At 36.3% G+C, this 241,879-nt stretch overlaps 10 protein-coding genes, 1 long non-coding RNA gene and 1 pseudogene across 13 annotated transcripts; 6 read left to right on the plus strand and 6 right to left on the minus strand.

The window, feature by feature from the left end:
* Positions 1-5,139: 5,139 nt before the first annotated feature.
* LOC140166357 (uncharacterized) lies at positions 5,140-9,134 on the minus strand. The gene is made up of 2 exons (XR_011860852.1): positions 8,640-9,134; positions 5,140-7,757 (listed from the first exon to the last, which is right to left on the minus strand). It is a non-coding gene; the product is annotated as an uncharacterized lncRNA (long non-coding RNA).
* Positions 9,135-18,304: 9,170 nt separating this feature from the next.
* Positions 18,305-21,874, minus strand: LOC140166358 (cytochrome P450 2J6-like). The gene is made up of 3 exons (XM_072189802.1): positions 21,238-21,874; positions 19,978-20,919; positions 18,305-19,752 (listed from the first exon to the last, which is right to left on the minus strand). Exons 1-3 carry the CDS (start codon positions 21,608-21,610, stop codon positions 19,568-19,570), a joined length of 1,500 nt encoding a protein of 499 aa, XP_072045903.1. The 5' UTR covers positions 21,611-21,874; the 3' UTR covers positions 18,305-19,567.
* Positions 21,875-36,688: 14,814 nt separating this feature from the next.
* Positions 36,689-48,506, minus strand: LOC140166359 (uncharacterized). Its single transcript, XM_072189803.1, has 3 exons — positions 48,405-48,506; positions 41,920-42,035; positions 36,689-40,128 (listed from the first exon to the last, which is right to left on the minus strand). Exons 2-3 carry the CDS (start codon positions 42,017-42,019, stop codon positions 39,728-39,730), a joined length of 501 nt encoding a protein of 166 aa, XP_072045904.1. The 5' UTR covers positions 42,020-42,035; positions 48,405-48,506; the 3' UTR covers positions 36,689-39,727.
* Positions 48,507-50,539: 2,033 nt separating this feature from the next.
* On the plus strand, positions 50,540-105,461 carry LOC140166360 (venom phosphodiesterase 2-like). 3 transcript variants are annotated; one of them, XM_072189804.1, is made up of 25 exons: positions 50,540-51,425; positions 53,507-53,629; positions 55,868-55,918; positions 56,592-56,658; positions 56,957-57,038; positions 59,051-59,148; positions 59,475-59,551; positions 60,513-60,644; positions 61,351-61,490; positions 67,534-67,599; positions 69,803-69,875; positions 72,819-72,971; positions 75,800-75,878; positions 78,064-78,110; positions 80,996-81,117; positions 81,720-81,795; positions 86,895-86,982; positions 91,000-91,199; positions 94,481-94,550; positions 95,512-95,672; positions 98,307-98,448; positions 98,723-98,803; positions 102,586-102,718; positions 103,557-103,731; positions 104,453-105,461. In XM_072189804.1, the coding sequence occupies exons 1-25, from the start codon at positions 50,718-50,720 to the stop codon at positions 104,618-104,620; spliced, it is 3,312 nt and encodes a 1,103-aa protein (XP_072045905.1). In that variant the 5' UTR covers positions 50,540-50,717; the 3' UTR covers positions 104,621-105,461. The 3 variants fall into 3 exon arrangements, with proteins under 3 accessions (XP_072045905.1, XP_072045906.1, XP_072045907.1); XM_072189805.1 differs by having other exon boundaries at positions 50,541-51,380; XM_072189806.1 differs by lacking the exon at positions 53,507-53,629 and having other exon boundaries at positions 50,541-51,380.
* Positions 78,774-78,859, minus strand: LOC140167052 (small nucleolar RNA U3; annotated as a pseudogene).
* Positions 105,462-109,379: 3,918 nt separating the features above from the next.
* On the plus strand, positions 109,380-144,870 carry LOC140166361 (venom phosphodiesterase 2-like). Its single transcript, XM_072189807.1, has 24 exons — positions 109,380-110,693; positions 116,028-116,084; positions 118,146-118,236; positions 120,803-120,857; positions 123,441-123,538; positions 124,047-124,123; positions 127,188-127,319; positions 128,447-128,586; positions 129,177-129,242; positions 129,789-129,861; positions 130,485-130,637; positions 131,199-131,277; positions 131,815-131,861; positions 132,164-132,285; positions 132,703-132,778; positions 134,694-134,781; positions 135,695-135,906; positions 136,616-136,676; positions 137,483-137,655; positions 138,563-138,707; positions 140,073-140,153; positions 141,639-141,771; positions 142,776-142,938; positions 144,325-144,870. The coding sequence occupies exons 1-24, from the start codon at positions 110,058-110,060 to the stop codon at positions 144,508-144,510; spliced, it is 3,144 nt and encodes a 1,047-aa protein (XP_072045908.1). The 5' UTR covers positions 109,380-110,057; the 3' UTR covers positions 144,511-144,870.
* Positions 144,871-152,312: 7,442 nt separating this feature from the next.
* Positions 152,313-157,363, minus strand: LOC140165408 (uncharacterized). The gene is made up of 3 exons (XM_072188716.1): positions 157,161-157,363; positions 156,249-156,680; positions 152,313-153,825 (listed from the first exon to the last, which is right to left on the minus strand). The coding sequence occupies exons 1-3, from the start codon at positions 157,359-157,361 to the stop codon at positions 152,893-152,895; spliced, it is 1,566 nt and encodes a 521-aa protein (XP_072044817.1). The 5' UTR covers positions 157,362-157,363; the 3' UTR covers positions 152,313-152,892.
* Positions 157,364-169,048: 11,685 nt separating this feature from the next.
* LOC140166363 (replication protein A 32 kDa subunit-B-like) lies at positions 169,049-181,286 on the plus strand. Its single transcript, XM_072189808.1, has 8 exons — positions 169,049-169,199; positions 173,303-173,427; positions 173,600-173,701; positions 174,847-174,960; positions 175,504-175,704; positions 176,704-176,820; positions 177,510-177,604; positions 179,475-181,286. The coding sequence occupies exons 1-8, from the start codon at positions 169,184-169,186 to the stop codon at positions 179,554-179,556; spliced, it is 852 nt and encodes a 283-aa protein (XP_072045909.1). The 5' UTR covers positions 169,049-169,183; the 3' UTR covers positions 179,557-181,286.
* A 2,848-nt stretch (positions 181,287-184,134) lies between these two features.
* Positions 184,135-192,387, plus strand: LOC140166365 (D-beta-hydroxybutyrate dehydrogenase-like). The gene is made up of 8 exons (XM_072189810.1): positions 184,135-184,368; positions 185,180-185,348; positions 185,823-185,947; positions 187,226-187,348; positions 189,260-189,363; positions 190,155-190,227; positions 191,220-191,281; positions 191,569-192,387. The coding sequence occupies exons 2-8, from the start codon at positions 185,188-185,190 to the stop codon at positions 191,710-191,712; spliced, it is 792 nt and encodes a 263-aa protein (XP_072045911.1). The 5' UTR covers positions 184,135-184,368; positions 185,180-185,187; the 3' UTR covers positions 191,713-192,387.
* Positions 192,388-193,452: 1,065 nt separating this feature from the next.
* LOC140166364 (D-beta-hydroxybutyrate dehydrogenase-like) lies at positions 193,453-202,019 on the plus strand. Its single transcript, XM_072189809.1, has 8 exons — positions 193,453-193,756; positions 194,490-194,659; positions 195,278-195,402; positions 196,451-196,573; positions 199,048-199,151; positions 199,724-199,796; positions 200,169-200,230; positions 200,505-202,019. Exons 2-8 carry the CDS (start codon positions 194,499-194,501, stop codon positions 200,646-200,648), a joined length of 792 nt encoding a protein of 263 aa, XP_072045910.1. The 5' UTR covers positions 193,453-193,756; positions 194,490-194,498; the 3' UTR covers positions 200,649-202,019.
* Positions 202,020-210,357: 8,338 nt separating this feature from the next.
* Positions 210,358-211,600, plus strand: LOC140166890 (heparan sulfate glucosamine 3-O-sulfotransferase 1-like). Its single transcript, XM_072190376.1, has 2 exons — positions 210,358-211,093; positions 211,285-211,600. The coding sequence occupies exons 1-2, from the start codon at positions 210,420-210,422 to the stop codon at positions 211,538-211,540; spliced, it is 930 nt and encodes a 309-aa protein (XP_072046477.1). The 5' UTR covers positions 210,358-210,419; the 3' UTR covers positions 211,541-211,600.
* A 9,933-nt stretch (positions 211,601-221,533) lies between these two features.
* On the minus strand, positions 221,534-229,530 carry LOC140166366 (uncharacterized). Its single transcript, XM_072189812.1, has 4 exons — positions 229,346-229,530; positions 225,082-225,321; positions 223,865-223,958; positions 221,534-222,955 (listed from the first exon to the last, which is right to left on the minus strand). Exons 1-4 carry the CDS (start codon positions 229,407-229,409, stop codon positions 222,451-222,453), a joined length of 903 nt encoding a protein of 300 aa, XP_072045913.1. The 5' UTR covers positions 229,410-229,530; the 3' UTR covers positions 221,534-222,450.
* Between the last annotated feature and the right edge of the window lie 12,349 nt (positions 229,531-241,879).

The raw sequence follows: 241,879 nt of genomic DNA on the forward strand, positions 1-241,879 counted from the left end.
GTTTATTTGGACTGATCAGTGTCAAAGCGCGTTTTCCAAAATCAAAGCCATCCTGATAAATGCGCCAATTTTGTCAGCTCAGATTTTCTCAAACAGTTTAAGTTGACTGTGGATGCAAGCGATATTGGTTGTGGGGCAGTGCTCATGCAAGAAGATGAAAAGGGCATAGACCATCCTTTATGTTACTTCTCTAAGAAGTTCAATAAACATCAGAAGAACTATTCCACCATAGAAAAGGAATGTCTTGCCCTCCTCCTTGCCTTACAACATTTTGAGGTGTACTTGTGTACAACAGTGTATCCAGTGTTGATATTCACTGATCATAACCCCTCACCTTCATCCACAGGATGAAAAATAAGAATCAGAGACTTGTGAGGTGGAGTCTGACTTTACAAGGATACAGTTTGGATATTAAGCACATCAAAGGAAAGGACAATGTGGTGGCAGATGCCCTATCAAGAGCACACAATTAAATTAACATTGCCAAATGCCATAAACAGTGTGTGAAACAAGAATTCCTTTTAAAAGGAAAGCAGTGTACTTTTTCAAGTAGATCACATGTATGGAACATGTTCAAAGTTAAGTTTTCATGGCATTCAAATTTTTCTATTAATTGTGCTGTATAAAACTTTGAGTTTTGTTATCAAACAAAAATTGCTTTTAAAAAGAAAAGCAGTGACATGGTCATGAACCAATGTCAACATTTTATAGTTTGTGTAGTGTTATACAGTCAAGGTGTTTGTTGACAAAAGGTTCAGGTATAACAACTACAGGATAATATACTAAGTAATCAGTTATGAAGTAAAACACTAAAGAAAGTGTGAAGTTTTCATTACATGTAAACTTCTCTTTTAAGGGGGAGGTGTGATGTCCACTGGTATATCATAGGATTGATTGAGGCATTGAGCATCCAGCATCAGACACCCCTGCCAGCTACTAGTAATTGGGAGACAGGCTTAATTGCCTACAGACTGAAAATACAGGGAGATCAAAATGGCTGCCTACCTGAGCAACACGGATGGCACATGGGCTGAGATAGTTGCAGATTTTTATATCTAACATTTGCAATGTAAATGCAAGGGATTCACCAGAAAGACTTAGCAGCTATTCAAGAACCTAGTGGAGGTAAAGTTATACGTTGATATGAAACCATTCCAAGGAACTGTTAAGCTTAAACTAGCTGTGCTGTGTTATTTGATTCTGTCATGACATGACTTTGAGTAGTGTACACGAAAACGCGAACTGCGAGCATGCATTAACTGGCTACAGAGTACAGACTAGTCTTCATGGAAACTCCCAACTACAGATCAAGACATGATATGGATAACAAATGACTCTAGATCATCTCATGCCACAATGATGGCACTGCCAATGATAACATATTAATAGTCTTACTCTATATGCTAGTATGCTATACATTATATGATTGTGTATGTGTATTATAACTTGTGAAGCAGGTTAACATGGTTAAAGCCCCACCTGATGATGTAATTAACCCCAAAATAAATGTTACTGGTGTTTTATTGTTCTGAAATAGTAAAAACAGTGTACTGTGTTTACTTTGTGTGAACCTGGTAGTAAAGGGTATTCTGTCCCTAGGCCATCAGTAAGGTTGGTATATACGTTGGTCATAACAATGTTCATCAGGACTTTTATTGAAACACAATAGAAAAATGTTCTAATTCTAGTCCAGTAAAACGGGTTTTTTTTTCAACCAGTTTCAGGTGTAAAAAGAAGATCGTCACAACAACAATAGTGTAGAAAAAGGAGTCTGGTAGACTTCGAAACGTCCACAGTGAGTACTGTTTTACTGCACTAGAATAAGAATTATCAGCTATCATATCTGAAATATAATGTGCATGATACATCGCGGAGAAATCAATTATCTCAGTTTTATTTTTGACAGTAGAATTAGGTCAGCCCTCATTATGTCTGTAATGAAACACAAACACCTGCAACATCAATTATTAGTTTTATGAAACACATTAGAGGTGAGTGGGTTAGATCATCCGATAAATGATGCTCCCTCGGCTGAAGAGGCTAAATAGAAGTGGAGTCATTGAAAAACCAAATCTTCTCCAATGTGTCAAACAAGGCATGTTCGATGAAGCATCAACACATCATATTCGTCACGGTAATTACAGGGAAAGAGGGTAGATTAGTGCTTTCTCAAAAGAGAATCAATATACCCACCCAATGTGAGTAGTAGAACATGCAAAAATACATGGGATTCTGCCCAGCATCTGATGTTGAGAATCATGCCAGATTATCTTCTTTTCCTCTGGAGGGCAGCATCTCATGTATATCTCTGTTGGTTACATTGAGATAAGGCATTGCTTTAAAAACAAAACAAAAACCAAAGGTGGGCTGTCGATTACTTCAGGATACGTCTTGCTTTCGTGCCCTGCGGGGCCATTTTATACTAGAACTCTATCAGTTGCAAGGCCTCACTATGAGAGTTTCCAGTGTCACCCCTGCTGGATTTTTTGGGTTGGGTCCAGTATCAATATTAAAGCAAGAAAGCAATGCGTAGCATTACGTTATCGACCGACCGTCTCTTTTTTTTTTTTCTTTTTTTTTTTTCTTTCTTTTTTGTACCTTTTTTCATTACCTCTTAATTTCCCTCACTCGTCAGGCCCTGGCCTCTATCGGGGGATAATTTCAAGTTTAAGCTTGATCGCTATTGTTTTTGAGCGCTTATTGTTTCTCGATTTAAACCTAAGACCTTCTGATCACCGGACCGAGATAATGAGTCAGTTGGGGTAGAGTAGTGATATTATTATCATAGGCCTTCAGTTCAGATCCCAGTTCCAGTATCTTTTATTACCAGAGATATCCCCTGTTTATTCCAAATTAATTGCACAATGACCACCATGTAGTTATATACATTTTGTTGTGTAATTTACAGCAAATGCTTTTCATGTTTTATATTTCCGTAAACAAGTCAAGTTCTTTAGTGTGTTTTCAAGGACACTTTATAAAGTTTTCGATGTTTAATTTATAAGAGTGTCAGATATGACACCAGCAAACTGATGATCGATGATATTTGCTATCATAGTTGATCCATCATGTAGTTACACAATTGAATTAATCGTTTAATAAGTCCGATTCCATCAGGTTTCCATGGTTCTTGAGTGTTGAGGCAGCCAAGTCAGCTGTAATTGATATTTCCAAAATTTGATTTAATCTTCAAATCTGTGGCGTATGTTCTTGACATTTTACATTCAGTGCGTGTCAAAACATGAGAATTGCTGATATTGTTTTCAAAATCAATTTACACATATGTAAAATATACACTCTTAAGAGCTTTCTCGCCCGAACGTCTAAACAAAACGTGCAGGTAATAATGTACACGAGGAGGAGTGTCTTATTTTCAACATATCGGTTTTTCGCATTCTCTTCAGTCGGCAAACGATAAGGTTATCGCTAAAACACAATTTAATCTTCAACATTAAATGTCGGGTTATATAAAGGTCATGAAAACGTTTTAATACGTTTTGTATAAAAACACACAACAATATTTTTAAAATGCTTTCAAAATGTTATTTTAAAATACTTTTGCAAATATTTTTCCCAGATATTTTGTCAACACTTAACTAACATTATATTAGAATATTTGCAGCAGGTTATAAAAAAATGTTTTTGAATGTTATGAAAACACTTTATGCAATGTTTTTGAATGTTATGAAAACACTTTATGCCCTTTATATACCCTTTAAATACCCGACATTTAAAGGCTTAATGTACGATTTCCTTCAAATTTTAAATTTGTCATTATATACTCAAAATGCTGAAATAATACTAGTAATAATGATCGGGAATGGTGTCTGTCCATTTTGAGCTGAAATAACGAGGTAACGTGAAAGAAACACTGCTTGTTATTTTGGCCGTTTAACACGCAGTTCTATGGGCGTACATAAAGTCATAATTTCTTGAATTATGACTTTATGTCGAACTTTGCTCTGTTTACCTACAAACACAACAAATTTGTCTGATTCCATTTAGGTGCAAGTTGTGACATGTGTAAACATTACAAATATGCCAAAAAATCAGGTTTGAAAAAAATTAACCAAATTCATATTATAAGATCGTACATTATGACTTTAAATGTTTTCTGGCAAACTTTCTATTCTTTTGCGAATGATGTCGAAACATTTTTGCTGTGGTTATTTCAAGAATTTGGCCAATTATCAACATTTAACTTTTAATGCCAGTTAGGTCCAACTAGAGAATTCGGATTTAGCTATTATATTGGCCAAAAATGAAAATATTTGTTTAATCTTAATAAATGAGTGTTGTATTATTTTGGAATCGGGCATGATAATAGTGCATTGTTCATGTTGCTTTTACTGGCTTTATGATACGTCCTGGAGGAATTCAAGATTTATCTAAGTTGAAATTACGACAATATAATTAGGTCAGCCCTCATTATGTGTAATGAAACACAAACACATGCAACATCAATTATTAGTTCCAAATAACACATTAGAATTTTGTAGGTTAGATTGTCCGATATATGATTATACCTTCCCCTAGGCTGAAGAGACAAGCATGCGAGTATTTCAAATGGAAGTTATCCACCATTATTGTGTATTCTATTCAAAATTGATACTACCTCTGTGGCAGACTTTAGCTAAATCTTCCACAGGGGTAGTGTGGAATTTAAATGGAATAGCCCAATATCAATTCGTCCCAGAGGTTGTCTATTTCAAATTTTTAAAAATTGTCATAATAAATGGAAGGTTCGTTTTTCAAGAAATAATCTGCAATGCTGAAAACTTATCTGAAAGGTTGAATGAACGAAATGTGGGTATCCTAAATGGGCACTCGATAAAGCCACTCAACCAAAGACTCCTAAAACGAGCGATGTGGGCGATAAACGCCCAAATAAAGGCCGCGTAGTGCTCCCTTACATTAAAGGTACCTCTGAAGCTATTAGAAGGACATTTAGCAACTATGGCGTTATTCTCCCGGCGTATTTTTCAAACCCACTCGCACGCTAAGACAAATCCTTGTGTCTCCCAAGGACAAGACAGATAAGAAGGACATTACAGGTCCGGTATACTACATCCCGTGCCAGGGCAAAACTGTTACCGGTACCGGACAGTGCAAAGAAGCCTGTATTGGCGAAACTGAACGTTCTCTGAAAACACGTTTTAATGAACATAAGAGACCCAGTAGTACAGCATATTGGTGACATCCCGCTATCTCTAAGGTCCGCTATCTCTAAGGTTCGCTATCTCTAAGGTTCGCTATCACTAACGTGTAAAGTCTATGGAGATCAGAATCCCGCTATCTCTAATAGTGAAAAAGGTTCGCTATACCTAAAAAAAGGTCCGCTACTTCTAAGGTTCGATATCACTAATTTAGAATAAGGTTCGCTAGTTCTAAGGTTCGATATCACTCATTTTAAATAAGGTTCGCTATCACTAATTTAAAATAAGGTTCGCTATCACTAATTTTGAATAAGGTCCGCTATCACTAATTTATTGAAGGTTCACTATCTCTAAGGTTCGTTATCACTAATTCCAATAAAGGTCCGCTATACCTAAGGTTCGCTATCACTAATTTTGTTTAAGGTTCTGCTATCCCTAATTAATTAAGGTTCGCTATCTCTAAGGTTCGTTATCACTAATTTCGATTAAGGTTCGCTATACCTAAGGTTCGTTATCACTAATCTTAAATAAGGTCCACTATCTCTAATTTTAAATAAGGTCCGCTATCTCTAATTTCAAATAAGGTCCGCTATCTCTAATTTTAAATAAGGACCGCTATAGCGAACCTTATTTGAAATTAGAGATAGCGAATCTTATTATAAATTAGAGATAGCGAACCTTATTTAAAATTAGAGATAGCGAACCTTATTTGAAATTAGTGATAGCGAACCTTAGAGATAGCGAACCTTAGAGATAGCGAACCTTATAGATAGCGGACCTTATTTAAAATTAGAGATAGTGAACCTTAGGGATACCGGGATTGTTAATATGAGTAATAGTGGACCTTATTTTAAAATAGTGATAGCGAACCTTAGAGATATCGAACCTTCAATAAATTAGTGATAGCGGACCTTATTTAAAATTAGAGATAGCGAACCTTATTTAAAATTAGTGATATCGAACCTTAGAAATACCGAACCTTTTTCAAAATTAGTGATATCGAACCTTAGGTATAGCGGACCTTTTTCGTAATTAGTGATAACGAACCTTAGAGATAGCGAACCTTAGAGATAGCGAACCGTAACCATCAGAGGTATCAAACCACATCGAGTCTCCGAGACATTTTGTGGACTTAGATAAAGTCCGCATACTCGGCAGAGACAGTAGGTGGTTCCAACGTGGAGTCAAAGAAGCAGTTCACATCAAAGCCAACCATCTCTCAACAAAGACGGGGGCCGGTTCAAACTTTCAGGAGTCTACGAGTCTGTTATCAGGTCAAAGGTCAAGAAAATCGCGACCTGATACAGTCACTCACTTGGTGATGAAAGATGGAGTACCATCTGAAAATTTCGAGGTACGAATTATTTCTTTGTGTTTGGATCAAAAGTTTAAATCAAAATCATAACAAGTTATTTCAAATAAATTTCTGCACAACAAATTATTTCCATGAGTAATAAATATTCAATATGTAATCACAAATTAATAACAATTTGAAGTACGAATTTAATATTTATCAAAATAATTCGTCATCTAAGTTGTATTTCATTAATTTCTCATTACAAGTGGAATATTCAGTCCAGAAATAATTTCTGATGCTGATAATAAATTTGAAAGTGCCATAAATTGTTCTTTCAGCATTACAAAGAATTTTTCTTCATTACAAAATAATGTTTTAAGTTTCTTCTTAGAATTAATCAAAAGGTTTTCTACAAACTTAAGAAATTATTAACGATATTGGTAGCAACTGGACCAAATGTCATAATATGCATGGCGTGGTATGTAAGAAAAGATACAATGTTGAAAGTTGCAATTAGTCCATTCAAAATTGAAATTGTAAATTAGTTCAGTTGTTTTAAACAAAATAGCCTACCAATAACTTTTATAATTTTTTCAATTTTGTAAAAACATTGTTTAGGAGAACTAAGAACTCGTGGAACTTTTATTATTTTTTTTCATGCATAACAAACTTTCCATTTATTGTGTCAAATGTTTAATTCATGTAATTTGTCAAAATAATTTTGACCAATAAATATTTTCCTTATGATTGTATAAGTAACAAGCGTCGATAAAAAGTAAGTGTAAAAGTAGGTCAACCCACTGACTGTATGACATAATTTATCCAACCACGAACAGACATTTATTGCCGGAAATCGAGTTTTCACCAGAGACAGATAGATGACCTCAGACTGTTGACATCTACATAATAGAGATTTCGATTTTTACGCCAAAGTTAACTTCTGTGCTGTGTTCCATTTGTACAAGGCAGGGAAGTGACATTAAAGGAGCAGTCCATGAGACGCTGCAGAGGCATTGTTCGGATTCACCATCGGTTGATGGTTGTATGAAGGTGGTTGTTCAGCCGAAGCTGGGCTTGAACCCGGGGCTTGAATCAGTTGCCTGATGGTCCCAGCCTTCCATTGTTCGGACATACGCACCATGTTGTTGCTGGGTGGCGGCAGATTCGTATGAAGGTGATGGTCATATTAAGGATGAGGTTGGTCACGGTACTCGTGCACAGCTGGTATTATATTATGAGCGTGGTTGGTGATTCAAATTGGTGGGGTATACTAATGGCGTGAACATTTCTTCGTATCCATCGGCCTGAAACATTAAGGCAACATTTACGTAATTGTTATTATGATTTGTACAAAGCGTTCCTGAAATGAGTGGACACGATTCAGTACAAACATGCAAACAATAACGGATTTCAAAATGTGTGAATTGAAAAAAGATTACAATATGGACACCTAACGTTACATTATCATAGTGAGTGTTTATTTTGAATGAAGCATTGAGGAAATACAAAATACAAAACGGAAAACCAAAACTTTTGACATTCAAAGTAAACACTGGCGTTTTTACGAAGGAACAGTGATACCTTTCAGAAATTAAGATAGTACATGTATTAATTGTTTGCATTAACTTAGACAAGTTGTATTTTTGGGCATTAAATATCAGACCCACTATGCCCGCCAGTCAAGCAATGGTCATTTTGGCGACTTGCATGTTCAGTAGTAGTGTACGATAGCCTCTGTAATCATGGTAATATGCAAGATATGCTTGTAGGATGTATTATGCAGATGACGTCACAAGGAACTACTAATGTATGAGTGAACTTTTGTCTCGCATGCTCACACGGGTTAAATGAATACGGCCAGGACGTCACCCGTATAGTGCACCCACGCCGCTAGCTAAAACTCGTTAGTAAAAAGTTCTCATGAGTGTATTTGTCTATAACAGGCTTTTGTCAAATAGTTCAATCGGCATTAATTCGCTGTGAAGCAGAGACTTGGCAGTTCATGGTGGAAGAGATGAACGTCATCGGTTTTATGTGCAAACTCCAGCCAAGAAGGAAGTAGGTTATTTATTAGTTTGTTGGGGTGTGTGTTTTCAGTTTTATGGTCATGATAATATTTGGAAAAACTTGTTATATTAACAACGTAACTTGAAAGACCGTAATATACATAGTTAATACAATCTTACTATTTTGCTGATGGCGTAAGCATCGCATGCAGATGGCGCCAAGAATCACTAAGAAGCCGACCGTCAAGACCGGGATTACAACGTAGTAAAGTTCACTCATGATCACTATTCATCGGGTTTCTAGATATACAGTAAAAATGTTCTTTTGAAAGAAAAAAACAAATATTTTACTCACTATTGACAGTTTCGCGTATCATGGTCTAAAGGCATCATCAGAATGATGTTGGTAGATCCTTACTTCCGGTAGAAGTATCACGACTATAGAGAGTGTATTTACAGTCAGGAGAGGATCATACACGTGACTCGGGTAGTGTGGACCCCTCGTCTCTGTTCATGACATTGGGTAAATACACCCTCTACAGTCGGGATACGTCCTTCCGGAAGTAAGGATCTACCAACACCATTCTGATGATGCCTATCGACCATGATAGGCGAATTCGTCAATAGTGAGTAAGCGAGTTTACTATTACTTCACTCATCATGTCTTGGTTTTTGCTGTCACGGTTTTGTGAAATATGTAAAAAGGTTAATAAGCAAAACATCAGTTTTAACCTGACATATAATTTATATGAAGCTCGGCAACTAAATAATAACATATTAAAATAATATTATTATATTTATCGAACAAAATATCAAAAATCAAGGTGTACATTCTTCTTTGTATCACAAACCTAGTGAGGTAGCCCACGCCTGTTAGAAGAGGTTGCAGTTTAAAAACATAAGTGTCGTCAAGGGGGTGACACTAACTTCACGGTTGTTCTATTATCAACGCAAACCTATGACAAATCCCGCTGGTTTGCTATTTAGAAAATGAGGCCAGTTATCGATCGGTTATGAATAATTAATTTCGATCCCTTTTAGGGTTGGCAAATAACGACGCCGTTAGTTTTGCGAACTCTGCCTGTTCAATGCGAGTACCAAGCTTGAAAGTGCGCCAGCTAGCAGAGCAGGGAGCAATCCGGTGATGGCGCACTAGTATTTCCCATCAGGCACCAGTGATTTGTTTTTACAGAAAGTCTACTAATTTGATAATGGAATAACCTTTCGCAATAGTAATGTCGAAATTAGGAATTGGTGTCAATAATACGACGGTAGTGTATCACTTGAATTTGATACGATATTCAGCCAGCGATTTAGCGATAAAAAACCTTTGACCACTGACCTGACCTGAAGCACGTGAGGCGCCATATTCGTTTGTTTTATTTCCTCGTGTGATAATAAATATCATTCAAACTATAGTTGTCGGCCGTGAACGTAGTTTATAACTGGCCTAAGAAGTTTGTTTTTAAAAATAAGTAAATAATCATCACTCACCGTTCTATTTGATCTTGTGGATTTCCCAAACACGTAATAAATTGAAACGCCACTACCGGATTGCTCTCAGGTAGTAAAGCGGGCGCACTTTCAACCTTCGAAGCTTGCTATTCACTACCGGTAGTAATATTAATTAAGTGATGTCACTGATGTGCAGCGTTTCTGGAATAGCACTTGCATCGTGCATGTATAATTTGAATGTAGCTTGCTGTATTCAATATGTGCATGCATATTACAGGAGCTTAGGTCCATCGAAAAAACAATAATGAATAATTTAGGAGATTATCAGGGGCTGTGAATAATTATGAGTCCTGGGGAGGGTAAAATTGGGGTGAGAGGTGCGATTTTGGCCTTAAAACGCTTTAAAAGGCTTAGGATAACCAGGGGGGCGGGTACTTGGATTATTTTTCGACGGAGATGTGCGGCCCGAGCTTCCGAACCCATAACCATTTCTAAGGGTCACGATTTTACCGAAAATAGGTAGGCCCCTACCCATATCTAAGGATTGTCAGGAAAGTAAGGACCCATATCTAAGGATTTGAGCTTGAAAATAGTAAAAGCAACATGTTTTCCGGCATGTTTTTCACACATAGCACCGAAAATCTAAAAGGGAGACCCATGTCTATGGATTTTTCGTGGAAAACCTTATACGTGAGTACCCCCTGGGGGAGGGGAGGATAATAGTAAAGGTCCGGAAACGCTTATGATATGGAAATTTTATTTTGAACAAAAATTCTTTAATCACTATTGACGGTTTCGCCTACCATGGTCAATGATGAGTAAAATATCGGTTCAGTTTTTTTTAAAGTTTTTTTACTGTAGGCCTACATCTACAAATCTGATGTATTTAATCATTATTTGGGATCCCAATAATTTGAATGTGCAACAGGGGGTGGTCACAATATTTTTTGCAGGCTGAGAGGGGAAAGCGATTTATTTATTTATTTATTTATTTATTTATTTATTTATTTATTTATTTATTTATTTATTTATTTATTTATTTATTTATTTATTTATTTATTTATTTATTTATTATAATTATTAAGGCTTCTTCAAGTAACTCACCTCTAACATTTCACGCACTCACTTGCACCGGCTCAACAAATCAATCAATCAGTTAATTAATCAATCAATTCACAAACAATGAATATGAATAAATTATATGATATTCAATTTCAATCAATAGACATATCATATCAAACCATCAAACAATGAATAAATGAACTGATCGACCAAGAGCCCTTTTTTCTAAAGAGTGTGAGTGAGTGATTAAACAAAATAAATACAAGCATAATTATTTACATAAATAAACAAATAAATAAATAAATAAATAAAAATAGAAATAAATAAATAAGAAAAATTTGAACAAATGGTATCGTAGCATTGCATTCACAAAAACAAACATTGCTGACAGGAGGACTCGAACCAACAACCTTTGCATCACCAGTCTGATGCTCTACCACTGTGCTACGACGTCGTCTAGTTGTGAGGACCTAGTTTATAGCCTATACAGTGTTCGTCTGTGACAATGCCGCCTCGTGAACTGACTTTAAAGTTATTTTGATATCAATCTTTTTTTTTTTCAATAGGGCCGTAACATTTTGTTTTGAAGATCTCATTTTTTATTTTCTTTTTTGCAGAGACAAATATTTCCCCTTTTCTACAATTTGAGCCCAAAATAAGAATCTACGTCTTTTATTACTGATTTAATGTTACACGTCTCACAACAGATATTTAGCTGGCTTAGCGGTCTTGCACTGTGCTTTTTAACCGGGAGGTACCGAGATCGATTCCCACCTCTGCCTGTAATTTTTTTTCAAGCCTGGGAAATAATAAGTTTATTTGGCTTCACAACGCTAAATTATTCATGACTTGCCCAACCTGGTGGTGTAAAGTGCTCCCATAACATATGAATATTAAGCAATAACACAATGGCTAATTTAAATAAGAAAGCGTCACATGCAAATGAGGGATTGCCCTCTCCAGGAATTGCTTCATGGTGTCGTATTCCCTGTCTATTATTATCAATATATCATTCACGTGTTTAATGCTTGGTGTGGATGCCTAGATGAACATGGAGTGTCAGTTGATTTTACAACTGTGATCTTGATCGATTGAGAACAAAAGCTATATAATAATGTACAATATTGCCGACGTCACCTTTAATGCATTAATTGTGCTAGTTCAGTTTATAATATCATTTACCTTGGCTTCACCAAAATATTATGACCATTTAACATTAGATCCCGGTTTTGGATATTGTTTGGACGATGTTTTTTGTGTGTGTGTGTGAATTGATTGAGCAACATCCATAAATAGAGACCCTGCATGAAATTATCGATTGGCTCCAAACAAAGGATTTGAGCCGGTGTCCTTCACCGTAGTTATGGCGGAGTGCAGTCCATTCAATCAAATGTTGTCATCAACCTATTTGATCGTAGTGCAGGGTTATGTGTGTGAGACGAACTGTCACGGTAGATTGCAATCATGCTTTTGTTGAAAGCATTTGAGTAGTCCGCCATATTTACGGGATGATATGTCACATGCAAGGACTCTATAGGTATTGGATGGCTATTAATGAAATTTGATATGATGGGAAATTGCACACATCAAATAATCACATTTATAATGTGCACCGTCAAAACAACAGTGTCCACAATCCATATAGATTGAGTTGGAGTGTGTTTTCATCCCGGTTTTCATCTTGGATTCATATATAGCTTTGGAAGTTTAAAATTTTAGATTTGAAATTAGTGAACAAGTAGTTATGTGTTGTTGGAAATCTTCACGTTATTTCACATTTTCCTGCAAATAGCGAGCTGATAATTGCACCTTGGTACATGACATGTGTCAATGACTTTATTGTCGGGTTTCTTCTCTCTTCCCCCAGGACAATCAGGGGTTACACCCTGCTATTCTCTAACTGACTGTGATATACAATAGGTATGACTCTCTATTTACGGGACCGAATTCAGCCTAATGACGTACCCTCCGCACGGATCACTCTCATGGTTCGTTTAGCCAATTATAAATGAACCATGGGGAGAGCAGAAGCCTGAATTTAACTTACAGATGTTGCCAATTAAATTCATAGTTTTTCAAGCCAACGCAGACAACCCGTGACCTCATGCACCAGAGGCGAGTTCTCTATTAAACCACTAGCCCACACTCTCCCTACAGAGGCATACATTCTTCAAGAGTAACGTTCAAAGCTTTTCAAGTACAATTATTCAATATGGACACTGCAGTAGAAGAAGTGCCCAAATTCAAAATTTAGTTCTGAAGGACGTGGATTAGAAACAAGTTGCGATGTTATCAGTATTATTTTCATGTATGCCTACTGTCATGTTAATGTTTGTGACCTAGGACTAGTTCTAATATTGAACAGATTGCAAAATTTGCTGAGCACTGAAATGTCATCCACTACTTGCTTCGTATAGACTGTAAATTAACAAAGAGGGATAAGATAATATAGGATACTGATATCTTACCTTATAACTTCAACTCATGTTACCAAAACATCGCATGATACAATACGTGCAAAAAATCAAAATGCCATGTATTTAGGTATGGTTTACTTCCTTCTTAAATATAGATATGCTCATGCAACGTTCCACAACTGGTATACTTGGAAAGTTGCATGAGCATAATATCTGCACAATAGATTATTATATATTAACCTTTTGAATGTGTTCATGATACTGTGAAATACAAGTTCAATTGCGTGTCTGATTTGGTATAGGGGTGCAGTGCACACTTCTTTCGTGCTCTGTTTCTTTAATAATAATAATAATAATAATAATAATAATAATAATACTAATAATAATAACACTAATAATAATAATAATAATAATAATAATAATAATAATAATAATAATAATAATAATAATAATAATAATAATAATATCGACAATTTCAAATTTAGTAGAGTTTGAAGGGAGAAAAAGAAAACAGTAATACATGGTGTGCCTAAAAGAACTGTATTGTCGGAGTTGTATGAAACAGTTCATATTTCAGTTCATGGTTGCATAGTTGAATTAAATTTTTAATACGTCTGATTCCATCAGGTTCTCATGGTTGTTGAGTGTTGAGGCAGCCAAGTCAGCTGTAATTGATATTGATTTAATCTTCAAACGTGTGGCGCATGTTCTTGACATTTTACATTCAGTGCATGTCAAAACATGAGAATAGCATATATTGTTTTCAAAATCAATTTACACATATGTAAAATATACACACTTAAGAGCTTTCTCGCCCGAACGTCTAAACAAAACGTGCAAGTAATCATGTACACGAGGAGGGGCGTCTTATTTTCGACATATCAGTCTTTATCATTATTCTCTTCAGTCGGCAAACGATAAGGTTTTCGCTAAAACACAGTTCATTCTTCAACTTCCTGACATAGAGCACAATCTAGTAAATATTTCAACTGTTTTGTCGTAATACCGAGGTGCTAAGTCTATACCAGTACACCAGATTTGTTTACGGTATCAATCAATACGATCATACATGATGTATATCAGACAGCTATGCCAGGAAACGTCAACCTAAAATTTTGGCTCATAAAAGTAAACATAATCTGAAATGTGATGTGTGTAATTCTGAATGTCTGTGTTTATTCAGTCCATGGTTTATTACTCGTCACGACTAGACGGTATCATTTTTTTTATTTATTTATTTATTACACTTTATCACTGGTATATACAATAATTATAATATAACATCAAAATATATTGCACATGAATATTCAAGAGTACATACAAAAAAAAGGAAGTATAAATAAAATTTTGCACCAGTGAAAGGCAAGGACTAACAGGTGCAAAGCACCTCTAGGACAGTCCCACCAAGGATCAAAACAATGAGGACACCCCCTCCCCCCTCTCCCCTCCCAAAAAATTTGAAAACAAACCCAAGAGCATGTGTTGTAAGGATCAAAACTCTCCTCTAGTTTGTTCTTGTACCACTCAGAGAGCTGGCTCTTAAAAGAGGACATGTTGACAGTGGATCTAATTGTGAGAGGAAGTTGATTTCACAGGGGAACGATACGGTTGAAAAACGATGCCCTGTGAGATTCGGTTTTGCATCGTTTGGGAATCAACAATAGGGGATCAGCAGATGATCTGGTGGTGGGACGGTCCTTGAGAGTGGAGTTAAAAACAACAAAATGGTTAAGTTTAAGGTCATAAAGTTCCATTTTGCATCTAAAAAAGAATGTGAGATCAAGGATTTCACGTCTAAAAGACAAAGGAAGGAGGTTTAATTTAGTTAACCTCTCACGATAGTCTAAATCAGGGTAATGTAGAGTATAGTTTGTTGCTCTCACTGAAAACAAAAGCTTGTTTTTCGTTGTGTTCTACTAATTTAAATTAGTAAAATAAACTGCTTGAGCGCATTCTACCAATTTTTACGATGTCTTACGATATATGTAACTAAGCGGACGTATGCAAGACTCGTAAATGAAGGAATAATAGTTGTTGAGTATGTCCTACCAATTGGATTTGGAAGTTCTACGACAATGCAACATTTAGTACAGCATCGATAATTCGTAAACCCTGTCATCGCAGCATTTACGAACTCGTTGTACCATTTGGTTTTACAAAGCTCTGGTGGTTTTACGATGTTTTAAACATTCCCGCTGTTTCGATCATGTGTTCTGCACTCGACCACGCTTGCAGACGACTGACCGAGTAGCGGTTGTGCAGCGACAAACTTGAAGGTGAAAAACTATGCTAACAGGTAATATTTCAAGGTATTTCTTTCAAAATGAGCACTAGATATTGTATTGATGGTGTAAGCTTCTTTTCTGTATGATCAGAAATGCTGTGCCACATGTACATTGTGGTCGTAAAGACTAAAAGTCACGATGCTGTGTCACATCGCATGTAAGCTTAAAGCTACATGTATAAGCTTACATGCGATGTGACGCAGTTATGACTTTTAGTCTCTACGACCACAATGTACATGTGCACAGCATTTATGATCATACAGAAAAGAAGCTTACACCATCAATACAATATCTAGTGCTCATTTTGAGAGAAATAACTTGAAATATTACCTGTATGCATACTTTTCCACCTTCACAACCATCGTACATCACATTTGTACAACTGATTCGTTCCGCCAGTCAAACGAGTTCTAATCTTTGTTGAGCCTGTCCAACTAACCAATATTAGTTAGTTGAGCCTGTCCAACTAACCAATATTAGTAGGATGAGACATCGTTTTTACGATCCTATAGGTTAGTACGGCAGGTTTGAAATTCGTAAAACCCATGCCGTACTAATCATTTCGTTGGTAAGGCACGTTAGTTAAGCATGCCTAACCAATATATAGCATCGCTTGTCATGCCGTACAAATCATTGATTAGTAGAACGAGACATCGTTTTTACTAACTTTTACTTAGTAGAACTTACGACATTATGTTTTCAGTGCTCCTCTGGATGCCTTCAATTAATCGAAGATTACGTTTTGATGTACCACTCCAGAGAGAGCTGGCATACTCCACATCACTCCTGACCAGTGCAGTAAAAGTGTCCTTGTGACCCTTTCGGGAGCATTAAAACCTACTGCACGTTTTATCATACCCCACTTTTTATTGCACTTGTTGACAACACGTCTAACATGGTCATTCCATACAAGACTAGATGAAATATCAATACCAAGATCCTTGATAGAATCAGTTCTGGATAAAATATTGTTATTCATACGATAGTCAAATTTCACCATATTTCTTTTTCTTGTGACTGAAATTATTTGGCATTTGGATGGATGGTAATGTATGTCCCATGTTTTGCCCCATTTATAAAGAGAATTGATGTCATCCTAAAGGAGCAAGAAGTCATGTGTACTATGGATTGATCTAAAGCATTTGGAATCATCAGCAAATAACGCAGTTGTGCTGTTTCGGGTACAGTTAGGCATGTCATTGATGTAACACAAAAAAAGCATGGGTCCCAAGATGGACCCTTGAGGGACACCGGACCAGTCTGAGTTTGAACTATCAATGACTACACTTTGCTCCCTATCAGTCAAGTATGCTTGGAACCAACTAAGAAGATGCGAATGGAACCCAAACGACTGTAACTTGTGAATGAGCAATTTGTGAGAGACGCTGTCAAATGCCTTAGAAAAATCCAAGTACAACATGTCTACTTGCCCGGACTCATCCATTATGGAGCTTATTTCATGAAATACTGTTAGAAGCTGCGTGACAGTTGATCTTCCTTTAACAAAACCATGCTGTAAGTGATGAATATGATCTTTAATTTGTGGAAAAACAATATTAAACACAGCTCTTTCCATGATCTTGCCACTAATGCACAGCAAGGAAACAGGCCGATAATTTTAATGTTTGTCACCCTTCTTGTAAACAGGCACAACATTAGCTTTTAACCATATGCTTGGTAGTTTCCCAGACGAGAGAGAACAATTAAATATGTGACACAAGGGATGAGCAATTTGAGAGGCACATTCTTTCAATAACCTTGGTGATATGCCATCAGGCCCAGTAGCTTTTGATGTGTCAAGACTGCATAGTATTTCCAAAACATCAGACTCCTCAATCATCACCTACTATACATGCGTATTTTCATGATTATCTGAGTTGAATAAGTCAGTTTTGTCTGATAATGAAATATCAGTTATTTACAAAACACATTTCGAGTTGATCAAATGGGTTATAGCCATCGATACCCTATAAAACCATTATTGCTAGGGAAACTAAGGAGAAGGTACCACGCAGTTTATTGCCCGATTTTAGACTGTAGGTAATTTTGCTGATTATTTTACCAATGTGTCGTCAATATAGGTTCATGTTCAGAAAGATTCATTGGAGCAAACATTGGAATGCGGTCTTTTATCATTACATCGAATACCGTATGACCATTACCCAGAAAAATATTCAAAAGATCTTCAGAACTAAGCTCTATTATAATGATTTTAATTGCATAAGAATAAATGAAACTACAATCGATAGAAATCTTGCCCATCAACTCAACCTTTCACTAACCATGCTATTACCAGAGACATTTGTTTATTCATGTTATTAGACAATTGCAAACTGATGATCGATGATATTTGCCATGAAATGTAGTTGAACCATCAAGTAATTAAATTAAACTTTTAAAAGGCCGATTTTATTGGGTCCTCGAGGTAGCCAAGTCAGTTGTAATTGATATTTCCAATATTTGATTTAATCTTCAAACCTGTGGCGTATGTTCTTGACATTTTACATACAGTGCGTGTCAAAGCATCAAAATTGCAGTTTTCAAAATCAATTTACATAATATCTAAAATATTTACCCGTTAAGAGATTTTGTCTAGAAAAAGAAAGATAATCATTATAAAAGCACGTGCATTGGGGCATAACGAGGGGTGTTTTGTTTTCGACACTCCAGTTTATTGATAAACGCAAATGTCTTACTACATGTAAAATACTTCGCTAAAACTGCCTCAAATCCGGGTAACAAAACAAAAAATTGATATTATAGAGCACGATCTAATACAATTTTAACTATTTTTATAACATAGATATTTAACTTATGTTTATACACCCGCTTAAATCTTCTCATCACGACAAGCGCGTTTCACTTGACCAATACTCATAAATGAAGTAGGGTCGTATATGGCCTGATAGACGACATCCGACATCGTGCGATTGTCCAATCAAATTTTGTGTCTACCAACTAGACCACACCCACTGAATAAGAATGAAATGAAGAGGGCGACGTTGTCAACTTCTGTGCAGTGCTCTATACTTACTTTGATCAGCTCGTAATAAGTAGACCCACGTTAAGAGTGAGATAGTTGCCGGTTTGGTCTGTAATGTGCGTGTGAAAACAGTAGACAAAGTATATAACTTGAATTAATAATTCGTGATACTTCTGGCGACATGTCACATGACAAGTCTCGATATAAGATAACTGATATTAATCCACGATGTTATAAGGCCCGCCGATTACGGGCTGATCGAACTATAGCGTACTAGTGCATAGCCGTTTTTGCCATCTACAATCCCGGTCAAAACTTTTGATGCACGTTGTCCCCAGGACTTGGATACTTCAAATGTTCCCCATTGCCCCTATTCAATGTTGCAAAATGTTGATTTGGTCATGACACTTAACAGCATGGATGTGGGTAAGTAAGAGGCTTGTAGTAGTAGGAAATTTAAGTTTTTTTTAGAATTTTAGAACTAACTACTGAAGTGTTATTCCTACATATTACTTTTGCTGGGATTATCACATTATGAGTAAGATTATGTTTGTTTTATGTACCTTACCTGCGTTCATTGTAAATATAATTACCAAAGAAACAATGTTTCTTTTGTGCAATAAGTTCAACCATGCACAAATTAAAAGTATTAAAGAAAAAAAAAAGTGAAAACAAAGGTATGTAGGCCCTACTAGTTTGTGTTCATCGTTGTGCGATATTTTGATTGTTTATTTATAGTCACTCTTGACACCCCTGTTATTTTGCCCTCATAAAGTTAAGTTGCTTTTAAGATATGGAGTTGAAACCTCGACAATTTGTTGCTCAATCGCAAAATACGGTTCATTTTCTATATGCATGGGACACTTCGTACTACCGAAATTAAACACCAAACAAGAGGATACCAATTTAGTCGCGTTTGATGACTCTTAGTTTGTACGGTTCTGGATGTAGGATAAGCCCTTCGATTGGTTTCAAGGTAGGCATTGGTGCGTTCTCAGATGTTTTCTCAAATTTGAACTGATGTAGAAGATGGGTAAAGAAGATGAAGAGTTCTTGTCTCGCGAGAGCTTCTCCAAGACAAACACGGCGCCCTACAACAGAAAAGATAAAAATATATTTCATCATATAGAAAATGTCTTAATGGGCACATCTATACTGGATAAAAAATGACAACCAATGCAATTTTGAAAGGTCATGCACGTTTCAAAGAACTCAATTAGTTATTTAACAAATATCACCTTTATTATATTTATTTTGTCGGAATTTGCTGAAGTGAATGCTTGGCCTTTTCGACATTAATCTGGTTAGTTACCTACCTATTCCAAATGGAATCACTTCGTCCGGCTCATGAAAGTTACCATCATCGTCCAAGAAACGTTCTGGTCTAAACTCGTTTGGATCTCCCCACAACTCAGGGTTGTGCATCACTGCGTACAAGTTTGATATCATCACGCTATTCTTCGGGATGGTGTAACCACGAAAAGTTGTCGTGTCCGCTGCTGCATGAAATACAGACAGCGGTGCGAGTGAAATGATTCGATGAAGTTCCGCAATAAAGGCTTGTGTATAAGGGAGATTCGGTTTGTCGGCCAACTTCGGTAGCATATTACGACCGACTACCGTGTCGATTTCGCGATTTATGCGATCTTGCACCTTCGGGTATCGAACAAGGTATTGAGTGCCCCATCGAAGTGTATTTGAAGTCGTGTCTGTCCCCCCTAAGAACAGAGCTAATATTTGTCCGACCATATTATCTGGATTTCGGAAAGAATAAGGATCATCGGATTTGTGAAGTCGTATTTCATTCAACCACAAATCGATTACGTCATTCAAGTTATTTGGGTCAAAGTTTTTACGATGACTGTCAATCATGCTGTTTATGAATTTATGCAGCTCATCAGCAACTTTAAGTAATTCTTGCTTTGCTTTACTTGGGATGTTGATTGGGATAAACATTTCGACGTTACCTGCCCCAAGCAGTTCATTTAGATGATTCAAAAGACTCGTAAGCCGATGAATGCGCTCGTTGGAAAGTTCAAACCGGGTTCCAAAAACGACTTTACAAATGATGTTTGATACAGCATTATTGAAATAGCAAGTAAGATCTACAGGTCGGCCTTCAAGGCTGTCTAATTCATCAATCAGATATGTGCTTTCTTTACTAATGGGCTCCTCAAAACGAGATGTACCGACTCCAAATTGACGGAAGCATGCTAGCGCAAATATCCGGTATGGTCCCATGTCATCCAATTTGTTAGCTGCAAGCAATTGATAAAACATAGAACATAATAAGAAAAATTGTCACGATTCACAATCTTGTTACCATGCCCTTTAACTACAGCCACTACATAATTGCAAAACAGTTTACACCTTACAATAGCGGTGGCGAATGATGATGATAATAATGATGATGACAATGACAAATATTGATGATGTTAATAATGATGAAAGTGATATTGTGTACCAGAAAGTGATTCTTAACATCATCTAATAACATGTGAAATAATGGTCACATGACAATGGTTGAACTGGTAATCAACTTGATAATCTACATTCACATCATGTTCACTACTTACTAGATCTGCTGAAGATCTTGGCTTGCATTTCATTTTCGCCTCTGTCATTCAGTTTGGTATCTTGAAAAGCCTCGCGTATTGCTTGGTATTCATTCAGAACCACGACATGCATCCCAAGTGCTGTAAACGAAAATACCTGTCCATGTTTGTTACCAAGCTTCGTTAGAAACTTGTAGAGTGGTTCGCCTTTGTAGAGAGCGTATGCGATGCTTGGAGCAAAGCCAATGAAAGGAATGGGAGTCCATGGTCCTGGCGGTAAGTTGCTCTTTTTGGAAAGAAAGAAGAACACAGCCGCAAGAATGGCAACCAGAAGTAAAATATGAGTGAAAGATGATCCTGAGATTATTGATAGAACACCTGAACTTGCTGCCATTCTGGATTTTAGTGGTCTTACGATACCAGCAACGTGTGTGACGCCACTAAACTGTAACCGACCACTAAACTGTAAACTTTTACACTTTAGTGTTAGTTTTATCAATACCGCCTCACACCACCACTAAAATGTATTTATTGTACCACATAGGGTCTTGGAAATTTATTCCACACACACTATATTCAATGGTGTAATCCAGCTATATGCACAACAAATCTACATGCAGTACTCAGTTGCCGTGCATGTGTTCGTGCATGCGTACCAAACTACCAGCAGGGTGACGACCAGTTCAAGGGCGCATGGCATGACTTTACATTTTTCTCTGATTATTTTGAAGATAGGCCCGCGCCCAGTGAGTGATTTCAAAATTGAACAAAATCGCGGCGAACGGCCCTACAATAATAATAATAATAATAATAATAATAATAATAATAACAATAATAATAATAAAAATAATAATAATAATAATAATAATAATAAGGCTAAGTAAAAAATAAAACATGTTTCACGTCCGGGTTTTCGAAAAAAAAGGAGGAAGAGGGGGCTTTTTATTTTCTATTTTTTATCGCAAAATTGGTGTAAATACCCATACTTGAGCTGTTTTAGCGTACAATCCGTACACACAATAATGCCTGGAAAAAGGAGGAGGCCCTTTTTATTTGTTGTTCTGAGAGTTATACCCCTCTAATGATCACAAAACCTTCCTAAAATGTTTCTTGTATCTTAACAAGGCTATAGAAAGCATCCCAACTTCCTAGACATATTTTTGAAAAGTTATAACTGAATTTCAAAAATAAAATTTATTTGAGAAAACCTCAAAAAAGGAAGCGGGAGGGGAAGTGAAACATGTTTATTTTTTTATTTGGCCTAATAATATAATAATAATAGTAGCCTAATATTATAATAATAATTAGGCATATAATAATTAAAAAAAATAATAATAATAATTATAATAATAATAAAATAATAATAATAATAATAATAATAATAATAATAATTTATTAATTATAATAATAACTTTTTTGACCTCCATCCAGAGAACCTGAAACTTTTGACCCCCCTTTTAAACATACAAAACTGTTTGTCCCCCTTCCAAGAGGTTAAAAAACAACTGCCTCCATCTGTGCAGTAGTAAACTCAATAACAATTAGGCCTATACATGTTATTTATTTATTTATACCTATTTATTTATTTATACCTACTTCCTATTTATTTATTTATTTATACCTACTTCCTACACTGACATGCAGGTTTATATAGGGTGTTTTTCACATGCAGTGGCGGCACCAGGATTTTTGTGGGGGGGAAGTGAATTTCAGGGGGGGGGGCAACAAATTTTGCGCAAAATTGCCGCAAAAAGTGGAAATTTACGTAATTTTGGGGTTCAGTCAAGTTTGCCTCAAAAGTGGAGGGGGGCAAACTGGTGGGGGAATTCCCCCTTGTCCCCCGTAGCGCCGTAGGAAAGAAGGGAGAAAGGAAAGAAGGAAGGTAGAAAGGAAAGAAGGAAGGTAGAAAGGAAAGAAGGAAGAAAGGTAGGAAGGAAGGAAAGATGGAAGCAATGTAAGAAGGAAGGAAAGAAAGAAGGAAGGAAAGAAGAAAGGAAAAAGAAACGCCAGGAAGGAAGGAAAGGAGGAATGAAAGAAGAAAGAAAGAAGGAAGGAAGGAAGGATAGAAGGAAGCAAGGTAAGAAGGAAAGAAAGAAGGAATGGTGGTAATGATGGTGGGCGATGATGGTGATGAAGCCTAAGGTGGGTGATCATGATCGGTGATGATGGGTGATGATGATGGTGGGTGATGATGGTGAGTGATGGTAATGATGATGGTGATGTTGATGGCGCGGGTATGACAGTGATGATGTTGGTGATAATGATGGTGATGATGGTGGGTGATGATAGCGGATGATGATGATGGTGATGATAGTGATAATGATGATGGTGGATGATGACGGTGATGATGGTTGGTGATGATAGTGGTGGTGGATTATGATGATCGTGATGATGATGGTGGGTGATGATGATGAGTGATGGTGATGATGATGGTGATGACGATGGTGGATGATGACGGTGATGATGGTTGGTGATGATGGTGGTGGATGATGATGGTAATGATGATGATGGTGGGTGATGATGATGGGTGATGATGGTGATGATGATAGTGATGATGATGATGGTGGGTGATGATGATGGATGACGAGGGTGATGATGGTGGTGGTGGATGGTGATGATGGTGGTGGGTGATGATGATCATGGTGACCATCGGATGGTGATGATGATGATAATGGTGATGACGATGACGGTGATGATGGTTGGTAATGATGGTTGTGGATGATGATGATGGTGATAGTGGGCGGTGATAGTGGGTGATGATGATGGGTGATGATGCTGGGTGGTGGTGATGATGATGGTGATGATGGTGATGGCGGGTATGACGGTGATGATGTTGTGGATAATGATGGTGATGATGGTGGGTAATGATGATGATGGTGGTGGATGATGGTGATGATGCTGGTGGGTGATAATGATGATGGATGATGGTGATGATGATGATGATGATGATGACGATGGTGGATGATTATGTTGGTGATGATGGTGGTGATGATGATAGTGGGTGATGGGTGATGATGATGGTGGATGATGATGCTGATGATGGTGGGTGATTATGATGGGTGGTGGTGTTGATGATGGTGATGATGGTGATGTTGATGGCGGGTATGACGGTGAGGATGTTCAAATGATGGTGATGATGGTGGGTGATGATAGCGGGTGATGATGATGGTGGTGGTGGTGGTGGATTATGATGATCGTGATGATGATGGTGGGTGATGATGATGGGTGATGATGATGACGATGGTGGATGATGACGGTGATGATAGTTGGTAATGATGGTTGTGGATGATGACGATGATGATGATGGTAAAGATGATGATGGTTGTGATGATGGTGATGACGATGGTGGATGATGACGGTGATGATGGTTGGTGATGATGGTGGATGATATTGATGATGATGGTAATGTTGATGATGGTGGGTGATGATGATGGTGGATGATGATGTTGATGGTGGGTGATGATGATGATGGGTGATGATGATTGATGGTGATGTTGATGGTGGATGATGACGGTGATGATGTGGATAATGATGCTGATGATGGTGGGTGATGATGATGATGATGGATGATGATGGTGATGATGATGGTGGGTGATAATGCATGATGGATGATGGTGATGATGATGATAATAATGATGGTGGGAATGATGATGATGGTGGTGATAATGGTGATGTTGATGTTGGCGGTGATGACGGTGATGATGTTGGTGATAAAGATGGTGATGATGGTGGGTGATGATAGCGGGTGATGATGATGATGGTGATAGTGATGATGATGGTGGGTGATAATGATGATGGATGATGGTGATGATGATAATGGTGATGATGATGATAAATTAATGATAATGATGATGATGATGATGGTAATGATGATGATGGGTGATGATGGTGGTGATGATGGGGATGATGATGGTGATATTAAAAATGGTGATGATGGCGGGTGATGACGGTGATGATGTTGGGGATAATGATGGTGGTGATGATAGTGGGTGATGATGATGGGTGACGACGATGGTGGTGGATGAAGATGATGTTCATCATGATCGTGGGTGATGATGATGATGATGATATGTGATGGTGATGATGATGGTGATGACGATGGTGATGGTGGTAATAATTGTGGGTGATGATGGTGGGGATGATGTTGTGATGATGCTGGATGATGATGATGATGGTGGGTGGTGGTGATGATGGGTGATACTGGTGGGAGCTGATGGTGGGTGATGTGGGTGATGATGATGGATGATGATGGTGGGTGATGATGATGATGATAATGATGGTGATGATGGTGGGTGATGATGATGGGTGATAATGGTGGGAGCTGATGGTGGGTGATACGGGTGATGATGATTGATGGTGATGTTGATGGTGGATGATGACGGTGATGATGTGGATAATGATGCTGATGATGGTGGGTGATGATGATGATGATGATGATGATGATGATGATGATGATGATGATAATGATGTATCATATATAATGATGCCCAGAAAGGACAAAAAGACTAGCCTATTCCCAAACGAGAATGAGGTATGGGCTCTGGAATTTGGGTCAATGAGGAATTTGGGTCATTGAAAGTCTTGACATTGTTAAAATGTCTTGACATTGAAGTATCTTGGAATGATCAACTGGTCTGCCGGTTCTTTAAGTGTGTCCTCAATGAATGCAATTTATTGAAGATGTTTTTGAAGTGGATCTTAACAGACCCATCTTCAGTATTCCGGCTCAGCCGATGTGATTAGGTTCTTTCGTTATGTAAGCCAATTATCATAAGTTTTGCTCAGCCGACGAATTAATTATTATTAATTGTGCCTATTAGCTATATAGGCCCTATAACATGTAAGTTATGTCTAAGTTTTAAGGCGTAAGGTGAGAGCTGTCAATAATGAAGCAATCTTTAATTTGTAGGCCTACCCCGGGGGAGGCACTCCCTATCTGAAATGGCAGGGATGTGCCTCGGCCATGTTAAAAGTAGAGGGCATTCAGGACAAATGTACAATTACAAAAATATGGGGTCATTCAGTACACAACCTGAATAAAAATGGGGTCATTCGGTATGAAACTTTGAAAAAAGGATGGTCATTGGGGTAACAAAACGTAAAATGGGAGTCATTGAGTACAGGATTGCCAAAAGAGTATCATTAAGTACACATAAAAGCTCATAAATAAGCGCCAAACTGCGTAAAAACAACTTGGCCACCTTGGAAATGTGAAAAATCTCATTATTTCTGAAGGAGAACACAAATACCACCTTAATTTGTGAATAACAAGGAGGGTCATTGGGTATAGCAGGAAATAGAAAAGGGGGTCATTGAGTAGGCCTACATAATTTTTTTAAAGTGGGTCATTGGGTAATAGATAACACAAAAAAGGGGGTCATTGGGTACAAGCCGGTTTGAAAAAGGGGGTCTATCCCGAGGCACATGATGCATATCTGTCATGGAAGTGCCCCCCCGAGGCCTACTGCACATCTACGGAAGTACCGTAAATAGCATTCATCCACCACTGAGATAATAATTATAAAAAATTATTCAATATAAATTATTTGCTGTTGTATTTGACTAGTTTCGGACTATTAACCATGTTAATGTATATTGTTATTATTTATTATTAGCTATTATTATCATCATCATTATTATCGTCGTCGTCATCATCATGATCATCATCAACCAGTCACCGCACCATCTCACCATCTTCATTAGTTTGTTCTCGTCCGGGGGATTTTCATTTTTTTCTTCTTATCATTGTTCTCGTCCTGGGGAGTGTCAGAAATTGACGGGGGAAGGTTTTTTCCTTCAAGTAAAATTACCACTGCGTAGGCCTAGTAGTTTTTTTGAAGAGAAAATCTAGGCCTATGGACACCTTTATATAAAAGCTTATAAAACATGATAAAACTCACACGTTATCGCCACCCCCCCACACACACACACCCCCACACCGGTTAAATTGTGGTGCACTTAAAATTATTACACAACGCTTTGGTTTGAACAGAGATTATAGACATGTAGAAGGATATTATCTGTGGTTTGGGGAATGACATTACTTCATTAATATTAACAATTTCCTCTATCAGCTTCTATCAGTGGCGGTGTAAAAATAAATAGTCAACTAGTGCTAGCCTAGAGGTGCACAACAGTGACGTAGTTTGGAGTTAGTGATGTTCCGCATAGATGCTTTAGTCAGTTACGGTATAGTGTTAGGTTACAGTTTAGTGGCGTCACAAACGTGTGTCTGTGTTAACCGTAAAGCTTAATAAAAAATATGTCTCTGTGGGGTCTTGGGTTCAATATTTGAATAACAGTGAAAATAAATAGGTATAAAATAATATTGTAAATACAGATATCACCCACTATCATTGATATATGCTATTATCTCCAATCCACAATCAATTAGAGTAAAGTATTTTCGGTTAAAGGTCAATAGTTCAAGAGTCCTCGCAGGGATTACGTGGAAAAAATAACAAATTGCGCGGAAACGCCAGAAAAAATCCAGCCAATTTCTCAGAGATTGTGCGGACCTTTTATCATAAAACACACATATAGAACACAAGATGAAAACAATAAACATGTCAAAATATGAAATTATACACCAATTTTATGCATGATTATGTAGTATTTTTAGACATTTTGACGGACATTTTGAAAAGCTCCTCTATCTGGAGTTACCCACCATTTGACAAGGTTGCACACTTTTAAATGATTGTCCCTGCTATAAAGTACAAGAAACAACCTTTTAATCTTAATCCCCTAATTAGCCTTTTAGAGGTATGGCAATAGGATGGCGCTGCATGAAATGGGTAGAGGCTTTTGAATTTGGCGGGTTTACCCATATTGAGTACTGCCCTCCTATTATGTACGCCATGCTTCGAAAAGGCTAATGTTTCTTCACATGCAAGCTTAATATCTGAATAAATTAAAGAATGCACCTACTTGCGTGCCTCAAAGTCTCTAATGTACTCTTGTGGTCTCACGAAGGAAGTCAATTGGTTAGTCTTCTCAGCAGTTTCACCAGCAGTTTCATCGAGCACAACTTCAAACAAGGCAATAATTAGTTAATCGGCTACTTTAACCCGGATGTAAGCTTACCTATATAAATTCATGGCTACATGTATCAATCAAATTTGCCCAGAACCAGTTTCTGATAAACACCGCTTGTAATCTTTGAATAAGTCCATTAGAAATGTTGATTTATGACTTTCTTTATTTGAGGTGTTTGCATGTATTATATGATCTCCTATTTAACCATTTCATTTGGTTTTATACCTACAATTATTTGTCAATCTACATCTGTGTCAAATTTGGTGCTTTTCTTCTTTATGTGCACGATTTTAGTTTCAGTGCACAATAAAAACATCAAACACTAAACAGTACAGCCTTAGACATCTTTAGATGAACGAGGTTAGTCACTCCGTAACTTAGGGTCCTACATGTATGGTATATGCCTGTGTTTTCCTGTGACAGAAATGCGTTCGTGGGTACGAGCTGGCACAGACGAGTACCGGGTGTATATGCATAAAGTTATATTAAATTTAAACATAGATGGAACAGGGGGATTAAACAACATTATTAAAAACTGAAAATACTTGAATGACATGAATGTGAATGATCAATAATGTAGATTGGTGCTTCCATTGATTGATGTTAAAGATAAATCCCCTAACATCAGTAAGTTTAATGAACAAGCAGCTTTGTGTTGTGGGAAATGTTCACATTTATTCACATTTTTTTCCTGCCAATAGCGAGCTGATAATTGCACCCTGGTACATGACATGTGTCAACGACTTTATTGCCGGCTTTCTCTTCCTTTTTTATCTTCATTTATTCCTATTCGCCGTAGAAGTGACGTAATTGGATTCGCGATTGTTTGATATGATCATTTATTATTAAATTTTCTAACAAATCATTATATAATGTTAAATTCTAGACCTGGACAATACTGAAAACTATCACACTAATTTTTACATAATTATATTAGTATCTTCAGCTCTTTTTAATACAGATTTTTGTTTCTTTTTCAACTTATTCATCTTTTCTGCTTTTTGTGGTATTTTTATTCTATAAACTGTATATTTGTGTGTAAATTGAGGGCGCTATTTACATTTGTTTTTAATTTAATTTAGCCGAATAATATAAGTTATTCCTAACATTTCATGATAAAATGTTTTTTTTTTAATTTCGTTGCTATTTGTTACTCTTTTTCTGGTGTTTTAATGACCTTACACCAGTGTTTAACCTTGTAAAGATGAAAACACAAGTTAAGATAAATAGTGCCATCAGTGTTCACCTTTTCTTAAAAGTGACGTAGTTTTACATGCTATCAAACAACCGTGGATTAACTATCATAGCAATAGATGAATACAATTTTGAATATATCGCCCTGCACTACAACGTTCACCCGGTACCTATGCATTGAACTACACCACATTTCGCCATAATACATTCTAGAAACGCTTGCTGTTAGAATAAGAAAAATTTTAATGCTAATTTATTGCACATTCTAGGGAAGCGTGGTTACCTTTTTAAAATAACCGAGTGAGAGGGTTTTCAAGAAAATATTTTTCCTGTCAAAACTGAAGCATCCTCTGTATAAAAAAAAATATGAATATTAACTGCACATCATATATAACGATTCGTGATACCCAATTGTGGCACATTTGATGTGTCGTTTAAGAAGCAGAGAATTTTATTTCAATTTTATATACGCCAAAATATTTTTAATTGAGCAAGAATAAGGATAGAAAAAACGTTGAAAATCCTATGTGAATATTACATTAGACCCAACCAAAGATTACTGTTGTGTTTTTATGGTAATCTAATCTTTTATTTCCTGAAAAAAACATTTTGGGTCTAATGTCGAATATTCACATACTTGATCAAAACATCGAACGTGTATACAAGAAAATGGTAGGTTTTCCTCTATAGTATTTTACTGACCATGGAAATGTACTGAGACACAAGCACGTGTCAAAATCGATATAATGTATTGTCCATATAGACGCCCAGTTATCATGTTAATTGTTGGATTTTTTTGTATAAAACACGCAGTTAACAATAATTGAGCGCTAATAATACACATAAATGTTTTAGGCAAATAAAATTCCAAAATATGGCACGCTTTCTGCCTTTGCTTGTCACGTGGTAGGTCTATGTTGAAGTTGCGATTATATCTTCAAATAAGTTTCAAATGAATTCCAACAAGACTAATGGCCGAGTGGTCTAAGGCGCTGGGTTCATAGTGAGTTCGAACCCTGCCTCCGCCGAACTTTAATAAAGTATAATTAAAATTAAAATTTTACTTTTACTTTAAAAAAAATTTCATATTGGGGAAATGTGACTGGCAGAATTTATATATGGCGTGGAGTGGTGTGGCATTGAACCATAGATGTCAAAGAACAGGGACAAAGACTTGTATCGTAATTCTATAGAATATACATATTATGCCGATCACTAGCACCTGTTAGAATGCAATCGGCTTGTAGTGCCGGCCGATCTATTCAAAAATTGTATTCATCTATAATTGCTATGGTAGTTAATCCGATTATTACGTCACTTCTACGGCGAATATTCACATCACTCTATAAAAAACTGTCACGTACCTTCTTCAAGTTCAAACTTTCAAGGATAATTCATTTGAATTTGGATTTGGAAGATACCTTCTCTTAAATAACAGTATTGCGAACCACCAGCATACATAACTCGATGTAGAGAGTCTTTCCTATTCAGAGGAAATATTGCAATTACACACCTTATTGCCTTTTAACAATAACCATTGACACTAGCACATATCAGAGAAGATGTAAGAAAAGGATGGAGAACAGAATTATATCCTTGAGATAATCCCGTAGGTAATCCTGTTGCACCTATCATAGTCCTTTATTCTCAAGTGGTGGGTTAACCAACAGTTAACAATGAGAGGAAATTCCTGAACCTAGTTCAGTTGGGGATGATTTGAAGTGACCGCCAATTATGACCATTTGATATTTAATACCAGCAATGTGAAAAAAGAAAGAAATAATGTAGTGCCAAAATAATGTACCCTTTTACGGAAGGAGCAAAGTTTAACAAGTTATAACTCCGCTACTGAAGTACGAATGTCAGCGGCGAATGTCAGGTTATTATTTCCCAGTCTTTAAAAAAAATGCAGGCAGAGGTGGGAATCGATCTCGGTACCTCCCGGTTAAACAGCACTGTGAAAGACCACTAGACCAACTAAATATCTGTTGTGAGATGTGTGACATTAATCTTTGATATTGCTTAATGGAACAAATCGCGGAATTAAATCAGTAATAAAAGAAATAGATTCTTATATAGCGGTCAAATTAGATAAAAGGGGAAATATTTGTCCCTGCTCGAAAGAAAATATAGGTTAGAAAATTATCAAATAAATTTAAATTACAAATTGAGATTTTATATTTCTTTCTTTCACGAGGCGACATTATCACAGACAAACACTGTATAAGCTAAAACTCGACGCTCATCACTAGATGCTGTCATTTAGCTCAATGGTAGAGCATCAGACTGCTGATATCGTTGGTTCGAGTCCTCCTGCCAGCAATGGTTATATTGATGATTTTAATGCTACGCTAAAATTTGTTCAATTTTTTTCGTTTATTTATTTATTTATTTATTTATTTATTTGTTTTTGTTTATTTATGTAAATAATTTGATATATTTGAAAGAGGTATTTGAGCAATTTTATAATCCTATGGGGTCATTTTGAACCCCACCCCTCCCAGCTTGCCAAACGCACAACACCTATGAGTTTGCATCATACATGTCATCATTAGTCACGATTATGCACTTTCAGTTTCCCACGCGTTTGAACGGGAATTGGATTGCGTACTTTTTCGATGTCTAGTGAGCAAATTTTTCATTATTTTGAGAAAATGATGTCAAATTTTCTATTCTATATTGTTTGGTAATAATGTCTTTTGCCAATAGTATGTTTAAAGTTGTAATTTTGTGTTTTTGATCGCAAAGATCGGATATTTTTGTTCCCGATTCGAATTCTGAACCCTTCGCAAGGGTGCCGATTTCGGCAGAACTTTGACGATAATTTTGCCTTTTGGACACTTAAATGCTTTCGATCCTTAATTTTGTTTCAACCGAGTCTTAAATTATCAAGCACAATACAGTTGGTACCACATTTATATACATTGATTAAATTTTAAAGATTTTTTTTCAAGTTTCTAACCGGCGCAAATCGTTAAGTGTGTATTTCCCATTGACATCCAAAATGGCGTAAGCCAGTCCTCAATATACATAGGTACGGCGTATATAGGACTGGCAAGCGAGTCTATGTCATCATCATAAAAATTTGAAATTCAGGTCCCACAAAATACAGTAATTGTGCAAAAGAGGACATAAATAATTTCTTTCTGCAACCATAATGGGCCGCAATATATCACTAACCGCATAGTCCGAGGCAAGGTTCATTATTGTCAGGGTTAGGGTCTTAGGGTTAGGGTCTTATGGTTAGGGTTAGGGGTTAGGGGTTAGAGTTAGGGGTTAGGGTTAGGGTTAGGGTTAGGGGTTAGGGTTAGGGTTAGGGTAAGGGTTAGGGTTAGGGATTAGGGTTAGGGTTAGGATTATATTCGTATTTATTATACTAGTAATAGTACGTATATTGTGTGTATGCAGTTTATTCCGTAATCAATAAGTATCATAAACAAACACCTTTCTGGCACAACGAATCATAGCACAGTCGTGTAGGCATTAGACTATGGATACAAAGGTTGTGGGTTCGAACCCCAGGTAAACCGTTATAGAATTTTAATTCTATCGATTTCTTTTATTTTATTAAGTAAGAGGAAATAATAATGGTAATAAACTCGTGTTATATCTAGCCTCATAGGCCTATTAATTACATGTATGTACTATGTGTTATCGCATTGTGGCCCATTATGGTTGCAGAAAGAAATAACGCACGCCGGCAACTAGACTACTAATAAAAATAGTATCAAATCTTTCCTGCTCAATCAATATAATACTTGCAAATAGATCATAGTTTACTAATCTAATCCTGTAATATAGACCTGTTATATCACCTGTATTTGCATGTAGAGTCTATACATGGTTTGTTATGGTAGGGATTAGTGTCCGATCTCTGTAATGTAATGTAAATGAAGCATATTGATATGCAGGAAGAATCGATCAGGGCGCTATCTATTAGGAAAGATAAACACTATTCAAAATATCAATAGACAAGAAGAAAGGGATGTAGAGATTTGTAATTGAGTCATGCATGATTTATCAGAAGGTTCTTTCCAATTCCCAAACGTAATGTATTCAATATGGAGACTGCAATGAAAGAAATTCCCAATTTCCAAATTAAGATTGAAGAAAATAATGCTTTAAAAAAAAAAATCAATGCATCAGAAGCTCCACTTTTATTTTTTATATTTTTTTTTGAAGTTGTACTGTCATTTTGATCGTTTATGGCTACAGTTATGCTTAAAAACATTAATGTGGGTGACCTAATGTAAAAAATGAAACGAATTGACAATTTTTGTACACATGGGGTAGCTATGTGACCTTTCTTTCTTCTGAGTCCCCCAGACCTAAAGTACCGTTGTCTACTAAAGCTGGTGCTAATTCCTTCCACCAGACATATCCATGAATCGTTATACCACCACCATTTTCCTGATACCTTGCATGCAGAAACTAATTGGCCAAACCTCCCTGGAATAAAGTTAGAAATTGCGCATTGAGAAAGACCTTAGACAAATCAATGCAATTAGGCTAATGGGTCTAATCAGGGGGTGACACTAAATTCACGGTTGTTCTATTAGCAACGCAAAAAAGCTTACTAGCTTTACTAGCTAGAAAGTGAGGCCAGTTATCGATCCGTTATGAATAATTCATGTTCGACCCCTTGGATCATGTTAATTGATATTGGCAAATAACAACGTTGTTAGTTTTGCGAACTTTGCCTGTTCAATGAGAGTATAGCGCGTCCCCAATACAATGGGCACAAACCAGGCGAAAACGATCCAGTTTAATGAAATGGCGGACGGGTATTCCCATCAGGCACCAGTGATATGTTTTTTCAAAGAAAGTCTACTAATTTGATATGAAATGACATTTTGCAATAGCAAAGTCAAAATTAGGACTTGCTGTCAATAATATGAAGGAAATATGTGACAGAGGCAAGGTGTGAAATACAAGTAGTATTTGAAGTTACAATAACCTTTGATACCCGACCTGACCTTCCATCATGGCGCCTTATTCGTCTTATGTATTTCTATTATGCTCTCAAGTAAAATAAAATACCAATCTGCACTAAGCAGACAGAATGTTACTTGGCTCCCAGCATGAATTATTGATTTTATACGGAGGTAAAGAAATGCACAGTGTATGTGCAAGCCGTGCAACAATACTCCAAATATTTACGGTAAATCTGAATAGTGGTCACATGTTGACATATCATGTGTTCGGGAAATCACGTGGCAACATTTTAAGATTTCAGGCTTGTTTACCAGTTAATTGCCATTTGTACTCTTTATTATTATCTTTGTTAATTAACATATATTTTAAATGCTGATAAATCGTGGTTGGCTGCCCATGATATCTGTTAAATTCAATGTTTTATGAACATAATTCTACCACGCAGAGGGGGGGTCACGCAGCAGAATTTCACACCACCTGACTTAGCTATACACTTAATATATTTAATATGATACTAATTTTTTTTTATAACCAACTGGTACACGAAATATACTAGCTTATTACCTATACAGAAAGGTGATTATCAGCCTTCACTCAGCAATTTGACATGCCCGGCATATGCAGCCATTCTCCGTCTGGATAACATGACTGTCGCCCTCAATACGTCTGGGCACAAATTTAAATAACAATACGCTATTTACATATCAATGCGGCCTCATGCTAATTAAAGATGCCGCTTCCAGGAGTTCTTCTATGGTCTAATGCATGGTCTCGTAGGGGTGCGTACATTTGACAAACAATTTCAGCGCGGAGAAAAGAAAATACAATCATTCATACTAGCCGCTACTGAACCCTTTCCTCATTTACGCGGCATCAATTAAAGCCATATTATAACATTTGCTGAGGAGAACGCCCTCGAATGTTTTTTCTTTTCTTTTTTAATTCTTGTTTTTACACGATTGTGATGTTCTTAAGTCAAGATTGTGATGTACTTAAGTAAACAAAGATAATCTGCAAAAATCAAGACTTTAGGTGCTGTAGTTTTGTCAAAATCCGAGATTTTGAATAAAACGCAGGAACCGTCGTTTTATTATTACGATTGAAATATTAGTCGAACACGTAAAATGCGATGTGTTCATAACACATAACACAGTGCGAACACGGTGTGCGTTTTTCTGCAACCATAACGGGACGCAAAAATTTTATAACCCATAGGAACACATAGGAAAGGGTTAGGGTTAGGGTTAGGGTAAGTGTTAGGGTTAGTGTAAGTGTTAGGGTTAGGGTTAGAGTTAGGATTTAAAAAAATTTTGCGTCACGTTATGGTTGCCCGGGTATGGTTGCAGAAAAAAATTACGCGTGCAGGACACGCATACACTACACATCAGAGGGTCGTACCGTATTACAACCGCGGGAGTAACATGAATTGGCGCTAGTAGTAAATTCCATTTTCTTTGCTTTACCTAACTGGTTCGGCTCAAAATTAAAAGAGGACATATCTGACAGTAAAAGCTAACATTTTGTGGAAATGGAAAGTAAATACTAATCTATTTTTACAGAAATGTTATAATATGGCTTTAATTGATTGATTATAGTTAGAGTCCCATGACACGCCCGGTTCCTGCGAACGAAATGCGTTGGGACATGAGTTGAGTACGAGCTGGTACGGACGGGTATCGGGTGTATGCATTAAATGTATACGATATGAACAGGGGAAATTAAAAAACACATTAAAACCGAAAATCCTTGAATTCCATAAATGTGAATGATCAATTAAGTAGATTGGGGTTTCCATGATTGATGTTAAAATGATAAATTCCCAAACATCTGTATGTTTAGTGAACAAGCAGCTTTGTATAGTGGGAAATCATCATAATAATTCACATTTTTCCTGCAAATAGCGAGCTGAGAATTGCACCCTGGTACATGACATGTGTCAACGACACTATTGCCGGGTTTCTTCTCTCTTTCTCTTTTATCTTGATTGGATATTTTTATGACATCTTTATAGCCATTTAAGGTTAGCAACTATTTTAAACTGTTGCAATTGGGTAGTTCACAGCATCTTGTGAATTGTATTGAGCTTTGGCAAAAAATAGCATTGATCATTTTATATCGAATGTGTAGAAGCATTCAAATATCACAGATATAGTTTTGTAGGTCATGTGGTTCTTGAGTTATGTTGTAAAGAGGGCTGAAACAACAACACTTTTGTAAAACGTACATAACTCATTAACAACAATAAATCAAACAAGTTTTCAAATTATATGATTTGTAGAATGAACTATTGTAAAACACGAAAGTGTTATTCTTGAAAATCGATTTTATTTTTGGCTGCTTCGACTAACAATGGATCGTGAACCCTTAAATCAGTACCGAAGCACTGTTTTCATGGTTCAATGCAAAATAATGTTGTCAACACAAGTTTTAAGTTTATTCTTAGAATACATCAAAAAGTTTTCTACAAACTTAAGAAATTATTAACGGTATTGGTAGCAACTGGATCAATTTACAATGTTATAATATGCATGGCATGGTATGTAAGATAAGATGCAATTTTGAAAGTTCATTAAAATTGAGCCATTGTGACCAAACGACGTTTGACATTGTAAATTGGATCAGTTGTTTAAAACAAAATAACCTACCAAAAACTTTCATCATTTTTTAAAGGGAGTTGGCCCTATTGGTTTAGGATATGGATTGTCTTCAAACTTACATATAATGTCAAATATCGTCCAATTTATGCAGCTATTTGAACAAAAAGATAACATTTTCAGCGTAAAATGTAAATAATTAACATTATTAGCAAGCCAATACGTTGGTACACGTCCATTGCATTCTGTTCCATCCAGCAAACAACATAATTTAATTTATGTGTCGTATTCCCGTTCGTTTATGTACGTTTTGCTATACCATGTACGTTGAATGCACAATTTGTTTTTCCGAATGTGTTTTTGGCTCTTTTCGCACCCATCATGCCCATGCTGTACCGTTTCAGGAAAAAAAGACACAAAACATATTTCCCAGTGCAATATGTATATTTCCACATGAAAGTAAAAAAATGGTGTAAAGTGGATAGAAAATGTTACTCAATCTCACCATCTCGCCTCTGGGAACTTTACTTTAGAAAAATCCTGTCAAGTCAAGTGTCCCCTTAAATTAAAGTATTTCAAATTATTTTCAGCACCCTTTTAAGATAAGTGTCCCCTTATAGGTATTTTAAATTAATTTTCAACACAATTTATTTTCACGACTAATAAATATTCAGCTTGTATTTAATAATCACAAATGAAATGATGAATTACATATTTATCAAAATAATTCGTCATTTAATTTGCCATTCATTAATTTTGTAATACAAGTGGAATATTCAGTCCAGAAATAATTTCCTATGCTGAAAATAAATTTGAAATACCATAAATTGTTCTTTCAGCATTACAAAGAAATTTTCAGCATTGCAAAATAATGTTGTCAACACAAGTTTTAAGTTTATTCTTAGAATACATTAAACAGTTTCCTACAAACTTCCCGGGACAAACTTATGAAATTATTAAGATGCAGTTTTGAAAGTTGCAATTGGTTCATTAAAAAAGTTAAGTGTCCCCTTAAATTAAGGTATTTCAAATTATTTTTCAGCACAACAAATTATTTACATGACTAGTCATGTAAATAATTTGTTGTGCTGAAAAATAATATTCAGCTTATAATCACAAATTAAATGATGAATTACATATATATCAAAATAATTCGTCATTTAATTTACCATTAATTAATTTTGCATTATAAGTGGAATATTCAGTCCAGAAATAATTTCCTATGCTGAAAATAAATTTGAAATGCCACAAATTGTTCTTTCAGCATTACAAAGACTTTTTCAGCATTACAAAATAATGTTGTCCAGAATGTCCACACAAGTTTTAAGTTTCTTCTTAGAATAAATCAAAAAGGTTTCTACAAACTTAAGAAACTTATTAACGGTATTGTTAGCAACTGGACCAATTTACAATGTCATAATATGCATGGCATGGTATGGAAAAGATGCAGTTTTGAAAGTTGCAATTGGTTCATTAATAATTGAGCCATTGTGCCCGAATGCAACGATGTCTGACATTGTAAATTGGATCAGTTGTTTAAAACAAAAATAGTCTACCAATCATTTTAAGTGTTAAAGGTGGGTTACCCTATTGGTTTAGGATATGGATTGTGTTCAAACTTACAAACAATGTCAAATATCGTTACTTTGTGCAGCTATATGAAAAAACGATAACAGAAGTGAGCGTATAAAAATAAAGTCAAGTGGCCAACCCACTGTATGATCCTGGTGATCGACGTATTGCCCAACCACGACAAAGGGCACAACATACATTTTGAGATATAGGCCTAAGATAAAGTTAAATCGAATTCTGGAAATAAAATTTGCATTTGCAGCTTACATGCGACAGTTGCGTCCGATTTAAACTCCGAACTTCATCAGGCATCTGATTGGTCACGTGACAAATGAACGGGAAGATTTTGCAAAGCTTGGTCCCAGGCGTGCGGCAGTTGAATGCGGAGCCCCCCTTTTTTGTTGATGGCTGGCTGCTCCACTCTCTTCCAAATGGCGCGCGTCGTTTGTCACGTGTCCAATCAGATGCCTGATGAAGTTCGGAGTTACCGGACGCAACTGTCGCATGTAAGTTGCAAATTTTATTTCCAGAATTCGATTTAACTTTACCTTATGTTGTTTACTGGATGACTAATCTACACCAATATATACATTTTTGTGAGTTAAGGCTTTCTGGTTCTCAACCCTCGATTTATTGTAGGACATTGAGTTTTCACCAGAGGCAGATAGATGGCCTCATGCAGTTACCATCTACATAAAAGAGACTACGATTTTTACATCTACATAAAAGAGATTACGATTTTAACGTCAACACTATTAAAATTGTACGCGTACGCCAATTGCATCTGTGACTGAGTTTCAATTGAAAATCAACTACCATGGTTACAAGAGATATTCAATTGATTCAATTGGCGTATACGCACACGTAGAAATACGCGTTGCATGGCTTAAACATCGCAGTCTCTCAATTGCACCGGAAACTAATCAGAATGGTCGACTACAGATCCGTCGGATAACGCTTTTTCAATGGGAAATGAACTTTGTTGCTTGAATGATGTCACGATGAGGTTAGCATTTATTCCGTATTGAAAAGCGTGTTCCGACGGATTTGCACTCGATCTGCACTCTAATTTAACCCTAACCCTCATCTAACCTCTTTACATGATGTGCATATGTACAAGTCAATACCCATGATAACTAATCACAGTTTCCCTTGTGTCGTGGTACAGGCTGAGACCGTTACTTGTTGATTGAATGAGGCTGTGGACCACTGGCGCAGGGCAGAGAAGCGACATCAAGGAGTAGTCCATGAGACGCTGCAGAGGCATTGTTCGGATTCACCATAGGTTGAGGGTTGTATGAAGGTGGTTGTTCACCCGGACGCGGAGCTGATGGGCTAGAAGCTGTAGCCTGGTGGTCCCAGCCTTCCATTGCTCGGACATACGCACCATGTTGCTGTTGAGCGGCGGCAGATTCGTATGAAGGTGGTGGGTCATTAGGATGAGGTTGATCAGGGTACTGGTGCTCAGCTGGTATAATAGGCGTAGTCGCTGATTCAAATTGGCGGGGTACGATTATCATGCGTCTAATGACGCGAACATTTCTCCCATCTCTTCGTACCCATCCTTGACCACATCGACCTGAAGCATTATGGAAACATATAAGCAATTATTGTAATGGTTTGTACAAAATATGCAGAGCAATCCTGAGTTGGCCCAGTTCAGTTCATGCAATGCCTACATAAAACATGTAAAACGATTATGGATTTCAAAATTTGTGACTAAAGAAACAAAACACTTTAATCATGTTAATTAAAACATGTAAAACCAAAACGTTCACGTTCAACTAAACACGTGCGTTTTTGCGATAAGCCCAGGAAAAGTGTTCATAGTAGTCATGGTAATGCAGGGAACAGTAAGAGCTTTCAGAAATTATGGTGGTATTAAGGGGTGTGGTATGAACGTTTGGACAGTATTTATTTTGGGACATTAGAGCACATCAGACATATCGAATTGCATGCTGAATACGAAGAATGTCATTCTGATATCAAATAATTTTGATTTTTTCAAATTCGCAATTTAATACACATTTTATGGCAAATCATTAAAAATTGATATTTTTGATATTTAACAGTACTTGAAGTAAACTTTGTAAATCTGATGATTTATACTTAAAGTGTATGTAGGTGGGATGAAAAGCCGACGGTCAATTGAAAATTTTGACCTTTCATATTGAAGATATGGATTTTTTTTCCCAAAACACCAAAAAAATTAGGTCTTTTGGGAAAAAATCCATATCTTCAATATGAAAGGTCAAAATTTTCAATTGACCGTCGGCTTTTCCTCCCTGCTACATACACTTTTAAAATATATCATTAGATTTATATAATTTACTTCGAGGACTGTAATATATCAAAAATTTGAAAAATATCAAAATTTTATAATTTGTCATAAAATTTGTATTATATTGTGATTTTCAAAAATGAAAATTATTTGATATCAGAAAGACATGCTTCGTATTCAGAATGCAATTCGATAGGTCTGAGGTGCTCTCATGTCCCACAAAAAATACTGTCGAAACGCAATAAACGCTCATTTTAGATCCCTTAACTTGATGGCTTTAATTTAGACAGGTTGTATTTTTGGGCCTTGAATCGGTACCCATTTCCCAATGGGTGTTAGACTGCAGAGTGACGCTGTGAGTTATCCTATTGGGGAGGGAATGGTACCGATCATGATTGGAGGGCACCGGATCTGATTCGTTGGGGGAGGCCATTTTTCAAGTTGGCCATTTTCTTATGGGATTATATTCTCAATATTCCAATCGAGTGGGGACACGCCCCCCCCCCCCCCCCCCCGTCCCTATGTCGCTACGCCACACCGTGACCCTTGTGCTCGCCATGCAGGCAATGATTGTTGGGGCGTGACATTTTATGGTGAGAGAGTCAAATCCGGGAGTCAAATATCATCGGTTGAATGTGCAAACTCCTGACAAAAATTTTTTTAAAGCGCAGTGATTTATAGTGCGCTACGCACAGGCACAACGCCTAGACGTTGATCCACAAGCCCAGCACACTTTACAGGTTGTCGCTGACCACTACGGCCCCACATCATTCCATAAACCAGTTAACAACAAATCCGGGACTTTGCTGCTACAAGAGCGCACACCCTAGACATTCCACAAATAACATTCGCAACCAGGATCAGCTTCCCGAGTTTGGTACGGGTTACAACGAGACAATTAGTAGTAAGTTCCTTGTCCAGGGGATTTCAAGCTAACTCAATTTTTCCACAAGAGCGTACTAGGCACCGCCAGGGTTCGAACCCGCAACCTCTCGCACCATAGTCGAACGCCTTATCGATTGAGCTAACTTGACTGCTATAGAAGTAGGTTATTTGTTAGTGGTATGTTTTCAATATAATCAGACTTACTGTTTTGCCGACTCTGGCGGCTTGCTAATCGCAAACAGATGGCACACAGAAATATGAAGAAGCCGATGGGAACCGGGATTACATAGTAAAGTTCACTCATGATATCTTTGTTTTTGCTGTTTTGTGAAATGTTTAAAAATGCAAAGAAACAAATTATCAGTTTAAAATAATCTTACATATAATTTGTGTGCTAAAGCTCGGCAATTTAACAACCTCACTAGTAAAAACAAAAGTTGGTGATAACGGCCCAATACACTTTAAATAAACATCTATTATAAATTAGGCAGTTTGGCCAATTTATAAAGCTGAAACTTTATAGTCTACATTATTTTGGGACAAGAAATTTTGCGATGCGAAGAATATGGTTGTCCGCACCCCCACCCAATAAAACGTTGAATTTTGTATTTGTTTACGCTAAGGGGGTCAAATTAAGTACTGAAAAAGCACTGAAAGGGCCTTTCGGACTAATTCACCAGTTTTCACCTCTAATAATGTTGCCATACTTATTCACTCGCAGATCCTTTTTAGTCTGATATCCGGTCACTGAATCAACTATTCACACACAGATTTATTTGTCAACCTTGCAGTCAATTTATGTCAACATGTCCTTTTGGAGATCCGAACATGCAAACATTGAACATCTCATTTACATACATTTACATTTACATCATAATTACATGTTGTGAGCCTATTTTAGCCTATTTTAGTGGTCATTATCTTATTTACATAATGATGACAATGAGTGGTTATTCAATGTTTATTTTAGACCTACTCCTCTAAGGTTAATGTCCTTTTATTGGGATTCTATGTGGAGCCTATTTTGTTTATGTTATATAATGTGTACTCCTACAGGGGGAGATGTTATTCAATGTAGTCCTGCTGGGAGTCAGCTTTTACCGTAATGTCCTATGGTGGAGGGCTTTTTCTTTTTTATTGTGTAGTCCTACAAGGGTGAGGTGGCTAAAAAGTAGTCTTGTTGTCAGTATATCATACAGTGGAATTCTTTTACTGTGTAGTCCTGGAGGTAGGTCAAAAGTTTTCCTACAGTCGGTATATAGTCCTACAGTGGAATTCCTTATACTGTGTAGTCCTACGGGGAGGAGATTTAACAGTAGTCCTATTGTTTAGTCACTTTGCAGTTGTATGGGGCATTTATTCTCTACGAGGGGGGAGTTTACTCTGTCTTCAGCAATTTAATCCTCCAATGGCCACAAAGATTTCATGTAAAACTTAACAACAATCAAACCTAAGCTCTATCGGCATTTACGAACCGCGAAAGACGAGTGATGTCGGCCCTGATTTGGTAAAACGATCTAACTTGAAATTTGGACATTTTGAGATAAATCCATATCCTGGGTAATGTGAGGGCGCTCTTTCCATTGGTGACATCCTCAAATCACCACCATGCCACCAACTAATGAGATTTTTATATTTTCTAAGACATTAGATCTGTTTAATATATTTATTTTATTCAAAAAGAAAAACGTCAAGTGTTCAAACTTAAAAGCTCTTTTTCTCGAAACAGCGATTTTAATTTCAAGTTAGATCATTTTACCAAATCAGGGCCGATGTGCTAGTGATAAATAAATGTATAGGCCTGGATGTATATACGCAACTAGATCTCGAGGGAGCGTAGCGTTTTCTATTTTCTTCAACCCGACAAATCCATGAATCATAATCCCACGGTCATTTTCCAGATATTTGCAGAAACCAATTGTGACGTGAAAGGAGACACTTTTGGGCAAGATCGTAAATAGAGAAATAGCCAAATATCTGCCCGGGTGATTTTGTTCACAATTTGGGTTTGTTGCGAATTTGTCAGTGATGTTATTGATGTTAAAAATATAGTCTGATAGTTTCAGACCGGAATGTAACCGGCATCTTGTATTTTTTTAGAATCTTTTTCCAAGGTAATTCCTACTCTCAACATTGTCAATAAAACTTTAAAAGGCCGATATTTCAATTTCCAATTTATAACACCATACCTTACGAACTCAATATCTTCGCTTAGGAATGTCCGATTTCATTGGGGAAATAGCGTTTGTGGAGCAAAATATCTCTATAATTATTTAAGATATGTATATAGAAACCTCAAAATTGATAACCTGCCCAAAAGTGTCTCCTTTTGACATGACACGTCACAATTAAACCTCGGCCTGGAATATTAGTTCGGCCTAGAAACTGCGCATTATACTTGTTGAAAAATAAATTAGGCAAATCATTGCTCTTCCACCGACACATCTATGACTCATTTAGGCATACACCTCTCATTTTATAGATGGGTGGTTTTAGGTATGATAATCAAGGCGGCATCAATTAATTAATTATAGTTAGGGTCCCATGACATACGAAATACGTAGGTATACCGGGCCGGTGTATGATAAATGAACAAGGGGAATTAAAAGAAGAAAAAACGGAAAATGCTTGAATGCCATGAATGCGAGTGATCAATAAAGTAGATTGGTGCTTCCATGATTGATGTTAAAAGGATAAATCCCTAAACATCGGTATGTTTAGTGAACAAGCAGCTTTGTGCTGTGGGAAATCTTCATAGTACTAGTAGTTCACATTTTTCCTGCAAATAGCGAGCTGAGAACTTAATTTGCCTGGTTTCTTCTCTCTTTCTCTTTTACCTTAGTTTGATATTTTTTATTTATCTTTAGTGACATCTTTATAGAGGGTACAGCCATTAATCAGTGCCGAAGTACTATTTTCATGTGAGCCCTCTTTTTGGATGTAATCGGGACAGGCGGAGTTGTACAATCAGCTAGAGGTTTGACCTTACTCTTTTCGACATTGACTGTGATATACAATAGGCATGATAGGTATGACTCTCTTTTTAACACAATATACCCCAGCAGGTTACCAACGCCTGGAACCCGTGACCTCATGCAATTATCTAGCCATTTTAGGCCACGGTCTCCCTACAGAGGCCTAATTCAAGATTAACGTTCAAAGCTGTTCAAGTAGGCCTATACAATTATTCAAGTGCCAAAATTTACGGTTCCGGCTGTGGATTAGAAACTTCACTGAAATGTGGTACTTCATCCACTATCTGCTCGCTTGGACATGTGGACTGTAAATAATTATTGTAAGGGTATACGATGTATTGTTGGTCGAAGCAGCAGAAAAAAAAGTAGTTCACAGCACCTTGTGAATTGTATTGAGCTATAATATTTTGATTCAGATAATGAAAATCGACCAACAATACCTCGTATACCCTTAATATATACTACAATGCTGGCCACAAGTATTGGGACGGTTTTGATAGGGTAAGGGTCGGTTCATAGTGAATATTCGAAGGCGAATATTCGGCTTCGAATACTTTTTGTGACGTCAAAATGTATACGGCAACGAATAAAATATGAGTTGGATCGGATTAAATATTGCTCAACTGATAGCGAGATACTATTGATTTATATGAAAGGCTCGAGGTCACCTGAATATCGTTCGATGAACGATGATTTCAAAAATCTCCAATGATTTTGACATGCTCTCAAGACTGCAAACCCGATTCTACCATTTTTTAATTCGCGGATACTCAATAATTATAAAAATGCGCCTTTTTTTTGTAAAAATGCGACGAATTTATGTATAGGCTTTCCACTTTTATTTAAGCTATTTAATTCGCCACTCTTTCTGATTAATAAGTCTAAAGACCAGCCCAAAATACCTCAAATAGTTTCTGTATTTTACCGGAACAAATGGCGCATTGATTTAGTGGTGTGCCCCCCTTATTAGTGCGGTAAAAGCGTACCCATTTTTATATGATATGAAAGTAAGGGACAGGAAAATGCCTGGCATGAGGCAATAGCATTCCAATGCTGTAGTGATGGTACATGTATAAAGTAAATTATGATATTTAGGCTTACAAACATAACCTAAATGTACAAGTGAATGTTTCCATATAAACGTAGCTCTATTTAAATCGACTGATGCAGGAAAAAAGTCTAACTCCAAATTCAGATTTATGCCTCCACCCCGGTTCAGAGGATGATTTAAGCACTTCCCACCACGCCACTGTGTTGACTTGCGGTTAGCACAGCTGTGTGAGTGAACATGACACCACTGCTCGCACATTGCATTGACGGGCATGGTTAAATTTGAATTTGGACTGATATATTTACAATAATGCTAGCCGATTTCACATTTTATGTTACCTACAGAAGGTGAATTATCCTTTATGCATACATCACTTTTGTTCTGAAATCGACCAAGTAATAATGACACACGCACAATATTCTTAAACAACATCTTTTGCACAGAATTCAATGGGATTTGAAAAGTAAAGTGGCAGTTGAAACTCTAGTGATAACACGTTTGCAGTGCATGATGGGACTTCCTTAAATCATCCTCTGACCCCGGTTTTACATAAATAATGTTTGGCCCCAGTTCTAGGTCCCCATATGCATCAGCCCCTGGCAGAGGATGTGTGAGGGTCTGGGGTGGTAAATCATTGGTTATTGATATAAAAATGCGTTTGCCACGGAGGTTCACCCATTTTTGTCATCTTTTCCGCAGTAGCGGAATTCTTGACGGTTTTTTTTGGCACCTATAAACGATGTTATTTTGGGCGGAATAAAGATGTAATGCGTTCAGTCAAATTCATAATTATAATTAATAATTAAGAGGGCAAAATAAGTAACATGTATAGGAATGGATATATAGCGCTTTGCAATGAATATCTTCATAAACTATGCAGAACAACCAAAACCACGAGCGTTGGTACCCTATCATTGCGTGTTCTTTAAAAAAAATTCTTGTTTATTTCTCAATCAGGCATTAAAACACACTTAGGCCCTAGCAATGTAGGCCTACACAAGTTCGGAACGAGACTTTTTATCTTTTGACGCGTATTCGGTCGAATGCCAAAATTGATTGCTCAATGAAGCATGAAATGAGAGCAATACTACTTTGATGATACCGATCTCAAGTGGATATCAGCCAATGAAAAAAGTATTTACCGGAAATATATTTGTGGGAGTTGAATTTTGTTGAACTCGATAGATATATATTTGGTGGGTCACCGTTGGTGGTCTCATATATAACACTTGTGAGGGCTGTCATATTTGTCGTCGCTTCAATCATATCTTATGATATTTATTTATTTATTTATTTATTTATTTATTTATTTATTTATTTATTTATTTATTTATTTATTTATTTATTTATTTATTTAATTAATTATGTATTTATTGACTTCTTTATTTATTTTTTATTTATTTATTTATTTATCTATTGCCTCATTCATTTCTTGATTTGCTTTGCAGTTGAAACCTGCAAGAAGGTATGGGTCAACCTCCGCGCCGGTTACAGGCAGGTCGTAAATGCCCCGAAAAGCAAATCTTTGTGACTCTCAGGGGGGTAACCAGCCACCTGACCTTCCGGGGGGCAAGATTGAAAATTTTGAATTTCTGATCAAAAGTTTTAGTATTTATGTTCGAGAAAAAGCTCGCTTGCCGCGAAGCGTTAAACGGGTGGAGTCGGTGGGGTCCAGGGGCAAAGCCCAGGCGGGGTCAAGGGGGCTGAGCGCCATGAAGCTCCTGGTTTTTGGCATATTAGAAAATATCAGTCTTTCAGAGAACAAATTTCACAATGAAAGTAGTAGGCATATAGATCTTCTTCTCTCTTTCTTTCCCTTTTCTCTTCTCCCTTGAGTCCCTTCCCCTTTTCTCTTCTCCCTTCCCCCTTTTCTTCCCTCTTTTTCTTTTCTTCTTTCCCCTTTCTCTTCCCTCTTTCTTTCCCTTTTTTCTCTTCTCCCTTCCCCTTTTTTTCTCTTCTTTCCCCTTTTTTTTCCCCCTTCCCAATTTTGGACTCTTCTTCCAGGGTTTTTGTGTCCGGGGCAGCTTGCACCCCCGGCCCCCACTGGTTAGGCTACGCCACTGCTCCTATTTAGACCCATTTATACAGAAATTAAATCATGACAATAGTTAAATGGAGTTTACCTATTATGATTTTATTAACTTCGTTAAAGAAATTCTCTAAATTTTGCTTACCTTGGTCAACGGCAATACTTGTTAACAGTCGGGCAACGCTGTGAATTGTAGAAATATATCTTTCTCCGGTTCATAGTTTTATATTCGAAGCCGCATATATTTTGACGCCCAAAACGTATTCGAAGCCGAATATTCGCCTTCGAATATTCACTTTGAACCAGCCTTTAGGCGGTCCCCCGATCAATGTAATCCTTTGGTCACACGCGCCTGGTGGCACCCAACATTGATTGGTGGGGAGGGTTGGGGTGTTAGGAAAGGGTTTAGGCTTGACATCAACCTCCACTTTATCACGTTAAAAATAACGGAAATAAGGCCATAATAATAGTGTACATTTTCCATAAGTGTCCCAATACATTTTGGCCATGGTTGTAGTTGCATAGGACCTACTTAATAACCAGTTTGCAATTATGATATGTCTCATAATATCTTTTTTTTTTCAAACTTGTTAGTATGACCTATAGTTAAACACATGGCATCATCATATCTTACCTTACTACTTCAATTTATGTAATCACATGATACAATTCGTGCAAAAATCAAAATGGCGTGCACGGTATTTGGATATGTTTTACTTCCTTCTTCAAATATATATCTAGCTATATACTTTATACCTTTTCAATGTGTTCATGATACCGTGAAGTACAGGTCCAATTGCATGTCTGATTGGGTATAGGGGTGCAGTACACAGAGATTGAAACTTAGCCTCGGTTCGTGTGTTTTTTCTTTTTTCCTGCTTGATTTCTGTTTCTTTCTTCCTTTTTTTCTTTCCTTTTTGCCTTCTTTCTTTCCCTCTTTCTTTTTTCTTTCTTTCTATATTTCTTTCCATCCGTGCGTCCTTCCTTATGTCTTTCTTATTCTGGCCTTTCTTTCTTTCTTTCGTTGTCTTTCTTTCTTTATTTCTTTCAAGTTTCTTATTTTTCTTCTTTCTTTCCTTCCTTGCTTCCGATTTCTTTCTTTCTCTCCCTTTCTTTCTTTCTTTCTTTCTTTCTTTCTTTCTTTCTTTCTTTCTTTCTTTCTTTCTTTCCTTCCTTCCTTGCCCTTCCGTCTTTCTTTCTCTCTTTGTTCGTTCCTTCTTTCTTTCTTTCTGTTGCTTTTATTATTTATTTCAAGTTCGTTCTTATTTTCTTTCTTAGTCTTTCTTTCTTGCTTGCTTCCGCTTTCTTTCTTTCTATCTCTCGCTATCTCTCTCTTTCACCGCTTTCCTTCCTTTCCTTCCTTGCTTCCGATTTCTTTCTTTCTCTCCCTTTCTTTCTTTCTTTCTTTCTTTTTTTCTTTCTTTCTTTTTTTCTTTCTTTCCTTCCTTCCTTGCCCTTCCGTCTTTCTTTCTCTTTTTTTTCGTTCCTTCTTTCTTTCTTTCTGTTGCTTTTATTATTATTTCAAGTTCGTTCTTATTTTCTTTCTTAGTCTTTCGTTCTTTCTTTCTTGCTTCCGCTTTCTTTCTTTCTAGCTCTCGCTATCTCTCTCTTTCACCGCTTTCCTTCTTTTTTTCTGCTGTCTTTCTTTTTTCTTCCTTTTTGACTTTCTTTCATTCCTTGCGTCCTTCCTTCGTTCTTTCTTTTTCATTCTTCCATTTATTCTTTCTTTCTTTGGCTTTCTTTCTTTATTTCTTTGGCTTTCTTTCTTTATTTTCTTTATTTTTTTCCTTCCTTGCTTCCGCTTTATTTATTTCTCTCTCTCCCTCGCCCTTTCTTTCTTATCTTCTTTCATTCTTTCTGTCCTTCATTCTTTCTTTCCTTGTTTCTTTCTTTCTTTCTTTCCTTGCTCTTCCGTCTTTCTCTCTTTTTTCACTCCTTGTTTCTTTCTTTCTTTTTTCTTTTTCTTTCAAGTTCTTTCTTTCTTTAATTATTTATTTATTTATTTATTACACGTATATCAATACAGTATGTATTGGACTCGCTACACTGTGTTTCACGTTGCTAAACGATCATCAGGCGAATGACTACAAACTACGGAGGTTTTTTCTTCTTCCTGGCAGTGTTGCCATGTCGACATTTGCTTATGAATTCAGTCCGTTTGTTTAACGATCTGTTTGCGTGTAATACGTGTAATACTACTGCTCTTTTTCGAAATCGAGCACTCTTTTACAGCAGTTTGTGATAACTTTTTTCGTGTATATATTTATTTATTTATTTATTTATTTATTTATTTATTTATTTATTTATTCATTCATTCATTCATTCATTCATTCATTCATTCATTCATTCATTCATTCATTCATTCATTCATTTATTTATTTATTTATTTATTTATTTATTTATTTATTTATTTATTTATTTATTTATTTATTTATTTATTTATTTATTTATTTTTCTGCGGTATTTTTTTTTAATAAACTTAATTTATGTAGCGCAATCAATATAGGCCTACATAAAAATGATCCGAAATACAAGAACCAGTAGTGCAATTTAGTTAAAATATTCGAGTCCTATCCTTTCCAATATCATCATACACCAACATTGGCTCTACCAGAAATGCATTGTGGTATAGGAAATAAACCAAATTTCCCATAATGCTATTGGGCACACACCGTGTAAAGCAAAACAATCCAATAAATTCTATCGATGGCTTTTGTCATGTTAATGTAAAATATACATTCCAGTTCACTGGAGCTAGTGTACATGTCGCATGCATGCACAATTCAATTCAGGTCATTGAAAATAACGGTGAATAATAATAATTACGTATAACTGATGGAATTCACCAAGCAGTGATCGTGCGACAGCTATATTATGATTTGTAAATAAGCATGTTTACTGTCGTATTGCTATATTATATTATGTGGAAGGAAGCTTAAAATTCAGTATGCCGTTGTTTAAGAAATCTAACGATGGCCAGCGCCAAGCTGAGCTGGAACTACAGCAATCGACACTCAATATGATACACAGTGATACTGGAACATCCTCATTGCCAAGACACAACAATTCGGGACCTTGGTACACGCCTACCAGCATTAATACCGTCCCACATCGTAGTTCCACGCCACGGACTGGATCACTCATATCTTCCCTAGGGTTTAGTCCGGCGTCAACTACGGCATCACGAGCGACATCGCGGGCATCTACACCACAGAGTTCCGTTCCTCCCAGGTCACCACCTCCTGTGATCATCACCCCTCCTCCTGCAGCAGATACACCAAATACCAACAGAACTAATGCAAATGCTGGTATATCTACCAGAACCTCTACACCCGCGCAATGGAACCCGGGACATCAGAAAACACCTGTGCAAAGGAATGGGACAGGTACACCTAGAAAATCAGCTGAATCCGATCAAAAACAAAATTCTATTCTTTCAAAAATATCAAATTTTAAAATTCCAAGTCCACGTAAAGGAAAAGATGAAGCGGACGTTTCGAGGACAAAATCACCTTCATCAAGGAAAGGTGGTGCATCGCCGTCACCTTGGGCACCAAGTGGTAGAGGAGCAGGAACGCCGACTGTGAAAGTGATAACTAGAGATGGTGAAGTGAGTAAATCAGACAGGTCGACTACAAAGCCAAACCAAGAACCGGTAAACCTACATTATCATGTCTCTTGCATGTGTTTGCAATTGCATGCTATACTATTATTATACTCTCAGTTTTGCAGTATTGGTTTTGCTTTGATATTCATGGTAGTTTATAGTTATTGGTAGCATAGCATGATACCCAGCAAACACAAAACATTTTACAGAAAACGTTTAAATGTCGGGTTGTAGGCATATAAAGGAAAACCTGTTGCAAAGCATGCTATAACGTTAGGCTTGTATGTTGATCAAATTGTTGCAAACATGTTTGTCAAAAATATTTTTACAATAACCATGATAATATTTTGACAACATTAAAATGTTTATTATAGTGGTTTATTTGTCATTTTTATAAAACGTTTTATGACATATAGATAGTGACATGTAAATGTTATTAAAAGCTTTTTTTTCCAAAACCGAAAAAACAATGTTTATAACATGTTACGGTCTATATATGTTTTAAAACCCTTTTGTGTTTGCTGAGTATATAATGTACAGGGTGAGTCAAAAAGAGTACAATAGAGCAAAGAATCGATATTTATGCAAGATCCAAGTCAAACTTTCCCATTATTGAAAGATTCTATAAATGTGACACTCAATAGTCACCTTCTGTGAAAATATGAAGTGAATCGCGACTACCGTTTAATTTTTATGAGTCCTTTTGCTGCGATACCCAATTTCGTTATTTGTCCACGAGATAACATGTATTTTGAATGAGAGCACAAAATACACAGTAAAGGCTCTGAAACTGACTTTAATTTAATAAGGTTGATTTTGCGCGCATTTCATTTTGACATTTGAAAAACCCACCTACAAATTTGTATGTTTTTGATAGAGAATAAACATCTTTAAAGTAAAGGTAAAATTAAAATAACAACAAATAATGTTTCTTCTCCTTAAACAAGACCAAGGGCAATAACACAGTGCTCTCAATTCCAATGAGGTTAAGAAAATGGCAGTTGTTCCAAATCTACCTTACATTCAAATTTTAGATGTCTCTTGGACAAACATTAAAATTGGGTATCGCTATAAAATGTGTCATAAAAACAAAACGGTAAATGCTAATTCCTTGATTTTTTCACACAAGGTCACTGATGAATATATCATATATAAAATGTTTTAAACCTAAAGGTTCACCACGGTTCCTAAATAAAATGGATTATTTTCTCTATTGCACTTTTTTTTTTACTCACCCTGTATTATATGGAAATTAGACAAAGATCATTGCTGTTATTTTAGCTCCTTTAGAGATTGTATGATATACGGCTTTTATCTCTGGACTGTATTTAGTCCTTATAATCAAAGGTAGGGCTGAAAACCAGAACTTGTTATATGTTCCACTTTAAAGTCCACCAGTTTAGCATATCCTTGAACATGGTCACACAGACAACAAAATATTTAATTAAGATACCAGTTTTGTTCACCCTGTATATCCTAAACAAAGACAGGTATATCATAATTTGAACCAGCAGATAGCTGCATTCTTTAGCTCGGATTTTAAGACCTCATTTGTTGAAATCGGTAAGAAATAAAGACACGGTGATCCAAAATCCCAAGGATGATACAAATTCAAAAGTTTCAGATTGTTCCATTGGATGTCCTATTGATGCACTAGCGCCGTGGATTCCATTCATGAGAACATTCAAATGTAACTTTTTAATTTCGTTCCTTCCGCGGATTTTCGATCACATTTTCTTTAACATGTTTAATACTCAACCGATTTCAACAAATGAGGTCTAAAATCAGAGCCAAAGGATACAAGTATCAACTGCTTGTTTTGATTTTGACATATTTGTCTTTGTTTAGGATTATTATAATTATTGAGGATGGGGTGATTTTCCAAAAAGAATCAAACGTTTGTCTCCAAACATCAATTTTGGACATATCCATTCTGGTTTTAAGCCCTCGATTAGATAGACAAATGTAAAATATCTTTGGAAAAAAATTACTATGCCGGTAGGCCTCGTATAGGCATACTGTAGTGTACGTATAGACGTAGTTTTTAGAACGTGTAAGTAATGACGATGTTTAAGAATGTACAAAAGTTGATTTTTATTATCATTTTATTTGATGTAATATTTTACAAGAAACAAATTCCAGTCGATCAGTTAACTCCCAATATGCGTCCAAGACCAGGCAACGTACCAAAGATAACTCGCAAAATACAAACGGATCCTGTCGACGAAAACTTCCAACGAATTGAACCGGAGGTAATATACTTCACAATGACAATGACTGAGAAAGGTTAAGGGTCAAGATTTGGTGTTTAGATTATGTTTAGATGATTAGTTTGTAATCAACTGTTTTTTGTTGTGTTTGTTGTGTTTTTTTTTTTGAAAAGTGATATATTTCGTGTTTAATATGCTTGTGTACATGTATAGAGATTATAATGTTTATAAGTTTAGATGAGTGTCTCTGCAAACTAATTAAAAAAATTGTTTCACGTCCCCCACCTTTTTATAAAAGAGTGAGGCAGGAGGGTGGGTTTTTATTGACAAAATACAGCAGTTTTTACATAAAATAGACATTACTCGCAGTTTTCAGCATCTGCAAGGAAAATGATGAGGCCCCTGTTTTTAAATTTCAGTGATTCAAGACAAGTGGTTCATTATATGTGATAAGAAATGCGGTACATTCTAGCGGTGGCTCTCTTTTCTTATCATAAATAACGTACCGCTTGTCTTGAGTCACTGAAATTCCAGTGTAGTAACTTGATTCCTTGCCCCTATAATATTCATAACTTTTGTTACCAGTGCGTTATTATTTTTTGGAGAAAAATGCAAAAATAGTCACAAATTTATTAAGGGATGGGGTATGAACGTTTGGACAGTATTTATTGTGGGACATTAGAGCACATCAGACATATCAAATTGCATTCTGAATACGAAGAAAGTCCTTCTGATTTCAAATAATTTTGATTTTTCGAAATTCCCTATGTAATACACATTTTATGGCAAATCATTAAAAATTGATATTTTTGATATTTAACAGTACTCGAAGTAAACTTAATAAATCTGATGATTTATACCAAAGTGTATGTAGGTGGGATGAATAGCCGAGGAGCAATTGAAAATTTTGACCTTACGGATTAAAGATACGGATTTATCCCCCAAAACACCAAAAAAATTAGGTCTTTGGGGAAAAAATCCATATCTTCAATATGAAAGGTCACAATTTTCAATTGATCGTCGGCTTTTCCTCCCAGCTACATACACTTTAAGAATATGTCATTAGGTAAACTTATAAAATTTACTTCGAGGATTGTTATATATCAAAAATGTGAAAAATATCAAATTTGAATAATTTGTCATAAAATTTATATTATATCGTGAATTTCAAAAAATTAAAATTAGTTGATATCAGAAAGACATTCTTCGTATTCAGAATGCAATTCGATATGTCTGATGTGCTCTCATGTCCCACAACAAATACTGTCGAAACGCTTTTATTCCAGATCCCTTAAACAATATTAAAATGGCTCGGAGTAATGTGACCATTTGTATGATAACTTGATGTGTAAAAAGAGTACGACACAATGGTGGCTGGCGTTTTTAAAATTATAACATTTTAATATTTTCAAATTTGTTAACATTATTAACATCACCTCAAAATTCCGGAGCATACCTACCAAAATGTATGATGTGAACACCTCCAACACATACACCCCCACCCACCAGTGGCGTAGCCAGGATTTTGGAACCGGAGGGGCACAACTGGTAAATGTACCGACGGAAATACTTTTTGCCGACGGTAGTTGTGATTTGTTGACCCAATTTTTTTTTGCATGGTTTGAAAAAGTGAAGAGCAAAAAAAAAAAAGGATATTAGGCGGTACCAACAGAAAAACGCATAATTTTTATGTATAATTCACAATTTTTCATCGTTTTTGTATAATCCTCCCCTTTTTTCTGTCACCCTGGGTAAAAAATAGTCTATTGTAGGCCTAACCCATTTTTTTTTCTTCAGCCCCTTCCGTCTACCGACGGCCTTACATGAACCGGCCCCTGCCCCCCCAATGGCTACGCCACTGCCACCCACCACACACCCCCATACACCCCACACCCCCCCCACTCATCCCACACACAACCTCACCCCGGGTCCGCCGTTGTACTGTACATATCAACTATTAAAATGAATATATTTAACGCTTTTCACAATACTACTGTCCATTTAATACAATTATTAATGGCGCCAATTTTGGCAAAGAAGATGGCATTATATAACGGAACCAGAAACAGCTTGGACAAATAATGACTTTGACTAAAATAACACTTAATGACCCGGGCATGTCTGAGGGATGTGTCCTTCAATTTTGCATCGTTTTATTTTATTTCATTGTCATTGTCCATGCCACATAATGTGATACGACGTAGTTAATATCTAAAAAACAACTTGGAATTATAAGTTGCTGCTACAACGAATTTATCATGTCATTTTTTCACATTTCAGAAAGAACCCGAATGGTACGTAACTTACAAGAAGTACAAGAAACCAATATGGGTAAGTAATGTAGATCTTATCGGCAGTATTGTATATTACTAGTATAGGATCTTTAAATCCTAAAGATCTCGAAAGATTAACATCTTTCCTTTCCAGAAGACCTTATCAGTCATGTCGGTGTCATCTTCAGAGTAACAAAAATGTTGTACAAAGTTGAAAATCGACAAATTATTGTAGCCAGTGAGTAGCCAAAATCGAATCTTAAGTCTGTTAAATTATTGCTTAGAATCAAAGAAAATTGAAATAGAATTTAGTACATCCCAAGACCTGATAACTTTAATTTCAGTGATGTTATTCAATGTTCTTGGAACGTCATCTACAAAACGTGCAACAGTGTTAACGGACTTGTTTAAAGGCGCATATTGGAATGTCATCTTTCCCTGGGTAAGATCTGACACCAGGCCAGCCCATGGCCAAAGGGTAACATGAGTAGGTTTGTTTCACCTTGAAGGCAAGGATAGTCTTGCAAATATTGGCTAACTTTTCCCTAGACCATCCAATATGCCATATACAGTACGACTACAACTGGTATCTACTGGTCAGTTTATACTCCTATTTCCACATCTGTTATTTTTATATGCTCCTTTAAAGGGTGAAGTAAACAGCAGTTGTTTAATATAAATAATTAAGTTGTTTAAAATGCTTAAACAACCTTTTCTTGTATTGTTTTCAGATTATTTTTGCAATCATTGTTTTGGTACTTGTGATTATTATTGCTTTTGCTGCCAGTGGCAACACAGGTAAGTCGTGCTTTCCAAACCATCACTGTGGATGATAATATCAGAAGTTAAAGTTGTAAAGATAGACGATAGATTTGAGCCTATACACGAATTTGTGAAATGTTTATTTCAGCAATAATTGTTTTACCTGTGTGTTCCTCGTGCATATTACCATTACAAGAATCTCAAATGATAAACCTGACAAAGAGCACAATTTTGATGATTTTAAACAATTGATGTTATTGTTATTGTTGGTACTACGGCCTCTTTGTAGGTATAAATGACATTGAATTAACATTACATTTGTATTTGCTTACAGCTACTGATTACAACGGTGCTTTCGCCATGCTTGTAGGTGAACCATGCAATCATTTCTGTAAACCAGGCGAATATTCTACAGCGTAAGATTTTTTAATTACTAAAACTTTCTACATTAATAATAATAAATCGCAGTGATTTATTGTACGCTACGCGCAGGCACAATGCCTAGACGTTGATCCGCAATCCTCAGCACACTCTACAGGTTGTCGCTGACCACTACATGTACGGCCCACCTCATTCGATAAGCCATTTAATAACAACTAGGCGGTTACCCGTATTTGGCGGTTCTCGGCTGTCGCGATTACCTGGCTGATACTGACTGTACTCACCAAGTTTTATGCCCATAGGACAGTTTTTACTAATTTGACCCTGGATGACCCCAAAATGACCGTCCAAAATTCTAAAAGTTGACTGTACCCACCAAGTTTCATGCCCATACGACAAATTTTACTAATTTGACCTCGGATGACCCCTGGATGACCCCAAAATGACCGTCCAAACATTTGACTCTAAAAGTTGACTGTACCCACCAAGTTTCATGCCCATATGACAGTTTTTACTAATTTGACCTCAGATGACCCCTGGATGACCTTGGGTGATCTTGGCCCACTAACCGAAACAAACTTGTTCTGTCTGAGGTCCAGATGCACCCACCCACCAAGTTTGAGGAACGTGTGACCCCTAGTCTCCGAGAAAATAGGCGGAAAACAGTTTTTACTAATTTGACCTCAGATGACCCCTGGGTGACCTTGACCCACTAACCAATACAAACTTGTTCCGTCTTAGGTCAAGATCCACCTACCCACCAAGTTGCATGCCAATATGACAGTTTTTACTAATTTGACCCCTAGATGACCTCTGGTGACCTTAACCCACTAACCAATACAAACTTGTTCTGTCCCGGGTCAAGACGCACCCACCCGTCAAGTTTGAGGCACGTGCGACCCCCAGTTTCTGAGAAAAACAGTTTTTACTAATTTGACCCTGGATGACCTTGGGTGACCCCTGGGTGACCTTGACCCACTAACCAATACAAACTTGTTCCGTCTTAGGTCACGATCCACCTACCCACCAAGTTGCATGCCCATATGACAGTTTTTACTAATTTGACCCTAGATGACCTCTGGTGACCTTGACCCACTAACCAATACAAACTTGTTCTGTCCTGGGTCAAGACGCACCCACCCGTCAAGTTTGAGGAACGTGCGACCCCAGTTTCTGAGAAAACAGATTTACTAATTTGACCCCTGGATGACCTTGGGTGACCTTGACCCACTAACCAATACAAACTTGTTCTGTATGGGGTCAAGCTGCACCCACCCACCAAGTTTGAGGAACGTGCGACCCCAGTTTCTGAGAAAACAGTTTTTACTAAGTTGACCCCTGGATGACCTTGGGTGACCTTGACCCACTAACCAATACAAACTTGTTCTGTATGGGGTCTGTTCTGTATGGGGTCAAGCTGCACCCACCCACCAAGTTTGAGGAACGTGCGACCCTAGTTTCCGAGAAAATAGGCGTTTACTAATCTGACCCCTGGATGACCTTGGTAACCTTGACCCACTAACCAATACAAACTTGTTCTGTATGGGGTCAAGCTGCACCCACCCACCAAGTTTGAGGAACGTGCGACCCCTAGTCTCCGAGAAAATAGGCGGACAGACACACAGACAGATAGATAGACAGACAGATAGATAGACAGACAGATAGACGATGCGTATTATTATATAGATTCAGGGACTTTGCAGCTTCAAGAGCGCACATCCTAGACATTCCACATACCCTCGCAACCAGGATCAGCTACCCGAGTTTCGTACGGGTTACAACGAGACAATTAGCAGTAAGTTCCGTGTCCAGGGGAATTTCAAGCTGACTCAATTTTCCACGAGAGCGTATACTACGCACCGCCAGGGTTCGAACCCGCAACTTCTCGCACCATAGTCGAACGCCTTATCGATTGAGCTAAGCTATCTCCTCCAAAGGACATTGCTAGTATATACACCTAATATTACATCTAAACTCATTAAAATTGTGCAAATATTATGAAAACAATACAATAATTATAACAACGTATTTTGATTTTGCATTTCAGTGGATCCGACACTCCGCTTGTCGTATTGGCTCTAGATGGCTTTCGAGCTGATTATTTACAAAAATATAAGAAAGACTTACCAAACCTGAGGAGATTAAGTAAGTTATGTAAATGCATGGAAACATTTGGGTTATGTTTCAAATCTAAAATACTACACTGCAAAAATCGTGTCTTAGGCGCAAGTTAGCAATAGGGTATTGTAATTGCAATTAGACATGTCTTGCCTGAAACACAATCTAACACACATCTTGTAAGAGATCACGCTTCTCCAGACTCACAAATTCACGTCTCAACGTTCTTCACGTTCATCAACCCACCAGGGATTTCTCTTCATCATAATGTGATCGCATCCTGCTAAGACTTATTTAGACTTGTTCTTCAACATTTTCCCAAATAAATCAATATTTTAATAACTTTCTTTCAGGTGAATGTGGTGTTACGGCAGATATGCGAGCATCTTTCCCCGCTACAACAGCACCTAACCTATGGACGATAGTATCGGTAAGTTCAAATTTGGAAGGTTACCCCTGTTTATGTTACTATATCCAAGATTAACACAAATACATTCACACACATTTTTTATGGCATCAATTAACCACCTGAGCACTACCTGCCGATCTAACATTGCCTCTGATTGGTCAGTTACATGATAACTTTATTTTAATTACCAATCAGAATGGAGCTTTGCAAATAATTCATCCCAATTTTTTTGCAGGGTGAAATTATTGGTCCTATTGATAATGAAAACTTCTTTTTGACCAATAGGCAGGTAGTTCTCATGGGGTTAAATTGAAGCACTCGCTGCTGTAAAATGGGCACCGTAACCTCGTGTCATGGGTCCAATGAATATGAAAATACAAAATACTTGAGACGGTATTTATGTCGTTGGTTTGTCTCTACAATACTCTCTCGTGTCACACTTCAGATTTTAAAAACAACTTACAGGTTTATTATCTGTGACCAACGAGGCCTCAGCACACTTAAAATGCAACGATGACGGTAATAGAGAGTTAACCCCAAACTCTCTATAAACCATTGTTTGCATGACACTTAAGGGAGCATACATTGTTTCCATCCTGATTTTCAAGGCGTATCCAAATATGATCCCTGTTTTAATTTATTTATTTAAAATAGCCCAGCAGAGCATGCAAAATGATTCTTTCAAGAAATAGTTAAGAATAATAATTAATATTAATTAACGTTTAAAAATGTTAAGAATATGTTGCACATGAATGAAACTAAATCTCTTAAAGACATTGAAGGGTTGTTTTTTTTTACCAAAAACAGATCAATCCAGAACGAAAGTTTTATTCTGCAATTTGCATGGAAATTCTCATATTTCTTACAGAATTTGGTCACAGTAATAAATGAATATGTTCTGTTTGATGCTAAGGCTGCAGATCATAAAAGTGTTTACCTCAATCTAACAAACTCAAACAATTTACCATTATGTATATTGAAGGGTTACTACCCCCAGTTCCATGGGATTGTATCTGATTGGATTTTGGATCATAAGACTGATGAAGAATTTGCTCCACGAACAGACCCCACGGGATATGGTAGCATTGATGCCGGATGGTATCATGATCCAGCGGTAAGATAACATGGTAAAATCAATCAAGCTCAGACCGAATTCCATTCACTTTGTTGATCCTAGAATACGCCTTCGATCATAGAGACACATAACTCAAGAAATCAACTAAAGATTTGGAATTCAGAAACAGGTATTTCCCTTTGTCCCAAAAGGCTTAGAGTAAATTCATGAATTGTTTTGTACTTATTCTATGAATATAATAGTAAGGAATATGAAATAAAATATACATCCTTAAATCTGTTGCTTATTGCATCTTCTAAGTTAAATTTATTGTCGCAGCATTACGCGTATGGTGAAGTGCCTATCATTTTCCTTGGCGTTTTAGCCATGCAGACTCCGGTCAGTATTTTTACACCCAGTGATGAGAACTCGCATCCCTGTTATAACTTTCTGAAGTTCCTGTTGGGTGTTCGCCATATCTCCTTTTACTGGGGGGAGAGAGAGAGGTAAAATTTTCAAGGTCTCGCCAAATTTCAAATCGCACTGCCGTGATTCGAACACACGACCTTCCATCAGAAGTTGTATAATATTGGGGCACTTATCGCTGTGCCTTATACATTTTTATTAAGAACCAGCTAAATCCATCCTCCATATTTGTTGTTATTAGTTATTGTTGTTATTGTTGTAATTGTTGTTTCGATTCAATTTTATCACCACAGTCAATGCAACATTCTTGCATTCTGATTTGCTCTATTGTCCCATACAGTTATGGCAGCTTGCGAGACACCAAGGTAAAATCACCGCCAGTCATTCTTGGCTTGGAAACAATCTAGGGGAAGTTGAAGACGATCATCACCCGGGAGAGACAGAAGACAGAAGCCCTACATATTACAAGCCGTTTGGCAAGTACGTATTCTGTGAAATTTGTGGCATAGGCTTAGATTAATCAATTTTTGTAAGTTTTCTGACGTTGAGGGCTTCATCAGCAAAATTGTATAGGGGCTTGTCAAGATTATGTTTTATTTCAGTTGGTCTTTTAGTTTTGCATTGTTCTCCAGATGATGTATCGTAAAATTAAATATTTTCAAATGTTGATCCTGAGTTGGACATTTTGTAAAAAAAACTGGCAAAATACCGTAATGAGCTCTCGTCTTTACTCTCGTTGTGGGTTATAACAATCCTACTTGAAACATGGAAATATCCTTTGGCTGCTGATTCTCAAAATCAATATATACCCATATGGTATACTCATTGAGCTCATCCCGGGGAGTTAATCCCGGTTACGACGTTAGATTGTAGTTTGAAAAGGCTGTGCGTTATCGGTATTAAACCATAGATTAAACATAGTTAGTGAGAGATTATAATAAGGTTGTTTTTTAGAATTCACTGTTAATCACAAATGTAAAAATGGCTAGTGAGAAATTATAATAAGGTTGTTTTTTAGAATTCACTGTTAATTACAAATGTAAAAATGGCTAGCCCTCTACTTACTTCTAAGCATAGTGCGCATTCGTATGTTGTTGAAGAATAAAGATATGCTTGAAATCATCCAGGTGATGAAAGCAAACATCAACGAAGCCATTTTAAATTCCTTTAAACTTCTGGCTGCAATATTCCTCCTTGGCCCAAGAATTAGCATTTGTAATGCATAGTGGTTAATACCAGACGTCCAGTTGATTCCTTCAAGCTGTCTCATGCATTAATTCTAATACTTTGAATTTTAAGCACCTCTGTATGAACAATGGTTCCGTTAGATCCTCCCTGACTTTCTCTGCTCGAATACCGATAAGTATTGAGGGAAAAATTACAGACTAGAATTTTAAAGTTACTTTCTGCAAACAACACGAATTCTAAATATACCATTGTTCATTTCTAAATTCCAAGCGGCTTGAAAATTCAATCAAATCCACAAATATTCACGGGGGAAAGTATGGCATTCTCAACATAATTTTTGAAAATTCAGGATTAGTGCAGTGCTAGTGTCAAACTAAGATTCGTCAACAAAATCGCGACTGTGAAAGCTTGTAACCAATTAACACCCCCACCCCCACCCTACCCCACTAATCATGGCTTACCGGCTGTCGAATTTGTTCCTTCATGACATTCGCGCTTGGTAAGAATTAACTCTCAAGTTTCGCTAAGTACCAACTTCTTTTTTAAAATTCAACAATTTCAGAATTGTAAATTTCATAGCCATTATTTGGAATCATCATGAAAAATACATAAAAATGAGCAAAAGCAAGCCTAGTATTGTATCAGCGGTTCTTAAAGAGGAAGCCCCTACAGAGTCGTTCTTCTGGGGTGAACCAAACCTGCCTGGTTATCAAATTAATCAGTTACAAGGTTATCTTTGAATTTAACAGGTGCTAATTGATACATCATTCAAACATCAACTAGCACCTGTCAAATTCAGAGATAATCTTATCACTGATTAATTTGATAACCAGGCAGGTTTGGTTCACCCCGGAAGAACTGCTATGGCGGGACTTCCTCTTTAAGATAGCTTTTGTTATTTTAAGAAAATATCTCAAAACTTGGACTTTATATATGGCTGCGCGCAGAGTATAACACGTTGCTCTAAATTTCTCAAACTAAGCTTAATTTAAGTAGAACAAGATTGTTTTACCAGGTAAACCATTGCATACATAATATATAGTGACAAAGCCTTAACCTCGATAGTGCCAAGAGCAATGCACTCAAATGCAACACATACGGTGTGATTTGAAAGCATCGTCGCGTCAAATAACTATGTTAACAACAGTATACTGAAAGTGGATTATCGACAATTTGAGAGTAACACCCTGCAACAGTGTTTGGATTATCTTAACAACAAGAACGTACAAAATGAACACTCAACTGGCTCAGCTGACGCTTACCCACGGCTCTTACTTAAATAATCAAGTAAGACTACCCCATCAACATACTTGTTTTCAGTATTACTCTTGATTTGTAAAGTGTCGGACAATTAGGATTTGGTTATTCCAAACAATAGATGCACAGTACCCCCTGTAGAGCGTGCCCCCTGTAGAGCGTGCCCCCTGTAGAGCGTGCCCCCTGTAGAGGACTTCTGATTTTGTCTAGTTGTGGTTTTGGAAATCCAGACTTTCAAAGTGTAGTGTCTAAATACGAAATAATACAGCACTCGAAATTTTTGCCATTTTTCACAAAAAAATAATACCACATTGGTAACAAAAGTTATATATATTATAGGGGCAAGGAATCCAGTTACTACACTGGAATTTCAGTGACTCAAGACAAGCGGTACGTTATTTATGATAAGAAAGAGGTACCGCTACAATGTACCTCATTTCTTAATATATATATAATGAACCACTTGTCTTGAATCACTGAAATGTCAGTGAAGTAATTGGATTCATTGCCCCTATAATATATTAATATATTCTCTAAATCGAAGTACAGTATAATCATGTTGCCCTAAATTTCAAGAAGTAGAATTGTTTAACCAGATTTCTAAACCATACATACTATACAGTGACGAAGCTTTAACCTCAATCTGGCAGGGCCAAATACATTACATGTGATGTTACTTAAACATGTTAAACATGTTAAAAGCATCGTCGCGTCAAGTAACCGTGTTAGCAACCGTATACTGGAAGTGGATTATCGACAATTTGAGAGTAACACTCTGCAACAGTGTTTGGATTAACTTAACAACAAGAATGTACCAAATTTAACACTCGGCTGGCTCTTACACCTGGCTCTTACATAATAATCAAGTAACATAACCCACCAACACTCTTACATGCAATTACTCTTGATTTGTCAAGTGTCAGGGAATTGGGGTTTTCTCACCCCATGGGATATTCGGATTTTTAAAAGTCGTAATTCCATCTGAAGGCGAAAAGGTTCTTCATTTGCCTTTAATTTCTTTATACTTTATGAGACATCTAATACATGAAGTTACAATAATCGGCTGCATATCCCATATACAATACCTTAAAGTAACAAGCTAACCCAATTACAGCTCAATATCTGATATTACACATTTTTGGTATGATGATTCGATATTAAAATGTATTCATATTTATAGAATTTTCATGTTTTTGTGAACATAATTATTGATCATTAAATGATTTAAAATACCACTTTTGAAAGCTTTTCACAATTAATAAGGTGCATGGTGCACACATTGAATATATCAGGCATTGAAACCAACATAGAGCTTTTAGTAGCCGGGTGCAGGAGCCGGAAAGGGCTGATGTAATGTTGCACATGGAGTGAAGAAATGTAGTAAAACAAAGTAATATTGCTTACAATAACAAAATATTGACACACTTCAGAGGTTTATACCACATAATTACCCAAAATTTAAGTTCACTAACGAACTGTTGTGTATAATTGTCTATCGGGCTGATCATAGACTCTGAATATGGGCTGATAAACTATAATATTTTGAAGTGACAGTATAGCGTCCGGTTTATTACGTGCTGATATGCCACAGGGATTGCTTAAATGATTGGAACGACAATGTAGTCCACTTAAAGTGGGCCTCTATACATTTAACTGTTCAACATTTCAGCCTCAAGCCAACTATTTGAATCCTGTTGAACAAAAACCAATTCCGAAAAATGAGTTCTGAAGTTAGAATGCGATTCCCATTAGCTTTTGTCTTATTTATACATCATTTATTTGAAATTTTGTTTTTTGTATTAATTTTTCGATTTTGTTTTTAATTACCTTTATTACCATCTGGTTGTTTCGTTTTTATTAAAAGCGTATGTTATCTATCTACTTATGTTTTATTGCTTTGGTATGTTCATGATGAATGAGATCATTATTACATTTTTAAAATGATAAAAATTGGCCTTCAGGCGATATCATATAATTTTAGTGAACATATTTCTATTCAATGGAATTTCCGGATTCCTTTCTTGCATAATTCATCATGATACGCCATATTACGACTTGGTATCGCATTTTGATATGCCATATGTCTCTTATTCAGACAACAGCTACGTTTTCCTTTCACTGGTTGATAAACACTGTCATCCAGATACCACAATCTAGGTTGAATTTATTGTCATATGTATTTTGAAAGCAAAGGTTATACCTTGCTCTTCAAAATATATAGAATGACGCCATAACCCAAGGGTTTTTAGCTATTGGAAGGGGAAGAAGAAACGAAAATGGATAGAAGATGAACAATGAAGTCACTTGGTATCCCCGGGTTTCGAACCTTAGACCCCTCGCGTGCCAACCAAGTATCACCGACCGGTAGCCACGGGGTTTCGCTGGCCCGGCCAGCGTTTCCGTGCGGATGCGTGTGATGCACGCATGCGCAGTGTTTTTCCTTGTTGGATTTGTGCGTGTTAGGGTGACAGATGCATGGAACGTCTTAAAGCTTTCTTACCAATGTTTTTTTTTTTTTTTCGTTTTTCATAATTTTACACGGAATATAGCAAAACTCACTGAAAAAAAATCTGAAAAATCAACTGATTTTACCAAATATGCGAGTCAGTTATTTATGAACTATCCCGGGGTGAACTATCCATATGTTTGAGTGTAGTTAATTATATCAAGCCGGATAAAGGGGGTGCTATAATAGCTTATAACTTAAACTTTGAGGATATTACATCAAAAAATGTCAAAACAGGGAGAAGCGTATCCGGTAAGTAGACTCCAGAGGATGCTAGTACAAGCATCATTTGTCATGACAAGGAGTTTAATCCGGTCATGCAAACATTGATCTCAGACTAATGTCAATTTCCAATGTTATGCTGACAGTGTCGTATGGATCTTATATGCTGATGGTATGACTTGACTACGTTAATGTGGAGCCATGTTGAATAGGTTGAGATATATCAAGTTGTCAAGTGTTTAATTGTTTCTATTCTTCGGATTCTATTCGTCTATGCGCTTACACTGTTAGAACGAGGGGTAAACTGTTGTGGGGTAAAATTTGGTTGGGTAAACTTTGCCTAACATTGGGTAAATATCAGCGGGTTGCGTAGAAGTAATGTTACCCGTGGTTGAGTAAACAGTTTGTCTCTCTCGGTACGGTGCGGTGTAACACCACGGAATGTATATTCCCACTTTTTTGTTGGTATATAATATATTAGAACAGTGTCATATAGAAAAGGTAATATTACCCAACAAAAGCATAAAATTTACCTTACATTATAGTAAAAAATAATTGCCCAATACCACCAGGAACAATTAGTGGGTTTTTAGCGGGTTCGCCATCGGACAAGTTTAGAGCTGTCAAGCTTTCGTCAGGAGTAGCTCTGACTTCTTCAGGACAAAGTACCTAAGAATGAGACATGTAGGCCGCCCCTTGCGTACTGATGGCTCTGAAAAGAGCCGTTCCCTGGAGACTACCCCTTGTCAACCGAGAACAAGCAGACCTCGCTTATCTGCTAATGTTACAAAGGTTTTGGTGGCTCTGAAAAGAGCCGTTCACTGAAGACTGCCCCTTGTCTACAGAAAACAAGCAGAACAATCATCGGTCCGTGAGTGACCAAACCGTTCCTGGTAAGCCGTATACTTCTATTACAGTATATGCATTCTACATGTTTTCTGTTGACAAGGGGCAGTCTTCAGTGAACAGCTCTTTTTCAGAGCCAGCAAACCTTTAAATTTAGCAGATAGGCGAGGTCTGCTTGTTTTCTTTTGACAAGTGGCAGTCTTCAGTAAACGGCTCTTTTTAAGGCCACCAAACCTTTAAATTTAGCAGATAGGCGAGGTCTGCTTGTAACGCGTTTACCCACCAAGCGATTGGTGTTGTTCGTTTTTTGTTTTATTTAACTCTTAAAGCTACCACGTCGTCTGCAATCAATATCATGACATATATCATGTATTATCTTCACTTTGTAAATGTCATATTAAACTAGCTGTGTATGACCGTTGGCTATTTTTGAGCAACAAACTTATTACAAACCACAAGTTCATTTCCTACAGATAACATGTTTTCATATCTCGTTACTTCCAGTACAATTGATTACATGACGAGAATAGATGACGTATTGGAATGGCTGAATCTACCCGCAAACCAAAGGTAAAGTCATTAGCCTTTCTTTTATATAATGTCACTTGTCCTATTAATGTTTTTTCTTGTATACTATATGAGCGAAAATGAATGTCATCCAACCACATTGAGTCAAGGTAAAAAGTACTATTTAGTTTATGAGGCCCTTAATATAAACCAAATAGTAATGATGAGGATGACTATTTAGTTTATGAGGGGATAAGTGAGAGTGTATGGAGGTGGGTGGGGTGTGTATAGTGGTGGGACGTGTATGGCAAGCCAAGGGGGCCAAAAGCGTGGAACAGCTACGCGTAGCTTCTTTCTCGTTACGAGCAGCTGTTTGACCAATCAAAATAGTCCAATTTAATCACGTGGTTGGGTCGTTAGCTGCGCGTAGTATAGTTATAGGTATCCTCTTTCACAATTATTATCTTGTAATTAATTTACGGAATTAGCATAGATAACGAACGGGTAAAGGAGGCCAAATCACAGCACGTGTCAAGAGAACATGTTGCTAATGCCTGGCTAAAATGACACAAAGCATATTTATTTAGTGTTTCCAAGTTTACACCGTGTTTAATAGCAAGTAACTTTATACTCGGGCTGTATTAGCGGTGCAGGGGATATGAAGGTCAAACAACAACAACTACTGATGTAAAGCGCTGTGTAAAGATATTGCAGGGAAAGCGATATCACATGCCACTGTGTAAATATGGAGAGAGTAAAATGGGTCATCAATTTTTTCGGAACGGGGGGGTTCCTAAATTTACAAAAAGTCGGCGTCAATAAATTGCGGCCCTCACTATTTCGGCATCAAAATGTTATGACCCCCGACACCCACCACCGATACACCGTACCCCCTAGACAGGCTAAAATTGTATTGAAATCAGTCTTTTTGAATACAATAAACACACTATATCTGTAGTCATCTTGTGACTCCCTACATTTTGTCATTATCAATTTATGACCCCCCTCCCCCCTATTTTTCTTTCCAAAAATTTATGCCCCGGAATCCCCTTCCGAAGAAAATGATAGCTCCCTAAATATAGAACAATCATCATTCTGTTCAGATATTACTTTAATAGCACCTATACCATTTTTTGCTGATATACTACAGATATTTTCATTTACAAAAATTAACAACGTAATATTTGTGAGAGAGGATGTTTACATCAGCTCCACGTGTTTAAAACCGCGAATCTGATTGGTTAATAAGCTGCACGTAACGAGAAAGAAGCTTTATGATTAAGAATTATGATACAGAAAAACAACCTCAAACCAGTGACAAAATTCACAGTCTTGATAAAATTCAATACTGAACATCTTTTGGAGGTAAGCCAGGGATAAAAAAAATTCAAAATGATCTTGGAGAATCGGGGAAAAATAACCATCTTGAGTATTAAGAAACATATTGTTTTCATAACAGCTTTACAGAACTGTGCAGTGTAAGATAATATTGTGGCAGTAATGAAAATCTAAATCTTCAAGTAAGGTATTGCAGAGTCGGGGTATTAATGTGCTAAGGAAAATAAAACCTTTATATAGGGAATGACAGAGCCGGGAGAGATAACATTTCTCGGTATAGAAAATAAACATATATTCAGTAAATGAGGAAGACGGACAGACAGAACGGCGGAGAGAACTATTACTGAATGGCAATAAAACATGATTAGTCTACAAATACTTCATGCAATACATCCATTACTGCGGTGTCCTCGACGTAAAACTGCGGTGTCCCAAGGCCGGGGGTTCCATCAATTACTTGTTAGTGTGCTATATACAGAATTGTAACACAACAGTGATACGATCATGAATTGATTGAACAACTTAAATCTCCCGCACTGGTACATCTGTGGTTTCGTCAATAGAGGGCCAAATACAGTAAACGCTTCTCCGATTGGTGTATAGGCAATCCGTGCCTTTCGCATCATCCCCCATGAGACTGTTATCATTACAGCCAAATATCTCGGGCGAATTCGCAGATCACTTCCAAGGAACTACATGACTGGTCAAGGTGATACTTATTTATGTGGTTACCTTGGTGACAGATAGAAATCCCCAGGAGGCACTCAAGTTGTGAAGTAAAATTGAACACTTTGTTGAAGGCAGAGTAACGTAATGGTTAATATGGCAATAACTTTACGTTTTATGCGTTCGTCAACAATATAATCAGTAAAGTCATTATTATAGCTCGATAAAATATTCAAATTTTTTTTCATGTTAATCAATCAAGGCCGACCTTTACTACCGTGTATTTTGAAGATCCTGGTCGAACGGGAAGAAAATATGGCGCATCATCTAACGAGGTGAGTAAAGTATGGTGAGATGAAAGCAAATTCTTCATCCCACAACGATACAGAAGGTCACAAATCTTTTTGATAGCCATTGGAAGCTATATTGGACAGTCATAGTAGAACTACTTAAAGAGGGATCCAGTTGACCAGGCAAACTTTCAAGGGCACCCAATTAAGTAGGCTTAAAATATAATCAAGTCAATGTTCACCTCTATACCACCAAACTTTGCAAAGCTCCCAACTTAATGTGTTTTCCAGATATTTGAAGCGGCCTTTAAAGTATAACGGATGCAATGAACACCTCCGCAACAGCACCAAAGCTAACGAAACGCACCTTGAAAGCTACATACATTGCATGTTGTTACTGCCACAAACATATTAATGTTTCAGTTGTCATGTTTAATATGAACAGTATGATCTTCAAATGAATTCCATATTTTCGAGAGTTTATATCAGCAGATAATTAAGATTAATTTGTTGTTCCTCTTCAAGGACAATGCTTCACTTTTCCAAGTAAATATTAGTATTATTTTGCACTCGCTGAAACCATTTTTATCATAATTTATTACAACTCTCGGCAACAATAAAGGAACAATGAAAATACGAACGGAAAAACAGCCACTTGCGATCAAGGTCATTGCTGAAGGAATAACAATGTATGCTCTTGTTTGTGGGATCAAACAAAAAGACACGAAAAAGTCATTAAGAAAAAGAAAAAAAGGTAAAAATGTCAAAATATGAGTAACTCCTTACCCTAGTACATGTATATGGTCAATTCCAGCCAAAGCGGGACAAAATTCTCTCTGGGGGCCATTTTAAAAATGTTTTCCTTTTCAATTCTAGACTTATCAAATGAGACGATCATATCTTGTGAATCATCAGGTGGAAGTGCCATCGGATTGAAAAATAACTTTTCTTGCTAGACCAAATAAAGTGTTAAATGCGCATATGCATGTTACCCACGAATTCAAGCCTTTTTCACCTGTTGTACGCCATAAAATTTCACTTTCTTTAATATCTTGCAATATTTTATGTGTGACTCATATACACTAGAAATCGGTGAAGACTTTGAACGTAAAATAGAATTTTATTACATGTATCTACAAAGAAATATTTTGGTTATTACAAATTTTAAGAAAGAACCAGGTGTACAGTTAAGATTGTGTCAATTCTTCGAACTCTTTCCAAAGTGGCTGTCATTTAACATTACTGTATTATTTCGAAAGATTAGAATAAATGCTTCATAGAAATATAAAGTTAGATTTTGTATCTCGTCGCAGGATGAGGATCTCGGATGGATTCGTGGGTAACAGCGTCTGAAAAATAGCAATTCCTATTAATTTTTTTAAATAAAAATAAAAATTACTTTTCCGTATGTCAATAATTCAGGCTGCAATGGCACTAAAATGAATTTTAATCAAAATACAAACTACATAGAATATTTAGAATTGATCATTATGGCATTTTGGGTATAAAAATGTTGAGAATAATGAAGTTGCCAAATTCAAATAGACAGAACAAACAGTTTTATATTATTATTTTAGTAAAATCATTCCATATTTTCATGCAGCAATATTCTATTAACTCGTGTTTGACAGTTCCTATGAACTAAAACACTATCAATACATTGTTAACTAAAATTTAAGTAGGGATTCGTGGGTAACCAAAATGTTTGTGGGTAACACATATTTGAAGGTATGTATTGGTAAGCGGCAAAATAGAAAATATTACAGAAGGTTGGAAACCATCATGCGGTTATTCCTCCATTGTGTTTCAATGATTCCCGTTTCTCTAACCAATTGCATTTACCCAAAAAATGGTAATTTAGGATAATCAATCAAAACTTCATGATACAGCTTCAGTATACCTTCAAGAGGACGCTATTAAACAGGACTGTTTTGGAACCTATTGCGCATGTTTTCAAAATGTTAAGATGCATAAGAAACATATAATTTACGAGTAAATCCTTGGATTCGTGGGTAACGCCGAATTCGTGGGTAAAGCTATAAGTACTATAGTACCGTTTGGGGTTTGTGTTTCTTAGGTGCATAAACTGTAAGTACTGTAAAAATTAGAGCATACCCATGGCTTGAATATGTGCTGATTTAAACTTAAAATATACAATCTCCTTGTTTTTCAAGGTTAGCATCTATTCGGGATTCGTGGGTATCAAAAGTTTAAACCGTCATAGATTCTTTTTAAAAGCGCTGAACGTATTTTTACGATTTACAATTTTAAGCGCTTGTCAAACTAAATTCAGTGTCCAAAGTCATTAAATGTTAATTTAAGTTATGGCAATTATATTTGCTGTGGACTCGTGGGTAACAGTTGATACGTGGGTAACGTCAAATTTGATTTTATGGACTTTTATGGGTAAAATGTATTTGCATAAAATAATCACTTGGACCTCAGAATTATCCAACGAAACTTCGTTTCATGATATAGTCATTTATGGCATATCCACTTAACATTTTTCAGAACGATCATTTAATTTTTGATACGCGGGTAACAAAATTATTAGCCAAATTGACTTAATGGCCTCTAGAGTCCACAAACTTTGGTGGAATTCAATCGTTTTACAAATGATGAGAGATCATGCAAACGTCTTTCTAACGGAAATAAATTCATTTTGATTGAAGGACATTCAATGACATATATGGTGCTTTATCTTTGAATTCGTGGGTAGCCCCAATTCATTTAAGCCATCAGAACTAGTCCCCTGGTATGACTTGCTAGTAAAAGTCTATATGCTCAAAGAGACCACATTGGACGTGACATGATATGCTTCATCAATAACGTGATTTCCTTTATTAATGACATTTTAAAGTGGAAAGTTAACATAGAGAGAATTTTGTCCCGCTTTGGCTGGAATTGACCATATACGTACATTAAAAAAAGTAACGACATAAGCTGACATGCCAAATTTAACATCAACATTTTGGATTGTCTTTCCAGGTTCTTAATGTTCTCAAAGAAATCGACACAGCCATAGGACATCTCTTCGATGAGCTAATGAGACGACAAATCGTAGATTGTGTTAATTTCATGGTAGTATCTACAAATGGTATGGTGGATACACACTGCGATGACGTCTACTACTTAGTTGATGTAAGTCACACTGACAATGTTCATACACTTGTATTATAATTATTTGAAATTCCATAACCATTTAACAACAACACATGGTATTTGCAGCTCCAAGAGCGCACACCTACATTCCAATATGACCATTGCAACCAGGATCAGCTCCCGAGTTCCATACCAGTTACAACGAGCCAATTAGCAGTAACTTCCTTGTCCAGGGGAATTTCAAGCTATAACTCAATTTTCCATGAGAGCATAATAATCCACCACCAGGGTTCGAACCCGCAACCTATCGCACCATGCATAGTCGAACGCCTTATCGATTGAGCTAACTTAACTGCTTAATGCAGAATTGATCGACTTAAAAATGCAAGCTGACATAGAATTGAATAACATGATAATGACAATAGACAGCAATGCAGATACATAGTCATCTCCAACAGGTGAAAGGTGCAGTGTACCATATAGAAAACACGTAAATGAATCGGGGGCGTTGTTTATACGATAAACACAACACGTTTATAGGAGTATTTTTATCACATTAAGGGGGTACTATATACACCCCTCAATAAATTTGTGTCTATTTTTGCATTTTTCTCAAAAACTAATAATACAGTGGTAACAAAAGTTACGTATATTATAGGGGCAAGGAATACAATTACTACACTGGAATTTCACAAGCGGTTTGTTATTTATGATAAGAAATAAGGTACCGCTAGGATGTACCTCGTTTCCTATCATATATACTGAACCGCTTGTCTTGAGTCACTGAAATTTCGGTGCATTAATTGGATTCCTTGCCCCAATAATATACATAACTTTTATTACCAGTGTGTTATTATTTTTTGAGAAAAATGCAAAACTAGTCACAGATTTACCACAGGGGTGTAGTACCCCCTTAAGGTGTTAATATAATATGTTTTGTTGAAAATACCCCTGTAAACGTGTTATGGTGTTAACCGTTACCAACGCCTCCTATTCATGTACGTGTAGGGCACATCAGATATAAACACGATATACGTGTTGAAGTGTTAAAAATGTACTATCCAAATGATTATGAACACTTGTGTTGTGTTTAAAGAATAATTATGTTTTCGAATATCACTTTAAATGTCACCAAATACTCGGATTTTCTGTTCATGAGTTTTGTATAACATGCAAAAAATTATATAATAATAGTGCCCTGAATCAAATATGCATATATATCTCATGTGTCTCAGTTACCTGAAGTATTGTGCTTATGGGGATCACATTTTGTGACGATGCGTGATGTAAGATGGAAATGGATCCGCACTGATTCAAATCAAAGGATTATTATGTTGAGTCATGGATTACCAGATTTGTATGGTTTTTCTCTGCGGTCTGTGCTACAATAAATCCTTCTTAACGAGTATTGCAAAGACGGAAAAACAACTTTAAAATGTCCCAAACCGTTAAATATATATGTACAACTACATCCATAATTTTTTGTTAAAAAAAGACAAAACAACTGACGTTTCAAGAGCATAAAAATACTCCTTTTACTAGGTTAAATCAACAAGTATAACACTAGTTTTCTTTAGTTTGTTTTTAGCTCTTCAAAATGTCAGTAATGATTTATATATGCCCAGTCATGCACATTTGCTATCATTGTGCAAATTTGTCAAAAGATGTTTGGCATGTTTTGCTTTTATTTTGCATGTGTTTGCATACTGAATGTATATAGCTATAACTACAATTGGGTTATCTAAGCAAAAAATATCAAAAAGGGAGGTAGGGTACATCCATGAGGCAGAATCCATAAATATGTAAAAGTGCTAAAATAAATAAATGGTCGTTTGTGTGAAGGTCATTTAATAAGTTCTACCTCCGCTCTTTTGGTTCTGCAAATGGTTGCTTCTTCAAATGAGCATGATTACACATTAGAATATCACCTACAAATGCTGAGACCAGTATACCTATCTCAGTACAAATGAGGGCAAAGGTTTTTGTCGGCAACCTAAAAACAATAGTTAGATTTGATACATCGGAAACGGTACAAAATCGGTAAATATTTAGATGAAAATATGTGTGTCTCTCCTAGAGATTAGCTTGATGTGCAAGTGCTATGATTATGCGAACAGATTAGCCTATATCTGAATCAACATCAAATGTGTAACCAAAAAGTAACTTTAAAAAAAATGTACCAGCATTCAATTTTTACTGTTTATGTCTGGTGGCCTTTCAGAGCATGGAAATCTGCTTGTGAACCATCTGTATGAAATACCTTTTTTTAAAGATCTGTCTCAGAACTGAAAGTTACAAAATAAAGACACCCAACTACTCCTTGGTGTTCATTTATCAAGTCGTATTGCTAAAGCATGTTTAATGTGCTTCTACGTGGCAATTTATCTAATACAGATAATTTCTGCATTTATGTGCATTTTAAAGAAAAACGTTACATTTGATTACAGTTCTTATCTGCTCTTATCATTCTTTGCTAAAAAGCAGCGTTTATTTGTTGAGTGAAGCAATTTTTGGTCAGTTTTTGTAATTGTCAATGTTTTTACATTAGCTTTTAAGCCATCGAAAGCGATCAAGTCGTATTTTATGGTCACTTCAAATTGGTCCAATTATGTCTTCTTTTTATATATATGTTCCAAATGTTCTCCATTCCAAACACGGAATCCTGATTTAATTTTGACTTTGTCAACAACCGAAAAATGGAAAAAGATATTACCAACAAAATTTCCTCACAAGCTATACATAACACCCTTGGTTATAATCAAGGAAAGTATGAAAGGGCTACTAGTTGCAGAACATGAGATATAAGGTGGACTGAGGCAGAACTTTTTGAATGACCCCTCGTATACTTTAATTGTGTGTTATTGCAGGATATTAGAGACATAGATGACTACATCATAAGTCCTGATTATCTCGGCTCAATGGCTAGAATTACTCCAAAGGCCTCAGGTTTGTTGCTGCTACATCAATGCATCATTAACCTCGTTTTTATAAGGCAAACTTCTTAAGGGCTCGGATAGCGACGTTTGCACAGTATTTTTTGTGGGACATGAGAGCACATCAGACACACCAAATTGCATTCTGAATACGAGGAGTGGCCTTCTGGTATCAAATAATTTAGATTTTTTGACATTCGCGATTTGATACAAAATTTATGGCAAAATATAAAAAATTGATATTTTTGACATTTAATAGTTCTCGAAGTAAACTTCATAAATATAATGATATATATATAAAATATTAAGGTCTTTTGGGGGAAAAGCATGTTTTTTCAATACGAAAGGTCAACATTTCATAATGGTCGGCTTTTCCTCCCAGCTACATACACTTTAAGTATATTTCATTATAGATATTTTGCCATAAATAATAATCAAAATTATTTGATATCAGTAGAGGACATTCCTTATATTCAAAATGCAATTGGTGTACTTGATGTGCTCTCAGTTTCCACAAACAATACTGTAGAAAGATGGGTATCCGAGCCCTTAAAGCAATCTTTTACATTAATATTTAGGTTAACGCGTAAAACACCAAAACATGATTGCATAAATATGCATTAATGCCGTAAGGCGTCTATGTAACGTATATTTTATTCTTAAATTAGGTACTAGAGAATATTTTAAAAGCTTTTCAAAATGTTACTGCCGGCTTTATTACTTTGTAGCAAACAAGACGGGAAAAGTCACTGTATAAACGCTACTACTAGTACTAGGATTATTCAAATGGGAAGGGTTATTTTATTTAGTTTAATTTGTTTATAAAGACTCATTAATGTTAGTAATGCATAAATAAATACGTTTAGGTTTGATACCATAATACTTAAGAAGTGAAACAGAGACGCCTTTTGCTTTTATTGTCACACTATAGGCATGGATGGCAAGCCAATTTCAGTAATTCGATAAACTTAATTTTTTTAATTTTTCCAGAGAAATAAACTCAGATAAACTTGGTTTCTCTATATGATAAACATTGGTTTGTCCAGCGATAAGCATAACTTTTTATAGTTGTTGCAACTAAGTTTATCAAAAAGTTATTTGACAAACAAAAATATCTGAGAAAAACTAAGTTTATCTAACAAAATCTAAGTTTATTTCTGAGTTACTGAACATCTAAGAAACTTAATTTATCATTCTAAAAACTAAGTTTATCAAAATCACAAACAAAAACTGGGTTTATCTGTGGTAAACTATACTTCAACTCGGGGTTAGAAAACTAAGTAAAAGCACAATTTCTTCAGAAACTATGTGTTATTACTTGAGTTTATCAAATTGCAACACCGAGTGAGACACAAGTTTATCCGTTGACCAGGTCAACTTTAAGAAAGTCAGGAATGTCTGTGGTAAAGTTGTAGCAATATACCTACAACATAGCAAGAAATCTCAAACTCAGATAATATCCCATCATGCATGCACTAGGACTTTACACATATTCTGCATAAATATAAGTTTACACCACCTGCTCTTGAAGGTCACCTAAGAATCAATTTGCATTGTGGGATATGGTGCAATAAAATCTGTGTCTTGTGGGTGAATGTAAAGCCAAGAATTTTCCGCGTTGCGGAAATTCCGCAAAAATCGCGGAATTCGGAGGTAAAGCGGAAAACGCATTTCTGAGAAAAAAATTTAAAAAATAAGCAAAAACGACCTAGAAAAAGAAAAAAAATACAATTGAAAATAAATAAATAAAATACTAAATGAAATGGGTCTTCAAAATTCATCAAAATAAAGTAAAATCCGTCATAGATTTACCGTGCAACGCCTGTCCTTCAATTCAGTTTGAAGGGCGACTACAGTAAAGGTAAGATTCTTGTGAAATTTTATTATGTCAGAAATGTGCTAAAATTACAAAGCGGAGAAAAGCGGAATTTAGCATTTGTAAAGCAGAAAATTCTTGGCTTTAGGTGAATGTCACTAATCTCTCCTCATAAAAATAATGTTACTGGATTAAATGGACTTAAACATGCTACATTTCCAGATGTGTTGGTTCCTCTTTAAGTTTTATGTAGGAAAAACTAGGTTTATCGAATTACTTTTACAGAAGAATGTGTGTAATATAATAGAGAATCTCAAATGGGGATAGATGCTTACTTTTTAATAATTATTCATTTTGTCTATATTTTGTGCTTTCTTTTCAGCTCCTTACGATATGGATACCGAAGAGAAGGTCATCCAATATTTACAGGTATCCCAGATAATATTCTAAATAGCCACATAGGAGATATTGTTATAAGCCATTTGAATGTTTATATTCTGAAACCATAGTAGGATGCAATGTATACAATAATATTAAGCTCCTCATCTAAGATATATTTGTATTGTTCGGTATTGATATAACACAGTTTCTGGTACACTGAAAACCAAATCCGAGTCACAGTGACTCATAAACACGAGTCCAGCCCTATGTCTAAAATGACCCAATTAAAGAGTCAATAAAATGTTTTATTGACTCACTTAACTGGGTCATTTTAGACATAGAGTCAGTGTGACTAACAAAGATGAGTCAGCCGTGACTCACATGGGTGAGTCAAGCTATGTCTAAAATGACCCAATTAAATGAGTCAGTAAAATGTTTTGACTCACTTAACTGGGTCATTTTAGACAGAGTCAGTGTGACTAACAAAGATGAGTCCAGCCTTGACTCGCATGGGTGAGTCAAGCGATGTCTAAATTGACCCAGTTAAATTAGTCAAGAAAACATTGAGTCAGTGTGACTAACAAAGATGAGTCCAGCCTTGACTCACATGTGTGAGTCAAGCTATGTCTAATTTGACCCAGCCAAGCGAGTCAGTAAACAATCTATGATGACTGACAAAGATGAGTCGTCACATGAGCAGTTTAAACTGACCCATTTCAATGGTTTGGATAGCCATCAAGTGTATTTGATAGCATGGTGACACATACTCTAGAAATTATCCTTAAAAGTACGGTCTTAAAGATGTACGGGAAGAAAATTCTAATGTATTTCTTTGAAAATATAAAATCAGTGGTGTTAAATATTGTTTTCCCTGCGTTCTGTCATGGTCATCCGTGGTTTTGTTTCCTATTATTTCAACTCAGTATAATATTTACGATTTAGAGAAGGTCCTCCTGAGACAATTACTCATCACAATAATTATTTGTTGCCCAAAGTTATTTAGTTTTGTTTAATTATGATTAGTTGCACTGAGTTTTAATATAATAAACTGAGTCAGCGTGACTAACAAAGATGAGTCCAGCCTTGACTCATATGTCTAAAGCAGGTTGGTCTATAAACTAACCCAGTTTCTATAGTTTTAGGCTACATTGTCTAAGTCTAGTCAATATCCATTTACTAACGAGATGAGTGATTTGATACAGACAAGACTACATTAAATGAGTCACAATCATTTGATATTGCTGTTGAAACCACTTTGATGAATCCATGTGACTCATTTTGAGTTAAGTATAGTCAATATCCATCTGACTTACCATGATGTGTCATTTGATACAGGCCAACTAACCTAGATGAGTCACATTTGGTTGGCATTGATTCCTGAGCTAATTTTGATGAGTCCATTTTGATGTCGGAGCCATTTGATACATCTAGATGAGTTGCTTCTGGTTGATCATTGTTGCTGGACTCATATTGATGCTCGCTACGACTCAATTAGTCTAGTCAATATCCTTTTGAATGTGCTGAATGAGTCATTTGATACATATTGACTAATCTAGATGAGTTACCTCTGATTGTCATTTTTGTTGGACTCCTATTGATGAGTCCATGTGACTCCCTTCGACTCACTTAGTCTAGTCAACATCCTATTGACTATGCTGAATGAGTCATTTGATACAGATTGACTAATCTACATTAGTCGCATCTGGTTGTCATTGTTTCTGTACTCATATTGATGAGTCCCAGTGACTCACTCAGTCTAGTCAATATCCCTTTGACTATGCTGAATGAGTCATGTGATACAGATTGACTAATCTGCATGAGTCACATCTGGTCATTGTTGCTGGACTCATATTGATGAGTCCACATGACTCACTTATTCTAGTCAATATCCCTTTGACTATGCTGAATGAGTCATGTGATTCAGATTGACTAATCTACATGAGTCACATCTGGTCATTGTTGTGGGACTCATATTGATGAGTCCACATGACTCACTTAGTCTAGTCAATATCCGTTTGACTATGCTGAATGAGTCATGTGATACAGATTGACTAATCTACATGAGTCACATCTGGTCATTGTTGCTGGACTCATAATGATGAGTCCACATGACTCACTTATTCTAGTCAATATCCGTTTGACTATGCTGAATGAGTCATGTGATACAGATTGACTAATCTACATGAGTCACATCTGGTCATTGTTGCTGGACTCATATTGATGAGTCCACATGACTGACCTAGTCTAGTCAATATCCCTTTGACTATGCTGAACGAGTCATGTGATATAGATTGACTAATCTACATGAGTCACATCTGGTTGTCATTGTTGCTGGACTCATATTGATGAGTCCACATGACTCACTTTGACTCACTTAGTCTAGTCAATATCCCTTTGACTAACCAAGATGAGTCATGTGATTCAGATTGACTAACATAGATGAGTCACATCTGGTTGTCATTGTTGCTGGACTCATTTTGATGAGTCCAAGTGACCCGTGTGAGGTAGTCAATATCGCCAGACCCGGTTGGATGAGTCATTTGACTCGGATTTGGTTTTCAGTGTATATAAAGCCTTTACAAAAATTAACGCAGCCATAAATATATGTGCAGTTCCGTATGTGGAAGTGTAATGGGTGTAAATAAATTACCCTTCTTTCTATATTAAAAATATTGATAGTAATTTTGAAGCTATATGCCCTATGCGTATTTATAACGACTGTGTTATTTTTTGTGAAGGCTTTACATAAAAACTAAAGAAAAAAATCTTACAAAACTTCACCACTTATAAGTAGCTTTCAATAAAACAAAATCACGAAAGAGTATAACAAATTTCTACCTGTGTGTGTTACAGAGAAGGGACGATTAAAAACAATGAAATCAGGATTAATGCTAATAACTCCACTATATCCATATTTCGCTCTTTCATTTCAGTGCAAAGTTGATCACGGTCAGGCATACCTGACGGATTTCTTACCGAGTCGGTTACACGGGGCTTACGGACACCATCTTGAGGAGGCAGCGGTTCTTATGCAAAATGGATGGACGTTTGCAAAGTATGACCTTTTTTTCCTTCCTATCCGGGTCTTTATGTTACAGTGGCGTAGCTATCTTTTAAAGAATGGTGAACGAAAAAAGAAAAAAGAAAATTGTTTAGAAAGTAAACACACCAAATGTTTACAAAGTAAACACATGTGTATTTACTTTCCGAACAATATGAAAATAAACATGTTGAATGTTTAAATTCTAAATGTTTTTACTCTTTCTCTTTGTGTTTATGTGTTTACTTTGATGTTTAGGTGTCCTATATCTTTACTGTGTAAAGGGAAAATTAAACACCTCGCAGTGTTTAAAAAGTGTTACAGAAACCCTAAACATGCACTTGGATTTAGTTTAGTGTGGCTATGTAACTCAACGGGGGGATGGGGTGTGTGCGTGGTGGTGGTAGTTGTTGGGGTGTGTGTTTGTTGTGTGGGGGTGGGTGGGTGATGTGCTTGCAATACGGCATTACCATTATGATAACGAATTGGATTCTCTCTTTGTGTAATTGCACTTCTGCCAGATATCTACCACGGCTTAACACATAAGATATAACTGTTATTTATCAATAACCATCTTCAAGTTTTAACCAATATTAACTTTTACTTACCACCTACAGAGAACAAACTGGCTACAATCGAGACAATTGTCGAGGGGCAAATGATGGCTACGACCCATTTTTAGAAGATATGATGGTTAGTGCGTTGCTTTATTGAAGTACACTGTCCAAATTGCTTTGAGTCGATTCAGTCGAGGCTCTTGTCGAAGATTATTGAACTAAAGACAAACACGTTTGTTAAGGACTGGAGGCGATGCTGACATTATGAAACTTGTTAGAGACGTAAATAGTGTCATATCTCGGCAAAAATGGTAACGTGGTAGGGGGTTTGTAATATAGCATGGAGTCAATCCGTCTCCTCGAAAAGTATAGGGGTAATTGGTCTAAATTGTCAAAAAGTATTTGAAAAGAACAGAAGACCTGCATGCACCATTATGCTGTTGTGCACGGGTAGCCATTTTATGTGATAGCAATCAGTGGCATCCTATTGGGGGGGGCACGACCATAATTGGAGGCCCCGGTCCTGATGGGGAAGCACAAGCCATTTTTCGGCAATTTCCGTATGGGGATTTTCTAAATTTTCAGATCGATGCCCCCGTGCCCCTATACGCCTCTGATAGCAATAACAACTCATTTTCTGAATCATGAATCATGTGAATATGGGAGGGAAACGCTGTTTACATGATATACGGTATAATGCTTCAATGTACCACAAACATGAAAATCACGACGACAGCTGAATCACAAACAAACATTGCATTTCATAGAAACACAGATGAGAGGCTGACATGATGATCTAGTTCATGTTATTCAGTAAAGATCTAAATATTTCTAATGTCTGACAAAAAGGAGGCATTAACTATCATAGCTCTGATAAAATTGATTTATATGTTTCTCAACTTAATCTTTATTAGAAGGTTGTTGTTAATTATTTTAAAGCATTATTAGGTACTTTTTGTCCATTTATTGTGTATTGCCTTTACCCAATGATATTTGGCAATTTCCTGATGGCATTGGGTAATTATTTTACGACAATATAGGGTGAATTTTATCCTTTTGTTGGGTAATATATTGCCTAATACCCAAGTCAGCATTTCGATATATATACCAACAAAAAAAGTAGGAATGTACATTCTGTGGTGTTTTAGCGTATTACACTGTTTTATTACCCAACTAATAGGTAAACCGAGAGACAAAATGTTTACCTAACCACGTCACTTTTACCCAACCCGCGGATATTTACCCAATGTTAGGCAGTTACCCATCCAAATTTTACCCCATAACAATTTTACCCCCCCCCCCCCACATGTTCTAACAGTGTAGAGCCCATATCATTCCTATTGTGTGTCAGTTTTACTTGTCTCAATATTAGTGAGTGTCAACACCACTAGATTTTGCTCACTTCCGACCTGCCTTAAAAGACACATCATTCAACAATCGGTTCATTCAGACCCTTAATGCAAACGTCGGTGCCACTCTGGCATACCAGAATCAAATTTTAATCAGGCAGCGTTCTGATTATCAATTTGAATGTGATTGATTATGCTATCATTCCGTCACGTTGAAATAATGATTCCACGACCAGACACATACAACAATTCTTAGTAGTCGTAGTCATGTTTCAGTTTAATGTTTACTTTTTTGAGACAGACAAAAGCCGACCTATTTCCTGCCTAAGATAGGTTTATGCTAAACATTCTTCAAAGTTAGAATGACATAAACGATCTTTGTTGCATCCCAACATGAGCCAGATTATCAATTAACGGATATCATATTTAAATTAATTATTTTGATTTGAATAGACCTAGTAATACATATAGCTCACTGTTTTTAAAAACTACACCCCTTTCCCAATTTTGTGCCTATTTTTGCATTTTTCTCAAAAATTATAGCGCATTGGGGACAAGTAAGATAGGGGCAAGGACTACAACGCACTCAAAATTTTATTTCAGTACAGACAACAGTTGTGCATGGAGTAACAGTCAAAAATGAGGGAAAACCAATATTTGATCAATAAATCAATAACTATACTTGCCTTGAGTTGCTGAATTTTCAGTACAGTAGTTGTAGTCCTTGCCCCTATAATAAACATATTTACCTGTCACCAATGTGCTATAATTTTTGAGAAAAATGCAAAAATTGGCACAAAATTGGCCAGGGGTGTACCCCTTAATTCCATGAAATACACGATTGCTTATAACAGCATATCAGTGGCCATAGTGGCTGTATGTTGTGAAGGAGTAGAAATTTTTACTGGTTGCATGCTCGGTTTACGATCAGGATTACGGCTGGAGTAAATGATACCATTTGAATAAGGACGTGATTGCGTTACCTCTATAGTAGAAGAAAATATTTAAGGGGGTACTACACCCCTGCCCAATTTTGTGCCTATTTTTGCATTTTTCTCCAAAATTATAGCGCATTGGTGACAAGTAAGATATGTATATTATAGGGCAAGGACTACAACTACTGCACTGGAAATTTTATTTCAGCACAGACAACAGTTGTGGAGTTACAGTCAAAAATGAGGGAAAACCAATATTTGATCAATAAATCAATAACTACTAGCCTTGAGTTGTTGAATTTTCAGTGCAGTAATTGTAGTCCTTGCCCCTATAATATACATAGCTTACTTGTCACCAATGCGCTATAATTTTTGAGACAAATGCAAAAATAGGCACAAAATTGACCAGGGGTGTAGTACCCCCTTAAAGTTGACAGATCTCCGATTTTCGAAAACTGAACACACGTCTTACCAAAGTTTGGATGGGTGAGTGGGTTATGTAATTATGTGATGTTGGAGACAATGTAGTTATGTACGCCCGCTTCCAGACAAATTCACCCGCAAATTCAGCACTAATTGAGAATGGGATATGGTTCTAGCGTTAACTTCCTGTTCCTGGTAGCACACGTAAAAATAGAATGGTTTACGTTAGAAATTGTTTCTATCCACAAATTTGTTATGTCTACAGGAGTAATTTTAAAAGCCTAATAAGCCTAATAGGCGGCCTAATAGGCCTTTCTCGGTGTGTTTTATTCATTTCCTTAACTTGAAAAACTAGGACGGGTTGATGTGCATGCAGTGAATAAATGACATGGTCATGATGGTAAATGTTATTGAATTATTACGTTTGGGTATACATTTTACGTGCAGGACACGGTCACGATATTAGGTTTATGTCCCGTCGGAGAAGTCTAGTAAACAAACCCCTATTGAGACATGTCCCTTTTATTAACTTTCATCACTGTTTTGTCGTGACATGAATGATTTAGAAATATTATATATTGAAGTGTTGGTTGCACACTTACTTACCGAAAGTTAGCTAAAGTTGCTGCTGTCAGAGACAACGGCCTTTGGTTTCAAACTTGATTGTCTCTTCTGCTGTAGTTCGATGTCGGGAAAATATTTCCCCTGGGATTTCCCGAAATGTTTCTTAGAGCAATGGTTCCATAATATCGAGTCCCTTCTTTTGGGCTTTATAATGGAACATTATATTGTCGGGGTTTGTTTGATAATAATTACAATACGGTTTACGCTATTTGCCGGTTCGGATTGAGTGGCTTATGGTTACCAAGTTAACCAGCAATCACAAAACGTTTTACAGAAAACGTTTAAATTTCGGGTTATATAAAGGGTATAAAAAGGGTTGACGTTTTAATAACATTTAAAAACAGTTTAGAAAACTTGTAGGAATGTATTCTAACATAATGTATTTAAGTCCTGACAAAGGTTTTGCCAACATGTTTTTACAATAACATTTTGACAACATATTTAGAATGTTGTTGTAATTTGTTGCAATGTTGTTGTTGATTGTTTGTTTTCTTGTTCATTATATAAAACGTTTTAAAATTGTTGATACTTAACAGTCCTCGAAGTAAACAATGCAAATCTAATTACCGTTAAAGTGTATGTAGCTGGGAAGAAAAAGCCGTCCATTGACGGACCATCATTCGAAAATTTTGACCTTTCGTATTGAAGATACACATTTATTCCCAATATCACCTTAAAAAATTAGGTCTTTTGGGGGCAAAATGTATATATCTTAATGTAATTTATTTGATATCAGAAGGATATTCCTCGTATTCAGAATAGAGTGCAATTCGATATGCCTGATGCTCTCATGTCCCACAAAAATACTTTGCAAACGTTGCTATCCGATCCGTAATCGTATCGTAATATTTCACAGGTTCTTACACTTTTTTTAGAGACAGTGAAATAAACGTGGTCTGAAATACAAGATGTACAATGTAAATTATATATAGATGTAGTATTTGTTCTAACAAATTTAAAACGCCACACATAATAAAGAACTCCGTATATTCCTGGATTTACTTGTACGGGCTATTATACTAAGCATGCTAAGGTCCAAATATGTGATAAAGCTATATAATTAGTAAACATACGTCGTATAAACGCCGATTCAACTATAGGATCTACCAAAGCTTTCGAAACGTCCACCGTCACCAAAGTGTGTGCTTATCTCTACTTGAGACAGTAACCTCTATTGCTTCTATTCTGTTTTCGAAGCCTAGGCTTCAAACACTTATTAATATGCCGATCCAGTCTGAATAATGCTCAATGTTTTCCATTTAGATTTAAATATAAGGTGGTACTACACCCCTTGATAAATTTGTGACTATGTTTGCATTTTTCTCAAAAAATAATAACCTGGTAACAAAAGTTATGTATATTATAGGGGCAAGGAATCCAGTTACTACACTGGAATTTCAGTGACTCAAAATAGCCGGTACGTTATTTATGATAAGAAAAGAGGTACTGCTAGAATGTACCTCATTTCTTAACACATATAATGAACCACTTGTCTTGAATCACTGAAATTTCAGTGAAGTAATTTGATTCCTTGCCCTATAATATACATAACTTTTGTTACCAGTGTGTAGTTACTTTTGAGAAAATGCAAAATTAGTCACAAAATTTATCAGGAGTGTAGTACCACCTTAAGCCCTTATTTTCATTCTTTAAAACCGATTTTTCGATAATAATGACAGTAACGATGCATGCCTCCAACATGTCTAAAATCCCTCCTGTTTTCTACGCCCGGGCTTTAGTACCCGTTACTATTGCAGATCCAGCCTAAATGCTCAATCTGTATCATTGGCTTTAAATTTAAGCTGTAAGTCCTACTTTTCGTCCTATAAAACCGATTTAAAGATAATAGTAGCTTGTAATTTAACACTAGATGCAATCAAACTTGTTTACTTTGAATTCTTCAGTGTATTTTCATCGGCTTTGGGAAAGATTTCAAGATTGGACACAGACTTAAACCATTTCAAAATATTCAGCTCTTCAACCTGATGACGGGTAAGATTGTCGACATTGATTTAGAGAATAAAGGTATTGGTTTTAGTCACTGGAGTGCATCTATCGTCTCATATAACACGGGCGACATCATTATTTTAAGTAAAACAACGAGGCGAAGCCGAGTTGTTTTACGCCAAAAATAATGATGTCGCCCGTGTTATATGAGACGATAGATGCACGACAGCGGCTAAAAACAATACCTTTATTCTCATTCTTAAACACTTCAATTCAAATAGAAATATCATAAGTATTACAAATTTTAATCAAATTTAAATCATACATTTTACAAGGAACTACCTTGGGCTTAAAATCGATCAGTCCCGTTGTTGCTATGCGCCTCCGATTGGTTTAAATAGCGAGTACGGGTATTGCGTTGATGCACACGCGCTGACCCGTGTGATATCGTGTCATATCACACGGGTAAGAACCAATAAGATTGCAGGAACGTTCTCAAGAATATAAGAATATAATAAGATAGTTTGCATGGACAGTGGCGTAGGGATGCTGAAGGGGCAGTGCCCCCCCCCCCCCCTTCTGAAATTTTCAGGGACAAATGGGGATGGTTACGAGCAAAATAATGGGACACAAAATTGACCAATGGGGACGAAAATCTGGCTTTGCCTCCTAAATGGGGACGAAAATCTGGCTTTGCTCCCTATAATGGGGACGAAAATTTTGCTCTGCCCCCGCACACCAAACTCCTGGTTATACGCCACTGGTTTTGTAAATTGTAAATGGCATTTCATGGATTGACATAAGATCAGGTTATAAATGATTTTTAAAAATGAATCAATTTGAATAAACTAGCAGGGTGGGTATCAAGAGACACACTTGTATCATCCGGAGCTTTCAACGTGTTGAGCTAATGGCAATTGATCAATTAAGAATTACCGTTATACAGGCGTCGGATTTGCAATTATCAATTAATTATTAACATTTTTTGTCTAGACGAGAGCATATTTATTAAAATTTAAGTGGAAATAGCTCTCGAAGGAATTACTAATAATTGATTATTCCACCTTGTATAAAATAATTATGTTAATGACAATTACAAAGTTAGTATTTGGATGGCGCCTGTGTATATAAGTATCAGTGGCATGCAGACGACAGCAGCTCGGAAAGAGAGCGGTTTGCACAGCAGATAGCTTCATCAGGATAGGGGTCGGTTATTTGCGGGCTATAGAGGATATGATTAATAAAAGGAACGTTGGTTTTGTATTCTCAAAATGTAGGTCACCTTCCAGTTTAATTAATCAATGTTCATATCCATGACATCAGATAATGCCCCTTTGATCATTCTCTCCTGCGATATCGGTGCATTAAAACGATTTTAATACCATCACCACACTATACTTTGATCAGCTCGTAATCGGCGGGAATTATTAGGCTTTTACCCCTACACCGAAAAGTAGACCAACATTAAGATTGATATAATTGATCTGCCTAGTCTATAGTTTTCGTGTTATTGAAGTAGACAAAGTATAGGACTTCAATTAATAATTTGTAGTACTTCTGGCGAGATGTCACAAGACAAATCTCCAAATAAAATATTATTGATATCAATTCGCGATGTTATAAGGCCCGCCGATTACGAGCTGATCAAACTATACTGGAATATTAGATGTGGAAATAGTCCAAACCACTTCGGGTTTACGAAATGTTAAAGCTACAGATAACATGCATTTCTCCCCAAAATAAAAGACAAATAAAACGTGTGTATATACCGTACTGTATATTGAGGGTATTTCAGGGTAGGTCCCCTACTTGTGCTTTATATTTATACTTGCTCCAGATTCGCAGTGTTTAGATTGTGCTTTATATTTATACTTGCTCTAGATGCGAAGTGTCAGAAATGTTAATAGTTTGTAGCTATATAGTTAGGTTAAAAACTTCAATCTGGTGACCACTCTCTGGCTAGTAAGGTTTGACGATTGATTCGACTTCTATGGACCATTTAGGAAAAAAATAGCCTCCATGACCCTCGCGAAAATCCCGGCATTTTTCGCTAGAGGCCAAAATCCAAAATGGCCGCCGCCACCATTTCGAAAATTTAAGTTTTGAACCAGAGCACCTAAAATCATGCACAAAGACACTTTTTCGGATATGTCGAGTAAAAGGATTTCGATTCTGACATTAGTTTGACATTACGGCATCATTTTCACCCAGAAATCCAAGATGGTGGCCAGCACCATCTTGAAAAATTTAGTTTTGAACCAGAGGACTTAAAATCGTGTACAAAGTCACTTTTTTGGATAAGTCTACCACAAGGATTTCAAATTTGACATTACTTTGACATTACGACCTCATTTTTACCCAGAAATCCAAGATGGTGGCCGTCGGCGCCATCTTGAAAAAAATAAGTTTTGAACCAGAGTACCTACAACCCCAGATAATGCGCCGTAGCCCCAGATAAGGGACGTAGACCCCCGATAAAGCAGTCCAAACCCAAAATAAGGCGCCTTAACCCTAAATGAGGAACATAAACCACAGATAAGGCATCTAAACCCCACATAATGTGCCTTAACTCTAGATAAGGGTCGTTAACCCCAGATAAGGGTCGTAAACCTCAGATAAGGTATCTAAACCCAAGATAAGGCGCCTTAACCCCAGATAAGAGACGTAAACTCAGATATGGCAGTCTAAACCCCAGTTAAGGCGCCGTAACCCCAGATAAGGGACGTACACCTCAGATAAAGCAGTCCCAAACCCAAATAAGGCGCCTTAACCCTAAATAAGGAACATAAACCTAAGATAAGAGAAGTAAACCCCAGACGGCTAGACGGCGCCTTATCTGGGGTTTAGACTGCCATATCTGAGTTTACGTGTCTTATCTTGGGTTTAGATGCCTTATCTGAGGTTTATGTTCCTTATTTAGGGTTAAGGCGCCTTATTTGGGGTATGGCCTGCTTTATCGGGGGTCTACGTCCCTTATCTGGGGTTACGGCGCATTATCTGGGGTTTAGATGCCTTATCTGGGTTTAGACTGCGATATGCTAAGGTTAAGGCATCTTAGCCACAGGTAAGGAACGTAAACCCAGGATAAGGCCGTTTAAATCACAGATAAGGCGCCTTATCCCTAGATAAGGGATGTAAACACAAGATAAGGCAGTTTAAACCCCATATAAGGGACTTGAACCCCAGAAAAGGCGGAAATGACACACTTATGCTTCTGCTCTCATTCAAAAATCACATTTACGCTCTACCAAATGGGGGCCATCTTGGATATCTGGGCAAAAAGTATGTTATAACGTCAAATTAATGTCAGATTCGGATTTCTTGGGGTCAACTTACCGGAAAAAGTGTCTTTGTACACGATTGTAGGTTTTCGCGAAGTCGAATCAATCGTCAAGCCTTACTAGCCAGAGAGTGGTCACCAGATTGAAGTTTTTGACCTAACTATATTTCAAATAAAAAATACTCGCGTCTTGGACATTCTAGTTCTTCTGGTTCTATGCTGGTCGTCCTCTGAGGAGCTCGTTTCTCGTCAGACGCATGATTGTGTTTACTAGGATATAAAGTGTTTCTATCATGGTCATTATCCTCGAACATCGCACGTAATCGCGTATACCATCTGATCTTCACGGCTTACGTTTTCCCGCTTGACCCATTATTATTTTGCTGCTAAGAATTTAATGTAAAAGGTCATCTATGGGTTATTGTTAACAAATGTAAAAGAATGTCTCCTTTATAAATAGGCAGTTAATCAGAATTAAGTTTGAAGAGAGGATTCACACGAGTCTTTTTAGGATGTTCAAAGGTTATTTTGAGGTCATATCCAAAAGCCTTTTAAAAAGTTTGTGTGTGTGTGGAGTGGATGGGGTAGACGTAGCGTGTGCCCGTGGGTGTGTGTGTGAAATATGGTCGAGATGGGGTGGTTGGGTGGGGTTAAGGATGTGGGATGACAGTGAGTAACTAACACATAACAGGATTCTTTGATGAAGAGTAAAATGTATTTCGCCCCCCAATACACTTTTATTATATCAAAAATAAATGTCGTATTTTTCACTTTTCATTCAGATCTGATTGGAGTTGAACCCAGCACCACAGCACCTCCCAGCGACGGAATACCAGGATACTTAAACAATGCATTAAAGAAACCAGGACCGGACCCAGGGCTACCATGGGGTCTAGTAGGGCCACGTAATAACAGATGTCAATATCCAGATGAAAGGAGAACGGCTAATGAAGGATGCACCTGTCCGGCTGACGTTCTTAATGTAGGTTTTCTTGTTAGTGTCTGACTGACGTTCTTAATGTAGGTTCTCTTATTAGTGCCCGGCTGACGTTCTTAATGTAGGCTCTCTTATTAGTGCCCGGCTGACGTTCTTAATGTAAGTTCTGTTTTAGTGTCCGGCTGACGTTCTTAATGTAGGTTCTCAATGTAGGTTCTCTTATTAGTGCCCGGCTGACGTTCTTAATGTAGGTTTTCTTGTTAGTGTCTGACTGACGTTCTTAATGTAGGTTCTCTTATTAGTGCCCGGCTGACGTTCTTAATGTAGGCTCTCTTATTAGTGCCCGGCTGACGTTCTTAATGTAAGTTCTGTTTTAGTGTCCGGCTGACGTTCTTAATGTAGGTTCTCACTGTAGGTTCTCTTATTAGTGCCCGGCTGACGTTCTTAATGTAGGTTTTCTTGTTAGTGCCCGGCTGACGTTCTTAATGTAGGTTCTCTTATTAGTGCCCGGCTGACGTTCTTAATGTAGGTTCTCTTATTAGTGTCCGGCTGACGTTCTTAATGTAGGTTTTCTTGTTAGTGTCCGGCTGACGTTCTTAATGTAGGTTCTCTTATTAGTGCCCGGCTGACGTTATTAATGTAGGCTTTCTTATTAGTGCCCGGCTGACGTTCTTAATGTAGGTTTTCTTGTTAGTGTCCGGCTGACGTTCTTAATGTAGGTTCTCTTATTAGTGCCCGGCTGACGTTATTAATGTAGGCTTTCTTATTAGTGCCCGGCTGACGTTCTTAATGTAAGTTCTGTTTTAGTGTCTGACTGACGTTCTTAATGTAGGTTCTCTTATTAGTGCCCGGCTGACGTTCTTAATGTAGGTTCTCTTATTAGTGTCCGGCTGACGTTCTTAATGTAGGCTCTCTTATTGGTGCCCGGCTGAAGTTCTTAATGTAAGTTCTGTTATTAGTGTCTGACTGACGTTCTTAATGTAGGTTCTCTTATTAGTGCCCGGTTGACGTTCTTAATGTAGGTTTTCTTATTATAGTCCGGCTGACGTTCTTATTGTAGGTTCTCTTATTAGTGTCCGGTTGACGTTCTTAATGTAGGTTTTCTCGTTAGTGTCCGGTTGACGTTCTTAATGCAGGTTCTCTTATTAGTGTCTGACTGACGTTCTTAATGTAGGTTTTCTTGTTAGTGTCCGGTTGACGTTCTTAATGCAGGTTCTCTTATTAGTGTCTGACTGACGTTCTTAATGTAGGTTTTCTCGTTAGTGTCCGGTTGACGTTCTTAATGTAGGTTTTCTTATTAGTGCCCGGCTGACGTTCTTAATGTAGGTTTTCTTATTAGTGTCCGGCTGACGTTCTTAATGTAGGTTTTCTTGTTAGTGTCCGGCTGACGTTCTTAATGTAGGTTCTCTTATTAGTGCCCGGCTGACGTTCTTAATGTAGGTTCTCTTATTAGTGTCTGACTGACGTTCTTAATGTAGGTTCTCTTATTAGTGCCCGGCTGACATTCTTAATGTAGGTTCTCTTATTAGTGCCCGGCTGACGTTCTTAATGTAGGCTCTCTTATTAGTGCCCGGCTGACGTTCTTAATGTAAGTTCCGTTTTAGTGTCTGACTGACGTTCTTAATGTAGGTTCTCTTATTAGTGCCCGGCTGACGTTCTTAATGTAGGTTCTCTTATTAGTGTCCGGTTGACGTTCTTAATGTAGGTTTTCTCGTTAGTGTCCGGTTGACGTTCTTAATGCATGTTCTCTTATTAGTGTCTGACTGACGTTCTTAATGTAGGTTTTCTTGTTAGTGTCCGGTTGACGTTCTTAATGCAGGTTCTCTTATTAGTGTCTGACTGACGTTCTTAATGTAGGTTTTCTCGTTAGTGTCCGGTTGACGTTCTTAATGTAGGTTTTCTTATTAGTGTCCGGCTGACGTTCTTAATGTAGGTTTTCTTATTAGTGTCCGGTTGACGTTCTTAATGTAGGTTCTCTTATTAGTGTCTGACTGACGTTCTTAATGTAGGTTTTCTTGTCAGTGCCCGGTTGATGTTCTTAATGTAGGTTCTCTTATTATTGTCTGGCTGACGTTCTTAATGTAGGTTTTCTTATTAGTGTCCGGCTGACGTTCTTAATGTAGGTTCTCTTATTAGTGTCTGACTGACGTTCTTAATGTAGGTTTTCTTGTTAGTGTCCGGTTGACGTTCTTAATGCAGGTTCTCTTATTAGTGTCTGACTGACGTTCTTAATGTAGGTTTTCTTGTTAGTGTCCGGCTGACGTTCTTAATGTAGGTTCTCTTATTAGTGTCTGACTGACGTTTTTTATGTAGGTTTTCTCGTTAGTGTCCGGTTGATGTTCTTAATGTAGGTTCTCTTATTATTGTCTGGCTGACGTTCTTAATGTAGGTTTTCTTGTTAGTGTCCGGCTAACGTTCTTAATGTAGGATCTCTTATTAGTGTCCAGCTGACGTTCTTAATGTAGGTTTTCTTGTTAGTGTCCGGTTGACGTTCTTAATGTAGGTTCTCTTGTTAGTGTGCAGCTGACGTTCTTAATGTAGGTTTTCTTGTTAGTGTCAGGTTGACGTTCTTAATGTATGTTCTCTTATTAGTGTCTGACTGACGTTCTTAATGTAGGTTCTCTTATTAGTATCCGGCTGACGTTCTTAATGTAGATTTTCTTGTTAGAGTCCGGTTGACGTTCTTAATGTAGGTTCTCTTATTAGTGTCTGACTGACGTTCTTAATGTAGGTTCTCTTATTATTGTCTGGCTGACGTTCTTAATGCAGATTCTCTTACTACTAGTGTTCGGTTGACCTTTATTTTAGAATTATATCCAAAATAAAATCAATCATCACAATACAATTAGAGATTTATATTGCACAATTTAACATTTTTCTTCTTAAGATAATTTGTTGCGTAGATATCCATTAAACTAGCAAACGAATGCAAAATAGTGACTTAGCTATCGAAAATAAAAGAAAACAATACCCTCAAATTATCATTGTTCTCTTAAAGTGGTAGCCCCACTTTTGGTTCAAGTTCCTTAGGGAATTAGTCAAGGTTAAAATTCATCCATGTAAATTCTATTATGTCTGTCATCAAAGTAACAGGTGTAAGTCAGTTCTTCTGTGGCGAACTGGCCATGTGGAGCTTCCTGTTTAAGCGACTTGAACATATAAGCTAATTATTGTAACTAGGTTTCAGCTGAAGGAAAAAGAAATCACGAAAATATTTTGTTGCTGCTGCTTCATGTTGTTCCGTTGTGGCTATTACTGCTGAAAAATAGGTCAACCCTTTTAAAGTCGGGCTTTTTTTATCAACATCTCATATTTCTGTGTTTTAGATGTATCCGGAGACTGCAGGGATCAATCTGGAGGAGAAAGATGTTAATCTGAATCGCAGAGGATCGACAGGTGGGTCATCTGATATATGTTTTTTATAGATAAATGTGATTGATTGCTGGGCACCTGCTACGAGTGAAGAGGTTTTAATCTCTCTGGACACATGACAGACAATAACCAATTGATGTGTTTTTTAAACCACTCTATTCCTCATTCCAGAAAAATACAACATTAAATTTTCGGATTAATAAATATTATCCTGTTTTGCCAAATGAAACATAGGTAAATCCTAGTCCTTTAGTTAGTCCTAACTGGCAATTTTTGGACATAAGGGCCAAAAACATGCATTTTTAGGGCGTTTTTCGACCTTTTTCGTATTTTGTGACAATCAAGCCCAAAGACTTGAACAAAGACTAATTTTCCAATTAGCAAAATTAGCATATAATATTAATATTATGAGCTATATTCAAGATTTTGAATGCTTAGACTTGTGCCAAGTTTTGTGACTGCAATTGTAAGAAAACGTGCAAAATTGCATGTTTTTGGACCATTTTCCCTCAAATTGCAAAAATAAAGGATTAAGATTTAGCTATGTTTCGTTTGGCAAAACAGGATAATATTTTTTTAATCCAAAAAAATTAGTGCTGTATTTTTCTGGAGTAGGTAGTAGTTCTCGAGACTAGACAACGTCTTTAAAAAGTAAATACGATAATATCATAAAGGAAATATCATATAAGAGGTTTTTGTTACCATGGTAACTTTTAAGCTTATTTCTAACACTGCTACATACCGGGGCTACATAAGACAAAAGTAAATCACAATGAACACTATGAACCCTATAGACGTTAGAAATTCTATAGTCTTAAAATATCAAGCAATAGACATAAGATAATTGATATTGTTTGTGCCAATTGCAAATCGCGTCAAATCCACAAGGAATACCTTTCCACGTTTATTAACATAGAAATCACTATGGCTGTCGCAAGATAAAAAAAACCACTTAGAAATCAATATTTCTCCATTTCATTTTCAGCCTTAGTTGAACGCAATGCTCCATTTGGTCTACCAGCAGTCAAAGACGACATCAATCCGAATGGGGAATATTTCTGTATTTTATATCAGAATAACTACATCACAGGATACGATCACTTTCTAGAAATACCAATTTTTGTTTCTTTCACAATCGATAGTTCCGTAAGTACAACTTTATAACTTTAACCCCTAGACACTACTGGTCATCTAACAGCATTTTTGATTGGTCGATAACTTGAAAGGCTCATTTCAATTGCCAATTATGACTAGGCTTTAAACTATTTATGGTCAAACTTGCATTTGCAGAAGATCTTATTAATACCCTCCTTGATTGGTTCAGAATTGGACACATTATTCATTTTGGCCAATCGGCAGGTAGTTCTCATGGGGTTAAAGTTCCGTCGCATATTGCTATGATCACCGCATACTGACGAATAATATACAACTATAAACCGCCTGCGTCTGTATCCCTTTGTATTAAATAACTACAGAGGGCGACGTTACCATAGTCGCTATCCGCGCTCGGCGAATCGCGTACGACACTTCACGAGATAATAGGGACAGTTTATACTCTTAACCTCATCATCATTCTATACTGAGATAGGGAGAGAGAAATGGTAATAATAGCCGCAGACGATTTAGACAAAACATTGCAAGTCAAATTAATATTGATTTTATAAATGTATATTGCACTTGCCAGACTTGCCAGACTTGCCCTCTCATTGTATGAGGACAGTCACTTCTAAATTACATTGATATGTCGGTTATGTCCAGAAAAGAAAACATGTTGCATCTACTCTGTAGGAATAGATCAAGCCCCCGGCATCTCACATTACACACATGTAGATCAAGATGATCACTTTTTAGGTTAACATTGCAATGTTCTAGAAAAACGATATAGCTCAAATAAACATTGGGCTATTCCGGTTGAAATCCATACACCCCCTATGGAAAACATGACATCTTAGTAAACAATTTGGTCGTATGTTAAAATATTAGAAGTGCCAGACATATGGTATTATGTGTGTCCAATTGGCTATTCCATTCGAGATCCATACACCCCCTGACATGAACGTAATCTCTCACACAGGGGAGTGTGAATTTCAAATGGGATTACCCGAAAGAGAAACTCCATACATCCCCGTGTGAGAGATTAAGACCATGTCTTCTATAGGGGGTGTATGGATTTTATTTGGAATAGCTCATTGGACAAAGCTAATACCCCCTGTCTGGCACTTCTAATCTTTTAAGATACGTCCAAACTACCAAAGTGTTTACTATTCGCTACGACAATGTATTACAACGGTTCAAATTTGATAGACAACATTAAAGGAAATGTAGGTTAACACACAAAGCCAGACGGAAAAGATTAAATTTATTTTCTCCAGCAACCAACATGTGAACACATTCGTCTTTGCGATATTTCCCGATTCTGCAATGCTTTATATAAAGAATTTGGTACAATTACTGAAGCAATGTCATCTTTCCCGATTCTGCAATGACTTATACAAATAATTTGGTACAAGTAGGAAGCAAAGTTATCTTTCCCGATTCTGCACTTCCTTATATAAAGACTTTGATACAGTTATTGAAGCAATGTTATCTTTACCGATTCTGGTCTGCCTCATATGAATCATTTGATACAATTACTGAAGCAATGTCATCTTTCCCGATTCTGCAGTCCCTTATATAAAGAATTTGGTACAAGTACTGAAGCAATGTTATCTTTCCCGATTCTGCACTTCCTTATATAAAGAATTTGGTACAAGTACTGAAGCAATGTTATCTTTCCCGATTCTGCACTTCCTTATATAAAGAATTTGATACAGTTATTGAAGCAAAGTTATCTTTCCCGATTCTGCACTTCCTTATATAAGGCCGTATAAAATTAATGTTTTGGTTCTCGTCCAGAGGATTTTCATGAATTGATGAGGAGGGAGGTGTTTTTTTTTTTTTTTTTTTTTTTCAATGTAAAATTAGCATTGTCAGTAGTTTTCGGTCTTCTCCAACAGTGCTCGAGGAAACGATGAGGCCCTTTTTTTTTTTTTTTTTCAAATGTGAGATTCTGAGGATAAACCCCTAGAGTACCACAAAAGACTTGGAAGTGATGCTTGTTCTCTAATAAACTTATTTATATGTATGAAGATTTCATAAATCATTCCAAAGTCTAAAAAATTGAAAAATCTAAAAATAAAATTAAAAAATCTGACAAATCCCAGAAATTGAGGAGGGAGGGACGAGAACCAAAATATTAATTTTACACGGCCTAAAGAATTTGATACAGTTATTGAAGCAATGTTATCTTTCCCGATTCTGGTCTGCCTCATATGAATCATTTGATACAATTAACTGAAGCAATGTCATCTTTCCTGATTCTGCAATGCCTTATATAAATAATTTGGTACAAGTACTGAAGCAATGTTATCTTTCCCGATTCTGCACTTCCTTATATAAAGAATTTGATACAGTTATTGAAGCAATGTTATCTTTCCCGATTCTGGTCTGCCTCATATGAATCATTCGATACAATTACTGAAGCAATGTCATCTTTCCTGATTCTGCAATGCCTTATATAAATAATTTGGTACAAGTACTGAAGCAAAGTTATCTTTCTCGATTCTGCACTTGGTTAAAGAATGTATCAAATTAATTTATTGCAGAATCGAGAAAGATGACATTGCTTCAGTAATTGTATCAAATTCAAGTATTTATTACATGTTACTGTGCCGTGTAGAAATAAACTGCCGACATGCAAAAACAAAGTTGTTCAAACAGCATGTTTATTTGCTTCTGCAGACTGGTTCCGTACCTGTTCTCGAAGACTGTTTACGATATGACCAGAGATTAGAACCTACAAAGACTCCGCGATGTACTGATTATGATAACGGAGTTGTTGACGATATTTTACATCTGCAACCCACGTTCTTGTATCAGCCGCGTAAGTATGACATAAATACTCGATGTTAGGAAAATGTGAATCGTAGGATTGGCATGAGAATGCCTTTATAACAAAGTTATTAATTTAGGGATGTTAGCATTTGAGGAATAATATCAACATATCACACAACCATGACATTGTCATAATCTTCGCCTCTAAAAATTAATACGCTTATTTTGCGCGATTTGTGGTTATTTTAAATTCACATGATACATTACGTATGTTGTTGCTGATAGATATATGAAATATTTTTATTTTCTCATTTCATTTCTAGTGCTAGCAGGCAATATTGATGCAGAACTTGACGCTTTGATCACATCCAATGTAGTCCCGATGTATATCGATTTCGCAAGAGGTATGTAGGCCTAATTGAAGATTTTTTTCCCGATTCTGCAATGTCTTTTAAAGGAGAATTTCGTGATCCTAGCATCCTCTTTTTATGACATTTTTCAGTAGATATCCACGAAAAAAGCTTATTTCCAAAATTTCAGTTGATTCCGATTTTGCGTTTGCGAGTTACGCATGATTATGTGTATTACACTGCTCTATAGACAATGTGTTGTAATTTCGTTCTGGTGCACCAGAACGAAATTCAAATTTGGCGATATTTTTGCTAAACGAATTAATCTGCAAGAAATATTTGGTACATAAACATTATGTAGCCAGAGGTATCCAGTGGTGTAAAAATCTCAACTTTTTTTGGGAAAAGTGGGGAATGAGGCTGTGGAGCACGAAATGCCCCTTTAATGAATTTAATGAAATTACGGAAGCAATGTTATCTTTCCCGATTCTGCAATTCCTTATATAAAGAATTCGATATAATTACTGAAGCAATGTTATCTTTCCCGTTTCTGCAATGGCTTATATAAAGAATTTGATACAATTACTGAAGCAATGTTATCTTTCCCGTTTCTGCAATTCCTTATAGAATTCGATATAATTACTGAAGCAATGTTATCTTTCCCGATTCTGCAATTCCTTATATAAAGAATTCGATATAATTACTGAAGCAATGTCATCTTTCCCGTTTCTGCAATGCCTTATATAAAGAATTTGACAAAATTACTGAAGCAATGTTATCTTTCCCGTTTCTGCAATGCCTTATATAAAGAATTCGATATAATTACTGAAGCAATGTTATCTTTCCCGATTATGCAATTCCTTATATAAAGAATTTGACAAAATTACTGAAGAAGCATGTTATCTTTCCTGTTTCTGCAATGCCTTATATAAAGAATTCGATATAATTACTGAAGCAATGTTATCTTTCCCGATTCTGGAATGCCTTATATAAAGAATTTGATACAATTACTGAAACAATGTTATCTTTCCCGATTCTGCAATGCCTTATCTAAAGAATTTGATACAATTACTGAAACAATGTTATCTTTCCCATTTCTGCAATGGCTTATATAAAGAATTTGATACAATTACTGAAGCAATGTTATCTTTCCCGATTCTTCAATGCCTTATATAAAGAATTCGATATAATTACTGAAGCAATGTTATCTATCCCGTTTCTGCAATGCCTTATATAAAGAATTCGATACAATTACTGAAGCAATGTTATCTTTCCCGATTCTGCAATTCCTTATATAAAGAATTTGATATAATTACTGAAGCAATGTTATCTCTCCCGTTTTTGCAATGGCTTATATAAAGAATTTGATACAATTACTGAAGCAATGTTATCTTTCCCGATTCTGCAGTCCCTTATATAAAGAATTTGACAAAATTACTGAAGCAATGTTATCTTTCCCGTTTCTGCAATACCTTATATAAAGAATTCGATATAATTACTGAAGCAATGTTATCTTTCCCGATTCTGCAATTCCTTATATAAAGAATTTGATACAATTACTGAAGCAATGTTATATTTCCCGATTCTGCAATGCCTTATATAAAGAATTTGACAACATTACTGAAGCAATGTTATCTTTCCCGTTTCTGCAATGCCTTATATAAAGAATTTGATACAATTACTGAAGCAATGTTATCTTTCCCGATTCTGCAATTCCTTATATAAAGAATTCGATATACTTACTGAAGCAATGTTATCTTTCCCGTTTCTGCAATGCCTTATATAAAGAATTTGATACAATTACTGAAGCAATGTTATCTTTCCCGATTCTGCAATGCCTTATATAAAGAATTTGACAACATTACTGAAGCAATGTTATCTTTCCCGTTTCTGCAATACCTTATATAAAGAATTCGATATAATTACTGAAGCAATGTTATCTTTCCCGATTCTGCAATTCCTTATATAAAGAATTTGACAAAATTACTGAAGCAATGTTATCTTTCCCGTTTCTGCAATGCCTTATATAAAGAATTCGATATAATTACTGAAGCAATGTTATCTTTCCCGTTTCTGCAATGCCTTATATAAAGAATTCGAAATAATTACTGAAGCAATGTTATCTTTCCCGTTTCTGCAATGCCTTATATAAAGAATTTGATACAATTACTGAAGCAATGTTATCTTTCCCGATTCTGCAATTCCTTATATAAAGAATTTGACAAAATAACTGTAGCAATGTTATCTTTCCCGTTTCTACAATGCTTTATATAAAGAATTCGATACAATTACTGAAGCAATGTTATCTTTCCCGATTCTGCAATGTCTTATATAAAACATTTGATACAAGTACTGAAGCAATGGTATCTTTCCCGATTCTGCAATTCCTTATCTAAAGAATTCGATACAATTACTGAAGCAATATTATCTTTCCCGATTCTGCAATGCCTTATATAAAACATTTGATACAAGTACTGAAGCAATGTTATCTTTCCCGATTCTGCAATGTTTTATATAAAACATTTGATACAAGTACTGAAGCAATGTTATCTTTCCCGATTCTGCAATTCCTTATATAAAGAATTTGACAAAATTACTGAAGCAATGTTATCTTTCCCGTTTCTGCAATGGCTTATATAATACAATTACTGAAGTAATGTTATCTTTCCCGATTCTGCAATTCCTTATTATAAAAAAATTGATACAATTATTGAAGAAATGTCATCTTTCCAGATTTTGCAATGCCTTATATAAAGAATTTGATACAATTACTGAAGCAATGTTATCTTTCCCGATTCTGCACTGCCTTATATAAAGATTTTCATAATGATTGAACCAATGTCATCTTTCCCTATTCTGCAATGTCTTATATATAAAGAATTTGATACAATTAATAATGCAATGTTAGCTTTCCCGATTCTGAAATGTCTTATAAAGAATTTGATACAATTACTGTAACAATGTTGTCTTTCCCGATTCTTCAATGCCTTATATAAATAATTTGATACAATTACTACAGCAATGTTATCTTTCCCTATTCTGCAATGCCTTAGATAAATAATTTGATATAATAACTGAAACAATGTTGTCTTTCCCGATTCTGCAATTCCTTATTATAAAGAATTTGATGTGAAGCAATGTTATCTTTCCCGATATTGCAATGCTTTATTATATAGAATGTGATATCATTACTGAAGCAATGTTATCTTTCCCGATTCTTCAATGCCTTATTTAAAGAGTTTGATTTTATTACACAAGCAGTTTTGTCATTCCCGATTCTGCATAAATGTATAAAGGGAACCCCTGCAACTTTGAAAAGTATGTACCCTGGGGTACTTTTTGTGTAGAATTCAAATCTGGCATCAGAAAACGTGTAACTCTCTTACTTTAGAAGATATAGGGCCCTCAAAATGCAAGGGGGTACGGTCAGAACTCCAAAAGTAAACATAATTTTACCGTCCATTTTTTTGCCAGTATGAGCCCTTAGATGGCACATTACTATTATCCAATATTGAGCCTATTAGAATACTTTTAGCTGAGATAGTACCCATGCAAAACCCCAATTGTACATTTTTTGTACATTTTGACCCCCCTGAAAACCAATGTCAGACATTTACCCCACCATAAACTTCAGGTATGTTGAAAAAAATTGAAGAGGTGCTGCGGTGCACATCCCTGGAGTTGACATGGATTGGCTCACATTAAATTTAAGTTCATGTCTTCTATAGCATGTATAGGGGGTATGACCTATTGTATTCCCTCACCTTGCACCTGTATACATCATAAAATGTCTTATAGTCGTATACATTTCTATACCATCTATTTTACCTTTTCAGAAATATGGAAACCCGTGTCAATGCGCCTTCGAGACTGGGCTTCCGAAGTCAAACATATCCACGTAGCAGCGGGACCTATATATGATTTGAATAGAGACTCTACTAAAGATCGATATTTCGATATCGGTGAAAGGTAAATAATATGAAATTATATCATGGGAAATTGGGCATATAGTATTATATTCGTATTTGCTCAAATACTGGATCTCAGCATTTTTTCAATTAAGTTACGCGGATGCACCTGCGCCCTTTTGATTCCGCGGTAATCTACTGTGTGGCAACAGTGGCATCATGCTGATATATGCGAGCATGTTGATCCTGAAACAGAAGTTACTCTTACAACCTGTCATTATTATCACCATCTTCTTCTCGAGATAAACAACGAAGAACAAATAGTTGACTAAATTATAATTCTATTCAACTGGACTTTACTATTTTTGATGGCTAGAACAAAGTAACAACAAACAAGTATAGAATTTAAGTTGGCATATTCTTCATTTTAAGAAATAAAGGTTCTGAAAAGGTTCTAAAGTTGTCCTTTCAGGAGAACCCTTAGAGGTTCTCTGAGAACCGAAAATGGTTCCCAAACCGTCGAAAATCCGGCCCAAAAATGTGATATAGAACCGTTTTCGGTTCTATAGAGAACCTTTAAGGGTTCTCCAAAATTAAAGAACCTTTTTGAGAGATTCAAGAGGGGGTTCTCCTGAGAGGATAAAATAGAACCTTTATGATAAAAGAGTTTCTATTTGACCTTTATTTCTTAGAGTGTTGTTCTTTTTATAGTGTTCTGTCCTGACGCTCCTGACACTGTTAAGACAGCAGCATTATTGAAATAGCGCCACCAGTTTATCATGGCATAATAATGGTTGTTTGGCAAACTATTATTTTGTACAAACTTTAAAAAATTAATTAACCCAGAAAATGAAAGTGAAAACTCAATTAACAACATGTGGTGTTTTCTCTTTTTCTAGCAACTTGTGGGTAGGTGATACACCAGTTCCAACTCATTACTTTCTGGTGGTGACTCGATGTCTTAATAACTCAGCAGCTGAAGATACTCCATTGAAGGAATGTTCTTATGATAGGATCGCTACAATGACATTTATATTCCCGCATACAAATGAGCTGCCAAATGAACAGTGTTTTGTAAGTATTTGGATCAAAAACGAACAAACAAACAAACAAAATATGGATATGTGGCTATCTATTGAACCATACAATATAATTGGATTCCAGAATCACTAACTGCCCCTTTAATAAAATTCAAATCATCTTAAAAGGTTTGGGAAAGGCCAGAGGACACGGGCCAATGTTTGATCCTCGACCGTTGCTCAAAATAATTTTAGCCTATTCATCTTTCCAAGCTGTACAATAGAACTGTAATACCTTATAATAAAGAATTTGATACAATTAATAATGCAATGTTATCTTTCCCGATTGAGCCCCTCAATTGATAAGAACTATAAGATCTGCACAAAAGTAGGCCTACATTTTGATTCAAATTCTTGAATTTTAATATTAGTGCGAGAAATACAAAATCCGGTAGCTATATTTATAAAGTTCATAATATAATAACTGCGAGTCCACCTGCAGCATGCAATAAGTGAATATATTCAAAATTTACATTCTCTTTTCTTCATATTTTCATACATGTTTATAAAAAAAAATGTCATTGTTTTAAAACACTTGTATGTTTTGATCCAACAAACTGATCAGCGTGCAGCGTAATGCTGAGTGCAGAATAACATGTTCCATATTTCTTCAATATCAGAGAGAACGTACTCATTCCTCCAGTTACTATTTGCCAACTTTAACTGTATGAATTACTTATTTCAACTTGTGTTCATAATTTCTGTGTCCATTTCAGAACTTTGATGAATATCTAATGAGCAACCGAGCTACCGTTCAAGACGTCGAGAGATTGTCAGGGCTCGCCTTCTATCCTAACTGGAGCATGGATTTGGAAACTCAGATGCGAATGCTGCGATTTAAAAGCCAATTTCAGAGTGCCAACTCTCCATGGGTTGAATTTTGACCCGAAACTCATCAAGTTTAGGCCGAATAAAACAAAATTATTCGTTTCACGTCTGCACTAACAGACATGGACCACGGAGAAATCCGGACCATAATCATATATTTTGGGATTATATGACCATTATCATCTTCTGTATTGGGATTAGATACACTTTCCTACACTTTCCTTAGTTTCAGTAGATTGTGTGGTGTGGCAGATACTTATATTCTTTGAGCATTGTTTAAATATTTTCTTTAAACATATCCAAATAGCCCAAACGTTGCTCATGTGATTTTGGTATATAGATTCGATTTCAAACTGCCGTAATCACATAAAAACCCGACAGGCAAAGGTACATCATACGCGGGGCCAGGCAGTGACGGTATGTGCTGGAGGGGTGGGGGGGCAACGGGGAAAATACACTATATTGGGCCAGTAGGCCTTGTATTGTATTGACGATAATATTCAAAGATGTATAGACCCCACATTTTACAAATTGTACCATAATTATAATTTACAACGCATTTTTTTAAATAGTAGGAGCTAGTAGGAACAACCCATTATTTTGGATGAATGATAAACACAACTTGTTCTGTACATAGGCCTATAAAATTATTTGTGTGCCAAACTATTTTATACAGAAATATTGTTTTAATGACGGTCAGGCCTAGTTTGTAATTATGGTTCAGGGTATAGGCATATATATATTGATAGGTACTTTCGGATTTTATAATTAATGATATATGTTTTAGTTATAATTTTTGATGATCAAATGTATAATGAACAATGTATATGAATTTGGAGGTTATTTTGTAATTAAAGATTGTATTACAATTATGTGATGCACATAACTTTTTATAAACCAGGCTTGAGATTGTAGTTTGTAATTTGCACACCATATTATTACATGTAGTGTACACTCCAAAACATGCATGCTCTTTGTACCTGCTAAATATTATACTGCCAGCCAGGTGCCTGAACACCAAATTCCATTGCTAAACACGATCCATACATATCAATAGTATTTGATACTCTAAAACATGTTTAGTATTTTAACATGTTTCAACAAACAGGCGTTTGTGTGTCAAACTGTTTTAGCTTGTTTTATACAGATAGAAAAGTGTATAATAGCCAGGGGCGAGGAAAATTGGCCCCACAGAAACTTTCAGGAATGAAATGGGGACGAGAAAGAGTAAAATATCATTAAAATGCCTAAATAGGACGAAACATTGACAATGGAGACGAAAATTTGGCTTGGGGATTGAAAAATTTACCAATTTTTGACCAAAAGTTGTAGTATTTATGTGCGAGCGGCTTAAGCGATAAACGGGTGGGGTCAAGGGCGGAGCCCCTTGAAGCTCCTGGTTTTGGCATATTAGAAGCTAAAAAAATTTTCTCTTCTCCTTCCCTTTCTCTTCTCCCTTCCCTTTTTTTCTTCCCTCTTTTTCTTTTCTTCTTTCCCTTTCTCTTCTTCCCTCTTTTTCCCCTTTTTCTCTTCTCCTTCCCTTTTTCTTCCCTCTTTTCTCTCCTTCCCCCTTTTCCCTTCCCAATTTTTTGCTCTTCTTCCCAGTTTTTTGTGTCCGGGGAAGATTGCCCCCCCACTGGTTACGCCACTGGTCTACGCTCACTGCCTCTACGATAGTTGAGCATGATGGAACCACTTGTGGGCGAGCTTTTGGGGTTACTAAATGTCATCTGTGATTGGAAACAAATGGGGTTTTACCTGGATAGAAACAATTGCTTGGTTTTATCGAATGATGAATATATTAGCCAGAATGTTTCGCATACGATAGCTATAACTTGGTTACATGGATATCCAACCAGATGCTCGACAACTGGGCCAAATTAATGCTTTAACCTCCACCAACAAACACCCCTGTCTATTCTACAGAAAGAGGTCGAACCAAGTCAGAAAACGAAAAGTTGATGAACAAACAGCTCAAGAGCTCAGGCGAAGGCTTCCAGCTCTGTGAACTGCTGCGCATGATGCATTTCTCTTTCAGAGGATATACCGTAAAACCTCGTCTACAAGCATCATATAGAGTGCTTCTGATGAAAGCTAAATTAATCCAGGCGCCATTATGGAGTTTGAGCAAATAAAATTACAGATCCAAGCATATACAAGCAAGTATTATTGTAAGACCAATCTATTGTATTGGCATATTCACGCTTGTTTCATAATAATTGAACTTTCATCAAAAACGCTATATATGCTTGGCCGGGGTTTTACGGTACTTTATTTACCGAGGGGGGAAAGGGTTGCAGTTGAAATTTTTTATGGTACTTCAATTAAGCCAATACATGCATGCCTATAGCATGCTTTGACAAAAACGTATTGGTAAGTGTGGCCTTAAATCCTGATGCAGTGAGTCCCTATTATTTACCATGTTTACAGACATTACTATATAGGGTCTTTAAAATAGTGATATTTATAATAAAACAATGAATAGTATTGGATTTAATGAACCAAAAACCGGAAATAATACAAGAAGCTTAGCTAAAAGCATACAACGAAAATGTGGCACATCAAATCCCGGCACCCACATTCTTGTCAACTTCACTTTAGGGGTGGCGCAATAATTATGTGTACCCCCGGGGTGGTGAATTCTCAAATTGGTCTGCCAAATCTTTGCCCCCCTCTTTCGACCTGCAAAAAAACCTTTGCCCCCCCCCCTTACACATGCAAGATTTTTGGGAACCTGAATTTAAAACCTTAAATTGTCTTATCATATTGTGCGAGCGCAGTGAGCAGGAAATTTTGCATATTTTAACATGTTCCTAACGTTTTCCTACACCTTTTTAGGGCGTAATATAGAAACGGTGCCCAAAATATCTGTGCCAAAAATTGCTTTCCCCCCCTCTTTCGACCTGCCAAATATCGCTTGACCCCCCTTTCGACCTGCCAAAAATGCTTGCCCCCCCTTTTGGCCTGCCAAAAATCGTTGCCCCCCTATAATTCACCACCCCGGGGTACCCATAATTATTGCAACACCCCTTATGACATCGGGTTGTTTATAAAAGTTGAATGGGAACCGGTCACGACGTTTTGAACATAAAATTGTCACACTATGAACCACAATGGTCTATGAACCACAGAGTGCGTATGAGTTTACCAATTTTCAAAGGGCATTCAATAAATATACAAATGTTTTGGGGTTAAAAACTGTGCTCTGATAAATGAGCATGTTGTGGATCCTAGTGTCTGTTGCTCCCTTTTGTTGTGGTAGGGAAGATTGCCAGAAAACTTCAATTGAACTTGCTTTCAGAACGTTTTACGCTTATTATAGACATGTAATGGAATAGGTATGCAGCCTACCCTGGGAATTTGACACGCTTCAGTGGACAACATAATAGTTTGATCTACACCTTGAACTTAAATTCATACCACTTCAGCTACATGAATTCAAATGGAATACTATCATCTTTGCCATGGTTACTCAAATAAATAACCGTGTTGAATCAGTAAGATGAATCCCCACGACCAGAATAGACATGAGACTCACGGTATTATCATGGCATTGGTATAAAGTTTAGACTAAAATACCAACTAAAATGGCAATCTTAATTTTCTAAACAACGGGATAAAAAGGTCGCATTCCAGTCAGATTTGCAATCCTCTTTAAAACCAGTCAAGCATGCTTACTCTACCAATACAATTCAATTGGCTCGATTCGCTGCCTTGTCTAAAAATGCATCAGCTCAAGTTTAAGGTGGTACCGGTACTACACCCCCTGATAAATTTTGTGACTAATTTAGCATTTTTCTCAAAACAACACACTGGTAACAAAAGTTATGTATATAATAGGGGCAAGGAATCCAATAACTTCACTGTAATTTCAGTGATTCAAGACAAGTGGTTCATTATAATGTTAAGAAATGAGGTACATTCTAGCGGTACCTCTTTTCTTATCATAAATAACGTACCGCTTGTCTTGAGTCACTGAAATTCCAGTGTAGTAATTGCATTCCTTGCCCCTATAATATACATAACTTTGTTACCAGTGTGTTATTATTTTTTGAGAAAATGCAATAGTCACAAATTTATCAAGGGTGTAGTATCACCTTAAGGAGCGTATATTATCCATCAGATCGAACTTTAATATTGATTCCGAATTAATCATCTGGCAAATTATGTATTTAGATATAAACTGAATAGATTAAGTTGATAAAACCATGATAAAACTGAAACATTTATTAATTTTAATTATTAATTCTTAACCTTGCCTTTTCTTATAATAATACGATTAGTGCTGTATTTCTTGTTTTGAAATGTACTATTTCTTAACATTTAACATTTCCTGTCCCCACACTTGTACATTTTGTTGGATGCGTTTCTTAATTTAATGAATGAAATTGTTTCCAAGAGTCTGTTCTGTCTGAACTTTTTTTTATTAGCTTTTTATTTTTTATATTATAAGTTTTCTTCTTTCGAAAACTTACTTATATTGTCGCGTTAAGCCACTGGACCGGAAGGTAGCTGACACAAAACTTTTGCGAATATGCCTTTAATAATCACTTCACTTGATTTTTATCATGTATTTTATTTGGGTCAACAATTTACCTGAAAAGAAAGAGAGAATTGTGTCAGATATGTAAGAAGCAGTAATAAGCCTACTTGGATTATGGAGTACCATGAACTTAAATGACCTGGTATATGTGCATGTAGTTGGTTGATTTAATACAATCCAAGAAATCCCACTTTTTATTTTATTTCAATGGTTTGCCGGTTGGCTGATGGCATTTACACTCAGTAGTATTGGTATACAAATTGGCATGTCACTGAAAACAGAATAATAGCAAATGATCTACCCACGCGAAATAGCTTCCAGAGTAGACTCAGCGTGTATTTAGCATTAATAAGATAATAAGCGTGGCTGCTCTGCCAAGAGTGTATACCATTGCAACGGAAGATCTTATATCCAGTTTTAAATGGTATAGGGTATAGATGACACTGCACACCTGACTTCTTTTGTATTTATTGTGACATATGAATGAGCGTCTGTCAGAAGGTTGAAGTTCATTTTTTCAAATGCCCACAAGGCCTGTTATTAGTTCGACGGTGGTGTCTTTTCATGAATAGAACGTCTGGGATATTGTATGCAGGGAATTGTTTAAACGCCGGTATTGAAATATACAACTTTACTGTACTGGTTGGATTTAGCATGGTGCTTTGGATTTACGGAATTTTTATCACCAGATAATGTTTTGATCGAGATTAAAAAATACAAAAGTTAGTATCATCTTTATTGTGACATGATTGTTGTTTCATCGCTTCTTGGAGATTATTAATATTATTAGAAAACAATGAAAAGGGGGCGTTGGCCCTGGTGACGTTTTGCTAACCGACGCTACTATAGTTTTACTCGTGTATTATTAAATTTGTTTCATGTGCCTTTCGTGCTAGTATCCTCATCAGTTTAAATATATTTCTTTGGATTATAATATCAGCATAGTCAAGATGTTAAAAGGACGGAAAAACGATAGGCGGAAAGCTGAACATGAGTTGATGGAGACCACACTTGGAATGTTGGAACCAAACAATGCACGGTCTCCACCAAGATCACCAAGTGGCACTGCAACTCTTCCAAGTCGATGGCAACCTAGTCACCAGCAGCAACAGCCACAAAGACCTCCACCAGGACGACAAAGACCTCCTCCAGTTGGATATCGCAATGGATCCGCCAATAGACCATATAACAGTAGTCTTTCAAGTCTTCCATCGTCAACTTCCCCGCGATCTCCAGGAAGTCCGAACTCCATCAGTTCTCTTGATTCTCGAGGGAATCCGAAGAAATTTGGGACATGGGCACCAGCAGTACCTTTAGGAACACAAGCTGCACCTGCTACTTTAAGTTCTGGTGCACCTAATAATCAATTCATGTCCCTACCCAGAAGGGCACCACCTGCACTGGATCATATAGATGGACCTCCAGATCCAAGGCAATCTACGCAAGCTAAACCATTGATCAAACCTGAGAACAGAAATCCAGTGAGATTCCAACCACCGAAGGGTTTTAATACTAATAGAGGAAATAAGCCGCCTCAGAAGAGTAAGAATAAAAATGTACCAGGAAAATACAAGCCAATGCAAAAGGTGAGTACCGGTATCTAACCACTAACGAGGAGCTTTCTGTCTATCGGTCTGTGTATACATGATGTAGGGTTGGCAGCCAAACCAAGATCAGTACATGTAGTTCAAGTAACACATACCTCTAGCTCAAAGGTCAGGTCAAATTTGAAGCAACTCCAATCGGGCTGTAACTCGGGGAAAATGACCATCCCCAACACTCGGGGAGTCTAAAACGGCAAAGGTCATCCGAGGTCAAAGGTCAGGTCAACTTTGAAGTTGTTCCGATCGGCCTTTAACTCGGGGAAAATGATCCCTGACACTTGGGGAAACCTCAAAGGTCATCCGAGGTCAAAGGTCAGGTCAAATTAAAAGCTGCTCCGATTGGGCTGTAACTTAAGGAAAATAATTCCTGACTCTCGGGGAGTATGAACCCACAAAGGTCATCCAGGTCAAAGGTCAGGTCAAATTTAAAGTTGCTCCGATGGTTTGCACTTCCCTGGATCAACAAACCTCATCACTAGGGAACGGTTTTAACATTTTGCAGGAGTCGTGTCAAAGGTCAAGGGTCCACCTCCCCCAACTTAATTTACAGTCTATCAGTAGACTATCACCACGATGTGGCTCTATAATGATCTCCAAATTATTTTTGGTCATCAGGTGGGGGTGCGTCAGGTGGGGTGGGGGTGGGTGTGTAAGGGTCAAGTGTGCATGCATGTGGGTTTTATGGATGTGTAAACTGCGTACTATATGTGTCTGTCTGGGATGGGTCTCGTGTTTAGGCGTGCGTTGAATCCGATATCCGCTGATGCCATTGGCCTGCTTAGTACGCTGGTGAGGCATGTCTATATGGGTGAGGTCGTCTGAGTCCAAAACTTGCAGCTTCGCCAGTGCATTAAACCTAGCCCTAAACCTGTAAATCAAACTTACTAACCTTTAAACCCTATCTCTAACCATAACTTTTGGACTAGCGAATCGCCCTTTTTTTCTTTTCGGACTGGCGAACCCTTTTCGAACTAGACCCTATCTTTATAGGGTCTATGATCAGATCATCTGATCTTTGTTTTTCAATTTCCAACGTCGCACCATTTCCCAGGAGCTTTTAAAGGAGCACAAGGAAAATAGAAATGTTGCCAATTTGCAGGGCTTAGTTTCATACTTTGTTAATAATGGTAAAGGGCATGATTGGAGTGTGCACTCCTCAGTTAACATGGTTAACCTCACATACCAGAATTCTGTTTTTGTAAAGATCGGCAGGCTTTGTGTTAAAAAATTGCAGAAAACAGGTTTGTCTCAACTGAACACAACAGCTTAGTTCGCAGTCATTCCATCATATTCCAGAAAATAGGTCTAAACAGAATTATGTCTAAACAAAATTATGTCTATGCAGAATTATGTCCAAAACAACATGTCTGAACAAAAGTATGTCTAAAACAAACTCATGTCTAAACAACATTAGGTCAAAACAAAATTATGTCGAAACAAAATTATGTCTACAAAATTATGTCTTAACAAAATTATGTGTAAACAAAATTATGTCTAAACAAAATTATGTCTTAACAAAATTATGTCTAAACAAAATTTTGTCTAAACTAAATTATGTCTTAACAAAATTATGTCTAAACAAAAATATGTCGAAACAAAATTATGTCTAAACAAAATTATGTCTAAACAAAATTATGTCTAAACAAAATTATGTCCAAACAAAATTATGCCTACAAAATTATCATTGTATAGATAAAATTATGCCTAAACAAAATTATGCCTGAACAAAATTATGTGTCTAAACAAAATTATGTCTAAACAAAATTAATTCTAAACAAAATTATGTCGAAACAAAATTATGTCTACAAAATTATGTCTAACAAAATTATGTCTAAACAAAATTATGTCTAAACAAAATCATGTCTAAACAAAATTATGTAGAAACAAAATTATGTCTGAGCAAAATTATGTTTACAATGATGTCTAAACAAAATTATGTCTAAACAAAATTAATTTTAAACAAAATTATGTCTAAACAAAATTATGTCTACAAAATTATGTCTAACAAAATTATGTCTAAACAAAATTATGTCTAAACAAAATTAATTCTAAACAAAATTATGTCTAAATAAAATTATGTCTACAAAATTATGTCCAACAAAATCATGTCTAAAGAAAATTATGTCTAAACAAAATCATGTCTAAACAAAATTGTGTCGAAACAAAATTATGTCTGAACAGAATTATGTACAAACAAAATTATGTCTAAAGCAAAATTTCGTTTAAACAAAATTATGTGTTAACAAACAACCTCATGTCTAAACAAAATTAGGTCTAAACAAAATTAGGTCTACAAAATTATGTCTAAACAAATTATGTCTAATTTAAATTATGTCTAAACAAAATTAGGTCTAAACAAAATTATGTCTAAACTAAATTATGTCTAAACTAAATTATGTTTAAACTAAATTATGTCTAAACTAAATTATGTCTAATCTCAATTTTAAAAAGGAATGTAAAATGCAGACCTATTCACTAGTTGCATAGATACTAGCATAGGCCTATACCTATATGCAAATTAAATAAGGTATACAAAATGGGACAACATAATATTTTTGACCTGCAGGGTCAATTGCCATATTATATAGAGAGAAGTTTTATTTACAAAACAGCGGTTAAAAAATAGGCCTACATGTAAACACACTACCCAACATTGGTGAAATTTTAATATTCCAACCAAGAGTTGTTCACCTGGTGACAAAAAATTGGTTAAAAATACTTATTTTTAACTATTACTAAGTTGATTAAAATGTACGCATGCATGCGCTTTTCAACCAATCGTTTGCTACCAGATGAACAACACAATGGTTGGTTAAAATAATGCTACCCACATTGGTTAAATATCTGCAAAGCAAAATGAATTTAACCTCGGATCATAGGATTTAACCATAACAATTTATAACTGTTGGGTAAAATATTTTAACCAATACTTTTTAACCAGCCTTTTGAGAGTGCAAATAAAGTGTAAAATGAAGCGTTCAGCATTCCAGAACATTTTCTATGTGTCACGCTGACAAGGAATGTGTTTGCGTGACTTTATGGTAAAGTATAGTACCGTTTATGCCCGGTTCATACTTGATTATATTATATTATATTCGACACAAGTTAATCATTTCATATCTTCGAACATATTTTCGTTGACACAAGCTCGGAAATTCCACCAGATAGTCGACATCAAATATATTGATTTTAAACAAACATTCGTTTGAAGATAATTAGGTAAAATGAATAAGTATGATTCAGGCCTTATGTCATAGTCTACGAACGGCTCAGAATTAGCCCATTGTTGGTTTTACAACATGAAACTAACCCTGGGGACCAATGCATTTTAGTCAGTTCAGTATACGTACCAGCATTTTTTCCATATATGCTTTTCTTTATGATTTCGTGCATTTATTTAACATAGGAAGTCAATGTTTTGTCGCCATGACAATTGTATTTCGGTTACGGCTCACTTCTTTTAAGTTCATGTGAAGTTGAGTATAATATTGTAAGTGTCAGTTTGTGAATATTCAGGATTCTTTATGCTAGATCAAGTGAACATCTCAAAAAAAGTAACTAACCCCCCTTAAATAATGGCCATTATTCAAAAACGGGCGATTACAAATCTGTAAAATGCGTTGGAAGCAGAATTTATTTCTGCGCATTTTGACACCTCATTTGTAGCAATTGTCTAAATATTGACGTCACAACGTACATTTAAATCAATGTAACCCAAGATTTGAAAGTTGCAGTAAATTCTACTGATTTGTATTCAGTAGGCCCCCTATATTAATGGAAGGAAATCTGTGTAATGATATCTGAGTGTTTTTGTATTGTTGTAAGCGCAACTTTCAAATCTGGACCTCACTACATTAAATTGACCGATGTTTTATTGTTTCATGGTTTTCTGAGCTATCGCATCAAATGGGGTGTTAAAATGCCCAAAAATAAATTCTGCTTCAAACGCATACAACAGCCCGTTTTTGAATAATGGCCATTATTTAAGGGGGGTTAGTTACTTTTTTTGAGATGTTTATAATTAAAGGCCTCTACATTACATTTGGTCATGCCAAAAACTGACCTTCTGTCATATTATGGAATACCTGCATGCGCGCGAAAATGTAGGCCTAAGTCAAATTTGAAATACTTCAGGTGGCTGTTTAAAAAAATAGGCTGATGCTAAAATCTAAATAGAACAAAGACCGCCCAGGAACAAAAGAAAGCAAGAAAGGAATTGTATCTCATTGTCAGAAGGTGTGCTTCGTACCGAAAATGTGCTAATTAAAGTATGTTTCCCGTCTCCATTTGTATTATGTTTTTTTAATTTTCATGCATTTATATAGTTAGGTGGGGAAAGTTTTCTTTTTTTTAGTGTTGGTGGGGAAAGGTTTTTTTTTCTCATGTAGTGGGGGAAGTTTTTTTTTTCAAAAACTTCCTCCCCACCCCCTTGAAGTCTAATGGTGCGTCCCTAAATGTGATTGTCTTATATTATAATTAGGCCGTTTGAAAAAGATACAAGAAATAGTGCGTTACAATTTAATTAGCTCCTGTGGGGATTCAAGTTCATTCACAAAGGCCGACACAGCCCGACAGATATCCTTATTACCACAATTCCTTCTAGGAGCAGATCTGTAAATCATTCCTATAGGGAAAGGTCCGAAAGTCATTTGTCAAAGTGCTGGTAGTAATTACATTGTACTTGCCACCTCGCATTATGGCGAAAAAGTCAGAAATATGACCAAAAGGTCGCTTAGCGAACACGGTTGGATAAAAAGTTCATCCCAGCTTTGCGTTCTGTGTTGTGTGAATGCGTGTGATTTTCACACACCAAAAAAACAAGTTTAAAAGTGTCAGGTGACTCGGGTCGCGTCGGGCTTAAAATGTTTGGACCTGAGTGATACTTTGACAAAATTTGTTAACAAGTGTAAATTTGTTTTGTTACTCAAAATTGCTCTTTTGAAAATAGTCGATTTAAAAAAAATTCCAAATTGAATTCACAACATTGAACCGAAAGTCTTATGCAATGATTTAAATTGAGTATTTGAACTTAAAAGCTGATTATCTAAATGGATAATTAAATGATCAACGACCTATTTCATATAGCTGCCGAAAGGTAATTGATTATGCAATCAGTTACATGTAGGCCCATAGAGGTATGTCCTTCTTTCTACCAAATCTATAGAATTTTGATTCAAAAAGGGCCAGGGGCGAAAATGAACATTTTGCGCGACCGCGCAAGATGAGATAAACTCTTCATCAGAAAAAAAAAAGTTTCCCCCCATGTATCCTCATAGCATAAATATGACATGCTTCAGCTTGATATTTTACTTTCAGAACTTTTACGAAAAGGAGACCTGGGTCCAAAGGCATAAATGCCTTGTGGTAAGTCTGGTAAGTGACAAACTACAATATTTCTCCCATCTCATGATATATATTTTTTACATAATGGCATGATTCATAATTATAAGCATGTCTTCAATAATCGTCTATATTGCTTTTTTATTTTTTTTGTATTTTTTTGCAAATTATTGCACAATGATAGTAAGCAAAATGGTTGTAACTTTTAAAAAAAAGCTAAGGAATTTATATTATACAACTGAGTTCAAACTTCAAACCGTGCATCCAAACTTTAATTTTCTAATTTGTAGTATCTGCATGGCTATTGTTTTTTTCGCATCAATTAACTTTCAAGTTTTGAACAAGTATAACGCCTTAATTCAATAGTATATAATTATATCCGAGCCGGAATTCAAGATTTTGTTTGTAAATCATTCACTATTTACATTTTTATAGGAATACAAATTAGTTCATCGTCACTCAAATATTATTCCTGTAGCCCATAATACCAGAGGCGATAAAATCTAGAAGCAGTTTATGATAGCATACCAAAGGTGTTAAATATACAAATATTGTAATCCAAGTCGGGTTACTGCACTCTTGCATGCCTGCATGACCTAAATTTATATATTGATAAAATAGTGTGGTTTGTCATATTCATAATAATAGTTAGCAAAGATCTAAATGATTGTGACTAATTGCATTTTTCTCAAAAAATAACTACACACTGGTAACAAAAGTTATGTAGGCCTATATTATAGGGGTAAGGAATCCAATTACTTCACTGAAATTTCAGTGATTCGAGACATGTGGAGAAATGAGGTACATTCTAGCGGTACCTCTTTTCTTACCATCGTACCGCTTGTCTTGAGTCACTGAAATTCCAGTGTAGGCCTATAGTCACTGGATTTCTTGCCCCTATAATATACATAACTTTTGTTACCAGTGTGTTATTATTTTTTTGAGAAAAATGCAAAAATAGTCATGATTTATCAAGGGGTGTAGCACCACCTTAAACGGGTCGTACATCAGTGCAGGGATCCCTGGTTGGTACATAGGACTACTATCGTGGTTATTTAGTTGCTCCCAATTAATATGTCAGCTAAAAATTACTAATACTCTGCATTTAGGCCCTAATTGCTTAGGCATATTAGTACTTAATTAGTTTAGATTTAGAAATTTATTTAATACTTAGAATAAAATATTTGACTAACTCTTTGGCAGTTCTTAGTAAATAGTGATCAGCTGTAGTGAATTACTAAAATTTTGAAAGGAAAGGCAATTGTTACACTAACTTTGCTAACTATATGATGATATTAGGATACGGTGTATATTTTGTAGTCCATATTAACATTATAAACATTTTAGGTCTAATCCATGATAAATTAACATCATATAGGCCTATTGTTTAAGGGATCTGGAATGAGCGTTTCGACAGTATTTTTTGTGGGACATGAGAGCACAGCAGACATATCGAATTGCATTCTGAATACGAAGAATGTCTTTCTGATATCAAATAATTATCATTTTTGAAAATCACGATATAATACAAATTTTATGACAAATTATTAAAATTTGATATTTTTCACATTTTTGATATATAACAGTCCTCGAAGTAAATTTTATAAATCTAATGATATATTCTTAAAGTGTATGTAGCTGGGAGGAAAAGCCGACGATCAATTGAAAATTTGGACCTTTCATATTGAAGATATGGATTTTTTTCCCAAAAAGACCTAATTTGTTTTGGTGTTTTGGAAAAAAAATCCATATCTTCAATACGAAAGCTCAAAATTGTCAATTGATCGTCGGCTTTTCATCCCACCTACATACACTTTAAGTATAAATCATCAGACTTATAAAGTTTACTTCGAGTACTGTTAAATATAAAAAATATCAATTTTTAATCATTTGCCATAAAATGTGTATTACATTGCGAATTTCAAACAATCAAAATTATTTGATATCAGAAGGACATTCTTCGTATTCATAATGCAATTCGATACGACTGATGTGCTCTAATGTCCCACAATAAATACTGTCCAAACGTTCATACCCCATCCCTTAAAGTGTATTTAATTTTTCCATTCTATCCATGCATCATAATATTTCTAGGCTATTATTTTCCTGCTGTTGTTTCTCATCGCTATCATCGTGTTTGCTATTGGAGCCAGTGGTGTGTTCGGCAAATATTTTAGAAAGACAGGTGAGATATGATGGGTTATCGGGATGGTGGCACTGACAACCAGATGTAATACCGTAAAAATTCGTTAATAAGCATACCCGTTAACGAGTTGCTCGGACAAGAACGGATTTGTAGGGTAGTTTGTTAAACTTGTTTTAATTTTTAAATTTACAAATATCTGTGTTACAGATATTTTTAAATTAAAAGAAAAAAAATGAAAAAGTTAACAGCTATACCCTACACAATCGTACTTGTCCGAGCAACTCGTTAACAGGCACATATGCTTATTAACCAATTTTTACGGTATATATTTCTTCAAGCCTTAATTTTTGCGGTTAAATCTCTCGGTCACGTGTCACCACTCGTGATCTCAATGTGATATTTACAAGTTCAGAGTATCTTTAACATCTTTCTTTGCAATGACAAAACGTCTCTTTATGATTAATTTTTTTTCATTATTTTCCTTTTATTTTCATCAATTTGAAGTCTCAGAGCGTTAGGTCATATTATATATTTCTCTTCTCATTTTTGAATTGATGTCCCTGACTTTTATTTCAATTCTCAAGATTAAGAACAATTACACGCTTCTCATATGACCTAATCTATTGTCGAAACTTTTTAATCATCGTCCTTCATTTCGATCAAACCATTTTAATGCGTAATCATGGCGTAACTTTTAAATGACCAAATTGGGTCAGATTTGCATTGTTAAGGTTTGATCAAGGATAAATGAAGTGAAGCATATTTATGTAATATTTCAATTGTGAAAAAAGAAGAAAACTAATGGTTCCTCAGCTCAGATGATATTCAAGGATTTTGTTTCTATTGCAATTTTGTATTTTATTTAGTCCATCGGACGCCAGTATGCCAGACTTGGCAGTGCAATAGCAAAAGTAACTCGTATTGCACGACGAGTCTATATGACGACGTATAGTCCATAATGTTTGTACTATAGCGTATCAAAAGGAACTTCCTTTAAAACATCTAGCAGTTCAAAAATGACATTCAGTGGTAAAAATTGACCCCTCCCCATTTTTCCCTTCAAAAATATGGGGTCGGTCGATGTTGGACAACCGCATTTGTCGATAAATTATAAACAATTTATTCATGAACAACAATATAATATAATGTTCTTCGACGAAGTTATACATTGTCACTTGCATGCTTAGGTCGTATAAAATTAATGTTTTGGTTCTCACCCCGCAGAGGATTTTCATGAATTGATGAGGAAGGCATGTTTTTTCCTATGTAAAATTAGAATTGTTATAGTTTTCGGTCTTTTCCAACAGTGCTGAAAGTAGGAGGCACATTTTCTTTTCTTTTTTTTTCAAATGTGAGATTCTGAGGGATAAACCCCTATAGAGTATCAAAAACAGTCTTGGAAGTGATCCTTGTTCTATAAGCCCAAATAAAAATATAAACATGTTTCACGTCCCCTCCCGCTTCCTTTTTTGAGGTTTCTTCAATTTTATTTTTATTTTTTGAAATTCAGTTATAACTTTTCTAAAAATATGTCTAGGAAGTAGAGATGCTTTCTATAGCCTTGCTATTATACAAGAAACACTTTTGAAAGGTTTTGTGATAGTTAGATGGGGCCTATCTCTCAGAACAAGAAATAAAAAGAGGCCTCCTTTTTCCAGGCATTATTGTATACGCTAAAAAAGCTCTAATTTCTGGGTATTCACACCAATTTTGCGACGGATAAAAAATAAAAAGCCCCCTTTTCAAAGGCCCCTTTTTTCAAAAACCTGGACGTGAAACATGTTTTTTATTTTACTTGGCCTAATATAATAAACTTATGTATAAAGGTTTTTCTAAAGTATTCATCAAAGTCTGAAATATTTTGAAAAATCTGAAAACAAAAATCAAAAATCAAAAGGAGGAGGGACGGGACGAGAACCAAAACATTAATTTTATACGGCCTTTTATGGAGCTCACGTGTTATGAGCCTGCGTTTGTCACTGTTTATGTTGACTACATTACTAAACAAAAACTATCTTTAAAAGACAATGCCACGGATGAAGATCATGTTTCATAATTTTGCATTGATAAGTGTCTGATATGCTGGTACTTGTTTTGTGTGTAAATTAATTACATATGGGTATATATTGGAAAATACTACCAAGGATATACTAGGAAATACAAATAAAAATGTACTCTTAAAATGTGTGATAAATATTAATTCAGAATTGTAACAAAAAGTGCAATGGATATCAATCAAGCAAGTTTCCTGACAATCCAACAATCAGTATTCAGTTGACCTCAGATAACCTTGAAAATTTCCCCGCTGAAAGATGATAACATCCACCAAGTTTCATTACCGTCCAACAATCCAACAGCCGACCTCAGATGACCTTAAACAGGCTATGTTTGGCGCTTAATTGTGATCACATCCACCACGTTTCATGAAAATGCTCAATTGACCACATATGACCTTGACATGACTTTAAATTGTGGGCGCTCAATTGTGATCACATCAAGCAAAGTTTCACGACAATTTATGACATTCTTCGCATCTACCATGTTTCATGACAATCCAAAAGACCACCAATAATGGGACATACAATTGTTGTTTCTTTTCTTTTAGCTGCTGTCATTCCTATAAATGAAAACTGTACATATACCTGCGACAAAAATAACACGTAAGTCTATCCGTCGTTACTTTGCGTATATACGAAAACCATTATAACGACTGTCAGAATTTTACTCAAATTTCATTTCTTGCGCAATAAAATCGTACCAGCTTAAATAGCATTATTACTACAGTCCATAGATACAACATAATTGTCGTACTACGACTTTATAAAAGCTTTATAGTCACATTATGATTAGGAAAATCAATATTTAGAAGTTAGGTATAGACTGGAAATATATACTAAAAACGAAAAAGAAGACTGTAGACACACTACCGTAAAACCTCGTCTACACGCATATAGAATGCTCTTGATGAAAGCTAAATTAATCCAGGCGCCATCCAGCGACAAATATATAACATATTGAGTTTGAGCAAATAAAAATAAATATACAAGCATTATACAAACAAATACTATTGTAAGACCAAGCTATATTGTATATATTGTCATATTTACGGCCGTTTCGTATTAAGTTAGCTTTCATTCAAAACACTATGCTTGTAGACGAGGTTTTACGGTATTCTATCAAAGTTCGACACTTGTTCCTTAGCAATTTGCAAAATTGCTAAGGTCTGTTTCTGTCAAGTTCTTTGTTTCTTTCTTTGTTTCTTTGTTTCTTTGTTTCTTTCTGTCAATCTTATAATGAGCCACCGTAGCCATATGCTTTGAGCCATGTTGACCAAAGTTGGTCATTAGGACCATTGGGTGGGGGGACAAATGAAACATGATCAACTTCAGGTCAAAGGTCATCCACTTCCGGTCAATGGCCAAAAACGTGATTTCACTAAAAATGCTACTCCTTCCACAAATTACACAGCACGATGATGGCACTTTGGTACATGCATCAGCTATACCCAGTGTCTAAAAGTTAATGTCCAGAATCGGGGTCGAAGGTCATTAAGGGGATACTTCCGGTATGTGACCAAATACCCTAAAATGCTGATGCTGTCGCAAATATATATAGTACAACAATGTTACTTGGTCATCAGGACCAATAGCTGGTGGCACAAATGTCACATGACCAACTCAAGGTCAAAGGTCATGGAAAGGTCATTATGGCCGAAAATGGTATTTCCTATTATTATTACTAAAACTGCTACTCCTTACACGAATTACACAGCAAGATGACGTCACTTGACACATGCATTAGCCCTGAGGTCAAAGGTCATACGAAGGTCATTATGGCTGATGTGATTTTCTGTTCTGTTACTAAAAATTCTAAGTCATTCCACAAATTATAATATAGCATGACATTACTTGCATACATCCATTGGGGTCAAAGGTCATTGGGTCAAAGGTCATTGGGGTCAAAGGTCATGTAGGTATTACTTCCAGTAGACTTGATCCACCAGTCCTTCAACTGCTTACGCACGGTCATCGGGTTGTGCATCGAGAAACGGCCATTTTATTCCGCCATGTTGATTGTTTCGAGATCGGGGCCGAGGGACTCAGGCTAACTTCCAGTATGTAGCAAAATACCTTAGGGGCGCACCATTAGATTTCCAGGGAGTGGCATGGGAGTTTTTTGAAAAAAAAAACAACTTCGCCCACTAGTGAGACGAAAAAAAAAATTTGCCCACTAGTGAGACGAAAAAAAAATTTTTTGCCTCGCTGATGAGTAAAAGAAGTCGCACTATAATAGCGCATGACCAAAGTTGCACAGAAATATTTACATGAATATTGAATAATTTTTGGTTAGGCCGAATAAAAAAATAATCATGTTTCGCGTCTTCTCCCGCTTCCTTTTTTGAGGTTTCTTCAATTTATATTTTTATTTTTTGAAATTCAGTTATAACGTTTAAAAAAAATATGTCTAGGGAGTAAAGATGCCTTCTATAGCCTTGCTAATATACAAGAAACACTTTTGGAAGGTTTTGTGATAATTAGAGGAGGCCTATCTCGTTGAACAAGATATAAATAGAGGCCTCCTCCTTTTTCCGGGCATTATTGTGTGCGCTAAAACAGTTCTAATTATGGGTATTTGCACCAATTTTACGATAAAAAATAAAAAGCCCCCTCTTCCTCCTTTTTGAAATGTGTTTTTTATTTTACTTGGCCTTATCAAAATGATTTCACATACTGTAATATTATGGAAAATAATTATGTAATATAATTTATGATTATAATTATAATACTACAAACATCTGTTCATACATGTATATTCCAATGAATTATACATATGCTGGACCTTTTGAACTTGCATATGCTATAGGTGAGCTAACAAATTAACCTTGGTTTCTAGCCAAATTCCAAAGTTATAGTGCATTTTAAAAAAAAGACCTCTCTCAGTAAAATCAGCAATATACTACTGCTTACATGTATCCATGCTATATAGTTGGGCTAATTAGCTATAGGGCTAGTTAATTAGCTATTGCTAAGGTCGCGTATATGTGTATGCGCAATTAGCTCTAGTTATATTTTTTACTAGATTTTTACACCATTAGAACTACATTTATATTTTGTCAATTCACGACTTTCTATTACTTGGTACTTGGTGCAGGTTGTCCTCTCTAATACTCCGCAAGGAAGTCTGACGAAGAGGCCCTGGATGAGTGGCACTAAATTTTGCTTCTAAAATTCTATTCTTTGCAGGTATCCTCGTGCACCTCTTATCCTCATTGCATTAGATGGATTTCAATATAACTACATGGAAACATACCGCAATCAACTGCCTAATCTTAATACTCTTGGTAAGTTTTATAACTCGGTAGAAAATTTAAACAACAACAATTAGCAACACTATGCAACAACATCATCAATTGCACCGACAAAGGTAATAGCATATATACCAATCGACAACAACTGACACTAACGGAAATAACAATTTGTAAATTATAGCAAGACAAAAGCATTAAACATCAAGACTTTATGTGACACAAATAATTATTTGTACTTATTCATGCCAAAGATTTCAAAGTTATGTGATTTTTTAGACCCAGTGTCAATACATCGATGAAAGCAAACTTAAATATGAAAACTGCATGTCGTATGTACTTATTTCATGTCATGAAAAGAGAAACTTTACTCAATAGAAATTTTAAAAAAAACTCATAATGTTCAACATACAGCTGTCTGAACCTATTGGGGGAAATAGGAAAAGTGATTGAACACAGGACCTCAGATTTGCGAGACCTTTAAATAATTATGACCACTTGACCACGAGTGTTCCACGATTTTTTCATTTGTTATTCTCTGCAGCTGAATGTGGTGTCAAAGGCCAAATGTACGCCTCCTACCCTTCGACAACTTCGCCAAATCTATGGACGATGGTTACGGTGAGTAATAGAATGCTCATTCCGTGCTGAAACACACTTTGATCATGTTGATACTGGTTGCCCATGCAGATATAATTACGAGTCTTACTAAACCCCAAGAAACACAAAATGTTTTCTAGAAATTTTTCAAACTTTTCTTTTTTTCTTCTTCTTTTTTTTTTTTTTTTTGTATTTTGATAACATGGAATGTCGGGTTTATATTATTATATTATATAAAGGCAATGAAAACATTTTATCAAGTATCACAGACCTCGCCTATCTGCTAAATTTAAAGGTTTTGGTGGCTCTGAAAAGAGCCGTTCACTGAAGACTGTCCCTTGTCAACAGAAAACAAGCAGACCGCGCCTTTCTGCTAAATTTAAAGGTTTTGGTGGCTCTGAAGAGAGCCGTTCACTGAAGACTGCCATTGTCAACAGAAAAAAATGGGGTTTTTTAATTGTGTCAAAATGTTATAACTGTATACGTAAAATACTTTTTATCAGTTGCAAACCTGTGATTAAAACATATTTTGTCAACACTTAAATAATATTATGCTAGAAATGTATTGCAGCAACTTGAAAAAAAGCCTTTTAAATCCTTTATATATAAACATAACATTTACAGTTTTAAACCCTTTATATATAAACTTAACTAACAGTTTCCAACAAACTTCTGACCTTTTACAATTTTAATGTTTTCGAAACCTGTTTTGTTTACCATGTTTACTGGGATCAAGACCCAAACGCGTTTCATTACGAGACCGACCAGGTAAACAGAATCCACATTTAAAGTTAACTATAGCATTCTACAATCATTTACTAAAACGGCATACAGGTCGACTTGTTATTTTCAAACAATTCGACTGCTTTGTGCCAGAAGTGGGTAAGTACAATAGCTGCCTTGTGTAGCTACCATGTGTAGATTAGTACAATATTACTGTTAAATTGTACTAGTATTATTGCCAAATATTCACAGGGCAGCTATTGCACTTTCACACTTCTGGCAGTTGAATTGTTGTCACTTCAATGCTTTAAATTCTCACATATTACATCCCTGATTTAACCTATCGGCATTGAACAAGAACAACAAAGTTGCCACCATGGCAACCAAACATGGGACCAATTTTTGGTTTGGCAGTGACAAATTATAGGATTTGGATTTATAGAAAACGCAGGTAATAAAACCTGGTTTACACTTCAACTTAAAGATCCAGGGTACCTGTTAAACACACACAGCCTTCATTTATAGATTTAAACAATCGGGAACATAAACAAATATTTCAGGTTCAATGTTTTGGTGCATAATCTGCTGCTAAATTTGCCCGGTAAATTTGTGCACAAAAAGGAATTGCGAATCGAAGCTTTAGCAGAAATAAATAATTCTGAATAATTAGGCCAAGTAAAATAAAAAGCATGTTTCACGTCCGGGTTTTTGAAAAGGAGGAAGAGGGGGCTTTTTATTTTTTATTTTTTATCGCAAAATCGGTGTAAATACCCATAATTAGAGCTGTTTTAGCATATATACAATAATGCCTGGAAAAAGGAGGAGGCCTCTTTTTATTTGTTGTTCTGAGAGATAGACCCCCTCTAACTCCCGGGGGGGGGCACTTCAATTTGAAATGGATATAGGTGTAGGGCTGGCGCTTTCGCACTAAGGGGCATTCGGTGAGAGCAACATGTAAAAAATATGGGGTCATTGGGTGAGAGCATGATTTTGGCATTCGGTGAGAGCAAAATGTAAAAAATATGGGGTCATTGGGTGAGAACATGACCTTTTTTTAAATGGAATCTTTGGGTGAGAACCAAAACAGCGCCACAAAAACCTCGAAAATTGAATTTCTAGTTCTAAATGGCTTCAAATTTCTTTATTTCTTTCAAAATAAGTAACAAAATCAGTGATAAATGAAAGTTGCTGTTCAAATTGAACTTGTAAGGGTCTTTGGGTGACAGATCAAATGGAAAAATAGGGGGTCTTCGGGTGACAGAGCGTGGAGCGAGCATGTGTTCGTAAAAAAATATGGGGTCTTTGGGTGACAGCGATGCTGAAAAAGGGGGTCTTAACAGCCCTACATACGAGGATTTGGCATTTGGTCTAATACCATTTGGTCTAATATCCATTTCGTCTACATCCATTTCGTCTAAACCCATTAGGTCTATATCCTCTACGTCCAAAAATCATTTGGTCCTTTGACCATTTGGTCCGATAACCATTTGGTCCGATAACCATTTAGTCTAATAACCAATAAGTCTAAAACCATTTAGTCTAACAACCATTTAGTCTAATACCCATTTGGTCTATAACCTATAGGTCTAATAGCCATTTGGTCTAATACTCATTTTTTCTACAAACCATTTAGTCTTACAAGCATTTAGTTTATTAATAAATAGACGAAATGGTATTAGACTAACTGGTTATTAGACCATATGAGTATTAGACCTAACGGTTATTAGACCAAACGGTTATTAGACCAAATGGTTATTAAAGAAATATTAGACCAAATGGTTATTAGACTATATGGTTGGTAGACATACCGGTTATTAGACCAAACAATATTAGACTAAATGGACATTAGACTATATGATTATTAGACTAAGTGGCAAGTAGCCTTTCTGGTAATAGACCAATTGAATATAGACTAAACGGGAATTAGACGAAATGGTATTAGACCAAATGGCAATAGACCCTACATACGCATCACCTCCAAAGTTGGAGTGCCCCCCCCCCCCGGGATCTAACTATCACAAAATCTATTAAAAGTGTTTCTTGCTGTGATTAGGGCTATAGAAAACATCTCTACTTCCTAGACATATTTTTTGAAAAGTTATAACTGAATTTCAAAAAATAAAAATAAAAATGAAGAAACCTCAAAAAAGGAAGCGGGAGGGGACGTGAAACATGTTTTATTTTTTATTTGGCCTTAGGTTAAATCTAACCAAAACAACAAAAACAATAGGTTTATATTTATTTGACTTCCATTTAACCATATTATTTTTTTTCGAGATTGTTAGAAACACATACTTTTTACGTTTTTACAGACATAAAATAAATAACTTAAACATGTTAATTATAACATTTGTATTTCCAGGGATATTACCCACAATTCCACGGAATTATTTCTGATTGGATTCGTGATGACGTCACTGGAAAAGTATTTGATCCTAGAGTCAATCCTAACAGTGATGCTTTGAAAGATCCAAAATGGTATCCCGATCATGCCGTAAGTATTTTTTTTTAAGTTTGAAGTTTGAAGTTTAATTTAAGTTTACCAAGGATCGTGCAAAAAATAGTGAATACAGAAAAGTGATTCCTTGTTATGGCATTCCCTTTTCATATTATTTCCTTTAAGTTCTGCAAAGATTTTGTGTATTTTTCTTTTATTATTTTGCTTTTCACTTTGAGCATGTTGAGCAAACCTTTGAAAAGGACAATGCAGAGAACAAATTGTGTGCATTATATCGGGAAAAGAAAGTGTAAACAATAGTAAGATCCTGTTCAAACATCTTTGTACTTTGTGTGTCCAAACGTTAAGCAAAACGAAAAACATGGAAGTTTTGCACTTGACAATAAGTGACATTTAAGCAGTATACAGACTTTTTATTGTACGTACAATATTGTATGTACAATATGTACGTTATTTAATCTATTGCCATTCTATTTCCAGTACTGTTTAAGTTCTAACGAATGTTTGATGACGTAAAATCGATAATATATTTCTGCTAGGTATTGTATGTAACATATTATCGATTTTTCGTCATCAAACATTCGTTAGAACTTAAACATTACTGGAAATAGAATGGCAATAGTTTAAATAACGTACATATTGTACATACAATATTGTACGTACAATACTCGGTCTGAAGCGCGCTTTACACCGAAGTGAAGTGAATTACATTATGAATTAGTCTGAAAAGTCATTAGTCATTAGAAAAGGGTTAAAGTTAAGGTTTATGTATAAAATTAGATTCGTTAAAACTATTCAACTGGACTCACGGTTTATGCCATTTTTGGATAGGTTTAGGAATAAGGTTATGGTTAGCATTAGGGTTAAGGATAGCGTTAGGCCAGGGTTAATGTCAGAGTTAGCATTAGAGTCAGGGTTATGTTTAGGGTTAGCATTAGAGTATTAAAGTGTTAAGGATATAGGTTTGGGCTTAGGTAGGCTTAGGGTATAGGTTAGGGTTAGGGTGATTATTATAGGGTTAGGATTACAGTATTAATTAATTAGTTTTCGGAATAATGACCTTTTGGGCTATCGACATGTAATCATGAATTAGCAATTGGCCCTAATTTAAACTTATTATATCATTTCACTCTCACTTCATCCTGACGTTATTATTTTTTCAGCTGTGGGAAATAGCTCGGAAGCAGGGTAAAGTGACTGCCAGTCAGCATTGGTTAGGAGACATGCTCGGTGAGGTTGAAGATGAGCATCACTTCGGCAACAAAATAGATAGAAGCCCCACTTACGTGGATAACTCGGAAAGGTAATTGATTTGGTTTGTAAATTAAAGCTGTTTATTTTCTAATTAGGTTTGTTTATATTTTTAGATCATGTGTATTTTACTAATTCAATATTTATTAAGTTTGTTTATTTATCGATTGTTAATAATATGAATTTTTAATTAATTGGGTTGATTTAGTTTGTTGGTACGTGTGTTAGTTTATTTATGCTTGATTTGTGGTGTGTTCAAGGAAAATCAGTCTGAATTAAGTCGGACATATTCAATTTGCAGGTTTTTTTGTAAACAGCATTTGTAAAGCTATATATTTTGGCAGAAGACGCATTGAATTTAGACAACTAGTTCATAAAATATGAGCAGTTAAAGAGTTTCCAAAACAATAGGAAACGAAAGGAAATATTTCCTTTGGCTATGTCTCAAAATCAATATTTCCGACTTCCGACTGATTTTGCTTGATCAAATCACATTTTTGGGTTTTTTTTTAATTTTCTGAATGGTTCTATTTGCAATTCTCATTGTATTGAAAGCAAAATCAACGGTTTATGTAAACGAATTTCATTGTCTCAGTAGTATTTTGATTTAGTAGACAACTCTCGATTTTGTGTTTTTTACAGGTCATCAAACTACACATCAAGAATGGTTCAAGTATTAGACTGGCTTCGGATGCCAATCAACAAACGGTAATATGTATTTCATTATTTTATCTGAAACCAGAAAAAGGTAATTGCATATATTTTAGTGGCAATATACTATGACACATAAATTGTACATGTCAGTGCATGTTAACTATCGAGCAAAACTTCTAACGCAAGTTATACTTAAATTATTGTGGAATAAAATAAAACCCTCAAACAATAGCTGTTGGTATAATCAGGCAATAATCATAATAAAAAAAGTGCAGTGATTTATAGTGCGCTACGCGGCACAGGCACAATGCCTAGACGTTGATCCACAAGCTTCAGCACACTTTACAGGTTGTCGCTGACAACTACGGCCCCACATCATTCCATAAACCATTAAACAACAACTCAGAGACTTTACTGCTTCAAGAGCGCACACCCTAGACATTCCACAGCCAGCAGCCAGGATCAGCTCCCCGAGTTTCGTACGGGTTACAACGAAGTTGTTATAATTTATATCTAAGTTGTTAATAAAGTTGTTATAATTTATATCTAAGTTGTTATAATTTATATCTAAGTTGTTATTTCTATAACTATTTTATATAGACCTGAATTAATCACGGTGTATTTCGAGGACCCGGGAGCAACAAGTAGAATACATGGAACTGATAGTGTTGAGGTAACAACTATAATAATAGTTATACAGGGCAAACAACAACAACAATAATGATAACAACAACAACAACAACTTTGGCAACAACAGAAACTACAAAAACAAATGGCATCAACATCAACTTAATACATTAAAACTAGTTTACAGCTTTCTGTCAGCAAAACATCCAAGCACATCAAGAGTATTTTTATTTAACATGCACCTACCTCCAGGCGCCTACCATTAGAAAACAGAATAAAACATCCGTTAGGTAAAACATTTTACCCTAAATTGGTTACATTTTAGAAAACATTTGGTAAAAACTGTACCCAACATATGTGGGTTATTCCCAGTTTTTACACCTTGTTGCATGGTTAAAATTTAACCAATATTGTGTTCATTTCTAAAAAAATAAAGGTGAAATTAAGGAATTTTTATTTTATCCAACTGATCTTTTACCCAGTGCTTTAACAGCGTATGTGCTGTCAGTGAAAAACAACTTACAATTTGCTTTTTGTTTTGTTTTTGTTGTTTAAGGTGAAAGTCTGACAGACCTGAATTATTCCCTGATCTTTTACCCAGTGCTGTATGTTCTGTCATTCAAAAATAATTTACAATTTGCTTTTCTGATTTGTTGTTGTTGTTTTAAGGTGAGAGATACACTGACAGCCATCGATGCGTCAATAAGATATCTTCGTACAGAACTAATGAAGGATGAGATACTAGGTTGCGTTAATATTATGGTGGTATCAACCAGCGGACAAGCCAACACAAATTGTAACAATATGTACTACTTGACTAGTGTAAGTTATCTAAATATTATTTCTCATTTCAATGTTATTATTAATTTTATTGACATACATACAATATGTTCTTATGAACCACTTGCATACTGTGAACATAATGTTTAACTTTCTTGCTCTTGGTTATAAAACGTCAGAAACTTTATATTATTTAATAAGACGAAGAGTACTTTGTTTTTCATATAGTTCTAAAATAAAAATTTCCTTTGAAAGAGAAAGTCGGTATCAGTTGAGAATGGTTTGTTTATCTTGGTAGTTTGGATGATTGACGCAATGTCACCTTAAGAAGAAATTTGGTTATCAATGTTGATTATTGATATTCTTGTAGGACACATTTGACGCAGGAGACTTTTTAAGTACAATTTCAGATTGCTAGATCAAGAATCAGCAACTGTAGGTGATTTTTCTGCATCATTTAGATTCTATGTATATCTTTGACATCATATTATGCTAATTGGTATATCTGCATTACACACAGTTACAAAGTTTGGCACTGACCATGCTGACGATTTTTTTATAGTTCAATCATCCATTCTGGTCTATTTCCTTATATACTTGTAGGATTTTGCAGATATCAGTCACTTCAGCCTTAGTCCTAATTACCTGGGATCACTTGGAAGAATCAAAATAGGACGTGATGGTAAGCAAAATACATGTATCTTATACACTTCTGTAAATTTGTAAGGACATTTTTGGGACGCCTTCTCTAGAAATGCGATTGATTAAAGAATTCATCCAATCGCAGTTACTTGGTAAAGTCCCGGAACAGAGGTCCCGGAAGGTACGGTAGTATTTCTAGAATTGTTGTGCTTGATTCAATAATGTTATTAGCTACAGAAGTCAATATAATTAAAAGTATTTTTATTCAAAAATCATGAAAAAGAAATAGTACGAGAGCAGTGACACGTATGTATATAATAATATATAAGTGGCTATACAACTCTTGATATCATTTCCAAATTGAGAGAAAGGTTCACCAATGCTTTTTTGGTTCTTCACGTGCATGTGTTCTCTTCTGTAGAGTGTTATTGAATTTATTCTACGTTGCAAAAAGTCATTGATTTAAAAAAATTTAAAGACAGTGGGATTTTTAAAGTGAACCATAAATTCAATGCTGGACTTCTCTATTTTATAAACACCAATATTCACAATACTCATTTTGTTACTTGTTATACAGCTCCTGAAGGTATGCAAACTCCTGTGGAAGTAGCCGACCGTCTACAAGTAAGAAACATATTTTATATTGCATAGGCCTAAATATAATTTTTTATACGAATTGTATTAATTTCAATCATAAATTTGAAGCACGTGTTACTTTCGAAATTATCATTTAATTTTAAGTAAATAAAAAGTTACTATCTTCAACACCAACTTTTATTAATGCAAACTATTCATTACGATCGTGTCCAACATGGCTTCCCATTGAAGTGGCAAAGGATCACGCCAGCAAAAAAGTTGCTTTCTAGAATGTAAAATATTTTTTATTTTTTTCTAATTTGCACATAATTGTTGCCTTGCCATTATAGTGTAAAGTACGAGGTGGTGGGGCTTACCTACCTGATTTCTTACCAAACCGATTACACGCTGCATACGGACATCATCTTGACGATGTGGTACTTATGATGAATGAAGGATGGTTATATGCCGGGTAAGAAGCTTGATGAAAAAGTATTGTCTTTTGATTCTGTAAAAAATATTGGAATGATTTTAGGGTGATGACAGAACATCAGGAATGGTGGTGTTATGCACAAGTTTCAATTTTGTCTCAAGTACTCTTTTAGTGTGTGTCTTATACCTGGTGGTGGATGGGGTGGGCTAGTGTGTAGTTCGTACCTTTTATCCAGGTCCTGTATAGGTGCGTACGGGGGGGGGGGTGGATGGGACTGTGCATGGATAACAGTTATGTATACGGCGCTAAATTAAATTGAAGTAGTAATGTTGTCTTACCAGTTTTTGGAATACCATAAACTTTGTTTTTTCTTTGTTGGGTGTAAGCACACATAAACAAAGTAAGTGTTTTTCAAATCGTCTGTCTTTAAAATTGAGCTTTCATTTTTCTCTTCAGACAACGTAGTGGGTATAATCCTGAAGATTGTGAAGGAGCTAATGACGGTTATGATCCATTCTTGGACAACATGAAGGTTTGTTTATTCAATTGTTTACCTTTAAAAGGGGTCTTGGCTGCACTGGACGTCGATACCTCAAGAAAAAAAAAAGGTTCTTAAATATGTTAAAGAACCCAAAATGGTTCTTTCTGGCCACAAAGACTTTTTTAAGTCTCAAAATGGTTTTTTGCGGCCTTTACATAACCTTTTTTGGTTCTTCCATAAAACCATTTTAAACGTTCTACACACAGGACAGTTCAAGAACTTAAGAACATTTTTACTTTGATAATAGCTTACTGAACATGAATGAAAACATTGGTTTAATATTTCTTATGCAGAAATGTTGCTATCTTCAGTAGATAGCAGTTCCATATATGCAGAAATATTGCTATCTTCAGTAGATAGCAGTTAACATATATATTCAGAAATGTTGCTATCTTCAGTAGATAGCAGTTCACATATATATATTCAGAAATGTTGCTGTCTTCAGTAGATAGCAGTTCACATATATATGCAGAAATGGTGCTATCTTCAGTAGATAGCAGTTCTATATATATGCAGTAATGTTGCTATCTTCAGTAGATAACAATTCAAATATATGCAGAAATGTTAGTATCTTCAGTAAATATCAGTTTGCATATTATGTAATGCGATCAAGCAAAATCGGTCGAACTCGGAAATATTGAATTTTCAGTTTCTAAAAGGATAGTAAAAAGCATTTACAAAGCTGGATTTTGTAAAGAACCATTGAAATTGACCAATCAGTTTCAAAGATATGAGCAATTAAAGAGTTTCCAAAACAAAAGGAAACAATTTCCGAGTTCTGATTGATTTTGCTTGATCGCATCGCATATATCTTCAGTCACTAGCAGTTTGAATATATATGCAGAAATGTGGCTATCTTCAGTAGATAGCAGTTCCATATATATGCAAAAATGTGGCTATCTTCAGTAGATAGCAGTTTCATATGCAAAAATATTGCTATCTTCAGTAGATAGCAGTTAACATATATATTCAGAACTGTTACTATCTTCAGTAGATAGCAGTTCCATATGCAGAAATATTGCTATCGTCAGTAGATAGCAGTTGACATATATATTCAGAAATGTTGCTATCTTCAGTAGATAGCAGTTCCATATGCAGAAATATTGCTATCTTCAGTAGATAGCAGTTCACATATATATTCAGAAATGTTGCTATCTTCAGTAGATAGCAGTTCACATATATATTCAGAAATGTTGCTGTCTTCAGTAGATAGCAGTTCACATATATATGCAGAAATGGTGCTATCTTCAGTAGATAGCAGTTCTATATATATGCAGTAATGTTGCTATCTTCAGTAGATAACAATTCAAATATTATATGCAGAAATGTTAGTATCTTCAGTAAATATCAGTTTGCATATTATGTAATGCGATCAAGCAAAATCGGTCGGAACTCGGAAATATTGAATTTTCAGTTTCTAAAAGGATAGTAAAAAGCATTTACAAAGCTGGATTTTGTAAAGAACCATTGAAATTGAACAATCAGTTTCAAAGATATGAGCAATTAAAGAGTTTCCAAAACAAAAGGAAACAATTTCCGAGTTCTGATTGATTTTGCTTGATCGCATCGCATATATCTTCAGTCGCTAGCAGTTTGAATATATATGCAGAAATGTGGCTATCTTCAGTAGATAGCAGTTTCATATATATGCAAAAATGTTGCCATCCTCAGTAGATAGCAGTTTGCATATATCAGTAGATAACAGTTTGCATATATCAAAATATATCAAAGCAGAAATGTTGCCATCTTCAGTAGATAGCAACTTACATATTTGCATCTTCAATAGCATCTGTAGATAGAAGCTCACATAATATAATGTTTGATTCCCGCTAATATATTACTTGTATCATCTGTATGTAGGAAAGTATTTGATAATGTATAACGTCCTCAATTTCTTGCCTTTCAGGGAGTTTTTATAGCTAGCGGAAGAGATTTCAAACTCGGAGAAAACATCCTCCCATTTCAAAACATCGAGCTCTTCAATTTAATGACAGGTGAGATAAAAGAGAAAAAACAAAACAAAATTAACCAAAAAATAACGAACTTTATCTGATGTTACCAGCTCTTATAATAAACTCTCCTCTTTGAGGACCTTAGAATTATGATATTGCTAAGAGTTGTGTCCAGCTCTGGCTGAAACAAAATATCTAGCGTGTGTGAACACGATTCCTTCTACTGTCTGTTCAATTAGCTTAGATTCTTGTATTTTTAAGATATTTGAAAAAATAAAAAAATGTGGTCAGAGTCATCAAAGAAGTGTTAGCACAGCCTTAGACCCAACGTGATTTAAACTTTTCAAATTCCAAAGTTAAATTTAAAACCTCATTTCTTTTCAATTTTGCCTCATTTTAGGCAGTTACTTGGGTCCACCAAAAGGGTTCGCGACCTTTTCACAAATCGAGTGGGACGACATAGGGCATAGACTCTATCGAATTTAGCAACAACAAAAACCTAATAAATCCTGTGATTTGAAAGAGCAGAAAGTTTTAAGACATTTTTCTCTTTGTATATTAGCAGGGTTCTCAGTCACTCAGGGAAATCTGGGAAAATGAAAATCTATTTCCAGACAGGGAAAACTCAGAAAATTTGAGAAAAACAGCCAAAATTAGCGAAAACTCGTGGAGGGAATTTGAGTAACCCACGACATGCAAGAGGGCAATAATTATTATTTTGTCATTTTGGCATACACATATATTACATACAACTTCTGACTCCAAACTGTTCTACAACCATTCAGCTATAGGTAGTTGTTTGAAACAGTCCACACTCCACACCCTGATTTTGTCGAAATTTGTCGGGGAAATATTATATCAGGGAATTTTGTTTTGTGAAATGCTGGTAACCCTGGTGAATCATCTTTCAAAGATAAGTCATATTTATATCTTATTTTATTTTACATCTCCGCAGAACTCATTGACGTCGAGCCTTTGTACAAAGCCAGAGCCAGTGACGGATCGAAAGGAATGCTCTATGATGCGTTAAAGAATCCCCCCACACTGGAAAGAGAATCGTGGGGTCTTGTCCCAGCTAGTGGTGATCAAATGTGTCAGTATCCGTCAGTAAGAAGGCAGGATACGCCTAGTCTAGCTGAGTGTACATGCACAGCTGCCGATTTGAATGTAAGATTACTAGGAAACGTAGAAATTTAAAAAAAATATATATAGTTTAATGAGATGCGCTTTTTATGCATCCAAATGCCAATCCCAACCCCCTAGCTGCATGGCTTTGGCGACAAACAAACTAGAAAATATGTCAATTCTTCTTTCCTCTGGCCATTTTTGTCTCGCCTAAACTTAAGGAAATAACCATGAGGATGAGGGGTCACTGACTGAAATTGTATGTTACAGCATAATGCGTTTTATTTTTAAGTCGTTTTTATATTGCACTATCACGCTGCAACATGTAAAGGCATACGATACGATAGTCTATAGCTAAAGGCTTAGGTGTAACCTTTGTTCATATATCAAGTGTGAAATCTCATTTAAGGCAAGGCTAGAGGTGCGCTTGTTTGTTACATAATGCTTGTGGTGCAATCACAATAGATATATATCCATGTCAAAAAACACAGACTTAAACAGAGACTATTATGCACATGTAAAATGGAACAGAATTGTTTACCTTTAAAACATTAGGGCTCCTAAATTGTTATTTTTCTTACTCATGAAAAGTCAATAATTTGTTTGTATCCTACCCATAACTCCAATCCAGACATTCTGAAATGTGAATTTCTGTTTACTGCTATTCACTTCAATACAAAACCTGAAAATAGCTTAAATTAAAATATTTTTAAGGAACTTAAATGGTTACTTTTACTGTTGACTTTTACAGGAATATGCTGGTACAGAAGGACAGACCTTTGCGGACATGGATGAAAGATTACAACAAAATAGTAAGCCGCATTTGGTCCGTAATATATCTAGAATCATACAGCTTAATATAGGGAAGAATTATGTTGCTACTGTAAAAAAAATATATTCTAGGCCTATATATTAAAGGATAATGTGTAGGGGCCTATACGAAAATTTAGACTAATTAGACGGGGACATGTATTCAAAACATTTATCAAAATTATCGGTGACGTGCCGGTAAGCTAGAACAGCGACACAGTATTAGTTTAACAGTCTAAAATATCGAATTGATTAATTCGAATTAAACAATTCATTGATTTAGCACTGGGTAGTAGCCATTACTGCCAGTAGACAGGAAGTCTAGAAAGTTGACCTCAACGCTGTAGCTAGGTGGTCTTCCTGTACTTTTGAATGGGACAGCAGTAACCTTAGGCATGTTTTAGACCAAAATGTTGGATTTTTCAGATTTTTTTCCAAGTTTGTGAGAGCATAACAAGACTATCCGTCGATGGATTTTTATTTCCGTCGCTAGATATTTTTAAAATTAAGTTTTTCATATCATATTAAAAAGACAGAGACCCCTGATGTATAATAAATTAGCTAGGTAAGTTTTGAGTAACCTTGATGAAAATTATCAAAAAGGTGCCTATTCAATTGTGTGGGTACGGTCCATCACCTGTCACTTGGTAGTCTTGTAACATGTCTAATGGCGCTGCCCATGGCCACTCGATGAATTGTTTAATTCGAATTAATCAATTCGATATTATAGACTGTTTAACTAGATCTTGATTGGCACTAATACTGATACAAATGTCCAGAATTTTTGTTTCATTTTGTTTGTTTTCAGTTCAAGACACACCTGAGTCCACCAATGCTCCACTTGGTTTACCAGGAGTTCGAGATGATATTAATAAAAATGGGGAGTATTTCTGCAACTTATATCAGGATAACTACATCACCAGATTTGACAGGTTCTTGAAGATACCAACACTAGTTTCGTTTACTTTGGAAAGTAGCAATGTAAGTTAATATATTCTCCTTACCCAGCAAACACAAAACGTTTGACAGAAAGTGTTTAAATATTTTCAGGTTATATACGGTAACATGTACACTTATATCCATTTGGGAATTCACATTCCCAGTGTGGGAGATTAAAGCCGTAATATATTCGATTTCTTTCAAATTTTAAATTTGTTATAGAATTTCTAAACTCAAAATGCTGAAATAATACTACCGGAGTAATGATTGTCAGGAAGGGTTTCTGTCCAATGGAACTGAAATAACCAAGTAAAGTGAAAGAAAACCCTATTGGTTATTTTGGCCGTCTAACGTACAGTTCTATGGGAGGACATAAAGTCATAGTTTCATGAATTATGACTTTTTGACGAACTTTGCTCTGTTGACGTACAAGCTCAACAAATTTGGCTGATTCCATTTATGTGCAAGTTGGGACATGTGTAAACAATACAAATATGCCAAAAAAGAAGGTTTGAAAAAAATGAACCAATTTCAAAAGATCGTAAATATGGCTTTAAGGTTATGTCTTCCATAGGGTGTATGGATTTCAACTGGAATAACCCTCTCTTTTGTCATAAAAAAGATTAGAAAATGTTTTGGTTTTTTTTTCAAAAAATAGGATATGCATATTATGCACTGCATCACATGAAATGAGTCTTTGGACTTGATTGAGCAGACAAATATCTGAAGTCTTTGGACTTTATTGACACAGCAGACAAAAAACTGGGCGAAAACTTCATAAAAATGCATGTTTTTGGCCCTTATAACCAGTGCTGTATTTTCTGGAATAGGAAGTAGTCCCATAAAAGCAGTATGTAGTTTCTATCAATATGCTCTTTATTACATATTTCATTAGTTGCTTGATTTGTATTTTTTTAGTTCAATATTGTATGTTCTGCTCTTTTTTTAGATACAGAATAATGCCATGTTAAAGGCAGGATCCTGTATTCGATATGATCAACGTTTGGACCCACAGATCACACCCAAGTGTTCTGCTTTCTCATTCGAACTTGACAAGTATCAAGATATCATCATGAACACCCTGTATCACCCATGTAAGTCAGTTTTGTAACTTTTTCAATGTAATTTGCAGACTTGTTCAATTTCTTTGACTATTTGTATTCTTTAAAAAGAATACTTTGAGCTTTAGCCATGCAAGTCTGACATATATGTGACGTGTCATGTCAAAAGGAGACACTTTTGGGCAGGTTATCAATTTTGAGGTTTTTACATATCTTAAATATAGAGATATTTTGCTCCACAACACCGTCTTCCCCAATGAAATCGGACCTTCCTAAGTGAAGATATTGAGTTCGTTAGTTATGGTATTATAAAATTAGAAATTGAGATATCGGCCTGTAAAAATATTATTGACAATGTTGAGAATAGGAATTACCCTGAAAAGTGTCTCAAAAAATACAAGATGCCAGTTATATTCTGGTCTGAAGCTATCAGACAATACTTTTAACATTAATAACATCACAAATTCGCAACAAACCCAAATTTTGAAAAAATCACCACCGGGCAGATTTTTGGCTATTTCTCCATTTACGATCCTGCCCAAAAGTGTCTCCTTTTGACATGACACGTCACATATTTAGAAAATACATGCCGTACCCAGCGAAAGTGTAAAAAAGTTGTACATAGTTGTTTTTAAGCAAAAAGCAATTTATTATTCACTTTTAAAAAGAGAAGGATAAGAAAAATTTTGTGAAAATAGTAGTATCGACAAAGTTGAAGCCCTAATCAAATACATGTATACTACTTTCTCTAGTTTTTTCATGTAAAATGTCCTATTTTGTCTTTAAGGGGGTACTACACCCATGTGGTAAATTTGTGACTATTTTTGCATTTTTCTCAAAAAATAATTACAAACTGGTAACAAAAGTTATGTATATTATTGGGGCAAGGAATCCAATTGCTACACTGAAATTTCAGTGATTCAAGTCAAGCGGTTCAGTATATATGATAGGAAATGAGGTACATCCTAGTGGTACCTCATTTCTGGTCATAAATAACAAACCACTTGTCTTGGGTCACTGACATTCCCGTGTAGTAATTGGATTCCTTGCCCCTATAATATACATAACTTTTGTTACCACTGTGTTATTAGTTTTTGAGAAAAATGCAAAAATAGACACAAATTTATCGAGGGGTGTAGTACCCCTTAATACATGCTTTTTGCCTTAACCACTTACAGGGCATATGTTAGCACATCTGACACTAAGGAATATGCAACAAACTGAATTGGATGATTTTTATGCTTTAAATTACAAATACAAACTAAAACTATTATTTGCTATTATTACTATGACGAACTACTTGAAAGGTTACATTTTTACACCAGTACTTGATATAGAAAATGCTAACCTGTAAACTTTCGCAATTCATTGTTAATTCTTTCATTTCTTTTTTCACAGCTTTAGCGCCTGGTGTTAATGCAATATTTGACTCGCAGATAACATCCAATATTGTTCCACAGTACAGAAGATTTGCTAGTGGTATGTCATGTAACTTACATTGTATATTGCCAATATTAATTTGTGTTAACAAGATAATGTTTCCCGACTTGCTTTTTAAAGAACGTCTGTTGACAAGCATGTTATTGGAAAACAACAGATAGCACCTTGAATAATTATAATGCAGAAATGTTGTTATCTTCAGTAGATAACAATTTGTATATCCCAGAAAACACAAAAAATATTCTAAATGTTTTAATAACATTAAAATGCCAGGTTATATAAAGCCCTTGAAAACGTTTTTAAAAACATTTCATGTGAAAAAACAATAATTCATTTTAAAAATGTTGTCAAAATGTTATTATAAAATAATTAATTTTGGCAAACATTTTTGTATAATATTCTGTCAACTCTTAAATAACATTATGTTAGAATGTTTTGCAGAATGTTTTCAAAAATGTTTGTGGAATGTTATTACAAATGTACAAACCCTTTATTTAACGAGATAATAAAAAATTTTCTGTAAAACATTTTCTGTTTGCTGGGTATATGTTGAAAGATTTTTATCTTCAGTAGATAGCAGTTTGCATGTAGCTGTATATAGCTGCTTGTATATACGCAAAAATATTGCTATCTTCAGTAGATAACAGTTTGCATTATATATATATATATGCACAAATGAGAAAGAGGGTGTGTTAGAGAACAAAAAGGGAAAGTGAGAAGAGGAATATCCCAATAAAAGGTGTTGCAAGAATAAGGGAAGACTATACCTTCTGTAAGGCTTATTCCTGTTCACCATTCAGTAGGTAACAGCTTATATAATATTATAATGCAGAAATGTTGCTATCTTCAGTAGATAACAGTTTGTATATCCCAACAAACACAAACATATTCAAAATGTTTTAATAGCATTTTTAAATGCCAGGATATAATAAAGCTCATAAAAACGTTTCAAAACATTTTATAAAATACATCACTTTTAAAAATGTTGTTATAAAATATTTTTAGCAAACATTTTTGCAAAATATTTTGTCAACTCTTAAATAACATTATGTTGGAATGTTTTCAAAAATGTTTTAAACCCTTTATTTAACCAGATAATAAAACGTTATCTGTAAAACATTTTCTGTTTGCTGGGTATATGCTGGACGATTTCTATCTTCAGTAGATAGCAGTTTGCATATATGCTGAAATATAGCTGTACATGTATATCGCTGTTTGTATTATGCAAAAATGTTGCTATCTTCAGTAGATAACAGTTTGCATATATGCACAAAATGAGAAAGAGGGTGTGTGAAAGAGCAGAAAGAGAAAGTGAGAAGAAGTGAGAAGACAAAGATTCCAATAAAAGGTGTTGCAAGAACGAGGGAAGACTATACCTTATGTAAAGCTTACTTCTTTTCAACATATAGGGGTGGGGGTGGGTGGACGGGTGTGAACAGAATATTCATTACAAAGAAATCCGAAATCCAACAATCAAAAGTGATTTTCATATAATTTATTATATTTTGTTTTTATCATGGACAGAAATTTGGTCTAGAATATATGGCGAATTCTGGAATTGGATTGAATCTTCAGAGCAAGTTAACATTGTTGTAGGACCTGCTTATGATATGAACAGTGATTCAATGAAGGATAGCTACTATGAACAGGCTGAAAGGTGAGAGACAGTGGCTCGGTACAGGAGGGGGATAGCCCCAATAATTTGGTGGCTATGGAAAAGTACCATTGGGTCCCCAATAACTTGGGCCTGTCACCATTGCCCCCCCCCCCCATATTAAAAATCTTTTGGAGCCTATTTGGAATCTTTTCATGTTTTTCATAATTTGAGGTCACAGTGGATCTAATAGTTTCTTCTATTTAGTCTATACAATAAATGGGGCAGATACAAAAAAGCCACGCATTAACAGCAAATTGAATTCTCAGTGTAGCGAGGTGGTTTAGCGAGGTGGCAAGGGGGAGCGTGTGCTCTGGGTGCCGCCAAGGGGGGAGGGTGCCAAATTGACCAATTCAGCATTGATTCTGTACCTTCTGGGAGTGTGGATTCCCAAATGGGGTTACCTGAATGGGCGATTCCATTTGAAAGTCAAAATTTTCACACACTTCACATGCATTTCAGCACAAATAGTCAGTTGAAAGATCAATTTAAAACCAAAATTCAACTCCATTATAACCAAAATTAATTAGTGGTATTTGTGTAATTTCCAGAGCTCATGGAATTGCTTCAAGAATTAAGAGAGGGCACCATTATGTATTCTTGGGCCCGGGTGCCACAATACTAGCTATGCCACTGTAAATACAACCTTTACATGATTATGTGTAGATGAAGTTTAAACTAAATATTTGCTACAGTATCTCAAAAGTGTTTCATGTTTTGGTTACTCGTATTTTAAAATTACAATTTCTTTCATTATTTTAAAATCATTGAATTCACAACTTTATATTTTTCCTGTGATTTTCAGTTGAATGTTTTGTTTCTTACAAATCCATATTTTTTTAAACCTTCTTTTAATGATTTCCCCCAAATTTGTGTTATTTAAACTTATTTCCAAATGTACGAAAACTATAATCTTAAAGAAAGTATCATAATTGTATTAAAAATTGTATTTTTTGAGATACTTTAAAAAAAATTATTAGTTTAATGTTACATTTTCCATTTTTCAGTCTGATATGGGTGGGTGATAGTCCGCTTCCAACCCATTATTATGTAGTAGCCACAAGATGTCATATCAATGGGTCCATTGCTACAAAAATACATGGGTGTAAACCAGAAGATATACAATATATTGCATGGATCTTCCCGCATGTTGATATACCGTCATGCTTCGTAAGTATATTCATGACTCTTATTACAAATGCTGATACTTTCAGTCGTTTAAGCTAAAAAATGTTGATTTTGAGTTTCCCCATCATACATTTTCAGGAAAAAAATGTGGTAACTTTTTCTTTAGTCATAAGTTCCATTTTCAGGCAAAATATAAAATATAACAGAGTCTTCAAGCACATAACAAGCATACATATTGATGAATTGCAGCAGGTGTAGTATGTGAAGCGAAAAAAGGTGCAATCCTGGGTTTTTTAACCACAAAACTTCATTTTAAATTCAAGTATGAAGTCGTACAAGAAGTCATATGTGAACCAGTGGACCATTAACATTTTACAATTTGTGTGAGGGCCATGGAAGATATCAAACTCATAGGCAAATATGGCCCTAAAAGATTTAGACTTATTTTGAGCACTGGGCCAATTACACGACAAGATTCATATTGGGGCTGCCTGCACAGATATGCCGTCACCATGGTACCTGGCTGGTACTGTGCAGTACTGTGCAGTACCAGGGCAGTAGCAGTGCAGTACCACTGCTGATGCGCCCTGTAAAATAGCAGCATTGGTACTGATTAGGTACTTTGTGTGCATACAGTCGGGTTTGGCGATAGTGTGCCTGTGCAGGTGGTCACAATAAGAATCTCGTTCTTGTAATACACTTTCATAATTAAAAGGACAACAGTTGCAGTTAAAAAGTGATTTATTTTTTGTTAACAAATTACCAGCTAACTATAAGATGACAATGATCATGTGAAATTATAAAAACATCCCATGGCAACAAACTACATCATGAAAATATTTTTATCTTATACACAGGGTTTGGTGCATGAAAGCCCCATCAGCAATAGCTGCCAGGCGTCATGTGCACAATATAGAGTGCAGAAATGGTCAAGTCTACAGGGCAGCTATTGATAAAGGCTTCTTGCACTAATACCTCAACATCAAAGAAGATTATCACCACAATACACCATGCTTTTGCAAAACACCTTACTGGTTCTCGATGCATGCAAGTTCCCACTGAACATGTACTCGAAGGAGGGCGCTCAATATCACAGGGACTCTTAGGTTTTGGATGGTATTTATGGGTAACTGAGGGTTTCATATATATATACCCATTGCACGTGATCAAAAATTAAGAGCTCCTTAAAGTAAGACAAAATAGGTCATGAATTTGAAATGAAAATGGGAACCAGTCATTTATTGATGCATGTATAAAAGATGACATGGTTTGGTCTGGCTGAAAAAAGGTCAAATTTCCCATGAGTGGAATGTATAACGCATGGTGTATTCATCAGGGATGGTAACTGTGAAAATCTTCTTTGTCTCAACATAGTTTTATTTTTAAACAAGATTTTGAAATTATTTCCTTTCATTACTTAATTTACAGAATTTCTTTGACTATTTGAGAAACAATCTGGCAACACTGCGAGATGTGGAGAAGCTTACAGGTCAGGTATTCTACCCAGATTTAAGTATGGGTAATGATGAAACTACACGACTCAAGATGATCAAACTTAAAACCTTGTATCCACATGATGCATCTTGGACTGGACTATCATCATCATCATCATAAATCATTTGGGGCAATTTGTGGATATGTAGAATGGCAAAAAAACATTTCTCCCCTATATCACCATTATCACCATGAAGACTTTCACCTGAACTCAAATGACAATTTTTGCACCAGCATCGTAATAAGTTGCCACAGAATCAGATTTATATCAGTGGTGATGTCATAAAGGTACAAATCAGTTTGGCTGTTTTATGAAAAGCCTGTTTCTACCAACACTTGATCTTATAATGTGTAGCTTTATGATTCTTTATAACATTAACCCTAACAGGACGGTATACTACAAAATACTACTTGATATATGCGCTGTTCGTGCATGCATCCCACGTGGTGTGATGACGCAATCGCCCTAAGTGATATATAGGCACGCAGTTTCGCTGGCCAGCTAAACCCAAGACCCGGGCAAAGTGTCGCCGACCCAGTGCCTGGCATGCGAGGGGTCTCGGGTTCGAATCCCACCCAGAGCAAACAACTTCTTTCCTTCTTTTCTCTCTTTATTCCTTCCTTCTTTCCCTTCCCGTCGCCAAAAAGCCCTTAGGCGGTTAGGGTTAAGCTACAAAATCTTCTAATGTGGCAGTCTACAGCAAGCTATTATAGCCATTGTGCATTGCGGCAGCATTTTGCCTTCCAAAGCAACACATTGTGAATACAACCATTAATTAATATTTTGGCAACATACTGTTTTCAATAGACAACAATTGTTTTTAACGACCTAAGGGAGCGATCGTTATTTATGGCAGGGGGGGGAATGGGTAAATTTAGGGGGGAACACGAAATTTTTTTTGTGGTCTTGAGGGGGGAACCTGAAATTCTTAGTTGAACCAGGAGGGGGGGATTGTTAAATTTTAAATGGAGAAAAATTGGGAAAACAAGGGGGAACACGAAAATTTTGAGCGGACGCGAGGGGGGAACGCGAAATTGTTTGTCAATATTTTTGCCAAAACACCCATTCCCCCCCTGCCGTAAATAACGATCGGTCCCTAAGTACATGTACTGCTTTTAATAGCTACATTTCTATCAATAAACCGACACTACCAAAACCTCTATCCTATTGGTTGTCTTCATGTTCGGTTGACCCATTGCATGGTCATCTCAAAACGATGTTCTACCCGCAAAGTGCGTGATGTGTAAGCGTTATACGTTTCGCAAAGCGCATGCTTTAGTTAACATGTACGCTTTGCAAAATCCTTCTGGCATACTAGAAAAGCATGAGAAACAAAATTTCACTTTTTGTGCATGCATTTGCAAGGAGGACCTTGTTTTGGTAGCAAGATGACGTATCCGTGCAACAAGCGAATTGGTTGGATTCATAACATGTTCCATAATAAAAGCAACACATTGTTACATTGCATATAACCCCTATGGTTTTCCATAGGAGTATTTTCCATTACACCTGTATACTGTGATGGCTACACATCTTGTTTAAATATAGTCTGTACAGTGTGATCTATTTGATAATCAGACCCACAGCAGTAGTTAGGCCTAAAACAATTGTTTGATTGGCGTAACATAAAAAAAAATTGGGGTAGGTCAGTTGGCAATTTTTTTATGAATTTTTTTTACACATTTTAAGCTGTAAATTGCGTATGATAAAGGCTTTGTAACCTTTTTGTCTGTTTTATTGTAATTTTTCTTTTCTTTTTTTTTACAATTTTTTTGCAAAAAAAAAATCTAGGGTCAGGCCTATTTTTAGGGTCGGTCGGGTTACGCCAATCAAACAATTTTTTTAGGCCTTATCTGCTGGTATTGCAAATGAGTACTCTAAGCCTTGGCATGCCTGGCATGTAAACTAGATTTGTTATGTATATTTTGTTCTCAGTTTTACTAAAGCTTCATATGTATATTCATGTTATGCTTGCTGCAATTTGTTTGCACAACTTTATATTCAAAATCATTCTAAGCATGTTGAAAAAAGATGTTCCATAAAATAATCAACAGAGTGATCGATCAAATCAACTCTGAACATAATGACTCTCAAGGTCGGAACTTGAGCCCTATGGAGGAGATCTGATCGCGAGACATTTTTAATAATGTCATTAGCTTGTTTAATGTTAGCTTCCTTATCTAAATAGTGGCACCGTCAGGAGGGAACAGAGCAGAGGGACTGCGATTTCCCGATGCTAGCTTACCTGCTCCAAGCATGACTTTACTGGGACATTGGGGTATTCCATGAAATCCGGGTTACCTGAATGAGCGACTTAATATACAGATTAAGGTTATGCCTTCCATAAGGGGGTGTTTATCAAATGGAATAGCCCAATGTTACATTATTTTAGCCTATATTCTAGTTTAATGTTGGTGTAAAATAGGCCAAAAAGAAGATGCGCACTGCCAAATTTGTCTAATTTCATTTACCACTGCTAGTGAGCGGGACAGGGACGTATACCGGTATTTAAACAACATGTAATTGATTACACCAATTTGTGAAGAAAGCAAAAGTTAGTGGACTGATATAAAGTCAGCTTATGAAGTTAATTTTGTTGCACTGTAAATTGCAATTATTTCTTCTTTTTTTCTTTTTTTGGTCATAAAGAGTAGTGTTTAAAATGTTTGTACTGGAAATTGTTTACCAGTATGTTTACTTTATTTTATTTATTTAGTTATCTAAAACATATACTTTCTTCCATCAATTGTTTATTTGTTTTTCTACATGTGGGCCATGTCAACAAAACATGACTGCCCCAATTTGTAAATATTTGTAGATACCTTTGTAATGTATGACAGTATGTTATTATGAACTTTTATATTGTTGAAAATAAATAACCAAAATAAACAATAGCATCATTTGTATCCTTATCTACATATAGATTTAAGCAACAACTTAATTTTGCAACATCTCACTAAATACTGATTAGATTTTATGTCCAAACGAAACATCTATCTACATATTCTAGAACCACGAATTACACAACATTACATGTACTGTATTTGTTCCATTAAGGGGGTACTACACCCCTGGCCAATTTTGTGCCTATTTTTGCATTTTTCTCAAAAATTATAGCACATAGGTGACAAGTAAGATATATGTATATTATAGGGGCAAGGACTACAACTACTGCACTGAAAATTCAGCAACTCAAGGCAAGTAGTTATTAATTTTATATTGATCAAATATTGGTTTTCCCTCATTTTTGACTAATTCCACAACTGTTGTCTGTGCTGAAATAAAATTTCCAGTGCAGTAGTTGTAGTCCTTGCCCCAAAAATATACATATCTTACTTGTCACCAATACGCTATAATTTTTGAGAAAAGTGCAAAAATAGGCACAAAATTGGGCAGACTCCCGTTGGAAGCAGTGATAGCACCATCAGTCGCAGCATTCCAGGCAGCAGCCCTTCCATCGGTGAGAGCAATGCAGCCAACCACCACCCATCATCAGCTTTAAAGATGAGGATGTTTTTTACTTGCACTTCTAGTCTTCTTTTCTTCGCACCCGCACATCTGCACAGCACGATTACATCCGTCTCCTTGGACAAGTGGAAACTTTCTAGGAGTTAAGACATCAAGCATCAAGCACCCCCTTAACCACCCATGCCCTATAACTTAGCGTCCATCCTGCTGTGATATTAGTTTGTTAACTGTCCATGCATATATCTGAATCATGGTCTGACACACTGATGATGATGGATGAATATTTTGGGCTTTTTTTACGTATTGTTGGCCTAAACAATGGAAAAAATAAGCGTACACCCATCACCAATGACTTTGTTAAGCACCCTGGGCGAGTAATGGAATGAATACGGTATATAGGCCTAAACTTGGACAGTGTTAGTGATAATTGTCCTCACACCAAAAGCCCGTAGCAACCTTAAAGTGTCCTTTTTGTGAGCATGTTAAAATGTGCCCAAAAATGTCCTAATTTGGAATAAAATTCACATAGTGTCCCATTTTATTGAATGAAAATGTTCAAAACATAAGGTCCACTAAGTAAGTCCACATGTTAGACTCAAGCAGATTTTGCCACCAAAAGTCTACATTATGAAGTCCCACCCCAACATATCTTGACTACGGGCCTGTGTAAATTTTGGTGTATTACTATAGTATTACAAATGCAAATTAGGTTATACATAAACATTGTTTATTCTTAAATACCATTCCAATGTGACATGTAGCAACAGAATTACACTACATCACCATGTAAAATAGTGGATAACTAGAATATTGGAACCATTATGCAAATTATCTTGACTATTATATTCAAAAAATGCAAACATTGATACAAACAGTACCAAAACTTGATACACCTAATCATATTCTTCAAAGCTTTAAAGTGGTATGGACCTTTAGTATGGATTCCTACATGCCTATACCCAGTGCATAATCGAATGATCACATCGTCCCCTCGCAATTCAAATAATTCACACTAAACAGTCAACATTAATGGGTATATTTTCACGGGAAAATTTTCTGGACATGTGACCAATGCGTATCAATGTGAGTGTAACCTCGAGCCTGATCTCTGACCCCCGGCGGTGACCTCGCTATTGAAGTCTTAGTAATTTTGAATTGGAATAGTATTTTTGGCCGCAATTTTGATAGAAATTTGTGCATTGGAAATTTATTGAATATCATGCAATCTTAATTTCTTCACAATTTCATCAAAACGTAATTTCAAAAATATATACCTACGGAAACTCTTACCATAATATTATTAACTTGCAACAAGTTACTTATTTTGCATCAAAGGAGGAATTCTTCGGGGTCACGTGTCCAGAAAATTTTCCCGTGAAAATTTACCTATTACTTTTGACTGCTAAATAAAACAATATCGTACTTACTGTCATGAGAAGCTAACCTAAACTAATGTAACAAAATAATAATATATATTATAATATATTAGCACAATGTATTATGCTGAACATAGCAATAATTTTGATTTGCACCCAGTTCACTGCCAAAATCATTATTCTTTATTGCAATAACAGGGAAAAGCATTGATTTACATTCTTCTCTTTGATTATAACAAAATAAAGTACCAAGTACTGAAGCTTACTGAGTTAATATTGTTATCTTCAGTAATTAGCAGCTTGCATACAATGTATGTGCATATATGCTGATATCTTCAGTAGATACAGTTCACATAAATTATGCTGAAATGTTGCTATCTTTGGTACAGCGTTTTGCATATGCACGCAGAAATGTTGCAATCTTTAGTAGGCAGCAGTTTTAATATGCTGAAATATTGCTATCTTCAGTAGATAGCAGTCTGCAAATGCTGAAATATTGCTATCTTCAGTATATAACAGTTTGTATACATGCAGAAATGGATTAATAGTCTGTTCCTACATGCCCACCAAGTGAAGTGAGTGCTCACAACAGCATGATCACATAGTTTCCTATTCCCCTTGCAACCCAAATAATTCACACTAAATTAAAATAATGCTTTAATGTCAATATGAGACACGAATCTAAACTAATGTAACAAAAGGTAAACAAAACAAATTAGAATACAATTTCAATTACTCAATATTATTAGCACAATGTAAATGATACTGAACATCGTAATAATTTTGATTTGCACCTGGTTACAAATGTTCACTGCCAATATCATTATTCTTTGTTCCAATCAGTAGAATAACAGGGAAAGCATTGATTTACTTTCTTTTCTTTGATCATAACAAAATAAAAGTAACAAATGCTGAAATGTTGCTATCTTCAGTAGATAGCAGTTTGTATAATGCAGAGATTTTGTTATCTTCAGTAGTTAGCAGATATGCAAAGTTATTTTCAGTAGTTAGCAGTTTGCATATATGCAGACATGTTGTTATCTTCAGTAGTTCGCAGTTCACATGCAGAAATGTTGCTATCTTCAGTAGATAGCAGTATGCAGAAATGTTATGTTCAGTAGTTAGCAGTTCACATAATGCAGAAATGTTGCCATCTTCAGTAGATAGCAGTTTGCATATGCAGAAATGTTGTTATCTTCAGTAGATATCAGTTAGCATAATGCACAAATGTTGCTCCCTGCAGTAGATAGCAGGTTGCATATATAAGTAGGAATATTGCTACCTTCAGTAGATATCAGTTAGCATAATGCACAAATGTTGCTCCTTTTTATAGCAGGTTGCATATATACGTGGAATATTGCTACCTTCAGAGTTATCAGTTTGCATATGCATAGAAATATTGCTATCTTAAGTAGATAACAGTTGGTATATGCAGAAATGTTGCTATTTCTAGTAGATGCAGTTTGCATAAACACAGAATTTGACAGAAATATTGCTATCGTCAGCAGAGAGCAATTTGCATTATGCATAAATGTTGATATCTCCAGTAGATGCAGTTTGCATAATAATGCAGAAATATCGCGATCATATATGCCAAAATGTTGCTATCTGCAGCAGACAGTGCAGAAATGTTATTATCGTTAGTAGATAGCAGTTTGTATTTGCAGAAAATGCACTATTGCAGTTTGCACATATAATATACAGAAATATTGCTATCTTCAGAAGATAGTAATTTGAAAAAGCTGATAGTTACAACAGACTAGCGCTCCCATTTGGGAAATGTCGTGTCATGACCTTCAATTAAATTGTGCTAGTCTGTTTGTAACATATTTGCCTAAAAAAATTGTGATCAGCAGTAGATAGCAGGTTCCATGTATAATAGGCAGAAATTCAATAGATAGCACTTCACATAAATTATGCAGAATGGTTGCTATCTTCAGTAGGTAGCAGTTTACATTATGCACAAAAGTTGCTCATGAACAACTCTACAAGATACACTTTACCTTTAGACATCACCTTGCAACATTATGAAGTACTTGTCAAAATGGACACTATGCAAAACAATATTGGGCTATTCCAGAAAATAAACGATCACCCCAGACTTTTCTGCAGCTTATTTTGTCTGGAATTTCATACTTTTTTTGCTCATGGTATATGAAAATTATAATAAAAAACATAGCAGAAACCACTGGAATTCCAGACTAATTTTGACAATGTGCTCTGGAATTCCAGGTTTTTCTTTCTAAACACAGATTTGCCTTCTGGGGTTGTCGTTTATTTTCTGGAATAGCCCATTGTTGCAAATCACTGTAAAAATTGGTAAAGCATTATGTTTTTATGTCACAGCCATTGTCAAGATGGTTGGTTGTGATATACATGAAATGAGCTTGCAAGCTACATTACTTCATAACTTAAAGGAGGATTTCGTGATCCTAGCATCCTCTTTTTATGACATCAGGTATCCACGAAAAAAGCTTATTCCCAAAATTTCAGTTGATTCCGATTTTGCGTTTGGGAGTTATGCATGATTATGTGTATTACACTGCTCCATAGGCCACTGATGTAATTTCATTCTGGTATACCAGAACAAAATTCAAATTTGGCGATACTTTTGCTAAACGAATTAATCTGCAAGAAATATTTGGTACATAACATTATGTAGCCAGAGGTACCCAGTGGTATAAAAATCTCAACTTTTTTTGAGAAAAGTGGGGGGATGAGGCTGTGGATCACAAAATGCTCTTTTAATTCTTGAGCTTTGCATTGGTGGTATAATTATACAATAAAAATGAAATATCTGTACTACTTAATGTAACCAGAGCCCAAAAGGCAAGTACTAATAAGTATATGCAAAGAAAAGTGTAACTATTAAATACACACATAGATTCAATATCATCAACTTTTCAACCTTGATTTACTTTTAAACTACTTGTAAAGACACCACTTAGTTTTATTTTAAACAATTTTTCTCTTATATAACTAATCTGAGCCAAAAGAAATGCTTTTAAATCTTAACAAAAATATAAGACGCCTGCTCATGTGCTTAAAAACACAGATTTTCCGCAATATTCAAAATTTGTGTGGTAATTTACCACCTTGTTCAAAATTTGTGTGGTAATTTACCACCTTGTTCAAAATTTGTGTGGTAATTTTCCACCTTGTCTAAAATTTGTGTGGTAATTCTCCACCTTGTTCAAAATGTGTGCGGTAATTTTCCATCTTGTCTAAAATTTGTGTGGTAATTTTCCACTTTGTTCAAAACTTGGGTGGCTGGTGATACCATACATAATCTATGATTCACCTTTCTGTTTAATCACTGGCAACCACCCACTCAAAGAAACGTTTAAGTCTGGATGGGATACCCCCTCTATACATACCACTGTTATTCACGAATGGGACCAATCGATTCCGCTCCTTCCGGACATCACGCATGCGGAAATCTCCGCACCTCATCACCGCTTTTGAAGATGGAATGGACTTGTCTTCTGCACTGTGAAACTCGTATTTGTATCGTGCCTTCAGTTCACGCACATACCATTCTGCATCATAACCGTAGTCATGGTAACATGATATGTCAAAGGGTTCTAAAGGAGCATTGATATCAATCCAATAAATGCCATCAGTGCGACACATGTCCTTCGACGTGAGATCTCCGCTTCAGTATTCATCTTCATCAACGCACCCATCTGGATCAGACACCATTTCCATATTCACATCTTCCATAACTATCGCTGAATACTTGTTGTCTCGGTTCAGCAACGGTCCAAAGAATGTAACAAGATGGTGGATCTCGTGGAAAGATGTCAAACTGGAAAGGAATATGCGGTCAAACTTGCTTGGGTCTTCTTTCAGATCATGGAACTCTACTGTGGTCATCTTAATGGTCACAGACATCTTCTGAAGAAAGCAGATGGCTCTTCTGACAATAGCGCTGATATAATTGTGATACTGAACACTAATAGAGGTGGTACATTCAATCCGCTCAGTCCGGACATAATTCCAAACGTTGAAAGGTGTAGCTGCAGCAGTGATGCAGTAAACGAATTCATACTCATTGGGGTCCTTTCTGACAGCCAGCTTCTCAGGGTTCTGATAAACAACCTCACCATCATCTTCATCATCAGATGAGGTGGTACGATCCATACCTGGTCTTCCCATGAAGAGAGGATTGTAGAATGGGAGCTCACTGCTGTATGTTTCTGTTTCTGTGAAGATGCCATCACCCCAATACTTGTAGTAGGAATCTTGTATCATTTTCCTAACCATACTATATCTAGGCTTATCCAGGAAGGGGTTATATGGTTCATAACCTAGCACTTTGCGCCTCTTCTCAAAGAGCATTATTGACCTTCGGTTCTTCACTTCACATTCCATACCATGCCATCTCTTCCACACTTGTCTAAGTATTTCTACTTCTTCACTTGGCACATGGAGGAGTCCTTTTGTAAGCTGATGTAGAGACTCTCCTGGAGTTTCACACAGTGTTTCTAGAGCTTTGTCAAGAAGGGAGTAATCGTGTTGAGAGAGCTGCATTGAGTACCAGATGGTGGTGAAGGACTTATCAAAGTTAGGCTCATCTGCATATCTTACCTAGGTAAGAAGAGAAGGAAAACAAAATATTGAAATGGTCCACAATGATGAAATTGTCCGTTATTAAACTTCAGGTGAGCAGTCTGCTACAGAAGGCTCAAGACCATGCATCAGTTTTCATTTCCTAGTACATGTACATACATACAGTTGTTATTTTTGCGTTGCCAGTTGCATTTTTTGATCAAACTTTTAAATGTTAAATGTTTCTTCACTTTCATATATATACTGGCAGGGGCATAACAAGAACATCAGGGGCCCATGGACAAGGAGCAGTACAGGCCCTTTTAACCAGGGCAGGATTTACCTTATGGGGGCCCTGAGCCAGGCCAAAATTTGGAGGCCCTGAACTCATGTGCCGAGGAAGGTATGTGCACCCAAGTCAGTGGCCAACTATTTGGTCAGACTATTTTAGCCCCAGATCAACATGAATTTTGTTACTTTAATGCGCACAAATCGCGAAAAATGTTACATTAATTTTGCCCTATTTTGGCCAAAACAAATGCTGTTATTGGGGTCAAAAGAAAGATGCATAGGGCAATTTTGGGGCCCCGGGCCCATCTGGCCCAATGGCAAATCCGGCCCTGCTTTCCATTATCAGCCCTTATTCAATTGTCGCTTTTGTGCTCGGGGACCCTGAACCCCCGGGCCCATGGACTTCGTCCACCCTGAACCCCCGCTTGCTACGCCCCTGAATACTGGTATTAACCAGATAGTCTTAACTTAATGATCATCGAGAACTTGATTGTCACATTGGGTTATTCCAGTTGAAATCCATACACCACTTATGGAAGACATGGCCTTAATCTACCACACAGGGAGTGTGAATTTCAAATGGGTTCAAGTCTACACCCCAGTGTGGAAGATTATCAAGGTCATGTTTTCCATAGGGGTGTATGCATTTCAACTGGGATAGCCCCCCGGGGGGGCCACTATAGTGTCAAGAGGGGGTATCAGGCGCGTCCGAGGACTCTCAAAAAGCACCCTAAACAAGAATTTCCGAGACTGAAATTTTCCCCCCTAAACAAGTATAAGTTGCCCGATTTGCTACCCTAAACAAGTAGTTGTCTTTTCCCCAACCCTAAACAAGTAATTGATGCAATTATTACCGCTAAACAAGTAAACACACAGAACCCAGGCGGCGAGTGGCATGATAGGGCTAGCAATTTGTGGCAAGCCGTCTGAATTTTGAGCCATACAAGTTACGTGGTGCTAAAGCTTACCTCAAAGTTCATGCAGTATGTCCAATATTTTCAATATTTTTGGGCCAATAATTTCCTCATTTTGGATCACAGGTCTAACCCTTTTATTGAAATATTGTAGAATTTATTCTTTGGGATTGGGATGTACCGGTACCCATTTCAAGAGAATTTTGAACTGCAAGTCCAACACAAATTACGACCATGGCGATTGCAAACCACACATTGAAGTTGCAAGAAGACGGCAAACACGGCCAGTTTAGCTTGGTTTATTTCCTAATTTCGTCTCGATTTAAAACATCCTAGAGCATTAATTATCATACTGGATTTAGTGGTAAACCCAACTAAAATCCTGAAACTCATTGATTTATATTTTAAGAAAGCCAAAATAGTTCCAAATTCTTCAATCGTTGTGTTTGTAAATACCCCGGTAAAATTTCACACATGTCAAAAATTCATTGACACAGCTTGTTTACAAACCTAGAAGTTCGTGGTTGCTTTGTTGCTCCTTTAGACCATGTTCCGATCAACCAAATTTTCTTGGCTGGAAGCCACCAAGACTATGAATATTAATGAGTCTGATATTTTCGGCCAATCGGAAACCCTCTTATATTTTTCCTCATAATTTATTGACTCCACAGTTAAGAAAAAGCATGCTGATTGGTTGTATATTCTGAACAAGTTGTGACCTCGTCCGGGGACCTCGTGTTTAGTATGCTAGCTGGGCCAGTATAGGGATCTGTCATCTCTGACGGGTCAGTGACAGCTAAAAGATGGCTTTTAACTGTTTTTGGGGTGTAGGAAGAAGACACTTTCCTTTCACTTTTCATGAATGAAGGAGAACGCACAAAATCTCAAAACTTGTTAAAAATAACCTAAGTACGTAAGAGCTCCAAAAACATACCCGTTTACACCAATTTTACATGAATTTGATACCCTATTCACGTTACGCACGTAACGCACCTAGTCTGAAAAAATACCCTTTTTACGTGAATTTACGGACGCGCCTGATACCCCCCTTCACCATTACAGTGCCCCCGGATAGCCCATGGTCTCCAAAACAGAGGTGCCAAGTGTCAATAATATTTGGTTGAGTTCACATGAGATAGAGTTCATATACTTATGCGCGCAGGTTTGAGAGACAAAGCTTCTATTTTAAGGCCTTGATATGGTACGGCACTGAATTTTCAGTGCTGTATTCTAGCTCACTGCTATCCTTACTCTTACCATCATGTACACAAGTAGAATATTCCTAGCCATCACAAACGGGTCAAAGTCACACATTGTCACATGCACTTTACCAACGAATGTCTCAGGGAGAGATCCAATAGTATTCACAAGACTCCGGATATCCCCACATCCAACAGACAACACAAAGAACTCCTTCTTCAAACAAGGATCATCTTCCAGGTACGGCTGCTCCCATTCGTTTTCTTTGAGATTCAGAAAGTCAATGGCATTAGAGTTGCCAAAATAAAAAGGTAGATCATATTGGCATTGCATGCGAACATTTCCAAGGTATCTTGTTTGATGGTATCGCCAGATTGCAGTCTTCCACAGGATCCTACGTTTGACTTTGTTGCATTGTTCTTTGTGAGATTTCCAGGCTTTCTTTTGGCAGGTCTTATCGCAGTAGAAGGCTTCACCACAGCAGGCACACTACATATTAAAATGAAAATTCCAATGATTACTTTTTTATTGGGGGGTGGGGGGGGGGGGTGACATTCAAGGTTGCACCAATGTTTTGAAGTTTTGGTAACTTTTAGATTTGGGCAACATTGATTTTTTTTTGTGAAAAATAACAGAACCAATTGATTATTTGAAATTGGCGATTTTATGGCAAATTATTAGAAATTGATAGTTTTTTTATTTTTCATATTTAACAGTCCTTGAAGTAAAATTTATAAATCTAAATTCTAATGATTATACTGGGAGGAAAAGCAGATGATCATTTGAAACTTTTGGCCTTGCGTATTGAAGATACACATTTTTTTCTTAAAGGACCTAAATTGTTTTGGTGTTTTTGCTCAGAAAATTATATTTTGCACAAAATGAGGGAGTGCGAGTGCCCATTAAAATTTTGAATATCTGTATTTCTTGGAAATACATGTATAACTCACATATCCAGATGATACCTACTTCTTTCAACTGATCCGAGACTTTTCCGCAGCCACCACATTTCTTTGGTCCAAATGTTTTGCACTCTGCTATGTGTCTTCTGCTGTCAAAGTCACGGCATGAACTACTGCAGTACTCCCCTATGTGACACTGATGACAGGGTACAATGGTTGCAGCAGGTTTCTTGCACACCCAGCAGTGTCCACGTGCTGTATCTACCATGATGGACTAAGATATTGAATTGAAGAACAAATGTGTAAATGGTTAATAGCTGCAGTTAATCATAGGCTTTGGAAAACAATGCAAAATTTCTGAAATTCCAGTATTCTGAAAACTGCACCCCAATGTTATACCAAAAAGTCTGAAAATTAACCAAAAATCTGCCCCACATGCACATACCCACTATTCCAAGAACCACTTTTTGAAAAAGTCAATTTACTGATGATTTTTTATTGATATGGAGCTGTCAAAATCTGAGACATTTACTCCTGGTTATGTTAATAAGCGTGGGGGAAAACATTCCCTCATTCTGGTTGAAAATTGCCTGAAAAAAAACAGAGTGAGTAAAGTTCATGGTTCTTTTAGAGCTGAAATTATCAAAATCAAGGCCACTTCAGAGCTCTATTTTGGTCAAATTTAGGGGATCTTTTGGAGCTGCAAAATCCAAAAAGGGGGGGTCTTTGCAGGGGGAACATAGTACCCTGAGTGATAGTTGTGTAAGTTCCCCCCAAGAATCATTGAATGTGTATCAAAAATTTCAGTTTGGCTTGCCAAAATTCAGCCCCTGACCTGCAAAAAACTTCATGCTTCAGTTTTGCCTACTGCCAAAAGGAATTCAGAAACATTAAAGTTTGCACTATCTACAATGTATAGTTATCAAGATAGACGATAACAAAGGTCAAACACATATAGGTTGCTATTTGTGATGCAATCTGGTCCATGGGGGCCGGCGGCAAGTTTAAAATTGAAATAAAGGCAAAAATATGGAGTAAAAAAACAATAGAATACATTAGAAAATAGATATCACAAAACTTCATAAACTTTAGAACCAAGTACAAAAAGACCTTTGCTGTGTTCAGTATTTGATAGCCTAATATTTGTACCTCAACAAAAATGCCTCCTTTGGTCCTCATATCCCTAACAGGACGGTATACTACAAAATACTTCTTGATATATGCGCTGTTCGTGCATGCATCCCACGTGGTGTGATGACGCAATCGCCCTAAGTGATATATATAGCACGGTTTCGCTGGCCAGCGAAGCCCAAGACCTGTGGCAAAGTGTCGCCGACCCAGTGCCTGGCATGCGAGGGGTCTCGGGTTCGAATCCCACCCAGAGCAAACAACTTCATTCCTTCTTTTCTCTCTTTATTCCTTCCTTCTTTCCCTTCCCGTCGCCAAAAAGCCCTTAGGCGGTTAGGGTTAGGTTACCACTATCGAAACTCAATATAGGCTTCCTTAACCCTAACAGGACGGTATACTACAAAATACTACTTGATATATGCGCTGTTAGGTGCATGCATCCCACGTGGTGTGATGACGCAATCGCCCTAAGTGATATATAGGCACGGTTTCGATGGCCAGCGAAGCCCAAGACCCGTGGCAAAGTGTTGCCGACCCAGCGCCTGGCATGCGAGGGGTCTCGGGTTTGAATCCCACCCAGAGCAAACAACTTCTTTCCTTCTTTTCTCTCTTTATTCCTTCCTTCTTTCCCTTTCCGTCGCCAAAAAGCCCTTAGGCGGTTAGGGATATGGAGCAGATCATGTCATATTTGTGATCCTATTGACATTTTGATCTCCATAACTTATCAACTAGACATCGGAGCTAATGTAAACTATTATGTTTCTGAATTCCTTTTGGTAGACAAACAATTCGCAACAACTTTCATGAAAATCGGAGCAACTTCATTTTTGACCCTTATGCAAACTAGAAATGACCCTTGACCAAGGGTGAAAATAAGAGAGCTTGAACCAGGGGCCACTTTGGCAAAAAAGTGGCCCCTGGTTCACCAAGATTTGGAAGAACCAGCCAGGGGCCAATAAAAATAAAGATGTGCTGGATGAGTAAAATAAGCACTATATTTGCTTGTAATTTGATATTTTTGGTTCACTATCCAGGAGGCCAGTTTTGTGAGAAAAGTGTCCCCTGGTCAACTAAAATTGAGATGGAACCAGGGGCCATTTCTGGAGTTTCTGGGGGCCAAACGGCTCCCGTCTCCCATTTAATTTCACCCCTAGTGCCCTTGACCTGTTGCGGCACATAACTTCCGAACCAAAGGTCTTATTGAGAAAAAAATTATATATTTGCAATCCTTGGGCCTAGACGAATAATTTGATACTTTGAAATAATATTTGAGCACCTTCAATTTTTGACCCCTGTATCTACACCCTTTGGGGTCATTTATTTCAAAATGCTCATGGGTACCAGGGTGGCACCCAGTCAGATTCTGAATTGATACCTCAGAGATATAGAAGACACAATAAAACATTGTGCAGACACTACAAGTAGGGATGACCAATGAACCATCAACTTGATTAGAACACTCCCATAGACATGCAGGGAGCTTAACTGTGCACTGCTTGCGCAGACATTTATAAATTGAGCTCATTCTTTTATTTTTCATAATTTTTCTGTAAAAAGTGGAGATGTTAATGCCAATTATGTTTTGTAACTATCCTGCAAATTACAGCAACATAACTTATTTGGTTTTTCTGTAAGTGTGAGTCAAAATTGGTCCATCGCCACAGTGCGCTTCATTGCCAGTGGCCAAATGCAGCACTGCTCAGAATGGCACAGAATATTCAGATGAATAAGATCAGGTGAACACCTTGACCTACTGAGCTGTAATTTGGCAGAGTTATTGTTATTACCTCTATCATACCCTCTGTAAAAAGGTTAAAAAAATGGACATGTAGATCTCGAGTTAAAAATTAAATCACCAGCTTCCCTTTGGAATTTCCATATACCTTTCGAATCGTGTTAAATAGACACCTTTCTGAACATAAATGTGAAGTTTCGTGCTCATTTGATGTATTGTTCACCTGATCTCAACCCTAAACAATTTCTTATATTTACACCATCTGCACTGACGTGTACATGCATATTTTCTCACATTAATGTAGTGTGCACGTTAAAGAACGTCACAGGCTATTCGAAAAGAGCAGGGGATCATCCCAGTCATGTTGACTGTACTTCAAAATACACTCATCTACTCTAGGTTCCAGAGTAAAAAATAAGTACAGCTTGTCTGTACGCAGTGCGACAATACTCATACATATGAGGGAGGCACTTATAAGGAAGAAGAATACTTGCTGCTATACACGCACAGGAGCTGTACTTTTAAAATACGCGCCTAATCAATAATGAGTCTTTCACTCCATTGTTAAAGCACTGTGCTCCCTGTAGCATATGGAGTGACCAGGTCCTAGAGTGTCATGGTTTTGTAGCAGATGACAGTATTCATTCAAGCCTATCAAAATCAGTTATTAGCCACTTGCTGAATGGCTGGGCATTATCAGCTATCAAAGAGATACCTTATGCTGCTGCCAATCACAATAGAGGTTAAACATTTTGTTAAAACCCCAGAAGTGATATCAGGACAAAGCTGTGCATGTTAGTACTTGATTGTTTGGATTCCTATGTTGAAAATCCCTTGTAGTACATTAGTATTTTTCTTATGTGTAGTGTATATTGTTGTGGAAAAAGTTCACCTGGACTTTTGATTTTGTGCCACTTCGCCATTATGGATGATTTTGAGCAAATGTTTTCTAAAAGTATGATTTCAGTGCCTCGGTTTGAAGAAATACTTAATGCTATTGACTAGTAAAGTGCCATTTCATAAGAAACCCTTTGATACTTTCACAATATGCTTGTTTCATGTTTGCATATATATTAAAATAAAGAAGTATAAAAAGGTAAATATATATGCTTATACCAATTTTGCTCACATTGCTATTTTTAGACTTTGTCAATTTATTTCGTTCCAATGACCGGTCAGAATGGGAAACTTTGAAAATTCATAATTCAAAAAGTTTTTGACCGATTTTGACAATTTAACCACCAAAATACTTCTGTTGATGAGTTCTTTCCAGAAAACAATCTTTTGTAGCAATAGGGGCAACATGAAATTATGATGGTCATCCCTACTACAAGGTTTTTGGCTATCTATCTATCTATACTAATAAAATAATAAGCGGTCTCTATCTGTCTATCTGTCTATCTGTGTATCTATCTATCTGTCTGTCTGTCCGGCTATGCGTTTCGCCGCACTTCAACGCATCGTGCTGAAATTTTGGATATAGATAGGTATTGGGAAAAGCATGTTGGCCATGTGGTTTTCAAGGTCATCGGAGGTCAAGGTCAAAGGTCAAAATTTCAAACTTTGTCCGATCGGGCCCAAACTTGGTGGGTGGGATCCTTGATACGAGGGGAATATAATGCGTGAAATAAAATCGAGGTCAACCGAGGTCAAAGGTCATTACGGAGGGGTCAACTTTTAAACTTTGCCCGATCGGGCTCAAACTTGGTGGGTCGAAACCTTCGTATGAGGGGAGCATGAAAAACATTATATGGAGGTCATCCGAGGTTAAAGGTCAAAGGTCATGGATTTCAAACTTTGTCCTATCGGGCTCAAACTTGGTGGGTGGAATCCTTGATACGAGGGGAATATATGTGCAAAACAAAATTGAGGTCAACCGAGGTCAAAGGTCATGTAGGGGCTAAATTTAAACTTTGCCCTATTGAGCTTAAACTTGATAGGTGGAATCCTTCGTATGAGGGGAGCATGAAAAAATTACACCAAGGTCATCTGGGGTCAAACAGTATGGCTATCATGCCAGTGCTCTCACAGCATCAGGGCTCTCACAGCTGCAGGTGCACTAGTACTAATAAAATAATAAGCGGTCTCTATCTGTCTGTGTATCTATCTATCTGTCTGTCCGGCTATATGCGTTTACGCCGCACTTGACGTCGTGCTGAAATTTTGGATATAGGTAGGTATTGGGAATAGCATGTTGGCCATGTGGTTTTGAGGGTCATCGGAGGTCAAGGTCAAAGGTCAAGATTTCAAACTTTGTCCAATCGGGCCCAAATTTGGTGGGTGGAATCCTTGATAGGAGGGGAATATAATGCAGCGAAATAAAATCAAGGTCAACCGAGGTCAAAGGTCATTACGGAGGGGTCAAATTTCAAACTTTGTCCAATCGGGCTCAAACTTGGTGGGTCGAAACCTTCGTACGAGGGGAGCATGAAAAACATTATATGGAGGTCATCCGAGGTCAAAGGTCAAAGGTCATGGATTTCAAACTTTGTCCTATCGGGCTCAAAATTGGTGGGTGGAATCCTTGATGCGAGGGGAATATATGCGCAAAATAAAATTGATGTCAACCAAGGTCAAAGGTCATATAGGGGCTAAATTTAAACTTTGCCCTATTGGGCTTAAACTTGATAGGTGGAATCCTTTGTATGAGGGGGGCATGAAAAAAATTACACCAAGGTCATCTGGGGTCAAACAGAAATGCTATCATGCCAGTGCTCTCACAGCATCAGGGCTCTCACAGCTGCAGGTGCACTAGTAGGCACAAATAATTATGTGTACGGTAGGGGCTGGTAACCCGGCTGGTAGGCCAAAGTGGTCTGCCAAACATTGCTTGCCCCCCCCCCCTCTCCTTTGGCTGTGCCAAAAATCTTTGCCCCCCTTTGATGTGCCAAAAATCTTTGGCCCCCTTACACACTAAGATCATTGGGAACCCGAATTTAAAACCTTTAATATGACACGATCTGGTCCATGGGGGCCAAAGGTGGCAAATTTGAAACTGAGATAAGGGTAACAATATGGAGTAAAAAAACAATAAAATACATAAGAAAATAGACATCAAAAAACTTCATATCTTTAGGACCAAGTATGCCAGGGGTGTGAGTGACCTGACAGATAAAAAATCTGAAAAAATCTGAAAAAGTCTGAAATTTGGAAAGCTCCTATACTTTTGTCAGTGCAGAAAAAGAGATAAAAATCAAGATCAAAAAATCTGAATTCAGATGATCTGAACTCTCACACCCCTGGTATGCTAGACCTTTGGTGTTCCTGCTCAATATGCTCACATTTATTGATAAGACAATTTGTGATACGATCTGGTCCATGGTCCAGAGGCGGGGGGACATGCCCAGGCGCCACCCTTAGGGGGGCGCCAAATTGACCAATTCAGCATCGATTCTCCAAGCGATGAAAGTCTAAATTTTCCCCCTAAGCGAGCGTGAGCAGGAATTTTTGCATATCGAACATTTTCCTACACCATTTTTGGGTGGCCTGTAGGCCCAATAATATAGGAACGGGGACCCCCCCCCCCAAAAAAAAAGCATTGCCAATACATAAGTTAGCATTTAAATATACAGGGTGATTGATAGGTAATATAGGGTGTAACAAAATAAATTCACACAAAAAGTTGAATGTTGAATTATGCCAGGAATTTTTGCATATCGAACGTTTTCCTACACCTTTTTTGGGTGGCCCATAGGCCCACAAATATATAGGAACGGTGCCCGAAAATAAATGTCTGTGCCAAAAATTGCTTCCCCCTTTCGACCTGCCAAAAAATGCTTGCCCCCCCTTTTGCCCTGCCAAAATCTTTTGCCTTCTTAAGTTCTACTTTTCATGTTTTGGCCTGCCAAAATCTTTGCCCCCGGCCGTACACTATTGCACTTTAACGCGGCTGTGTACTCTAGACATGGTTTCTTTCGCAAAATTGAGTTTTTTTGATAAGTTTGTACTTTGTTATGTTTTTTATAAATACAAGGAATGAAAATCCAGATTTGTAAACTCCAACTGCAATATTTTAAGGATTTTATTTCACTATTCCACTCGTATTTGAAATTGAAAAGGAAAGAAAATCTTTGTTGTACCAGCAGGGTACATTGCCACGCAAACACGCATCGCGCGTATGTCATCGCAATTTGTTAACGCACAAATACGCTTACGCATACATAGCAACGCGTATCTACATCTTGTGGCCGAATCTTATGGAAGCACCACGGAAGCACAAAGTCCTAGTGGTCAAATGGCTCCGTTTTAGCTGATAAAATGTGGGTTTTTTTTATTTCTTTCCCCCGATTTAAATATCAAGTTATGAATGGATTTCGCTCAAACTTCTCAAGGGGCTGTGGATTTACCCGATGTTTACGTTATATAAGGTAGAAAAACGAAAACTGCCGCATTCTCCCGTAAGATTCGATGAAAGTGCATAATGTGACCACTTTAAACTTCAACGGCCATTCTTTCAATGTTCATTTTCTCGGTAAAATGACGATTTAGGTACACGATAACTCAATAAATACAGCATCTATAGGTAAGCAAATATGATCATCGTAAAAAGCATGATCGACTCAAGAAACGGTTTTCTCATTTTTTTATATTTTGGTCTATTTATGATTTTAGGCATCATTTTGTGCAAATAGGCGTTTGTGAATTTTAAAAAGTTCAATTTGATGCCTTATATGGTCAATATCTCAAAAATAAGGCCAATATCAAAAAAGAAAAAACCGTTTTTGGAATGGAGCCTCAAGATTGAGCTAAAAACAAAATAAAATATTTTGGAAAGAGTGTTTTTTGTTATGATGTAGGGGAGATTGGGGTTAGTTGAAACATTTTTCACAAAATCGTCTTTTTAACGCAAACCGATTACATTCAAGAAACACTAACCATATCAGTATAAACATATACATACATGCTACAAATACAGCCTTAAATTTTATTGGACCTGCTTATGATTATTCATATAATCCAATTTGAAAATTTGAAAAAAAGTGTTTCAACTAACCCCACCCCTGGGGTAAGTTGAAACATATGGAGAGGTTAGAGGAAACATGGCTTGTAAAAATTTCAAAATAATTATTATTGTGTTGTTAGGGTTATACTTCCCTTGAAGGCACCCTTTAACATACAATCAGTGTGAAAAAATGAATAAATAAATATGTGGGAGCTGCTGGTCAATACTTTGGACACAAGGTGACGAGTGTCACCATGGACAAAAATATGAGAAGCCTAAAATATTATAAAATGTACTTTCTGTGTGCACTTTTTGCTTGTATTATTGCTTTTTAACCATATTAAAGCAATATTGAAGAAATGGTAAACATGTTACAAATTTGTAAAAAGTCAAATTTTTAACCATATTTTTCTATGCGATTTTCACGTTTCAACTAACCCCACCTCAAAAGTTTCAACTAACCCCGATGCCTATTTTTACATTTCAAAGTTCATTACACAAAATAAGAAATACAATAAAACTTTTATTTAACATTATTCTGGGACTTACTACTAGTGCTTATGATACTCAAAAAATAATCCCTGAATCTTCAAACAACATGGAGATAACGCATCTTTTCTGAGGGGTATAAAAATTAGTCAGCAAGTCAAAAACAGATATTCCTTTCCCAAGCCAACACTGGTGGGGCATCAGTGCTGTTGCTAATTTGGTGGATGACCCTTACTAATACCTATTACTAGGTGCCAGTATTTTACCAAATTATTTTTTTGTGTCAGAAAAAAATACAATGTTTCAACTTACCCAGTGTTCCAACTAACCCCAATCTCCCCTACCTAACAAATATTGCCAAAAACTCACTTTTTTGTGATTTTCTTCATAATTGTTGTTTTTACCCCAAATCTGTATTTATATTAAGATTTATTGATGTCTTGCCTTCATAAAAATGTATACTTTTATATATCTTGCGCGAATAATTACAAAGTTATTGCACTTTTACTACATGCATATCTGAGAGTACACAGCCACCTTAAGGGGGCTGGCATTTTCTTCGGAAGGGGAGGGTCCCAAAAATACAGGGGGAAGAGTCCTAGAATTTTCAGACCCAAAATAGGGGGGTTATAATTTTTTAACACCCAAAATAGGGGGGTTATAGAATTATTTTGAGAGCTGGTGACTTAAAATTTCCACGCGCATTCTTTAACTTCACATTCAAAATGTGCGTACAATCTATGCAAAATTTGTATGCGCTCCGCGCGCCTTCTTTACACTTTCGATAAAAATTTTAACGTGCTCCGCGCACTTTCTTCAGTCTGTGTAGGTGGAAGCCTGGGGGGGTCATAAAATTTTTCGACCCATGATAGGGGGGTCGTAAAAAGTTTGCCCGCGATGGGGGGGGTCATAAAAAATTTACTCCGGTCACGGACATATTTGGGACCCCCCTTCCGAAGAAAATGCCAGCCCCCTAATATCCCTAACTTTTTCGTTTCACTCCACCACGCACGTTTCGTCAAGGCACCGCGATGCCAGTTTCTAAGCTTTTCTAAATTCTAACCTTTTCTAAATTCTAACCTCTAGTCTTGCTCTTTTCCCGACTGCTCAATCTCAGAAGTGTACTACGATGAAGTAGCCTAACCCTCATCAGAGATTTGATATTCTACAACAAGCTACAACACTGCTGGGCTGATCAATCAATTGTAAAAGCTTATAATTTAAATACCTTTCTTGGTTCGTCCAGTGCCTGGATGAAAAGTGAAAATCAGGCCAGCCAAAAATTAAAGGGCGCATTACACTAAATCACTACACAAACTTTTGACCAAAAAACAATTTGTTTTGGCCCACCCTCCTTTTATGGCAGATTAGGGAATCTCATTTTAAAACTTGAACTTGTCTATAAATCATGTTTAATACACGTAGCCTACACATGCCTACTGTTTTGCCAAATTGAACATAGGGTAGGTGCAGGTAATATGGGACAGCAGGTAATATGGGATACCTGTTTTCATTTTAACAAAAAGTAGCTTAGAGAAGGTAAACACTTTAAGTTGATTTGTTAAGTGTTTAGAGACATCAATTGTGCTTCTAGAAATGCAGTTTTGGAGTCTGTATATCAAACTCTTGGAAATCAATGCCAAAAAGAGTGAAATTGCCCAAAAAATTATGTCGTTTTTTTGGCCTGATATAAAATCAATGACGTCACATTTTATGATTGTGTATCCAAAAACTCTGGTACTGAGGGTGCATTTGTCATTTTTTATGATCTTTAGGTGATGGGTAAAGCTTATCAGCAGGTAAAATTCCACTGACAAGTGGCACTTTCCTTTTATAAATGATTATTTTCTCTGATTTTCAACTGAATGGGTGCAGGTAATATGGGACACATAGGAAATTGTGTGCATTGTCAATGCGAAAAGCAAAACTATTTAGAAAATTGAATTTTCTTGTAGAAATTTGCATTTAACATTCAAAATCATGTAACAAAAATGTTTTTAGAACATAAGAGTGATTTTCTGAACTTTTTGATTTTCACCATAGAGATAACACAGTGTCCCATATTACCTGCACATGCAGGTAATATGGGACTCTTGACGATGACGTCATTTTGACGTCATAGCGTCAAAACAAACATAAAAACAAGGTAACATTGCCTGTTTTATTAATCTTAAAGGACAGGTTGTTCATCATAACAATCTCTTGTGGGCATATCTTGTTTAGTTTTTATGCAAATAAGCTAAACGTCCTTAATGGTCCCATATTACCTGCAGGTACCCTAGTATTATTAAAATAACTAGGCCTAGGCCTAGGCCTACTAGTAAATCTTTTAGGATTAAAATCTGGCAATTAAAGTCTATTTTTAATAGTTTTACAAATGGAAATGGGTCAGAAAAGCTCAGAAACATTCATCCACAAGTTGCATTTCAGTAGTTGATAATAAGTAGGCCTAAGTAATAATTAATAAATAAGTAATAATTTTGCAAGTTGCATTAAGTTGCCTAAACATTTTGTAAAGTTGTGCAAATTTAGGGCAAAATAGCACAAAATTGCCAAAAATTTGGCAAAGTCAAATGACAACTTTAAAGCAATTTTGTACAATTTTTATGCAACTTTGGTAATTTTTGACAATTTTGTGCATTTCCCCTGTGGCATGCATGAGGTCATGCCGCCACTAGTCCTATAAAGTTGATACCGTGTTCAATTTATAACTTTTATAGAGACATGTGCATCAGCACCACGATCATTTATTGTATTTCACACATTGCATTTTTTATTTTTTTAAATTGTGAATTACTGGTAGGCCTAGGGGTATCCACTGACACAGGGGGGGCCAGCCAAGATTGGCTGAATTTTGACGTTGTCATTGGTTTTACACGTAAACACAAAAATGTCTCAAATTATTCCAAAACTGTACGTATGTTATTAAGCACCATTTTATCAGTCTAAATCCGTTGAGGTTCGCCAGTGAACCTCATTGTAAGTACTGTTTTTTGAATGTTTTGTATGAATAACGCACGGTATGTTTATGATATATACCTAAAATTTCCCCCATTGTGTATCACGGTTCGCTTGGTCTAATGGTAACGGGTCTCGCCTGCGGTGCATAGGGTCCCGAGATCGAGTCCCGCTCACTCCCGGCTATAATTTTTTTTTTTTCTTCACATTTATTTTGAATCCAAAAATATTTATTTTTATGTGAAAATTTATACATTCACTGAGAAATATATTTTGTGCATTTTTTTTCTGTAACGGGGCCAATAGAGATAAAAACACAACTCAGCACGGGGCGTCCAATGTCCAGGCAGTGTTGCCGTCATATTGTCTGTTTTGTTTACGATATTGGCTGTTGCCACAGTGAATAATGTAGTCCACCATCGTCTGCACTGACAGGGCAATCCGAGTTGATGCATGTATGACCGTCCTGATGAGAAAATAAAACCTCATCAGATAGTCGGTCAGGGAGTAGGCCTAAAATGCAACAATACTGATGAGATAAAACATTTTATCAGTATTTTAATGAGTTATATATTTTTTGTTATTGAAAAAAGTGTATAAAAGTTTTCAGGTATGCCATACTATGTGCTTTTTAAAGGAATTGTTGTTGTTGGTAATGACGAAGCATGACCCTTCCACAAAATACCAGTTGCTGATTGGTTGACAGTACTGACCCCTATGGCGCGCCATATTGCTCACCTTCAGAAAACCCCGCGAAATTGTCACGAACGCAAGTCCAAATAAAAGCGAAATTATCTGTTAACTCTAAACGTAAATACAACAAATACTTACCGTCATAATGTGGGGCAATCAAGGTATGTAAGACTTTGTTTTCATGACGTATTTTTATATTGTATGCTTGTTAATTGGCAAAAAAGAACAGCGAACAGTAGACAACTTTGGTGACGAATTCGGCTCCGCAACTTGTGTACATTGTATTGTTTACATTGTCTTGTTTTACAATAGCTTTGTACATGTAATTCGTTTGTGTTTACATGTACAATTGGGATTTTCATCGTCATGTTGATGTTTTAGTAACGATGAGATTATTGTAAATGCTAAGACGCTAGACGGGCATGTTGCACTAGACTGCCAGTCGACCAGACGTGGACAAAAATATCTTGGTCGGGCTAGCTCGAGATATTCTAGCTAAAATACAGGTTTACATTTACTATCTTAAAGTTGTTTTCTTTAAACTTCCGTGGTCGTGCCTGTGCGTATCGCGTACACGAGCGTAAACACAAAAGCAATCAACAATCACGCTGATTGGCTGATTAATGCACTTGACAACAAGCCGGCTGACCCATTGGTCTTCGGCGCGGCGTGTAGTAGGCGACCCTGTCACTTCTACGCGATCGCAATTCACCAGCGCGTACCCGGACCACGGAAGTTTAAAGAAAACAACTTTACATTATCTTGCTGTATTTCAGCTAGAGCTCCAAACGACAAGCTTCCGGGTTTTATTGGAGAACAATACTGTTACGTAAGATGAAGAAGAAACCCGCCTCGGAGCCCGCCCTACCGGGGTACTCATTATTTCATTGTACTTATGGCAATTTGCCTCCACACATTACGTAATCAACACAAAGCTTTTGTGAGGATTAGTGAGTGGATAAGAAATTGACAGTGGATAATACGAAGGACACGCCGATTGTTAGTTGTCAATCATGAATTGCCGCAACGTATTAGGCCAAATAAAAAAAGAAACATGTTTCACGTCCCCTCCCGCTTCCTTTTTAGAGGTTTCTTCAATTTTATTTTTATTTTTTGAAATTCAGTTATAACTTTTCAAAACACAAGTCTAGGAAGTAGATATGCTTTTTATAGCCTTGCTAATATACAAGAAACACTTTTATAAGGATTTGTGATAGTTAGATGGGGCATATCTCTCAGAACAACAAATAAAAAGAGGCCTCCTCCTTTTTCCAGGCATTAGGCCAAGTAAAAAATAAAACATGTTTCACGTCCGGGTTTTTGAAAAAAAGGAGGAAGAGGGGGCTTTTTATTTTCTATTTTTTATCGCAAAATTGGTGTAAATACCCATACTTACAGCTGTTTTAGCGTATACAATAATGCCTAGAAAAAGGAGGAGGCCCTTTTTTATTTGTTGTTCTGGGAGTTGCACCCCCTCTAATGATCACAAAACCTTCCTAAATTGTTTCTTGTATTTTAACAAGGCTATAGAAAGCATCCCAACTTCCTAGACATATTTTTTGAAAAGTTATAGCTAAATTTCAAAAAATAAAAATATATTTGAGGAAACCTCAAAAAAGGAAGCGGGAGGGGACGTGAAACATGTTTATTTTTTTTATTTGGCCTTATTGTATACGCTAAAACAGCTCTAATTATGGGTATTTACACCGATTTTGCAATAAAAAATAAAAAGCCCCCTCTTCCTCCTTTTTTTCAAAAACCCGGACGTGAAACATGTTTTTTATTTTACTTGGCCTTAATATTTTACTGCATGGCATTCCGCAAACACCAAGACAAATTATGCCGTATTTTTCCAAAGATCATCTCATATGAAGTAAACTAAATGCGATCTGTACTTTTGTAACATTCCGATCGCTTTTGATCACCTATTATCGGCGAATTTGCTTGAAAACACGTGAGTTCATGTTGTGTAAACATAATTAGAGCTAATTAGCATATATATAGACACAAATGAAATTACGATGCAATACAATAGGTAACCTAGGCAAACCTTAGTTAACACATTTACTAGTCAGATTTACATAGAAATTTGAATTTTTTTTTTTTTTTTTTTAGGTGGGTGAAGGAAACCTACATAAATATGTTTTCTATACTTCACTTGACCCAAATATATGATTTTTTTTGTTTTTTATCAAGTCGCACATGGAATTTTAGAGGGATTTTGATAGCAGTTCCATTAAAAAAAGCTGCCATCGCCATGAGACTAAGATCTAGAAACACCCCGAAATGCCGCTTTTGGGGAATTTTGCTAGCTGAATCTTTTTGATGAAAGTCAATCTTTGACAAGATGTAACTTTGCTACGGAAAGTGCTATGAAAAAAAAGGTTTTCAGTTTTGGCTTAGTTTACTCAAGGGCTTTAATTTGATATATAAAACGATGCAATTTGATGGCAAATTTGAATTCACCTAGCATACCTAAATACAATGCAATTTGAATGCGCAGCAGATCTATAGAAATAACATTGCCCGGTTTTATGCAGAATTAGACCCTGTCTGGGTCGGGCTGACGTCACAAAGGGGAAATAGCCTTGTAAAACCAGTGTGCGCATGTGCAGCGCATGTGCAGTTCCCCTTTCTCGAGCTGGTTGCTATGCGCGCACTTGTGCAAAGGGGACAATGTGCCCGGATGTCCGACCGAGTGAATGGTCTATACCTACCCTGAGTAATAAAGATAAACACTTGTGCTGAGCATCAAATTGGTCACTTATCGCTCACTGTTCAAAATGTGACATCTACACCAATTACAGTCCCCGAAACTGTCTACTTTTTGGCCGACCGCAATTCCAAAACATTTAGTGATGGTTAAAAATGCGATCCCCAACCCATTGGTTACTTAAGGACGAATTTGCAGAAATCTCCGCGAAGTCTCCGTGTCTGAAATTCCCCGGTACAAACATCGAAAATGTCGCATTTCTCAGTCCCGGTGATGATACTATATCCGCATCGCTGTTTTCATACATGAATATGCATATCTCAGACCCCTGTAAGGTCAAAAACATGGCGTTGATTTCAACCAATCCGATCCACCGATTGTGACCTTTTCATGAATATTTAATAAGCAGCTTGATACTGACGTCATATCTGAGGTGCCAGGAGGCAGCAGATACCATTTTGGTCAACTGAACTCGACTCGTGCGTTCTTTTGGTTGACATAAATCGAACAAAATTTTCAATAACAGGTAATAGTAAGATTTCAATTTTTTATTAATGAAGTTACTTGTAGTTTTGAGGAATGACAAGTTGTTTTTGGAAATTTAGATGTTTGTTTCAACTGATGATATAGGTCGTAGGATCGCAAGGTGAGTGAATTCGTGAAGAGATTTGCTTTTGAGTGATAGTAGGATACGGGATGTAGGCTAGTCCTCTGTGTTTGACCGGCTCCGACGTCTCAATTCATGCGGAATTATTCAATTCATGCGGAACCAACCATACAGCAATACTGCGTATTGCTGTATGGAACCAGACATAGTCTATACTAAGGCTGGCATTTTCGGCGGGTAGCGGGTACCCGCCGAGATTACATTACCCGGTAGGAAATACCCTACCGGTACCAAATTAAAAACAAACAAAAAACATTATAATTATAATTCAAGAAGTCAAAAGACGTAAACATCTCCATTGATAAAGTACCGGTACCCTATTAATTATTCATGAGCTCATAGAGTTTTCCCTGAAGACAAAATGGGTATTTTGTAAGGGTGTGACCGTGTGAGTGAGTCCCAGGACTTTATTTGAGTCCGGCCCGAGTAGCCTATTACCCGGGTAGGAAATTCCATGCTAAATTCCGGTACCCGAAATTAAAATGCAAGTGACCTTGCTCTACAATGTAGCTTTTCTGCAGAATTGGCAAGCACTAATAGTGGCTGCCAACCAGAGGTAGCGTTAACCCCCAATCGGGGGTGAATGACCCACTAAATTTAAAAAATATTAATTGTTCACCTTCCATATATTGGGAATGTGCAAGCTTGGGGTGGACCTTACTCCTACCCCTGACTACACTGCAAAATATTTTTCACCCCAGAGATTTCACCCCATGTATTTGGACTTTCTGCAAGCTCGGGAAAACAACCCCCGACTTTCGGACCTTAATGCTACCCCTGCTGCCAACTGACTCTTTATTGCCTTTGCCATACATGTATACAATTTTAAGGAGAAAGCTCTGTTATTCTTGATTTATTTTGACTGAATTTTACTTTTTCTCCAGGAGGATTTGGTGATGGCGGTGGTGGTGGTGGTGGTGGCTTCAACCAGCAAGGTGGTGGGTTCAATTCCCCAGGAGGAGGAGGAGGTTTTGGTTCCCCATCACAATCACAAGGAGGAGGAGGAAAGGTATACCTGAATTAATTAATTAATTAATATATGCATGAATGGTATGAATGCATAACTTTCTCGTCATAATCCAGATTTGAAATATTCCAAATTTTTAAAAAATGTTATATCTATTGTGCTTTTGAAAGAGTAGTTGCGATGATATAACTTTGATATTTTGATCTCTTTGTAGGGAAGGCGAGTTCAGAGTCTTATTCCATGTACAATAGCACAGGTGTTATCAGCAACACAGGTTGACGAGTCATTCAAAATAGGAGAGGTTGAAGTATATCAGGTAAGACATAGCCTAGAGTCCGAAGTTTTCCGTTTTACGGAAAACAGAAGACATTCACGGAATCGGAGGTACAACACGGAAAATTACATTTTTGTATGATGTGACAAAAATTGTTAAAAGATAAGAGAAATAAATGTTAAAAACAATCATGAGTTGTGTATGTCAATTTTATGATAAAAATACTGTTTAATAATACCGAAATAAAGGTATATTATCCCTCCAAACATCGTAATAGTCGGCCTATTATTGTGAGAACATTCCAATCAGAGCATATTGATTGCGATATTGAACACTTTATTGTGATATTAATATCATTGTTTATACATTTTATGCTTTATTCATGACATGGATTTACAAATTTTACAACACGGATTACAACACGGAAAATGGATTTTAGAAAACGGTAAACTTCGGCCTCTAGCATAGCCATCAATTAATGTCAATTTATTGTGCACTATGCTATGAACCGACAAGGTTTCAAGTCAACATACTTATTACCCATCTGTTGCTGATGATTCAAGTCAATCCATGATGTGAAAATGAACCAATATGGTATCGGATTATAGTGAGCACATTGGCAGTATATCAGATCAGCATGAAAATTACTTGCCATTCAGATGCTTATTTATGGAGTTTTTTAGATTTTATAACCCCAATTCCATTCATTGATTTAGGCAGTATGATTCAGTTTGAACTGATGAAAATGTGTGTCACACTGGCTGATGCCATAGAGCAATATATACCTTCCGGGAGGTAGGCATCAAATCATTTTTGTTGATCACTTAGAAATAGGCATCAAATCATTTTTGTTGATCACTTAGAAATGTTTCAGGTTAGGTCTAAAATGTGTCATGAGAAAGTGTGAGATTTCAACCGAGTGATACCTAAAATCTGCATTTTGGTGGGGTTAATGGGGGGACTGTCAAATGGAGTAGAATTACCAAGATATGTAGTTTCCCAAATAGTCAAGTAGAATAACTAAAATAGTTTACCAAATATGATATATGGAAAATTTTGCAGAGTAACAGTTTTCTGTGTTTTAAACATGATGTTTCAATGATGCATTTTAGACATTGCAAGACAGACTTCATCAGTCGCATTGATATGTTTTCCTGATTTTGATTTTGTGTGTAATATACTTGCAGGTTGCAGTTGTTGGTGTTATCAGAAGGGTAGAAACATCGTCCACTAATATATTGTATCAGCTAGATGACATGACAGGACCAACCATTGATATCAGGCATTGGATTGATAATGATGTGAGTAGTAGTGTCACAGTCATTCAATAAATAGTGTGGAAACATAACATTGGAATTAAATGAAAAAATGGACTTTTACAACAGGCAAAATTTAGGTTATGCGGGTCTAATTTCAAATGCACATTTAACAGAATGCACAAACCGATCATTAAATATTTCACTGAAATTTACTTCAAACTTATCATAACATACCTTTATAGGGGTCATTGCAGTTTCATGACTTTTTTCGGCTACATCACCGATTTCACAAGGTCAACATGTGAAGAATTGCCATGTTGGATATAGTGTTTCTAGATAAAAAAATATATTGTTAAATTTTGTTTCGATGTTTTTTTTAATATGAAAAAATCAGATTTCCCTAAGAGTAGGTAAACTTTTTATGGTTATTCTTAGAAAACAGAAATCACCATCAAATTTAACAATTTACAAAATGGAGAATTTCGGTCTCTCCATAACATGCAGGGACTACACAGGCGGTTGTGTTTTTTCCTCTGGCTTATCTGTCTGCATGTTTATAATAAATTCTTTCTTCATCTTTTCTAGGAAACTGCTCCCCAAGATGAGCAACCACAAAGCTTCAGAGAAAACAGTTACATCAAGGTGGTAGGCAACATCAGGACATTTGGTGGCAAGAGAAGCATAGGTCCATTCAAGATAATGCCAGTAACAGATATGAATGAGCTTACAGTGCACATGCTGGAGGTGGTACATTCACATATGCTACTCACCAAAATGGCTACTCAAGTAAGTTCATGATGCGAAGGATTGGCTTCAAACCCTTACACTGAACAATAGAAACCAGCTCTAATCAGCAGTTCTGTCAGGACACTGGCAGTTAGGTATTGAAGCCATACCTAACTTGATGTAATGAGAATTTTGCTCTGAATAGGAGTATACATTATACAAATTGCATTCCTGCAATCACTATGTTGTCTATTTGACAATATGATACAACTTATATCACAATGTGACCTGATCCCGCGAAATGAGCGTAAAGTAGCAAGTTGGGAGTTTTGAGATGTTCCAACTGTTGAGTTGATGTTCTTTGCTTGAAGACACCTGTATTGGCAGTGGTATGTCCTTTGCGAATGGGGACAAAATTGAAAAGAGAATTGAGCATATACAGGTGTCTTCAAACAAAGAAGATCAACTGAACAAGTGGAACGTCTTGAAACCACCAACTGGCGACTTCATGCTCATTTTTGTCACATTTAATATTTCACATAGAGAACTTAGTAACTTTGTTATTAAATTAAATATTGTTTGAATTTGGTAATTTTTAGGCACAGTAGAACCTCATTGACACAAACTTGCTAGGCCCTTGAATTTTAGTTAGTCTTAACAGCATTTTGTGTTATCAAATCACTAAAAATGTATAATGGTATATGCTTGGGACTTAAAATAATTGTATTTCCAGGGTTTTTGTGTTAATGAGGTTCCACTGTATAATAGATGTTTTTGTAATACCGGTATATAATCACATCAACAAAGTAGCTTCAGACTGAAAGAGTTCGAAATGGTTTTGATTTTCTCTGTTTACATATTTTTTGTCAAATAAAAAAATATATGATACAAGTAAGGTTATGCTAGTAAACAAATACATTTATATTGACTGAAATGATGAAATCCATATTCATTTCATACAATTGATCTTTTTTCTTCCGTATTTCCTCTTTCCTAAGCATTATTCAAAAGAATACACAAGTCCATAACACAATGGTGTATTATTTCTTCCCACTTCAGGGTGCTGGTACATTTGGTGGTGGGCAACAACAATTTACAACACCAATGAAAGGTGGACCAGGTATGGCAAACACACCAATGCAACCTACAAATGGACTTAATAATGTACAAAGACAGGTGAGATATTATTATGTCATTAGAGAATACCCCCCAACATACACCTGATCCTATGTTCAACTTAGTGAGGTTAAAATAAAGAAGTTGAGAGAATCGGGAGCCTGTTTCAGAAATCCTTGTAATCAATCTTATATTAGTATTGGTTTAACGGTCCGAGTTAATTTGTGGTTAACACCCCTGTAATAAACAGTCTTTTTGACAAGTTATCCGTCTTATTTATTCCTCCCAGCTGCATGAAGCTCCTCTCGATAACGATCGGTGAGCAAGAAATTACGCATTGGTGATAATTATAGGTGCTGGAATGAAATAGCAAGTTTCTTTGTCTTACCTCATTTGTTGGCTCGAAATTAAAAGGGGACAAATTGTGATCAGTGAACACTTGACGTATCATGGAAAACAAATAAGTATCTATTCTTTATAGAAATCACGCATTGCTTTAATTTTGACATCTCATTTTTGAAACTGATTAACAACCCTGGTGGACCAAGTAATCAACAAAACAGCTGGATGTGAGTAAACAAGCAGCCTTGTTATCAACAAGTTGCAAATAATAGATTTGCCCATCTCAAAATTACTTGGTAACGGAGCTTCTTATTGTCACTCTTTCAATTTTAGTTTAGAACAAGTTAGAATACAGTTGTAAGCAAAAATAAATATTAACAATCATTCTATGTTTTGAATGCACACAGGTTCAACAGTTGATAGTGAGTTGTCAGGATGAACAGGGAATCAGTATGAATGAGTTACAGAGCAACCTTAAAGGAATACAAAGAGAGGCTATCAGGTAAGCAAACATCTACTAACAAACATGTAGCATTAAGCTGAATTTATACTCGGATTGCCGATTGCTTTAGGAAAATTTTGAGATGCATCACTTGTCGCTTTTGCCTCTATACTTATCACTTTTGCCTCTATACTTATCACTTTTGCCTCTATACTTATCACTTTTGCCTCTATACTTATCACTTTTGCCTCTATACTTATCACTTTTGCCTCTATACTTATCACTTTTGCCTCTATACTTATCACTTTTGCCTCTATACTTATCACGGCGATAGGGATTACAGACGAAAATAAAGATATTCTAAATACCACAAAATACACTTTTCGATCATCCATTGCTGTCAATAATTATTGCTTTGAATTAATTAATTAATTACCGAAAGTTAATAATCGAGAAAGGTAAATTAATTAGCAAAATAATAGATTCAGTTGGTTGTAAATGATTGGTTGATGCATTCACGACAAACGACATCGCTCTGAAGTTGAGATTTCTTCAAATTGCAAAAGCGATATCATTTTCGTCTGAGTGATTTGTATCAATTGATCGGCTTGACGCTCTGAAAACGAAAGTAAACACGGAGGATGTGTGAGAATCGCTTTTCTGCAAAAGCGATCAAGTATAAATTCAAATTAACATGCACAAATGTGCATACACACCCATCAGTTGAGAGTCAGTTGGCATAATAAGCAGTCAAGGCATTAGCCAGAGGGATGTCTTTAGGGTGTCCAAAATGGTCAAAAATACCTTATTCTATAAAATCAGGGTGTCCACTTCCAATTCACTCCATTATAAAAATCTGAATTTTAGGGTGTCCAAATTGAACACAGGGTGTCCAAATGACACCTGGACACCCCTCTGGCTAATGCCTTGTAAGCAGTTCTAGTATGAATCACATCATTCACAGACCAACAATGAATAGATCAAGAAATGCTATTTAGTTAAGCATCCACTAACACAACACAGGTCATAATAGTTACCAGTCTTATTGTGTAGCTTTTTTTTCATATCTACCATAATTATGATAAAAAGTCACCAGACAAAGGATTGGGACAACGGCAATGATTGGAATCGGTCCAAAAAATGTTTCTTTTGTCATGATTAGGGCCCAATGATTTGCCTGGGAAAGTGTAAAAATTTGTACAGAAAAAAGTTCTGTAAAAAAAATCATAGGAATTGCACTTACACTCAGCTCAGCCACTTTCCCTACCACTGTTTGTCTGGCATACTTTCTACATTGTGGGGGTTTGGAATTTGGTAAAAAGGGTGGGGGTTAAAATTTTATAAAGGTGGGTTTCTCAAAGTGTGGGAGCAATGTATAAAGTGTGTGGGGTAAACTTAGCTACCAATTGAAAAATATAAATGCTCCGTAGTGGACTATGATGGTACAGGTAGTGATAAATGAACCTGAAAGTGACTAAAATTTGCAATAGTGATGATATCCAGTCTTCCGAATTTGATAGATAACTACTATGTTGTAAGCTTTGGTCGCAAAAGGGTGGAGGTTCAATTCCTGATAAAAAGGGTTTGGCTAAAAAGTGTGAGGGTAAAATAAAAAGTATGGTGGTTTGACCCCCTGACAAACAGTGTGACAACCCTCCTAAAAGTAAGGGCTGAAGGGGGTAAGCTTATTAAAAGTCCTAAGACCAAGAGATCTAAAAGCTCTATTTTGATTGGTTAAATAGATAAGTATAATCATCATCATCATATCCAGTCAGAGGACACAGGCACTGTAAGAAAAGCAGTTGTTTCCACTGTGACAGGTTTAAGTCCACATGTACAACAGAAGTTACACACAATTTTAAATAAGAAGTTTTTTACCCACCGTAGTTTCATTTTGCTGATCTTTTGTTCCATTTCTATCTTTTCACAGGAATGCTGTCGAGTTTTTGAGCAATGAAGGACATATTTATTCCACAGTGGATGAGGACCACTTTAAGTCAACAGACGGTTGAGTTGTGTCAGTCACACAAGTGATGACAAATGCAAAAACAAAAGTATTCTGAATTGAACTAATATACATCCGACAGACCTGCTAACTATGAACAAATATTGGCTGATGGTATTCAAAAGGAGAACCAGCTTGGCTTGGACTAAAACAGGTCTGGGTGTATGTCATTAGATGGGATCTTTTATTTTCCTTAACTTGCAGGACATGAATGTTTTAAGCGGGCAAAGAGCAGTCAAGAAGAAATCATAGCAATTTGCCCTTTGCACAGATTCGCCATCTTGCTACCAAAACAAGGTTCTCCTTGCAAACGCATGCGTGTATTTTTGTTTCTCACACTTTCCTTGCAACTCGCCAGATAGCTTTTGCAAAGCCTATGCAATAAAGCATGCGTTTGACAGGCGTACGTAGTACTACGTACACACAGCACACACTTTGCAGGTAGAACCTTGTTTTGAGATGACCGTGTGATCAGTGAATAAGAGTCCATCTAGTTTGACAAAGCACTGTTTTAGTAATAATACAAGGTCATCATCTATTGAGATTATCAGGAATGTATTGCTGTGTTATCCATGATGTCTTTTAGGGGTAAAAGAATGGTATCAATTTGGCCTGGTCAAAAGATACTTTTCCTATAAACATTTCCCTTTGTTTGTTTCTTTCTTCATTTTACTAATGTAAACTGTGGTGTGTAAAAATCCCAGTGAATCTTGGGAAAAAATATTTTTGCTGAATTGAACTTTGAGATGTTTTCACTTATCCCATCTCTGTGATGGTCATTAATTACATCTAAAATTAATGATGTTTAAAGTGCCAAGAACATTAATTAGTAGATCATTATTTGTTTTTAAGCAAACAATTACAGTATACATTGGTATTTTTGCACCTTGCAAGTTGTTTATTTCTCAAAATCTACAAGAAGTTTCATGTACATTTAACTCTAGTCTGTTATATAAATATATTTTCATTTGTTGTTTTCTTTGTCTACATTTGTGAATCACACAAAAATTTAACCTACTCGAAAATAACATCCTATACAGGTGGATTTTATGTAAAGAGTTGTATGAGAAATATAAAATGCTTTCAAAGTGTGTAAGTCAAAAATTCTCGCCTTTATTCCAGCCAAATAACTTGTGATTTACTTTCATTCAAGTCTCGGATTATGTGAATCCAAACATATAGATTTGAATGGAGACTACTTTTGACTTGCATAGTTTGGAAACATTTGAGATGTCTTCCAAGGATGTAGAAAAAATGTGTAAACTGTATATGTAGCTAATAAGTTGTTAACCTTGAACCTTTTATCATTTCACACCCAGGCTTGGGCCTAAAATCAAAATAATTTGGTTTCCAGTCGTCACTCAAATAGATGTAAAAATGTCAGATATTTATGGGTTTGTCTTTGTCATTGTCCTAAAACATAAAGTTGAAAAAAATAACATATTTTCAAGAATATATGAAAATGGAATTGAAATAGTTTGATAACAATTAACATCCATTCCCAGTTGATGAGTGCAAAAACAGATAAACACAACTAACTTTTAGAGTTACGGCACCAACATCTGTTTATTGGTTAATAAACGCGTATTACTTGTTGGGAGATAAATTTGACAAAATAATGCATGCGCGCTGATGTTGATGTGTCTAATGCACGAGCCCCAAAGGGGGAGTGCATTAGACACATCAACATCAGCGCAAGTACGCGTTCATTAACATATTTCATACACGAGAAGCAAAAAAACAAACATGATTTTTGCTGTTTTTTAATTATCTCTAAAAATATTGGAAAATAGAGCCAAATATAAATGCATTAACCCGCCCAAATGAATCAAACCTATGCGACCCGAAGCATGCAAAAGGACTGAGCGTAGTACGCGGAGTGCACAATGTACACTATCAATGCATGGTTTGGATTTTTCTAACGCTTGCTCTGATTGGTTCTCGCTATCTAAGAGTGTATAAACTAGCAGAAAGTCCTTTCCACAAGGAGCTTGTTCTCATCTAATTACCCACATGTTGTATGGAGTGACATTTTTACACAAATCAATTTTGAATTTGATTCTGGATCCACATATTTCTTGTGCCCATTCCATTTTATATCAGTATCCTGGTACTGGAAAGCAAGTTATTTCACATTTGGGCATGTTATGGATGTGAGACTAGCACTTGCACTTAGCAGGCTATAAAAATTGAACAAAAGTGATAAGTCATTCGCCCTCAGGACAACTATTTTTGTAAATGTCATTGAGTTTGATGTATATATATAGATGGACTCCATAAACTGAAAGCAAGTGCTACTGGATCTATGAGAGGTTAATATTGTGTCACCTTGCAATCCCATATCAGAGGCACAAAATGTTTTGTTATTTAACAGGTGTGATGTCACAAGATGGGAACGGTACACTACATACCTGACATGCAATCTGAATGGGCTATTCCAGTTGTGATCCATACACCCCCTATGGAAGACATAACTTGAATCTTCCACACAGGGAGTGTGTGTTTCAAATGGATTGCCTGAGTGAGTGACTCCATTTGAAATCTACACACTCTATGTGAGCGATTAAGGCCATGTCTTCCATAGGGTGTATGATATCAACTGGAATAGCCCAAGGGTATTTCACTCCCTGAAACAAAACAAATATCTCAATGGCTACTGACAGTACAGGCTTTATTTGTATTGGACTTCTTTTTTTAAAGACTTCATTACTAAAAAATAACTTCATTACTATGTGTTGGCCTTACCAAAATTTCATCATGTGAAATACTTTATTCTGTTATTTTGTTGATTTTCTAACATTGTTTAAAGTTTGAATCCACAAATGAATCATAATACTACTAAAGAACTACGGTATTCATGACATGCAGTTTGGAGTTATGGTGTCTTTTTTATGATGCCACAATAAAACTATGTTACGAAATGCAGAGGGAATTCCTTAAAACCAAAGTACTGATCATATTATTGAAAGATGTTAACTATTTTCATAATTGGAAGTGTGTTTATGATTTTAAAAAAGGGCACTTGAGATAATGAAAAATTTTATTTGATTTAAGGACATAGCATGCCGTTTCTCCAAGAGAAAATTGTACCATATTTGTAATGCCTAAAAGTGCTGAAACTATATTATAACATACATGTATAATCGTATTTAATTGTGTACATTCTTACACAGATGTGTTGTCAGACACGTTGAGAAACAAATCTGGAAAAGTATTCCGAAAGTCATTAAAATGTCGATGACTACATTTTGTTTACATATGCATTGTGTACTTGGTGAATTTTTGGGTGTTATGTTTAAAAGATGCTTATAATTTAACATGCTGCACCTATCCAAAAATAAGGGGGAAAGGCATTAATCAGTGGCTCCAGAACCAGGGTTCTGGTGGTCTGGTACACCCAATTTATTTAGGTGAGGCCAAGTACCCTAGTTCCACTCCCCAACAATTTAAGGTACAATTAATAATTTGAGGGTAAAATTATTTATTTTAAGATCAAAAGCTTATAATTTGAAGGTATAATTCATATTTTAAGGTAAAATTCAAACGCATTTCAAACACTACAAATATGCAAATAAACCACAATAGAAGAGTAACATGTCCACTTGTTATAAACAACCATATTAGGGACAACATTTGAAGGTGTTGAAAGAGTGAATTTCACTCTGTGTAAAATGAAATGTCTTTTTTTTTATCAAGTTCGGTTTATAGGCTAAAAAACATCCGGTACCGGTAGGCCGCGCGCATTTCATTTTTGGAAGCAATTGTACATTTTATTTTTTGAATCCAGTAAAATTGCTATTTTCATGAAAAAAGACGGCACATTTCAAAAGAATATACACAAAATACCAAATTAATACAAATCAACCCTCGGTGTAATTGGCTTGACCATGCATCAATGTGCAATGCATCGGAGGCCTATATATTTTGGGATAATTCCTGACCCTAAAACACATTTTTGATTTTCAGGCCACATCTTCAGGAACCAACTTTCACTACAGATTCCAATATCTGTGCTTGCACACTTGATTTTTGTGGAGCCTGCAGGCCCGTACAAAAAGTCCCAGAATTTCATAATTTGTGAGCGTATAAGCAAAAAATGAATTTTTTTACGGGTTTTTCATCAAAAAAGATCCAAAGTTTGGAAAGAAAGTCCACTTTTCACAAAATCGCCCCCTCCCCCTTGGGAAAAAGTCCACTTTTTCAAAATCAGCACCCCAAAAAAATCCTGCGTACGGGGCTGGGAGCCTGTCATAGCTTGTCATCATATGACAGCAATTTTGTACTAGGAAGTTTTTGTTGTTGTTGTTGTTTTTGTTTGTTTTTGCCTTATTTTCACCTGAATTTAATACTGTAAATAGCCTATTTCAATTTTTTTTAAATTAACTACGATTTCAGCAATATAGATCATGAAACATGATTTTACTGGATCATAAGGCCTATATCACCACCATTTACACTGCCAAGCTACCACTACCACCATTTTTGATTCGCATTTATATGTTTCCTGTATCAGGAAAATAAAGTAATACTTTAAAATGCGGTCAAGTGCGGGAATCGAATTTACTGATACATGTACGTGCAAGTCTTTCAAGCATGAACGGGTCGAAGTTCACAATGATATCTGTGCATGCCATCGACAGTTCGGATTTCAGGAATTTAGGCCGAAGTTCACAGCCTATCATGCAGACATGGAATTCCGTAAGATGCATTCACCAATAGGTTACATTAACACATTTAACTCAGACATTATACATGAATTCTCGTGTTAGACGATCATTTCTACATACCGATTCAACGTGAACGGATTTACAATTTTAAGGTAGGACTATATTTTCAGTAAAAGTTTTTAACTAATAACATGTAGGCCTAAATACCCCGGGGGAGGCACTCCCTATCTGAAATGGCAGGGATGTGCCTCGGCCATGTTAAAAGTAGGGGGCATTCAGGTCAAATGTACAATTACAAAAATATGGGGTCATTCAGTACACAACCTGAATAAAAATGGGGTCATTCGGTATGAAACTTTGAAAAAGGATGGTCATTGGGGTAACAAAAAGTAAAATGGGAGTCATTGAGTACAGTATTGCCAAAAGAGTATCATTAAGTACACATAAATAAGTGCCAAACTGCGTAAAAACAACTTGGCCATCTTGGAAATGTGAAAAATCTCACTATTTCTGGAGGAGAACACAAATACCACCTAAATTTGGGAATTAAAAGGGAGGGTCATTGGGTATAGCAGGAAATAGAAAAAGGGGGTCATTGAGTACATGAACTTTTTTAAAGGGGGTCATTGGGTAATAGGTAGGACCATAACACAAAAAAGGGGGGTCATTGGGTACAAGCCGGTTTGAAAAAGGGGGTCTATCCCGAGGCACATAATGCATATCTGTCATGGAAGTGCCCCCCCCCCCGGGCTAAATACACATGCATATTAATCTTATTTTAATATATACCTAAAAAATAGTGCTCGTGGATGGAAGTCTCACGCGGAGTTGGCATCCCCTGATGTGTTAGGATGGTTTGCATAATATTGCAATTTTTAGCATGCAAAAATGGGCCTCCTATTCGCCATTATTTCTTGGTTTAGTTGTTTTAAATCCAAAAACTTAATCCTATTTTTAACACAGAAAAAAATATGGCAACAGCGGCTGCAGCACGAGTCGCCTTGGTTACTGGTTCTACTTCGGGACTTGGTAATGGGATAGCACGGGCATTAGCATCCAAAGGTCACTCCATCATACTGACTGGGTTTGGAGAGAAGAAGGAGATTGAGTCATGTGAACATAACATCAAAAGGTTGGTACATTGATCATGTTGATGATGATGATGACAGTGGTGGCACCATTTATTTTTTCAGGGAGGGGCGAAGTGAAATCGGGGAGAAAACTGGGTAATTTCCATTGATTATAATATTGTATTGAGTATGATGAGGAAAAGGATTGAGGATGATGAGGAGGAGGAATGATAATCATATACGAAGATGACAATAATGATGGTGATGATGAAGATGATGGTGATGATGAAGAAGATGATGATAGGGTTGACGATGGGGATGACGGTGATGGCGACGATGAGGATAATTAGGATGATGTTTATGATGACGACGACGATAATGATGATGAGATGGTTATCTGGTGAGGAGTTGAACAGGACTGCAGACAGTAATGACCTAAAATTATTGAACTTGTGAAGAAGGGTATAATTGTTACACTTGTCGTCCAATTTGTCATATTTTATTTGATCTTTGTGTCCCATTGTTTTGTCTTGCAGAGATTTTCAAGTGCCATGTTACCACATCCATGCAGATCTTGCTAATGAATCTGAAATACGTAAAATGTGTTCCGAGATCATCAAGAAACATTCTCCAGGAATAGACATACTTGTCAACAATGCTGGTATGGTTAGGGTTATACTGAGCTATACTGTATTGTACACATACTAGTACGATTTGAAACGATTCATATACAGGGTGTGCCCCCCCCCCCCCAAAAAAAACCCCTCGTTGCGCCCTCTTTTTCTCCTATTTCAAAGAGTTGCTTAATGCTTTTTGATACATGAAGAAACCGTTAGAAAAACGTTAGTTAAAAATATTTCAATCGGCTCACAAAATATGCTTGTTTTAAGAAATGTACCCGTTTTTCACCCTGTCCACGAAGGAGGTTTGGCTACTTCAAAATAAGTGTCATTAATTTGTGGATGTGGGATGGTACTTATTTTGCAATACTATGCATTGACATATTTTTTCTTGGTTATGCCTTTTTGTCTTATTATGTTCTTTACTGTATATTTTGTTGTTCCTTGCTTTCTTTTTATTTAAAATATTAGTCATTATTCTTTTTGGGATAAAAGGTAACCCTGGAAAGGACTGTTTGGTTTGTCTTTGGTTTTTCTGAAGTGAGTTTACTGTTTTGCTCTGCCCTCTACCTGGTTGCCCCCTTAGCGAATACTGGTTTCAGCCCTGCTCCTCATTGCATTGTGTTGCATACAATCCTTGTGCGCTGTAAACTTGCGAATGCAGCAATAATACGTTTGCGTACTTGCGTTGATGCGAAGATCTTGGAGGCTATATGGTCCTCGCTCATAGACGTCGCTTTGGATTTTGCCCCAAAGAATAAATCAAGTGATGTGAGGTCTGGTGATCTTGCAAGCCACTCTAAAGCATGACCCATCTCAACCACTCTGTTTGCTTCCGAATTAATTGAATCCGTGGACAGGGTGAAAAACGGGTATATTTCTTTAAAAGGGCATATCTTCAAAAGTTATAATCCGATGGAAATAGTTGTTTTGGTTTATTAAAGCTTACGTTTAAAGGTTTCTTTACATTAAAATATATTTGATCAACTTTTCGAAAATAGGAGAAAAAGAGGGCACAGTTGAGGGTTTTGTATTTGGGGACACCCTGTATACTTCAAATATTGATAAAAAAGAACTTACTCCTTAATGATGTGCCTGATATGAAAAACGGTGAAAACCCAGTGGCGGCGCCAAGAGTTTTTTCCTGGGGGAATGGGGGGGGGGAGGTGCAAAGTGAATTTCAAGGGGGAATCAACAATGTTTTTAAAATCAATTCTGTTATGTCATGCGCGTCCACATTGTAGGGGGACATACTAAACCTGTTCAAGTCTAGGGAATTATCATAATGAATTATCTTTATCATCTCATTATCATCATAGGTTTTCAGCACATAGATGAAATAGAACGTTTTCCAGTGGAGATATGGAACACAATGGTTGCAGTCATGCTGACAGCACCGTTCCTACTTACAAAATATCTACTTCCAGGGATGAGAAAAAAAGGTATGCTTCTATAGAATATTCCTATATGGCAGAGGGATACCGGGGCCACCGTGCCAGGGGGGGGGGGGGGATTTAAAAATCGTCCCACTGACCTGCTACTAAAACAACTTTGCTGGGACAATAATTGTGAAAATTAGTAATTATGATGCTAAAATAGGCCAAAATGATGGCAATTGTGAGGGTAATTGTAGCATAGATGATTAATTGTGTTTTCAACTGATTGAGTGTCCCAGGTTAAAGAAGAAATAAAACAAACAAAAAACAAAATAGGGTAAAATAGGTCGATATGAGCTTTCATAATTTGATCATCTTAGGTAGATAGCACTCATTGATGAAGTCATCTTAGGTAGATAGCACTCATTGATGAAGGCATCTTAGGTAGATAGCACTTTTTGATGAAGTCATCTTAGGTAGTTAACATTCATTGAGGAAGTCATCTTCGGTAGATGGCACTCATTGATAAAGTCATCTTTTAGTAGATAGCACTCATTGATAAAGTCATCGTAAGTAGATAGCACTCATTGATGAAGTCATCTTAGGTAGACAGCACTCATTGATGAAGTCATCTTAGGTAGATAGCACTCATTGAAGTCATCTTAAGTATAATTGAAATCCGAATTAAAATGACAAGTTTGCGTATGAAGTCCGGTCAACCAGACCAAAAATGCCGTACTGCGCAGATCAGCAACCAATCACGTCGTGCCCTTGCCCTGACGTCAGACGCAAACTAGTCTTTTTTTAATTCGATCATGTAGATAAAACTCATTGATGAAGTCACCTTAGGTAGATAGCAGTCATTGATGAAGTCATCTTAGGTAGATAGTACTCTTTGATGAAGTCATCTTAGGTAGATAGCAGTCATTGATAAAATAATATTACGTAGATACACCTCATTGATATATAGGCCTATAGGTATATATGAATTCTCTTTGATAAAAGTCATCTTGGGTAGATAGCACTCATTGATAAAGTCATCTAAGGTAGATAATGAAGTCATCTTAGGTAGATAGTACTCATTGATGAAGTCACCTTAGGTAGATAGCAGTCATTGATGAAGTCATCTTAGGTAGATAGTACTCTTTTGATAAAGTCATCTTAGGTAGATAGCATTCAGTGATGAAGTCATCTTAAGGTTCGTTCATACTACCACCGCATTTGCGATGCGTTGCTTTGCGATGCCGATATATCCATTACTTTTGGCGCAACTCAACGCAACTCGTCGCATTTCCAAGTTAAAATGTATTTAACTTCATTGCGATATCGCAATGCAGTATTTTGCAGTACGATGCAGTGCGACAACGCACCGCATCGCAAAGCAACGCATCGCAAATGCGGTGGTAGTATGAACGAACCTTTAGATAGAAAGCAGTCATTGATGAAGTCATCTTAGGTAGATAGCACTCTTTGATGAAGTCACCTTAGGTAGATAGCAGTCATTGATGAAGTTATCTTAGGTAGATAGCACTCATTGATGTAGTCATCTTAGGTAGATATCACACAGTGATGAAGTCATCTTAGGTATGTACAAGGTGTCCCCTAAAAAGTTTACATGTAGAAAATGAATCGCATTTTGCGATGGTACATCAAAACATTGTAATTTTTTCAGATATTATTTTATTTATTCATCCTCTTCAAGCACTCTTTGATGAAGTTATCTTAGATAGATAGCATTCATTGATGAAGTCATCTTAGGTAGATAACACTCTTTGATAAAGTCATGATCTTAGGTTGATAGCACTCATCGATGAAGTCATCTTAGGTAGATAGTATGCACTAATGAAGTTATCTTTTGTAAATGGCATTCAATGATAAAGTCATCTTAGGTAGATAGCACTCATTGATGAAGTCACCTAAGGTATAACACTCATTGATGGAGTCGTATTAGGTAACATTTGAGTCATTTCATTTCAGGCTGGGGTCGCATTATCAACATAGCATCGGCCCATGCAGTCGTGGCGTCTGAAAAGAAAGCCGCATATTGTTCTGCTAAGCACGGGCTTATCGGCTTGACTAAAGTAAGGCAACGTAACATGTTTCATTAGCTATTCATTCTAAATTAGAGAGTAATGTTGATAAAAACATGTTCGTCAAAAATCTTTAAGACTTTAACCGTCGAGTAATACGGGTTTCCTTTGTTGTATGAAAATATCACAAAAATATGGACCGACATTCGAGTTATATAAGACACTTCCCGAGTTTGTGTAATTATGATTTATCAACTTTGACTTTGATCAACTTGCTTGAGTTCTAGGGGTAAATAAATAAACATTTTGTAGGTATATTCACCGACTATAGATTATTATTAGGATCTACACTAATATGTCGTTTTGTTCTCTAAATCGTATACTCTCATATACGTATAAGGTGGTACTACACCCCTGATAAATTGTGTGACTAATTTTGCATTTTTCACAAAAATAACTACACACTGGTAACCAAAGTTATGTATATCATAGGGCCAAGGAATCCAAATACTTCACTGAAATTACAATGATTCAAGACAAGTGGTTCATTATATATGTTTTAAACAGAAATGAGGTACATTCTAGCGGTACATCTTTTCTTATCATAAATAACGTACCGCTTGTCTTGAGTCACTGAAATTCCAGTGTAGTAACTGGATTTCTTGCCCCTATAATATACATAACTTTTGTTACCAGTGTGTTATTTTTTGTTTTGAAAAATGCAAAAATAGTAACAAATTTATCAAGGGGTGTAGTACCACCTTAAACACCTGAAATTAAACAAACAATTTTCATGTATATGGCGTATTTTGCTGGTTTCTGTTGTCATTTACTGATTACAGGTGACTGCGTTAGATATGGCGAGGACGGGAATCACATGTAATTCGATAAATCCAGGCTGGGTCGGGACAGAAAGTACGTTCCAGTTTCCAAGTTTATATTTACGCTTGTGTCAAAAAAATCAAAACCACATACATTTATATTCCCAGCAAACACAAAACGTTTTCGGCATCATTCGCAAAAGGTTATGAAAGGTTGTCAGAAAACGATAATTTCGGGTTACATAAAGGGTATAAAACGTTTTCATAACATTAAAAGACATTTTTTGATAACCTACTTCAAATATGTTAACGTAATGTTATTTAAGTGTTGACAAAAATAATAGGTTATACAATAATATTTTGAAAACATTTTTGAAATATTGTTGCAGTGTGTTTTCAAACAAAACATTATAAAACGTTTTCATGACCTTTATATTATCCGACATTTAATGTTATTAAAACGTTTTTATCTAAACCAAACCCCAAAATATAACTTGTTTAAAACGTTTTTGTGTTTCCTGGATCTATAGTTAATTGCATTGCTCTTTAAATTCCTAAGATTCAAACGTAAATCTATCATTTGTTTATGAGGGGCAAATTTAAACTTAGATTGAACAATTTTTAACTAGTCTGAATTATATTAAATATTTTAAATCTTATAGATTGATATTCAAATCCATTAGATTGCATTTGTATATTTTTAATTTAAATTAGTCTTGGATTGATCCACATTAATTCATAGGTACTGTCTACCGAGTGGAAAAAGGAGTGAGAGAGTGAAATGCAGGACAACCCCTTTTTGAGTGGAAAATGTCCACTCTAAAATGATTGAAAAAAGTAGTCTGCATACTCTCAAAAGAGTGAATATTGCCTAAAGAAAATGTATTTTCTTTCATTTTATAGAGATTTCCACTCAAAAACGGGTTGTCCTGCGTCCAACTCCTTGCAAGAGTGGAAATTCACTCTTTTACATTTAGAGAGTATGTATACTATGTTGCCCGGCATTATGCTGATATCACTGTGAATTAATATTATTCATCTTAAATACTAACTGATATCTTATTGAATTTTAATTTGGGGAAACAGTTTTCTGGAAGCAAGTGAAGATGATATCAGAGCAACTTAAAATATCTGAAGACGAGGCCAAGGTTCGTACTACAGAATGTCCCAAATTTAAAACTCTATAATGGCATCTCTCCAGTTTTGATATAATAACATCGTTGGCAAAATAATTGGACCAATCTATTTGCTTTTAATCGACCTATAATAGGCTATAATTACTACAATAATTACTATTATGATGCTTTACATTGGTGAAATAAATTGTTTTAAATAAGTTCTGCATCATAGTCGCCCTGTTAGCACGTTGATCATTATGATATAAATCTTGAGGTAATGATTAAATCGCTGTGTCTACTTCTTTTTGATTTTCCAGTTTAGAATCTTAGAAAAGCATCCGACGAAAGAACTTACAACGGTAGAACAAGTGGGTGCGGCTGTCAACTTCTTATGTTCTCCAGCAGCCGATAATATGACTGGAACATCGCTTGTATTAGATGGTGGTTGGACGGCGGTGTAAACCAATCAGCGGCCAGGTACCAATGCATTGGACCAATGAACTTTATCGTACGATTTGACATCGTATGTAGCTTGTATATTGGTGGTTGGACGACGGTGTAAACCAATCAGTGACCAGGTACCAATGCATTGGACCAATGAACTTGATCGTACGATTTGACATCGTGCGTATTAGACGGTGATTGGACGGTGGTGTGTAAAGCAATGAGAGCCAAGATTTCGACGTGGACCAATAAACTTGATCATACATTTTGATGTCAAAATCAAAAAGAAGCAGGTCTTGTGGTTGGAGTGTCAACCACTTTCGACGTCTGGATTATAAAGTCACCAAGCCATTCGTGTATTACGGAGAGGGGGCATTCACACAAACATGAGTGATGTCATATACCTGCAGCGAATCTGTTAGGCATGACATAACCAAGTCTGGAATTTATAATGGTGTGGTTGAATACAACGAATGTTAAGAAATTCAGAGGGAATTCCTTGAAACATAAGTAGGCCTACTGATCATATTGAAAGACGTATCTTCATAATTGAAAGTAATGTTTATGATATAAAAAGGCACTTACAAGTAATGACAAATTATATTTGATTTAAGGAGATAGCTATTTCTCCAAAAGAAAAGTATGGTATTTGCAATGCCTAAAAGTGCTGAAACTATTATATAAATATACATGTAGGCTATAACCGTATTTAATTGTGTACATTCTTACACAGATGTGTTGCACTTCCTTTTGAAGCAAATCTGGAAAGTAATATTCCGAAAGTCATTAAATGTCAAATGACTACATTTTGTTTACATTATTATGCATTGTGTACTTGGGTGATTTTTTTTTGGGTGTTAAGTTTACAAGTTGCTTAGAATTTAACATACACAAATAGAATACATATTTTATATTCGCTACAGACCTTGCTGAACAACCCGGCAAACGCAAAACGTTTTCGTAAAAGGGAAGAAAAGGCTGCCAGAAAACGTTTAATTGCAGGTTATAAAGGATATAAAACATGCTGCAAAACATTGTAACATACTGTTATTTTTAAATAAAAGTATTCACAAGCAGTGGCGTAACTAGCACCCCCCCCCCCCCCACGGGAAAACATTTCAAAAAGAATATTCAAAAACACCAAATCAATACAAATCAATTAACCCTTAGTGATGCACAAACTTAATATAAATTGTTGTACTGATTTAAACTTATTTTTATCAATTGGCTAGACCATATTATGCATCATCATAAATTTGATCACCTGATTTTGTGGGTCATGCATATGACATCTATTTTTAGGCCCTACTCAAAAATTTTGGTTTTTCTTTTGGTTTTTACCACGATTTGAGCAATGTATATAATTATTATTAGTTATCTGAAAGCTTCTAAACAGGATAATAACACCACCAATGCAAGCTACCATTAGGCCTACTGACTAAGGGGCTGTGCAATAATTATGAACCGGGGGGTAAAATTTCCCACCAAAATCGCTTGCCGTCGCCCCCCCCGGCCTGCCAAAAATCGCTTGCCTCCCCCCCCCTTGGCCCTCCAAAAAATCTTTGTCTCCCCCCCCCCAATTTTACCCTCCCCGGGGCTCATAATTATTGCACAGCCGGCCCCTTATCTAAACACTAGTAAACAGGATCATTTATATCACCACCATATAGGCCTACACCACCAATGCAAGCTCATACTACTGACTAACATGACTACCACCATTCGGTTCCCAGTATGTTTTAATGTATCAGGAAAATGTAAGCCCTTTTAAAAGTTCAAGTTCAAGGTCAGGAAATGTATTAGCTCTTAAATTCATTGATACGTGAACAGCATGGAGTCCGGTGCATGCCATCGTCTTTGACATCAACAGTTCAGATTACAGGTACATGAAGTTCACAGCCCGGGGAAGCTCTGGGATTTCATGCAGACATGGAATTTCATAAGATTAAATGCATTCACCATGTTCACCAATAGGTTACTTTAGTACATTAACTCTGCTGACATAAACTGACTACATGAATTCTACTACCGATTCAACGTACACGGATTTACAATTTTGAGGTAGGACTATATATTTTCAGTAAAAGTTTTAGTTTAACTATTATTAAACATGTAGGTCTACATTATTATTATGCTTGAAATGTTTTGATCACTAAGGTAAAAGAGAATCATCAACATTTATATTATTAGACCTAAAAATAATGATCGTGGATGCATGGTGGATGGCATATGGAAAGGTTTGGCTACGAAACGATTCTCTTATAAACCATCTATGCACAGTTTCCACCTCGATTCACCCAGGCCCGTACGCAGGGGGTGCGGGGGTGCGACCGCACCTCCCCAAATTTGCAAAAGTATACAAAAAGTCCCAAAATTTAAGAATTTGCGAGCGAAGCGAGCACAAAAAATCAGTTTTTTTACGGTTTATTGGTCAAAAATTGTCCAAATTTGGGGGAAAAGTCCACTTTTTACAAAATCGCCCCCCCTTTGGAAAAATGTCCACTTTTTCAAAATCAGCACCCCCCCAATCATTGGCCAATTCTCTTTAAATTGCAAATCTTGTGCAAAAGGTTACTATTTTCGCCTGTTTTGTCAGACGGTTAACTATTTTGCTAAATAGTGCTTACAAATTGATATGTGTCCCCGGAAGTCGAACTGAGTTATATGATAGCTTATGATCCCCTGATGTGTTGGGGTTGTTTAAATGATATTGCAAATCTTTAGCATGCAAAAATGGGCCTTCTATTCGCCATTATTTATAGGTTTAATCATTTCAAATCTTTTATAAACACAGAATACCGGTATGGCAACAGCGGCTGCAGCACGCGTCGCCTTGGTAACTGGTTCTACCTCGGGAATTGGTCAGGGGATAGCACGGGCATTAGCATCCAAAGGCCACTCCATCATACTGACTGGGTTTGGAGACACAAAGGGGGTTGAGTTGTGCGAACATAACATCAAACGGTTGGTACATGATGATGATGATGTTGATGATGGTGGTGGTGGTGGTGGTGATGATGATGATGATGATGATGATGATGATGATGATGATGATGATGATGATGATGATGATGATGATGATGATGATGATGATGATAATGATGATGATAATGATGATGATGACGACGATGATGATGATGGTGGTGGTGATGATGATGGTGATGATGATGATGACGATGCCTATACCTCGCGTGGCGGCGCCACATGGATGATGAGGAGGATTATGAATGATGATGTGACGAAGATGAAGATGATGATGAGGATCTGCATTGATAACGACGACGACGATGATGATGATGAGGCGGATGGGAATGATGAGGATGATGAAGAAGATGAGGATGAAGATGCTGATGACGATGGGGATGACGGTGATGATTAGGATGATGACGACTACGATAACAATTGAGATGGTAATCTGATCAAAATGATGCTGAGCTGAGTAGCAGGTGAAAGGATGGTAGGACTGCAAGACAGTAATCAAATTATCATGAACTTGTGAAGAACGATTTTGTTACACTCATCGTTCAATTTGACAATTAGTCCCATTTTAATTGATCTTTGTCCCATTGTTTTGTCTTGCAGAGATTTCCAAGTACCATGTTACCACATCCATGCAGATCTTGCTAATGAATATGAAATACGTAAAATGTGTTCAGAGATCATCAAGAAACATCCTCCAGGAATAGACATACTTGTCAACAATGCAGGTATGATTCTCCATGACTTAACGTCAGTGGTGGCGTCAGGAATTTTTTTTCGGGGAGGGGTGACATTGAGGGGGCAAAGTGAATTTCGGAGGGGGGGGCAAAATCAACAAATTTTGCGCAAAATTGCCGCAAAAAGTGAACATTTTCGTAATTTTGCATTTTTACTGGGGGGAAAGAGTTTTGACTGGGGAATTTCCAACCCATGCCCCCCCAATGGCGCCGCCACTGCTTTAGGTATACATTCGGTTTGAAACGAGGGATTCATATTTTAAACTGATAAAAAACTTCTCCTTAAACCCATAATGTGTGATTTGCTCCACAACAATGCCCAGAATTTTTCTTGAATGTCTACTTTTTATACGTCTTTAATATCAATTATAAGTCCCAGATGCGTGAAGTTCCGCTCAATAACGATCGGCGAGCTAATACACGCATTGAAGATAATAAGCATTGGAATGAAATAGCAATTTTCTTTGTTTTACCACAATGTTTGGCTCGTAATTAAAAGGGGACATAGTGTGATCAGTGAAAACCAATATTTTGTGGAAAACAAATAAGAATCTATTCAATATGAAAATCACACAATATTGCTTTAATGATGTGCCTGAGATTTGATTTTGACGGTTCGTATGGGGTCATCGTTGGGATAAGAAGGAAATACCTATTGTTTCACACTTTTCTCTTAAATGACCACAATTATTCGCAGTTTTCACCAGTATGCAGATTCATAGATCTCAAAACCATGCTCCTCTCTTGTATGTCTTTTGGTTTTTAAGTTTATCAGACTATTTTATGAATTTTTCAAGTTTTCTTTGGATACCGTATTTGAGGTTTATCAAACGATTTCTTGTTATTTTATGGGTTTATGGTACTGTTTTAAAACAATTTTATGTTATTGAGTGTATTAAATTGCTATTTTGATTCCTTTTAGACTGTTTTGTGTTTGTTAGAAACTTTAGAAGCAATAATTCTGTCGGGTCTACGCATCCACACTGTGGAAGATGATAAGACATATTTAACCTGTTCAAGTCTCTCTTTATCATCTTAGGTTTTCAGCACATAGATGAAATAGACCGTTTTCCAGTGGAGATATGGAATACAATGGTTGCAGTCATGTTAACAGCACCATTCCTACTTACAAAATATCTACTTCCAGGGATGAGAAAAAAAGGTATGTTTCTATAGTGTCACGGTGTCCCTCTATTTGGCAGGGGTGTGCCGGCCACAGTGCCGGGGGGAGGGGCAACATTTAAAATCGTCCCACTGACCCGCTGTTAACACAACCTTACTGGGCAATTGTACACTATCGTACATTATGGTTGATAAAGTCTGGGTCACCTTAAATAGGTAGCACTCATTGATGAAGTCATCTTAGGTAGATATCACTTACAGATTAAGTCATCTTATGTAGATAGCACTCACAAATTAAGTCATCTTAGGTAGATAGCACTCACAGATTAAGTCATCTTATGTAGATAGTACTGATTGATGAATTCATCTTAGGTAGATATCACTAATTGATGAATTCATCTTAGGTAGATAGCACTCACAGATTAAGTCATCTTAGATAGATAGCACTCACAGATTAAGTCATCTTATGTAGATAGCACTGATTGATGAATTCATCTTAGGTAGATATCACTAATTGATGAATTCATCTTAGGTAGATAGCACTCACAGATTAAGTCATCTTAGATAGATAGCACTCACAGATTAAGTCATCTTAGGTAGATAGCACTCACAGATTAAGCCAGCTTAGGTAGATAGCATTCACAAATTTAGTCATCTTAGATAGATAGCACTCACGGATTAAGCCATCTTAGGTAGATAGCACTAATTAATGAAGCCATCTTAGATAGCACTCATTGATTAAATCATCTTAGGTAGATAGCGCAAATTGATGAAGTCATCTTAGGTAGATAACACAAATTGATGAAGCTATCTTAGGTAGATAGCACTAATTGATAAAGTAATCTTAGGTAGATAGCATTCATTGATGAAGTCATCTTAGGTAGATAACACTAATTGATGAAGTCATCTTAGGTAGATAGCATTCATTGATGAAGTCATCTTAGGTAGATAACACTCATTGATGAAGTCATCTTAGGTAGATAACACTAATTGATGAAGTCATCTTAGGTAGATAGCATTCATTGATGAAGTCATCTTAGGTAGATAGCATTCATTGATAAAGTCATCTTAGGTAGATAACACTAATTGATGAAGTCATCTTAGGTAGATAGCATTCATTGATGAAGTCATCTTAAGTAGATAACACTCATTGATGAAGTCATCTTAGGTAGATAGCATTCATTGATAAAGTCATCTTAGGTAGATAACACTAATTGATGAAGTCATCTTAGGTAGATAACACTCATTGATGAAGTCATCTGAGGTAGATAGCATTCATTGATAAAGTCATCTTGGGTAGATAACACTAATTGATGAAGTCATCTTAGGTAGATAGCACTCGTTGATGAAGTCATCTTAGGTAGATAGCACTAATTGATGAAGTCATCTTAGGTAGATAGCATTCATTGATGAAGTCATCTTAGGTAGATAGCACTAATTGATGAAGTCATCTTAGGTAGATAGCACAAATTGATGAAGTCATCTTAGGTAGATAGCACTAATTGATGAAGTCATCTTAGGTAGATAGCACTCACAGGTTAAGTCATCTCATAGATATTGTTCCAATATCTGTGGTCACGTTATGCAGATAGTACTCACAGAGTGTAAGTCATCTTAGGTAGATAGCATTCACAGATTAAGTCATCTTAGGTAGATAGTACTCATTGATTAAGTCATCTTAGGTAGATAGCACTTATTGATGAAGTCATCTTAGATAGATAGCACTAATTGATGAAGTCATCTTAGGTAGGTAGTATTCATTGATGAAGTCATCTTAGGTAGATAACACTAATTGGTGAAGTCATCTTAGGTAGATAGCACTCGTTGATGAAGTCATCTGAGGGAGATAGCATTCATTGATGAAGTCATCTTAGGTAGATAGCATTCATTGAATAAGTCATCTGAGGTAGAAAACACTAATTGATGAAGTCATCTTAGGTAGATAACACTCATTGATGAAGTAATCTTAGGTAGATAGCATTCATTGATAAAGTCATCTTAGGTAGATATCATTCATTGAATAAGTCATCTGAGGTAGATAACACTAATTGATGAAGTCATCTTAGGTAGATAACACTCATTGATGAAGTCACCTTAGGTAGATAGCATTCATTCAATAAGTCATCTTAGGTAGATAACACTAATTGATGAAGTCATCTTAGGTAGATAACACTCATTGATGAAGTCATCTTAGGTACATAGCATTCATTGATAAAGTCATCTCAGGTAGATAACACTAATTGATGAAGTCATCTTAGGTAGATAGCACTAATTGATGAAGTAATCTTAGGTAGATAGCATTCATTGATGAAGTCATCTTAGGTAGATAGCACAAATTGATGAAGTCATCTTAGGTAGATAGCATTCATTGATGAAGTTATCTTAGGTAGGCCTAGATAGCACAAATTGATGAAGTCATCTTAGGTAGATAGCATTCATTGATGAAGTTATCTTAGGTAGATAGCACTCATTGATCAAGTAATCTAAGGTGACATTTGATTCATGTAATTTCAGGCTGGGGTCGTATTATCAACGTAGCATCGACTCATGCAACCGTGGCGTCTGAAAAGAAAGCCGGATATTGTTCTGCCAAGCACGGGCTAATCGGCTTGACCAAAGTAAGGCAACATAACATGTTTCATTAATAATTCATTCTAAATAAGAACAATGTTGATAAAATAAATAATTATGTTCTTCAAAAATCTTTACGACTTTTAATGTAGTAATACGTCGAGTCATACGGGCTTCCTTTAATGTATGAAAATGATAAAACAAAAACATGGACCGACATTCGAGTTATACCGTAAAAAGTCGTTTATAGGCAACACAGATATTTGTAAATTAAAAGAAAGAAAAAACTCGTTAATAGGCACATATGCTTTAAAACGATTTTTTACGGTATATAAGTCACTTGCTAAAGGATACACGATGGCCTCGCGAGGTTATATTATTATTATTTATCAATTTTTACTTCGATCAACTTGCCTTGAGTTCTAGATATAAATGAACATTTTTTTAAGTGTTTTCACTGTCACTATAGATTATTATTAGGATTTCACTAACATATCGTTTTCTTCTCCAAGTCGCAAACTCTTATATACATTTATAATTAAACACCTGAAAAGCAAACAAATAATTTTCTTGTATATGGCGTTTTTTGCTGGTTTCTGTTGTCATTTACTGATTACAGGTGACTGCGTTAGATATGGCGAGGACGGGAATCACATGTAATTCGATAAACCCAGGCTGGGTAGAGACAGAAAGTACGTTCCAGTTTCCAATTTCTTATTTACGCTTGTGTATCAAAACCACATGTGTTTGAATCAAACGTAAATCTATGAGTTGTTATAAAGGGGGGAAATCCAAGCTAAGATTAAATAAACATTCTTTTGACTAATTTGAATTACATTAATTTGAATTGAATTAAAACAATTAGGTTTATTTTCAAATCCATTAGATTGAATTTTTAATTTTAATTTAGATTAGTCTTGGATTTATGTCGGTTTGAATCCAGATCATCATAGGCACTATGACTGTAGACTATGTTACTCGGCTTTATGCCGACACCACAGCGAATTATTATCATTAATCTTATACTGACTGATGTCTTATTGAATTTTAATTTGGGGAAACAGTGTTCCGGAAGCAAGTGAAGATATTATCAGAGGAACTTGAAGTATCTGAAGACGAGGCCAAGGTACGTACTATAGAATGTCCAAAATTTAAAACTCTATAATGGCATCTCTCCAGTTTTGATATAATAACATCGTTGGCAAAATAATTGGGCCAATCTATTTGCTTTTAATCGACCTATATTAGGCCTATAATAATTATTATTATTACTATTATGATGTTCACATTTGGCGAAATAAATTGTTTTAAATGTTAGCACGAGGATCCTTATATTATAATAATTATAAAACTTGGGGTAATAATTACATCGCTGTGTCTACTTCTTTTTGATTTTCCAGTTAAGAGTCTTAGAAAAGCATCCGACGAAAGAGCTTACGACGGCAGAACAAGTGGGTGCGGCTGTCAACTTCTTGTGTTCTCCAGCAGCTGATAATATGACTGGGACATCACTTGTATTAGATGGTGGTTGGACGGCTCTTTAAACCAATCAGCGACCAGGTACCAATGCATTGGACCGATGAACTTTATCGTACGATTTGACATCGTGTGTAGCCTATATTAGACGGTGGTTGGACGGTGGTGTAAACCAATCAGCGATACCGATGCATTTGGACCAATGAACTTGAGTACGAATCGTTTGTACATGTATTAGACGGTGGTTGGACGGTGGTGTGTAAATCAATGAGAGTCAAAATATCGATGTGGACCAATAAACTTTATCATAAATTGTGATGTCAAAATCAAAAAGGAACCGGTCGTGTGGTTGGTGGTGTCAACCACTTTCGACGTCGGGAATATAAAGTCACCAAGTCATTCGTGTATTGCAGAGGGGGAGGCACTCACACAAACATGAGTGATGTAGTCCTACATGCAGTGAGTCTGTTACTGCTGGAACATGAAACTCATTTTTGTAGAACAGTGGCTAGGTCATCAAGGTGTGGGGTGGGGGAAATGTGTATAACATAAACACATTTATTAATTAATCTGCAATTTCGAAGATAACTCGTATATCAAAGTGTGACAAAATATGTTGTAAAATATTTTTGCCAAATAGTTTGGCATTACTTTAATTACATTATGTTAGAATATTTTACCAAAATTTTTCCGAAAACGTTTTTGAATGTTATGAAAATTTTACCCATTATATTATACGTACCCTTTATACCCGACATTTAAACGTTTTCTGGCAACCTCTCCTAACCTTTTGCAATTCGCCAGCGAAGTATACGTGTAACAGTAATCCAATTATCGCTATGTCAACTGGATCACGCTTTTGAGTTCTGCACCACGATCGAAATGATCGCAACACAAAGTCTATGGCAGGGTTCGGGTTTTGCCGGCAAAAACCTGTTTTTGCCGGCAAAGTGGCAAAAACCTGGCAAAAACTGTTTTTGCCAGTTTTTGCCTGGTTTAAACCGGCAAAAATGGCAAAAACTGGCAAAAACTCACATATAGTCACTCAAATATTAAAAAGTGGCACAGAAAGCTCATAAAAAGTAACACACAACTTTTAATGAATCATTCAACATATTTTTTGTCTCATCAAGTCCTTGAAATGAAAAAGTTTTGAATTTTATGCATGCCACATTTCAGTTAAATGCACTTGAGCAATGAAAACGCATACCTTTAATTTCTAATATATTGCTTATAATTACAAAATATGGCCTTGTTTCACTCGGGAACTTATTTTTGTAACTTAATAATTTGTTTTGAGATGAAAAAACAGAACTATAAATCAATTTTTTAGTTTTTGCCATTTTTGCCGGCAAAAACTGTTTTTGCCAAGTGGAAAAAACCGTGGTTAAAACCGCGGTTTTTTCCACTTGCGGCAAAAACCTGCGAACCCTGGTCTATGGCCTTATGGAATTATGGAAACTTTGGGCCTCATAAATTATTGGTCCAATGTATATAAATAAAAGCATACATATTTAGAATGGTAAAGACTTGACAAATATATTTGTGTGAGGTCAAATTTAGGCAAAAATGCTTATAAAAAACCGCTTTTTGAGCCAACTTTTTCGGGCAACGTAACATAAAAATTCTTAAGTAATTTTTTTTTATCAACTTCACCAAAAAAAATGGTTGAAATTTGGGGGCAATTCAGGGTTTTTTATGGGTTTTTTTGGTTGCAAAATTGAGTATTTCAACCATTTTTTGTGAGAATTTCTCAAAGTTGGTTAAAATTCCAAAAAATAAAGATAAAGATATGATTTACGGTAGTAACTTCAGACCTTTGATTATGTGCACACCAAAATATTGATGTTGTCGGTTGCCGGTTATTTGTTAACAAAGGGCTTTTTGCTTCCACCACTACGGTGTCTGATCTCCGCCAAACTCCCCCTTTTATAATTCATATCCCCAAATTTTTAGTTTTCCCCCTTTTTGCGAAATGCTTTCCCCCTTTTTCAAATATTTTCCCCTTTTTAACTTTCCCCGTTTTCAAATAGTTTCCCCCTTTTCGCCTTTTCGACTTTCCCCCTTTTCAAATAGTTTCCCCCTTTTCGACTTTCCCCCTTTTCAAATAGTTTCCCCCTTTTCGAATCCCCCCTTTTCAAATAGTTTCCCCCCCCCTTTTCAAATAGTTTCCCCGTTTTTTTTTTACGCCCTTTACAAATAATACCCCTTTTTATTTTCACCCATTTTGTTTTTTGTTCCCCCTTTTTACCAATAATCCCCTTTTAACTTTTCTCCCGCTTTTCACAAATAGGTTCCCATTTTAAATAGTTTCTCCTTTTAAATAATACTCCCTTTTTGTTTTTAATACTCCCTTTTGTTTGGGTACTCCCCGTTTTCCGTGCGTAGGCTTTACCAGTAAGCCTGGACCCTGGAGAGTACCGTGCACTCACTAGAGCTCATTTCGCTACATCCATTATTGGAAAGGCGTTCTACATGAATTTGGATACCAACGTAGGTAGATTTATAGCCTGTTGTGCAAGCGCCGCTAAATTCAATGGGTTAGGGATCCGTCAACTTTTATGCACGTTTATAGAGGGGCTGTACAAAGAGCAAATCCGATATGATTGATAAACCAAATGATGTTCAGAATGTTAAACGGGTGAAATGGCATGCATAAATATTTATGCTGGTCAAATTCATAGCAATGATGTTTGAAAGTCTGTGAAGAACTTGTCTATAAACAGGGATATGTCAGAGACAACAAACAACTGGCTGCCATTGTTACAGAAGCCTAGATAATAAGAATTGTTTGTGCTATATAATTATTCAAAAGGGTTTTTTTAAAGTTAGCACCAAAGTTTAAAACAAGCGGCCTTAACAGTGAAATGACAATAAAAGCATACATTTATAAAACGGGCCTGGACAAAATGGGCATTGCATATTTATGACAAGTGTGGCTGTGTGATTTTATGCAACTTTATTTTTAAGCCAGTTCCGAGTAATTTTCGCTATTCTTTGTTTGTCAACAATCCCGTTAACAATAAAAATGTGCTTTCTAATCAAAGGCTCTATGGCGTATATTCAATTGACCAGACAAATGAACCAGGGACTTCGGTCAGTGGTGCACGCCTCAAAAATCCAAAAAGAATTAGTAGGCCCTATATGTTAGATGAAGAATTAAGTAGCAATGGGGGTACTACACCCCTGCCCAATTTTGTGCCTATTTTTGCATTTTTCTCAAAAATTATGGCGCATTGGGGACAAGTAAGATATGTATATTATAGGGGCAAGGACTACAACTACTGCACTGGAAATTTTATTTCAGCACAGCCAACAGTTGTGGAGTTACAGTCAAAAATGAGGGAAAACCAATATTTGATCAATAAATCAATAACTACTTGCTTTGGGTTGCTGTATTTTCAGTACAGTAGTTGTAGTCCTTGCCCCTATAATATACATATCTTACTTGTCATCAATGTGCTATAATTTTTGAGAAAATTGCAAAAATAGGCGCAAAATTGGACAGGGGTGTAGTAATTTTAGGCCTAGTCTTTTTTAAAGTCGAGACAAGTCCAAAATAATAACGATTAATAAGCCAATCTAATTGATTCGAATTCCAATCTCCTGGCCTTTTCCTGGGTCTTTATTTAGTTGCATGATATAATTCAGATTATGATTTTTCTTAAATGTAGATCTATATCCTATAGAATTCATAAATTACATAATAAGTATCATTTTATTCATTTTTAGCTCAAGAATTTGTATCAGACAATCACGTGCTTTCAACGTGTAGGCTGGACCTATTTCAATATCGAAGTACATGGGACGTGAATGCACGGTACTATAGATGGTCCGTGCCTACTGGTAAAGCCTACGCATCGTGAAAAGGGGAATAAAAAAAAGGGAGTAAAAAAAAGTGAATAAAAAAATAAGGGAGAAACTATTTTAATGGGGGAAAAATCCGTAAAATGGTATTATGTAAAAGGTGAAAAGAAAATTCGAAAAGGGGAAACTATATGAAAAGGGGGAAATTCGAAAAGGGGGAACTATATGAAAAGGGGAAATTCGAAAAGGGGAAACTATATGAAAAGGGGGAAATTCGAAAAGGTGGAAACCATATGAAAAGGGGAAATTCGAAAAGGGGAAACTATATGAAAAGGGGGAAATTCGAAAAGGGGAACTATATGAAAAGGGGAAACTATATGAAAAGGGGAAATTCGAAAAGGGGGATACTATATGAAAAGGGGGAAATTCGAAAAGGGGATACTATATGAAAAGGGGGAAATTCGAAAATGGGGAAACTATATGAAAAGGGGGAAATTCGAAAAGGGGGAAACTTTTATGAAAGGGGGAAAGTCGAAAGGGGGGAACTAGTTGAAAAGGGGGAAAGTCGAAAAGGGGGAACTATTTGAAAAGGGGGAAAGTTAAAACGGGGAAATATTTGAAAAAGGGGAAAGCATTTCGCAAAAGGGGGAAAACTGAAAATTTGGGGAGATGAATTATAAAAGGGGGAGTTTGGCGGAGATCAGACACCGTACACCACACATAACCTATATAGCCATGCATTATGTTAGCGGCCGCATGTTTGAGTGAAAAAACAAACAATCTACAATGTACAAGCAAATGTTGATTAACGAACAATACGGTAAATAGGCTATGTACTAGACTTTTTAACAAGAGCATACTTTGTATTGCCAACAAGAGTCAGACTTTGGCATGTGTTGGCATGCTTGATGAAAATAAACATTTAAATATATAAAGGAATGCACCATTAGACTTTCAGAGGGGCTGCTGCAAGGTTGGGTCAGGGCAAAGCAAAAATCTTCGGCGGCTATTTTTACAGTATTTGGCCGGTTTTCAGTGGCGTAACAAGGGGGGGCAGTGGGCAACGTGCCCCGGGCGCCACCCTTAGGGGCGCGCCAAATTGACCAATTCAGCATCGATTCAGGGCCCCTCCAAGCGATGAAAGTCAAAATTTTCGCGCGCTTCGCTCGCATTTCAGCACAAAATCAATTGAAAGAACATTTTAAGACTGATATTCAACTTCTAGTAACCACAATTAATTAGTGGTAGGCCTTATATGTTCAAAATTTCGGACCATAATGTACATAAGGACAAGTGATTACACTGACAAAATTTCATCGGTATAGCTCTTTCACTTCTGGGTGATGTCAAAAACTTTTGGACACCCCCTTCAGAAATAATAATTGTTTCCACCATATTTCTACACAGAAAGAAGGATGGCTATCCGGCTAATTACGTGCATTTTGATACCTCATTTGTCAAATGTCGTTCAATATTAACAACACAGTATAGTGCTTTTAAAGAAAAATACCCGAATTTAAAAGTTGCAGTTTACAGCGATCAATGCATATTACGCGAGGATTGTGACACGTAAAACCTCCATTTATCTTCGCGCTGACTTCAAATCAATTAGCCTTTTCGAAGTATGGCGTACACAAAAGGAGGGCAGTCTTCAGGTTGGGTAAAACCCGGCAAATTCAAAAGACTTTACCAACTTCGTGTCCGCCATATCTCGAAATGGCTAATACAAATAGCTGCAACTTTTATATTCGGGTATTTTTCTTTCAAAACACTGCTGTGTTGTTAATATTGAACGAAATTGGACAAATGGGGTATCAAAATGCGCGTAAATAAATCATTCTTCTTTCTATATTGAAATATTGTGGAAACAATTATTAGTTCTAACGCTATATGCGTATTATAACAGCTGCGTTACTTTTTGTCCAGTCTTTATAATTTCAACGTATTATTGTATTCACAGTGGTTCAAGTGTTTTAGTGACAGTATTTTTTGTTGTTGTTCATTTAGTAGGTGAAGTTTCTTTCTTTTTTTCAAGAACTACCACCCCCCTGGAAATTTAATGGTGCGTCCCTAAATCGCGTTACATCTACGCTATAGGGGCCTATATTATATGTGTACTAGTACACAATTGAAATACTACAGGTTGTCAGTTAAGTGACACTGTGTAGATTATCTTAAAAGTTGAATTATACGGGCAGGCTATAGCATGAATTTCAACCCATCTGTAATGGCGAAAAGCAAACCTGTGCTTTACATAATTTTCAGCAGCACTGTTGCGTGGATATTATTCATTTATGTCTATCCAGCATATATATCCAAATTCTAGAAACTATGAACGTGATATCAAATCAACTTTTAGAGCAGCTATACCGGTACCGACTACAGCCACGACAAGTGTATCTTTATCGTGCTATATGTACAAAGGGAAAACACGAATGGAGAAGCCAAAAAAGCAGCTGAAGAAACTAAGCTGTGAACGTCATCTTCCGTCTTTTGTGGTGTTAAGAAATGTGGGACGTGTGCATTAAGATACTTCTTAGATCTCCATCCAGAACTTGAGTTCATAGGTAATCCAACGACCCAGCAAACACAAAAACGTTTTAAAAACGTTTTAAATAAGTTATATTTTGGCTTTTGGTTTAGGTAAAAACGTTTTAATAAAATGTCGGGTTATATAAAGGTCATGATAACGTTTTAAAACGTTTTGTATGAAAACACACTACAAGAATATTTTTAAATGTTTTCAAAAAATGTTATTGTAAACCATTTTTGTAAACATTTTTGCCAAATATTGTGTCAATACTTAAATAACACTATGTCAAAATGTTTGAACCCAGCAAACACAGAAATGTTCTTCAAATGTTTTTTTCAAAACCTTTTAATAACATTTAAATGTCGGGTTATATAAAGGTCATAAAAACGTTTTTAAAACGTTATTGCAAATATTTTGGGCAAACATTTTTCGCAAAATATTTTTTCAACCCCAAAATAACATTCTGTTTAGAATGTTTTGTATTAAGTTTTCAAGAATGTTTTTGGAATGTTATTAAAACGTTTTATACCCTTTATATAACCCGACATTTAAACGTTTTCTGTAAAACATTTTTTTTTTTTTTTCAGTAGATTATCAAAAAAATGTTTTTTAAGGTTATGAAAACGTTTTATACTCTTAATATACCCTTTATATAACCCGACATTTAAACGTTTTCTGACAACCTTTTATAACCTTTTGCGAATGATGTCGAAAACGTTTTGTGTTTGCTGGGGAATTTAGAATTACGTGACAAATCTTCCATGAATGAGACTCTGAGACGATGGGCAAGCAGGATGCCACTGATTTCATCCAAACAAAAGATTGTCGCTGGGTTTCAATTCGATTTTCAAGTATATGAAACTGCATTTTCACCTGATGAGGAATTGGAAATTATCGTAATTCTGCGAGATCCGATTGCGAGGGCTGTTTCCGACTATCTTCATATGCAAGAACTTTCTTTCGGATCCTACCCGTTTATATACCTGTCAAAATAAACGAATCAACGACGGCGAATTTAAGACCTTTAAAGTTGATAAAAACTATGAATTGCTCTCTACTTTCGAACAATCACAAGTCATGATGGCAAACTGAATACAAGTAACATCCTAATCAAGAAAGGTGTTTACATAAAAAGTGGGTAATGGTGAATCCAACGGACGAGGACACAAAACACATCAAGGATCAATAAATGATACAAGAGCCTTGAATAATAACAACAGGAAAGAATAAAAATTCCTTTAAAAAGGAATGTGGCGCCCAATGTGAACTTGAACGTGATATGGTGAATTCCATGGTGTGTAGATTTGGTATTATAATGATTTTTCTAGGGAAGAGTAGAAGATGATCAAATGCAAGAGAAATGCGTTTGATTGGGGAAGGTGTTCTGACAATCCAAATATAAACTTAGTCCACCTCAAATGACCTGTAACAATTTGTGATTGACATTACTTAATTCACCTCGGATGACTTTGATCTGATGTGGGGAAACAAGTAAAATGCAGACTAGACAGTATGCAGGGGGACAAAAACAGCAAACGTAGGCAGAAGAAGTAGGCAAAGTTCGATAGCCAAAAATTACCAGTTCCAAGGCCCACAGAAGTAAGTGCTGAACCTGCAAAAACAACAAGGATCAATGGTAATACAAAACTGCACTCGAACAAGTGATGAAAATCACTGTGCATATAAACAGACACGCCAAACCAAACATCCAGAGTAGGCACAAAACAAGCAAAGTTCGATGGCCAAAGCTCACAAAAGTGTCAGGAAAACAGTACACTGGAAGTGATTAAAATCACTGTGTACATAGCAGTCAAACACTAAACAGACAAAAAACAAACCGACGTTTCGAGCAGATAAACTGCTCTTCTTCAGGGACAGACAACAAAATATAAAGCAAACAACAAGAACTACATGCTGTAGACCTAGTTTAAAAACAAATTCAAGTCAAAAATTGAAGGCAAGCTCAAATTGAAATAAGTAGTAAACTTATGTGTTTACATAAGTTTAATTCAGTGGCTTGTTAATAAGTTTGGTAGACACCGAGTGGTTGTTGTTGATGGTGACAGATTCAAGAACAATCCTGCTTTTGTTTTAAAGGAACTGGAATCGGGTCTTGGCCTCACACCATTTTTTCAGGAAGATCATTTTCAACTGGATTCAGATGGAAAGTTTTACTGTCCCAACATCAAAGAACGACCAGACAAGAGCTGTTTGGCAGACCAGCCCAAAACTAAAGGGAGACAACATCCGGAAATAGACAAAAGGATTCTGCAGATGTTACGCGAGTATTATAACCAACCCCGGGATTACCAACCTTACAATCGCAAATTGCAGGAGTTTTTAAATAAGACCTTCACAGGCCTTGATACAAGGATTCGGTCCTTCTCACTATTCTTTCAATTTTTGATCATTTCCATTAGATCACTCTGAACTTTTCAGTAGGATACTTGCCGATTTCTACGGCCGGTTTGTGTTCTTAACTTAATGCGCTAGCCTATGGTTCGTGACGGTACCAGCCGCGGCAGTTGTCATAATCTGTTATCCCCTGGACATGGATCTTATTATTGCTCCATATTCACTTATGCAAGGGTACCTGATTATAAAATCGAATTTCGTCATCTTTTTCTTGAAATATAAAATGTTTTGAGTAAACAAAGTTTAACACACATGTTTCAATGTATGTGTTGTCTTCGACCTCGTTTTCCCGGTACGAGGCCGTGGCCAGCGCCTTCACTGTTTTTGACATGCTCTCAAGACTGCAAACCTGTTTCTGCCACTTTTTTAATTCGCGGACCTATTTTCTCATATACCGGTATCTCCTATAAATAGCTTATAATTAATAGTACGTTGTAGATTTATGGTACACGGGTACGTACCAACTTCAGACCTTCCTCTTTCATTACATGCACACCAAAATATTGATGTTGTAACGCTGTTGCTATGCCGGTTATTCGTTAAACAAAACGGTTTTTGCTTCCACCCTACCAAATTATGTTAGCATTTATTTGGCGCGAACAAACAATATCAAAGCAATGTTGATAAACAAACAATAACGGTAAATAGGCTACTTGACCAAGTTAACAATGGTCTTGAATAATTATTTAGCTAAGGAATGCATCATTAGACTTCAAGAGGGACTCCTGAAAGTTGGTGTCGGGGCAAAATGTGTGTATTTTCGACATCTTCGGCGGTTATTTATTTAACACTGGGTATTTGGCCGGTTTTGTAATTTTAATGTATCATTGTATTCACAGTGGTTCAAGCGTTTTAGTTTATTTTTGTTGTTGGTTGTTCATTTAGAGGTGAAGTTTCTTTAAAAACAAACTACCAGCCCCCTGGAAATTTAATGGTGCGTCCCTAAATCGTGTTACATCTACACTATTTATTTTTATAAGTACTTAACAATTATAGGCGAAATACGAGGTTGTCCGTCAAGTAGGCCGCAGATACTGTGTAAAGTATCTTAAAAGTGGATTACACGCCCTGTAAGCAGGTTACCATGAATTTTAACCCTTCTCTAATAGCGAAAAGCAAACCTGTGCTTTACATAATTTTCAGCACCACTGTTGCGTGGATATTATTCATTTATGTATATCCAGCATACCCAAATTCATCTAGAAACTATGAACGTGATATCAAATCAACTTTTAGAGAAGTTATACCGACTACCGCCATGACAAGTGTATCTTTATCGTGCTATATGTACAAAGGGAAAACCCGAATGGAGAAGCCAAAAAAGCAGCTGAAGAAACTAAGCTGTGAACGTCATCTTCCGTCTTTTGTGATCATTGGTGTGAAGAAATGCGGCACGTGTGCATTAAGATACTTCTTAGACCTCCATCCAGAACTTGAGTTCATAGGTAATCCAACGAATTTAGAATTACGTGACAAATCTTCCATGAATGAGACTCTGAGACGATGGGCAAGCAGGATGCCACTGATTACACCCCAACAAAAGATTGTCGCTGGGTTTCAATTCGATTTTCAAGTATATGAAACTGTATTTTCACCTGATGAGGAATTGAAAATTATCGTAATTATTCGAGATCCGATTGCGAGGGCTGTTTCTGATTATCTTCATATGCAAGAACTTTCTTTCACATCCTACCCGTTTACCTATCGAAATGAACGCATCAACGACGGCGAATTTAAGACCTACAAAGTTTATAAAAAACTATGAATTGCTCTCTACTTTCGAACAAACAATCACAAGTAATGATGGCAAACTGAATACAAGTAACATCCTAATCAAGAAAGGTGTTTACATAAATTTAATTCAGTGGCTTGTTAATAAGTTTGGAAGACACCGAGTGGTTGTTGTTGATGGTGACAGATTCAAGAACAATCCTGCTTTTGTTTTAAAGGAACTGGAATCGGGTCTTGACCTCACACCATTTTTTTCAGGAAGATCATTTTCAACTGGATGCCGATGGAAAGTTTTACTGTTCCAACATCAAAGAACGACCAGACAAGAGCTGTTTGGCAGACCAGAACAAAACGAAAGGGAGAAAACATCCGGAAATAGACGAAAGGATTCTGCAGATGTTACGCGAGTATTACCAGCCTTACAATCGTAAATTGCAGGAGTTTTTAAATCAGACCTTCACATGGGTAGAGTAGGCCTAGCCTTGATACGAGGCTTCGGCCCTTCTCACTATTCTTTCAATATTTTGATCATTTCCATTATATCACTATGAACTGTTCAGTAGGATCATTGTCGATTTCTACGGCCGGGGTTCTTAAAAAGGGACTTTTTTTAGAAAGTCTTCTGTCTTATTTCGAAAGTAGGAACAAAATTCACTGGAGAATTTTGCAATAGTATTTTTAGTAATCGAGCAACCATCAGACTTATCGGTTCAAAACCTGGTTTATAGACCAAGCAACCAATTTTTTTCGCAAGAATCGGCAAGATACCGGGTATTGTGATCGAAAAACCATGTTTAGAAATAGAAGTTTATTTGTTTATAGTGTCGGCATATACCCATAATCCTTTACGTTGCCATACATTATGTTGAAAGACTGAAAAATAGCCCAGAGGCCGATGCGGCAGAGAGTCTGCCGAGAAGCAGGCAAGTACCGGTGAGTTTTCCAGCAGTCAAAACCGGGGATGGTCAGTTTTTGGCCGCCCACGGTTCAAAAACTAAAAGTGCTCCGATTTTATTGATCTTGTTGCTTGCATGAAACAGTGACGTACAAACTATACATATAGTAGTCTGTGTTACAGACTGGAAAACTGATTACTACCCGCGAGCTACCAACATGTGTAGGAGTATAGCATGGTTAAAATTGAGTTGGCTCACCGGTCGCCGCTTCGCGGCGACCGATTCGCGCTGGCCGCTTCGCGGCGAGCTGTCGCGGCTTCGCCGCTCCCCCCCCCTCGGCAAGGATTGTGAGTCGTCTTTGACAAAGACTATACATATAGGTGATTCAATAATTAGAGATTACACAAAATGTTAAACATCCATTACATTTTGTCAATATTTAAATAACATTATGTGATAATAGTAGCACCCGGCAAACACAGAAATGTTTTTAAAATGATTTTTTTCAAAACGTTTTAATAACATTTAATTCTCGGGTTATCATGAATATATGAAATATTTTGGGCTAACATTTTTCGCAAAATATTTTTTCAACCCCAAAATAACATTCTGCTTAGAATGTCAAGTTTTCAAAAATGTTCTTGGAATGTTATTAAAACGTTTTATACCCTTTATATAACCCGACATTTAAACGTTTTCTGTAAAACATTTTGTGTTTGCTGGGCAGAAGATTATCAAAATAATGTTTTTTAATGTTTTGAAAACGTTTTTACCCTTTATATAACCCTTGGGAATTATGTCGAAAACGTTTTGTGTTTGCTGAGCTTTCAAACTATATTGTGAAAATTGTATTTATATATATAGATAAAATAGTACAAATGTTTTATCGTCTAGTGTGAAGGGGATACCATTTTGGTGTCACTATACACGTCCCCTTTACACGCGGATCCAAGGACAAATCAAGTAAAAAAAAAGTTTTTGTTATGAAGAACATGAATAATGACAACACCTTTTTATATCACTTAACACTTATAATATTCTCAAAATCAATCACAGGTTCCTCATGTAAAGTAGTCTACTGTAATAGACCCTTTTAATTTACCATCCCTGTATTCCCTCTGACCATGGAAACGCCGCGCCTCCTAGACTGTTCTGATCCAACATCTATCAAATCTTCAATGTTGGTTGCGCACTCCCGAAAACCGCTGTCGCCCGAGAAAAAAAACCCCTTTTTTAGTCACTGGGGATGTGTTGTGTTTTATGCATAGTGTGAATTGTTTATCAAAAGGGGAATGTAAAGCAGTCTACATGTAAAGGGAACACCAACAATTTGGGTATCATCTATACGTGTAACCTATGGATATTGCTTAATTGTACTTACTGTATGTCCACAGTCAAAATTATCCCGGGAATTTATCGTTGTACAAAAGAATAACATAATCAGATAATAGCTTTATAATAAAGCAAAGCAATGTATTATATGCTTTGTAATTTTTTCAGGTATGTGAAAACTAAAACCATGCCATCACTTCAAGTCCAACACATCATGTCCCATCCCATTTACAAGTGAAACCATTACGGTTGTTGTTGTTTTTTGTGGTCGAAACGCAATTAGTTCACTGTGTCATTTTCTGTTTATAGGCCAATCAAAATTTAATTCAACAAAATTTGCAGCAGAATCCATTTCGCAGGCATCCATCTCCCAAAAGCTAACAAAAAAACATAGAAGTCCCCCCCCCCCAAATCCAAGCAGTGGAACAGTGCCTAATTTGCATAAATCCACACATGGCCTCTTATGCGGGGGGGTGAAATTTCAAATTTGGTCAAATCTTGCTACAAAAAGTATATTTTGACCTATCTCCGTTGTATATTTCTTGAGTTATAGGGGAAAAGGTCAAATGTCAAAATTTAGACTCTACAGGGGACAAAAAAACTAAACATTCTCCGATTTTGATAAGAATGGTCTCATATTGTTTCATTAGCAAAAGCATTTAACAAAAAGAGCAGTTTGCCATATCTCAGGTGTTTTTTTACCTTGGTAACATGGCAAAGGAGATCAAATTCCATTGAGCCGTATTGACCTTGACCTATTTTGTGATGTTACCTATGGAACAAAACATCCAAAACAACTTTTCTCATTTTGATTTATTTTGGCCAAAGTAACACTTTGAGACCAGTTGGATTAAAATTGAAACATATTTCCATTGTAAACGACTGTGGACCCAAAATGTGACCTTTGACCTTTTTGCCTGTAACTCAAGAATTGTATGTCGGAGACTGGTCATACTTTATTTTTTCTGTATCATTATGATAAGAGTAAGACATTGGTATGGTTTTGAACAAGATTTGAATAAAAGATACCATTGTATATTTTGTATGAAATCGCACGTTATTGCATTAATCAAGGAGTGGTATTTACCTATATGACTTCGTCAATTAGGTGGTATGAATTCGTCAATGAGTGCTATCTGCCTGAGATGGCTTCATCAATAACTTCGTCGATGAGTGCTATACTACCCAAAACGACTTCACCAATGCTATGATCTGCTATCCATACCTAAGATTACTTCAGCGATGAGTTTTATCTACCTTAGATGACTTCGACTTCATCATTGATCATAACTATACGCGTACATAAGATGACTTCATCAATGAGTGCTATATACTACTTAGATGACTTCGTCAGTGAGTCATAGGGCCTATATCTAATATACCTTCATCAGGTAGTGCTACTACATGTACTTAATATGACTTCACCAAAGAGTGCTATCTACCTATATAAGCCATGTAAGATGACTTCATAGGTAATTTCGCCAATTAATGCTATCTACCTAAGATGACTTCATCAACATGAGTGTTATCTACCTAAGATGACTTCATCAATGAATGCTATCTACCTAAGATGACTTCATCAATTAGTGCTATCTACCTAAGATGACTTCATCAACGAGTGTTATCTACCCAAGATGACTTCATCAATGAATGCTATCTACCTATGATGACTTCATCAATTAGTGCTATCTACCTAAGATGACTTCATCAACGAGTGTTATCTACCTAAGATGACTTCATCAATTAGTGTTATCTACCCAAGATGACCTTATCAATGAATGCTATCTACCTAAGATGACTTCATCAATGAGTGTTATCTACCCAAGATGACCTTATCAATGAATGCTATCTACCTAAGATGACTTCATCAATTAGTGTTATCTACCCAAGATGACCTTATCAATGAATGCTATCTACCTAAGATGACTTCATCAACATGAGTGTTATCTACCTAAGATGACTTCATCAATGAATGCTATCTACCTAAGATGACTTCATCAATTAGTGTTATCTACCCAAGATGACCTTATCAATGAATGCTATCTACCTAAGATGACTTCATCAACATGAGTGTTATCTACCTAAGATGACTTCATCAATTAGTGCTATCTACCTAAGATGACTTCATCAACGAGTGCTATCTACCTAAGATGACTTCATCAATTAGTGTTATCTACCCAAGATGACCTTATCAATGAATGCTATCTACCTAAGATGACTTCATCAATGAGTGTTATCTACCTAAGATGACTTCATCAACATGAGTGTTATCTATACCTCAGATGACTTCATCAATGGCTGCTATCTACCTAAGATGACTTCATCAATGAGTGTTATCTACCTAAGATGACTTCATCAATTAGTGCTATCTACCTAAGATGACTTCATCAACGAGTGTTATCTACCTAAGATGACTTCATCAATGAATGCTATCTACCTATGATGACTTCATCAATTAGTGCTATCTACCTAAGATGACTTCATCAACGAGTGTTATCTACCTAAGATGACTTCATCAATTAGTGTTATCTACCCAAGATGACCTTATCAATGAATGCTATCTACCTAAGATGACTTCATCAATGAGTGTTATCTACCCAAGATGACCTTATCAATGAATGCTATCTACCTAAGATGACTTCATCAATTAGTGTTATCTACCCAAGATGACCTTATCAATGAATGCTATCTACCTAAGATGACTTCATCAACATGAGTGTTATCTACCTAAGATGACTTCATCAATTAGTGCTATCTACCTAAGATGACTTCATCAACGAGTGCTATCTACCTAAGATGACTTCATCAATTAGTGTTATCTACCCAAGATGACCTTATCAATGAATGCTATCTACCTAAGATGACTTCATCAATGAGTGTTATCTACCTAAGATGACTTCATCAACATGAGTGTTATCTATACCTCAGATGACTTCATCAATGGCTGCTATCTACCTAAGATGACTTCATCAATGAGTGTTATCTACCTAAGATGACTTCATCAATTAGTGCTATCTACCTAAGATGACTTCATCAACGAGTGTTATCTACCTAAGATGACTTCATCAATGAATGCTATCTACCTATGATGACTTCATCAATTAGTGCTATCTACCTAAGATGACTTCATCAACGAGTGTTATCTACCTAAGATGACTTCATCAATTAGTGTTATCTACCCAAGATGACCTTATCAATGAATGCTATCTACCTAAGATGACTTCATCAATGAGTGTTATCTACCCAAGATGACCTTATCAATGAATGCTATCTACCTAAGATGACTTCATCAATTAGTGTTATCTACCCAAGATGACCTTATCAATGAATGCTATCTACCTAAGATGACTTCATCAACATGAGTGTTATCTACCTAAGATGACTTCATCAATGAATGCTATCTACCTAAGATGACTTCATCAATTAGTGTTATCTACCCAAGATGACCTTATCAATGAATGCTATCTACCTAAGATGACTTCATCAATGAGTGTTATCTACCCAAGATGACCTTATCAATGAATGCTATCTACCTAAGATGACTTCATCAATTAGTGTTATCTACCCAAGATGACCTTATCAATGAATGCTATCTACCTAAGATGACTTCATCAACATGAGTGTTATCTACCTAAGATGACTTCATCAATGAATGCTATCTACCTAAGATGACTTCATCAATGAGTGTTATCTACCTAAGATGACTACACATGAGTGTTATCTATACCTCAGATGACTTCATCAATGGCTGCTATCTACCTAAGATGACTTCATCAATGAGTGTTATCTACCTAAGATGACTTCATCAATTAGTGCTATCTACCTAAGATGACTTCATCAACGAGTGTTATCTACCTAAGATGACTTCATCAATGAATGCTATCTACCTATGATGACTTCATCAATTAGTGCTATCTACCTAAGATGACTTCATCAACGAGTGTTATCTACCTAAGATGACTTCATCAATTAGTGTTATCTACCCAAGATGACCTTATCAATGAATGCTATCTACCTAAGATGACTTCATCTATGAGTGTTATCTACCCAAGATGACCTTATCAATGAATGCTATCTACCTAAGATGACTTCATCAATTAGTGTTATCTACCCAAGATGACCTTATCAATGAATGCTATCTACCTAAGATGACTTCATCAACATGAGTGTTATCTACCTAAGATGACTTCATCAATGAATGCTATCTACCTAAGATGACTTCATCAATTAGTGTTATCTACCCAAGATGACCTTATCAATGAATGCTATCTACCTAAGATGACTTCATCAACATGAGTGTTATCTACCTAAGATGACTTCATCAATGAATGCTATCTACCTAAGATGACTTCATCAATTAGTGTTATCTACCCAAGATGACCTTATCAATGAATGCTATCTACCTAAGATGACTTCATCAACATGAGTGTTATCTACCTAAGATGACTTCATCAATTAGTGCTATCTACCTAAGATGACTTCATCAACGAGTGCTATCTACCTAAGATGACTTCATCAATTAGTGTTATCTACCCAAGATGACCTTATCAATGAATGCTATCTACCTAAGATGACTTCATCAATGAGTGTTATCTACCTAAGATAACTTCATCAACATGGGTGTTATCTATACCTCAGATGACTTCATCAATGGCTGCTATCAACCTAAGATGACTTCATCAATGAGTGTTATCTACCTAAGATTACTTCATCAATGAGTGCTATCTACCGCAGATGACTTCATCAATGAGTGCTATCTACCTAAGATGACTTCATCAATGAGTGCTATGACTTTATCAATTATGAGTGCTATCTACCTAAGATGGCTTCATCAACATGAGTGTTATCTATACCTCATCTACCTATGATGACTTAATCAATGAGTGCTATCTACCTAAGATGACTTCATCAATGAGTGCTATCTACCTAAGATAACTTCAGCATTGAGTGATATCTACCTTAGATGACTTCATCACGACTTTATCAATGAATGCTATCTATCTACCTAAGATGACTTCATCAATTAGTGCTATCTACCTAAGATGACTTCATCAAAGAGTGCTATCTACCTCAGATGACTTCATCAATGAGTGCTATCTACCTAAGATAACTTCAGCATTAAGTGCTATCTACCTTAGATGACTTCATCACGACTTTATCAATGAATGCTATCTATCTACCTAAGATGACTTCATCAATGAGTGCTATCTACCTAAGATGACCTCATCAATGAGTGCTATCTACCTAAGATGACTTCATCAATGAGTGCTATCTACCTAATAATCTACGACGACTTTTATTGAACATGATGAATATAAGATTAATATTAAGATGGATATCAATGAGTGCTCTACCTTCATAAATAACTGATATTTACGTAATTTATATCCGCTGATGTTTGTGCAAAATCAATGCGATAAATATGAGCTATCTACGTCAACATAATGTTTCTATATCTTTTGATTAAAAGGGATGAAATTCAATTGCAGGGACATTAGGATAACGTGGTATATAAACAAAAATGTAACTTGGAAAACCCAGACTTTCCCACTGGATCTGTGCTGGCGCTAGTTATTCATAGCTCGGGTTATTATTGTGCTATGCAATGTGTCTGAAATAGTGAGATGCCTGTAAAGTGTCATAGAAATACCGTAAATAATAAATATAACAACAAATTTACAGAATGGGTCATATAGGTGAAATTAAATGGAATGCAACAAAATAAATCTCCTTTGTTAGTTATCGCATGACGAGTTTAACAAATGGTGACACTGGTCGGGTCAATGGTTACACGAACGATTTTAACGGATCTGTTTTGAAAATATTTCAAATGTTAAAAAAAATATGAGTAGATTTATAAAAGGAACTCTTATAATCATGACATATGGTCCTGAAACACGTCAAATTACTGCAGTATTCAGTGCATTGTGCATTGTTCTTGAAACTTATTAAAAGATTTTAAAAAGTGCAGTTGACTTAGCTCATTTCAAGGCCTTGAAAATAACTAAAACGTGACAATGTTTTGGCAAAGTCCCTTGTCTTTTTTGATGTTATCTATAGGCTTTTAAAAAACCAGCCGGACCAAATATTTTGACCTTAATTAATTGCATGCAGCAGCATTGTAAAGTTCAAACTTAGGTTGCACTTGTCCTAATTCTCTTATACGATACAGATATTATTCTATCTGTTGCAGTGCGATCTGTTTTACCAGTGCAGAAACGTGCAACAACTATTTTACAGAAGTTTCATGTAACACAACTGTTTTAAGAGTTTAAAATGCTAAACAAATTCACAGCATGCGTGTTTTTGACACAATGTCAAAATAATGATCGTGTTTGCTATGTTTTTGCTTATGATATATACGACTCTGTTAATACTGTAGGCCCCCTATGTAGTTATTTTGACATGACCGAAGAAAATCATTTATCTTTATGTGAATATGGAAACAACGAAAAGTAAATAAAATGAGATAGGAGTCGATTTTTTTTCTCTCCTTGAGTTTTTTAATTACATTTTTTAATACTAAACACACAAAAATATGCATGCGCCGTGTGAATTTGCATGTAAGCACACCCCTACGCACAGGGCACCCCTCACATCAACGCACACACATCCCACCCTCCAAACGCTGGTCAAAAAAAATCATAGATTCGGCTTTTAAATGTTAAATTGCATGAAGTTTGTTGAATTTACTACCTAATTTTGTTATATTTTACGAATAGTTCGTATAAGTTAACAAACATTTGAAAAATGTTACCAATGTTGGTTACAATTTTTAACTAACAGATTAAAAAAAATTAACCAGTGTTTTGAGAGTGCACCCATCCTGCCATATCCCATACGGCACACCAGTAATTTTTTGTAAAGAGTAGGACAAACGGGGCGAGGGAAAGGCAACATGCAAGGCCAGGAGGGTGCAAAATTTGACGAAAATGGGCCGAAAGTACAAAGAAAGGCCTTAAATATCAGGGCAAGACTTTTCATAAGGGGGACTGCTCCCTACGCCATCCGTGACACACACATGGACGCAGAAAATAAAACACTCATATTTAGGCCTATATATTTACAGCTCTTAGGCAAAGGTATCGCTATAGCATAGGCAAGACGACAATAGCCTTCCATCACATTTAAATAATAATATTATAGCAAAAATAGACACGCATTCCCCGCCCGACAAAGATATTACACAACGTACCCCCGTTTACTCAATGAAAACAATCATTAAGCAGTGGCGGCGCCAGAGGGCATGGGGGAAATGCCCTCCCCTAGTCAGAACTCTTTCCTCCCAGTTTCCCCAGTAAAATGCCAAAATTACGAAAATGTCCATTTTTTGACCAGTTTTGCGCAAAATTTGTTGATTTCCCCCCCCCCCCCCTTTCACTTTGCCCCATGCCGGTCGCCCCTCTGAAAAAAAAATCCTGGCGCCGCCACTTTCATTAATAATAAATATATTTTAGTATTGTCAGTGTTAAGACGGATAAGACAATTTTACATTAAGTTCATGTCCAAATGCGGCTCGGTACACAAAACAACAAAGCTACCCCATCAAAAACAAAACAGTTTTACAGAAAACGTTTGAATGTTGGTAACATAAAAGGTACAAAACGTTTGAAAACCTTGTTACAAAACATTGTAACATTATATTGTTATTTTATATTTGCAAATATGTTTGTCCAAAATATTTCGCAATAACATTTTGACACATTTTTTTAAATGTTGCTGTGGTAAATTTTCATATAAAATGTTTGAAAAACGTTTTGATTATTTGAATCTCCAACATTATACATTGTATAACTGGACATTTAAATGTTATTACAACGTTTTGTCCAAAACCAAAATTAACGTTTATAACACGTTTTTGCAACGTTTCTTTTTGTGTGTGTCTAGGCCTGTAGCTGGGAACTTAAAGGTGGGTAACCTGATTGACAATCTCATCCCCCACTTTACCTCATCAAAATGCTGATTTTGGTATCAGATGATAGCTCATATTTTTCTCATTTGGAAATGAATTAGGAGAATACCTTCTGTTAATAAAATACTATGCTGAGCCACCAGCCTGGCTGACTCACGCTCCAGTAATTTCAGATGATTGAGGTCAGTAATACATCAAAGAATGTCTTCCAATTCATGAAAACAAATAGATAATCAGCTTATCGGATTAAAAGCTTAGAGGAAGGTCTTGCTGCTCAGCGAGTGTTTGTAATTAACAGAAGGTTTTCTCCAACTTCATTTCCTAATGCTCATAAACATATTGACATTTGGCGTTCCAAATCGGTATATTTCCGAAGAAATCATCGAAAAACTGCCGAATTAGTCTCAAATATGGTATACCACATTTGAGACTAATTTGGCAGTTTTTTGATGATATCTTCGGAAATACACTGAGTTGGAACTTCTAATTTCAATATGTTTATGAGAAAAATAAGACCGTTCACTTGATATCAATTTATTACATGTTCATGATGATTATCTTTAATAAAAACACTGTAGACTACCAATATCACGCTGTATAAATGTCGGTAATACCATTAGCAATAATTAGTCACATTTACAAAAAACATTTACATGTTCTTTTTGCATGAGTGCTTGAAAGGGATGACATTTTATGTTATATGTAAGTTTTAAAGAATTTGATTTTCCAAATATATCAGGTCACCTTCCTTTAATCACAGAATTAATTTTCTTTATTCTTTATTACATATACATCTTCATTTGTATCTCGGACTGCTTCTTGTATTTTTGTCGGAAGCAATCTCAAAACGCTTGTAGTAGGGTTTTATGTTATTTTCCAAGTTGATCAATATAGCAATTACAAATATGTAGCATTTTCTTTCAGAATGTACTTACAATTACATGTATTACATGTATTTATGACACAATTAATATCCAAAGTGCATGAACAAAATCACACTTGTGTTCACGTGCGTCTATTTTCACCTCCAATCGTGGACTTCAGTCGTGGACTTTCATGTGAATTTGCAGTCATGAAAAGTGGACTCACGGGAACCACGGTTGAGAGGCTCATCCAAAGGGTGCCAAACAGACTACCAAATGCGTGCTTATAATTTTCATGAAGAAAATCAATCGTACTACGATAGGCTTAAAATGAGACTGTCTTTGACATTTTTGTTGTCTCTTTCAATGAAACAGTTTTTGTCACAGGCGTGTAAGTTTTGTTTCAGAATTGTTCATCATGACATCAAACGATTCCTCTATTGTGTTCTGATTTTCCAAATCGTCCTCGGAATCTAAAGTAACATTTTGATCATAATCTGGTGTGGGATCCACCTCCACCGTATCATCTTTCTCAAGTTTCGCAATCAACGCCTTCTTGTCATCTACGTACATTGGCTTAGAATCGGGAGAAGGCGGATTCGTCACTTGTTTTTTAGGTGTAGACGTAATTGGATCAATAGTTTGATCAGTTCGGTCGATGGTTCGATCATTAAGTCGCTCGAGGGTTCGATGATTTCGCTCAATGGTTCGGTCCCTTGGTAGATCTAATGGACGGCGTGATGGGATAGGTTTGGAATATTCATGTTTGGGTGGTTCCAATTCAGACAAGTTTGTCATGGAGACTTTCGTATTCTCAAAAGATACGTTATTATTGACGGGTGGGTATTTTCTAATTGGTTCGGATGCCGGTCTTCTACGTCCTCTCCTAAACGAAAAAAAGAGTGAAACTATAATAATTGAGAAGCAAATAACAGTTTTCCTTATACTAAAATATACAACAATTTATAAAGTGTGAAGCCTTTTCGTTTCAAGTGAATTCACTGAATGGTGGGTTTGGAATAAAGGCTAGCTTTTCAAAAACGCAAACAAACGGATGAAGAACAACCATTTCGATGCAGTATATATTACAAACTTTTAACACACACAATTTGTAAGTGCAACTTAATTTAAGGGGGTACTACACCCCTGCCCAATTTTGTGCCTATTTTTGCATTTTTCTCAAAAATTATAGCGCATTGGTGACGGGTAAGATATGTATATTATAGGGGCAAAGACTACAACTACTGCACTGAAAATTCAGCAACTCAAGGCTAGACCCTCCCTCGGGTCCGTGGAGAACGACTGGTAATATAGATTACATAGCATTAAAAATCAACCCAATACAGCGCTCAATGGACTTTCGCGTTCACTTATAATACGAGTATATTTCTATATTGCTGCATGGTTGACTGTGGTGGGTGTAATTAGTGGCGTCGATTTGTGGATGAAGAGGAATGGGTTTTTGGCATTGAAGAAAATAAGGGGGGAGTTGGCATTTTTTTCATAAGGCATTACGTAATTATTTATTGTTACATTATCCAGAGATGGAACCGAACCGAGACTGGGGCCAGTCTACTCAAGGCAAGTAGTTATTGATTTATTGATCAAAATATTGGTTTCCCTCATTTTTGACTGTAACTCCACAACTGTTGTCTGTGCTGAAATAAAATTTCCAGTGCAGTAGTTGTAGTCCTTGCCCCTATAATATACATATCTTACTTGTCACCAATGCGCTATAATTTTTGAGAAAAATGCAAAAATAGGCACAAAATTGTGGACATTAAATGCAACGTACCGTTTGACAGATCTGTAAGCACAGCATATGACAACAGTGAAGAGTACCGCAACGCACACTATGCCAACTACTGCTAAGGACACCGACACTATATCTGTGAAAGAATATTACAAAAAAAAATACAAATCATAGGTACAAAAGAACAATAAAATATATAGAAACTTTGACAATCGTATATTAAACTAAGTACAATATGGGAGAAACAAAATATTACTGCATGGTTGTTTTTCCTGTGTGTGGATCGCCACGAAGTACTCGTGGGCCTGATTGAGTTCAGATAAAAGGGTATAGTACTACTACTAGTACAGTAAACAATTCGGGAGATGAATCAAGAAGAAGAAATGAGAAGCCATAGCGTGGAAGGTGATAAAGAATTAGACAATGACTTGTGATGACGCGCGAATTATTGCGAAGAAGGAGGAAGATGATGAGAATGAGAAAAAATAAGATAGAGAGGAGATGAAAAAGAAGAAAAGGGCGAGTCAAATAATAATACGAAGACAGAAGGAATAGAAAAGGGCGAGGAGGAGAAGCTCGAAAGAGAGGACAAGGGAGAGGAATTAAAAATTACGCTATATTGTGATGAAGCTGACATGACAATGAACACGATAATATACTTGCAGTGAATTAATTTTACAACTACTTCCTTGTCTATATGACAAGAGTGACCCGTCCTATAAAACGTAAAACATGTCTGTAGAGATACGGTATATAGATAAAGGCCATAGATCATAATTGCATTGACACTGATTTCTAAAGAACAAGAGAAAAATAGGGCTACTAGTATAGTAAGTCCACACTCCCCATGTGGAAGATTTTTGAAATACCTTCCACCGTGATATGGAGCCGGTATTAAAATTTCAAATGCATAGAATTATCCATTAACCATGCAGATCTATTTGAAACTCACTCCCATCATTTAAGATTTTGGTCGAATCTTTCTCAGTGGTGTATGGAATTCAAATGGAACTGCCTAATGTGTTCATTCCATTTTGAAGTTCATACTCCCCTATGGAAGATATACATCTTTCATTATATGAAATGGATTTGAAATGGAAGAGTACATTGTGCCATACTATCGTTAAAGATTTTGCGTTATGTATGGCATGTTTTCTGATCTAAACAGCTTCATCAAAATCCTCCAAGTTGTTTTGACATACCGTAGGCTATTCCAACTTCTATGAGAACGGGGCATAAATAATCTAAAATAAACTTACTTAATTGACAACTGTATGAACTCAAATCACGTGGAGAATTATCTTCATCAATCCATAAGCCATCCTCACAGTAGACTTTGGTGAGTCCCCCTTGTATATTGTAACCAGTACTGCAAGATAACGTGATATCACATCCGTGTGATCCGCCATGATTCACCGTTTTTGTAACGCCATTGGTATAGGCATTTGTGTTGCATGTGCATCTTGGGGTTGGCTCAGTAGGTTGGCATTCTACAATATCTGCAATCAAAAATGATATTTATATTATATATATACCGGTACACGTCCGCCGTCGTATGGCACTCAACTTTAGAAGTGAATGTGCCTATCATATCGGTAATCATGGTAATATTGTTGTAATAAAGGTAGTCAATGAGTAAAAAAACGTTGAATATAAAAATGGCTACAAATTTAGTGGGTTTTTAGCGGGTTTGCCGTCGGACAAGTTTAGAACTGTCCCGCTTTCGTCAGGAGTAGCTCTGACTGCTTCAGGACAAAGTATCTAAGAATGAGACATGTAGGCTGTCCTTTGCCTACTGATGGCTCTGAAAAGAGCCGTTCACCGAAGATTGACCCTTGTCAACAGAGAGCAAGCAGATCTCGCCTATCTGCTGATTTGAAAGGTTTTGGTGGCTTTGAAAAGAGCCGTTCATTGAAGACTGCCCCTTGTCTACAGAAAACAATACAAATGTGCTGAAAGTGTCTGCAATTTTGTAGTGGCATTGATCAGTGTCGATTTTGATGATCAAATTCTAAAAAATTGGAGGTCATTTAGTAGCCGTGCCTAAAGGGGTCGATCGCTATTATAGTCGACCTCAAAAAGGGGTCTATTGATAAGCACATTCCCGTCATTTCACAAATCCAGGGATTTTGTGCGGGCGTCTGCGTGTAATCAAAATGTAAAATTAAACTCAGACATCACAACTGACTTCTAAAAATTGTAGGTCTTTATTTAAAGATCTTTAACTATTTGAAAAATATAAACACTAATCGTATATATAACATGACTAATGGGGCCAAATCGTTAATTCCATCCATTATTTTACATAAAAATGCACCAATAACGTTTTGATCGATATCCTTTATAGCCCAGTCAAATTGAGATAAATAAGGGGTTAACCCACCACTAATTGCAACCGTTCATTTCAGAAAAGCATATTAAATACACATCAAAAGTTCCCGAAAATACAAGTAATGGAACAGTGCCTAATTTGCAATCCAAAATGGCCACATATACAGGGGGTGAAATTTCAAAATTGGTAAAATCTTGTCAATGTTTACATTTATTCTCATCATAAGGATTCAGAAAAAGTATAGTTTGACCTGTCTCTGACATACAGTTCTTGAATTATAGGCAAAAAGGTCAAAGGTAAAATTTTTGGGGAATGCTCCCATTTTAATCAAACTGGTCTCAAATTGTTCTATTGGCAAAAATTAATTAAACTGAGAAAAGTTGCATTGTTTTGGATGTAACAAACATTAGGTATTAAACATCACAAAATAGGTCAAGGTTAACAGGTCTCAGTGGATTTTGATATTTTGGTATGGCAAACTATTCTTTTTTAAATGAATTTGCAGGCGGAGCAATCAGAGAATTGTTCAAGTTCGGCCCCTGTATAATCCAAATTTTGACATTTGACCTTTTCCCATATAACTTAAGAACTGATGTACGTCGGAGATAGGTCAAACTATTCTTTTTCTGAATCTTTATGACGAGAGGAATACATTGGTATAGTTTTTAACAAGATCTGACCAACTTTGAAATGTCACCCCTGCATAAGCTGGTATTTTGGATTTATTCAAATTATAAAAGACACCTATTTTCCGGGACTTTTTTTTTTTTTTGGGAGCTTTTGGAAGATGGATGCATGTGAAATGGATTCTGTTGTAATTAGTAGTGGTGATTTCATAATAGTTGAGCTTTAGCCATATTGATTCATAACGAACACTTAAGTGCAATGTTCCCAATGTTTCCATATTCATTACTGAACACGACACTTAATGAGTTGAGTGATTTTAACATAATAACCATGATAACTATTAACTAATTCAGGGAATCACTATAATACGTGACCAGCTGACCAGCATGTACCGAAATGGTAATCGGTTTAAGACAATTGGAATACCTGTAGGTTCATTATTTTTATGCATTTCCTGAAACGTTTTGTTAAAGCTGTCACGTCACCGGGGGTTGCATATAATGGGATAGGTTACCCATTTACAAGAACTATTATAAGCCAGAAGCAATGATTGATACTTTTTTCGAATATTTTATACTATTTAGTGCAGCTTAGTGCATTGTATGAAGTCTTCGACCATGTCAAGTGCAAGTATGCACAATTCAAGGCAGTGAGTAGTGACCTTAAACATGTTAAGGTGGTACTACACCCCTTGATAAATTTGTGACTATTTTTGCACTCTTCTCAAAAAATGATAACACACTGGTAACAAAATTTATGTATATTGTAGGGGCAAGGAATCTAGTTACTACACTGGAATTTCAGTGACTCAAGACAAGCGGTACATTATTTATGATAAGAAAAGGGGTATTCTAGCGGTACGGGTATACCTCTTTTCTTATCGTAAATAACATATACCGCTTTTTGTCTTGAGTGACTGAAAGTCCAGTGTAGTAACTGGATTCCTTGCCCTTATAATATACATAACTTTTGTTACCAGTGTGTTATTATTTTTTTGAGAAAATGCAAATTTATGAGGGGTGTAGTACCCCTTAAAGGTAAACGTGGTAAAGGCATTATGGCAAATTGGCAATGATAAAGTAACTTCTAAAAGAGTCTAATAGTCAATCCTTAAAATATTATACAAAATATTAAAACCACTATGGTATCTTTTTAACATGCACTCTCGGCCATTTTAACAAGCAAGTTGCAACCCGGATTCATATACTAGTATGCTATAGCGACTTTGTATAATCTTCAGATATCACATGATTGAATTTGCTAATTAATGTTCCAAAATCGGCGAAAAGTTTCTGAAATGTGCTCCATCGATACATTTCACATGTTTCGCATGTTTCAATGGACATGTTTAACTAAGGATTTTTATTAGCTCCATGATTTAACATTCAATAACAACACATTTTGCTTAAATGTAGGCCATTATAGAACGTGCTTATGCATGCTGCATTCTATTAGTTTTAAGATGACAGTGTAGCCTAGTATTTACCAGGTTGGCGGAATGTAAAGCTCAGTAAATACTGTTTCTTCCCCTAATATGAAAATCTTAAATATAAATACCTCGAAGGCATGCAGTTGAACGTTTTTATATATCAAGCAAAATAAGCATAATGTCGTGAAAGTCAATTTTCAGATTTTTGCATATATATAACTGCTTTCATTTGATATATATCGAGGTACAAAGACGCCATTTAATGATACATGCGTTTTGTACTTTGGGCCTTCTGGCTCTCACACATTCAAGCATTAGTGTTGCATTTAGGGCTTTACATTTCGGCTGATAACAGTTTCTGTCGCCATATTTAAACTTATTCATGGTATACAATCAAATTAAGGTGTCCTGTGTTGCTAAGGATTATTTTGGTACCAGAAAGCCATGCATAGAAGTCATTTGAGACAGGTATTTTTGTACTTAAGGCCTTCTGTCTCTCACACATTCACATGCATTCGGGTTGCACTTTAGGCTTCACATTTTCGCTGATACTAGTAACAGTTTCTGTGGTTATAGAGCTTCATTGTGGCTATAAAAAATAATGATAAGGTGCTTATAGGCCTGAGTGTTGTAAGATTATGGTTTACCAAATCGCATTTTGGCTAAAAATGCACTTAGCACCTTTTGGCTCTGACCCTTCGATAACATGATTCTAAAATGTTATAAAAGAAAAGCCGAGTTAAAATTTCATACACAATAATTACCATAGGGTTATGGTATAAAATCAGCTCATGCAACGTCCTCAGATTATGGGCGGGTCACATAATATTTTGAAAAGCTCTACTATTTTGTGAAGCGTAAGATCAAAGGCGTTAAAAGGGTAATAGTTTATATATCCAAACAGGTAGCACTCAAGGTCTTTGCCAACCTATCAATTATAAATGTTAGTGGTTCATTTCAGAAATACAATTATCTTGTTCAATTTACTGCAACCGTGACAAAGATAAAATGTCACATTATTTCAGACAAAATCGGATCACTCTTCCGTGGCTGAAACTGGAGTTCACACGGAAATACACGTACACAAGCAATATTGTATTGGCAATGAATTTCAGGAGTTTTAAAAGTTACTTACCGAAAATAGCAACAGCTAAGAACACCAACATAACCAACTTTGTGATGATGATGTTGTTCGTCATCTTGCCTATTTTACTTTCCACCAGTCATGATACTTCATCAAAGCTTAAGTTATAGTAGAGTACGTAAACACTTAAATTTGAGTCCGAAGTCAGGACTTTCAACTTATTTCTGCATGACAATACAAACAGTGTTTCTAGAAAGTAGATCAAAATAAGTGTCACCAAGCGTTTCAAATGAGGTGAAAAGTTTATTGGGAGGGTGTAACAAACCTATCTAATTTGATAATGGTCAAAATATTTATACCGCTTAACAACAAAAATTTGTTCATTATTTTTTAGGTATTGGTCAAGGTCAACTTTTTGGTTCCAGAGCCCGGTCCCCGCACTCCGTGCATCCGCGGGTATTCATGCTTGTCGGTGAACTTTAAAAACACCCCCTTTTGCATCTCATTTCGCGAAGTTTTTAGGGGAAAATCACCCCTTTTTCTATCGATTTCGCGAATTATTTGCCCTTCGAAAATACCCCTATTTTCGCTAAAACACGAACGATATTTCTAATATGCCATTTTCTGGCAAAAACGCGTATAGGCTGCTCGATGAAAATACCCTTTTTTTCAATTTCGCGAACACGTGGTTGGAAAAAACACTCCTTTTTTGTGTGTTTCGCGAATCGTGTTTCTTCATCTGAAAACACCCCTTCGCGAAATTTTGACGAGCATGAATACCCGCGGATGCACGGAGTGCGGGGACCGGGTTCCAGATGTAGTGGCCCGTGGGTAATGGGTTCGTGTTCCCACAGATTAATGTTGTGCACTAACGGTAGGTTGGAGGGCAGGGCGTAGTGTTTGAATTCAATTATTGAGACAAATAAAGCTGATACGCAAGAGGAATGATATGGGTCCTACATGTAAAGGAGATCCCAAGGTTTGACATATATAAGGGGTGATTTTTTCTCTCTGGAGGGGTAAAACGCCCAAAACTGTATCGTGTTGATATTGGCCTAAACTCGATGTCGAAGACTACTAGTATCATATAAAGCAACGAAGTCCAATCATATATACGTGACTTTATGACGAAGAGGAATTTTGCCTCAGTATTACAAACACAAAAACCAGTGGCGTAGATTTCTTTTTGACATGGGGGGGGGGGGGTGCACAAAATTTCTTGTATATGGGCAGGACCTTTTGGCGACATAATAAGTCTGTGGTACAAATGCGCGCGAAGAAATGTCATGGTGCAAAAGTGTATTAAATTCTCGCGAAGCGCACAAAAATGGGGGGCTAAAATGGCCAAATATGAGGTTAATTAGGTCAAAAACCCACATGCAGGTGTCAACATTGGCATGCTTGGAGGCGGGGATGATTGTATGGATCACCCCCCCCGACAAAACATTGGGGATCCTCCCATCCCCCTGGGATCTACGCCTATATGACAAAAACTTTTTTTAGTTTTCTTCGTAACGTATTTAAAGTGCTCACAAAGGCTACCGTTAGTTTAATATCATTTTAAAGGTGAATATTTTCACACCATTCGTGCAATCATGGTGCAATGTTTTATAAAACGGGATTCAAAATGTTATTTGAAAGTTGACAAAACATTAATGTTTTACAATAACACTTGACAACAATGTTTGAACATTTTGATATGCCTAATAATTATTTCTATAGTTTTCTAATAATCTTTAAAACGTTGTATTTAACTTTTTCGGAAAATGTTTTACAGCGTTTCAATCACGTCTTGTTGTTTGCTGGGTTCACTGCGTGTATGCAGCATGGATGACCGGTGATTTGGTGTTTGTTTGCTAGAAATGCCTAATGACCAATTTGTGTTTCTTTTTTCCATTTAGCTGGTGTAAAGCTTACCAATAATTTGGTAAATAACCTACTAAGGACCGGTCAATTTGACCACGGCAGGAAATAGAGCAATATGCATTTTCGGACGAAAAAAATTATCAAATGTCAAAAATATTCCGATAAATTATGATTCAGATTATCATTGGCCATACGAGTCATAACTACCAGGAGAAATTCTGGTAGTTATGACTCGTATGGCCAATGATATCAGATAGGCTATCGATACTCATAATAATGTATAAGCCTACATATACATTTTACATCAGTTTACCTTAATCGCCAATATAGGGGGTGTAGATTTCAAAAGTCACCCATTTAGCCTAACCCCACTATGATATGGAATTCATAGTCCTGTTTGAAGATTAAGGTCAGTCTTCTATACGGTTATATGGATTTCAACTGGAGTAGCTGAATTATATTTGTAAATAAAATAAATCGATCGAAATATTATTTGTATAAACTTGATGTTTATTGCTTTGTTTTGCATTAAATTTTCATACCGAATTTAACAATTATGACTCAACTACCAACAAACCTGACAAAAGAAGGCGTCCCATTTAAACCTTTATATTTCTCTTCCAGGATCTATTGTTAATGTCAGTCATGCCTGTCAAGCAACGACCTGAAAGAAAGTGAGAATTCATGCATGTCTGTCGATGGTTCAGGTCATACAACAAATAAAATGAAAATATTTTTTATTTTTCTAACAGCAACAGAAAATTTATCGTAATTATATATTTGCATGCAAATCAGTATATTTGTTGACAATTTTATGAAATAGTCGCGAGTACTTCTGTCACACCATTATAACATAATTATTTGAAGTAAATGGTTTTCGGAAGTAAAATAAGATTGTGTGTAAATGTAAGGAAAACCAGGGAAGTGTTGTTTACAAAGTGAATTGTTCAAGTAATTACAATAGAATAATGTGCTTTGTAGGCAAGGATTTGGTACTGAACTTATCAAGTCAGAAACAGGTAAGATTTGTGCGTGGGTACAAGCAGATTATGTAGCTTATGCAAGATGCAACTTAACAGTACGTTCTATAAACAGTGACAAACCACAAAACATAATACTTGGTAACAAAGTTTGCCAGGAAGGTTGCAGATTTCAGATATGTATATCATAAAAAGAGAGTCCGTGTGTTTTACAAGTAGTATTTTAAACCATGTCCATTATAGCTGACAAATATAGGCTACTATCCTTTTTACCCGCCTTGTTTTGTATTAATTAATTGAACTATTTTGGAAGCCGCTTCTATTGTTTAAATAAATGTTACATGATGGTATTTATACAGCGCCTTTCACATGTGTACATGTACTAAAGCGTTTTACATTTATTTCACTGTCGTTAAAATATGTCAGCTGCCATACAGTGCGCTCAATGGACAATATTCATAACAACTCCCAATTTCACCCCTGGTAGCCTGGATAGAGAGAGGGAAGTAAGCTAAAGCGCCTTGCCCAAGAGCACAACATGATGGCACCGCTGGGGCTCGAACTCGCAATCCACCGATTACAAGGTAGAGCCCGTACCGCTGCGCCCACGTGCCCCCTTTAATCTTTTGTTCTTTAGTTCATCTATAATTTGAAGCATGGCTATAATAGCATAAAAATATATACAATGTCAGCGAGCTTTTGAAAGTATTGCTCGAACATTTTTAAACATTTGCGTATTTTAGAGATCTGAATAATATGATTTGTTACTATACTTCACAAATTAATTTACTTCAAAAAATTAGCTGATCACGCCAACAGGAAACAATTTTAAGCCCTACATTTGTCTCTCCAGGCACATACCATTGACAATGCATAAATGAACACCACGTTTTCATTTATTCTGTTTGACTGAACTACAATACAGTGCCATTGTGGTCCTAATTCATGTAATTCGTGACACTATGCTCAAATGATCCACACACAACAAGGAAGCAAAAATGTGCACAAATATCTAAATATTGTATTTGCAATATGGTTGTATTTTTAATGCATATGTCTGATTCAATATGAATTTCTTCGAACTTTAACTGCGAAAGGTAGTACTATAAGTACTACAGGGTGGCCCAAAAAGATTAACTTGACCCAATTTTAAAGGATAATTGCTCGGAGTTTAGAGCAGCTATTCACAATATTGTTACATATTCTAACGATATATCTTTCTAAGTTTGGTGCAAAAATGAAAGAAAAATTAATTTAATCAACAACATGTTGCTATTTTTGGTGCCAAAATCCCTTTGTCCACATGTAATTCAATGGAATGTTTTATTACGGTACCATCATTATTGCGAATAGGCATATTATTGGTAAACACACTCGGCTTGTTATTTAAAAGTGATAAAAAGACCTAAAACTTTTTGGGAAAAAAGTGTGTATCTTCAATAAGAAAGGTCGAAATTTTCAAATAATCATCGGCTTTTCCTCCCAGCTACATACACTTTAAATACGGTACATATCAGTAGATTTATAAATTTTACTTCGAGGAATGTCATGAAAAATACAAAAATATCAATTTTTAACAATTTGCCAAAATATGTTTTATATCGCCAATTTCAAAAAATTGATATTAAGCTGTTTGAGGCACAAGATGACAAGGTGTATGTACAGTGTGAAACGAGTGAGGAAGAACCTCCACCATTGAGATCTGAAGTTGAGCTTGCCATGGAACAAATGAAAAATGCTAAGTCACCTGGCATTGATAATGTAGCTTCTGAGTTGTGGAAGGCAACTGGGAAAGAAGGGATAGACCTAATGTGGCGTCTATGTGGTATCATCTGGAAAAGAAGAAATGGCCGAGAGACTGGTGCAGGGCAGTATTTATTCCACCGCCAAAGAAGGGAAATTTGAAAGAGTGTGCCAATCACCGGACCATCAGCCTGATTTGTCATGCAAGTAAAGTGCTTCTGAAGATCATCATCAAGAGAATGAAGAACAAAATGGAGCAGGAAATATCTGATGAGCAGGCAGGATTTCGTGAAGGAAGGGGTACTAGGGACCAAATTGTCAATATCAGGAATGTGATTGAGAAATGCAGAGAGCATAGACTTCCTCTTTACATGTGCTTCATAGATTACAGTAAAGCTTTTGACTGTGTTAGCCACCCTCAGATGTGGGAAACTATGAAAAGATGGGTTTTCCAAGTCATCTTGTGGATCTGATCAGCTGCTTATATGAAGACCAAGAATCGGCAGTCAGAACAAGTAGTGGAGACACAGATTGGTTCAAGATTGGAAGAGGCTTACGACAGGGTTGTGTGCTATCACCAAACCTATTTAACATCTACTCTGAAGACATAATGAGAACAGCTTTGGAGGGGTTTGAAGGTGGAGTGAAGTTTGGCGGTACAAGAATTACTAACCTGAGGTACGCCGATGATACCACTCTTATTTGTAGCAGCAGAGTAGAGCTGATTGATCTTTTGAAGCGCATCAAAGAGGCCAGTGAAGAAAAACACCTTCTCCTGAACACAAAGAAGACAAAAATAATGGTTGTAGAAAAAGAAAGAAAAAGTGATGAGTTTGTGATAGATGGACAACAGATTGAGGAGGTGAAGCAATTTGAATATCTGGGTTCAATGATTAACAACAGTGGTGACAGCACAACTGAAATTAAGAGAAGACTGGCTATTGCAAGGACAACTGTGCAGGGCATGTCAAGCATATGGAAAAGCAGAGGCCTATCCATTGACCTCAAGGTACGCCTACTTCGTGCAACTGTGTTTTCCATTGCCACTTATGGATGCGAGTCTTGGGCTATGACCAAGAATGATAGGAAAAGAGTAGATGCTTTTGAGATGTGGTGTTACAGGAGGCTTCTACGAGTGACATGGAAAGACAGGAGAACAAATTCCTGGATCCTTGACAAGATTGGTACAAGTCTAACCATCAGAAGCGGCATAATGGAGAGAAAGCTGAAGTACTTTGGCCATATTGTCAGGAAACATGGAGGTGTAGAAAAACAGATTTTGCAAGGGGCCATGGAAGGCAAACGAGGAAGAGGACGTCCACCAACATCTTGGACTAATGACGTGAAGCTGGTTTCTAACCAGGGAATGCAAGGTGCAACACACTTGGCATCGGATCGAGTGAGATGGCGTACTCTTGTGAAGACCACAGCAGCGCTACACAGCGCCACCTGACACAGAGAGAGAGAGAGATATGCTCTAATGACCCACAAAAATACTTTCAAGGCGAGCTGCCATCTGCACGCACAAGAAGTGATCATAATCATGGTCCATATCACAAGAGTTCGCATTGATGTGGATTCCGCTTAAAGCGTAGGTCCGATTTCTCGAAGCTTGGCTAGTGGTAAGGCTTCCTAAGACAACAGGCTAGCTAGCCCTACCAATGTGGATCCATTTTATTGATTTACCTTTCTAGGTGATGTGCGATGTGAAATTGTAAACATTGGTTTATAGGACTAATTGGGCTTAAGCCTGATGTCTTAAGAAGCATGACCACTAGCCATGCTTCAAGAAACCGGCCCGTAGAGTCGTAGTCGCCTATTATTACATGACACGTGCAAAACTTTGAGACATGACATGACAAAACCAGAACCATTTCCTTCAACCTTCATGTTTGCATTTCGCACTCAATATCCAGAACTAAGAATGTGTCTCTTTGTCGCTATATAGCAAAGTTCACTTCTATAGTAGTGAACTTCTCATGTATGATGAAATCGTGATGCCGTTGTTAGTATTGTGTACTTTCTTCTTGCCAAAATAATGGATTGTCATATGATCAACTTTAAATGGTCGATGTGTCAGACAACGCTATACATCGAAATATTCCTTGCAATGTGAGTTGTTATGAAGGAAATGGGCTAATACAATAATCTCAATGCATGGACGTTTACCATACATGTACATATTGTGGGAATTTTACTTACAAATCCTAACAAAATTGCATTTGAGAGATATGGACGCTGCATTATCAATTTTTTTGGTTAGATCATTTCGGTAATTTTAGACAGTAGATTACAAACATTAATCTTGATTTTGCGTAAATACCAGATTTGATCATATTTTAGTATTGAAAAATACAATATGAAGGTGACACAATAATACCACAACTTCGAAACAAAAATAATTTTCTAGTCCTCAGCTTTTATACTATGTGACCAATTATTTGTTGTACAAAATTATTCTGCCTATCTCTTTTGCAAGAAATCAATACACTGCAAAATGCTCAGAACACCTTGGACGTGTTCTGGATTCGTTTGAAGTGTTCAACAGGAAAACCTGATGATGTCGATTACGGGGACGATTAGGCATAGGCCTACATGATTAAGCCAAGGAATAATATCAAGTTATTTGACTTTATGGGTCGAGAATTCTGTTTGCACAAGAAAATACTGCAGATGTACCGCATATAAATGTTTCCAACATAGCAAAATAAAATCTGAATGTATCTCAATGTATAAATCTGCTACATATTTTGAACACATCGGATGCGTTCTGATTTTTGTATCACCTTTTTTACTTGGAAACATCTGCACTCTTCTGTAGCATTTTCTTGCACAAACATAATCCTCGACAGTGGCGGCGCCACGAGAGGGGCATGGGGGGGGACAAATGCCCCAGTCAGAACTCTTGCCCCCCGGTAAAACCCAAAATTACGAAAAATTCACCTTTTTGCGGTAATTTTGCGCAAAATTTGTTGATTTTGCCCCCCTGAAATTCACTTTGCCCCCTCAATGCCCCCCCCCCAATGCCCCCCCGCCGTCACTGATCCTCGACCTGCAGAGAATTGGACAAAGTCAACTTGATATGATTCCTGGGCTTACTCATCACCATCAGAAGTTTTCCATCCAGGCTGAGTCATATGTGTCCTGAGAAATTTGCTGCATGTGTATACAAAGTGCGCGTCTCAACTTCGATGATGAAGTTCGATGAGCATGAAAAACAATAAAATATATAACTCTAATTATTAGGTACAATATTGATTTTTTTTCAATTTCCATTTGTACTGTACACATTAAAAAAATTAAAAATAATATCTTTATTATAAAATATAATATAAAATTCAATATAAAAGTTCAAGCTTTTATAATTTACACGATTCACTATCCGCAATATGCAATAATTAAGAAATTTTAACGTATAAGGAATACATTAGGAAACAAATTTGGAGAAAACCTTCTGTTAATAAAATACGCTCCAAATTTCAGATGATTGAGCTCAGTAATACATCAAAGAATGTCTTCCAATTCATGAAAACAAATAGATAATCAGCTTATCGGATTAAAAGCTTAGAGGGAAGGTCTTGCTGCTCAGCGAGTGTCTGTAATTAGGCCCTATCAGAAGGTTTTCTCCAAATTCATTCTCTAATGAGATATATTACAGCAAATAATTTAAATTTATGAAAGACTTCCTTCAACATAATTATAGACTTGTACGTTGTCCATGTGCCCATCTTGCATATCCTATATAGCTATCCTATTTAGATATCAGTCCAGACTTTGTATACATTTGTACACAATTGACCCGGGACAATTGATAGATTTTCCACATCTATTATTTTAGTATTAAATGTTTGCTACAATCCTGGTAGAAAAGTCTTGGGACACTTTACTACCATGTTGTTGGGCCTATTAACATTGGTTGATGGTGGTGTGGGGAGGAACATGGCTTCAAGGAAGGTTCAAGCTACATGCGCAATATTGTTTTATAAACACCAGGTAAAAAAATACGCAAATAGCGTGAAAAACAATGAGCATGGTCGCTGCAGCAAGTGTCCCAACACATTTTTTCCAGGATTGTAGCTCCCCACATGTACGCGGGAATTTCGCGGTCAATAATAGATCCCAAATCAAAATTATCCAATCAATGGGCCCTTATTGCAAGAGATATGTAGCATTCGATATACATAATATGTATACTGTATTGTGACTAATACCATTATTTTTATGATTTTTATTGACACCATCTGTATAATTTCAGCTAATTTCGAGTTCGAGTGAATGCGTTCGTCAGGATTAATAACGTATTTTATATTTATCTAATGTCATAGTCTATCTTTAACACAGCATTATCAATATTACTGTTCTCATAGGTGGGTGTAGAAGAACAAACAAAAGTTTCTTTCCTGTAGGTGATTTGAAAACCTAAATCCGAAATGTGGTTTTTATTTGTCTCATTTATTTGTATTTTCAAAGTCATGATATGCCTCATATCACCATGATCACAAATAGTTATTGTAAAATCAGTGCAATATATTGATGTCAAGCATATGTAGGCATTAACGGCTGAAATTGGAGATATAATGAAACTGTTTAAGCGCAATATTTGTGGTATTAAAAGACAATGTACTAAAATGTAAAGAGCAATGTTTAATTAAAGCCATAATGTACGATCTTATAATATGTTATTGATTAATTTTTTTTTTCAAACTTGATTTTATTGCATATTTGTAATGTTTACACATGTCCCAACTTGCACCTAAATGGAATCGGCCAAATTTGTTGTCTTTGTAGGTCAACAGAGTAAAATTCGACATAAATTCATAATTTATGACTTCATAAGACTTTGTGTCCTCCCATAGAACTTCATGTTAATTGGCAAAAATAACCAGTGGGGTTTCTTTCACTTTACCTTGTTAATTGTATCAGCTTCAAATGGACAGCAACCCTTCCCGGCAGTTATTACTATTACTATTTCAACATTTTGAATAAAGAATAACAAAATTAAAATTTGACGGAAAAGGCTTTAAATAAAAAGAGCCGCGTGTACCGACATTACACCATTGTTCAACTCTGGGAACGGCAGCAGTTTCAATAATCGAAACCACTGAAGTTGTGCTTCTCAACCATAACCGCCCATACAACCTATGTCATACATTGTCTTGTAGTACATTTCAGTTCACATGCATTAAAATCGTGTAAGGTGTAAATCATGTTAAAGTTGTCATATTTGGCAAAGTAATAGTATATAATAGGGCTGATCAATATTCAACTAGTCCGGCAGGGCTATAAAGAACCACTAACAGCGAAATATGTATATCCAACCAGCTTAAATGATAAATTAGCCCTCGATAGAGGACAGGGCTTGAATAGGAGGGAAATTATAGGGGGAAAGCTTAAAACATTATGGGCCTATTTAAAGTAGAATGTATATTTTGTGTCAAATTACATTAAGGTTACTGTTTTACATTAAGGTTACTCTTGTTTGCTTGTCCTGCAGGCCCCTTATATTTGGGTCCCACTTCGAGTGTTTAGACTTCGTATGGTAGTCACCGGCCTCCGGCCTTGCCTGCCCTGCAGTCTTGATGTTTTCAGTCAACAAAAACATCGAGGCCGCAGGGCCGGCAGGCCCGAGGCCGGCGACTCCCATACGACGACTAAATACTCCAAGTGGGACCCTAATTTAAGGGCCCGCAGGGCAAGAGTTGCCATAATGTAACAGTAACCTTAAACAGGAGGAAGCCCGCTTGCCACAGAAGAACTGACAATACACCTGTTACTTTGATGACAGACAGAACAGAATTAACATGGATAAATTTTAACCTTGACTAATTCCCCAAGGAACTTGAACCAAAAGTGGGGCTTTCACATAAATGTAATTTGACACCACAGAATATAATATTCTACTTTTAATATGTCGACATCCATTTTTACAAAGTCGACTTCGCATGTTATATTAATTTATCTATACCATGTCAACATCCACTTTTTTGCTAAGTTGTTTTGGCGTGATAATTTATCGTGACACGTTAACATAATGCTGATAATAAGTCGACATGGCAAAATAATGTCGACTTGTGGCACTTGCTTCTGTAGATCTGCATATTATATCTTTCAATTTTCAATTTTAGCCTTTGGGAAATTCTTCGCGTGACATATCCCTTAGCTGCTGTATAGATGTATTGCATTCCTCATAATTGTATCAATAGAGCTAACGTCTACAATGAGATGATTTCTCGTTGCTTCTATAAGTTCTATACATAATAATTCGGTCGATTCGGTCACAATGTGATGCGCCTCCAGCGTTTGCTGGGGGAGAGGTCAAAATACGCTGTACATAATGGGAAAATGTCAACATCCAAAGTCCGCGTAATACGAATACAACACAGGAACACAATGTCATTGTGTGTTTAAATGTCAATATAATGATGTTACATGCGAATGCCCAGTTAAACTGTAATTAACAATTATAGTAGATCCATTTTCTTCTATTGATCACACGGAATCCTTCGTAGGTCAACATTATTATTATCACACACGACTCACGTGAAAATCCAATGGTGGCTAGAACGGCGATGTCGACCTGAAGGTAAAAAATTGGACTAGCAGGAGAAACTGCTGACGGCGCACTGTATTGTGAATCACCAGAATTATATCCACTGCCCCGAGCTTAAGAATAATATCATGAAGAGCATTCATCTCCTCAGTCTCTAATAGCAGCATTATTGGTAGCTCTGGCCACAGGACCTTGCTGTCTGCGACTACTTTCGTGTGATTTCACACTATTATCCCGAGAGTTCACATTCCTTTGTTGAGATCTGACACTACTTTCACGAGATCTTGTACTACCGTCCCGAGATCTCATACTTTCACTTCGAGATTTGGTACTGCCTTTCTTCTTCTTCTTGTCAGGTACACTTAAGTCCTTAATAAGCCAGTCCTTAAACCTACCTACTGAGCTTCCCTGGCGACTTAACTTTTTGTCATTCTGAAATTTCACCCTACCACTACTAGCATTACTAGTGATAGTCGAATTTGGTGTGTATCTACTTCCGTGGGCAGTTTTGGCTCTTTTCAGGTTACCACTTTGAGCTCTCCCATTGTGTTCACGGAAACTGTTACCCTGACGTTGTCGAGGGTCCTTCCCAGCTTTTGCCTTCCTGCTTTTGTCACTTAATATATCTCCAGTTGATGCTGGTCTTTCAGCGCGATTAATCCTTCTCGTCGGCTGTGCTTGCATGTGCCAATTATCACTCATTTCTGCGGGAGGACGTGAAGGAGGAGGCTCAGTAGGAGGGGGTGGCGGAGGCTCAAGGGGAGGAGGTGGTGGAGGATCATCGACAGGTGGCGGAGGCGGGCTTACGGAAGGTGGAGGAGGAATGTCATCCTCTTCGGGTGGAGGTGACGGAGGAGATTGGGAAGATGTTTGTTCTTGCGTTGAAGGAACATTGTCCTCCTTTACTGATTCCATAAGTTGTGTTGATGCCACTGGAGATACCGTTGTTGAAGACAAATTATTTGAATCCGTATCTCCAAATCGATTTCGTACTGATTTTGTTTTGGGTTTTACGTCAGGAGGTATTCTTTTACTTCCCGATGTATTTTCAGGCGAAGAAAACATATTGATTCTGTTCTTTACACTTCCAGTTGCAACTAAATCAGAAGGGCGTTCATATTTACTCTGCAGAACTTTATTCTTCTTTTGAACAACAGCATAGAGAGCGCTGGGATCCTCTGGTGCAGGTGGTGGTGGTGGTGGCGGAGGAGGTGTTTCCGTATCCTGTGATTCAGTTGGTATTTCTTCATGCTCATTTATGTTCTCCGAATGCGAAGATGAAGCGCTTTTTACTCCTGTATTGACAGTGGCATAAAGAGCCGAAGCTGATTCTACGTGACTTGTTGCTGGATCACGATTATCGTCAATATTATCTGTTGCAGCACCATCTGTATTTTGGGGGTTGTTGCCATCTTTTTTTGAGTAAGGTAGCGAGGCATATGCGGC

The sequence above is a fragment of the Amphiura filiformis genome, chromosome 12 (assembly GCF_039555335.1).
Source record: "Amphiura filiformis chromosome 12, Afil_fr2py, whole genome shotgun sequence".
Lineage (NCBI taxonomy): Eukaryota > Metazoa > Echinodermata > Ophiuroidea > Amphilepidida > Amphiuridae > Amphiura > Amphiura filiformis.

Excerpts from the sequence above, each read along its gene's own strand:
- LOC140165408 (XM_072188716.1), bottom strand. The coding sequence starts at position 157,361 with ATGGTAGATACAGCACGTGGACACTGCTGGGTGTGCAAGAAACCTGCT. Across the intron at positions 156,681-157,160 it reads TCTCGGATCAGTTGAAAGAA|TGTGCCTGCTGTGGTGAAGC; the intron begins GTAGGTATCATC and ends TTTAATATGTAG. Across the intron at positions 153,826-156,248 it reads TTCTACTTGTGTACATGATG|GTAAGATATGCAGATGAGCC; the intron begins GTAAGAGTAAGG and ends CTTCTTACCTAG.
- LOC140166359 (XM_072189803.1), bottom strand. The coding sequence starts at position 42,019 with ATGAGTGAACTTTACTATGTAATCCCGGTTCCCATCGGCTTCTTCATA. Across the intron at positions 40,129-41,919 it reads CCGCCAGAGTCGGCAAAACA|GTCGATGTGGTCAAGGATGG; the intron begins GTAAGTCTGATT and ends ATAATGCTTCAG.
- LOC140166364 (XM_072189809.1), top strand. The coding sequence starts at position 194,499 with ATGGCAACAGCGGCTGCAGCACGCGTCGCCTTGGTAACTGGTTCTACC. Across the intron at positions 195,403-196,450 it reads CATACTTGTCAACAATGCAG|GTTTTCAGCACATAGATGAA; the intron begins GTATGATTCTCC and ends TTATCATCTTAG. Across the intron at positions 199,152-199,723 it reads GGCTAATCGGCTTGACCAAA|GTGACTGCGTTAGATATGGC; the intron begins GTAAGGCAACAT and ends TACTGATTACAG.
- LOC140166360 (XM_072189804.1), top strand. The coding sequence starts at position 50,718 with ATGCCGTTGTTTAAGAAATCTAACGATGGCCAGCGCCAAGCTGAGCTG. Across the intron at positions 56,659-56,956 it reads TGCTGCCAGTGGCAACACAG|CTACTGATTACAACGGTGCT; the intron begins GTAAGTCGTGCT and ends ATTTGCTTACAG. Across the intron at positions 59,552-60,512 it reads ACCTATGGACGATAGTATCG|GGTTACTACCCCCAGTTCCA; the intron begins GTAAGTTCAAAT and ends TGTATATTGAAG.
- LOC140166358 (XM_072189802.1), bottom strand. The coding sequence starts at position 21,610 with ATGGCAGCAAGTTCAGGTGTTCTATCAATAATCTCAGGATCATCTTTC. Across the intron at positions 20,920-21,237 it reads CAAGATCTTCAGCAGATCTA|CTAACAAATTGGATGACATG; the intron begins GTAAGTAGTGAA and ends AATTGCTTGCAG. Across the intron at positions 19,753-19,977 it reads AGTGATTCCATTTGGAATAG|GGCGCCGTGTTTGTCTTGGA; the intron begins GTAGGTAACTAA and ends TTTCTGTTGTAG.
- LOC140166890 (XM_072190376.1), top strand. The coding sequence starts at position 210,420 with ATGAATTTTAACCCTTCTCTAATAGCGAAAAGCAAACCTGTGCTTTAC. Across the intron at positions 211,094-211,284 it reads ACCTACAAAGTTTATAAAAA|GAACTGGAATCGGGTCTTGA; the intron begins ACTATGAATTGC and ends TTTGTTTTAAAG.
- LOC140166363 (XM_072189808.1), top strand. Across the intron at positions 173,428-173,599 it reads CACAAGGAGGAGGAGGAAAG|GGAAGGCGAGTTCAGAGTCT; the intron begins GTATACCTGAAT and ends ATCTCTTTGTAG. Across the intron at positions 176,821-177,509 it reads TTAATAATGTACAAAGACAG|GTTCAACAGTTGATAGTGAG; the intron begins GTGAGATATTAT and ends GAATGCACACAG.
- LOC140166361 (XM_072189807.1), top strand. The coding sequence starts at position 110,058 with ATGTTAAAAGGACGGAAAAACGATAGGCGGAAAGCTGAACATGAGTTG. Across the intron at positions 132,286-132,702 it reads GAAGGATGGTTATATGCCGG|ACAACGTAGTGGGTATAATC; the intron begins GTAAGAAGCTTG and ends TTTTCTCTTCAG. Across the intron at positions 141,772-142,775 it reads TACTATGAACAGGCTGAAAG|TCTGATATGGGTGGGTGATA; the intron begins GTGAGAGACAGT and ends TCCATTTTTCAG.
- LOC140166365 (XM_072189810.1), top strand. The coding sequence starts at position 185,188 with ATGGCAACAGCGGCTGCAGCACGAGTCGCCTTGGTTACTGGTTCTACT. Across the intron at positions 185,349-185,822 it reads TGTGAACATAACATCAAAAG|AGATTTTCAAGTGCCATGTT; the intron begins GTTGGTACATTG and ends TTTGTCTTGCAG. Across the intron at positions 185,948-187,225 it reads CATACTTGTCAACAATGCTG|GTTTTCAGCACATAGATGAA; the intron begins GTATGGTTAGGG and ends TTATCATCATAG.
- LOC140166366 (XM_072189812.1), bottom strand. The coding sequence starts at position 229,409 with ATGACGAACAACATCATCATCACAAAGTTGGTTATGTTGGTGTTCTTA. Across the intron at positions 223,959-225,081 it reads TTCATACAGTTGTCAATTAA|ATATAGTGTCGGTGTCCTTA; the intron begins GTAAGTTTATTT and ends ATTCTTTCACAG. Across the intron at positions 222,956-223,864 it reads GCTTACAGATCTGTCAAACG|GAGAGGACGTAGAAGACCGG; the intron begins GTACGTTGCATT and ends TTTTTCGTTTAG.